This window comes from Tiliqua scincoides, chromosome 1 (genome assembly GCF_035046505.1).
Source record: "Tiliqua scincoides isolate rTilSci1 chromosome 1, rTilSci1.hap2, whole genome shotgun sequence".
NCBI lineage: Eukaryota > Metazoa > Chordata > Lepidosauria > Squamata > Scincidae > Tiliqua > Tiliqua scincoides.
The window spans coordinates 77,154,980-77,387,670 of record NC_089821.1 but is presented as its reverse complement, the minus strand read 5'-3'; the positions used below and the strand labels follow the sequence as shown (position 1 = coordinate 77,387,670).

The window sequence follows — 232,691 nt, the reverse complement described above, 5'->3', positions numbered from 1 at the left end:
AGTTCAGATACAGCAGTAACTCCTTTGTGTTTTCAGTGCATGGAAATGGTAAGATGTCCAAATATTAAAAAGTCAAAAATTAACTGACATGCTGTGCAGCATATCTATAACTGATCTTCAACAAAAATCTCCAAGCTTTAAATTACTAAAGCACATCTTTATTTTGCAATTAAACAATTAAGATCCACAAATAAACTATATATTTTTCTTCAAGTTTGTATCTAGACAACTATTTGTCAATCAAAATTAAATATATCCACAAAATATGTATAACAGTATATTTCACATAATAGAATGAAGTTGCTCTTAAGACTTAAAAACAAGATTTGTTAAATGTTAAATATTTCTTTTTTCTCTGGGGAGCTGCTGGTGTAGTATGTAGAATGTTAGTGTACCTTATTATTAATGGCAAAAACTCTCCTTTTACCCTAATACAGGCAACATACATAAGGCCCTTTTAAAGTATACAGTAGCTGCAGTGATGAATGCTGAATTCTTTTCACATTGTCCAGTGTTGATCAAGTCCAAATGCATGTCAGTTTCAACTGAGCATATTTCCTGTTTTAGTGTAGACTCTTATTAGCTGAATAAGTGTTTTAAGTAAACACACAAATTTGAAGACAAATTGCTTATATTAAACTTGTGTGGGGAACAGAAAATGCATATTTATACCGGGCTTTAGAGATGGCTTACTGAGATACTTGAAGCCCACTCACGGAGCAGTGCAACACCCAGTTGAACTGGACAAATGCAAAGACAAAGGAGACATGCAACCCATTAGCTCACTAGCAACAAGAATAAATATGGGCACCTATAGGACTGCAAATATGATCCAGAACACAAGGTTAGATTTTTCACCCCATTATATTTACACAGATACTATAGCACCTGTGAAAGAAAAAACAAAAACACAAAAATATCATTGTAGAATTTGATAGAAGACCTAGATAATTTTAGTATCCATATTAAGGTTAAATGTGATGCCCAGCCCTCATGATTTGGAAAAAAATTGCACTGGAAAGTCTGTCAATATACTGTAATAGAGAAATACAAAAAAACTTTGTGCCAACTGTTTTAATCCCTCCACTCACATTCTAACCTCTGCCTATAAGAGTTACATCTTTTTTTCTTTCTAAACTAGGTTGGGAGGCATTATACTCTATAGTTTTTACTTTAATCCCCCCCATTGCCAGATTTATAGGTAAATGTTAAAAAATACGGCTAAGTAGGAAATCTATAAGCCAGGATCCGAAGAGGTAGGTATACCCAAGAACTTCTATATGTGCACTGAAAAAATATTTCCCACTACCCTACTGTTAAATATAAGGGATTACAGTCCCTCATGCTGAATCAGATTGTCCCCCCCTTGCACAGGATCCCCTACTGGAAGCAGCCTGTAAGATGTCTCAACAAAGATGGGTCCTAAAACCTTTGGAGGGCAAGGGAATGCCCACCACCCAGCCCTTTGGATCCTAGCACAAGCAAAAATACTGATGGTCAGTTGAAACATGCTAAAAGAAATCAGTTAAGAGAAAAACTAGCTCTTCTGTGGGGACTATTTTTAGTATTATTCATGACCCATACTAAAACCTGGACTAGAAAAAATACCGAGTTTTATTAATAGTTGTGCTTATATACAGTACCACTAATCAGGATGGTACATCAGCACAACAAGGTTGATACACAGTGTTGGAAGATTTTAGAGTTACCTAAATGTGTTTCAAAACAGATGGAAACAAGTCAAAAAATGAGTACACTGGTAGTGCATTCACATCAAGGAACAATCACAATCAGTTCTGCACAGAAATCAAATTAAGCATTTCTCTTCAACCTGATAGCAAATTTATTTTTTTCCAAATATTCTGTCAGTAGTAAAGCATGAAATAAAGTGCTACTAGTTGAAATTCAAGAAATTTAAGCAAAAGTGAAATCTCTTTTACACTTGTGTTAAATATAAAGTAATTTCACCAGCAAACATTGTCAGTCAAGGTCTCTAAAAGAATCATCACCTAAACACTAACATAGTGGTCATCAAATCTCCCCGTACAATCATACCATATGCCAGGAACAACTGATTTAAGGCAATTATGGTTCAACATTTATCCACTGATAAGACACAACAGTGAATATTTCCCATAAATATCTCAAATTTTACCAACCCCAAATGCAGTTAACGCAGACAAAGCATTAAAGCCTATTTTCATGTGAAGCCTCAGATAGGCAATGGCCTGCAGAAAGATTATTTTTATTTGTTTGTTACTATACTATTCAGAAAACTGAGAAACAACCTTTTTGGCTTTGGTTTGTATTTGTAGGTTGGCCACATTAACTAAATTAAAGCAAATCAATTACTTTTCTTTTCCAACACCTACAATATTTAAATTAATGTACTTGTCTCTCCAATTTTAACAAATCAAATATGCTTATTTGTTACAAGAATGGATGTTGATCACTAATTGGCATCTGCACCCAATATACCTTTTCTTTGTGACGTGTGCTTATTTAAACAAGCTAAGTTTTGTTTTCAAAGACAGTGGACTATGAAAGTTAACACAAACACGTGAATACAAGAACTGCCAAGCAGATCTGTTGCAAATTTAGAATACAGAATTCAAATTCTATGTTAAAGATTTCCCCAAGAAGACAAACACAGGGTTGTGCTCTTACAGTAATATTCCACTTTTCCCATCTTTTCTGTTTATAGTAAAAGCTAAAGGCTGGTTGAAACGATCAATGCAATGGCAGCCATTCTTTCCCCTTTCTTGTGCCTGCTCTGTGTTTGCTCATTTTTATTGTCATGGGTCCAAGCTCCCTATATAGGTATATTGGTAGTATTATCTATGTATAAGGACTTGATAATGCTATATAATGCTGGACATAGGTAGAAGAGTTTTGCATAGTATGCAGGACATTCCTTTGTACCAGCATTTATAGATTTAAGTGATTATCAATTGTATTAACTATAGGTAAATTCAAAATAAAAAAATGAAAAACACTGCACATGGGACCAGATGCCTCCACTTCTTTCCATGAGCTAGGTTTAGGGGTGAGGAATGTCATCTGCACAATGTGTATTGTGGGTTAATAGGGCATAAAACTAGATGTCTTACAACATTTCCAGGGGGTTGGGGAAACCATCTGTTGTCTACTGCTGGCCACACACTTGTAATTCTGCACCCTACCAATGTGAACCCTTCATAAGAATCTAGTGGAGCTCTGCTCCACTAGTTGCAGAAGCTGTTGAGATTCCACACCCAACTTTTCCATTCCTTGGCCTCCCTGAATAGCTGCAGCACTCTTACTACTTTTCAACCTCTCTCAGAATACTTAAGTTCCAATCTGCACATTGCTCCTAAGGTGCTGGCCATGCTGGCTCTGTCAGAAACCTCTCCCCAGCTCTCTTCACTTGCATTTTGCCCGTTCTTCGATAAGAGGACGGCAGCATTTATAATCTGGGAGCTGTGGGATACTACTACAATGTGGGCTATGAAAAACTACATATAAGGCATTTCACATGTAGAACTTATTTGTTGAAACCTGGCGCCACCTAACTACCACTGAATGTTGCAGCATGACTTCTGTTCAAATTAATGCAGTACAATAGTTTGGGCCACAGCGTATAAGTGTAGCAGAGTTTATTACTTCGGTAAAGACATCTAGTGATTAGCTTAAGAGAACTTACAGCCCGATTCTCAGCTTTGTCATCTCAGCATGTACATTTGGGGATGGGAAATACCAATGATTACACCAAAGAGAACCCCAAATCTTGTTCTTATACAAATACTATAGAGCCATTTCTGCAGCACCAGAAGCAGATACTCACTCCATATATTTGGAGGGGCTGAGCTCAAAATGGTACAATTAGCTAACTTGCTTAAAGTCATGTTCCTCAGAGAATGACTGACACTATCTGTGGGTACTTCATATTTAACTTATCCCATATTATACCCCACCACCCCAACAGCCACATAACTAAAAAGGCAAAGAAGCAATGTTAAGTCTCAGTCCTAGATTTCCACATTAGACAAACCTTCAGGAGTACCTTAAATAAATGCAGTTTTCAACTCTGAAGATAAAAACAAAAACATACACCTGTAACATACACTGGCACAAAACTATTACCCTATTGCTCTTATTTACATGAACACAACTTGAATTAAAAACATGGAAGTGTTGACAATCCCCCCAATTTTTTAGCAAATAGTAAGAAAATAATTATCCATAAAATCCAACATCCATAACACTCACTTTATGTCATTATGCCTGAATCATACATTCATGTTTTGTACAGCATGAAACACATACAAAAAATATTTTTTCTTTTTTAAGTTTGATACAGATCTTCATAACCCAATGCAAAGTAATTAGCAGTATTAACTTTTAGGCCATATAAAAATATTAGTAAAAGGCTATTTATACCACAATAGGACAATGTATGTTGTGGAAATCTACCTTTATGGCATGATAATGCTTTGATTTGCTCATTTTTATCCCATCTTTACCATATGTGCATTTAAGGGAAACTCTCACAGCTTGTTGATTAGCTTGGTGACCCTGCCAAACTAATCTCTTTCAATATTTCTTCATTGAAGCTGACCAGTAAGCCCTAAATCAGCTTATATCAGGGGAGATGGAGACCTTAAGAAGGCTAATGTTTCTGTCTCTGTTAGATAAACATATGACGTACCAAAAATATACCCCAACAAAACTATACACTGGTATAAATTGTTCGTCATGGATTTGAATTGCTTTGGCAACCTCATTTAAGAATATCAGCATATGTAAAATACCAACAACATACTGTGTGTTGCTATAAACTCTTTAGTCCTTTCCCTCATGTAGGTTATAAAAAGGGCAATGCTATTTTTATTTATATGTTGGCAATAGTAAGACCCAAGTTCTTTCAACAGAATGGATGCAGTCCTTTAATGTCTACTGTAATATTCCAGAAGTGCTTAAATTAGTCCTGCAAGAAACCAATGCCATGGCCTCCAATAGAAACAATAACCAAAAACCAAAAGTATGAAAACAACTCATATACTAAACTGTTTTTGTGATGTATAAAGTATAAAATAGAACATGATCATGATTTATGTTTAGTATTTCTTCTTTCCTTGTTGCCAGACTGCTTAAGTGCCACTGAGGTTTTCTAAAAAGGGATTTATTGTTAGTTATGTTGACATTAATATGATTGCACAGTTAGATCCTAAGTAGTTACCATGTCATGCTTGGTCATCTGAAATTGCCTGAAGTTGATTTTTAGAAGTAGGACCATTTTTCATGCCCTGTTGAACAGTAACAGATTAGCCAAAACCAATGGTTCCTTCAATTTTTTTTAAAAGAGAAAAAAAAAACTTTGATTCCATCATCCCCTTGTTTTCCCAAATGTCCATAGAAACAGATTAAGCACTTGTTCCAGTTTGCAAAAACTACAATGTGAACCACCAATCAATTTGTGATGAGTTTTTAGAAGCTCATGATCACTAGACTCATAAATTGGGTAAAAGGAATTCCTATCCTGGCAATGGGGTAAGTCAGTTTTACATCAATCCAAAGGAGTTACCAGATTAAAAAGATAATAATGAACTGAATGTCGAATCCAGAAACATACTCCACAAGACTTACTCTGTAAATATGGGAAGGGCCCAACTAATTAAAGTTTTAAAAAGTACATTCTCTCATTTGGAATTGTTACTGAAATGCTACAGTTTTGCATCACATACCTTTAGTTCAATGGGAGTAAACTTTATATGTTCTATCTGTAGACTCCAAATATAGATAGTAGAGAATGTGATACAGTTTTTAAAAACCTCTCAGGTTAAAATAATCCAAATTCTCATTCTATATTCTGCATATAGGGCAGCTAACCAAAACACTGAAATATAGGGCACAAAATGAGGTTTTCATAAAGAAATGACTGAATCTCAACTTACTCTGCAAGAAGCTGGGCACCTTCGCTAGTCAGTCGGCTTCAATCATCCTATAAAGTGTTTTTGAAAGAGACACAACCACCAAACACAACCCCAGAATGAGTTCAGATACTGTATCAAACAACTGCCTCCAGTTGCATACATGCTCATGACTTCAAAAAGGAGGCACACAAACAATTTCATTGCACAAAAGAACATGGAGACCTTAAGAACTGATGGAAAGGTTCAATGTTTTGGGGACACGTTTACGGCACTTCTCTTTTCTTCTTTCTAAAAAGCAGTCCAGTATAAATATGAATTTAAAAACAGCAGATGTGGACTCAAGAGAAAGTAACTAGCAAGCAGGTGATGGGGAAGGCTCACCTTTGATTTGTACTTTTGAAATGGAGTTATGTGCCATTAAAAAGTTATCTCCTACTCAAGTTACAAAGCTTCTCTTAGTGTAAGGGTATAATAGAGGAACAAATTCTAAAACAACCTACTGGTTTTTTCATTTTATGCTGCTAACAACTGACCAGTTCAAAGGAATGTGTCAGATTTTCCGCTTCATTTCATATCAGTAAACAATAATTACTTCTTTAATAGGCTGGGGTGCTTCTGCTACCCATTGTAGCATGCAGGTACTTGTAAAAAGAGAAGGAATGGTTGTTCAGTGACCCCCCTACAGTACCATATTCTAAGCACCTAGGGCCATGCTTTAAAATGTGAACCCACTAAAATAAATGTCACAATGATGATACTTCCCCTTTAGGGCCATTACAAGTGCCTTTTCATTAAGACATACACTGTAAGTCTCAAGGCACTTAAGGGGTTAAGACAAAATGCATGCATTCATTCCCATTAGGTAATGTCATCATATGTTTCAGAACATACCAATGTTATGATACACCAAGCAAGTGAGCTACCAGTTCAAAAGAGATATCCCTCTTATGCCACCCTAAACAAGATGCTGGTTAAATGGGCTTTTATGCAGCTACTGGTGGGTTAGAACAGATTGCAGCTTTCCATTACTCCTCAAGTTAGATTCTAGAAGGGAATAGGGCAAAATGTGCTGCTTTAAGTAGGCAGTGTATCTAGTAGTAGTAATATTGCTAATGTTTCATCAAAATAAAAGACAAATATAGCGAGAATCTGAACACAGCAAACAATTCTAGCATTGGAAGAGATGGCTTCGTGTGTATTGTTGTTTTAAAAAGACACAGGTGTCAAACAGAGTGAAAATATTCCAAGCCTTTTTTGTAGCAGTTCAAATGAAAAGGGACTATATGGCACTACAACGAAGTCTGGAAAGTCATCCTGAATACACGTTCATTCAGTCTGTGGTTTGTTCGGAGCAAAGCATGACAAGAGGGTCTTCCAACACACAGAAATCATAGTGTTTGAGAGACTGATTTTCAGTTTCAACATAAAGTGCAACAGTGCTGAAGTTTTTCCAAGTCCTTTTCAGTTCTTCATTGTTTTCAGAAACCATTTCTTGCAAGCAACGTTTTGGCACAACAAGTGCAGACTGTGTCTTACAAAGATTCTTCCAAAACATATTTTGCTTTCTAATTATGTAGCGATGTCGTTAGAGGTCTAACAAGTCCTTCTTCATACACTTTCAAAATAGCCTCACAAACGAATCTGTATTGACTCTAGGAAAAATAATACAATAAGTTATAAGTCACAGAAACACAAAATTTTTGAAAGTGAAATATTACACTCATCATCTGAAGCTCATGAAATGGTAAAATTTCTAAAGCCTATTCTATGCAATATAATTTAAAATAATTTAAAAAATACAGTATCTACTTCAATTCCCAGTTGGTTGCCAACTTCAGAATATAAATATAAAAACTTAGTATTTTCTACTCTGACTCATTCCACTTAAACAAAGCCAATACCAATCTAGCATTATTTTCACTGCCCATTCTAAAAATTAATAAATATTAATTTATGTTTATGTATGTATAAACATGTATATGTTTATGGAATAAATATATGTTTACAAAGTTGGAATCTAGGAATTCTAGTTTCTGGATCCATAGCTATACATAAATGAACCAGCTATATATAAATGAAAATACAAAATAAGTGATGGGTTTGAAAATTTAACAAAAGTAATTTAGAGCGCAATCCTAGGTGCTTGTTTGGTCATAAATGTCATAAATTTATGACAGGAGTGTCATAAATGTGCCATAAGGCAAGTGTAAGCCTCCATGTGAGTAGGCTGGGCTGGCACAAGGATTTGCACTAGCCCACAGGGAGACCAGATTCAGCCTTTGTGCTGACACAGACAGGTAAGTTTGCTTGGTCAGCACAGGGGTTTGGGGAGGGTGGAACAGGGACATCCCAGAGCAGAGGGTAGGACCAGGATCCAGCACTGAGGCCAGATCCTAACCCCCGCCCCCGACAGGCCGCCTTACACGGGTTGCTCAAATTTGTGCCAGATTTCACTGGTGCAAATCCAAGTAGCCATATAGGGCTGGCTAGGGTGTTACTTGGAGTAAGGGGACATGTCCCCTTACTCCTAGTTGCGCCCCTGCCTGCACCTAACCTGCACCGAATACAGCACAGACCTGCTTGCCTGCCTGTTCCAGTGCAGATTAGGATAGTGCTGTTAACTGTACATGTCGCCATCATTTCCATGGTGTCTTCTAAACTGGCTGGGCAGAGAGCATCATGGGAATTCCATTCCCAAGACACTCTCTCCATGATGAGTGATAGTGCAGAGGCAGAGTGAAATGGCAACTCTTCCTAATTGCTCAAGAACGATCACACCTGTCACCCTACCTTTTCATCCTCCTTCACCTGTCCTGCAAGGACAACGAACAAGAAGAGGACGAGAGGTGGCCAAGTGGAATGTGGGCAAGTGCAGGGTGCTCCTGACCAGTTTGCCATCTCTCCCAGCACACTGCTGAAAGTGAATGATTCAGTTCATCTTATTGGTGGGCCACCCCTGCTTCTGGGAAGCCTTTGAAGACGGTTTTTTGTTCTGTTTTTATGACATGTCCTCCCTAAAGGTGCTTTTATTCTCCTGCTGTCTGATAAGAGACCCCATTTACTCGTTTATGACATTTGACTGAGCCAGCTTGAGTGTTTTTTAAGAGTACAGAAAGCAAGGAGACAAGTTACAGAAATAAATACAGAAACTGTTGCACAAACTGCAATTTACATGATTTTGTCATTTTCAATGAAGTGGAATAAACCTAGCAATCTGATTAAATATTCATGCAAATGAAAACTGGAAAATGACATCTTGTGGACAATGTATGAGTAGTAGTGTGAAAGTTTAGGAATGAAAACTGAATTGATTCATATTTCAGTATTTCTGATTACAATAGCAGTAAAATAAGGCACTTCCCTGTAAAATTCCCATGTTTCTTTTTATTCACTTTCTCATTTAGTCCATCTCAGTACATACTGACATATGGTTAGCTACTTGCACTAAATCATGCATTTCTGCCCTAACGTAGAGAAAGATATATTAAAATGGAAACAGATTTCCACCTGTAAATCTTTCCCTAAGTGCATTATGGTGAAGAAGGAACATCTGGAATGAACGGGTGAAATCTCTGTACTGTGTGTACACCAGCAAGAATCAGGAGTATCAACTGTGATCTTGTTAATAATCTGTTGGACTGAGGGAGGGGGAAACAAGCGCCAGACACCAGATACAATTGATGTATCTCCTTGCACTTGTCTAACAATTGATGGATGCAACTAAGGGTACAATCCTAACCCACTTTTCAACACAGACATAAGGGCAATGCAGCTTCCAGGTAAGGGAACAAACATTCCTTACTTTGAGGAGGTCTTCGTGAGTGCCACCTAATGGCAGGAGGCAGCACACATCCCACTGGTACAGTTATGCCAGTGCTGTAAAGTGGGTTAGGATTTGGGCCTAAGGCTGCTAATACTGATGTTTGTAAACATAATACCAGTCCTTCAGATGTACTTTTTTCTTTAAATTTAAACTGGATATTTTTCTTTAAAATTTCCGTTTAATTGTCACTGAAAAAATGACAACTTAAAATGAAATCTGAAGATATAGTTTTCCTTACAAGTCAGCCAAAATGTCTCTTTCAATCCCTCTGAAATAAAGCCTACTTTCAGTGTCAAAGAAATGAGAGAAAAATTTGACTTTGAGGTCAAGTATTAAGAACAAGTCATATATATTATTTATTGTGCAAATTATAAATATTGATAGCAGTGAAACAGTGAAGACATACAGTATACTTTCTACCCCATGGAGAAACTTTATTTTGCCAGTATAGCAATTACCACTTACTTGAAGTAATTACTTCAAAATGCAACTTCTTGGCAGTTGTTCCACAATCCAGCACTCCTAGTTTGTACTAGATTGTGGCTGTTGTCTTCAAGTAAACAACTTTCTTAATATCCTTGTGCATAAACAAAGAGCCAAACACGAATCTTTCAGTTACCCTCCTTGTTTCTAAATGGATATAATTATACCTGTAAAAGGATAGGCAAGTGGGTCTGCCTATCTACAGATTTGTGTTATGCTATTAAGTGGCACAAGCACATTATTTAGTTGTAAACCAATATATTTCAGTTGTTACAGCAACCAATCTGTATGCACTCTTGTTAAGGAATGCATAAATTACAAAATTGGAGGATTGATTTAAATTCTGGTTATAGTAATCTTAAAATGAAGCCAAACTACTGTATTGGAAACACACAAGATCCCTCAAGGAGACAGGGTGTGGTGTCAACAGTGGCCCCTTGCTCTGACTGATCTGGGAAGCATGGGGTTAATACTAGGGCCTTAGATCGTAATGGGTGTGTAGCACAGCTGCAGCCACTTAGAAGCAAAAAGACCCTCAGAGATAAAAGCAGCACTTGTAGGAGGGAGAGTTGGGTAGCAGGAGGAGGAAAGATTGGAGGAAGGAGAGAGGTCTGGCTGACAGACTAACGAATGGACTGAGGGACTAACGGACTGCCTGATAGTCTGTTGGTTAGTCAGCAGGTAGCCTGACTGAAGGATGGATGGACTACTAAGGATTACTGGAACGGGGATGGCTGGAGACTGCTGGGTGGTGGACAGCTGAGGTGGAGCTGATGTACCAGAAGAGCTGTTGCTTTGAGAACCAGGAGAAGGGAATCTGCAGCCCCACAGGCAAGCTACCTACTGGTTACTTCCCTTTAGTGCTGAGGGTCAACAGTAGTTTTGCACGCTGCTAGTGCAAGTTGGGTATGAGACAGGGAAACTAATTAGCTTAAAGTATGCATAAGTTCTCAAGATAAAGTTTGGAATGGGAATTTGGCAAAACATCTTTTCAAGAAGCATGTAAAGAACAGCCAGACTCAGAAGTCATTACCATGAACCTTCAAGCTTGCCCCTACACCAGGGATGTCAAACTCTTTTCATACAGAGGGCTGAAGTTAGCATAAATGGTACCTGCTGAGGGCTGGAAGTGACATCATTAAGCAGAAACTGATATCATTAAGCAGATGGTCAGAAATAAGCACTTTGTTCTCAAATAAAAGCTCATTAGCTGCAAATGATAGAAGAGAAAAATGTGCAAATCTTGTTCATATTTTCAAGATATATGAGAGCTCAATTATCAAGCTGAGAGAGACCAATTATAATGGGGGCCGGATACACTGCTTACCGGGGCTCATTCAGCCCACGGCATTAGGTTTGACACCTCTGCCCTACACCTTTGCTGTGAGGAAAAGAAATCTGCAGCTCCTGTTAATAGTTTAACACAAACTGGGATTCATTTGTTTTAAACTTGGAATGACAGTTGAAGATTTTCTGCCCTCAGGTGAGAACGAAAGAGGGAAATGTAGAAGTCCAGGCTTATGGTAGTACTGCTAAACTATGGTTTACCAAATCCAAACCAAGCCACTATGGAACAGGATACATATAAGAACAAACATCAAACCTGTGCCATCACACACAACAAAACTGTCCCTTTTCAGCACTCTAGGCATTTGTATTATTGACAACAGTTCATTCTACATTATATGAAAAACTTACAGGAGTTTGGATCATCATGGCCCTTTGATCTCTCATTGTTCTTACAATATCCAAAGGATAAACAGGTTGATTACACTCAATGAGACACATAGCTGTTTCCATAGTGATAAGAACTCCTGTTCTTCCAATCCCAGCACTGGAAGATAAAAAAGGATCCTGTTTATCATTTAATAACTTCAAAGCACTTAGAATGTTTACATAGGAGTCACTCTTTCAAATGGTTTTTGAGATGGCTAAAGGTTGATTTGTTTCAGAAGTGAGAACTGCAAAGACCTAACAATTTCCACACAAAAAAGGTAAATACAATTTCTAAGTAAACAGTCACACATCAAATTGTTGTCTAGCATCTGGGTACAATCCAGCTCATGAAGATTAATCAGGGTTTGCCACAGTTTTCAACAATATGGAATTTGCAATGTCCATTTCCTTGAGAATATACTGACTTTGATAATTTGCTCAAAAACTGACATTTCTCCCAGAAAGCAGTGATACCTAGCTTATTTTTAGAGACATGAAAAACGTTGGAATGTTTATATTCAAAGCCACAGTGGCATCAATTTTCCTTGCCATGACACCCATCTTTCAGAATTAGTGGGAGGTAAATGTATCTTTTTACTGGCAGATGCATGCTTCACAATGAGAGGCTTTGGACAGTTAAAGAAGAAACCACAACTCTTTTTGGACCCTGTACTGCCCCTTGTACACCTCCTTGCATAAGAACACAAGGAGTGTCTTGCTGCATCAAATAAGTCCAGCTTGCTTTCAAGAACCCAAACAGTAGGGTCTAGATAGTCTACCACTAAATAGTGGTTGACATTCTGTCCACCCCTACTTCAGAGGAGAGACTTAGTATCTGGGGACAAGAAAAACTCTTGACAAGCCTAGTATGCAGCTGTTCATCTTTTCAGCTGTTCATGCATCTTTACAAATCAGACCCAGAACTAATACACACTGACATATGACCTGTGTCACTTATGTCTGGGCTGTACCACTTTACAAGTGCAGGCTGATGTGATCAAAAATTTCCTAATGTTAAAAAAAAATCCCTTTATATTGAAATCTAGGATGTCAATGCTTTGGCTCCAACAACAGATTTGTCTGCACAAGCAGTTTGCTAACTGCCAGTCTGTATCAGTAGCAGGCCTCTCCTTCCCACCAAACTTCCAAACAGTGCAGTCTCTCCTTCCCACCAAACTCCCTAAGAAAAAGAAAGGTATTGCATTTATGTATGTGTCACTCTGTGTCACTCTGCGGTGGACTGCACCAGCAAAATCTTTGGGCAAGTAGAGGAAGGATATACCTGTTTTCTGATAATGTGTATGTTCTGACTCCTCCAACAGGGACAGCAACTAAAGCACTGGTTCCCAGCCTATGGTCTGGGGACCACAGGTGGTCCCCAAGATCCTGAAAAGTGATCCACAAGGTCTTGGGGAAAAAAAATCACATTTGATCACTTACAGAGTCTCTCTGAGTGAGCAGCCCCCAGGGACCACCAGAGAGGTCAGAGAACGTACTGCCTGAAGCTGGCAGCAAAAGCAGCAAACCACAAATCTTCTCTATAAATAATAAATCTCTAATAAGTATTTTCTAATTACAGGCAGGCCACATTATTCATGGGTTCAGTACCCGTGGATTTCTTTATCTGTGGGTCCCCGAACCCATGGTGCAGACCAACCAGGAGCTGTGCTCCTATCATCTCTGGAGGCTTTTCTGAAGCCCACAGAAGCCATGCACATCCACCCACAGCCTCTGCGGGCTTCAGAAAAGCCTCCAGACTGAATGGAGCTCAGTTCCAGTCGTGTTTGGGGGGAGATGAAAACTGCAGGTTTTGAATACCTGCGGTTTTCCTTATCTGTAGGTTTCCGGGAATGGAACCCCTGTGGATAACACTGCCTATATTACAAATTTAAATGTATTTTTTGTGTGCAAGGATGCGAGGTTGCATGTTGTCCATAACAATTCAAATTTTGGAAAATGTTCTTATAGTGGGGCCAATAGTCGGGGGGGGGCTATTTAAGTCAGGAAATTACACAGGACAAAAGTTTACATCTCTTCTTCTTGTAGCCTCAATCCAAATAGGAGCTCCTTACAGCAGTTTTTTGGGGGGAGTGGGAAGAAATCACCAAGTTCTAACCTGGAAACTTCCATGTAATGTCTAGTATGATACTCAACAGAGAAATGATGCAATTTTAGCAATAGGGTATATTTTTGACCCGAAGATGGCATTAAAGTTTGGAACTAAGTAAAGCACTAAAGCAACAAAGAGAATCACAGATCTGAAAAAGGATAAAGGCCATCCTGTTTCATCACCAGCCTTCACAAACAGATGGCAGGGAAATGCTGTGACTTCTTGTGCAGGTGAGGCACAAATGTCATGGTGCCCTGTGACCCAGAAGTGACGTCACTTCTGGGTCACCTCCAGACACAACTTTTGTGGTCGTAAAGACACTGCAGCAGTACCCCTTCTTCTGATCCTCCTTTTTGTTGCTGCATTCACATGGACCAATGCATGCACTCCACCACCACCACCTCAACTCAGCCACTGAAATCAAGTGGGCCTGGGGGCAGGGGAAGAATGGTACAGGACGTTCTTCTTACAAGCTGGCAAAACAGCCAGTGCAGACTTGAAAAGGCCCATTGCGGAGCCTGGGGCATTCCCTGGGGAAGGGGATGAAAGTTCCCTTCCCCAGAGGAGACCTCCAGCAGCCTCGGTGGTGCCTCTGGATACAGTGGTAGCCATTTTGGTGTCACTGCACCCAATTGTGGTGGGAATAGAATTGGGCTGTGAAATGGCTGGCTGGGTGGGGCTAGCAGACAGACATGGGGGGCAGCACACCCCTCATGCGTTTGTCACTACCATTCAACCTGCCACTTGAAGTAGCCACTTCAGCCATCCTCAAGGGGGACCTGAGACCAAACAATGCAGCTTCAAAAGGAATTTCCATACATCTCATTTTCCAAGTTGAATAGTTTACTTTTACTGAGGTATTTTACTTCAGACCATGAGATTAAAAATCAAACATTGAGATCAACTTTGAAGCAGGATTTAGAAACTACACTCTATGGTCTATGCCGGGGTGTCCAAACCCTGGCCCTGAGGCCACTTGTGGCCCTCGAGGACTCCCAATCCAGCCCTCTGGGAGCCCTCAGTCTCCAATAAGCCTCTGGCCCTCCGGAGACTTGCTGGAGCCTGTGCTGGCCTGATGCAACTGCTCTCAGTGTGAGGGCAACTGTTTGACCTCTTGCATGACCTGTGGGACGAGGGCTCCCTCCATTGCTTGCTGTTTCACATCTGTGATGTGGCAGCGGCAGCAAAGGAGAGGCCAGCCTTGCTTTGTGCAAGGCCTTTTATAGGCCTTGAGATTGCAAGACCTTCATTCATTCATAAAAGTTACATCTCTAATATATTCATTTATGTAAATTTATTCAAATTTGAAGAGTAAATTCTTTTTTTCCCGGCCCCCGGCACAATGCCAGAGAGTTGATGTGGCCCTCCTGCCAAAAAGTTTGGACAGCCTGGTCTATGCTTTTAAACCACAGTAGAACTTAAAAATTCATTGAAGAAGCCATTTAAGACAGAACCAATTAGCATCAGGGCAAAAACTAGGTATGCAGCAACTATATGGTGGGAAAACCACTTGAGTACTGATTTTGTGTTAAAACACAAGGCATCATTGCTATATACATTTAAGGCAAAAACTTTAAAAGGTTTTTGAGCCTCTTTGTTCATGTTTATAGTTAGTATGACTTTCAATGAGTCTGATTCCCAGTCCTGTCTCGCTAAAGGTACTGACACATACATATATACTTTTATGAATCACAGTACATGCTCTCAGACTATTAGGCAGTTATTGTCATTCAAATTACCTTAGCCTTAGAAGGTCAAAAGAAAATGGCAAGTAATTGTTAATTTAAGAACAGGAACCATCAATATTTGAAAAAGAAAAACCATTGCAAAGTGCAATAGGGCCATCAAGTTTGGGAAGGAGGCATAGTACATTTCTCTAAATACCTGCAGTGAACCACAACAGGTTCTTCTCTACCAGCTCTTTTTTTCCGGACAAGACACACAAAATCCAGGAAATCACTGGAATCATCAGGAACTCCATGATCAGGCCAAGCTGTGTACTGGATTTGAGTGAGCTGACGGTTCTCATTTTTCTACCAAGACAAAAGTTGGTCAAAACTAACTGAAAACATCTCTGTGTTTTCCTATAACAAGTTTGACTTTCAAAGGCACCAGCGTTTCAAGTTTGACACATCACAAAATAAACAAAACACATTTCAGACTGCTAATAACAGGCATCTCCTTTGGTTCCCCCCCAATGGCGGTCCTGAGCTTTTTCCCACTTGGAGCTGCCACTTTGTTTGCCACTACCCCCAGCACCTAACCCGGAAGTAAATGTGGCGATGTCATCACACCTTCGTGAAGTGATCCCCTTCATGAATTTCTGCCTTGTTGTGGCGAAGGGGCTTTAATAACTCAGTGAGGCCATGCCATGTGGGGACACCCAAGATGGGCAGGTCATGTGTAAGGAATAGGTAGGCTGCCTCTGATTACCAGATGCAGGGGAGGGCACCAGAACACAGGCTGTGTCTGTTGTCTTGTGTGCTCCCTGAAGCACTTGGTGGGCCGCTGTGAGATACAAGAAGCTGGACTAGATGGGCCTTTGGCCTGATCCAGCAGGGCTCTTCTTATGTTCTTATGACTAAACATGATCCACTGGAGAAAGAAATGGCAACCCACTCCAGTATCCTTGCCAAGAAAACCCTATGGACTTTTGTATCAAAAGGCAAAAAGGTATGACACTGGAAGATTATCCCCTCAGGTCGGAAGGTGTCCAATATGCTACTGGGGAAGAGACCAAGTTACAAGAGCCCAATTACAAGTAGCTCCAGAAAGAATGAAGGAGATGGGCTAAAACCAAAAAGGCACTCAGCTGTGGATGTGTTTGGAAGTGAAAGGAAAGTCCAATGCTGTAAAGAATAACATTGCATAGGAACCTGGAACGAGAGATCTATGAATCGAGGTAAGTTGGATGTGGTCACACATGAGATGGCAAGATTGAACATCGACATCTTGGGAATTAGTTAACTTTAAAATGGACAGAAATGGGCAAATTTACTTCAGATGAACATTATATTTACTACTGTGGACAAGAATCCCATAGAAGAAATGGAGTAGCCCTCACTATGAACAAAAGGGTGGGAAAAGCAGTACTTGGGTACAATCTCAAAAATGACAGAATATTTCAGTTCAAATTCAAGGCAAACCTTTTAACCTCACAATAATTAAAGTCTATGCTCCAACCACTGACACTGAAGAAGATGCAGTTAACCGATTTTATGAAGACTTACAACACCTTCTAGAACACCAAAAATAGATGTCCTCCTTATTATAGGGGATTGGAATGCTAAAGCAGGAAGTTAGGAGGTAACAGGAACAGGCAAGTTTGGCCTTGGAGCACAAAATGAAGCAGGGCAAAGGCTAACAGAGTTTTGTCAAGAGAACATGCTGGTCATAGCAAACAACCTTTTCCTACATCCCAAGCAGTGCCTCTACACATGGACATCACCAGAAGGTCTACACCAAAATCAGATTGATTATGCTCTCTGCAGCCAAAGATGGAGAAGCTCTATACAAGCAGTAAAACAAGACCTGGAGCTGACTGTGGATCAGATCATGAGCTTCTTATTGCAAAATTCAGGCTTAAACTGAAGAAAGTAGGGAAAAACATTAGGTATGACCTAAATCATGTTCCATACGAATGACAAATATTTGTCACCAGTGGTGGTGTCACTATTTGTCATCAGTGGAGGTGACAAATAGATGTAAAGGTTTAGATTTGGCTGACAGAGTGCCAAAGAACTATGGACGGAGGCTCGCAACAATGTTCAGGAGGTAGCAATTAGAAACAACCCTAAGGAAAAGAAATGCAAGAAAGCAAAATGGCTGTCTGAAGAAGCTTTACAAATTGCTGAGGAAAGAAGGAAAGCAAAAGGCAAGGGAGAAAAGGAAAGATATACCCAACTAAAAGCAAATTTCCAGAGAATACCAAGGAGAGACAGAAATGCCTTCTTAAATAAGCAAAGCAGAGAAACAGAGGAAAATAGAAGAGGAAAGACTAGAGCTCTCTTCAAGAAAATTGGAGATATCAAAGGAACATTCCATGCAGAGATGGGCATGATAAAGGACAAGAATGGTAGGGACCTAACTGACAAGACTAAGAAAAGGTGACAAGAATACACAAAGGAATTCTACAAGAAAGATCTTAAAGTCTCTGATAACCACGATGGTGTGATCACTGAACTTGAGCCAGACATCCTGGAGTGCTAAGTCAAGTGGGTCCTAGAAAGTATCACTAGCAACAAAGCTAGTGGAGGTGACAGTATTCCAGCTGAGCTCTTGAAAAGTTTAAAAGATGATGCTGTTAAAAAGCTGCACTCAATCTGCCAACAAATTTGGAAAATTCAACAGTGGCCTCAGGATTGGAAAATATCAGTTTATGTTCCAATCCTAAAGAAAGGCAATGTCAAAGAATGCTCAAACCACTACACAATTGCGCTTATCTCACATGCTAGCAAGGTTATGCTCAAAATCCTATAAGCTAGGCTTCAGCAGTATGTGGACCAAGAACTACCAGAAGCACAAGTTGGTTTTCAAAGAGGCAGGGGAACTAGAGATCAAATTGTCAACATTCGCTGGATTATAGAGAAACAAGGGAGTTCCAGAAAAACATCTACTTTATCGACTATGCTAAAGCCTTTGACTGTGTGGATTACAACAAATTGTGGCAAATTCTTAAAGAGATGGGAGTACCAGACCACCTCTCATCTGTCTACTGAGAAATCTGTATATGGGTCAAGAAGCAACCATTAGAACCGGATATGAAACAACTGACTGGTTTAAAATTGGGAAAGGAGTACGACAAGGCTGTATATTGTCACCCTGCTTATTTAACTTATATGCAAAGTACATCATGCGAAAGGCTGGGCTGGATGAATCACAAGCCCGAGTTAAGATTGCCAGGAGAAATATCAATAATCTCAGATATGCAGATGATACCACTCTAATGGCAGAAAATGAGGAGCATCTAAAGAACTGCTTAATGAGAGTGAAGGAGGAAAGTGCAAAATGTGGCTTGAAACTTAACATAAAAAAAACTAAGATAATGGCATCTGGTCCATCAACCCATGGCGAACAGAAGGAGAAGAAATGGAAGCCGTGACAGAGTTTATCTTCTTGGGCTCCAAGATCACTGCAGATGGCGATTGCAGCCAGGAAATTAAAAGACGCTTGCTTCTTGGGAGGAAAGCTATGGTAAGTCTAGACGACTTTATTAAAAGCTGAGACATTTATGGTTTTCCCAGTAGTAATGTATGGCTGTGAGAGTTGGACCATAAGGAGGACTGAGCGCTGAATAGATGCTTTTAAATTATGGTGTTGGAGAAGACTTTTGAGAGTCCCTAGAATGCAAGGAGATCAAATCAGTCAATCCTACAGGAAATCAACCCTGACTGTTCATTGGAAGAACAGATGCTGAAGCTGAAATACTTTGGTCATCTCATGAGAAGGGAGAAATATTTAGAAAAGACCCTGATGCTGGGAAAAACTGAAGGCAAAAGGAGAAGGGGACAGCAGAAGATGAGATGGTTAGATCATGTCACGGAGGCAATGAACATGAATTTGGACAAACTCCGGAAGTTAGTGGTAGACAGAGGGGCCTGGCGTACTGTGGTCTATGGGGTCATGAAGAGTCAGACACAAATTAACAACCTCACACCACTGCAATCACTTCCAGAATTGTGCCGGGAGTTCAAATCAATCTGGGCATGATTCTGCGCCGCTCTGAAGAATGTCTTTCATCTCCCTAGGAGAACATGAATGATGTGGGGTCCAGGCCCCAGAATCAAGCCCAAATGGCTGCCACTCTGGGCCCAGTGCTGCTCTGGACCACATCTTTTGTCTTCTCCAAGGAGTCCAGAGTGACTGCAACTTAAAAGGCATTAAAAAGTCACTCGAAGTGACATTTTCATTGTTGGGCTCAGTCTGAACCTGGCAGAGGCCAACGATGGGACGGATGTAGTACCTGTTGGGCTCACAGGACCCGTGGGAGAGTCCCTGGACCTGATAAGTAAATCCACAGATATGGTTCCCCCACATATAAGATGTGGACTTATAATAGCACAGTGATTAAAATCTAAACTCTGAAAGTTATAATCATGATTTTGTTTTAAACAAGAGATAGGAAACAGTGATGAAGTGCACCAACTTTCCAGAGTCTAAAAAAGTATTATTTTAAAATGATTTTTTTTTTTTAGTGTGAAACAGTTTTAGGGTTTAACAAAGTTAGATCAATTACACTAAATTTGACATCTCACCTCCAAGTTAGACAATGTCATATCTCTGAAAACATAGGCAGGATTTCCTTCTTCTGAATGGCAAGCAATCTGGAAATTTCCATATGAGGCGCTTCCACTTGGTTCTGGCCAGTACTGATGGCATTTTACCTGTGGTCAACAGGTTTAAAAAATATTACAGAAGTCTCATATAGTCCCCGATTTCTTCTAAACCCATTGTAGCTACTTCCGATCTTTGCATGAAACATGCATTATGGCTTACGACTAGAGACTAATATCTTGAGAATTCAATTCAGTGACCATGATTCAAACTACACATTAAATTTACCATACCTCTGATTGGGGATATAAGTGCAGTGGTAAATAGTACTGAACCCTTTATCTCTGTGTGGTTTTCCTATTGGAAATTGAACCCCTCCCCCAATGGATAATTCTTAAAGTATCATTTGATAAAATTTAAAAATGAGCATTAACACTTAGGAATGTGCCAAGATTCTGTGTTTATGGTATTTCCAAACTGTGTAGAGACACTGAAACCATATTAAACTGAAGTCAGCCTAGCTGGATCTACTATTTTAAAATAAGAATAAAAATTGCAGACCAACTTACTCTGCCTCGCTCAACTTGAGTAGTCAACATTACAACCATAGATGAGCCTTGCTCCCAAGTCATCTGCCAAAAATCAGGACAAGTGTTGGGTAAAGGACCTTGGCAAGCAATGTATTTATTTATTATACTGGAAGAAGGGATTTCCATCTAAAAACAAAATTAGAGATTGTTTTTATTAATATCGTAATTTTTTGTACTCTTTGTTGAACCACACTTAATTTCAAAAATGGGCTAGAAAATTGAATTATTAAACGATTAACTTGCAAAGACTACAGCAAAATTTGTGACAAGATGTAGTTCCTACCACAATCCTGCAAAATAATTGTTTTAGTTAAAAAATTAAGGGCACAATTCTAACCAACTTTCCAGCTCTGGCATTCCAGGTGGAAGGGGTACGGGGGGGGGGGGTTGAGGGTCCGGCAGGGAGTGGGAGGCAGGGCTACAACCTGGCTGTTTTCCCAAATTCCAACCCTGTTCTTCAAGCAGTGGTGTCACCAACCTCCAATGATGTTGCAAGTCCAAGGAGACCCATTGGGGCCATGGTGGCTTACCCGGGGGTAAGAAGAATTTCCCCTTGCCTCTGGCTGAGCCACTTCAGGCCCCTATCTTGCACTGGATACAGCACAAGCCTGGCCTACCTGTTCCAGCGCAAGACAGGATTGCGCTGAGACAGTGATTTAGGATTATGGGTTTCTACCATTTGAGGCCATAACTATTCAGCTGAGCTCTGGCAATCTTTTGAATGAAAATGTATCAAAAGGTTTTTAAACTTCAGGGAAGGAGATGCCACAATCCTTCTGCTCTAGCCAAGACATAGAGCTGCATGTGCAGGACTCTTTCCACACAGTTGTTCTCAAACGTTTAGCACTTGGACCTACTTTTTAGAATGAGAATCTGTCAGGAGCCACCGGAAGCGATATCATGACCAGAAGTGACATCATCAAGCAGGAAAATATTTAACAATCCTAGGCGGAAATTCTACCTACCCTTACCCAGGAGTAAATCCCATTGACTGTCAATGTTAAAAGTATATACCTAGTAGCCTGTTCAAAGTACAGATCTGTCACAAATGCAGTCACATCCCATGGGAGCATCAGGTCTAACAGATCAAAAATAAAATATGGAAATGAACGGAGACCATCCTGAAATTGGCTTGCAACCCACCTGGCGGGTCCCAACCCACAGTTTGAGAAATACTGCATACACCATGACTGTTTCAACTTATAGCAAAGCAAATATTGAACTTGTAAGTCAATTGACATTTTAAACCCCAAAAGCTAAAGCATCCATCCATCACCATACCAAATGAATCACCACGAAGGAAAACTATAATCTATAAACTATAATCACCAACTCACATTTATATAATTTGCATTGATGTAATCATCGTTACTCTTTAAAATGACCCGTGTAGCATCATCTGAAAAAGAGATAAAACTGTTAATTCTCTAACTGGCAACTCATGAAATATTTTAAACTTACATAGATGCAAGCACTTACAAGGCGAAATGTCTCTGTATCTATTTTTGGAAATGTTTTGAGGTAATTTGGCACAAGACATTGTCATCCCAGGCTTCTTCCTGTAAAGTTGCTAAACAGAAACAGAAACATCAGGTAGTAACAAGTAGAATGTGAGCAAATTGAGTGTGTATACAAATAAGACAATATTACACGAACACAAATGCACATTTCCACTTGCAAACACGCTACTGAACAATGAAGATACCACATGCATTTTGCCTTTGTGCGATTTGTTTCCAAGAAACTTATTTTTATCCCAAAAATTTGCATGAAAGACTGTCTGATTAGAGTACAGTAATTGCAATATGCTTGCTTCAAGGAAATAGTCATGAGAAAAAGGAAACGTGAAACTAGTTGCCTGTAATGTTTCAACATATAGATTGCAGGGTTCCTTAAACTGAATGGAGGACTTCCACAAAATGGAATACAGGAAAAGGCACCTGGTGCTTTCACCCTAAGCCCTGTTAATGCTGCTAAGGCATCAATGTTGCACAATCAGCGACAATGGAATTGGAATGGTGGTTCAACATGATAATATACCATTGTTTCCCCCATGCAAATCTGTTACATGTTGGCAACCTTCAGTCTCGAAAGACTATGGTATCGCACTCTGAAAGGTGGTTCTGGAACAGCGTCTAGTGTGGCTGAAAAGGCTGATTCGGGAATGACAATCCCTTCCACACTGGGAGCAAGTGCAGTCTGTCCTGGTCTGTCTCCCTGGCTATGGGCCTTCCTTCTTTGCCTCTTAGCCTCAGATTGTTGGCCAAGTGTCTCTTCAAACTGGGAAAGGCCATGCTGCACAGCCTGCCTCCAAGCGGGCCGCTCAGAGGCCAGGGTTTCCCACCTGTTGAGGTCCACTCCTAAGGCCTTCAGATCCCTCTTGCAGATGTCCTTGTATCGCAGCTATGGTCTACCTGTAGGGCGCTTTCCTTGCACGAGTTCTCCATAGAGGAGATCCTTTGGGATCTGGCCATCATCCATTCTCACAACATGACCGAGCCAACGCAGGTGTCTGTTTCAGCAGTGCATACATGCTAGGGATTCCAGCATGTTCCAGGACTGTGTTGTTTGGAACTTTGTCCTGCCAGGTGATGCCGAGAATGCATTGGAGGCAGCGCATGTGGAAAGCGTTCAGTTTCCTCTCCTATTGTGACCGAAGAGTCCATGATTCGCTGCAGTACAGAAGTGTACTCAGGACGCAAGCTCTGTAGACCTGGATCTTGGTATGTTCCGTCAGCTTCTTGTTGGACCAGACTCTCTTTGTGAGTCTGGAAAACGTTGCTGTTTGTTGCTGTTGCAGCTACCAGCAGCAAATCTGTAGTCCCTGTCTATACAGAAAAGTCTATGTCTGCTGCTGGGGAGGGACGGGGAGAGACCACTTACTTAGTTTTTAATTCATGTTTATAAGAACTGCAGTGATGGGTTTTTTAAAAAGTTAGCAAATCAGGTGAAGGGGAAGGGAAAATCTTCCAGGACTTGTGTCAAGTGGTGCTTCAGGAATGTACTGAAGTGAAAGGATCTCTTATTTCCCCCAACTCCTATGGGGTGGGAGAATTATTCTGTATTTTCTGCTCCCCAAGTTGTCACAGTTGGCATTGCTGCAGTAACTGCCCACATTCCTTTTTCCTCACTCCATTGTCCAAATCTCAGTATCTCTCATTTAGACTGTAATCTGTGCTAGTTACAACTATCAATCAATCAACCAATCATGTAGTTACAACTACAATCTTCCTCCTATCCCAATCTTTCCTTTAAATAGGAGGAAGATAGCATCTTCATCCTATCTAGTGCCAGGGAAGAACCTAATCCATTATAGCCAATAGCCTTACTGTTACATAAGTATTCAAAATCTGACAAAGCTGATTGTTGACTGATTATTCTAGGAACTGGATGTCACTTAAGTGGGTGTCAATGGGCAATTTTCACAATGGAGGGAGGTGAAAAGTGGTGTGCCCCAAGAATCTGTCCTGGGACCGGTGCTTTTCAACCTCTTCATAAATGACCTGGAGACAGGGGTGAGCAGTGAGGTTCAAAGTTTGCAGACACCAAACTTTTCCGAGTGGTGAAGACCAGAAGTGATTGTGAGGTGCTCCAGAAGGATCTCTCCAGACTGGCAGAATGGGCAACAAAATGGCAGATGTGCTTCAATGTCAGTAAGTGTAAGGTCATGCACATTGGGGCAAAAAATCAAAACTTTAGATATAAGCTGATGGATTCTGAGCTGTCTGTGACAGATCAGGAGAGAGATCTTGGGGTGGTGGTGGACAGGTCAATGAAAGTGTCGACCCAATGTGCGGCGGCAGTAAAGAAGGCCAATTCTATGCTTGGGATCATTAGGAAAGGTATTGAGAACAGAATGGCTAATATTATAATGCCGTTGTACAAATCTATGGTAAGGCCACACCTGGAGTATTGTGTCCAGTTCTGGTCGCCGCATCTCAAAAAAGACATAGTGGAAATGGAAAAGGTGCAAAAGAGAGCGACTAAGATGATTACGGGGCTGGGGCACCTTCCTTACGAGGAAAGGCTACGGCGTTTGGGCCTCTTCAGCCTAGAAAAGAGGCGCCTGAGGGGGGACATGATTGAGACATACAAAATTATGCAGGGGATGGACAGAGTAGATAGGGAGATGCTCTTTACACTCTCACATAGCACCAGAACCAGGGGACATCCACTCAAATTGAGTGTTGAGAGAGTTAGAACAGACAAGAGAAAATATTTCTGTACACAGCGTGTGGTTGGTCTGTGGAACTCCTCGCCACAGGAATTGGTAATGGCATCTGGCCTGGAATCTGGCCTAGACGCCTTTAAAAGGGGATTGGACAAGTTTCTGGAGGAAAAATCCATTATGGGGTACAAGCCATGATGTGTATGCGCAACCTCCTGATTTTAGAAATGGGTTATGTCAGAATGCCAGATGCAAGGGAGGGCACCAGGATGAGGTCTCTTGTTATCTGGTGTGCTCCCTGGGGCATTTGGTGGGCCGCTGTGAGATACAGGAAGCTGGACTAGATGGGCCTATGGCCTGATCCAGTGGGGCTGTTCTTATGTTCTTATTTTCAGCCTGTGTAGACACAGGCCACTTTTTCCACTTTAGGGAAATACAGGTGACTGCAGATACCGAAATCTGTGGATCTCCCCACCTGTTGTTCTCCCAACGTGACTGGAGATGTGCTGTGGTTATACTCAGAGGCCTTCTGAGGGCCATGGAGGCCATGGCAGCCTCCACAACCCTCAAGAGCCCTTCTGAGGCCTCTGAAAGGCCAAAAACCAGACCTTCCGAAGTGCTGATTTTCAGCTTTCTTGAGGCCACAAAATAAATATTTGAATTTGTGTGCTTACAAAAAATGGTTAAAATTTTTTTAAGGAAAAGAAACTCCAAAACTAGGGGAAAGAGCTATGTTGCAGGAAATGCAATTGTTTCACAATCAGGAGATGCCCGACAAGCTATGCAGAAAGGTGGTACATCTTCAACCTATTATTCCACTGCTTCTCAGACAATTCCTCCCATAATGTGCCTCAAACGTGCTCCTACTGTTCTTTTTTAATTAAAAAACTGCAAAAGTTCATTTTCTGAAGTAGAAAAGAAACTTATTCAGCAAAGGGAAAATACAAGATTACAAGAGAAATTTTGACAACACTGTGGGAATCACACCCCCTCCCATTAACAGTCAGTGAAAAGCATCGTTATTCAAGAGTAAACACCTTGTCTGGAAGCAGTCTGAGCACAATATGGCTATAAACCACTTACAGTGTAATCCTACACATGTTTACTCAGAAGTTAACTCCACTATGTTCAATGGGACTTACTCCCATGTAGGTTTGCACAGGATTGCAGCTTTAATAAATTGTACCATATAATAGTGGCCAGACTTCTCTTTCCTCATTGCAATGGAAGGCAAAGCCAGTACATTTGTGGACTTATGCAGACACGAAAAGATTTAAAATGCCCTAAAGAGCACAGAGCCTTCTCTCTTGCAAGATGCAATGCTATGCCCTCTGAAGTGCTTTATGGTAGATTCAGAGGAAGTCCTCTGGAGGCGAGAACTTGTGTTTGCTCCTTAGGTGTGGTAGAATCTTTACCACAAATGATACTATACTGTCCCCTTTACAAGGACCTCCGTTCAGCCTCTCTTGAGGCTCTCTTTGACAGGAGGGTGGTTTGGGCTGACTTTGAAAAAATGTGGTTTATCCTTTTAGGGGATAATGAAAATCTCTCTGAAAGTGGCATCTTTATTGAATTTAATTTTTAAGAGAAGGAGGAGATAGTTAAATGCAAATGTAAAGTAAGGTTAGGATTTTATATATTTTTTAATTGTTTACTGGTTTGTGGTATGTGTGTGTGTATTGTATGTCTATTATGCCAATAAAGGTATGCTGACACACAAGGAGTTCTCAAGTTGCACATCAGTGAATGTGTGTCTCACTGAATTTATAAACATTAAGGGTTTCTTGCTGCAAAAAAACCAAACGGCATGCATAATATCTTGTACATGCCTTGTGATGGCAAAGAAAGAATCTGCTACTGAGATAGTCAAATGCAGATCTTCTAAAGATAAGGAAATTATACACCAGTTTAAACTGGCACAAAGAGAAAGGCCTAAGCTGAAGAATAGTGATGCACATCAAATTGTCCCTCAGCTCAGAGTATTCCAGCGTAATAGGAAGTTGGCTGCCCCACTGAAGTATAATAGCTGGAGTTTGAGGGTTCTATACACGCATACACAGAACAACACTGTAAGGATCCTTACTGGGTCTAGGAAGACTGCCTATGTAAATCGCCTTGAGCAATATGCGAAAGAGTACTCTGCAGAGAAGGAAAGGTGGTATAAAAATATAGTAACTAACAAGAGCCCACAAATGTTTTAGAGGCAGGAAGGGGGTGCACACTGCTATTTATTACATACTCAGAGTAAAGTAATTTTTTCTAAGTCAGTCATAGGTTATTATAAGCCCTGTGTAAAGGAACTGAAGAAATCTCATGAAAAGCAAACAGTCCAAAGGAAGTAAAAAAAGCTTACATCAAATTGAGCCAGGACAGTTCCAGTGATAAGGCCCTCTGCCAGCTGAAACATTGATTCCCTCAGAGCATTGTCATCCTGGTGGATACCGTCTAGAGGAGACTTCTCAGGGATGTACTGGAAATCTGGCTCACTTTCCAGTTTCTCTTCTACCACATCATAAACAGCTGCAGAATAAATCAAAGATTTTACAATTACTAAGGAAGAAGCCAATTCTGCAAGATTTAGACAGCCTGCTGCAGAGAATTCACACACACCAGGTCCTCAGTGTGCATACTGGTCTGTTCCACTGGTTTGCCTACAAGTTGGAATGTAGGTAGGTTAAAATAGCCAGTGCTTTCCGGCTCAGTGCTACCACACCTGTGAAAAACCACCACAACAGTCCGTGTGACAGTCTGACACTGACACAGCACTCTGTGTGTGTGTGTGTGTGTGTGTGTGCGCGTGTGTGCGCGCGTGTGCGTGCGCGTGTGTGTGTGTGCGTGTGTGTGTGCGTGTGTGACAGCACTGACACGGCTATCCATAATTCAGAGTCCTAGTGTATTAGAGGGGTCAGTTCCAATATATTAAAAAGTCCCAGTCCCAGAGTCCCAGTATATTAAAAAGCAAATAATTATGTTTTCTGGGAAACATTATTTGTCAAGTTCAGACACAAAACTAGATCACCAATAAATCATGGTTTAGCATTATAATTTACTACTAAACCACTTTCTACTTTGGCATTGTTTGTGAAACAATAAAAATTACATAAAACAGTTGTGCCTCAGGCCACTGCTGGTCCCTTCAGAATATGATAGTAAGAGATACTCTTCTGCCTTTCCCTCAGGACACAGCAAACTTCACACAAACACAGCAAAGGAAGGGAAGGGGCTGCATCAATAGTTCTGTCAGAGCAGTGCTGATCTCTATGATGTTATGAGCTTCCCTTGTCTGGACTCCTCAGGCTTGAGCCTAAGACCTGCAAGCTCCTTCCTCTCCACTGAGCATGAGGACAGGAAGCTTGCTTCCTGTAAAGATTACATCAAGATAATACATATAAAGTGCTTTTCACACTCTAATTACTTTAGCATTATTATGACTACTACTACTTCTTACCATACCAATATGGGGACAAATCGTTTCTTTGAAAAAAATACATCAAAATATTACATGGAAAACTGCTTTCAATTGAGTCAGGCAACTGGTCCATCTATTCTAGCTCAATACTGTCTTCACCTACTGGGAGCAGCTCTCCAGGGTATCGGGCATGGACTTTTCCCAGTCCTGCAGGAATTCTGCATGCAAGCCTTGTGCTCTACCACTGAACTAGAGCTCCTCCCCTGTAGTGAGATACTGAGAAATGAATTTAATTCCTTTTAAATTCATGAGAATTAAAACTGAGGTTCCTTTCACATACCCCAGCATCAATGAAAGACTCATTTGAATGTGATACAATTGCACGCAGCTGAGGAATACAAGTGAAGCAAGCAAGCAAGCAAGCAGGCGAGGTCAATCCCTCCCAGGCAGGATGCTTACTAGGTAGGAAAGATTCCTGAGAATGATCCTGCCTACATGTTTGCTTTCTCCACCCATGCTCTCCAGTGGCATATTATTGTGAAGGAGTTCCCACCAAATACCATGCACAAAAGAGAGACATCACCCATAACTAGATACAATAGTCACAAAATGACTGATCAAGTTATATAAACAAATTCAATCCAATGAATTTTTATGCAATATAAATCTGTATACAAAATATACATATGTATATATATCCTTAAATCCAAACAAGTTACTGACTTTTCTTCATACAGCCATCTGGTAAACATTTGGCTTTGCATTTCACTAACAAGAGGTGAGAGAGTTAATCAAGAACAGAAAAGGCCTAATTTTTACTAGAACGCATGCTGTTATCACTTAACAATTACCCTGTATGCATTTCCTGCCTAGAAACAACATGTGTTAAACACATACGTGCCAGACAGTGTTTGCCGATTTCAAACACATTTTGTTAGTAATGCTTGGAACTAAAATGAAATTGTAGAAAAATGTGGAGGAGGAAATTATGGCTTCTGCTAAATTCTACATTTCAAGGTCTCTTATTTAAACTAATACCGCAATCATCACAGAGAGACTATTAGTTTGGCATCTTAAATCAAAACACCTATAATAATGTTTCCTGTGACTCTGATGCAGGTAGAAAGGGCACCAAAAAAGGTGTACGTAAAAGACAAATTAGCACAATTACTCAAAGCAAAAACTGCTTCCTTGCTGGTTGAGGTAGCACAGTTTCAAATGTTCTGATCAAGTTATTTTATTTCTCATTATAGTTTTCTGCTTTTTATAGTCCTTGGGCAGTGAGCCAAAATTAAATACTTCAAAACTATTTACTGACAATATGCCCAAACAACAGATATTATGTATAAGCCTGCAAGTAAATGTACTGGTGCTCTGATATATTTTTCATCATCCCCATATCCAAACAAGATGTACACGTTGCACATATAACCTGATCAGAAAATTAACAGAGACCTTACTGCCTGATCCTATGTATGTTTAAGCCCCACTGAATTAAATGATATTTATTCTGATAGTAAGCACAGAATTGCAGAACACTAGTTAATGCTCAGAGTCATGGAAGCTACAAAAGGCAACAAGGGTTACTTTAAAAAGTGGAAGTCTTATCTAAATGAGGGGCAAAAAAGCAAACAAACTCAGATAAAACAATGGCTTATCAGGAGTACATGTGGGGTGAGGGTTTCACAGGAAAAGGGACATCAGTGAAAATCACTTCTCTCTCTTTCACAAATAGGCATAGTGGATACAACCCAACATAAAGTTGAAAATAATGCAAGAATCTCTTAGTTTGTTGTTGAAGAGCCTATTGCGAAAAACAGGGAAACAAACATTTCTTTAAGTACATCAGAAGCAGGAAACCAGTAAGGGAGGGACATTACATGATGAAGTTATGGTGAATACTAAAGTAGTATAGGAAGACTGAAAAAACTAAGAGCCCAATCCTATCCAACTTTCCAGTGTCAGTGCAGCTGCAATGTAGCCCAGAGGCAAGAGAGCAAATGTTCCCTTACCTTGTGGAAGCCTCCAACCACAGGATGCAGCACACACCCCACTGGCAGGAGGGCTACACCAGGGTTGGAAAGTTGGATAGGATTTGACCCTAAATGAATTATGTGTTTTGATGTTTATTGTGAAAGATGTTAAGACGCCTATGCCCAAATAATTTTCTTTTTGCAAGGAGGGTATCAGAAGAATTGAATTCAGAAGGAAAAGAAAATTAAATTTGTCATTAAAATTGCAACCTCTCTATACAATGGGGAGCCAAGAAGTTACAGGTCTATTAGCGTCATTTCTGCCTAAAGCTGTATTGTACCATTTCTGGAAATTTTTTAGTCATTTTTTTTCCAGAAAAAAATGGAAACTTCTGGAAAAATTGAAATATATGCCTGTTTGCTTCCTAGTTTGTAATAAGAACATCTGTATCACTGTCATTACAAGAGTGAAAAGATCTTGTTATCTTGCTAGAACTTGCAAGACCTTGTTAGAATGCATCTGGTTTTCCGTTTCATTTCAGTCCATTTTGCAAAATCCTCCCAGATACTTTTTTCCATCATTGTTTAAACTTTTAAACTAGGTTTTAGCTAAACACCTAGTCTGCTGGAACCCTCATTATGTTCAGTGAATTTACATTTCTCTTGCTCTACAGCAGTGATTTTCAGCCTTTTTCAACTCAAGGCACACTGATACGGCACTAAAATGGTCAAGGCACACCACCAGGTTGTTGACAATTGACAAGGCACACCATGCTGCCAGTAGGGCTCACATCTCCCATTGGCCCTATTAAAAAATGACCTTCCCCCAAATTCCTGTGGCACACCTGTGGACCACTCGCGGCACACCAGTGTGCCATGGCACAGTGGTTGAAAATGGCTGCTCTACAGTGCTACTGTGACAGATTATGAACCCCTGGGGTTTAGAGTTCTCCTGGGAGGTGGGTTCTGCCTCGACATCCTCCCTCTGTCTGGTCTTATAGCTTGCGTCAGTGGCAGTGGATACATTCCACCAAGACTTCCCTCCACTCCGTTTTCACAATGGAAGAAAGTAAGCAGCAGAGTCCCCTCAAAGGATCTGAATTGTATTTCCTGCTAGCTTGTTCACAACTGATTTTGAATTAGGGCAACTTCCTGATTTTAGAAGCAGGCTATCTCAGAATGCCAGGTGCAAGGGAGGGCACCAGGATGCAGGTGCCGTGTGCTCCCTAAAGCATTTGGTGGGCCACTGTGAGATACAGGAAGCTGAACTAGATGGGCCTATGGCCTGATCCAGTGGAGCTGTTTTTATGTTCTTATTAACCAGTAAATGAGCTCTGGTGTAAGGGCTAAGTGAAGCACACTGGGGCGAAGGATTTCTAACTCAGACAAATACTGAAAAAGTTTTAATCTTGTGATTAAATAGCAAAGAGATAATGGGGTCATGATTGATAGCTCAATGAAAGTTTTTCAGTACTGTAGCAGTAAAATGGGTAAATTTCATTCTAGAGAAAATTAGGAAAGAGACTGAAAATAAAGCTGCAAGGACCATAATGCTGTTATAGAAATGAATGACATGGCCACATTTTTGCACTGTTCTGGTTGCCCAATTTCAAAAAGGATAAAAACATTTGAGGCTTTTTAGTTTAGATAAAAGCTGACTATGGGGAGACAAGATAGAGGTTTAGACAGTTATGAAACTTGTGGGGAAAGCAGACAGAAATGTGTATCCCTCTATTATACTACAAGAATTCAGGGTGATCAACGATATTCACTAGCAGCATATTCAGAGGAGATGAACTAACTTCTTGAACACAGCATGCAATTAAAAAAACTCAGTGCCACAAGTTGTGGGTATGATTACTAGTCTAGGCTGTTTTAAAGTGGGGATTAGATGAATTCATGGATAGATCTATCAATAGCTATCACTGATAGGATCAGCCTATCAGTCATGAGAGGTAAATGGAAACTCCATGTTCAGAGGCAGTCTGTTTCTCTATACCAGTTTACAGAATAATGGGGTAGGGCTGTTGCCTGCATGTGATTCTGCAGAAACAAAATGCTAGACAAGACAGACCCTTGGTCTGATCCAGCAGACTTCTTCATATGTTCAGTTTAAGATGCAGCTCAGCAGCATACTTTAAAAATACATCTAAACCCACACTTTATGGGGTATGGCCAAAGGTTTGCATGTGTATTTACTACCTCCTTCTTGCCAAAACACTCAGGGTTGTTTACTGTTTGAAATAGCTTGCATTCCAAATATGATAGAATACAGAAGGAAAGGGGCATCCTTGGAAACAAGCAAATCCATCCTTGCAGAGACCACTGTTTTCTTAAGGGAGGTCATTTACTTCTCACTACAGCTATGGAGAATAAGACCCTGGGCTGCATAACATACCCAAACAAATGAATTGTCAGTTTTTGTACATGTAAAATACTCACCATTGGGTCGAACAAGGAGCACAAGTTCCCCTGAGTGCCGCTCACAGCTAGCTTTAATAAACATGACAACTTGGTCATGTGTATGTTCTGAGATATCCCTGCCATTGATCAGTACAACCTGGTCTCCTTCATTCAAACGAGGGACACAAACATCAGCCTGGAACACACAAAAGATTTTGTTTTTACACCACAGGTGCTACATCTAAGACTTTGCCTTCTCTTTGATTAACCAAGTATCATTTATTAAAAATTCTGGCAGTTCCAATAACTTCTATGTACTGATTAGAGAAGGTCTACTTTTCAATTGTTTATTCTATAATCATCTCCATGCATGAAAAGGTCTCTTAACTTCTGAGTTAAGATGCCAATACACACACTTCTGAAAAGGGATAGCTTCACCCACACTAAAAAAAGCTTTTTCAAGTACCACATTAACAACCTGATCCTATCTCTGGCAACTCTGCCAGGTGCAGTAGTGCCAAAATGGCTATCGCTGCATCCAGTGGCACCACTGGAGGACTCCTGTTGGGGTACAAGCCATGATGTGTATGCGCAACCTCCTGATTTTAGAAATGGGTTATGTCAGAATGCCAGATGCAAGGGAGGGCACCAGGATGAGGTCTCTTGTTATCTGGTGTGCTCCCTGGGGCATTTGGTGGGCCGCTGTGAGATACAGGAAGCTGGACTAGATGGGCCTATGGCCTGATCCAGTGGGGCTGTCCTTATGTTCTTATGTTCCTTGGGGGAAGGGGACTTCCATCCCCTTCCCCTGGGGAAAACCCCAGGTCCCGCAATGGAGTTTTTCAAGTCTGTGCTGGCTAATTTGCTGACACAGACTAGAGAGCCTCTATGTCAGGCGTCATAGCCTGACATGGAGGATAGGATATGGCAGAGCAGAATTCCACCAGTCCCACCCCGTGTCCTAGGCTGGGTATAAGTTTTACTTTGATCTTTTTGTAATCAACATGATACAATTCAGAAAAAAGAAATGTGACAAAGAAAAATGCTGTGCTTAGAAATGGTATATAATGAGTAATAATGCCGAACGTTAGCAAAAACATTAGGAATAAAAAATAAGTTATTGAGGGCTGGATAAAATCTTGGGGAGGGGATGTAGCCCCCAGGCCATTGTTTGTAGACCCCTGAAACAGACATCTCTGCAAAGTATCTCTGATAACTTACAGGAGTTCCTGGAGCTACCCTGGACACTATGACAGGCATCTTCTGGTCATATCCGCCCTTTAAAAGAAAAGTCAATCATTAAAATTCACAAGACATTCAAGAATATTCAATGATATTAGAGAGGAGAATTTTTAAAATACCTTTACATTGAAACCAAATCTTCCATTTTCATCTGGCCTCATTCTGATCAGAACAAGATTATCATGAGGAATTCCACCATTGGGCTGAAATGACAATATAATATTTTTTTATCTGTTCTCTAATCTTGAGTTTAGACAGCTTCCCTTGAATCCCAAAGTGAAGTATACTTCTCATAATTTTTACTGAAGTACTTAATGACCCTGAATTGTTAATGCTTATACTGCTGGGAATACAGACTCAAAACTTTGTAGTAAGCTGTAGATTCTTTTTACTCCATAATTCAATTATGGCAATAAAGCTCATGAAGAGCTCTTTATTATAAAGAACTATGGGTAATTTCTGTTGAATTGTAAAAGCTGACACAAAACTGGTTTGTTAGGTACATAGAAAAACTGAGAGCAGAATGAAGAAAAAAGGTACATCTAAGTTATTAGGAAAGCCAGTGTGACATTAAAGAGATAGTAGATAACATCTAAATTTAAATATACCAATAATTTACTATGATGAATCTACTTACATAAGCCCAAACATCACTAATTCATCAAGGTGCCCGATTCTACCCCTCAAAAGGAAGCTTGATTCAAACAAAATGAAGATAGTATCTTACTGTAGATTTCTCTGGAGATGAAGAATCATCATCATCATCATCATCATATGTTTCATTTATATGGTTATCCAGTTCTTGCTGAGAAAGTGAATAATGAATTTGGTTCCAACTGTTCTTTTTCGATTGTTTGGGTGGCAGTGCAGGTGGTTGCCCATCTACAGGTGTCTCTTGAGATCTACAAACAATACAAACAGAAACAAAACAGTAATTCTGAAATTATGAGCTGTGTGCTAGTTGAAAACATCACTAAAAACTTCAGAATTAAAACGGTTGAATTTTGGTATGCGGAATAACTTTTTAGCACCTATAGTGAACAGTATACCAGCATGATGTAGTGGTTAGTGTCAAGCTAAAGAGATGTTGCCTAGCCATAGACCAGGCACCTCACTAATTTCACAGGACAAAATGTGGGCTGTGGAGGCCCACATGCGCCATCCTGAGGCCTTTGGAGAGAGGGTGGAAAAATATTTAGTTCAATATCTAACTGCCCAATCCTATCCTTCACCCCCTTGCTTCTGCAGCTAAGTCAAAAATGGAAGCACTGTATCCAGTGGAGGGAAGGGAGGAAAAGGGAAGCTTCAAGCAGGGAAAGGGGATTTAAATAGCTTTAAACCTGTGCAAGCCTCCTGCTATGCAACTGGCCTTCTTGGGCATGTGCTAGTGATTGGTTGCACAGGTCCAAGGAAAGAAAGGGGCGGGGAGGCTGCTACCAGAGGAATTTGGCACATACCACTGATGCCGGATCCACCCCTTTCCATTTAGACAGATGTCAAATTTACATTCTACCATAAATATAATTCATTTTACAGGAAGAGAAGAGATTCTCAAGCAAGAAATGGAGTGAGGCACCACACTTTTCGTATTCATAAACATTGCCATGTGCACTAGAAGCTATCGTTACCAAGTGGCTCTGGTGAAGCATATGTCTGAAAGCTGGCCTAACTGTACCCATTCAGATCCATTAGGAACTTGACTCATGTTTGCAGACTATCGAGTCCTGCAGTTCTCAAACTCATAGGGAGTTTGAGGACCATACTAAATCCTTACAGGGGCGGGGGGAAGGCAGTGGGTGCGGGGGGAAGTCAGCGACGCAATCCCCAGGATAGCGTTGCTCAGGGGGCTGCAGGGACTGTCATGTACTCACCAGTCCTTGGAGCAGCCTCCCTGGGGTATGGGGAGCCTTGCTTGTGTGGGCATCTGCAGGGCTCCCTGAAGTTTAAAAAGTGAAAGCGCAGTGATTGTACCCCACTTCCAATTTTGTGGAGGTGGGACAAAATTCCACCTTAAGGGGAAGGAGGCCAGGGCCCTCTGGCTGGGGCATCACGATGCCCCAGTTTGAAAAGCCCTGATCTAGTCTATTAAGATAGATGTCCACGAGCTTAACTGGCAGATATGAAACTCTGTGAATGACTTGCTTGTCCACAGGTGCTTATTTATCACTGCTCTGAGTATCAAAAAAGCAGCATATAAATCCATTAAGTAAAATAAATAAAATACTGTACTATAAAACTCGTAATTTCTTTGTAGATCTCAGAATGACATATTTAAATTAAAAAGTGATCATCAGCTGTCACTGAATCACTACCAAACGTTTATAATTAATAAGTTTGTAAATTGGCCTTCATTTGCGACAGTGAAGCCTACAGACATACCCAACTAATTTGACATATTATTACTGATAGACCTTCCTGCACATCCTTGCACACCATGAACTGTTCTTTCTAATCTTATCTGTGGCCTGAATGTGACCTTATCTGTGGTCAGCACACTTTGCTTTATACTAGAATGTGCATTATGCAAAACTTCAAGTTATTTCTAATTCAAAAATGGAATAAAGAAATGATAAAGTATATTGCATGTCTGTATATTTATATGGAAACAGTCTCCATTTGGAGGAGTTAAAATAACCCTAAGGTTGTGAGTGCAACATGCAGTAATGTATTACCATAAAGGATTGTGAGAACCAGGAATGAAGCCCTGGGCAAAAACTTCTCTGCTTTATATTTGTCCAGTCAGCTTTGAATTTCCTTATGAATGCTTAGACAATGGATGTGAAAGCAGACTATTTTGCAGTCAAAGCAGCTCTCTGTATTACTGCATACAGCAATTTACATAATCAAATAAAAAGGAAAAACACCCTAGTCTAAAAAACTTTGTGTTTTATATATCTGGTCTGATCTCTAATATATCAATAGTTTCTTATTTGACATTCAAAAATAATGCACATTTAACACACATGTTTACATTTGGCTGTCTTTACTTGCCATGCATGATTTTTAGTGCTTTTTTAGCTACCACAACTTACAGATGTGGTGGCATAAATACCTTCTGAGTTATAAATATTAAAGGGTAAGTGGATAGATCCCATAAGCAGGGCCATATCATGCGCACATTGATAAGCACAAGATTTTAGACTGAAAATCCTATGCACTTCTTAAGACTCTTTTCAGAGTCAACACCAGTGTTTGGAGGACCCTTGGGCTTTCAGACCCTCTCCACCATCCCACTGTCAGCTAACACTTCTCAGTAGAGAACAGCCCTCCTTTGCACTGCTGCTGTAGTGATAGAATGTGGCATTGGGGACCAGGGCATCTGAGAATTTTAGAAAGATGTTGGCCTCCGGGAGAGGATACTTTGCTCTTGATGCTTCCCACAATGCTTAGTAAGCCATAGTGATGCTTACTGGACAATGGGGGTGGGGAACAGTCACAGGAACAGACAGAAATCCTCTTCTTTTTTTAAGGCCTGGCATTATTTATAACCTCCCAGGTGCTCTGGCCCCTCATCCTTTGTTAGAGCAGGACATACAAACATTTAAAAACTGCACTGGGTCCCAGGAAAGGAACAGAATACTCTACTACTGTTGCAGTTCCCCTGTAGGCATCCCCAGCCAGGGTTCAATGAGTGAGGGGAGAAGCAGTGGCAGCAGGAGATCTGGGGATAGGTGGGATGTGACCCCATCTGTAGGCACTACCCCTAATCCTTTTGACTGGTGAGGCCAAGGATTAACACTAGGATCTTCTACCATACCAACACTGAAAAATGGCCCAAAGTACCTGTGGTGTGCAGTTACTTCTGCAAATTCCAAAATTATTGTGTACTTATTTATGTAGAGCTTTTGAACATAAGCTTTTGAGCTTATGTAAAGTACTTTACATAAATTATCTTTGAAATTTTTACAACTCTATATTACAGATACATATTGGTGTGCATGCATGCATACTCTGCATGAGAAAGGGACATGCCTAATGCCTCTTATCTGACTTCATGGTAGAGGTAATAACTGAATTGGGAACTTCACATTTCATAACACCATCTCTTAGCAGCAGTAAGTTTTATCCCAAATTTAATCACCCCTCTAGCTACAGTCCTTCTAGCTATGAAATCAGTTCCTCGATTTCAAAGGGACTTAAGCATAACTAACAAAACTTCAGAAACAACCCTACACTATTTATTTAAAGTGTTTATATATTGCTTGTCCATCCTACAATAAGAACTTTCCTTGATACAGAAGTTCTTACTGCTGGTCCTTTCAATGGCTTTCAATACCATTAACCATGGAGCTCTTTAGGAGTGGCTGGGTGGGTTGGGACTGAGATGCACTGTTTTGCAGTGGTTCCACTCCATCCTGGTTGACAGGATCCCAAAAGGTGGTCCCAGTGGATGCATGTTTAGCAATCTGGCTGCTGGCTTGCAGGGTGCCGTAGGGCTCTACCAACGTGTAATTGTTGGGAGAGGTTATTTGGGGATTTGAGTGGGACACAAACAGTAAACTGATGACACCCAGATCCACCCCTCCACCAAATACTGGCAGGGCTGTCAATTTCAGGACACTGCCAGGTGGTGGTTGGGAACTGTATGTGAGCTAGGAAGTTGATGATGCAGATGCTAGTTCAGTGATGGTGAACCTTTTGGGCTCAAGCATGTCAAAAATTCAGAAAATGCCGAACTTGCTGGCATGTGAATAAAAGAACAATTCTTTACATATTTATTTTTTATGTGTGGTGTTATGTATTATATAAAGAAATGTCACATAATGACAAAAATGAAATACAAGTAAAACAAACTCAGATGTTTGTGAACACTGGTGTCACCCAAAACGCAGTGGTGTGTCACTTATGACACGTGTCATAGGTTTGCCATCACTGTGCTAGTCCATCCGCCTGTTCTTTCAGGACTATTTTGCCTAATACCTCTGAGGAAGTTTGCAGTCTGAATAGGGCAAGGCCTTGACGTCTAGGCCTAAATGTGAGCAACATATGTATCTTTCTGTATCCTTCTATGACTCCATGTGACCAATCAAAGTGTATGAAAAATGCCGAGTCATAGTGACAGAGTACCTGTAATAAAAGTCAATGTGAAGGTACAGCTAGTGCACCGTAGAAGATGATGCAATCAGTCATGAGACTAAGAGGTAATGCTGAGGTCATCTCCACTGTGACTGGTGCACAGCACTACATAAGCAAGGCAGGTACAGGGTCGTTGTATGGAGGGTCATTGTATGGAGTCGAAGAGAGCAGGAGTCTATGTCGGAGATTGTGGCTGTGAATACTACACTGTTTTGCTGCAAAAGAATTGCTTATCTGTAAATACAGACTGGTGGTGGACATCTGCCTTGTCTGTGCTGTCTTTCTGGAACTCCTTCGCCTTTGTTGAAGCTAGCATTCTGCGGTGCTCTGCTGAGAACTGGCACTACATTAAATTCCTCAACATGTTCTGAATGGGGTAGTATTTCTTCTGAAGGAGCAGGTGCATAGCTTGGGAGTCCTCCTGGTTCTACAACTATTCCCAGACTACCAGGCAGTAGTCACGGCCAGGGAGCTGGTACACCAGTTGCAGCTATACCTGAGCTGGTTGGACCCAACTATGGAGGTTCATACTTTGGTGACATATTGTTTAGATTAGTACAACACACTCTACATAGGGTTGCCCTGGAAGGACAACCTGGAAACTGCAATTAGTGCAGAACTTAGCAGCCTGCATGATTACTGGGACTCAGCAGTTTGATTTTGCAAGACTGCTGCTCCAGTGCCTACACTGGTCCAATTCAAGGTGCTGGTTTTAATTTTTAAAACACTTTAGGGCTTAGGACCAGAGTATCGAAGGGGCCGCCTTCTTCCAAACATTATGGACTGCTCCCCGAGATTGTCAGAGAGGTCCCTTTGGTGTGCCCAAGAGAGAAGGGAGGGGGTTATTGCCACCTTTGATAGCTGTCTTATTGTTTTATCATCATTTATTGCTGTTTTTATTTTTCAGTGCTGCTACATTGTTTTTAATGCCCCTTTATTATATTTTTATGTATTGCTGATGTTTCTATGCCTTTTGGTGCTGCTGCCTCTACTTTTTTTGCTGTTTTATTGCTGCACTGTTTTTATGCTGATGGCTTTTATGTTTATGTAAGCTGCTTTGGGCGCCCACAATAGTGGGGGAAAGGCAGGTTAAAAATGTATAAAATTAAACAAAACAACTTTAAATAAGATAAGAGGTTGCATGCAAGACCTTCTCATCTTACTATTAAAAAAAACCCACTGGAAACAGCTAACTTACGGTGATGACTCCAGAATGATACTATTTGCCTGTGTTGATGAAGGAGATCGGTGATTTGCAAACACTTCACTCGGTGAAGTATGAACCACATGGTCCACTAAATGTCCAACTGAAGATGGCCGTAAACGGTTTCTCTCTTGAGTAAATGCAGCATTGCGACTAAACAGGGAAAGAGCAGTTGTTCATAGCAGGTAATATTTGCTGTTTAAACTGAATGCTTGAATTGTATAGAATGCTTTTTCAAAACATGTTTTTATTTACAAGATTTATATTGTGGCTTTTAAACTATAACCCTCACATAGCAGCTAAGAAATTGTTAATCAATATTACAGTGAACTCCACTGTTTGCAGTCCCAAATGCATTAATTCAACATTTCCATTTTATTTAGATGGAATATAATGTCATCAGTATATCGAGCACTTAAGCTTAGTAGGGAAAAAAATCTGTTGAGTTCAAACAAATTTTATTATCTCAACATTAAAAATGAAACCCTATAAAAATCTTGATAAACACCATTTGAGAAGGTAATAAAAAATCTATTGTAATCAATACTGAAACACACAATGGACTGTATCTTAAGTAGATAAATCTTTTTAGTAAGATAATTAAAAGTAGTGCTGGTGCAATAGCATGAAAATAAGGGCACTCCTGCCCACTCCTCTGTAAGGCATTTCACTGATTTCCCTCTCTGCACAGCTGAGAGCTAGGGAATCTGGAGGAATAATGTGGAACGTGGCATAGGATGCAATTCAGAGCAGGAGAATAAATTCCCAAAAAACATACAGAAACAGCTTCCAAATGTCTTTTGGGGATTGCATCTCTTGCTCTGCAACCTGCCCATGCTACATCCCACATTGTTCCCTACAATCCCTGGATCCTCAGGAACAGTTTTATTTAGTGTTCAAGGAGTTCCCCTGGGGAAGGAAGTGGGAAAGACAGCTTTCTCACATTGTGCAAGCACTACATCGGATACAACCAATATTTCTGAAATACTTCCAAGGGAAAGGAGGTAATACATATCTAAGAACAGAGACGCATTCATTTGTCATGTGCCATGAAATATCTCACAAGGACAATATTGCCTCCACATGTCAATTTTGGCATATAAATAATTGGTTAAATTGTTGTTTTTTTTAAAGTATATAATCTATTAAGTTACAAAGAGCTTCAAAATCAATATAAGACTAAGAAGCCAGACCATTGTCATAACTCTTGGCTGTGGCTACCTCTCCCCCTCAGTGTATAACATTTCCTCTGAGAGTTCCCTGCTTTATCACAAGCAGCTATTATAAGATGGGGTGAGTGGGAGGTGAGTGGGAAAAGGTAGTGCAACCACAAGAGAGATTTCATGGCACTATTCCCTTCTCTAACCACTCCCCATATTGGCCCTCAGACCATTGGGGTTCGCCATAGGTCCTTGGACAAGGTCTCATTGTGAGGCAGTGCCAATTTCAGACATCCTTCTAGGCTCTGATAATTTGCTGCTTAAGTTTCACCTCATTATAAAGCTAGCCCTGTGCATATACTGTAGAATACAGGAGGATATACATAAACACAGTGTACTTCCAAAATGAAAGTCTCTCCCCCTCTTGGCAAAGAAAAAAAAATACATAAAACTTAAAATAAACTTTAGAGGTGATTAAACTAAAAAATAGAACTAGGGGAAAAAAACCCCTATCTAGTAATGCCCTCCACCCACCCACACAATATTAAGCATTATGCATACAATATTCAAAGGTAATGTTACTTAAACTTAGCTTACCTGAGATAACTGCTTTTTTCTTTTTAAAAAAGCCCCCCCATCTTTTCTCTTTGCAAAGTAAAAACAACAACAAAAGATACAAGTCTCCCTTAAAAAAATGTTACACGCATGGCATGTGAAAATAAATGCAAGAAAAAAGCATGGGGAAAATAAATGCAAGAAAAGCCAGGTATCTGAAATGAAACAGGCTTCATCAGTAGTGACACCAACACCTGTCTCCTCTTAAAGCTTAGAATAGGTTATATCCTAAAAAATACCGTAATGAGTAAGTCCTACTGAAATTAATTAAAATGACAAGTTAGCTACAACTAAGTCATCTCATTGTTTGCAATGGGGCTTAGTCATGACTTTGGTTACAACCCACTGTATCGAATTTAAATGTAAAATTTAATCCTGATTATTATATACTGTAGACACTTTACTGTCAATTAATATTTCTTCTATCTAATCTAATGTTTTGTTCCTAAATCCAAATATGCATCTCTTCATTCTTATGATCCATAGAACTTACAAGATTCAGATACTTCATAACTTTAAAAAGGAAATCTCTTAGGAGAATTCTGAACCTTACCCACAAGCTAGTGAATCTAGTCCTTTTACTCTAGGAAGCTCACTAGTTTTTTAGTTTTGTTTTCTACGCACTGACTACACCATCCACAATTGACAGCCTCCTCAAGATAAGGGCACAATTCCCAGCCCTAAACGGCCCCTTCTTAATGGTAATATGGTAGGGATTTTACAAATGAACCTAAAATCAAGCCATCATTGGAGAAATCTTAAATGTTACTTAGCACTGAAACATGAGATATTTCACAAGCAGCAGTCTTTACAGATGCATTTAGATAATTATTTTCACTGTAAGTCACAGTACATCTATACCTTCTCAGTTCACTGCCATGAATCAAAGGAAGCAAGATATAGTCTTAGTACAATAAGTCAGCCAGCTTCAGAATAGAGAATGTTCTTTTAAAAACGTTTACTATGAAAATTCCTGATGGCTTAGCATACTCCCTCAAAGGGTTTTTTAAGCAGTTCATTTTCCTTGAAAAAATGAATAAGAGGTGAAAAACTTGTTGCAGAAGGACTATTCTACTTACTGATTAGGGGTTCCAGGTGGAGAGCGCGATGGTAAGCTCTGAGTTTCTAACCTGTCATCAGATAACGAATTCCTGCTGACCACCTCCCAGTCCATCCCACTTATCAATTTGCGAGCTAGAGGTTTACTTGGGGATCTAAAACAATAGAAACATTTTTAAAAAAAAACCATCAGTAGAATTTCTTTCAAAAGTTCTCTCAAGGAGTTAAGAAGGAATAGAAATGAAAGACAGCATTAGTCTTTCCCCATGCTATGCATGTTATTTCAATATTTATTCAAGGCAGAACTTTGTTTCTGCTCTCAAGAATACCAAGTGCAATGGCCTTATAATCACTTGAAATAACTTTTATTCATAAGACAGAAAAAAACTGAAAGCAGTTTTTATGTCTGCAAGTGCACCTTATTCATAACAAAACAAGTTATAGTCTTTGTTTTGACAAAACCACCATTATTGTCTGTATGTCCAAACCATCTGAAGTGCAACCTGATTTTGTGTGTGCGCGCGCACTTCGCAGGGATGAATCAAACTAAGGGCCCAATTCTATTCAAGTTCCCAGCACCAGTGCAGCCACAGCCCCGAAGTAAGAAAACAAATGTGCCCTTATTTTGAGGAGGCCGCGATGACTGTCTACAGGATGCAGTATACATGCTGTTGGCATGGCTGTACCCATGCTGGAAATCTGGACAGGATTGGGCTGTAAGTCTGTGTTATACCTCCTTCAATTTCATTTCGAGATTGTTATAAATTACACACTCATTTAGAGGTGACTGCACCTCATCCAGCCTTTTATGTCCACCAGCTATTTTCAAACAGTGTGCCGGGCATACTGGTATGCCACAAATGGTCTGCAGACGTGCTGCGAGACTTTAAGAGAGGGTAATTTATTAATAGAACCATTGGGAAATGTGAGCCTTTGGCCAGCAGTGCAGTGCGCCTTGTCAATTGTCAAGAAACTGATCATACGCCCTGACAATTTTAGTACCTTGTTAGTGTGCCATGAGATGAACAAAAGTTGAAAATCGCTGGTGAACACCCTTCCCTGGCCCTGCTTTTGCTTAACATAGCCTGAAGAACAACTCTGAAAAACTCTAAAGCATGCTTTGTAATGTTTCAACTGACTGCAATAAAGGTAGCACCCTACTGTGGTGCTTTGATCTTTTTTTTCCTAGTGAACCTAGTGGATTTTTGTGCATAGTCAAGAAAATAATTTATTATGTATTTTCCCTCTTCTCCCCCCCCCCCCGTGTAGCTGTTTTGTTTTTATTTACTAACAAAAAAATAGGGGGAGAAAAAATAAAATCATTTACGAATTTAATGTCTGTAACTGTATGAAGGGGCAAGATTTTTATAGCCTTATTTTTAAAAACTTCTTAAAATGCTGAATTGAATCTAAAGTATGTGATGCACAAATTCAGATACTAATACACCAACTATAATATAGTTATATAAGCATTCATCCTCAAAATTCTACAAGAGTACACACCCATGTGTTGACATCTAGAGATCTGTCCCCTTTTAAACACCCACACAATTTATCAAAACTTACTTTAAAAGCCTGAGGTGATCACGTTTATAACATAACACGAATAGTCTGAAGGAACTCATGTTCTCTTTCTAAGAATCATGCAATTCTTAGCAGGACTCACCTTAATTACTAAGCAGAGTTGAATCCAGAGTAATGCTCTCAGCAGTTGATAAAGTAGAGAAAAAGTATTTAACTGCCAAGCTACATTTTGAGAGTATGATTATTAACTGTTTTAACCTCACAGTTCCACCCACTCATGCTTGTTACCAAAACTTCCTGTTCTTTGTGGAAATTTCAAAGAAACAGTTACCACATTGCAATATATTTTCCAGTGCCACTGCACTGTAGTTTCCTCCTCTAATAGATGCCTATGTGAAAATTACTAACTGAACAATTTATTTGATTTACTTTTAGATATATGTTTCAAGACACTGCAGAGATTTAAATTTCATTCCAGATATTATGCATAATATAGTTATTTTCAAAACGCATTGGAAAAGATAAGTGTCAAAAATACTTAATGTTAGGGTTTGAAATTTCAGCAAAAAGTACCTTCAAACAAGTTATATTTTAAAGAATATATTTAGGGCAATGATGTACCATTCCTGAAGAGGTACACTGACCTAAGAGATGGCACCAAACACAAAAGGGGCAAGGTCTGAACCATAAAAAGGAGATCATCCAATCCAAACCTTGCACCTAAAGCACCATCACCCTTATACTACACAGTTTCCTTATGTGATAGCAATTGTCATTGCAGACAAGACATTTCCTTTAATTAAGCAGCAGCCAAAAAGGCAGAACTTGGCAAGCTTGGGACGCACTCCAGGAAAGGTTCCAACTCCAAAATACCTGCCCAGTAATTCAAGATCTTTCCAGTAGCAGCTAAGAAGGCTAAAGGAACCACCAACTTCACAAAGAGCCAACAGTGTGAAGTACAAGATTGATAGATGCAACATCCCAAAAGCCTGAGGTCACTTGAACCGACTTGCTCCTTCTTTCCAACTGCTGGTTACAAAAACATTCCCATCAGCACTGATGGCCGCAGGCTGTGAATGTTCTAATACAGGGCTCTCCAGACTCCAGCCCGCAGGCCAGATCTGGCACCCTCGCTAATGGAGTTTACTATTCTGCGGGGGAGGCTTCCACTGTTGCTGACAATCACCCCCCATGTTCCTTCTGCCCCAGCAGGCTCTGCTCCAGGATTTCCTGGCAGATGTGGTAGGGCAGAGCAAACATGGGGGTGATTGGCAGTGACAATGGAAGCCTTCCCAGAGGAATGGTAAGCTTCGGTCGCACCAGGGAGGCTTTTTGTGGCATGCAGCAGTCTCCAGTTTGGAGGCTGATGTTCTAATAGTTACACTAGACTATGAAGGGGGGGGAGGACCCCAATATGTGAGCCAGGGGAAGTGCACACAAGTACTCCAAATGAGAAAAAACCATACACAAAGCTCACAGCAGAGTCAGGAGTTGAAAAGAGAAGGTGTGAGTGTGTATATAGGTCTGAGCAAATAGGTATTCTGCTCAGGTGGAGAAATCAGGCAGATTAACCACTGCTGATGCTGTTAACTGAACACAGTACACTGGAAGCACATCTCAACGTGGGAAACATTACCATGAAAGCAGGCAATGGAGCATAGATCAGTGGTACTAGAGGCGACATAACCTGGGACAGGTTGGGGACAGAGGCAGCATAACCTGGGACACAACCTAACACACAGTTGCTGCCTTTGCTGTGGTGTGCAGGAAAGAGCTTCTTATCGAGCTCTTTCAAAGAGCTCCTTTGTTTGCACAGTTCCTGTACATAAAACCAGAAATCCTCATTTCTAGGTTTGTTAAAGTTGTGCAAAAGAACATGGAAAGGAATGGATATCTGCTTCTTGATTAAGAAAGCAGAACAGTGTGACTGGTGTTTGTGGCAGGCTAAACACAGGCAGCAGGTATCTCAGGGTGAAGGACAGCCTTATCTGCTGTCTCCTCACCCCCCCCCCATCTGCCACTGATGAAAGCCACATGACATTGCCTTATTTATGGTTCAGCTGGCTATGAGTACCCATCCCTATACTGTTCATTGAAAACATTCACTGGTAAAAGCACTGAAGCCAAATCTAGCCTGTGCTGTCCAAAGTATGAAGAAAACAAGTCAGCACATATCAGAGCCTAATGTTTACCTCCAGCATACATATATTTTCCTTTCCTAATATAATGGCTGTAGTTGTAGTTAGCAGACTTCTATGTGGCTCACATAAGTTATTTTATAAAACTTATATTCCATCTTTGATGAACATGGTAAAAATCACTGGTTAGGTCCCATTCCATTCTGTAGGCCAGAAGCCATTTTGAAACTAATATGGGAAAGTTGGTTTGTTATTAGCAGAAAGTTTATTTTATTCCTCCTTGCAATGGCTGAACTCAAAGGCATGATAAGGGATTGCTATGCTGGGCAACAGTCTCTCAATAATCTATCAAGATGCAGGTGTGAATCTCCAGTTGGGAGGTGGTGGTCACTGTCCAGAAGCTTTAGCTGGCCCAAGCTTCTGGCTGGCCAAAAATTATTTTCAAGGTATAAAAAAGCCTGTTGCTAGGGCAGGATAGGCTGCTCCTTGCCATTCCATCATGGACGTCTGTTCATATCACTGCTGGCATGACAGGTGGAAGAATTGCTCTTCGCCTATGCTCAGGAATTAAAATGTCCAGTTGAGAATTAGAAGTAAATCTAGGAGCTTAGCTTTATTGTTTCAGCATTGTGTGTGTATATATTTATTCTCGCAAGTAATTAAATGCCTTTTAGTAATTTTAACTATATTTCTATTCTTTATAGATCAATATATATTTACAGGATTGTATCTGTGCGAGTACAAAGGAATCGATTAATCGATTAATTTTCTATGTTCACCTGTGAGATGGGGTGAACATAGAAAAAAAAAGAGTATGCATCTCTGATTCACTGAGGGTTATTAACCCACTGAGGGGTGGGTGGGTATGAGTGGTTAGAGACCAAGACCAGGACACTATCCTGCAGCAACAAAAGTTCTCAAAGGAGCAATTACAATAAAGAAAATAATAATAAAGAAAATCAAGTCTCACTTAACAGCCTAGTATGCTGCTAGTAAAGTTTCTAAGAAAACAGCCCCATGTATAAAACACTATTGCAGCATGGTGAGGAATAATAATACTTAACATGTATGCAAGCTCTTAAAGTGCTTCACATATATTATTTTGATGCTGCCTTTACAATGACCCTGTAAGTTGAGTAAGTGTTATTTCTAAACTGTAGCCAAGGCTGTTGGGAAATAGCTTCTCTAAGGCCACCTAGCTAGTTTGTGGAAGAGACAGGATTTGAACCAGGAAAGTCCTGATTGCAGCTCTTCTCCTTTATGTCACTCCACGTCTGGAAGTTACCAGGGTGTGGGCAACTGAAGCCAGGATACCAAGTACAGGAGGGGGTCCCAGTTGGTAGACAAACCTTAGTTGATAAAGGTGATAAATATCAGAGGACACTAGAACCTCCAGAGAAAGAGCTGGATTAACGACTGCACCCAGACTGCGAGTCTAATCCTTTAGGGGGAGTGCAACTCTATATAGAAAAGATTGAATACCACCTCTCTGTTCAGATGCCTTGCCAGGATTCTACTTTCATTTTATTGATGCTCATCCAGCTCACCACTATTCCTAGACACTGGTTTAGCACTTCTACTCTCACACTTAAACTTCAGGAAACAGCAGAGTTGGTTATCATTAGTGTCTGATGCCACCTCACTCTAAATCTCTGAATGACCTCTCTCAGCAGTTTAATGTAGATGCTGGGAGACAAGATGTTACCCTAGAGTAGCGGTTTTCAACTGCTGTGCCGCGGCACACTGGTGTGCCATGAGGCTGCCTCAGGTGTGCCGCGGGGCCAAGGAGTCAGGCAGCGGCGGCAGCGTGCATGGGAGAAGCAGTTGCTTGGAGCCACGCGCGGCAGCAGGTGAAAAAGGAGCAGCCGCGCAGGGGCTTAGATGTTCCTGCTGCTGCTGGTTCCTGCCCCGTGTGCTGATTGGGCAGGCAGCCAGAAGAGCCTGGAAGAACATAGAGGGAGGGAGGGCAAGCCTGAAGGCAGGTAGGAGCCAGAAGCAGCTGAAAAGGATCCTGGAGAAACCCTTTTCCTTGCAAGCAATGCCCCAAAGTGACCCTCCCTGCTTTGCCTCCACTGGCAAGGCTTTGGCAGGAAGGGTGCTGGGTCACACTCCTAGGTAAGTGTGGCTAGGATTAAGCCCCATTGACTATAATGAGGCTTGGTTGCACTCTTTCTTGAATAAATGAGCAGGCAAGTGATGCTTTTCTCTTCTCCCCCACCCCACCTCCTCCCCTCCTGCACACACATCCCCCCATCATAACTGGAGTTAACCCCTCTGATTGCCCCTCCCCACCCCTCCCTCTTCCTCACCTTCCAAAGTTCAAAACCAGTTGCCTCCCATTCTCTTTCTCTCCCCCCCCACCCTAGTGAATCCTGCACTTGTTTCCTCCACATCTCCTCACTGCCCCTCACCCCCCCTTCCCTGTTTCTCCAGTATGCTCAGTCTCATCTCTCTTTGCCAACACCTCCTGGCATCTCAGAGCATATCAGTCAATAGCAGTTTGAACACACCTGCTTCAAAACCAGAAACCACATACACCTTCCTCTCCAGGCTTCTTGGGAATTTCTTTCATTGTCATGTAATGATCTAAAGCTGAAATCCTAACCACACTTTCCTGAGAGTAAGCCCCACTGAACAAAATAGGACTTACTTCTGAGTAGACCTGGTTAGGCTTGGGCCCTTAGTTATATTAATTAAATTAATTGTAACATAATAATGTAATTAAAAACTAGTAGTGTGGCTTGACAATTTTAGTGCCTTGTCAGTGTGTCGTGAGCTGAAAAAGGTTGAAAATGGCTGCCCTAGAGGGCCCTTGTAGCATAAATTCACAAGGTTGAACACAAGTTCTCTAGCACCACCTTCTGGAACTGTACTGAGGTAGATGCAGAAATGTAGAAACAAGTATATAAATAAGCTGCTGAGTGGTCCAGAAGAATTAACAGGCCATATTCCTCTTTCATTCTCCCGAATGTTATCAGGAAGACCAAGGCAGTTTCTATGCTAAAACTTGGTTGGAAACCAGGTTGAAACCGATGGGCTAATATGAATCTAGAGAAATCACTTTCATCTAATACATGGGTTCCCAACCCATGGTCCGCGGACTACAAGTGGTCTGGGAAGGTCTCTGGAGAAAAAACAACAGAGCCTTTGCAGACCTTTCTTGTTAGCAGCTCCTCATTCAGCTCCAGGAGAGAGGCTTTTCCTCCAAAGCAGAGGCACAGCTGGGGGATGAGCTGCTGAGGCGGAGACAAGTCTCTGCGCTTCCTTCCTTTTTTCCTACACTTGGCAATGGAGGGGTAGGTGACCAAGCTTGCTGGCAATGAGCAGCAGGGGGATAAGTGCATTCAGAAGCTGAGTGTCTCAGAACTCAGACCTGTGCGTGTCTACTCAGAAGTAAGCCCCATTATAGTCAATGAGGCTTACTCCCAGGACTGTGTGGCTAGGACTGCAGCCTTAGAGCTGTGCATGTCTACTCAGAAGTAAGCCCCATTATAGTCAATGAGGCTTACTCCCTCCCAGGACAGTGTGCATAGTACTGCAGCCTTAGAGCCCAATCCTAGGCATGTCTACTCAGAAGTAAGCACCATTATAGTCAATGGGGCTTACTCCCAGAAAAGTGTGGATAGGAGTATAACATCCCAACATCCCTCGTGGGCTCCTACTGTGGCTGCTTCCTGTTCCCAGGGTTGCCTCCTTTGTAGTCAGGGTCAGCCTAAAGGAGGACTGGTTGGCAACCTTCAGTCTTGAAAGACTATGGTATAAGCCTACAGTACCCGGTATTCCCAGGCGGTCTCCCATCCAAGTACTAACCAGGCCTGACCCTGCTTAGCTTCCAAAATCAGACGAGATCGGGCATGTGCAGGGTAGCCTGGTCTATATGTCAAAGATTAACATTCTCCTTCCCTGCATGATAGTTGCACTTCCCAGTATTGGGAAGTCAAACAATCACATTATTAATTAATCTTCTCTTGTTATTACATATTTATTTTTTGTGTGCAGGGGTGGCGTTAAGTAATTGATTGATTAGTCTTATTACAAGCTTAATTGTATTTTCGGGGTGGAGGGTTGCATGTGGTCCCCGATGATTCCAATTTTTGCTTCAGTGGTCCCTGGGCTCCTAAAGGTTGGGAACCACTGATCTAATACTATCTGGACTTTTGACAGCAACCACCTACTTAAGCAGCTTGTCAGGAATGGGCTATTTGTGAGCAGCTGATAGTTGTTACAGTTTGTAGGGACTGAGAGATTTTTTTTTTATGAGCAGCCTCACAGTTGTCTCTTTTTAAATACATACAACATAGATTATATTCCTTGATATATTAACCTCCTAACTGGTAAATCAGATAAGTGCTCACTGATAAAATGTATGGCTTCCAAATAAAACTCTTACAAAAAAGTGAAATTCAAATGCACAAATTTTCAGAAAAAACTTAGCACAAACTAGAACGTCATGTACAAAATATTTATAAACAAGCAGAATATAGAACAGAGTAGTATGTTTGGAGATTCAATTCATCAAGCCATCATTTAGTCAAAATAACTAGCTGCAATCCTAAAAGACTCTTATTAGGGGCTCAATGGTACTACTTTTTCCTTGTTATTTCAAATATCTATTTTTATAAAAATGAAAAATATGTAAGGTGGGCAGCAGTAACAGCCAGCATTCTTTAGCATTAGAAGTAGACAATTTTAAAATGGCTTACCTGGCAAATACCCTGTCTTTATTTGCCTTTTCTTTACCATACTGTACAGACTGGGCCTCTGTTCTCCCACTGAAAAAAATTGTTTAAAAAGTTCTGAGTTTGGGGGAAATATTTTCTTGATAATCATACTGAAGTCACCCAAGCTGAAGAGCAACATTAAATAAAAATAATTGTATTAGCAGAGTCATACCGCATTTTCCAAATTCCCAAATAAAGCATTCAAGTAAGCACTTTTGCTTCATTAATAAGGGAGACATGGTCCTGACAAGGAGCATTAGGAACCTTAGTTTTCTATCTTTTAGTATTGTTATACAAGTATTATCATCTAATCTAAGGATACCATGATAGCTACTGAGGACTAGAACTGTGCAGTTTAGTATTTCTTCTCATAACTTTGCAATAAATTACAGGCATACACCGCTTAACAACCATTCGCTTAACAGACTGCATATATGAAGGTGGTCAAAGCACAATACAGATGTTCTTAATGAGGCAATCGCATTTCCCATAGCCTGCAGCAGAGTGTCTTTACACAATAAAGAGGCTCTTAATGCAAAGAAGAGGCAATCTATCTCCAGTACCCTGTGCAGCCAGCTAGTGTCTGGCAAGGAATGTCTGTTTACACAACTAAGACAATAGATTGGACTGAATGTTCACTTAATGACCTAACTTAATAACAATGGCGATAGGAGAACATATCCCCGTTGTTAAGTGATGCAAACCTGTACTTAAGTCTTTAACACAATCCTATGCATGTCTACCTGGAAGTAAGTCCCACTGTTTTCAATGGAGCTTACTCCCAGGAAAGTGTGAATAGGATTGCATCCCAAGAGTATTTTGTCACTCAGTTCTTCCACTCAATTCTATACTTTACTATCCCAGATAAGAATTGTGAAAACACAGAGTACAGTCGTGCACCACTTAACGACAGGGATCAGGACCATGATCCCTGTTGTCAAGCAGTGCTTGATGCAATGCAGACCCTCCACAGCAAAGGGGATGCTCTGCTCCGCTCCCCTCCGAATGATTGTCTGAGCCTCCCAGAGGCAGCGCATGTCCACATGCTGCCTCTGCAATGCTCAGACTGAGGGAAATCACATCTCTTGTGCAACTTCCAGTTTCACGGAGGACCCTGGAAATCAAGTGAGATGCGATTTCCCTCAGTCTGAGCATTGCAGATTCAGCTCGGACAATCCTCCAGAGGCAAGGGGAGCAGAGCTCCCCTCGTATTCGGAGGGTGGGAGTGTGTGCCCCTGATGACCACGTGACTACACGTAGTCATCGGATATGTGAGCCCAGTGTTAGTCAGAACATTGCTAAGGGGCACACACCTGTATAATCATGTGTTCTCAACTGATGCATACTACTGAACAACAAACATTATAGTTTAGAAGTTGCTGTCTGCAGAAACATTTTTTCTTCATTCTCCTGTCTTCTCATTTCCTTTGCTCCATTCCAGTTCCCTCTCCCTGACCACTTCCTCCTTGATAAGAAGCGACACAACTACCAGGGACACCTTTTCCATGTATGCCTGAGCCTGAATAGCATTCTGCATTCTTACAACACACATCTCCTTCCCAAATCTCACCTTAGAAACTAGCATAATTCTATACAATTCAACTGAAGTCACAAAAGTAAAATTCTATTCAATATAATATGATCAGTGCACACTTTCTACAACATTTCACTTTCTAGAAGCATCAAATTTAGTACACGAAGAAGTCCTAAATGCAGAATCAAGTTACAATTAACAATGCTGGAAGTAAGTTGGATCCAGACTTACATTTGATCAATGATGTTGATACAAGAAACCTTCCTGCCTCCTGTCCACCACTGAAGTCCTCTTGGAAAATCACTCATAAAGGTTAAGAGGCCCTGAAGAATGGCGACATGTGACGTGGATAGATTCCAGAGGGTGATGGAATCCCCAGAAACTAGATGCAAGCGCCTTCCACAAGCAGTTGTCTTCTTGTGCTAACCTCATATCCAAGGATTTTTCAACACACTCTGCACTACCATCTCCTATGCTATTTCTTATAATCTCCCAACCTCAGAAGCAGCTTCTCAAAGGGACTTACAGTGGGAAGAAGAGGCAAGGAAGATCCCTTTTGTCTGTACCGTTACACGAGCATGCGGGAATCCAACCCCAAATCTTAAGAGAAATTCTGCATAAATAAGTATTACATGGCTCAAACTTACCAGTACCGGAACTTTGATCCCAAAGTAAAATAATGTGCAAAAAAATTCTTCTGAGGTGGCAGCGGTCGGTCTAACCGGAAGAAGGTGTGGTGTTCTACGCAAGCTTTCCACAAATTCTTACATGCTCGATAATTCACCATGTTGAATCCCAATAATGTTTCTCTAGATTCATGCTAGAAGGAAACATTTTAAATGTCATTTGAGTAATAGTTTCACATTCATGAAATGCAATTGAGGTTACTATTTTTATGAAATGCTGATTCTTTTATAAACAAGCATAAAGGATTCTTTATGAATGTCTCAAGAAATAAAAGAAGCAGGTACTTATAAAAATATGTTTTGGAAACTTACTTAAATAACAAGAGATCAGTAGAAGAAAATCCCAGTTCCCTGTTACTTCTAATTCTGAAGACTCAACACTCTTTCCATTCCCTTTTAAGCCCCTGACCAGATATACTTCTCTATCACAGCAGTTTTCAAGTTTCCAACTTCTACAAATGTTTCCTATCAATTGTGTTTACACTGTGAGCTGGAAGTACTTCCATTGCCGTGTGATCATTGCCGTATGATGACAACTTGAATGCCTCTGGTCAAACAAATTATTAGCAGAATTCACTAAAGGATTCCTTATAAACTCAGATACCTTTAACCTATTAGCACTATACACAGATTTTAAGAACACAACATACCAAAACTGAAAACATATTCAAAGATTCCTGAGAAACCGACTAATTCACAATTTCACAAGAACTACAGTGTGAACTGTAATGAAGTATGGAACATACCATATAGGCTGTAGAATTTTTTAGTAGGGGCATCACAAATTGCCTAGATGGGGGGGTAATGAACAGGGACTGTGGGGTACCCAGGGAGCAGTCCAGCAGTGTTGAGTCCCTTCTGCAGGAAGTTCAAATATACTGTCATTTGTGGCCTCCAGTCAATGCATTTGTTATCTCGGGGACAAAGTTGGCTGCAGCAGACCAGAGTGGAGAGTCCTTGCGTTTGATGTCATTCAGGGGAAAAAGTAGTGGCCTGATTGGTTACTGCTGTCATTGTGGGCATCTTTCCCAGATGATATTATCTGTTCATCACAGTCGATATCATTTGCTAAGACTATCTGTTATAGTGCAATCCTAACTCACAATAGCACCAGCACAGTAACTGCTATGCTGGCAGTAGGTATCGCAAACATACCCTAAAGCACGTTTGCAATGACTCATGAGAAACAGCGGCAGCAAGAAGGTGCTCCATCCTGCTGGTGATACATCTAGATCCCCAGCTGCCAGAGGTGACTGCAGTGCCAAGCAGTGCAGAATTGGTGGGAGAGCAGCAGAAGGGTGGGGATTTGGTATACTGGGATTAATGGAACAGGCCCAGGAGGGGACAGGCTTGATGGGGGAGGCCCCCAATGTACCTTAACCCCCTTCCTGGGCTTGGCAGCTTTGCATGGGACTTTCTGACTTATACCAGCAATATCATTGGCTAATTCTAAGAAGCCCTATTGGGCTGGCTAGGGCTTTATATGAGATAAGGGGACTAATGTCCCCTTAATCAGGCCTGGATATATCATAGGTCATACAGCCCTCCTGTGCCAGCACTGGTTAACACTGGACTGCCCATCACTGGTTGACAGAACTGGAAAGAAATTTTACCCAAGTTTTTCTCATGCAGTTGACAGATTAGATTTTGACTTTCTCACAGCAAACAATTCTGGATGGAATTTTATCATCATCACATCATACATAGCTTTGCAATGTCCCAATGACTCCAGTCCTTGGGCATCAGGCAAGAATCAAAGGAAATAAACAGTGTGGGCTTCCTGTGTGGCACCACAGAGAGACCTTAACAGATCTTAGGGTTCATGGGCTAGTTAGTGGTGGACAAGAAAGCTACCTCGGGAGCCAATGTCAGCAGACTGTCAGCAACTAAGGATAATCCCTGCTTGTGCAATGCCAAAATATCAAGAAGCTGTAAACAATACATGTTGTGATCTGTTTTAGCCCAGTCACATGGTGCTTTCAAACTTTCTCCCTGTTCAACTCCTATACTCCTTGCACAAGTAACTCCTTGTACAAGCAACAGATCTAGTCAGATCTGATTTTGTTTTATAGTTTTACAGTGCAATCTATTCAGAAGCAAGTCACACTGAGTTTAATGGACCTTACTTCTATGTACGTTTGACTAGGATTGCAGCCTCAGTCCAACACATAAGCAGAAATGACATAAAACAGGAGTTGTTTCAGTTAAAATGCAGTATCTGCTCCATAGATAATTATGGAATCAACAACCTACAGACAGGATATTTTTATCACAAGGTGCTAAAGTCTACATATCAATCTCGTTTGAGACACTTTGCAACTTCAATATAAAATATAAAGAGTTGTACTCACCAATTCTTTTCTAAGTTGAATAAAAAACTGTTTGCACTTAAAAGAAATTTTTACGATCTTCAACCTAAACAAAATAAAAATCAGAATGTTGTAACATTTCTGTAAGTGTATAATCTGACACAGGCCCAAACACATCTAAGGAGGTAATTGCATATATTTCATTTGTATTCTTTTTTTTTTTTAATTTTCACCAAAACAAAACTAGTGCTTTACCTAACTTTCCAATCTCTCAGAATAAATTCCATTATTGTGACATGGAACTGCTTTAAAATCCCTTTTGAACACTCAAGGAAGATAATCCAATGCTATGAAGTCTATCATAAGAAAGGAATCATTTCATATTACTCCAATTGATTTATCCAACATACAGACTGACACTTAGGAGAGCCACATGTGTTCTGTACTCAGAGCTTTCCCAGTCACCCTTCCCAGCTCTGCTCAGTCTTATCAAAGTTTAAAACATTAACAAATGCAAATGAGGGCAGTAGTATTTTTCCTCCTCCTCTGAGAGGGAGAGCAATCTTATGGTATTGGTATCTGCTCCACTAAAATCAGAACATGCATGCTAAAACAGATCATAAAACTGACACCTGCCTTGGTCCAGTCTCGGCCAGCCTCAGCTGATTTCAATCACACGAGTTCTCTTACAATATTATCTTATCCCCTGATACAAACCATATGGACTGCCAAATGCAGCTTATGGCTAGCAGTGTAACTGCAATGAAACGACTAAATGAATTGAACCAGTCAACAACATTGTACTACGTTGGTACTTTTATCACAGGAACCAATTACAAAGCACAAGAGCTTTAGCAGCTCAAAAATCAAGACCCATAGGGCTATACCAATCTTCTGGTTGGCACCTATGCAATCAAGTACCAAGGAAGGAAAGAAAGTATCATAGAATACAAAAGTTTAAATCTCTTTGTCTGTAGTTTCATCACTGGATCAATTCCTGCCCTCAAGAACCACAAAAAACAAGCTCTACCCTTCTGTATGACAACCTTTCAGATACTTGAAGATAGCTATAACCTCTCCTCTTCTCCAGGCTAAATAAACATACCAAGCTTTTTCAAGAGTTAAAGACTTTGTTTCCAGGTTCCTCACCATCTTAACTGCCCATCTCTGAATCTGCTTGAGCTCATCAGTGACCTTCTTACAATATGGTGCTCAAAACTGGACACAGTATTCCAAGTGACTGACTAGCCCCAATAGACTGGAGTGACTATTCCTTGTGATCTGGATTCTATGTCTATGTGCTAATGCAGCCCTGCAACACATTTGCTTTTTCTGCAGCCACATCACACTATTGGTTCATGTTCAACACATGGTCCACCCAACTTATGGACATTCAGACTTTTTTTTTAAGCCAGGTTCCCCCCATCCTGTACATGTGCCTCTGACATTTTGCTCCTACATGCAGACCTTTACATTTGTCTTTGTTGAACTTTTTCTTGTTGGTATGGGTCCACCTGTGGAGACTGTTAAGAACATTTTGAAACCTAATTCAGCTTTTCAGGATGTTAGCTATCCAGCCCCTAGCTTTGTGTCATCAGCTAGTTTGATAAGCATTCCCTCTACCCCATCTCCCAAATCAGTTATAAAACATCTTGGACAGCACAGGACACAGAAATAAGCCCTGTGGCACCCTTCTCAATATTACCTTTCAGGCTGATATAGAGCCATTTAATAGCACTCACTGGGAACAGTTATACAAACAGCTTTGAATCCACCCAAAAGTAGTACCACCAGCCCACATTTTAGCATTTCATCCACAATGATACGAGTATAATGGGAAACTGTTAAATGCTTTGCCGAAATCTAGGTAAGCTATGCTCACAGCATTCCCACAGTCTATCAGACTAGTCACTCTACTGAAGAAAGAGATTCATCTAGCATGACTTGTTCTTGATAAACCCATGCTGGTGCCCAGATATCCCTCCTTTTCTAAGTGCTCACAGACAGTCTGCTCAGTAAGCTGTTCCAAGATCTTTCTAAGAGTTGACAACAGGCTGTCAGGTCTGTAGTTTCCCAGATCTTCCTTTTTTAAAGATAGGAACAACATTTGATCAATCATCCTCAGGCATCTCACCCATTCTCCATGACATCTCACAGACTACAGACAGCAGCTCCAAGTTCATATTCATCAGCTACATCATTACCATGGGGAATAATTCACTTTGTCCTACAGACTTAAATTCAATTTACAATAACTCCGTGTTCTCATCTCTTTACTTATCCTGAGTTGCTTTGTTAGTGGAACTGTTAGGTTGGACTACCTTTTCCTTGCGAGAGAAGACAGATGCAAAATAAGAACTGAGCAGTTCTGCCTTCTCTCTGTCATCAGTTACCACTTCACTACCTTCTCAGCACAGCAGACCCACTGACTGTTTCACTGACCTTCCTCTTCTTTTGGACATAACCAAAAACACCTTTTGTTGTTTTTGGCATCCCTTTCCAGTCTTGGCTCATTCTGCGCTTTAACCTGCCTGACATGATCCCTGCAGGTATGGGCTATGCTTTTGTACTGTTCCTTAGTTAACCAACCTCTTCCTTCTACTTCTTATAAATGGTTCCTCTTGCTTCCTGGCTTTTCAGAAAGCTACTCACTACTTTCCTTACACTCTTCCCAACTTTTCTTCTAATGGAATCTGTTTGCAGTTGTGTCTTCAGTATCTTTTTCAAAAAAAGATCCCATCCGTCTTGGACTATTTACTCCTTTAACAATTCTAACCATGGAATATAACTCATTTCTTTTTTGAGCACCTTATAATCAGCATTCTTGAAATCTACAGTACATGTCCGGCTATTCATAGCTTCCTTTTCCTTAAATCAAGAATTCCGAGATAGTATGGTCACTTTTGCTCAAATTTCCATCCACACAGGGATGCAGTTTTCAAACTCTCCGGGAGTTTGAAACCTGCAGTAAGTCTTTGCGGGGGCAGGGGGAGGCAGGAGGGGTAGGGGGAAGGCAGCGACGCGATCTCCAGGATTGCGTCGCTCAGGGCGTTGCAGGGACTGGGATGCAATCACCAGTTCCTGCAGCAGCCATCCTTGTGTGCGGGGTGCCCTTCGCAAGCGCCTGCAGAGCGACCCAGGTCAGGGAAAGGGAGAGTGGAGCGATCTGCTCTGCCTCCGCAAAAGCGGAAGCGGAGCGCAATCACCCCGCTGTCCCTTTCCCTGACTTGGGGAGCCCTGCAGGTGCTCGAGAAGGGATGGCTGCTGCAGGGACTGGAGGGTGCACTTCAGTCCCTGCAGCCCCGACAGAAGGGAAAGCAGAGTGATCGTGCTCCGCTTCCGGTTTTGCAGAACAGGGTGCGATTGCTCCGCTTTCACTTTTCCTGACCCGGGGAGCTCTGCTGAAGGTTGCACAGGGCTCCCTGCACCCCTGGGAGACTGCAGGAGGCTTGGGCAAGTGCATCCAAGCCCCTACAGCCCCTCTGAGCTGCCTTCCCCCGTCCCCCTGCCTTAAGGGGGCAGAGGCCAGGACCCACAGGCTGGGGCGTTGCGACGCCCCAGTTTGAATACCACTGACATAGGGGTTAAGTTCAGGACAGCAAACTTCCTTGTTCCTTTGTTCAACTTCTGGATGATGAAGTTGACTGCAAGGCTGCTGAATAAATTGCTCTTTGCCAAGTGAGACTTCCAGTAGATGTCTGGATAGATGAAATCCCTCATTCTCACTACGACTTGCCTCCCAGAAACCTTGGTAATCTGTTTTAGGAAAGTTTCATCCATGGCCTCCGCTTGGCCCAGTGGTCTACAGACCTCCACGATAGTATAGCTCTTATTCTTCTCTCTTTTTATTCTTACCCAGACACTTTCTTTCTGGCTTCCAAGCTCAAACTGCTGAATATCTGAGCAGGTGTATACATTCTTTACACGTAATGTAACTCCCCCTCCCTCTCTCCGAACAAGTTGTACCCTTCTAGTCCTAAATTCTATCATAGGTCTCATCCTACAACATTTCTGTGATTCCTATCAAATAATATCTGCTTTCCCACATTAGGATTTCAAGTCTGTACTGTTTCCCATTGTTAGTTGGCAACCTTCAGTCTCGAAAGACTATGGTATCGCGCTCTGAAAGGTGGTTCTGGAACAGCATCTAGTGTGGCTGAAAAGGCCGATTCGGGAGTGACAATCCCTTCCACACTGGGAGCAAGTGCAGTCTGTCCCTGGCCTGTCTCCCTGGCTATGGGCCTTCCTTCTTTGCCTCTTAGCCTCAGACTGTTGGCCAAGTGTCTCTTCAAACTGGAAAAGGCCATGTTGCACAGCCTGCCTCCAAGCGGGCCGCTCAGAGGCCAGGGTTTCCCACTTGTTGAGGTCCACTCCTAAGGCCTTCAGATCCCTCTTGCAGATGTCCTTGTATCGCAGCTGTGGTCTACCTGTAGGGCACTTTCCTTGCACAAGTTCTCCATAGAGGAGATCCTTTGGGATCCGGCCATCATCCATTCTCACCACATGACCGAGCCAACGCAGGTGTCTCTGTTTCAGTAGTGCATACATGCTAGGGATTCCAGCACGTTCCAGGACTGTGTTGTTTGAAACTCTGTCCTGCCAGGTGATGCCGAGAATACGTCGGAGGCAGCGCATGTGGAAAGCATTCAGTTTCCTCTCCTGTTGTGAGTGAAGAGTCCATGACTCGCTGCAGTACAGAAGTGTACTCAGGACGCAAGCTCTGTAGACCTGGATCTTGGTATGTTCCGTCAGCTTCTTGTTGGACCAGACTCTCTTTGTGAGTCCGGAAAACGTGGTAGCTGCTTTACCGATGCGTTTGTTTAGCTCGGTATCGAGAGAAAGAGTGTCGGAGATTGTTGAGCCAAGGTACACAAAGTCATGGACAACCTCCAGTTCATGCGCAGAGATTGTAATGCAGGGAGGTAAGTCCACATCCTGAACCATGACCTGTGTTTTCTTCAGGCTGATTGTCAGTCCAAAATCTTGGCAGGCCTTGCTAAAACGATCCATGAGCTGCTGGAGATCTTTGGCAGAGTGGGTAGTGATAGCTGCATCGTCGGCAAAGAGGAAGTCACACAGACATTTCAGCTGAACTTTGGACTTTGCTCTCAGTCTGGAGAGGTTGAAGAGCTTTCCATCTGATCTGGTCCGGAGATAGATGCCTTCTGTTGTAGTTCCAAAGGCCTGCTTCAGCAGGACAGCGAAGAAGATCCCAAACAAGGTTGGTGCAAGAACACAGCCCTGCTTCACGCCACTTCGGATGTCAAAGGGGTGTGATGTGGAGCCATCAAAGACAACAGTGCCCTTCATGTCCTTGTGGAAGGATCTGATGATGCTGAGGAGCCTGGGTGGACATCCAATCTTGGGGAGAATCTTGAAGAGGCCATCCCTGCTGACCAGGTCGAAAGCCTTCGTGAGATCTATGAAGGCTATAAAGAGTGGCTGTCATTGTTCCCTGAATTTCTCCTGCAGTTGTCTAAGGGAGAATACCATATCAGTGGTGGACCTGTTGGCTCGGAATCCGCACTGTGATTCTGGATAAACGCTCTCTGCAAGTACCTGGAGCCTCTTTAGTGCAACTCGGGCAAACAACTTTCCTACAACGCTAAGGAGAGAGATGCCACGGTAGTTGTTGCAGTCACCCCTGTCGCCTTTGTTCTTGTACAGCGTGATGATGTTTGCATCCCTCATGTCTTGAGGTACTCCACCTTCTCTCCAGCAGAGACAAAGGATTTCATGCAGCTCAGTGATGATGATCTCTTTGCAGCACTTTAGGACTTCAGCAGGGATGCTGTCTTTTCCAGGTGCCTTGCCAAAGGCAAGGGAGTCCAGGGCCACGTGAAGTTCTTCTAGGGTTGGTTCACTGTCAAGCTCCTCCAGCACAGGCAGGCACTCAATGTTGTTCAGTGCTTCTTCGGTGACTACATTTTCTCTGGAATATAGCTCAGAGTAGTGCTGCACCCAGCGTTCCATCTGCTGCGCCCAATCCTGGATGACCTCGCCTGTTGCAGACTTCAGAGGGGCAATTTTCTTCTGTGTTGGACCTAGGGCCTGCATGATACCATCATACATCCCCTTGATGTTGCCCGTGTCAGCTGCTATCTGTATCTCGGAACAGAGCTGGAGCCAGTAGTCATTAGCACATCTCCTGGCAGTCTGCTGGACTTTGCTGCGAGCAGCTCGGAGGACCTGCAGGTTGCGCTCACTGGGACAGGCCTTGTATGCTGCTTGAGCTCTCCTCTTTTCCTCAATGACTGATGTCAACTCCTCAGAGTGGGCTTCAAACCAGTCTGCTGTCTTGTTGGTCTTCTTGCCAAATATGGACAAGGCGGTGTTGTAAACGGCAACGGCAAATATGTTTCCCATATTCTGGGCATTAGTACATAGTCATTGGAGACCATGGGTCTTCCTTCTTCCCTTCTTCTAAGTGCTGTTTCTTAAATAAGGAACAATGGTAAAAGCAAAAAGGAGCGCTTGCACAGAACAGTTAACTATAAATATTATGTTTTGCCTGGTATTCCACAACCATGCCTGGATTTGCAGTTTTGAGAGTCATATGGGACCCTCTATCAGGAGATAAATTTGAATCCATATCTCCCGATTCCCTTGCATTTCAGATTACTGCTCCATGGCTAGTTACAAATTTCATTCTTGTTTTTGTTAGCACCTATACAAAAAGAAAGATCTGAAGTTCGATGGCACAGCACATGCTTTGCATGAAAAAGCTCCCAGTTTCAGTCTCTGGCATTTATTTCTTACTGTATTTTTACCCTGCCTTTCTCCCTGAGGGGACACAACGTGGCTCTGGCATCTTCAGGTAAGGCTGGGAACACCATGGCCTGAGACCTGGAGACCTATAGCATGTCAGTGAGGATAGTACTGACCTGGATGGACCCATGTGCCTTATGTTTATATCTTTAGCCCCTCAAGATCTTTCTCTTGCACAAAAGATCATGTTTTTAGTTTTGTGGATGACCAAATGGTATCAGTAATTAATTGGACTAAAATTACTGATTGTGGCTAGATATTGGGGCAAACAGAGGGAAATGGCTGCATCTGCCAGAGGCAGAATTTGAGCTTGTCTTAGTTTCACATGCAGCACAAGTACACACTATTATATTATCATGGCTGGTGGAAGCACAGCAGGAAACCATGCCGTCTACTATTGTAGACACTCTCACTGACCATGACCTGGAAGAGAAGGGATGGATTAAGTCAGTTCTGCCAGCCCTGTGGGTGTGATGCTACAGAACAGCAACTGCTGTTTTCTATAAGCAACTACAAGGAGAGTTATCAGAGGACAAAATTACCAGTGATTTTTAACATGAGAGTAGATATCACTGCTGTTGTAATTCTTTTGTTATTGTATTGCTGGGTTGTGGCTAAGCAAAATACCACCAAGCTTGGCTGATAGAAGTAGTGATGTAGCTACAGTTCATGACCACCGTATCAAAGTACCCACAATTCAGGTAAATTACTCAAATGTAAAACTTGATTTTTCCAAGTTTGCTTGGAAAAATGTATATTAATGAATTTAATGTATTGCTAATGAATGAGTTTGTATTAATAAATGATAAATATATTTATCACCATACACCAAAGTATCAAATGATGATTAGCAACAACTCTTGCCTAAGACATGACTTTGTGTGTGGCCAGGAAGACAAGTGGATCAAATAGTATCACACCCATCCAAATATGGAGTCCCTCTGAGATTGTATCGCTCCCCAGGGACACCAGATTAAAAAAACAGACCAAATTCACCCTGAAGGGATTTTATAGTCTCCCAAGTAGAAATTGTGTATTACCACACTGCTGTGTTTGCAACAATTATATGAAATCAACCACCAACCATGCAACTGTGAAAATATATGACAAAAGAAATGTCAAAATTTTAAAATGAATTCAAACTACAAGAACCTTAAGGCCCTTACATATGGTTTGCCACAAGCAGTAATAAGGCATAGAATGCACTGCATATCTTTTTTCTTTGCTTCCAGGATCATGTGTACAGAGGGAACTTGTGCATGTCCATGTGAGATGTGCAAGTCAGTCAGGTATTCTCCACTGATGCTTCCAATTCACATGCAAAATGGCTCTAAACCTAAATGGGAATGTTTCCAAGATACACCATGGCAATGGCTTCCAATACGCCTATGATTGTATGTATGGGCTCTTTATTAATAAAGGTTCCATAACTGCTCATGGAAGTTTCTAACAATTGTCTGATTCAAACAGGTTTGCAAGCAAGAAAGAATCTGAAACATATAATCCCGATATTCCTACACTGATTTTTTTCTAGACATCCACTTTAATGATAGAGATCAAATACTCAGTCAATGTATTGTATTTTCCCTAAAAATACAATCACATAAAGCAGTAGTTCGCAAACCTTTTAGTCCAGGACCCACTTTAGAATGACAATCTCTCAGAATCCACCAGAAGTGATGTCATCAAGCTAGAAGTGATATCATCAAGCAAGAAAATTTTTTAACAATCCTAGGCTGCAATCCTATCTACACTTACCCAGGAGTAAACCACATTGATTATCATTGTTAAAAGCCTATACAAAGTATCCTGTTAAAAGTACAGATCACACCCAAATGCAGTCACATACCATGTTCGCATCAAGTCTAACATATTAAAAATCAAATATTGAAATGAATGGGGACCCACCTGAAACTGGCTTGCAAACCACCTAGTGGGTTCCAACCCAGAGTTTGAGAAACAGTGAAAGAGGATATCATGTGTTACTCAGTTTGTCAAAGATCATAGATACAACGATCCAGCATGATTTCCACAAGAGTGGGAGCCTAAATAACTAGTCCTGTAAATGTCGACATTCCAGCCAGATCACCAATACTATTGAATCTATGAGTTAGTTGGGTCTCACATTAATCTTCCATGTAGTTTCAGGCACAGACCAAGCTTAAAGGTGATTATTTGGGGTTCACTATGTTCACACAGAATAAAAGTAGCAAGCACTCTGATATACTTCTACAGAAAGCAATAAAAAGTCACATTGAACCCAAAGGGAAAAGGATGAAGGAATGAGGAGGAAAGCAAAATTGATGAGGCCACAGTTTGTCAAACGTTTTTCTGTAGTCAAATTGTAACATATGAGGAAGCTTAAAAATCTGGAAAAATCACTGAGTTATAATTTACAGGGACAGAAGATAGTGCTGGAATTATGCTAATCAAAGATTTCGGGCTTTTCCTAGGATCACAGTATACACATACTATTCTAATACAGTTCAGTATGGCAACTGACCAATGCACCACAAATTCTTCCCATTGCACTTGCATCCATCTTCTGCTTCCCTGTGTCAAATTCAAAATTATAACCTTCTCTGCCTTTAAAAAATTGCTTCTCTGTAAAATGCAACACAGAGATAGTGCTATATAAAACAAAATGCAGCAATTAAGTTACACCTGTGATATGCTACGCCTTTCAAATAATTACAACAGTAGCACATCTGCAGTTCCATTGTGTTTAATGAGATTTCACGCATGGGTGTAACTGGAACTTGGTATGTTAATGATTACTTAAAACTCTAGGCAAATGCTTTTCGATCTGTTAGCTCATGAGCAACACTGAGCAATCCTAACCCACTTTCCAGCACTGACATAAGGGCACTACCAATCCTTTCCCATAGAACAAAATTATAAATCTCTGATAGACATAACTGGGTACTACTGAAACACCTTCTGGCTACTGTCAAGAACTATATAAGGCAAGAAATTTCTGCCAATATATCAAGTGTAAATCATCTCTTTGCCTTATCCACAGGTCACTCAGGGGGCAGGGCTGATCAGGCACATTGAGACATCCAGGAAAAGCCCAGAAGAAAGCAAGAGGACAATGCAGAGATAGTTACAGGGCAATCAATCTCCATGGTGATGGGCTCCAGAGCAAGCTGCAGCCAAAGTTAACCTTTTCACTCCTCCTGAGAAAAAAGCCAGGGTTCAACACTTCCATTTAAAATCAAGCAAGTTCTCTTTGGAAGGATCACACCTGACCATTCTGCACCCTTCTTCCATTTTGCAAATGTTTGGCAGAGATCTGGTTTTTTAAAACACCAAGATGTAATCCTTATTTCCATCTAAAACAAAGTCCCAGGCTACAATTCATCACACCATTACTTAACAACAGCACCCATGGAAAGCAATGGGTCTACTTCTGAGTAAATTGGGTTGCAACTATGTGTAGCTGCACCTGCTCACGCTCAGTCCTTGTTGCTTGTCTCTCTGCTGTGAATTGCGCACTCCCAGTTATGTTATAAGTTGTATGCTACACGTTGAGCCTCTGGCTCAACACACCAGGCACCTTAAAGGATTTGATTAATGGTTCTACTGGTACGTTGTTCACAATGCACTTACACTGATAGTGTTTAAGGAAGGTTGTGAAGACCAGAATTGAAAAATTAATAAAAATGTATCTTAGGATCTTTTATTATATTTTTAATAGAGACTGTTCGGTTCTTGGGTAACAATTACTGGTAGGTTATTTTTCAGAATTTGGCCTTGGGTAAAATCAGACCAAATTATAGTCAGACACCACCTCAGGTTTACCCCCGACTTACTCAAGGGTCATAGAATATTCCATGATTTTTGGCTCAAAACCTGCCCTCAACTTATCTGTAAGATCAACTTATACTCTAGTGTCCACAGTACATGACATATTTAAGCCTGATACCAAATTCAGCTGCATTAAAATAGAAGAGATTGGACATTGTGTCCCTTAATGATAATTTAAAGCTTGGCAAATGCCGTGATCCTAAATTTACACGCATGGAGTGACATTAACAAGGGATGACACTGATGGAGGGATAGTGCCTATTTCCAAGTTCTGAGTCCCAATATTACTAACTCTGAAGAGACAAGTACAGGGGTGCCCTGGTATCTGCAGGGGGTTCCATCGCAGAACCGGCAGGGGATATCTGAAACTGCAGATACAGGGAAACCATTGAGGGCTTCCCTGGCACTCATAACGCCTTTTAAAGATGTTAAAAACATCACTTCTGGTTTTTCTAAAAATTGGAAGTTGCATTTTTTCATTGCAACATTCTGAAGCTTGGCAAAGCTGTGGCCTTCCCTCACCTCTGGCGAGTGCATGGGAGGGTTTCTGCCCCGCCGATACATGAAACCGCGGATACGGGGTCCCCATGTAATACATAAGATGCCACATACAGGATCAACATTTGGATCACCCTAAAATATATCCTATATTGGATATATAATAATGGATCACCCTATATCAGTTGAAGCATTTGCACGCAAAGCATTTCTGTACAACATAGGTACATTGCTGTATTTTCCCTTCTGAAATGATCTTGTGCTTCATGAACTGTAACTCCAGAGAGTCCTCTGAAGTTCAGAGTGGTAGTAAGAGCTGCCACATCAGAAGGACAAGACCGAAAATTTTCTTGTGTGCACCTAGTATACCACTCCCATCCCTTTGGATATAAGAACTCATTTGGTTGGAAAAGTACAGTAATTCAGCAGAGCAACTTATGACATTTCCACTGATTAGCTGAACTTCCTAACTGACAAAGAAATTTGCCATGGATTGGTTTTGCTTAGAAACTCCATGCTTCTTGAATTTTAAGCATTTTTATCCTGCTTTTCCTTTAAAGCAGGGGTCTCCAAACTTTTTGGCCAGAGGGCCGCATCAAATATCTGGCATGGTTTTGAGGGCCAGAAAAAAAATTTAAATATGAAATTTAAATAAATTAGAGATGGAACTTAGATGAATGATTAAATGAATGAATGGGCTCATTCATTCAAACTCTCTGGCCCTCAGAACACCCTCCAGACACAGAGCACAATTCTGGTCATGTTCAGTTGAGTGGGCCAGAGGCTTTCAGGGGACAAGAGGTTGGCCGCGGACTGGATAGAGGCTTGCCACGGGCCACATCTGGTCCCTGGGCCGGGTTTTGGAGACCCCTGCTTTAAAGCAAACAAGAACGCAAAAGCAGCTTACAATAAACACACCATAATAAAAGCCAGTATATCAAATATGCAAGAGAAATGCACTGCAGCAGTAACAAAACATCAGCTTAAAAAGTCGACAACCCCAGTCAGAAACACAACCAAGAACCCAGCAGTTCTCCCAGACCCAAAAGGTTTCCCTGCTAAGTCACATTTTGAGAAGACAGTAAACAGGACATAAAGATGGGTCAGGCAGGTTTCCTTGAGGAAGGTGTTCCATAATGTCCATATTACAAGCAAAATGGCTCTGCTCCTTACACTCACACACCAAATACAAGTCAGTAAGAGAATACAGAGTAGGAGCTCAGATATTGATCAGAGAACATAAAGATAGGGAACATCCAAGAGGAGTGGCATCACTAGGGTTCGTGTCACCCAGTGCAGGAGGCGAGCGCATCACCCCCATGCAGTGTGCAGGGCAACACTCCATGTGGTGGGTGCGGTGATCTACCATCGCCCCATCCCCACTGGTTTTTTTGCTGTACCTTTTGATAGAATAAAGATATTTCAATGCAGTTTGTTTCATTGCATTCCGTATGAAATTACACATTGATATATAACATGATGGTATTATTTTCACAAACTGTGATTTTAGTGATTTTGGTCACTAGTGGTGTCACCTCCCCCCAGGGTGTCAAACTTACTAACACCTTATTGGAGCAGTTCTCAAACTTAGCACTGGGACCCACTTTTTAGAATGACAATCTGTCCAGGACCCATCATAAAGCAAATTAAAATAAATAATCATAATCACCGCAGACACTCGCACATAAGTTGATCTCACAGATAAGTCGAGGGCAGGTTTTGAGCCCCAAATCATGGAATTTTCTATGACCCTCGGATAAGTCAGGGGTTAAACTTAGGGGGGGTCTGACTATAATTTGGTCTGATTTTACCCAAGGCCAGATCCTGAAAAATAACCTTCCAGTAATTGTTACCTAAAAACTGTACAGTTTCTAATTTATTATAAAATACAATAAAAGATCATAAGATGATCATTAACTTTTATGTTATGATCATTAACTTTTAAATAAAATATCATTTTTCTTCATTAACTTTTAAAATTCTGGTCTTCACAACATTTGTATGAACACTGTCAGAGTAAGTGCCTATAAACAACATAACAGCAGAACCATTAATCAAATCCTTCTTTAAGGTGCCTCGTGTGTGAAGCCAGGAGCTCTACATATAACATGCAACATGCAATTGGGAGTGTGCAGTTCAGTTCACAGCAGGGAGACAAGCAACAAAGACTGAGCTGCGCACAATTGAAATCCTCAGTTGAATCCTGAGTTGAAATGACTCAGAAGCAGACCCACTGCTTTCCATGGGTGTTATTCTTACCTGCTGGTGCATTGCAGCCTGGGACCTTGTTTCAGATGGAAATGAGGATCTCATCCTGGGGTCTTAAAAACCAGACCCCTAAACTTGGTGGGGCGAAATTCTTTGCAAATGACTTGCCAGGAATGTTCAGAGGCAGAAGCGAAAAAAGGAGGCATTTCCCTTCTTCTCTAAACTGGAAGGGAGACAAAGGGGCTTCAGGGAATTGTGGAGAGGCTTTGTGGGAGTATGTGCTGCATTTCATAGCAGCAGCCCATACAGACTACAGTTCCCAGAAGCGCCTTCACTTCTCTTCCTGTCTGGAGAAGAGGCTAAAACGGCTGCCTCTGAATACCATAATTACTGGTGAAAATTATCCTTTTTCTCCACCTGCTTCCTGCTTCTCAGCCCATTTCCATGCCCCCTCAAACTTCACCAGACAGCTGCTGAGCTTCCATAAGCTTCCCAGAAGCTCCCAGAGGATCCTGCCCCTCTCACTGCATTGACCTGGGTATAAGACCACCCAGGATCTCAGACTCCATTTTTAGGCATAATTTTTTGACCTATAGGGGAGTATATACAGTAAATTAAAGTAGAACAAATAATTAAATAAGGGCAAGCCAACCCTGGTCCACCAAGTGAATTTTCTCTGTAGCCTGCCTGCAATTAACACCCCCTCCCAAAAAAGAATCATTTAGATTTATAGTCAGTGGGGGTTTACTCCCAGGAAAGTGTGGATAGGATTGCAGCCTAAAACAGAAAAAAATTCACCTTACCCTGCCAAGCCTCTGTTTCATTCTTTTTAGGAGGGGGGGCTGCCTTCTGGAGCATTTATTGAGCTCCAGTTGCATCAAATCAGGACCATTCTGGTGGCCTCACATTTCGCTTTGCCTGACCTGCCCAGGAGCCAGGTCCTGGCAGTTTACTTACTTACTCACAAGTAAACACGACCATGTGGCTTAGTTTCACTTTCCATAGGGCTCAATACATTCGCCAGCTTGGGGGGAGGGACATCCTTCTCGGGTGTTTTTTGGGGGGCTACTTTCATTGGATCAGGACCATTCTGGTGTTGTTGGATTCTGCTCAGCTTGCCCTTTCTTACAGACAAAGGCAAGTTCGCCTACTCACGAGTAACCACGCGATACGGCTTGGTTTCACTTTCCATCGGGCTGCATGCATTTTTTGTTTTCTGGTTTCTTGCCAATAACTTTTGATAGAAAGGTGATATTTCACTCCCGGTTTTTGCATTGCATTCCATTGGAAATTACACATGCAATGGTATATAACATGATGGGGTTACTCCTAACCACTGTGATTTTAGCGCGTCACCCTCCCTTGAGCATCACCCTGTATGGCCCGCACCACCACACACCCCCTAGCAATGCCACTATCCAAGAGAATGCAATCCTTAACACACTCAGGTCTCAAACCTTTTAGGGCTTTAAAGATAAGAATCAGAATTTTGACTGGAACCTGGAAACAAATAGGAAGCTAAAGATGATCACACAAGATTGGAATAATATGCCCTATCAGTTAGTTCCTGACAGAGGCCTGGCGGCTTTTTTTTTTAAACCAATTGAAGCAAGGGAAAAGCAAATGGCCAAATTCATACCAGTATGGCAATTTTTTCAGTGGCTGCTTTTTGTGCAACTCTCTTAAGTGATTTTCAAAGGTAAATTGAACTATTTTATATTAGGTTTATATTTCAAATTATTCAACTATTAAACATTTAAGTGCCTGATTTAGTTCTGATATATATAAAATAGTACTTACACTTTAGCATTAAACTATTCAGTTTAAAGCAAATAATTTTCAGTATGGCATTCCTTACCATGGAAAGGTGTTAATTCGTACCCTGTTCTTATAAATTAGTATGCCTCCCGACATTACTCCAATCATAATTTCATTGTTACTTTGATCCTGCAAAAAACAGGAAGAAAAACATGAATATATATCCTATGCTCAAACATGTGAGTTAATATCTTCCAACATTCAAGTAAGCTTCAAGGTACCAGTGCCTCATTTGGCAAGGTGACCACAAGAGGTTTGTAGTGAGGAAATGTTAACTCACACATCACATTCTGTCTCCCCGCTTTGATTCCTTCGTACACCCTCATTCACCTATGGAAAACCCTAGCATTACTGACAGTTTTCAGTATAGAACAGTGGTTCACAACCTTTAGGAGCCCATGGACCACTGAGGCAAAAATTGGAATTGTCGTGGACCACGTGCAATGCCAGCTGTGGGCAGTCTGTTCTCCACCATCTCTGGTGGTTCATGGGGAAGCATCTCTTAAGAGAGTACTCCCCCATGGAGAATGGAACACCTGCAGCTGGCACTTTGGTGCTGGGTGTGGACAGTCCATTCTCTGCCTGTCTGCTGGTCCATGAAGGAATGCTTGCTTGGCAAGATGCTGTAAGTGATCAAAGAGGATTTTATTCCCAAGATATCGCAGACCACTTCTCAGGGTCTTGCAAACCACCTGTGTCCATAGACCACAGGTTGGGAACCAGTGGTATAGTGCTACTGTACCACATAACAATGTAGGGAAAGATAGGCAGATCAGCGCACCACCATGAACAGAACGGGTGCAAAAGCAACTGTTAATCAAAAAACTGTCTAACTGTGCAACACCAAGTTGTAAACCAAATCCAAGCCCAAAAACTAGTTCAAAATTCTCAGCAGGGAAAGAGTGACAGTGCACCAGTGGTGTTTTTTTTTTGGGGGGGGGGGGGGAAATCGGGCAAATGCCCTGGGCACGACACCTGAGAGGGCGGTGCCACCAGCCTTGCCCCCTGCCACCTGTTAATCAGGAGGAGAGGTATAAAGAAGGGGGGCAGCACAGAATCATGCCCAGAGGGGCTGCAAGTTGTGACAACTCCGGCCGCGATTCAGCCCTGTTTTGGGCCACCCCCTCCTCTCCTCTACAGGAGGAAAGAGGTAGCCTAGAGAGGCAATGTGTCACAACTTCCAGCATGCTGCCGCTCTAGGTCGCAACTTGCAGCCACTCTGGGCATGATTCTGGCCATGCCTTTCATCTCCTTGGAAGAGATGAAAGACGTGCCCCAGAATGGTGCAGAATTGCACAAGAAGAGGCTTGCATTCCCAGTGCGATTCCAGGTGTGATTATGGTGATGTGATAATGTCACCACAATTACTTCTGGATCAGGGGCCCAGATGAACAACAAGCAGAGTGGCAGCCCCCGGCAGCAAAAAGCCCAGGACTGCCACTGCACTGCACAAGAACATTCAACGACAGCTGAATTGGTAAACACAGATATTGGACCCAAAGTATCTCTTTTAAGGTATGAAGTACAGATGACTGATCTGCTCAGCTGGTATGAACTTTTGCTCTTCAGTATAACAAGAGACTCTTAAAGCCTGATTATCAAAGCCCAAACTACAAGCTACATTAAACACATTGTTTGGCCCTTATATGCTTGTTTTTCATTTGGTTAAGAATCAGTGGAGAGATGGACTGAATAAAGATCACTGCTGGAGCAGCAGGATGTTAACGTTTTGCTCTGCCATTGGCCTGATCTGGACTGGAAATCTGATGGATGCTTCCTCCCCCCCCTTGTCGGAAAAATGCCCCTATTGTTATGAAGGAGAGCTTCCCTCCCAGAGAAAAAAGCAGGGGAAGGGGCTCCTGATCCCAATGTGGGACTACCGCAGAGGGAACAGGTTAAAAGTCTTCAGCAATCCTTACTAGAACCCCATTCACATCAAACACCTGTAGCCGATTTTCAGTACACAACAGAATAAGGAGGCAAGATACAAACTACACATTTAACCTAATGTATAACTGGGTCCCAATACCTGCCTGCTAGAGGATACAACCTGAACAGAGACTACACATACCTCTTATAATATAAATCACAGATATACTTATTCTCAAGTACACAGATATATGAACATTAATTTTAAATATACAAGTAATATATGCAATCAAATTAAGAGTTTCGCATTGCAATCCTGTGCATGTCTACTCAGAAGTAAGCCCCCATGAATTTAGGTAAGTGTGTAATGTATTGAAGCCTTAAATTGCACAGTTTTAAAAAGTTAACACTTTAAAAATCCAGTTTGTGATCAAGTACTCAATTAACGGAATCGTTTTTCATGTGACAGTATTTATGGGATTCAAATGGAAAGGAAGTAAAGTTGAGTTTTCTAAAAACTGAGGGTAACAACCAACATATTACTTAAGCCCCAATTCTAACCCAATTTCCTGCGCTGGCACAGTTGTGCCAATGGGACACATGCTGCATTCTTCAGTTGGGTGGCAATCATGGACGCCTCCTCAAGAGAAGGGAATGTTTTTTTCCTTTACCCCAGAGCTAGAAAGTTGGTTAGGATTACACCCTAAGATTTTCTTGCACAATCAGGACTCATTCACTAAAACTTACCCTTGCATAGTGCAATTCAACTCCGTAGAGTTCTAAGGTTCGGGCTGTATTAAGATAACTAAATTCTGCCTCAGCAGGAGACAAGCCTCTAGAATGAAAAAAAAAAACAGGTAGAACATGAAACAATTCAAAATGCATGTAAGCCCTTATCACCTAAGCCCTTATCTCAAAACAGGTTTTTTGCATTAGGTCATGAAATTTCATAAAGCAAATGGAAAAACAGCATAACGAATGCTATTTCTCAGTTATCCAATTAGTGTTCGCATAAAGTTCTTCTGCAGACAGCTCTGCAAGTAGCAGGCCTGTCTCGAGAATTACATTTCAGTGTTCATCTATGTCAATAAAGGTCTTATGTATGTATATTCTTCTACACATTAGTCCAACTATATAGTACACTTTGGAATACACAGTCAGTTCTCACTATCTGTTAGGGTTAGGTTCCTGGAAAACCTGCTGGATACTGAATTAGTGGATACCAAATCATTGAGCCTATGGGAAAATGGAGTTAGGTTCCAGGGGACACTCTTCATCATACACTCTATATGAACTGAATCTTAACTTGAAGTCTATGGGCCTTGGTGAAAGTGAGAGCTCATCAACATCTCCAACATCTGATGCTTCTTCCTCCATGCTGGATATCCCTAGATGTGTTGAAGGTTGCTGGTCCAACAACCTTAGAGTTCAGCAGTGGGGAGGGAATGAATTGCTTCACCCTTCCACCTCTCTCTTGGTGCCTTCCCTGGGCTTGCCTCAGCCTCAGAGCAGCTTTCTGGTAGCCTTCCAGAGACCTCTGATCATTGCCAGGGTTGTGAAGATTGAGCTGGAGTCCAAAGATACTGGTGCAAGTCTGGAAGCGGATACGGGCCAATACCAATGTAAATAGGATGTGGCACTAGCACAGTATTCACAGATAATGAGAACAGAGTCACAGATAAAGATAGTGACAATTCTGTGGATAGCGAATTTGCATATGAAGAACTGAATGTAGATCCCACTCTTTAGATTCTGTAGATCCCAGAGCCCCAGTGAATGCTGAAGACCATAGATAATGAAATCCATGGTCTGACCTATTTTCCAAGGTACACAACCTCCCCACGCCTCAGGATACTTACTGGAGCCTTTTGGCAGGGACTAAAAGGCTCCAGCAGGCATTCTGAGTTACATCCAGGAGGTCCTCTAGCCACAAGTTCAAAACCCATGGTAGTCAAATCCATGGCTTCCAAATCAGTGGATAAAGGGGACTCTGTACATTTATCAGTTCACCACTACTTCCTGTGGCAACACCTGTAGTTCTTTTATGAGCTGTCCTTTCTCCAAAAGAGTGGAAGAAAGCACACATGCAACAATTGAGGCAGAGAGTTACTTTTGTGTAGTCAAAGCATTGCAGCACTGGATGTATGGAATTAATCCAGTTTTTGAATTGGTGACCTTATTACCCCTCCCCCCAATAACTCTTACATATGCTGCTGATGTAGTTTGGATACTTCTTTTTCAAAGTCTTGAGGCTGGCCAGGGATGAATGAATAGTCTGAGAGGTAGCCTGGGAAGTTCTCGGAAAGGCTGTAGTCTCCCAGTTCAGCTAAAAATTAAGAAAAACTATTAAGCCACCTAACTTAAACATTACAATCCATGACAAATAGCAAAACATATTACATTTTTCTATCCTATTAAATATTTCTACAAGCAAATCACTTGAACCTGAAAGCAAATAAAAGTATTTTATGCTGTTTGAAGGAACAGAGCTCTCAACCCCTAATGCAGGGATGCCCAAACCCCGGCCCTGGGGCCACTTGCGGCCCTCGAGGCCTCTCAATGAAGCCCTCAGGGAGCCCCTAGTCTCCAATGAGTCTCTGGCCCTCCAGAGATTTGTTGGAGCCCACACCAGCCCGACACAACTGCTCTCAGTGCGAGGGCAACTGCTACCTCCACAGCTTGCTGTTTCACGTGTGTGATGTAGTAGCAGCAGCAAAGGAAAGGCAAGCCTTGCTTTGTGCAAGGTCTTTTATAGGCCTTGAGCTATTGCAAGGCCGTCATTCATTCATATAAGTTCATCTTTAATATATTAATTTATGTAAATATATGTACATTTATTCAAATTTTAAATGTAAATTAATTCTTTTTTCCCCCGGCCCCCAACATAGTGTCAGAGAGCTGATGTGGCCCTCCTGCCAAAAACTTTGGACACCCCTGCCCTAATGAAAGACAAAAATTGCTTGTAGCTCAATCTCATGTTTGATGGTAGAACCAATTAATATGGGAAGCGCTGGGTTCTCTCTCACAGGAGATCCTCAAGCAGTGGCATGGCAGACAGCTTCTGGAGATGCTCTAGAGCAGGGGTGTCAAACTTGTTTCATACCGAGGGCCGAATAGCATTCATGATGCCTGCTGAGGGCTGGAAGTGACGTCATTAGGCAGGAACTGATGTCATTAAACAGGTCATAATAAAAAATATAAGCACTTTTTTCTTACTTAGGAACTCATTAGCAGCAAACAGAAGAGAAAATACACAAATCTTGATTTCAAGATAATGAGAGAGCCCAATTTTCACGTGGGCTGCCCTTTCAGCAGTAACACCACAGCACTGCTCAGCAGATGAGAGCTTGAGGGTCGAATAGAAAGCTTCTGCAGGCGGCATCCAGCCCCCGGGCCTTATGTTTGACACCCCTGCTCTAGAGAGGATTTTATTGCTTCAAGCAGAGGGTTGGACTGGATGGGCTTGAGGGTCCCGTCCAACTCAACAATTCTGTTTGGAGACTTACTGTGATGAATTTGCTAAACACTCTGCGGATATAATCCACAAGTATTCTACTTTCTTTAAAGAAAAAAAATATGCTGCTCCTCATAATCTGTTTAATACCTTTTCGAGTTAGAACATAAAAACAAATTCAAAGAGCTATGTAACTCTGTCAAATTGCCAGAATGGAAAGTAGAGCCTACTACCGACAAAATCCCATACATGTCTACTAAGTAAGCTCCATAATGCCAATGGGACTTACTCTAAGGTGTGTATAGGATTGCAGCATAAATGTGTCCATTTTAGTAGAACAGAAATAGCATTAGGAGAAGGGGTGCTAGTTTCATGGCAAAGCACACGCTTTTCATGCAGGAGGCCACAGGTTCATTCTTTGCATCTCTGGGAAACATCTTTGTTTGAAATCCTGGAGAGCCATTGCCAATCATTCTTTGCATCTCTGGGAAAGATCTTTGTTTGAAATCCTGGAGAGCCATTGCCAATCACAACTGATAATACTGAGAGATGGACTACTCTATACAACTACTCTATACAACTACTATAAAGCAGTTTCCTCCATTATATTCTACAGTAACTATAATTATTAAAATGACATAACGTAAACAGATTTAGGCAAAGCACACCAAAAAAACAGATAATGAAAAATCCAATCAGTGTTCACATTGACTGTCATATTTTGATGTGCACCATAACATTTTTGTGATAGATGCTTGACAATATATAACTAACATATATCAATGTTTAGAATGCTGTTCCATTTTAGGTTTGATGAATTCTTTCATACATTAATGCTCATTTCATAAGTAATACTAAATAGATAAGAAAGGGCTGTATCCAGATCTTGTATGAGCTCTGCTTAAAGAATATGGGTGTCTCCACAAATTTCCCCCCCCCCAAGTCTTCTCCTTTTTGGCACCCCATTCCAACTTTTTTAAAGCGTTCCCCAATCTTAAGGAACAGTGTTTTGTGAAGCATGGAGGTCTGTGGCTGGAAGAGGGGCTGGAAACTTCTCCTGCATGAGCTTTTTTCACTTGGGTGAAATCTGGACAACCTGAAGAACTGGACTAAATATTCAAATATTCTTGCTACAATTAACAAAATTAGGATTTCAATATGAACATTAACTTTAAAAGCACAAACTTTTTTAAAGTTTTAATTTACTAAATACCATACTTACACTGAACAGCATAAGAAGCCAAAAGTGCAGCAGTATTATAAGGGCAGGGCAATCTATTAAGGGAAAAACCCATCTTTAGTAATCTTTAAAACCACTTAGGTTTACCAATTTGCAATGCACAAGAATAACTGAAGCACCATTTTTATAGTATGCAAATACAATAAAATAAAATGTCATATTTACATATAACCATGTGGATACCAACAAAAGGCATGCCTGCAGAGCACTACTCATTCGACAGATATTCAACCACCTAACTACTGATGGTGGATACTGTGAACTTCAACAGAATTGTTCACCTGATTAGCACTGAATGTTCATTTTAGCACCTCATCTTCACCCCCAGCCTGACAACACCAACCATTTTACCAACACCAACATACTACCAAGATTGGCTTTCACCAACCTCCAAGATTCACACTACAACCACATAAAGTGTAGCTGAGGTGCACGTTTTCCAATTCACCAGTGATTAAAGTCAGCCTCCACACACATACTGCTGTCTCTTGATTGAGGTATTAAATTATGCTATTTATGCAATGCTCTCCACCCTGCATAGCTTAATATTCATATAATAGTCTGCAAAGATATTCAAGTCTTCATGGAAAACAAGTCTTACCTTCCAGTAAGAACGTCTTGCTTAATTTGCAAAAAATATTGGTACCTTAAAGAAAGAGTAAACACAGTACAAAAGGTTGACAAACTTATTACTGCATTTTTAATTAACAAAATTAAGATCACCTTTTGACTTGCATCTGCATTTCATCTTATACCAGTAGTTCCTAAACTTACTGCTACCATGACGCCTTGTCACTATGGCACCATCACGCAAAATCTTGCGCCATTCTTGACCTGGTAAGCCAGGAAGGCCACATAACATGCCTGTGAGAGCACCGCAAAGCCTCAGGGCATCATGTCACACAGTTTGGGAACTACTGCCTTCCACCAATATTTCACGTTAGCAAGACAATAGAAATGAAAAACGGAGATCAGAGTTACTGAATTTCTTATATATCTGCATGTTGTTACTCCACAGCATGCTGGTTTACAGTATAGTTTATGCAGACAATACAAGATATACCTGTAGTAAATTTTGCAGACTCAAACAAATAAATGCCTGTGAGGTATCCCAAGAAGCAGCTGGGGTGATGGTAGGAAATATGATAAAACTGTTTTAGAAAATTTTGTGTCTGGTCTTATCTTCTTCTCTTATCCATTATGTTACACCAGCTCTTGAAGTTACCAGGATGTGGATAACTGCTGGCACACTAGTTGATAAAAGGTGACAGATGTCATAGAGGACACTTGAACCTCAAGTGACAGAGCTTGATTAATGAGAGCAGCAATGAATTTAGTAAAGTGTGTATAGGACTGCCACTTTAAAGTGCAAGCTGTTAACTTAAAAAGTTAACAGTTATGTGATCCTGGGAAGGGGGCTAGGATATGGCAGAGGCTTTCCTCCACCCATCCTGCTCCCTCCTGAATTTGTCCTATTCCCCATTCAATCCTCCCCTTGCCCTATATCAGGAGTGTCCAAAATTTTTGGCACGAGGGCCACATCTCTCTGACACTGTGTCGGGGGCGGAGGAAAAAAAGAATTTACATTTAAAATTTGAATAAATTTACATAATGAATATATTAGAGATGGAACTTAAATTGCTGCCACCTCTGCATCATAGATGTGAAACAGCAAGCAGTGGAGGGAGCCCTCTTCCCACAGCTCAAGCGAGAGATCAAACAGTTGGCTGTCACACTGAGAGCAACTGAATCAAGCCAGCGCGGGCTCCAGCAAGTCTCCAGAGGGCCAAAGGCTAATTGGAGACTGGGGGATCCCTGAGGGCCAGATCAGGAGTCCTCGAGGGCTGCAAGTGGCCCCAGGGCCAGGGTTTGGGCACCCCTGCCCTATATTATACCCTCTCCCCATCTCTGATCTGCTCTCCCACTACCTTCGCTGGCAGCCAGGGATCTGAATACAGCAGCAGCACAACAGCACAGGCCTTCCCACTGGTGCTGCTTACATGCAAATCATTGTATATGTACTTTATGGCATGCATGCAACACTTCATGCTGGCGCTACTGTTACTTAGGTTTGTGTTAAATGGAACGGTTTTTCTGGTGACAGGAGTTAATGGGGTTCAAATGGAAAGGAAGTAAAGCTGAATTTTTTAGAAACTGATAATAATCAGGATATTACCACGAGATATTTTCTTGCACAATCAGGACTCATCTGCTGAAACCTACAAAGCACAATTCAGCTTTGTAGAGTTCTAAGGTCCAGGCTGTATCAAGATAACTAAACTCTCCTTCAGCAGGAGGCTGATGGCCCCATCTTATTGGGTATGTACAGTGGTGCAACTCTCAATTCAACTCCGTAAGTGCAACAGCAGTGTTATAAAAGACACGCAGTTGCTGTGCAGTTCAGGACCACTGCTGCAAATCAGCTATTTGGTGTGCAACTCAGATATTTGTGCAGGCCCTGCGTGCGCAGCAGTGGCTCCCAGATGTTGTACTGGACCAGGTAAGGTGGCAGTATGGGAGATTCAAGGGTGGGAGGGGGAAGAAGTGTCTTCTGGTGTCTTGAGGGTGGGCAGGGGGCTGATCCCAGCAGTGTCAGCACATGCCAGGGTGCTACTTAAGCCATTTCTGCCCAACACTGCACATATGCAACAAGGATCAAATGTGTACACCTGTGGCCTGGACAGAAATGGGTTAAGATACAACCCAATATTTCTAGAGACTTATTTCAGAGGTGTTTTAGCAAAACAGAATTGCAGTAAAGTTCTGATCTCTTGAATAAGAGTGATAAAGAAACTATGTAATAAAAATTTTAACATTAAACAGATAATATGCTTACATTCACATTTTAATTAGCAAAATATGCTGACAGAGTAGCCAAATCGGTGTTTTGGTATCTGTGTCAATTTACCATAATAATTAAGGTTTTTCTTTTTAGAGAAAACAGTCATCTCTAATACATAAAGCATCAAGATTGGGACAGATGGATAGTGAGTGACAATAAGAGAGGATTCAAAAGAAGAAGGTAAAATACCACAATTCAAAAAATTGTGCATTTTGTCAGGATACCAAATAATTTGTGACAGGTTCAAGGTCCATTGTCTAAGAAGGTCCAAATACAATTTTACACATGAACTACAAGTGGTTTATTTTGAAAAGTGCTCAATTTGTCTAACACTTTAAAATCAGAAAAGAGATTCCTCAGATTAATAATCTTCATATTTTAGGTGTGGCAATAATCAATCTTCAAGTTCATATGTAGTCAAATATACAAATTTTTATACCAACTGCACTCGTGCCTGAGTAACAAAACATTTTCACATCAAGGTCAAGAGTTAAAATAGAGATTGATACCGTGTGTATTCTTCTTGAAGCTTATTAGGATCGCTTACAAAAAATTTGACTCTGAAGTTCAAACTGTGAGGTGATCCTCCTAAAATTGACCAAAACAATTGATTAGATTTCCAATAACAGCCTTAACCAAATTATGAATTTTTTTAAAGATAAAATATATTTGCTCACTCTTTAATTGTTTCCTGATTGGCTTGTTTGGATCCAGCCACCTCTGGGAAAAAGAAATGAACAATTATTACGTCTTTTCCATGACAATAAAAAACACATTTTCCACACAAAGATGACAAAAACCATGTTAAACAACTTTTGTAGGTTTGTTTTACTGTGCTATTTTGGGGTGGTACTGAAAGCCCAACCCAGTAGCCACTGGCAGCCCTTACCTATGTGCCACCCGGGTGGCGCATCTAAAATGCCACCTCCTACCGTGAATAATTTGGAGGACATAGGCAGCACTGGGACCGCTGCAAAACTAAAATGGAGCTTTTTTGCACCGCTACCAGCAGCACTTGCCTCCTCCAATATTTTTTTAATTCCAATATCCTCCGCCAATATTATTTTAAATAACTTTTTAAAATGAGCTGCAGCACGATGAATCATGCTGAGAGGGGGGCAGGCACAGCACAAGTCAATGACTTAGGCGACAGTGGGGAGTACTGGTGATGGGTGGGGGCACAAACTGGGCTGGGGGATGTTTGGCAACCAAACTCAACATCAGGAAAGCAGTGGCTCAGCAAAAAGCCATAAGAGAAAACAAAGTGCAAAGCCCAAAGGATGAAATGGATTAGCACTGGGGGAGGTTCGATTGCTGCTCCACCCCTTCGTGAGTGCCGCTTCAGGCATTTGCAGCTCTTGCCCCTCCCCCCAATACACCAGTGCCAGTAGCTATGTACATAGTATAATCTTCTTGACTAAGCTGGCCCAAAGTTATCTCTTCTAAGACTCATGATTTTTATAGACTCCTTCATGGATGCCTGCTTCCTATCCCATGCAGCAATTGGAGCTGCAGCTCCATGAACAAATATATTCCAGACTAGCCAATGATCATGTAGCCTTTCAATCACGTAGGTTTCATCATATACAGTGGGGACTGAGAATTGCACAAATGGTATCACCTCATTGTGCAATGTGGCAGTCAGGGCATACTTGTCAAGCATAACTAGTCAGTTGTTGAAATTTGATGTTGCACAACACAATCCTCTCTGCTGAAAACTATGTTCTAGGCTGCTAATATGCGTAGAGATTGTAGTAGAAAAAATCAGCTGGGTGCAACTTTCTTAACAACGAAAAGTAGGTTCTCTGTATTTTTTTAAAGTGCAGTAATTTTTATAAGCAACTATAAGCACAGAGATACAATGGTCATACTGTGGTGCTTTATTCAGCTCAATTTCTTTTAGAGATTTTAATTGTTTCTTCCCCAATGTCAATAAGAACACACACACTTGAAAGACCACCCTACAGAAGTATCAGTCCATTTTCATCACCCTAGTTTTTAATTAGCTCAGATATTTTGTGAGGAACTTACAAAATGAATGTAAAGAACATTTAGAATGCTGCAAGTCTTTTGAGTAGGGCAACAAATAGCTATGAAGACCCTCTTCTAAATGCTACAAACAGCCACTTCAAACATCAAGCTGCAGTATGTACTATATAAAACAGATAAACTTAAACACTAGAGGGAGCATATGGAGAAGTCTACAAGATGCTGCTACAACTTAGTAAAACACCTTGAATAAAATCCAGTTTAGCTACAATCTTATTTCAGACACAGCTCAGTTTTTCCAACCCCAAAATATTACTATTTTCACTACAAATTTTAATATCGGGATAAATAAAGCTAAGCATGGTTTGTAAGTGCTTCAGTTGGAAATGCCCCTGGAAAAGTAACAGAAAAATGGAGCACAGTTTCCAGGTAATTTTAATATTCTGTGTCCAAGCACATACATATACACATGTGCAGTTTAGGAAAAGTCCATATTCATACCCAAAAATGTAGGTTTCAGAAATATGGACTCATTCCTCAGGAAAGTGAGGGCTGGAAAGTGACCCAATACAGCAATATAACTAAGTAACAAAATAATGACAATATGAGATCAACTGTGGAACTTCACCTATTAAAAGAATACAGCCTGATTAGAACAAAAGGCCATGTGCATCCTGTTTTAGATAGCTCCATTTTTTAAAGGAAACAATGCTTCTCCAATTAGGAAATTATGCTTCCCCAGGACAAAGGACAGTCAGCATGTAAAAGGATAGTCAGCATGTAAGCCAAGGGGTGCATTACTATTTACTGGCCATAAGTTGAATATTCACAGAATGCTTTCTGGGCTGCTGATTTCCAGGGTTTACGTTTTTCAGACTGAACAGAAAATGCTTCATAATTAAGAATCTCTCCTTCAACCTAGTGCATGATCAATATAATGTTGGTAACACCACTAAATAAGGATGAGCATATTTTTTAACATGTTGATAGATGGTGCAATAAGAGAGACTTGATGACGCATGAGTTATGTTCTTGTTGTCTATTCGTGAGAATTTGAAATGCATCAGATCTGTTAATACAACAAAATGGAACAAATGATATTAATACAAAGTGAGCAAAACCTATTTTAAATTTGGTGCGTTAACTTGTGGTGCCAATAAAATCCATCAATTTTACAAATGTACAAAAAGGAATTGTAAGACAGCAATAGGGGACAGAGCGACCACACTTCAGAAACCAGTTAAGAAATTATCGCACAATATATGGGACAGAGAGAAGTTATTTAGTTTAAAGATGTCTACGGGTGCAAGAACAGATGGATAATCACTGACCGAAGAATGGATATTCACTTAACGTATTTCAGATCAGCGAGAACTTTCCAACCACCAATGGTTTAAAAAAAGGACAATAGTGGGAACAAAAACATTTTAAAAGGAAACTAGACATATTTGGCCAAGATGTTTAATAAATGTTGACTCTGGCCACAGTAACAATCTTTGGAGTTTAGAAATTAACTTGTCCATTTCCTCACTACCTTAATTTTTCAGTGTTAAATTAGTCCCTCTGTGGTTATTTTTCATTTGGAAGTAAAACCATTTGTAATGTGGAAGTGAGCAGGAATTTGTGGCAAAGAAGAGGGAAAGATGTATAACAGAGCGTTCCTATTTAAAACTTTGCCTTTCCAAGGAGGATAAACTTTGATTCCTACAGAAAGCAGTGGCAGTCAGAACCGGGAACAAGAATCAGACTAAACCAGGGCTTTTCAAACTGGGGCGTTGTGACACCCCAGCATGTGGGCCCTGGCCTCTGCCCCCTTAAGGGGCAGGGGCAGTCAGGAGGCAGGGAGGAGGCAGCGGCTGGGCATCGCGCCGCTTGGGGGGCTGCAGGGGCTTGGGTGTACTTAGCAGAGCCTCCTGCAGCCTCCTGGGAGTGCAGGGAGCCCTGCATGACCATCTGCAGGGCTCCCTGACGCTTTAGAAGTGAAAGTGGAACGATCGCTCTCTACTTCCACTAAACCAGAAGTGGAGCACGATTGCTCCACCTTCACTTTTGCAGCTTTGGGGAGCCCCACAGACGGTCGCACAGGGCTCTCTGCACCCCCAGGAGGCTGCAGGAGGCTCTGGTAAGTGCACCTAAGCCCCTGCAGCCCCCCTGAATGGCGCGTTCCTGGGGATCAGGCTGCTGCCTTCCCCCCACCCCCACAAGGACTTACAGCAGTTTTCAAACTCAGAGTTTGAAAACCACTGGGCTAAACTATGAAGCAGAGCTATAGGTTTTCAGCACTAAAGGAATTCCACATTAGTCAACAAACAGAAATCCAATAAAACATTATTTTCCTAGTTCTCATAGTGGGTATAGACAAGGATGCCAAGAGTACCATCAGCAGCCATAGGTACCATCTCCTACCCATAAGGGGGAGAGGTGATGTTCTGCTGTCATAGGCTGCAATTTGCTAAATGTTAAGGCAATGTTGCACAAATTTCTTCTCAGTGCAGGATTTGTCCAGTTGTTGATAACTTTAAAAGTACATAAAAAAAGATTTTGCATACTTGCAGAATTCAACATTCATGCACATACGATGATTAGCAAACTTTCTTGGCACACCAGACTGTCCACACCACTACCAGACAACCTGCTTTGAGAACAACTGACTTTAAATTAGCTTTAATTTAAAATATTCCATCTAATGTAGTCACTCAAGCTCTCTAAAACACTTTGAGCATATACTATCTCCCATGGCATGTCATGTACTCTGTAAGTGATTAAATGCAATCAACATATTTACAATATTCTTATAGAAGCATGATGATTAATCAACAGCTGGAGTAATAAAATAGGTCATTGGAAGTCCTTATTATACGTCCTTATTACATGACCTAACAGCAATACATTAACCCTTTCTGAAAGCTGTTATGGGCTATATAAAAAAATATTATTGTGTCTACATATAACCAGTCTAGAAAGCTAGAAATGCAAACATGTAAAGAAATTACTTTAGTGCAACCTATAGAGGATAAATTAAAAACATCCCAAAGCTATTAAACTAGAACCAGTATTAAGAGCATAACGGATTAAGAAAACTGCGGGATATTTGGAAAGATACTCCTTAATGCTTTGAATGCATATGCGAAAGATACGAAAAGCAGTTTATTTCACTGATAGCCAAAAATATAGCGGTTCTGCACCTCAGGGCACATGATCAGCTATTCAAGAAAAGGGACACAAATAAGAAACTGAAGTAAATTTAATGATTGTACTGACTGGATCTTTGATCTCAAGCCCAATGTGCTCTACTGGCTATCCACTTATAGCATACAAGCATATTTGTTTGTATATACAAGCAAATAAACAGCACCACATAGATAAACAGGCAATTAGAGATAAAATATACTACGGTCACAAAATTAAGAGAAATGAGTCATCTATCTACAATGCGGCTGTCAAACATAAGGTTTAAAGATCTTATCAGGCCTCTCAGGTTTTCAATGCAGCATGCCTATACTTATTCAACACTGGTTAGTGAATTTTGGCAGATGGGATATAGAATTGTAGCACTCTGGAACTGGATATTAGGGGTATTTTTTTATGCTGATAACTGGTCCTCCTATTGACCCCCCTGAAAATTCAGTCTAAAAAGCTGTATGGCATTCTGACCTCCAATTCATTTGAGGTCAACCCCTGACCTATAGAATCTCAGAAGCAAAATGGTGTCCTCTTTAACCACTATATTTATTGAAACTATTACAGAGTTGATGGAATGCTTAAATCAGTGATTCTCAAACTTTTTAGCTCAGGAATCACTTTTTAAAATGAAAATCTGTTTGGAACCCATTAGAAATGATATCATGGCCGGAAGTGACATCAACAAAATTAAATAAGTAAAGTGGGGAAGCCAGCCCTGTTCCACCAAGTGAATTACCTCTGTAGCCTGCCTAAAATAACCTCAACCTCCCTCCAAAATCAAAAATTGGGTAGATTTTTAACCCTACCCAATACCCAGTCCAATTTAAACTCTTATATTTAAACTACTTCAGTGTTTTTTTGGGATGAATACAGTTTTAAATTTAGCATGTTTTTTGTGTGGATTAGATCGATCTTCAAAGCTTCCCTCCAAACAGCATTAAAACGCCAAAGCAATGAGGAGAGGAAATTAGACTTCACTTGGGCTGGGGGGGGGGGGGAGAGAAAAGAAGTTTGGTCTATCAGGACTAACCTAGCTTTACAAGTCTAAAAGAGAAAAAAAATTAACCTTACCAAATGAAGCCTCTGTTTTTATCCTTTTGGGTGGGGGGCTGCCTTTTAGAGCATTTACTAAGCTCCACTTTCTTCAGATTGGGACCATTCGCATGGCTGTGCATTCCCCTTTGCCTGACCTTCAATACCAGCCTAGGCATGTTTGCTTACTCATGAATAAATGCAAACATGAAGCTTAGATTCACTTTCCATAGGGCTCAATACATTTGTTAGCTTGGAGGGTGGGACTTCCTTCTCAGGTGTTTTTGGGGGCTGCGTTCGTTGGATCAGGACCATTCTGTTGGCACTGGATTCCTCTTGGCCTGTCTTTTGCAACAAACTAAGGCATGTTCACCTACTCACAAGTAAATGCACAATATGGCTCAGTTTCACTTTCCATAGGGAGCCATACATTCGCCTTCTCAGCTATCAGCTAAAGCTTCTCTACCTACAATCAGGTCATAACCCACATTTTGAGAAACCCTGATTTAATTACTACTGATACACCACTCCCAGTCCAAATGCATGCATTTTTTAAAGGTACAAACATAAAATAGCACAAGTTGCAAACAACTATACAGATAATACAGTATGATTCCAAGTACAGAATACCAATAGTTAAACAGATCTTTCCTCCACCGATACACCGTAACACAAGCCTTTAGGTCCTGTTTGACTGTACATCAAAAACAGTATAATCAGCACCAAAATATGATTTTAGCAAATGACTCCACAAATTTGGACTTGGTTTAGTGAAATCACTATAGACCCACCCCTGTCCGATTTCTCTTGTTTTCTATGCCAGGAGAGAGATCACTTATACCACACTGTTTTTGAGCAAGCAGAAGCACCAAAAGTCGCCATGCACAGTATGGTTAGCAAAGCACCCACATTTTCCAAGTTCTACTCTTTCCAATCTCTATGGGTTATGCATGACTATATTTTAATATAAATTAGTTGCAGATTGTTTTAAGGGTTGGGAGGAACAAAGTAATATGGTAACAAGCATTCTCCATAAGCAAAGTTCAGAAAACAGTTTCTCCAAAACAATTTTTCACACCTTTCATAAAATTAGGGCCCAATCCCATCCAACTTTCCTGCACTGATGCAGCTGTGCCAATGGGGCATATGCTGTATATCCTGCAGTGGTGGTGGTGGGGCAGTCACAGAGACCTTTTCAAGGTAAGGGAACATTTGTCCTTTCCTCTGCATTGCAGCTACCTCAGTAGCTGGAAAATTGGATGGGACTGGGCTCTAAATCGATAGAAAATTTGCATTATCAAAACACACACCACAGAATGCAGCAGGTAACTAAGCAGTAAAACCTAATCACCAAAAGAATAGCAAAGAGAAACATATTTGGAAAAATAGAGCTTACCGGGTTATCAGTAGAATCATCAGCCAGTTGTAAACCGAAATAGTCTCTCTCAGTCAGATCAAGATGCTTGAAAACTATATCCAGCAGAACTTGTCCCTGATCGTGTTTCTACAAGAAGAAAATATTGAATTAAATGTTTTAAAATGAAAATAAAACCTCAAGATAGCACTAAAGCAGAATGCCTTGCCTTTAACAGTTTTTTCCCCTTCTGACCTTGTGAAGTAATGAGCAAACAAGGGACAGAAACCGACCTTAAATCCACTTCCTATCTCAAATTTAACACTTTTCAACTAAGAACATTACGAACACATCTGTTCCAACTTTGACTTCTTCCTCAGTTTAATTATTACTAGTAGATTTCTTGTTTCAGAGCTCAAGTAAAACCCTTTCTAGACTATACCCCTGGTCGCTTAGAAAGCTTTAACACGTAAAGGAACACCTCCATTTGAACTTCGGAAGAACACCATTCAGGACTGGAGACGTGACTACGGAATTTTGAAGTCTGAGATTAAGGGCCAAATCAGACGTTGCCACAAATGCACAATAAAATTCTGTGTTTCTTCTACCCTCTAAATCAGGGGTTCTCAAGCTTTTTGGCACTGGGACCCACTTTTTAGAATGACAATCTGTCAGAACCCACCAGAAGTGATGCCATTAACCTGGAAGTGGTGTCATGGCTGGAAGTGACATCAATTCAGGGTTCAAACCTAAGCCATGATCAGACAAAAGTCCTATTACACAATGTGCTTGTTCTGTTATTTTGCACAGCTCCTTAGTCAAAGTAGAACACCAACTTGGATCCTTCTCCACTCAAACAGCCCTTCCCCCTTTCCAGTGTCCCATCTTCCCACCTATTCAGGGAAAAGCACAGTGCCTCTCCCCCAGCAGAAGCCTGCCCTGCCTAGCAGTTCTGTACCCTGTATTTTCAGCTCTGTATTTTCAATGGCAATTGAGCTAGATGCTAGGTGACCCACCTAAAACTGGCTTGCAACCCACCTAGTAGGTTGCAAAACAGTTTGAGAAATGCTGCTCTAAATAGCATACCAAAGGGGACTCAAAATGACAAAAACCACAATCATAGTTCCTACCTCCAATCTTGTACATTTGGAAAGTTTGGAAAGAAATTTCTGTTCAATGGTTTTCAAACACAAAAGGCAACCACATATCTGCATTAATGACTGGGTTTATCCTAGCTATACCTAGGATAACATACCTTTGATATATAATATATCCCTGGGTCCCTTTAGGGAGAAGGGCGGGGTATAAATATATTATTATTATTATATACCAAATATACCATTCATATCCTAGCTATATAACATGAATGATATAAAGTACCATAGGCATATACACTTTACACACCAGGGCAGATCCCCCCCCCCCCCAGATTCTTTGCTTTCATGTTCTGGAACAATGTAGATGTTTGTACCAGAAGCTTAAACAATCTTGCTTTTATGGATGCAAACTAACTAAGGTAAGAAGCTGAGGCCTCCAAAGAGATATAGGCAGCTCTTGATTTATGCAGGAGTTACATTCTTGGAAATTGGCACATATACTGAAAATGCCTAAATTGAAACTACAGTCGTGCGCCACTTAATGACCAGGATTGGGACCGTGATCGCCGTCAAGCAGCACTTTATGCAATGCGGACCCTCTGCAGGGAAGGAGATGCTCCACTCCACTCCCCTCCCCTCCGGTCATATGAGCCTCCCAGAGGCAGTGCATGTCCGAGCACTGCCTCTGCAAGGCTCAGACTGAGGGAAATCGCATCTCTCACGACTTCTGGTTTCACAGAGACAACCTCCCTGATTGTAAAAATCCCCTTGAGGGATTTAGAAATGCCTGCCTATGTAAACCGCCTTGAATAAAGTCAGAGGAGTAATCTGATGACCAGAAAGGCGGTATATAAATACCGAGTTATTATTATTATTATTATTATTTGCTCTAGGCTCCCTAGGTAAGGAAGCTGGATGTTTTCCAGACATGGTTTCACACTGAAAAATGTGCCAAATATCACATGTGTGTCTGCTGTGGCCAAACATGCAGAAGCTCTACTACACTATTTCAAAAATGAGCCTGAGCAAATCGGACTTCTGATAAAAATTTGCAAATCATGCCATTTTGAAAACATGCAAATATAGACAATATAAATTGAGAGCTGCTGGTACAAGGAAACCAAGGGTGACATTTTCAAAAAGACACAGGGTTGTGAAAGTAACGCTTATTATAGATCATAGAATCCGAGGAGTAATACTGTATCTGCATTCCATTTTTCATTGACCAAAATTAAAGAGGTCCACATTCAAATACAACTTCACCTTCAGACGTTCAAAATCAACACCCCCCTCCCCCAAGAAACACATGCACACACAGAAAGGGCACTTATTTGCCATTTCTGACAAACACATTCAACCATTTTAAAAAATTTATTGGACAATCTCAATTTCTGCAAGTGAAATCTGCCACATTCAGATAATTGAATGTCATAACTCTCAAATTCAAATGGCTTCTTTATGTCCATTATATTACAACATAGTCTTGTAGCCATAAAAATGCTCAGCAAGTCTATCCCTTCCCACTGGGAAAGACATCTCTCTCTTCTGCCACAAATTTGCTTAACTGCTCCTTCGTTTCCCTCCCACGCAGCAGACATTGTCTCTTTCACTTTACCTTGCCCTCTTTGGCCTTCTGACCAAGTTATGCAGAACTTTCTTTCTTTACACAGAAATGCTGAAGATCAGCTAGCTTATGAAGCATTTTATGTCAGCAAAGACTACACAATAAGTTTATTTTCCTACTCCTCACCCCAGAGGTTTGTTTTCCATAGCTTCCTGTATTAAAATAATCCCTTATTAGCCTATTGATTACAATAGTGAATCTAGTTGGAGCAATGTTTCGATAAATCTAAAATGTACATCTGTTACACTATAAAACTATAAGCAAACTAAATCAGACAAAACCTCTCCATCCTACAAATCATCAGGGTCATCTCTGCAGGTTAATGCTAGCAAAACAGACTGATGAAATTAATGTCTACTGCTGACATCCTCATAAAGTTGAAATACAATTGCAAATGCAAGCAATTCATATGAATACATATGAATCCATCTGTCAGATAATCAAGGAGTTATATCTTCTTCCCTCAACACTAGGAGGACAGGGGGATGAAGAGAGAAAAAACAAAATTGACCCTTGCCCCATGTATACAAACAAAGCCTCTTCTGCTAATGGAAGACAACTTTAGGATATAACCAAAAATAAGTTCGCTTTTAATAGTGTGTTCTTTGTAGGCTTTGTATGCAATATAGCCTTATTTTAGCTCAGGGATAAGAACATAAGAACAGCCCCATTGGATCAGGCCATAGGCCCATCTAGTCCAGTTTACTGTATCTCAAAGCGGCCCCACCAAATGCCCCAGAGAGCACACCAGATAACAAGAGACCTGCATTCTGGTGCCCTCCCTTGCATCTGGCATTCTAACATAGCCCATTTCTAAAATCAGGATGTTGCACATACACAACATGGCTTGTAACCCATAATGGATTTTTCCTCCAGAAACTTGTCCAGTCCCCTTTTAAAGGCATCCAGGCCAGATGCCATCACCACATCCTGCGGCAAGGAGTTCCACAGACCGACCACATGCTGAGTAAAGAAATATTTTCTTTTGTCTGTCCTAACTCTCCCAACACTCAATTTTAGTGGATGACCCCTGGTTCTGGTGTTATGTGAGACTGTAAAGAGCATCGCTTTATCCACTTTATCCTTCCCATGCATAATTTTGTATGTCTCAATCATGTCCCCCCAGGCGTCTCTTTCCTAGACTGAAGAGGCCCAAACGCCATAGCCTTGAAACACATCTGCCATATCGTCTGCAGACGACTCCAAACTTTTCGGAGTGGTGAAGACCAGAAGTGATTGTGAGGAGCTCCAGAAGGATCTCTCCAGACTGGCAGAATGGGCAGCAAAATGGCAGATGTGTTTCAATGTCAGTAAGTGTAAAGTCGTGCACATTGGGGCAAAAAATCAAAACTTCACATATAGGCTAATGGGTTCTGAGCTGTCTGTGACAGATCAGGAATGATCTTGGGGTGATGGTGGACAAGTCGATGAAAGTGTCGACCCAATGTGCGGCGGCAGTAAAGAAGGCCAATTCTATGCTTGGAATCATTAGAAAAGGTATTGAGAACAAAACGGCTAATATTATAATGCCATTGTACAAATCTATGGTAAGGCCACACCTGGAGTATTGTGTCCAGTTCTGGTCACCGCATCTCAAAAAAGACATAGTGGAAATGGAAAAGGTGCAAAAGAGAGCGACTAAGATGATTACGGGGCTGGGGCACCTTCCTTATGAGGAAAGGCTATGGCGTTTGGGCCTCTTCAGTCATTTGCTAAAATCATATTTTGGTTTACTTTTCCAAGTGCCTGTACCCTGGGCCCTTACTCATGAGTGGGACTCTGCTCCTGCTCAGAGTAGACCTATGTACACACTTACATATTTATTGGATCTCCAAACCCCGGACCATGGGCCACATTCAGACACCAATAACTTCATTCTATTCAGCACCTCTTGTGGCTAAATGCGGTATATACCCATGTTTTTTCAATTCTTTTTCAAAATCCATTCCCCCTCTTCCTGCGCAAGTCAATTTTGTCCTTCCCTCTATCATCAAACTTTCAGTACATTGTTTTTCCCATGCATTTATTTATTTGGTTTCCAGCCCTCAACACCATGTCAGATACACAATGCAGCCCTTCTGCCAACAAGTTTGGAGACCCCTGCTTTAGCTCAACAGACTGCCTTTATTGGGCTACAATCATATTTAATTAAGCAAGATAATTAGTTTCCAAGAGATAACATAAGAACGCTGTCAACTTCCATCCCAAAAAAGTTCCCACTGATGCTTTACTGCCAATGATATTAGGCAACTCACACTTTCACATATTCTATGAATACCTTCCAGACCAAATCAAGTCACATCTCTTCTTTGCACTTCAGTGTGTGAGAGATGTGCAAGTTTTCAATACGTCACAAGCACATCATCTATCCACAGTGCAAATATGGAAATACCCCCTACATATTATAGCAGAAGCATAATTTATTCATACTTTGTTTGGGCGTTTCCTGGTTATCATGTGATAGAGGTGTTTGAAAATGGTGTTATTTCTCTTACTCAGAAGTAAGCCCATTGTGTTCAGTAAAACTTAGGCTGCAATCCTATCTTACTCACCTGAAACAAACACCTCTATCATATAACAGTACAATCATATTGTTGTAAAATTCCTATTTCACAAATATACTAAACAAAGTGAGCTGTCATGTGCATAACCAACATTCCCCTCAATAAAACAAAAAGAAAACCCACCCTAGGCATCTTCGAACAGCAGTTACTAGAAAGGCAGGGAGAACAAAAGAAGTGAGGCCCAGTGGTTAGCCAGTGAAAGAAATGAAAGGGAGAGGGATCGAGATTGGAAATAACCAAGAACATCTTTCAGACCAGATTTGGATCAAAGGCTACCAGATGCCAAAATACTGGTTTTTGAATGCGACAACACTTGAAGTACTTACTTCAGAATAAGAGGAGCTGGCAAAGACTTACAAAAAAACACTTTCAGTCTGTTCAAAGCACTTCATATACATCACTAGAATTTACGTAGATTATAACAACAGCTCCTAACAATACTGTATGGCACTATTACCCCCTCATAAAAAGGGGGTCTGTGTGTATGAAATTGAGAAATACAGCTTGCTTGGGCCACCAAACAAGTTCAAGGACCACATTTCACACTTCAACACTAACATTCAGCCATGTTCAAACGTTAAACACAATATACTGCTCGAAACTACAGTTCCTTGAAGATAAACATTACATTTAACTTTTATTGATTCTAGCAAGTTCAGCTTTGGAAAGTTTCATCTCAACTGCCAACAGCATTTTTAGGAAACCTCAATGTGAGTGAAACAGGCGTGAGTAGAGGTTATGTTTGAAAATCAACTTTAACATTAGTTACTTGCAAATCCATCCTTTTACCAGCCTCATTGACCATGCTTATGTAAAATAAAAATTGTTGGATAAAGCATGCTCTTGATTAAGTAATTTGCAATATCTAAAGCATGCCTGGCAAAGCCTCCAATTTGACCACGAAGCAACAATATTAGATGCAATACAGCAAATTTTCTACAACATTTTACTTACGTTAACTCTGAAAGCTTGTACAGTGTTATCCAGAAGAAGAATATTGCAGACCACCACTGTATGCTGTCTGTCTCGTGCCAGCTCAGATGCTCGTACATTGTAGGTTCTGCCAGCAGGCAATCGGAAACGTGCGGTCATTACTGTCCACACAGCGTCTTAAAAGAAGATAAAAAATAAAACAAAACTAAGACTTACACTTTGACCTTATGAAGGCACAAATTAGATTTAACCAAAAAAAGCTTACCCTAATCTTCAGTACTAGATAAAAAATATACTTGATTTTTTAGGATTTATAATTCATCATCCTATACTGAGGCAAGCTTTTGACATCCTTCAAGGTAAAACTTCAGACTACATTATTTAGAAAAAGTTAATTTCTCAGACAAAATAATTATACATAATAAATAATGGAAACTATAAACAAAAAAGGCTGGAGGTATTATTGTGAGTGATTTCATAAAACAGGTGTAAACATTGAAAAAGGAAAGAAAAACAAAAACAAATACCATACATATTCAAGTATAAGTCGATCTTGCAGATCTTGAAGGCAGGTTTTGAGTCAAAAATCATAGAATTTTCTATGACCATTGGGTAACCCAGGGGAGGGGGAACTTAGGGGGTTTCTGACTATAGCTTTGTCTGATTTTACCCAAGGCCAGTTCCTGAAAAATAGCCTACCAGTAATTGTTGCCTAAGAACTGTATACAGGTGGAGCCTATTTATATGCGTTATTTCTGTTCTGTGACTGGGGGCAATTAAGAAAAACAAATTGTGCTAAATTCCATAGAGTTAAGCAAAGATGCTGCAGCCTGACACTTGGGGCTGGAAGGAAACTAAAGCAGCTGTTATCAATCCCCTCCACCCCCTTTCACAGGTGGGAAGCTGAGCTTTTAAGAGTCCAGTCCTATGCATTTCTACTCAGAAGTAAGTCCCATTCTGGTCAATGGGGCTTTGTCCCAGGAAAGTGTGGATCGGACTGTAGCCTAAATCTCATGCTTTGCTTGCTGGGAAGGCTTGCTTGCTGGGCTGTTTTGTTTCTGTAGGCTGGAGTACAGAGAGCCTGCAGCATCTCAAGGGGGGGAATTGGGAAACACTCCCTGGGTTTTTTAAAGCAATCCCCTCTGTTGCTACCACACCTGCCCCTTCGTGTGAGTGAGTGAGAGAGAGCTCCACCTTGCTGCACATGTTCTGCCTACAGAGGTTTTCCACCCCTTCCCTTTCCCTCTTTGCTGACTCAGGGGCTCCAAGAGTGTTACTGTTCCTTGACAAGGAGAACCTCTTCCATGACTCCAGGGCTATTTCCCTGTCTGGGCAAGGTGGAGCCTTTTTGCAGTGTTTTGGGTTGCCTTGAAAATGAGCAAGAAGCCAGTGCAGGGCAAAGGAGGCAGAGGTGTGTGTGACTTTCAGTTCCCCCCACTCCGGAGACAAATCTGCAGATCAAAAGTCTGTGGATAAATAGGTTGCACCTGTAGTCTCTAATTTACTAAAAATATAGTAAGATATCCTAAGATACATTTTTATTCATTAACTTTTTAAATTCTGGTCTTCACAACCTTTGTGTAAACAGAGTAAGTGCCCTGTAAACAACATACCAGTAGAGCCATTATTCAAATTCTTCTTTAATGCGCCTGGTGTGTTAAGCCAGAGGCTCTACATACAACACACCACATGTAACACATAACTGAAAGTGTGCAATTCAATCCATAGTAGAGACACAAGCAATAAGGAATGACTATGAGCAAGTGCAATTACACCTAGATTCAAACCTATTTACTGTGAAGTAGACCCATTGCTTCCCATTGGTGTTATTCTTATTTAATGGTGCACGGAATTGTAGCCTGGGACTTTGTTTCAGATGGAAAAGAGGATTACATCCTGGTGTTTAAAAAACCAGACCTCTGCCAAACATTTGCAAAATGGAATGAGGCTGCAGAAGGGACTGCTGAAGAGAACAAGTTTTGATTTCAATGGAAGCCTTCAGCTCTGGCATATGCTTTTTCTCAGGAGGCAAATAATAGGTTAACTTTGGCTGCAGTTTCTAGCCTCATTGTCTTGGAGACAAATAGTTCTCTTATTATATATTGACCTCTTGCTTCTCCTGGTGCCATGACTTGCCTGACCCCTGAGTGACCTCAAAGATAAGGTGAGGAGATGATCCAAGCTTGATTTATTGGCAGAAATTTCTTGCCTTATAGGCAAGTAGCTACAGGAAAACACAAGGCACTGGGCAACCTCTATGGCTTTAAAGTCTACTTCAAATGTTCTATGAGTGTAGCAAAAGCTACTGAAAACTTCCTCAAAGTCTGGGTTTCATGCTGCTGCTTTAAATGACCCATCAACAACCTCTTCTACTGTATGAAAAGTTACACCAGCATGTATCTCCCTTGGAACTACTGACAACGCCACAGGCATTTAATAATAGCAGAACACTGTATGTTATGGCAAGTATACCAAGTCTTGCCATATGAAGTTGATTTTGGTAGCAACTATGCCACTTTATGTACTGTATGAAGGCATCCTGAGAGATTACTAGCTTTAAGGCAGGGCTTTTCAGACTGGGGCATCACAACGCCCCAGCCTGTGGGCCCTGGCCTCTGCCCCCTCTCGTGGAGAGTTTGAGCCACTGTAAGTGCTTGCGGGGGCAGCCTGGAGGCAGGGAGGAGGCAGCAGCTATCCCCAGGATCACGCTACAGCCTTGCCCCTGCTGCCTCCCCCCACCCCCACAAGCACTTACAGTGGCTCAAACTCTCCACAAGAGTTTGAAAACCACTGACTTTAAGGTGCTGAGAGCATCTGCCTGACACTCTTCATTGAGTGTCCTCATCACTGAGGTCAAGGAAAGCAACCCAGTTTGTACCCACCTCAAATGAACTTGACAAATACTGGCTCAGATTCTCCAGTCAAATCTTTCAATACACACAAAGTCAACAGCTTCCTACTGAATTAAATCTTGGCCAGTAGTTTTCTGTACAGTACTAATGGCCTCGGGTTAAATAGCAGTACAGATTGCAAATACCATTGACCTTAATTTCAAAATACACAAAAACATCAAAATTAAGATGCAAGCGTGGAGTCTGGGTTCAAACAACAGCTGTTATGACAGCGGAACAGAATCATGAAATAAAGTTTCCTGATCTCATTTCATTCTTTTCACCTATCCTTAAGCAGCAAAGTAATTTCCAAATAAAAATTCAAGTTTCAAGAGAATCACTTGTGGGATTTTGTTCACAGAACAAAATTCAGCAATACTAATTTTATTTTACCATTAAGAAACAACTTTGAAACCTCATCAATTACTTTCTTTAAGGACAATTGTGCTTAATTACTAGAACACTCTCATAAAAAGTAAGTATGTAATTTTATAGCACCGGGCAGCCCAATCCTAACAGGCAGCCCAATCCTGAGCTGCCGGAGCGCCCCCACTCGGCACGGGAGGCAGCTCGCAAGTAGGGGACGTTCGTCCCATTCCCCTGGGTAAGGGAGGCAGCCCCACAACGGGGCTACTCTCCTTAGTGGCGCCCTTAAAGTAAAGGTGCTTGTGTAAGGCACACAGCCTCCACGAGCACCTAGGATCCTGCGGAGTGGAGCTCCGTGGATCCTCCTCCTGCCCGCCGCCAGACACATCTCTGGCACGCCCTCTCTACGCAGCACGCCGGCCTCCCCGCAATGAATGACCCCGTCCCCACTCTGTTCGCCATTCCACAGCCCGGCGGTTGCTCAGCACTGGCCAGAGCTGAGCCACCTCCTGCGGGAGCCGCCGGTAAGCCCTGCAAACGTGCCTTACAGCACGGTGCAAACCAAAGGATTGGGCCCTAATTGGTTTAGGCTGCAATACTAAATATTTACATAGGAGCAAGTCCCATTAAATTCAGTGGGGCTTACTTCAGAGTATATAAGCACAGGATCATACTATAAGAAGGGCAATTTGGGATATTAACTCACTGAATATGCTAACTTTTATGACACAATTTAAAGAGCCACCATTATGGTTTCCCTACGTGCCGATAATCTCCATAGAGCAGATTAGCCCAAACTCTGGCCTAGGGGCCATTTGCAGCTCTCAGGGACCCCCAATCCAACCCACAGGGAGCCTCCAGTCTCCAATGAACCTCTAGCCCACTGAAGACTTGCTGGAGCTCAAGCTGGCTCAACTCAACTGCTCTCTGCATAAGGGCGACTGTTCAACCTCTTGCATGAGCTGCAGGCCAAGGGATCTCTCCACTGCTTGCTGTTTCACACCTGTGATGCAGCAGCGGCAACAAAGGAAAGGCTGGCCTTGCTTTGTGCAAGGCCTTGAGTTATTGCAAGATCTTCATTCATATAAGTTCCACCTCTAATATAGTCATTTATGTAAATTTATTCAAATTTGAAATGTAAATTAATTCCTTTTTTCCCCAGCCCCTAACACACAGTGTCAGAAAGATGGTGTGGCCCTCCTGCCAAAAAGTTTGGACACCCCTACCATAGAGGAAGATTTGTGTATTATAGCATACAGTGGCACAGTGTGAAAACACATCAAACAAATTAATGTTTATAGTCAAACACATGAACCATTATGTTTTGCTAGCTTTCCTGCTTGTTGAGAAAGCCACCCCGGCTTGTTTTAAACTGTGCTTAGAACACATTTGACTTTGCTGAACGCAATCGCAAATGGGGTTTCTCCACTAGCATGACACTCTAACCCAGCTATTTTCAACCAGTATGCTGTTGCATACTAGGCGTGCTGCGAATTGTCTGCAGGTGTGCTGCAGGAATTTGGGGAGGGTCATTTATTATTAGGGCCATTGGGGGAAACGAGCCTCCCCCCAGTAGCATGGTGTGCCTTGTCAATCGTCAAAAAACTGATGGTGTGCCTTGACAATTTTAGCACCTTGTCAGTGTGCCCTGAGATGAAAAAGGTTGAAAATCACTGCTTAACCAGTGGACCATTTCCTTAAAATGTGAAGCTGTTTTCTATCAAGTCAAACCACTGGACCATCTAGCTTGATAGTATCTATTCTGACTAGACACTTTCAAGCAGACTACGGTTTCAGAGAGGTTGTCTTTCCCACCTCTACTTGTAGGTGCCAGGAATTGAAACTGTGACTTTTTTGCAAGCAAGGTATGTGCTTCACCACTGACCCATCCCTGCCCCAGTACATTCATACTGCAGAAGACAAAGTCTTTTACATGTATTAAAATGTCTTATTGTCTGTTAAAATTTGAGAGATTTACAATTTTTTTTAACATAAGATAATTAAAAATCATATTGAATACTTTTATTGTGAGAAGCAGCCATGTGTCTTATTTTCTAGATGTAAGATGTTCCTTATAAGATTTTGTAAAATTATCATATAATTATATTATAAGGTATAATATAACCTTATAATACAAGGAAAATTTAAGGAAAATCTTGAGGTGTCCTTAGAATACAATGCTTAGTTTAATGTAACCATTTATAGTTTTTGTATGCAAATGTCAAATCATGTTACTCTAAAGGGTGTCTTTTACTACAAAACAGGGTTCTTTTTATGCATTGTATCAGCTGAGGCACTGGCTAAGCCCAGAGAGATGCATACACACCAACCCAAAAAAAAAAAAAGCTTTGCCAGATCAGGCTGAAGGACCATTTATTCCAGGGGTGTCCAAAGTTTTTGGCAGGAGGGCCACATCAGCTTTATGCCACTGTGTTGGGGGCCGGGGGGGGATTAATTTACATTTATAATTTGAATAAATTTACCTAAGTTTACATAAATGAATATATTAAAGATGAACTTATATGAATGAATGAAGGTCTTGCAATAGCTCAAGGCCTATAAAAGGCCTTGCACAAAGCAAGGCTGGCCTTTCCTTTGCTGCCACTACTACGAGTACATCACAGATGTGAAACAGCAAGAAGTGGAGGGAGTCCTCATCCCACAGCTCATGTAAGAGGTCAAACAGTCGGCCTCACGATGCGAGCAGTTGCATCGGGCCAGTGCGGGCTCCAACAAATCTCTGGAGGGCCAGAGGCTCACTGGAGACTGGGGGCTTCCCAAGGGCCACACTGAGAGGCCTTGAGGGCCGCATGTGGCCCCAGGGCTGGGGTTTGGGCACCCCTGATCTAGTCCAACATCCTGCTTCCCCATTCTCATTATAAAATGGAATCAGGAAGCTTAAAATAACACAAACATAATACAAAAATACAAGGCAATAGAACAGCAATAAAAACCACTATAAGCAAAAGACTAACAAGCAGCAAAAAAAAAATTTAAATGAGTGAACGCTATACAAAACAAAAAAGTCTTAAGCACCTGCCAAAAGACCAATAGGGAAGAAGTTCCACAGTTGTGGTGCCACAATGGAAAAGGCTCTTCCTCTTGTTGCCACCAGCCAAGCCTCTGAGACTGGTGACATCCATAGAAGGGCCCCTACAAATTACCTCTGGGAGCAAACTGTTTTATATGGAAGGATGTATTGTACCTGTACTAGTGATTGTCTCTTTACACACCTTTACTATCAAATCCTAAATTCAGGGAATTTTTAGAAGAATATTTTTCCCTAAAGGCAAATATCTAAAGAGAAATGCTCAGATTTCAGATGTATCCCCCTCCCCCAGATTTTGGTCAAAGTCTTCAGAGCATCCAGCCATGTCCAAGATTTTTCTCACAAACCTACCAGGCTTAATTAAGGTAGTCAGGTCCATCAAAAACAGGGAAAGTAAAACACATACAGCCCCCCCCCCCCAAAAAAACACTATTAAATATACAAAAACAGAGATATAATGACTTCCTAGGGCAGCCATTTTCAACCACTGTGAAAATGGTGTGCCATGAATGGCCTCCAGGTGTGCCATGGGAATTTGGGAGAGGGTTATTTATAGTTGGATCATTGGGAGATGTGAGCCCCCCACCAGCAGTGTGGTGTGCCTTGTCAATTGTCAAAAATCTGATGGTGTGCCTTGACCATTTTAATGCTTTCCCAATGTGCCATGAGATGACAAAGGTTGAAAATCACTGTCCTAGGGCATGCTATAGTCCTATCTATCTTGGCACATTACCCATTAGGTAAAATATTTTTAAGGCAATGATCAGAGCAGATCACCAATCAATTAAGTGGCTGGGTTCATAGTGGCTGGGTAAACTTTTTGCTTTACAAAAAACTCACACAAGTGACAAACAACAGATGCTGGATGATAGAAGGTAGGTGTCACATTTCTACAGCGTATTATATGTAAGATGAAGCTATGAGAATGTTGATGTAAATAACATTTGGTTTTATGTATTCTAGTTATAACTTAATGCTCAGAACCTAGTTCAATATGGCCAAGTGGTCTTTGGGTTTGTGTTCCTCAAAGAATGTGCATGCACACATACCCATACTATCAAAGAATCCATTTTTGAAATATAGGAATGTTTTTGCGGCACATAGTTCCACTGTCAAAAGGGGAGGAAAAGCACACATATTGCAGAACAATTTTTTTCTAAAAATCCAGACCCAAGGCTACAGTCAACCTATATAAGTTACCTCAGCAAATAACCTAGCAGGGTTTATAAACAGAAGCTTTGGATCTCCTTGCCCTACACACCACCATCACACGACAAATGTTTCAGTAAAGGCTTCCCTACTATTATTTGGATTCCTAAGTACCAGAAACAAGGCAAATTTTGGTACACCGAAACCCAGTTTTGGCAAACATTTAAATCCATATTGATGTAACAAAACATAAGCTTCGCTATATCTATAGACGAAAATAAAATGTGTTCCATGTTTCCAACTGAGGGCTCTAATGTGCCATTGGCATATCCAAATATAAGGCCTCACATCATTTCTCTCCTTCCCCTCAAGGCCATGATGACAGAGCAGGAAACGGGAAATGCTGAAGTACTCACTGAAGAAATGGAAAAAGGTAAAACAGCATTCCTCCTAGTGGGGTGTCAACTGCAGAGACCATGCAATCAATTAATTTCACATGTACCGCTGAATTATTCTTACACATTTGCCCCATGCCCTGCATGGAATCACACCTTGTGGAAGCAGCTCTCATGCTGCTGGCTATGAAAAGAGTAATGAAATAGCAACAATGACATACCTCAACAGATTCACTTCATGCAATCATGGAAGAATTTCTTCCCAGAATGCAGTATGTGCATTAACTCATGGGCATGCACTGTTTATCATGCTTTGTAGGTAGAAAATGCTAGTACTGATGCTTGGTGACATGGAACTGAAGAGTTCAGGAAACAGCCCACTTGGAAAACAATTATTTTTCTTACAAGGACTGTTAGGGCAGTTTGAAGGCCAAAAGTAGATTTCTTTCCCCATCACTTCAGCAGTTTCAGAATCAACTGAGGGAGCGATTACTAATCTAGATCTAGAATACTTTTCAAAGCAACTTCTGCTAGCCTGGTGCTATGTAGAAGGTAGGCCCCCATATCTAAAGGGGATCTTGTCTGGGGCCCCTGTGGATACAGAAACCGTTGTTGTGGGGAACCCTGTCTCTGTTCTCATGCATCCATTAATGTAGTCTAGAACCTTACTAGGGCAAAAATTATCTCTTTGTTACACAGGTCATTATAAGCATTCAAGCTTATAGTGATGTTAAAGCAGGTTGCTGGCAGCCTGAATGCTTTAAAAAAAACTAGACTGACGCTAAGAAACCGTGCTGCCTCTCCTCTTGTGGAGTTGACTGAGATAAGCTTGCATGGCCCGATAAGGGGCATGGCTTTGAGTCAGAGTGGTAGTGCCTGGTTGGGGTCAGATTGTCTTCCAATGCCCCTTGAATTATCCAGCCTCTGAGCTACAGTTAATGCAATGAAGTAATTGCTGCAGAACTCTGCATGATTTGCTGATGGCAGGAGGTCTGGTCTAGAGGGTAGAGCCTCTGTTTGCCTGAAGATAACATCAGAAGGACACCGGTTCGAGGCCACCTGCACTGTGAACGGCGAGACCTTAAAGCAGCTGATAAGCCGAGCCGAGTTATCCCACCTGCTCTTTGGCCGCTGTCAGCCTGTGTGGGAGGAAAATGGAGGCCAGAATGTGATACCAGATCATAAAAGATCCATCTGAAATGTTGTGGTTCTTGAAAGACAGAACCTTCTTCAATTGTAAAAATCCCTATTGGGATTTAGTATTGCCTGCCTATGTAAACCGCCTTGAATTAAAGTCTGAGGATAAATCTGATGACAAAGAAAGGCGGTATATAAATACCTGTAAAAAACAAACAAAAAAACCACTCAATTTTCTCACAATTCCTTATCTGTACTTATTGGTCAATAAAGAGGCCCTTTCTCCCATTCCATGTGTTCACGGGTGTGGGGGGGAAGCAATAGCTGTTACAAGTTCTTTTCCCATATGAGCAAGTTCATATGCTCAATTATGTACTAAAAGGAAATGTTTATTCTACTCTCAGGAAGAACCAGAAAGCTGATTTCCTTCATACAAAATGGAGACATAGCACAGAAATGTGTATGGGGCAATCATGCCCATGAATCTAGATCACAGTGACTTAATGAGATGATTGCAATTCATTGCATATTGAGAACATGCCATGTCCAATGTACTTGACCTTGATTCTGGTAATATAGAGTTGTTTAGAGTATTCAGTTAAAGTTAGAGTTCTTGGGCACAGAGGTTGTAGATTACCATATACTGCAGTAAACTGCTATAACATATATTGGCAATTGTCTGAAAGTTAGAGGCTGGTGGCCGGAGTTTTTAAATTACTAGTACTGTACTGATTCTTCTCACATGCTCCAATGTATCTTAACTAAGCAAAAGCATATTAGAGTGAAATTTTGTATCAGTACTATGACATGAATCCAACTTGCATGAGCAATTTGTAGGGAGAAATGGAAATGCTACAGCCAAAGCACATGTGTCATTTTGCATACGAAGCGCTGCCTCCATTCTGAGTGCTCTGACAAAAGCACATGTTCTACAGGTAAAGTAGCTCGCTTTTATCACAGCAGGTGTTGGTAAGGGTGGCAGGCTGACATGGTCTACTCTATTACTTTTGCCAGACATGCTCAGCCTGCTATGTTCCACCTACCATAGTCAAAATTTTGATTCTTGTGAGCAATCAGGTATCACACCTTCTGCCATTTCACGAAAAAAGAAGATACTCTGCAACTTCATAGAGGTTATTCAACTTTATTGGAGGTCCATTTGATTTGGCAGTGAGTAAAAATCCTGTTTTAGAGAAATCACCTCTCTGGGTGATGAACAGAAGAAGCAGAGAGACACCAGGAAGGTTACAACTAATCAGTATGCTTTCCAGGCTTGCAGGAGAGCAGAACAATGAGAAACAGTATACTAAAGATTCATCTCTTTTGGGACTGAGCCATTGAGCATTAGGATGACTGTCTAGGAAAAAGAAGCAGGTGCCAGAAATCCAACACAGCAATGAGAATGCTGTTTGGGGGTCTTGCAGTTAATTATTACAAATTCTGAATTCACAGCTTTCAAGTCTTTAATAACTTCTGTTGTTCTGACTTTAGTTTGCACAGCATTAATGTGCTGACAAAAAAAAAGTACTCAACTTCCACAGCCGACAGTATCACATTACCTGCTGTTCTTGTATTGTTAACTTTAATTATCCTACAACTCACTATACTTTGCCAGTCTTTCAAACCCACTACTGATGCAGCAGTCACACATCTGGGGATCAGTTAAAGCCAGATCACATTATCCATGGAGGAGAAACACAGGTATACAGTGTGTCCATTGTACAGTGTCAATTTTGGGTTTTGGTAAACCACACAATAGCATACAGATCCCTTGCTACAGAGAAGGCGTATTCAGACATTTGAACTGTATGTGTGGGTAAAGGATTGTGACAGGCCTGCCCCACTTTCAATGAGATGCACAAACAGAAATCAGACTGCTTTTCATGAAGGCTACCTGTGTAAGCCTCTGTATGCTAGTTCATAATCCTTGATAGAACATTCTGTTCCATCTTTTTTTTTTTAATTAGAGAAGCTTTATGCTTCCCAGTCTTCTACACAAAGCAGATTTCTCCCTCATAACCAGATTTATCATATGCAAATAAGGTTTCACATACAAGAATGAGTAGTGAACAAAGACTAAATTAAAGCTGGAGCACACTTTGATGACCAAACATGTTATAAGCAAGGCTTTTTACCCCTGTTTGCAAGTACCATCACCTCCAAAGATGGCTGCTCTGTGAAAAACTGGCAAACCCACCATATGAACATTCTTGCAGCAAGGGAAAGACTTTTGCAGTTACAGTTGCTTCTTGGCCTTTCAACTCTGCATCTTTCTTTCCCAGCCTGCACTTGACTTGAAGGGAAAGGTTTGACTTGCTTCAGCCATCTCCACCACCAGTGGAATTGAGCCAGGCAGAGCAGAGTTAGATGGTCTCTGTAGCAGCAACAGTGCTACACAACAGGCACAACAGTGCCTGCAGAAGACCAAAGTCTGCTCCCATCAGACCATTTGCTCCAAGCAAATATGTAAAAAGGGAAATCATGACTGTATTTATGCCTTTTTCAATAAAAGATATTACACTGTGTACAATTACAACAGAAATGTGTTCTCATCTATTAAGACAAAAATCCAGAATCTAGGGCCTATGGCAGAAGCACAACAAATTAGAGAACTAATGCTGTTCATTAGCAACATGAAAGAGGATGACACCCCCAAAGCAGTATAAGTAGTTGGCACCCTGCATTGTGAGTATGAGTTGTTTGAAGAATATTACTTTCAACTGCTTGCTGGGACAGAAAAAAAGAATTTTTAGACAGGGAAAGGGTGAGACTGCAAAGAGAAGGTTGTTGGACCTGGTACATTCATCAGTGCTATTTATTCAAGGAGATTCATCTTCCCTACATATCACGCCAGGAAATCAGTAGATTTCCTGCTACTATTTGAAATGGCCAGATGCTCCAATTTTATTCTTAAAAGGAAGTATGCATCTAGCCCTCAGAGCCACAGCTAGAACCAGGGAAACTTAGGTTCAAATTCCTAGTCAACAGCAATGCTTACTGGTTGACCTTGAGCCAGTCACTATCTCTCAGTCTAAGCTGGGGGGGCCTGAGGGGAGCCTGGAGAAAGAGTGGGATAATAAACACGTCAAAATTTCAACGCTAGAAATTTAAAAAGTAAAGATGAGGAGAAATGTCGTATATGTCAAAATTCGTATGCAAACACCACATGGAAAATATCAGATAACAGAATAAGTGGATATTGCCTGAAATCTAGGAAATTCAGTTTTATAATTAGTATAAATAAAATTGAGTGCCTTTCTTTCACACAGCTGAAATCATAATGGCTACAGTGGAATTAAAGTTTATAGAAATGTTAAAAGGTGGGATCACAAGTCACAACACACTAGAAGAGGTGTGAATTACCAAATTCAGTGGTGCAACATTACATGAGATTTGGTCACTCCATTTTTGTTAACATGTTCAAAATTCACTTACATAAAAGCAAACAAAACTTTCCTGTGTTTCTATATTACATAACTTAATGCATCAGTTTTTAAAACACTAAACAAAAGCCAGATTTTATTATTATAAACATTACCACATGTTAAACACTAAAGTAAAGCAAGATAGTTTCTCTTGGGAGAAGTGAAACTCACGGCTCAAATCCTTGTGATGCTGATCTCAACAGCCATGCACGTTGCCAAGGGTCAGGCTCTATTATTAAACTACTGTACACTGTAAGCATGGTCCTATAGCTATTTATATTTGCTGTGCTTATAGTTCTGTGTGTGCTTTAGGATAACCATTTTGTCACCGGTACATCTAATCAAACAGAACACAATCAAAGTTGAGGAGAGACTCGATACCTTTTATTTATTTATTGTTTTTAAAGATCCATGAACTTATTTTTCAATTTTGTCATCTCTGCACTTTAGACTTAAAGAAATTGTGTCTAGGATTTAACTCAGTCAGAAACTGATATTTCAGTAATAAATTTTGTTTAGCAACACACTGTTCCCATCATTTCAGCTATTCCATATATAATTACCTGCTCTATTATGAAACATATATACAAATCTCAGTTCTTTCTCCTAACTTTTTAATTTCTCTTTTTGTATATTTTAGGAAACTAAAAAGTTGGCAAAGACCATCATGGGATGGAAAACATTGCATTGCATAATACATTGGCATTATGAAGGAAGTATTATGCAAAAATCAAGAAAAGAGCTTCCCAAGTAACTTCACTGAAATATGGATGCCATTAATTCTTTATTGGAATATTCAATACAAGAATAGAAAGGGATCTGTGTTTGTAAAATTACTTAAGCAATAATCAGGGGTGAATCTAAGCAAAGCACAACAGCTATATTTCTATACAGTGGATTCTCCTTATCTGCAGGTTCAACATCAGCAGATACAAACCCATGGTTGGAGGACCACAGAAGACCTCTGAACATGACTGGAAGTTACTTTCTGTAGCATACAGGAGGCCTTCTGACAAGGCCAGGAAGCTGCACGCAACCAATGGAGGGCTGGCTGCAGCAACCAGGTCAGTTATTTTGCAACATGGCACTGGGCTGATTGGTGGGAGACCGTGAATAGATAAAAGGAAATGCTTCATACAGTATATGCTAGATTTATGGATCGTGCTGGTGATAGCTACTAGTTTCAATGGCTTTAAAAGGTGATTAGACAAGTTCATAGAGGACAGGTCTATAAATAGCTACTAGTCATGACTACATGGAACCTTCATGTTCAGAGGCAATATACAAGACAACAATGCCAGGAAACAGCTGTTGCCTTTATGCCCTGCTTGGGAGCTTCCCAGAAGCATTTGGTTGGCCACTTCAGGATAAAGGATGCTGGGCCAGGTGAACCTTTGGTCTAATCAAAGCAAAGCTCTTCTTAATTTCTTATGACAGCAAGTTTCCCAGGTGGGTTTCAATTTGTATCTCAGGAATACTTCAAACATCAGTAATAACAAATTTCAAGAAATTACATAACTTAATAAACCTATTTGTAATGAAACTTTGTAATGTGTACATTCAGGCATTTGGGCTAAACGTTCATTGGGCTATTTGTAGACAATTGCAAGCAAGTTACTGTTACAATACTCTGGACTTGTCCTTTGAAAAGAATTAATGGCATTAAAAGCAAAAATGTCTAAAGCATAAGATGGTCCACTAGCTGGTTACTCAATTAAAATTCTTTTCCTCTATTTCAGAGGTTCCCAAACTAGGGCATCGAAACACCCCACCCAGGGAAGCCCTGTCTTAAGCCCTTAAGGGGCAGGTCAAAAGCAGCAGTGTGATTACCAGGATCGCATCACTGCCAGGGACAAAGGGAAGGTTGTATTTACTAGTGCTGGCCTCTGGGGGGGTGGGGCCCATGGACGCCTCTGTTGTTGTTGTCGGCAACCTTTAGTCTCAAAAGACTATGGTATCACGCTCTGAATGGTGGTTCTGGAACAGTGTCTGAAAAGGCTGAAAAGGCCGATTCAGGAGTGACAATCCCTTCCACACCGGGAGCAAGTGCAGTCTGTCCCTGGTCTGTCTCCCTGGCTATGGGCCTTCCTTCTTTGCCTCTTTGCCTCAGTCTGTTGGCCAAGTGTCTCTTCAAACTGGGAAAGGCCATGTTGCACAGCCTGCCTCCAAGCGGGCCACTCAGAGGCCAGGGTTTCCCACCTGTTGAGGTCCACTTCTGAGGCCTTCAGATCCCTCTTGCAGATGTCCTTGTATCGCAGCTGTGGTCTACCTGTAGGGCGCTTTCCTTGCACGAGTTCTCCATAGAGAAGATCCTTTGGGATCCGGCCATCATCCATTCTCACGACATGACCGAGCCAATGCAGGTGTCTGTTTCAGCAGTGCATACATGCTAGGGATTCCAGCACGTTCCAGGACTGTGTTGTTTGGAACTTTGTCCTGCCAGGTGATGCCAAGGATGCGCCTGAGACAGCGCATGTGTAAAGCATTCAGTTTCCTCTCCTGTCCTGCTGTCACTGTCCTGCTGAAGTATGCCTTTGGAACTGCAACAGAAGGCATCTATCTCCGGACCAGATCAGACAGAAAACTCTTCAACCTCTCTCCAGACGCCTCTGTAGGGCCCTGTCAAGCCTCAAATATATAAAATAGCTATCGTAATCCACTTCTGGTTTGCAAAAACAGAATCCACACTGTGAAGGCAACAACTGGTGACTGAGGGTTCTTTGAATCTTCCACATAACATATCGTAAAAAGTCCATTGAAAAATGGTGGTTTAGACTAAGCCTACCTGTGTAAACGTCTTTGAATGCTATCTAAAAAACAGAGAAAGGCAATATATAAATACTGTTATATGCATGTATATTCTGAGGTTTGAGGAGCCTTACAGAGGCATCCGCCAGCTCTCTGCATCCATAGGGAGACTAGTGCTGCCACTGGTAAGTACAAAAAACCCTTTGACCCTTGAAGCAGCACAATCTTGGCAATCGCATTGCTGCCTTCACCTCTCCCCCACCAAGGCTTATAGCAGTTCCCAAATTCTCCCAGAGAGTTCAGGAACTGCTGCTCTATTTGCATACTCAAAATACAATGCAAGCCTATGCATGTTTACTCAGAGTAAGTTCCACTATGTTCAGTGGGGCTTACTGCCAGAAAAGTGTGTTTAGGATTAGCCCTAATCAATTCAGACCAGCTGAAGAACTTTTACTACTTTACACAAATGCACAGAGAAGACCTGGCTGAAAAGAACACTCCAAGTTATCCCAGCTACCACTGATTTGGGACCCTAAAGTAACAGCTATTTGTTCCTGCATGCAACAAGTTAAAGCTGCTTCACACTTCCTTTTGCACTGTGGTACCAGTTCCCAGGCAGAAAAACAGTGAAAATGATCTATCGCGTTCTGCCTCCACAAAACCAGAAGTGGAGTGCGATTGCTCCACTTTCAGTGCTGCTGACCTGGGGAGCCCTGCAGAGGCTTGCGCAGGGCTCCCCGCACCCCCAGGAAGCTGCTGCAGGGACTGGTGAGTGCACTCCAGTCCCTGCAGCCCCATTAGAAGTGAAAGTGGAGCAATCGTGCTCTGCTTCTGGTTTAGCAGAGGCGGGGCAAGATTGCCCCACTTTCACTTTGGAAGCCTTGGAGAGTACTGCGGACAGCCGCGCAGGGCTCTCCGCACCCCTGGGAGGTCGCAGGAAGCTGTGGTATGTGCAGCCAAGCCCCTGCAGCCCCCTGACCAGCATGATCCGCTGCCTCCTCCCTGCCTCCTGGCTATCCCCGCTCTTCAAGGGCAAAGAGGCTAGGACCCACAGGCTGAGGCATCATGATGCCCCAGTCTGAAAACCTCTGAATTAACTGATCAACATTTCCTTCTCTTACTCTGCCCCCCCCCCCAATTTCGCTACACTTAAAAATACCTTCTAGGTAAAAATAGATTTTTACCAAACTGAATGTGGCCGCAAAAGGACACTATCAAAAAGGTTTCTGTACAATGGTCATGCATGCACCATAGTATAGAGGCTTACCATTTGGAAGAAGGATGCCTATTTATGACAAAGCTTGTCACAACCAGGATAGCAGCCATTTTCACCATTCTCTTTACAGCTTCCTATTCCATTTCACATGAAATCTTCATTCTAACTTCACAAGCTCTATGGAAACATCTTCTACACCCGTGGAGAGGAAACCTGTGATGGGCTCTGTGGGAATGCATGTGGTAGCCTTGTCCCCTGCCAATGATGCACTGGTCAGCCCCATTCCCTCCTTGTTTTCACTAGCTGTCTGCACAGACAAACGCAGAGTGCAGGAAGAGTTTCACCAGGGTTCTATGTTAGACATTTGCCTCTGCAGGCTGAATGTGAACAGAACAAGAGGCAGGATTACAACCCTCAGTCCCAGAAAACTTACATCCTCCAGGAGAGAAACTGCCTGAACAGGATTACAGTAATTATCTGTTATAGGTAGGTAATACTCTTCCTTTTTCCACGAAGACTCTCATTAAAAGTCCCTCACTTCTACTGACAAGAAGAGCAGAAGGGAAAGGCAGCCATCTAGACAAGCATTTCTCAACCAGTGGTACTTGTACTACTAGTGGTACTTGAGGTGGTATCCAATGGTACGCATGGGATGCCCAGATCCCAGCCACCTGGCAGCAAGACTAGCAATACAATGAGACCAGTCATGACAAGAGGCTCAACTCTGCAGGTAGAGCTCCAATGTGAGCTTTCCCAATGCTTGAAAAAACCCTTCCATCCTTCTTGAGCCTCTTACCAGGGTTGTCACATTGCACCTGGCCTCCCAATCTGGAAGAAACTGGTGATTACATCACTGCCAGTTACTTCAGGCGGTAGTTCCAATTGGTGGATGATACTAAGTGATACAGTGGAGGAGAAATGTTGAAAGATGCTGATCTAGACCAGTAGTTCTCAAACTTTTTAGAAGCCCGAGAGGCTGCTGCCTGACTTATGCCAAGGGGTGTGGTTTGCAGTGCCTGGGCAGTAGTGCTCCAATCCCCCTAGTAGTAGCTTGTCTAACCCTTGAAGCACATAGCTTAATCTGTCCTGTCAGTTTCACAAACCACCAAAAATTGGGTCAGGCCAGTGGTCCTGGACACACAGTTCAAGAATCACTAATCTGGACAATACACTTTTTACTACACACTCATAAATATAAATATGCAATTTTCAAAGAACCGGTAGTGATACATATTTATTGCAACAGCAGCTAAAGATATGCTGCTTAATACTCATATCTAGACATACGAACAATTTCTCGACTAAAAATATGTTCTTAAATTTTGTGCTACATTTAAAAGAAATGCTGTACTAAAACTATGAATAGGCTTTATATATACATATTTTAACATGGAGAGATCAATAGAGGAGGGTTAAGTTGTGTATTAGTGCCTTGCAGGTCAAAACCTCATGTTGAATACAGAAAGAATCAGAAAAGAATTTAAATAGCAGCACAAAAATTTTTTTGCTGGGCCTTTATAGAGTTAACCCAGCAAGAGCTACAACCCAGTATTCACTGTACCAGCCTGGTCTGTAGCTCCATCTACAGACTATGTAATAAAGGCATGTTATGTATGCTAGCATACCCCCCTCCCCAAATTTTCCACTATAAGCTCCACCCAACTGCTATGTGCCATGATTTAGATGGGTCTTGCCAATGCCTGCACATTTCAGTAGCATAGTATACTACAGCCCTCAGCAACACAGTACTGCTCCTGCTATAATTTTCTTCAATTCTCATACTTGCTACCAGTTCCTCCAGATAGGCAAGTCCCAAAGGGTCTTCAAGTCATGAAAAATGAAGACAATTATTTCTTTCATGTAAAGTCTCAAACTTTCTTCTATTTTCTTAAACAGAAGTTGAAGTTCTCTTGTTTCAAAAAATTGCCTTGCTAATGCACACAAAAGTTTGTCAGAGAAGCCAGACACCTGAAACACTTGACTGGTTATACATCTAGATTAAAACAGAAAAAAACTTTGACATTTAAGCAAGATTTTTAAGAATGAAAGATAGCAACTAATTTATTGTTTCTGGAATACAATGTTTCTGAAACTTGAAGAAATTTCAAAGATTTAGAAGTATTTTTAAAAAATCTTCACTGTAATGACATTCAGGGTTGTCTTAAACTTGCAGAAAAGCTTCTGCCTAAGCAGGAGGGTGTATGGAAAGTTGTTGTCCATAGAAATTAAGTTCTGTTCTACTGTAGTTCTTGCACCATCAGAAGATGTTGCACAACAGGTTGCATAACCCCTAGCACAAGGTTGCATAAGCATTCAATTCTTGTTTGGCATCACACCCTCACTTGCCTATTACAGTTTGTCTTTCTATTTGCATTATTTGTGTGGATGCAAGAAAAACAAGCAATATGTACAACAATTAACATGTACTTATCCTCTGCATCATGGTACATATGTAAGACTGCTGCTAAGTAGCCAGGCGACATTCATATATAACTTGTCTTTCGTTGCCATGCTTAGTTACATTTTCAAAACGTTGCACTTTTGCAAACTTACATTGCCATTTTTGTGAAGCTGGCAATTCTAGTTATATGTTATCTTAAACTTACTCAGCGGTGGTGAAAAAAATTCAACAGTTACACTATTCACTATAGCAACGGTGTCCAAACCCTGGCAATTGGGCCAAATCTGGCTCTTGGGAGGATTTTATCAGGTGCCCAACATTCCCCAACCTCTCAGGACTAAAAATAACTCAAAAGACCAACTTGCAGGTATATTCCTCAATCAGCCACTATAGGTGGTGTGCCCTAAAAATTTTAGCATCTTGTGAGCTAGGAGACGAAAAAGGTTGAAAAGGTTTATCATTGTAATAAACCAGCCATTTTCAACCACTGTGCCATGGCACACTGGTGTGCCGTGGGAAATTGGGAGAGGGTCATTTATCAATAGGACCATTGGGGGTGTGAGCCCCCACAGACAGCACAGTGTGCCTTGTCAATTGTCAAAAAGCTGATGGTGTGCCTTGACCATTTTAGTGCCTTGCCACTGTGCCGCGAGATGAAAAAGGTTGAAAATCACTGTGATAAACACTATGATAAACATTGTGAGTCAAATGTTTATCACATTCCTTAGTAGCTATTCTGAAGTTCTGCATATTACAGTTATATACACTTTTAAAAATAGGAACATATCAAGAACCCACAACTTCCAGCAGCTTCTCAACATCCATGAACTCTCAAGTAATACTGAGAGTATCACACAAGTTGCCTCCTCCTCTCTCATGTCCAAGCCCTCTAAAAAAAACTCATTTTGGGCTATTTACACTTGGATTTCAGCTGAGTTTCAGGAGAAGCCCTACCCCCAAGACTTGGTTGAATTTGCTCCCAGGCCACTATAGTCCCTTGGGTACTACTGTTCATAAAAGGATCCTGTTGACAACTGCTTCTAAAGGAATTTAATAAGGCCACAACCTCAGGATGATTCCAGAACAATCCACTGTGCGCCATACTAAAATATAGCATGAGAAGTAATGAGCCTCCTTGATGACAAACATTCTGAGATACAAATGGGTATTGATCAGCTCATATAGGTGCAATGGAAACAGATGGTCGTTACTCAGGCGTGCATACTGGCTGAAAGGTCATTCTCTTTGATGTTTCAGTGAGAGAGGCATTTGAACACATTTCCTATGTGGAATCTGTTAACCTATTTGTATGTTATCCTTAGAGCCAATTATGTGGAACAAATAACTACTCCCACCAGATCCTTGTTCAACACTAGAGGCATCTGGAAAACCCAGCTCTTTAAAAGCTGAACTTTGCTCCACTCTATTTCGTGAAAACATAACTGGGAAAAGTGATAAACCACCATCATGTACTGCAACTTCTACAGTTCCTTACACATGTCATTGCAGATAGCACTTATATTTTTTGATTTAGCTGGAATATTCCAAATCAGTTACAAAATAGAGAAATTGTCTCCAAGGTTCTGTCCAGGACATCAAATAAATCACCTAGTGGTAGTACTACTGCCAGAAAGCACACCAGCATTCCAGTAATGCTTTCAGCAAGAAGTGACAAACTATTGCACTGTATGGTTGACTCTGCTTACAGAACAGAGACGAATCTAATTCTCAACTGTCTTACAGCCGAATTTCACCCAATTCTCCATTCAGTGATGCAGCCATGCCAACACATTGCATCCTATGAAGGACTTTCAGGCAGTACCCTCAAGGTAAAGGAATATTTGCTTCCTTGCCACGGGGTAAGCCCTTGCTGCCCCGCTGGGTCTACTTGAACCCGAGTCAGCTATATAGGTATGGAATGTATTCTGAGATTATTCAGCTTGATTTTAATTTTAATATCATTTATAAAGCATCCAATCTACAATAGATGCAAGCTTAAACTCAAAATTAGCACAACTTCCCTCAACCAAAGAAAAATCTACCACCATTTTACAAAAAGAGAAAAATGAAAGAATTGGCATGGGTAATAAATGTAATGCATGGTGAACATATTTAAAGTACTGTTTTTACTTCAAGGTACAATGAGTTGTCCAAAAGAAGAGTTTCAGAGTTAAGGTACTGTTCTGCACATAACTACATTGACAGTTACGGATTAGTGCAACTTCAAAACATCTGTGTCTCACACTACAGTGGGCACTCCTCATCAGAAGTCTTGGCACCTGCAGATTTGAGCATCCATGGATGCTGACCCTGTGGTCTCCTGGATGCGATGAGAAGATACTTCAGTTCCCATCTGCAACTTCCAGGAGGTATTCTGAGGCCAGGAAAGGTCGGTGAAGTGGGTTGCAGGCCTTCCTCAGCCTCAGAAAGCCTTCTTGGTATGTCTAAGATGCCTTCCAAGGCCAGGAAGACCCACTCCACAGACCTTCCACAGCCTCAGAACACCTCCCAGACATGGCCAGAAGTTGCAGAAACAAACTAGAATTGGCTTTTGGTCATGTCCAAGAGGCCTTCTGAAGAGACTGGGAGGCTGGCATGACACTTGCAGCTAAAGCAACCTCTGATCCCTGTGGATTTGATTATCAGCAGATTTTGCTATCCATGGGTGGCTCATGAAGCTGATCTCCTGTGGATACTTAAGGTCCACTATACAAACACTGAACATGGATATTTTATAGTATTTATATAAGCATTATTCTTTCCAATATATCCTTGCCCTCAATGGGTCACAGGTAATGACAGGGTTCAAACCAATCAAATACTTAAATTACAGTCAGTAAACTGCCATTAGCAGCACTACTTTATCCACGCTTCACATCCTCACGCAGAATATTTTACATACTTTGCACAGTACAAAGCAGGAAAAAGACAGAAATAGGCCATCTAATCATGCCTACACAACACCCAAATGTAGTAATTTTAACAAAACACTAGTGTGTTAACACTAGTGAACTAGGAAACTAGTTAACTAGGTAACTAGTTAACTAGTTAAGTTAGTTTCCCCTGGGGGCTGGGGATAAGAATAGGCCCTCAGTTTGGTTGTACTTGTCGTAAGAGGTGACTAAACAGCCACCGGGTAGATGGGACTCATTAGCCTAGGAAGGCAGCTCATCTGAGAGAAGGAAAACTCTGATCCCAAACCTCCACTGCCTTGTGGCTACATCCAGTTATGGAAAAGGCTTCAGGAGTCAACATCGAGGCAAAATCCAGAGCCGGAGTCCCTGAGGCAGTTAAATGGCTGAACACAGTCACATTCTGGCGACGCCACTGGAACCAACCGTACTGGCTTCGGCCTTTCCATTGGACCATTTCAGCGACGTGGAGAGGGGGATTTGCTGCATGGGTAACAGTCTATTCTCCATATCTACTTTACCCAGGCTTCGCGCACTGGAGAGGACACTCTGTTCCAGAACCACCATTCAGAGCACGATACCATAGTCTTCCGAGACTGAAGGATGCCAACATGGAGTGGGTTAACACAAAGACAACTTGTATTGCTTTAGCTGGATAAGCATGGTAAGTCAAAAGAAAACATACAGCACAATCCTGTGTGTCTACTTAGAAGTAAATCCCAATAATGTTCAATGGGGCTTCCTCCCAATTAAGTGTGTACAGGATTGCAGCCTTAGAAGATGAAACAGGAGGAAGCAAAAAGTACTTCCCAAGAATTTGTGGATTGCATCAAGGACTTCCAAGACTAAAGATCAGTCGAAGAAGTGGGTAAATTCACTTCTTCTAGTTATGCAAAGAAAAAAGATGAGTAAGGCAGGAGGAGGAAAGACTTATTTCATGACACACACCCCTTAGATTGATAAAGCATCAATAAGCTTCTAATCATCATCCATACAGATTGAGACTATATAACCCACAATATCCGATTTGTGTCATTACTGCAATGCCTAATCACCCTTCAGGTTACTGGCAACCTTCAGTCTCGAAAGACTATGGTATCGCGCTCTGAAAGGTGGTTCTGGCACAGCGTCTAGTGTGGCTGAAAAGGCCAATCCGGGAGTGACAATCCCTTCCACACCGGGAGCAAGTGCAGTCTGTCCCTGGTCTGTCTCCCTGGCTATGGGCCTTCCTTCTTTGCCTCTTAGCCTCAGACTGTTGGCAAAGTGTCTCTTCAAACTGGGAAAGGCCATGCTGCACAGCCTGCCTCCAAGCGGGCCGCTCAGAGGCCAGGGTTTCCCACTTGTTGAGGTCCATCCCTAAGGCCTTCAGATCCCTCTTGCAGATGTCCTTGTATCGCAGCTGTGGTCTACCTGTAGGGCGCTTTCCTTGCACGAGTTCTCCATAGAGGAGATCCTTTGGGATCCGGCCATCATCCATTCTCACGACATGACCAAGCCAACGCAGGCGTCTCTGTTTCAGCAGTGAATACATGCTAGGGATTCCAGCACGTTCCAGGACTGTGTTGTTTGGAACTTTGTCCTGCCAGGTGATGCCGAGGATGCGTCGGAGGCAGCGCATGTGGAAAGCGCTCAGTTTCCTCTCCTGTTGTGAGCGAAGAGTCCATGACTCGCTGCAGTACAGAAGTGTACTCAGGACGCAAGCTCTGTAGACCTGGATCTTGGTATGTTCCGTCAGCTTCTTGTTGGACCAGACTCTCTTTGTGAGTCTGGAAAACGTGGTAGCTGCTTTACCGATGCGCTTGTCTAGCTCGGTATCGAGAGAATGAGTGTCGGAGATCGTTGAGCCAAGGTACACAAAGTCATGGACAACCTCCAGTTCATGCTCAGAGATTGTAATGCAGGGAGGTGAGTCCACATCCTGAACCATGACCTGTGTTTTCTTCAGGCTGATTGTCAGTCCAAAATCTTGGCAGGCCCTGCTAAAACGATCCATGAGCTGCTGGAGATCTTTGGCAGAGTGGGTAGTGACAGCTGCATCGTCGGCAAAGAGGAAGTCACGCAGACATTTCAGCTGGACTTTGGATTTTACTCTCAGTCTGGAGAGGTTGAAGAGCTTTCCGTCTGATCTGGTCCGGAGATAGATGCCTTCTGTTGCAGTTCCAAAGGCCTGCTTCAGCAGGACAGCGAAGAAAATCCCAAACAAGGTTGGTGCAAGAACACAGCCCTGCTTCACTCCACTTCGGATGTCAAAAGGGTCTGATGTGGAGCCATCGAAGACAACAGTGCCCTTCATGTCCTTGTGGAAAGATCTGATGATGCTGAGGAGCCTGGGTGGACATCCAATCTTGGGGAGAATCTTGAAGAGGCCGTCTCTGCTGACCAGGTCGAAAGCCTTTGTGAGATCTATGAAGGCTATAAAGAGTGGCTGTCGTTGTTCCCTGCATTTCTCCTGCAGTTGTCTAAGGGAGAATACCATATCAGTGGTGGACCTGTTGGCTCGGAATCCACACTGCGATTCTGGATAGACGCTCTCTGCAAGTACCTGGAGCCTCTTTAGTACAACTCGGGCAAACAGCTTTCCTACAACGCTAAGGAGAGAGATGCCGCGGTAGTTGTTGCAGTCACCCCTGTCACCTTTGTTCTTGTACAGCGTGATGATGTTTGCATCCCTCATGTCTTGAGGTACTCCACCTTCTCTCCAGCAGAGACAGAGGATTTCATGCAGCTCAGTGACGATGATCTCTTTGCAGCATTTTAGGACTTCAGCAGGGATGCTGTCTTTTCCAGGTGCCTTGCCAAAGGCAAGGGAGTCCAGGGCCACGTGAAGTTCTTCTAGGGTTGGTTCACTGTCAAGCTCTTCCAGCACAGGCAGGCACTCAATGTTGTTCAGTGCTTCTTCGGTGACTACATTTTCTCTGGAATATAGCTCAGAGTAGTGCTGCACCCAGCGTTCCATCTGCTGCGCCCGATCCTGGATGACCTCGCCTGTGGCAGACTTCAGAGGGGCAATTTTCTTCTGTGTTGGACCTAGGGCCTGCTTGATACCATCATACATCCCCTTGATGTTGCCCGTGTCAGCTGCTATCTGTATCTCGGAACAGAGCTGGAGCCAGTAGTCGTTAGCACATCTCCTGGCAGTCTGTTGGACTTTGCTGCGAGCAGTTCGGAGGACCTGCAGGTTGCGCTCACTGGGACAGGCCTTGTATGCTGCTTGAGCTCTCCTCTTTTCCTCAATGACTGACGTCAACTCCTCAGAGTGGGCTTCAAACCAGTCTGCAGCCTTGTTGGTCTTCTTGCCGAATACCGGGTAGATGGGACTCGTCAGCCTAGGAAGGCAGCTCATCTAAGAGAAGGAAACTCTGACCTCAAACCTCCACTGCCTTGTGGCTACATCCAGTTCTGGAAAAGGCTTCAGGAGTCAACCTCGAGGCAAAATCAGGAGCCGGAGTCCCTTAGGCAGTTCATGGCTGAACACAGTCACGTTCTGGCAACTCCTGCGACGCCGCTGGAACCAACCGTATTGGCTTCTGCCTTTCCATTGGACCATTTCAGCGACGTGGAGAGGGGGGATTTGCTGCATGGGTAACAGCCTAACCTCCATACCTTCTTTACCCAGGCTTCGCGCACTGGAGAGGACACTCCAACTTCGCCATACGGCGTCGGCACAACACGGGAAGCAGCAGTTTACCGGTTATAAGTCTTTGCTCGATTGGCGTAGAGCATGACGCCAGGGGCTGCTTCCGACGGTGGGAGAGATCATTGCATCTCATTGGGCAGCTACCGCCCGCCTTAAGCTGGGCAGTCCCCAGCCAGTAAGGTGTTGCCTCGCCACGGTCCGTTAACCTCATGGGGTGCGTGGGGTTTAGGGTGAAAACCGACAAGCGGATCGACAACTCTGCACCATGCAACAGAAAACAGAAAACTACTGCCCTAAAGCTGGGCACCTGGAACGTTAGGACAATGACACCTGGCTTCTCTGATGACCTGCAAGAAATAGACGACGCACGCAAAACAGCTGTCATCGACATGGAGCTGAGCAGACTGCAGATGGACATCGTCGCCCTTCAAGAGACTAGGCTGCCAGATTCCGGATCTGTCAAGGAGAGAAGTTTCTCATTTTTCTGGCAGGGAAAACCACCAAACAAAACCAGGGAACATGGCGTTGGCTTTGCAGTCAGAAATACCCTGCTGAAATCCATCATCCCACCTACTGTGGGAAGTGAAAGAATTTTGTCCCTGCAGCTCCAGTCATCAGCAGGACCTATCACTCTCATCAGTGCTCATGCACCAACTCTGTCGTCTCCAGCAGAAGCCAAAGACAAATTCTATGATGACCTGGCCACCACTGTCAAGAAAATCCCTGTAAAAGAGCCATTGTCCATCCTCGGCGATTTCAATGCTAGAGTTGGTGCTGATAACAGTTCATGGCCCACTTGCTTAGGTCAGTTTGGCACTGGGAGGATGAACGAAAATGGCCAACGCCTGCTAGAGTTTTGCTGTCATCACGGTCTCTGTGTCAGCAACACATTCTTCAACACAAAGCCCCAACATAGAGTCTCTTGGAGACATCCAAGATCAAAGCACTGGCACCAGCTCGACCTGATCCTCACCAGACGCTCCAGCCTTCCCAGCATCAAGATCACACGCAGTTATCATGGTGCTGCCTGCGACACTGACCACTCCCTGGTGTGCAGCAGAGTGAAACTGCAAACAAAGCGACTGTATCACACGAAAAAGGAAGGAAGACCTCGCATTGATACCAGCAAGACCCAGGATCAGAGAAAAGTGGAGGAATTTGCACAAGCGCTTGAGGAATCTCTTCCAGGCCCGGCCGACGCAAACGCATCCAACAGATGGGAACATTTCAAGAATACCGTTTACAACACCGCCTTGTCCATATTCGGCAAGAAGACCAACAAGGCGGCAGACTGGTTTGAAGCCCACTCTGAGGAGTTGACGTCAGTCATTGAGGAAAAGAGGAGAGCTCAAGCAGCATACAAGGCCTGTCCCAGTGAGCGCAACCTGCAGGTCCTCCGAACTGCTCGCAGCAAAGTCCAACAGACTGCCAGGAGATGTGCTAACGACTACTAGCTCCAGCTCTGTTCCGAGATACAGATAGCAGCTGACACGGGCAACATCAAGGGGATGTATGATGGTATTCACGTTAGATGGGTTACTTTTTGCACCTAATTGAGATAAGTGCATAGAGGCAACTCACAATGTATTCTGTGAAAGTACTCTTGAATTCATCTGAAGTACATCCATACACGAACAGATAGGCAAAGTGCAACACAAGAGGTATCAAGTTTCAAAAGCATGTTTAGACTGTAGAAACACTGTTCAGACATTATAATCGGTTAAGTTTCTTCTAAATGCTTTCTGTTTCAAAGGTAAAGATACAATAGCCTGTTTGACCATTGCACCTAATAAAAGGTGACATATATTTCAACCTCCCACCCATAAAAAAACCAGTAGTTAATGCTGCTATTAGGATACTAATGAGAGAATCTCACAGATTTCTTACCAATCTGAAAAAAATAAAATGTTTTCAAAAGGCCATTTCACAGATCACAGACTAGAACAGAAATAAACTCTTCTCTTAGACACAGCTATCTCTGTCCCAAGACTGAATTCAAGATAGTAGCTTCTGGTCTAGGCCAGTGGTTCCCAAAGTCGTCCTAAGGAGGAGAGAACCAGCTAAGGCAGTGTTTCTCTCATTGTGAGTTTCAGGAGGGTCTCCATTCATTTCAATATTTTATTTTTAATATGGTATGATGCTACCATAGTATGTGACTGTATTTGGGGAAGTGTGACAGATCTGTACTTTTAATATTTGATGGTGGTCAAAGGAAGTCAAGTATGTAGGTAGCAGACGACAGACAGACCATAAATAGCATATTTAACTGTATTGAAGTATTTAACTATACTAAATTGTACAATCTAATGGCAAAGGCTACAAACAAGAGCTTTACATTTCTCAGTTGTGCAGAAGCCAGAGCCAACTCACATGCAAATATATTTAATTCAGGAGAAGACACCTTCTGCCCTGCATGATACCCAGAATGACATTTTAAAACTATATTTTTATTTTTGCGACTGCTATCTGTGTTATGTATCTGCTTTTTAAAAGTTTTGCAATTCATTTGGCTATCCAAATAGAGCCGAAGACTTCCGACTGTACTTAGAAGTAAGATTCTGCTTTGCAGAGATTCTGCTGTGGATCAGTAACTGATCAGAACAGGCAAAAAAGCACTGGAGTAAATGAAGTAAAGGAAGTAAAGGAAAGCTCCTCCATAGGCAAATGGGACTTTGCCCTTCCAAGAGAAAAAAATGCATTTAAAGATTTAATTGTATAAAAATCAATCAAGTAAATATTTATATAAGCTAGGTAAAGTCACCAATTCATTCTGGTTTTCTCCTGGTTGTTGACTCTTTCATGAAAAAGTCTCTAGTTTTAAGTTGGCTTTTCATTCAGCCCTCTGAAGCTGTCAGCGCAAGGAGGTCTGTAGCCTAGGGCCTCACATGGCAGTCTCCTTTACAACATTCTTCTCAGGATGGACCCATTTAGTTGTGCCTCTTTTCAAGGAATTATTAAAACTTTCAATTGCTTCTGAGGCTGCCAGCAGCTGGGAGGCAATTTCAGCCAATCACATAAAGCCAATAAGCCTTTATTACTGATCAAGGTACTTCTTGGATACTTGTTCCTTCCAACTGGATGACCCTACATAGGGCCCAATTGCCATATTACAAAGAAAAGGCACAGATTACCCCCTACTTTTGCAACAGGCCTGGTTCCTAGCCACAAGAACACAGTTGGTGAAGAAAGGCTAGTAGATTTTTATGTTCAACTACGTCCTCAGTGCCCCATTCTTAGTGTCTTCTCCCTCCAACCAGCTTGCCCTGTCACAGCTGTGCAGCTGTAATGGAAGCCCACAGCATCTCTAAAGCATTGCTGCACACCACAAGAGGGCAGTATGGCACCAAGAGGGCAGACACAGCAACTCTATGGCTGGCAGCTGTTGGGCTTGGCTGAGCTGAATTATGTAGGAAGTGGCGGATGTTTGAAGTCTCCCACCAGTTTGTTGGTTTCTACTTGGCGATGACATCACTGTCAAATTCTTTGGATGGCTATAGCTGAGAAGCCACCATAGGGGTCCAGGCAATGAAAAGACAAACTTAGAGAGAGCATTGCCTCCCACCAAGGAATTCCCATCCCTTTCCTCCATAGAGCTTAAACTGTCAATGCTATACCCCAACCCCCTTTTAATCTCACAAAAACCCTGTGGTTAAGCTGTCAGAAGTGACTGGCCTATGCGAACTGGATACATCTGATCAGTAAGAATTCTCTCTTAATAGATAAACACACATCATGAATGTTCTCAAAATACAAAGTGATGCAGTTGTGTCCTATAGCTGCCACCCCTCCAGAATTGGCCTGAATATCTCTAGGAGATTAGTTAAAGCAATCCAGGAGATCTTAATAGTTTGGTATTGTGTAAAAAAGTGTTTGGGGAATGAGGAAGGACTTCTCCAAGGAATAACTTCAAAGTTGCTACTCTATTTTGCACTGCAGTCATGGAGGGTTTGTTCTGTATAATATTTGTATTGCTGTCTCAAACAGTCCACAAAATGTAGACTATTGTACAGTGCTCATACTGACTTTAGAGCATGAGTAAAGGCCATTGCAAATACAGGTGGTTTCTCAGTATCTGCAAGGGATCCGTTCTCAGACCCCCCCCCCCCACACATGGATACCAAAAGCCGTGGATAAACCAGGCTTGCCTGGGCCTCAGAATGCCTTAAAAGACACTAAAACATCACTTCCAGTTTCCCTCAGGGAACCGGAAATAACTTTTTTTGCCTTCTTCTAGTTATGCAAAGAAAAAAGATGAGTAGGGCAGGAGGAAAGATTTATTTCATTACGTACACCCCTTAGATAGATAAAGCATCAATAAGCTTCCAATCACCATCTGTAAAGACTGAGGATATATAACCATAATACCAGATGTATGTCATTACTGCAATGCCTAATCACCAGAAAGCCCTCAGAGGCCATGCATAGCTCTTGTTGCCTTCAGAAGGTTCAGGTTGAGCCAAGTGTGGCTCAACGTGGGTCCGAGGGACCCGTGCTGACCTAGATCCGCGGATATAAAATCTGTGGATAAACAGGCTCAATCTGTACGTGAAGCAACACAAAGACACCTCTCTCCAAGGTATTGTTTCTATAATTAGAGTAGTATCAGTTGGAAAATGTTTATGATTTATTTAGGAGAGGAGCCATGAATACTGCTCATCAACTATAGTTAAGTCAATTTTCCAGACTGATCCACCCAGAAAAGCTGCATTTCAAAACACTGGGACCTCACCAGCCTACAGATTACACAAAAATATACTGAATGCACATGGAGGTTCTCAAACACATACTCCAAAATGAACCTGCTATGTGGCTGCCGTATAAATAATGTTTTGTTTTGTTTTCCCAGACTTCTTTTCGAAAATGAAACTATTTAGACACAGGCAGGGGTGATCAACTTTGTTTCATACAGAGGGTTAAAGTTAGCATTCTAAGTGCCTGTGGAGGGTCAGAAGTGACAACATTAAGTAGATGACAGCCAGAAATAAGCACTTTGTTCTCACAGAGAAACTCTTTAGCTGCAAATGACAAGAGCAAATGTGCAAAGCTTGTTCATATTTTCAAGATATGAGGGAGCTATCACAGGGGCCAGATAAATTGCTTCCGGGGGTCACATTCGACCTGCAAGTCCTATATTTGACACCACTGATCTAGACAGGGCAACACAATTGAGGCAGTTGAACACTGAACAGTAACTGAATGATGCCTACCATACTGAAAATCAGAAGCATAACCAGGAAGCAGATAAGAACTGCCACATATTATTCCAACTAATTGATTGCATAAAATTCTGTGGCGCATTTGAACTTGCTTTAGGGGGCATAATAAAACAGATTTCCTCAAATCCAGGTATATATCATTAGTAGATTGTGCAGCTAATCTAGTTAGTGTGATGGAGACCTACATTCAAAAAGCAATTTCTTGATTGCACATTGAAAGCTGCAATAGACACCGCTATGGAGCAGATAACAGAAGCAGAATTCGTAACCATACAGCAGCCATTTTCAACATTTTCAGCTCACCGCACACTGACAAGGCACTAAAATTGTCAAGGCACACTACTAGTTTTTTACTTACATTAAATTGCTACATTACAGTTAATGTTGAATTAATAAAATACAATTAAATCATTACATGACAAAAAAATTGACAAGAAGCATGGAGAGGGAAGTATACATGGTTTCTGAAAAGGAGGAAAAATCCTATGTTCAAATTCTTATCAAAAGTGCAAGAAAGTGTTGGCAAAGACAGGGCAGGTTGATCACATAGTGCAGGGTTTTTCAAACTGGGGCATTGCAACGCCCCAGCCTGCGGGCCCTGGACTCTGCCCCCTTAAGGGGTGGGGGCAGCCAGGAGACAGGGGGAAGGCAGATCGCAGATTGTGCCGCTCAGGGGGGCTGCAGGGAGCCCGGCGCGACATGCAGCAGGGCTCCCCGTAGCAGTGAAAGTAGATGCTGAGGGATCTAGAAGTAGAAGTAGATTGTAGTAGAAGATCATTCTGCATCTACTTTCACTGCTGCGGGGAGCCCTGCTGCAGGTCACACCGAGCTCCCCGCACAGCTGGGAGGCTGCAGGGGCTGGGGTACGTGTACCCCAACCCCTGCAGCCCCCGAGTGGCGCGATCCACGATCTCTCCGTTCCCTTTTTTCTCCCCTTCCCTCTGCATGAGCTTAACATGGATGTGTTTTCTCCTCGAAATGCATTCTTCAGATCATGGATATCGATTTATTTTTTAAAAGGTACCTACACTTTTTCTTTCTGAAAGGGGGGAAGCAAGTTTAAAATCACTGGTCTGTTCATCAAAAATGCAGAACTTTGTGACCTGTAAGTTTGGCAGTGATGTAATCGCTTCTGGGTTATCAAACTCCACTTGCTGTGCCTCTCCAGCCTTGGGTCTCACTACACATCACTGCTTTCTTGTAATTCCAGTTACAGTATTCATTATAGTTCTTAATGTTGAAAATGCTTGATCATTATTTGACAATTTTTTGTTGTAACTGGTCAATACTGAACGACTGATGAAACTTTAGATAAATTTATTTATTTATCTGTTCACATTTTTATACCGCCCTTCCTCCAAAGAGCTCAGAGCGGTTTACACAGCTGCTCCTCCCCTCCTTCTTGTCCTCACAACAACCCTGTGAGGTAGGTGAGGCTGAGAGAAAGTGACTGGCCCAAGGTCACCCAGGAAGCTTTGTGGCTGAGGGGAGATTTGAACCTGGATCATCCAGGGCTAAGTCCACCTCCCAAACCACTACACCATCCTGGCTCTCAAATCAAAAGGTCAACTTTATGCCCTACTCCTTGAAAACCACTTTGAGAAGTCAGCAACGTAACTAGTTTCATACACATACAGAGGGGCAGGGCATTCATATTTACAGTTATGAGTTCCCACTAAAATAAAAGCATGTTATAAGATGCCTATGAGTTGCATGTCACATTTTATTACAGCTACTGAAAACAAATCTAAACTACAGGAAAAAGCAGCAGCTGCACTAGAACAGACTGGTGTTTTAATTTGCACTATACATTTCCATACTTTTCTCTATCCCATCCCAGTTCTACTGCAAGATGGTCTTCTCTTCAGTTTCCTTTACCCATTAGTACCACTACTACTTCTGTACAATGATTTTAAAGCAATCTGAATAAAAGCAGAGTGAAATTAACTGATGGTGTTCCATCACTTTATAGGCAGTGATAGCACCAGAATGCACGTGGTACTAGAAGAAAGAACAGTTGTTAGCATCCAAAGAAAGACCTGCTTGTTTAATGATTTTTATAGCTCTGAAGGGTGGACAGTAGGTGGTACAGAGAATCTGAAGGCTTATCATTAGTACATGTCAGGATCAGAAAACAACCAATTAGATAAGAAGTGCAGACTAAAGCAAGTCTTGATATTTAGCAACAGGGTGAAGGCTTCAATCACAAATCATGTATGCACTGTAAGTTAAAAACCTATTGGTTCAAGCAACACTCACATTAGTTGATATTCTGCATATGTAAGTCATCCTTTACCTTATCTGTATACTGCTTTGAAATACTACAAGACTATTTTCTTCTAGGCTTACTGCCTGGGTAAGCACTTTTTATCAACACCAGATGTACCAGTTGCTAGCACTAACCACATTGCTTTGCAATTCCTCCATGACAGAACAAAATACAATGGTTATTTAGACTGTATATGGAATAACATCAAGATAAGAATATCTTAAGTTTTTATAAATTTATAGATTTTGTCTTTTACTGTGTGCTTTAATCTGCTGCTATATATTTTATCTTGTTTTAATTGTTTTTAAGCGTTTTGTATTTTTAATGTTTATTTTTATCTTTGTTTGTATTTTAACTTGATTGTTAGCTGCCTTGGGTGCCCTTTGGGGGGAAAGGCGGAATACAAATCTAATAAATAAATAAAAGTAATATTCTTTACTTTATTTAAGTTACACAGCTCTCTTCAAAAGTCAGAAAGAAAGATGGATAATTTTCTACCATTGGAAAACACAGGATCTTAGTAGTTAAAACATTTTACATTCCAATACCTTGCAAAAAAAATACGAGACATACCAATAACCAGGATCATACATCAACAAAACATGATTGAGCTATAGTGTTGCAAGCTCATATAGTGTCAAATAGCGCAAGCTCAAAAGCATTAGTCACCTACATGTCACCAGAGTGGAAAAAAGTAAAGAGATACAATCTCTTATTCTGAGACCAAAAGAGCACAATTATTTTCAGCAAAATATGCTCCAAGATGAAATCTCTTCCCAAGCTTTTTTAGAAAAGCTAAGCATAATGCCCAGAGCGTATTAGCTATAGAATTGTTCTGTGTCACTGTTTATACTCTATCAGCATAATCCTTTGAAGGCTGCTGGCTCAGAATTAAACCTCCCCATGTTCAAAGGCGCTTATTTCCACAAAAGTGTGCCTATACACTTATAGCCTATGGCTTATACCAGTGGTTTTCAACCGATGTGCTGCAGTACACTGGTGTGCCATGAGGCTGCCTCAGGGGTGCCGCGGGGCCAAGGAGTCAGGCAGCAGCAGCTGCGCATGCGGGAGAAGTGGTGGCTTGGAGCCTGGCACAGCAGCAGGAGAAAAAGGGGCAGCCACGCAGGGGCTTGGTCGCTCCTGCTGTTGCTGGTGCCTGCCCTGAGCACTGATTGGGCAGCCAGCCAGAGGAGCCTGGAAGAGCTCCCAGCGGGTGGGAATGTGGAGGGAGTGAGAGCAAGCCTGAAGGTGGAAGCGGGTAGGAGCCAGAAGCAGCTGGCTGGAAAGGATCCTGGAGAGACCCTTTTCCTTGCAAGCAATGCCCCAAAGTGACCCTGCCTGCATTGTCTCCACTAGCAAGGCTTTGGCAGGAAGGGCGCTGGGCCACAATCAGATCCACACTTACCTAGGAGTAAGCCCCATTGACTATAATGGGGCTTACTTCTGAGTAGACTTACAGAGGCTTGGTCACACTCTTTCTTGAATATATGAGCAGGTAAGTGATGCTTTTCTTCCCCCCACCTCCTCCCCTCCTGCACACACATCCCCCCATCATAACTGCAGTTAACCCCTTTTTCTGCCCCTCCCCTCCCTCTTTCCCACCTTCCAAAGTTCAAAACCAGTTGCCTCCCATTCTCTTTCTCTCTCCCCCACCCCAGTGACTCCTGCACTTGTTTCAGCTACATTTCCTCACTGCCCCTCACCCCTCCCCCATTTCTCCAGTATGCTCAGTCTCATCTCTCTTTGCCAGCACCTCCAGGCATATCAGAGCATATCGACTGATAACAGTTTGAACAGACCTGCTTCAAAACATTGTTCTTCCTTTCCAGGAACCACATACACCTCCCTCTCCAAGCTTCTTGGGAATTTCTTTCATTGTCATGTAATGATCTAAGGCTGCAATCCTAACCACAGTTTCCTGAAAGTAAGCCCCATTGAACAAAATAGGACTTACTTCTGAGTAGATTGGGTTAGGCTTGTGCCCTTAGTTATATTAATTAAATTAATTGTAACATAATAAAGTAATTAAAAACTAGTAGTGTGCCTTGACAACTTTAGTGCCTTGTGAGCTGAAAAAGGTTGAAAATGGCTGGCTTATACTGTTGGATACTGTTTACAACTGTTCCAATAACCAACTCCTAGTACCTGGGACAGTTCAGCAAAGCTGTAAAATAAAAATGCATATTTATGTAAATTGCTACTTTCACATTGCACTGCAGCAATGCAATTGCAAGTGTTTAAATCTGTGGGCCGTTCCACATATTGGCTTTCTACTTAGACACAAAAGGTAGTGAGTTCTGGTTCCCCGAGAACTATATTCATATGATATACAGGTTTATTGCACTCACATTTGATACTTTTAAACAAAAAGTACATCTTGGTATGTACCAAAAAACCAAGTGAGTGAAGTGGCCCTAAGGTTTTGCAGCTCCAGATACTTGGGGGTGTGGAAGTAAAAGCATGGATGTACTGCTCCAGTTTATTTAAATTCACTCATTTTTTAAATGTCAATATTATAACAGTTATCCAACTTGGCTGTGGTCTATCGTTTAGGGCAGTGTTATTCAAACTGTGAGGCGCTGCTCTATAGGGCGGTGCCAGGAACTCAAAGGGGAGGCATGGGATGTCCTCTTGCAGTGATACAGTCACACCCCTGGGCAGAATACAAGCCCATCTGCGCTTTTTTTTTAAAGCAGAAGAAACAGGAGTTGCTCAGCTGCAAGAGTGGCTGCTGCTGCCCCGCCCTCTTCCGAGCATGCTCAGCTTACAGTCCTCAACCCTCGCTGATCCTTGTCTGGTTGGTTCCTAGTTCCCAGCCTGGGATCGATTCTCATCAAAGTGAAATCTCTCTTTTCAACCCCCTCCCTCTTCCACTCCCCCCTTTTGATCTCCAAACCTTCCCGCTTTCTTCCCCCTCCCCAAATAAAACGCTTCCTATTTTACCAATCACCAGGGGTCTTAAAGTTGTTTCCATGCAGTTTGCAAATGGGGAGGGGAGAGACAAGCACACACTTTACTTGGCCAAGAGCAGAAAAAGGGTACTGTTTTTAAAGTGATTTATTAATCTTGTTTGACTGAAGAGGAAAGGTTGTATTTTTAAAGTGATGAATCTTGCTATTTGAAGGGAATACTTAGCCATTGATGAAGTGATTGCCAGTCCAATCCTAGCCACACTTTCCTGGGAGTAAGCCCCATTGACTGTAATAGAACTTACTTCTGAGTAGACATACAGAGGCTTCAACTGTGCATCTCCTAGTACAGGAGACAAACCAGCTTCCTAACCAAACCCTTATCAGCTCTGCTATATTTTCATGGTCTATTTTTGTTTTCCCCACCAGCTGCTGGAAAAATTTAATTTCATTAAATTAATAAAGGGTTCAGTCCTATCCAAGGAGAATGGGAGAAATTACTAGTTGGATTGGGGTCCACAGGGGTGTGTGTGTGTAATGTTGGTCAGACTGGTTGTTCACAAAGTTCATTTGATAAAAATTCTATTGGCATGCTTACAAAGTTTAAAAAAATGAATCCTCCTGGACCAGACAAAATCTACCTACTCCAGCATCCTGTCTCCAACAGTGATCAGCAGCTTCCTTGTTGGCAACCTTCAGTCTCGGAAGACTATGGTATCACGCTCTGAATGGTGGTTCTGGAACAGCGTCTAGTGTGGCTGAAAAGGCTGATTCGGGAGTGACAATCCCTTCCACACTGGGAGCAAGTGTAGTGTGTCCCTGGTCTGTCTCCCTGGCTATGGGCCTTCCTTCTTTGCCTCTTTGCCTCAGCCTGTTGGCCAAGTGTCTCTTCAAACTGGGAAAGGCCATTCTGCACAGCCTGCCTCCAAGCGGGCCGCTCAGAGGCCAGGGTTTCCCACTTGTTGAGGTCCACTCCTAAGGCCTTCAGATCCCTCTTGCAGATGTCCTTGTATCGCAGCTGTGGTCTACCTGTAGGGCGCTTTCCTTGCACGAGTTCTCCATAGAGGAGATCCTTTGGGATCCGGCCATCATCCATTCTCACAACATGACCAAGCCAACGCAGGCGTCTGATCCTTTATAAAGCATGTATATTGCTGTGTATTAATATATTTTTAAGATCTGCATTTAATTAATGATATGATTAATATAATTAATATAGTTAATATATAATTAATATTATATTATATTTAATATAGTTAATATTTCTGGCCACTTCCTGTTTAATGATGTCACTTCAGCCCTCAGGAACATGGAGTCATGGCCAACAGCCACTGGGGTCAAGGGAGCCACTGGCTGGAAAAGTTTAAGTACCATTGGTTTAGGGAAATACGAAGTATGAGATAATGTCATATTATACCATCCTAGTTCCCATTATAGTACAAGCATCCCTCTATAGCCACAGGGGATAGGTTCCTACCACTACCACAGATGTCCAAAACTGCAGAGAGCAAGAAAGCCTACTCAAATTCCCCTCTCAGTCATGCTCAAGACTTGCCTCTCTTCATTTGAAAAAGGAAGCTTTTTCTTCCTTTCACTTTGGAAGAGGAAGCAGACAGCAAGAACACTAGACTCTGCTTCCTGTTAGTGTTCTATCACCTCCTCTAGCAGCTTAGGGTCTAGGTTCTTGCTGGTTGCTAAATTTACCAAAGCATTCCAAAGCATAAAGAAAAAGCCTCCTTTTGCAAAATGTTTGCAAATGAAGAGAGGTGAGTTACAATCACAACCAGGAGAGGGGGGGACTTGGAATCATTGATAAGTGAAACTATGGATATGGAACCTGTGGATATAGGGGGAGCGCCTGTAGATACACTAACGCTCAACACATTTGCGTAAGAGTCAGAGGAATTTGAGTTTATAAGGTTATATCCTGCAATACTAACCCCCCCCCAACTCTCCCCTGCCACCACTGAATGGTATAAATTAGATTTTTAATATAATTATTAAAAACTTTTATTTTGAACTGCTGCAGGAAAGCTTGCAAATGTCAGTGCAAGAGCAAAATGTCTAAAGATATTGATCCAAAAATAACTTTAAAAGAATGTTTGATGCAAGTTAAAATTCATGGCATTAAGGCTGCAGTCCTATATAGCAGGGTTTGCAACCCAGTTGTTGATGGGTCTAGAAGCTGAAACTGACAAGCAGAGGAGGAAACGCATTGAGCCCTAGGTAAAGTGAAATGGAGCCACATTGCACCTTTACTCATAAGTAGGTGAATGTACCTTGCCCACTGCAAAGGGCAGACTGAGAGGAATCCAACACTACCAAAATGGTCCCAATTCAATGAATGCAGGCCCCAAAAACAAACAAAAACCAAGTCCATACCTCCAAACTGACAAACATATTGAGCCCTATGAAAAATGGAGCTAACTTGCATGGCTGCATTTGCTTGTGAGTAAGCAAACATGCCTTGGCTCATGTTGATAGGCAAAGGGGAATGCAAAGCCACCAGAATGGTCCCAGTCTGCTGAAAGTGAAGCTCAACAAATGCTCCAGAAGGCAACACACACATATACCCCCACACTAAAAATGATTAAAAACAGAGGTTTGAGCTGGTAAGGTGATTTTTTTTCTTTTTAAACTTATAAAGCTAGGTGGGTCTTGACAGTGATATGGTTTAAATATAAGAACTTAAGTTGAACTGGATACTGGGTAGGGCTAAAAATCTTATTTTTGGGGGGTGAAGGATATTGCAGGCAAGCTACAGAGATAATTCACTTGGTGGAACAGGGCTGGCTTCCCCATCTCATCTCCCCTTATTTAATTATTTGTTTTACTTTATGTCTATTTTAATTTGCTTGATGATGTCACTTCTGGCCATGACATCACCTCTGGTGGGTCCTCAACAGATTGTCATTCTAAAAAGTGGTTTGCAGTGCTAAAAGGTTTGAGAACCACTGCTATATATAATTATCTGGGTGGGTGGATGTGGTCTTCGTTCCACATACATCTCCTTCAGAGTGTGAGGAAGATGCTTCCTCCATAAACAAGCCTCGTCTCCCTTATGCGCCACCTATCCTCCGCCACCTTCCCTAGCCTAGCAGTTCTTGCTGCTGTGCTGATCGTTGTTTGCCAAGTCTAGAGAGCCACATACAATTGGTGAACTCATTCTACTAGCTGTTAGTGAGGTTCTGAGCACTCTTCTGCATAAGTCACCAAATAATATTACTGGAACGATTTCTCTCAGGAACTATTCAGTGTGAAAATGAATGAATGAAATGGCTGAAAATGTCAGATACACTCTGCTGCATATGAAGGGCAACAGAATTTGTGACACAGCTGGATATGTTAACTTTCCCAGGCAATAAATCTTTACTTCTATTTTATGCGTGCTTTATAAGACACAAAAGTTTGGTTCAGGAGTTTTTTGCCAGGCAACTAAGAACATATACTAAAGAAGGGTCAATATTTCATGTTGTTAAGCAGTTCTTCAAAGAAAAGGAAATTCCTCAATTCCCACTTATCAACATACTTTCTTGTTTAACTAATGGAGCACTAACAATAACTGGTCGCTACCATGGGCATGCTGCTTACTTGAAAAAATGTTTTTACCATTTACTGGGTCATTCATTGCCAACATCGGGTTGCAAAAAACCTCTGTGATTGCCTGCATAAGTCATGACACACTATCATTACTGCACTGAATAAATTAAAGCCCACTCTCTTGTTGATCAATTATTCTGGAAACTCTTAAGAATGCAGTTTGTTGGCTATCAAAAGATCTCAAAGTGATCATGCACAACACTGCTTATTTATCAGAACAATCTGCAAAATTCAGTGAAATGAATTTGCATTTGCAAGGAAATTAGGCAGAATCTCTATGTTTAAAGTTAATTCTATTCAAGTCCAATATAGGTTGTCATGAGCTATACCAATTTCTGAGTCTGTCTGAACTAGAAAAGAAAGGTAAGATACGAGATGACGATCTGCAGGTTTTTTGAGACCATTTGGATATGCTGCATGAAGATATGTCTAAACAATTTCAGGATCTACTTTAAAAGGAAATTCCAGATTAGGTAATAAATCCATTTTCCGATATGAGAAAGTTGAGGTGGCGGAAGAAGAACTAACTGAGTTACAAAATTACACTGACTTGAAGAATATATTTAATTGTACCAAGAGTTTTGATTACGTAAAGAAATTTCTGAGCACTATCCTGCACTATGGACAGTGGTTAAGAAACTTCTTGTTGTATTTCATCATATTTGCACCGTCATATTTGGTGGACATGGTTTTAGAATGGTCATTCAACTTCTCTCTGAGCCAAGAAATCAGAGTATTAAACATGGCAATTTATGACTCATGAAAAGTGATTTTAAATCAGACATAGGGAACCCAGCATCATTTCCTTAAGCCCATCCATCGCATCAAGAATTTACTGAGCATTGAAGCAGTTACTAAGTGTGATATCCAAGATTCTTGCTAAATAACTATCAGACTTGGGAAAGCTAATATCAATGGACCAAGTTCAATTTTGTTGAGTAAATTAAATAAAAAACTTTTAATTGGATTTTGAATAAACGTGCATTGATTAGAACCATTTTGACTTTTATTGTTCTCTTCCTTAGTAGGTCATGCAAACTCTATACTGAATAATGCTTTTTGTAGAGCATGGTAGCGGTGCTCAAAGTGCCAACCACTGTGAACCAGAAATGCCTTTCCTAGCATGGCCAGCACTTTGAGTTCTGCAGTACTCCGTCTCTCCCTGTCCCCAGATCAGGACAATGTGACACTCTGGGCAGTCACATCTTTGTAGAAATCTGGGCACAGTGACCGCTGGGGCACTACACCATAGATGCAACTGCCCAGAGTGCCGCATCATTCCAATCTGGAGATAGAGAGAGACGTAGTATTCTGGAATGAGATGTGCTGGTCACAGGAGGGAAGCATTCAGCTGAATGCTAGACTTGGCTCCCAGACCAAGGTCTGCCCAAACCTGGGGCAGGGCGATGCAGGCGATGAGTTTATGGAACCAAAGGAGCGATGGCCTGCAAAAGTTTGGGAATATAGGCCACAGAAATTTGGTCCTTGCATTCCAAGATTGTCTAATACCTCCGCAACAAAAACCTAATTAACAATGTTGCAATTACTGTAAGCCTACATAAACAGTGTAAAGCTTATTGTAGTACTGTGATTAAAATCTAATCCTCTGGATGCCCTTTCAAAAAACATATCCAAGGTAATATACCAACTGAAGTGATTTTTTCAAGTTTAGAGCAGTGTTTCTCAAACTGCGAGCTGGGACCCACTTGGAGGGTCATGACCCAATTTCTAGTGAGTCCCATAGAGCTTCCAATGAAAACATGGGTAAAGAAAAGATCAAATAAGTGCCTCAAATCTTGAGGCTGTTCAAAAATCAGATAGCTGCTAACTGCCCTGCAAAGTGTTGAGCTCCTGCATTTTGCAAGCATGTAAATATAGGGAGATAAAAATTTGAGTGTCTAATGTATTCCCCCTCCCCAACTCTGTCAAAAACAAGCAGTGGGAGCAGGTGAAGGCAGGGTCACATAACTAAGCCCTCAAACCTCGAGTCTATTCATTAGGGCTGCCTCATTACCAGAAATGGATTGAGGTTTTTTTGCAAGTAAATAATTGAATAAACTATTAATTGTAAATAGATAAAAAATACTATTTCTTTCTAGATCACCTTTTTTAAAGTCTCCTAAAACTAGGTGGGGCCCAACAGAGTGTCATTTTAAAAGGTGGGTCCCAGTACTAAAAAGTTTGAGAATCACAATAAGGGAAACTTATTTTCCACACAAGATCACCTATATAAAAATGAACACACATCTCCAAGCCAGTTTCATTAAATGCATAGAATTGTACTAAATTCTAACTTTCAATTAGTGAAGTTTGTGAAGCAACAAGAATTGGGAACCAGAAATGGGAGCATTAGAGTAATGGCATAAAGCACAACATTTTGTACTTAAGGGGGGTCCTGCATCTGCAGATCCCGTATCCATGGTTTCAATTAGACACAGATGTGAGTGGGCCCCCCACATTTCCTCCACCCGAGAGGAGAAGGAGCCTCCCCAGTATCCATGGAATCAGCTATCCATGGGAAGGTTCCAGAATAGAACTCCCATGGATACTGGGATACATCTGTAGAAAAATAGATTTTAAATAATTTGACAAATTGAGATTCACGCAAGAGCAAAAATCTATAATAGAAGTGCAAAGAGAATGAGGCACATTCGCAAACAAAAAATTAGTTTTCTGCTTTCCAGGAAACTAAGGTTATTTCTACAACAGCTTTTAGGTACTGAATTCAACTGCAGCTAGATGATAAAATCTTCTGTATCCTCTCATTATCTGCTGGGGTTAGGTTCCTGAAAAACACAGCAGATATGGAAACAGCAGTTACTGAATCATCAATCCTATGGGATTAATGGTGTTAGGTTCCATGGACCCCTATGCTATACACCATATACAGTAGGGTATAAAAGGACTGATTACTGTCATATTCATTTTTGTCCTCCCTTTTGCTGAATGGCTCCAAGGGAGCTAACAAGAGTGTAAAAGCATAAAAACAATTTACTGTTTAAAAAAGCACACCTCTGAAGTTTCAGTAGTTCCAAAAGTTGCAGTTCAAACCAGCTATGGTGCCACAAAGCATTCAGGTGAGCTACCAGATGCTGCAAGGAATCCTAAGATACTGCCAGTCCTTGACTGGCTGCAGAAAAAGTTCAGAATGGTTGCAGAATAGGTTCAGAATGGCCACTCTGGACACAAAATGGCCACTGTGGACAGCTTGAAAAAGGCTACAAATACCTTTAGAATGGCTGCAGATGTAGCAGATAGAACAAGCAGTGAACAGTGTAACAGTAACAATTGTGTTTCCACGTGTAAGTGAATCTATGAGAATCGAGTGTGCAGTTACCGAGGACTGACTGCATGTGTTTTTGCTAACATTTAACCATAGTCTCTTCTGCTAGAAGCACTTGGCTCTAAACCACCATCAGCTAAATAACTGTAATTCTGTGCATGTCTACTAAGAAGCAAGTCTCATTGAGTTCAATGGGGCCTACTTCCAGATAATGCTGCAATCCTGAACACACTTAATGGGGAGTAAGTCTCATCAGAAACAGTAAAACTTACTTTACAATAGACATGCATAAAATTGTTCGTTGAATTCTGTGACTGTATTTGTGCTTGATGCTCTCCTTCCCCACTTCACCCCATCAAACAGATGATCAGCAGAACTGTTGCATTGAGTCCCACACCTTCCAAAAGTTGGTTTCCCAAGAGCAGCAGCAAAAGAGCATGCTGCTACACACTTGACTTGTACCAGGTTCAGAACAGACTGTGAAAGTCAGGATTATGGGACAAGACTTGTTGTCCTTCTATAGTAGCTACCTGTATATTCAGCAGCAGCAACTAGGTCCACTTGTTTGCACATACAAATCACATTACTGGATAAGAACCAGTATGTTTAGGATGAGGAATATACTACCCTAGTTCTAATTATGTTTATTGCCTTCTAAGCCTTTGTAGTGTTGCTACAATACTGGCAGTACTCAGCACTCTGTACATGTGCAGAATTCCTATCTTAAGAATTCACTGGCTCACACACAAGACTCTGAGAGGGCCATTAACGCAAATAAAGTGAACTGAACTTGAATCCACAGCCCATTTTATCCTATTTGGAACACAGTTATTTTAGCCTGTTTCTCTATGTAAGTCTTCATTTATGACATTACAAACATTTGGGTCATGATGGAACATCATAGGTGTGAGCACGGCCATGTTCATATGCAACTTTTCAAACCCTGGATTTACTAAAATGTAATATTATCAAAAACACAGTGCCCTAAAGAATTTTGAGTGCACTACTATTGATCTTTAGGCAATGCAATTAGCAAGGCTGTGTCACACAAGTATTGTTTTACTATGGTTAGCATAAGACAAACTCATATTATTGCAATACACTGGCAAGTTACTGAGTTCAGACAACATCTGGCAACATGAGAAAATATTGATTCTTGTATAACAAAGCATTTCATAAAAAATTACAAGAGTACTTCACTACTCTTGACTAGGGAAAATCATGAGATGAGAGAATATATTGAAGAATTGTTTTAAATTATGGCTTCAACAATCTCAAGATTAACCATCCTGTTGCTTCCAATTTGTGAAACCTTACTTATACTAATCTAATATAATATGAAATTCTATTGTGTTTATTTCCATGTGAACACCATTTAGCTTTGTAACATGAAAGATGACAAAAATCAAGCCAATAAGAACTCCTTTTAGAACAAGTGTTCATTCCGCTGCAAGTGACAGTGCAACATACACATGAACATTCAGCAAGTGAAGAAAAGATCCCTGTTGCTTATAATAATTTTTCAATCTAAAGGAGTTTTGCTGTATCAATTTCTAATATGGAATTAAGTTTTGCTCCAATCTAGCAATACAGTTCTAGATTGGTGTACAATCATTAATAGCTTTATCTTTATACTCCAAGCTTTTAAAGAAACTAAGTTCAGAAATTAAAAATGAATGAAATAAAAAAGAGACGAAAAAACACATGGGGACTTTAAATAGCATTCACTACTTCTGCAGAACTATTTTTTTTTTTATTTCTTAATGGTATTTTGAAACTTTGGCACTCCCCCCCCCCCCAAGAGCTAAGGAGAGAATTTTCATGAGGTAAAGCAGGAGCTGGCATTGGATGCCTTTCAAAGAACTTTTATTTTAGGGCTGACATTCTTTGTAACTATATAACTAAAAAGCAAAACTGCCATGGTTCCTCCCGACTATTTTCAAAATTACTGTCTTATATCTAATTTGTGTGTATAGTTATGGACATCCCAATCACATATTAACACATGCTCCACTAATTGTTCAATGTGGCAGCACAGGGTATATCTAGTATGTACACAAATATGTATGCCTTGAAAATATGAAGTAACACAACTCTTTATATTACCTAACACAGCACTTTACAGAAACCAGGCCTGAAAGTAGCAACTGACTAGCTTTTTCAGTTTCTTTGACATATATTTACAGTCATACATCATAATTCTGCAACATATGATGTAATGAATAATACACAATAAAGTAACATATTGATTTCAGAAGCCATTTGCAAACCTTGGTGGTCACCAGCAAGTAGCAAAGCTTTTCTTCAAATACCTTTACTTCCTAGCAATAAACTCAGCTTGGGACCCTTTTATGCCTTCAGGCAACCTAATTTTCTCGTCTCCACCCCCCCCCCAAGAATAACGTAATCCTGCTGCTTTTTTGGCTCACATAATAGGATGGAAAACACACCACAGTATACTAAGACAGCCATTCTCAATCTTGGGGTTTCAGAAACCATTTATTCGAGTGTTAACACTGCAGTTGCTGTAAACGATACTAAACAAGGGAGAAAAAGATGACCTCATATCCAACTTCAAGAGCCTTTCCAATCTTCCAGCAAACCAGTATTGTACTAAGAAACCACTTGACCTAAAATAACATTTCCATCCCTTTCTGTTAACAGAGGCACTGAAATGATAGGCACATTTTAAAAGGACATCACATTATACATTCCACCAAATCCACAATTCCAGACCCCTGCATCTCCCTCAAAAATCAATGCTCTGGATGATGATGAGCAAACCCTAACAGATGTTCACCCACCCTGGCTTAATGCTGCCACACACTCTCTCCTGCACCCCATATTGAAGCACACAGCCCCACAGCAAGCCAGGTGGTGGGGCTGGCCATTTCGGTTTTGCATTCTTACCTTGAAGTACTGCACACCCTGCAGGGCAGGGGGCACATTAGAACTATGCAACAACCTTTTCAACCCCCCCCCATGGAGGGGGGGTGGAAAGAGAGGGAGGAATGTTCCCCCTTTAACAACTTAAGACAATACATCAACCTTACCGTCATATAACAGCCACGTCCTTCCAGAGGATGAGGATAATGGATCAGTCCAAGGGGGAGTGAGAGGAGGCGAGGGGTAAGTGGTGGGGGGTCCTTCCCTCCCCTTGAAGGCTCAGTTGCAACCAGCTCAGTGCAATGCAGCTCTTGCACCCCCAAGCAGCAGCAGCAGCAGGCAGAGAGGATGGGGGGTCACCAACAGCAGTGGCAGTGAGCGACCCACTCCCAGTTCAAAGCCCCCCCACATTCCTCCTGCAGCCAGAGGCAAGGGAGGGTGGACAGGTGGGTGGGGGAGGGGGGAAGGCAAGGCAGCCTCCCCCCTCCCCATCCACTGAGCCCCCCACTCAAGGGGGAGGACTTCAGCAGGCGCCCCTCTGCCAGTGGGGGTCGCGCCCCCTCGGCCCCCCAACCAGGAGGCTGCTGTCTTCCTGAAGGCGAAGAGGGAGGGGGGCGGCAGCTCAGTAGCGGGGCTCTGCTTGTCTGGGCTGAAGGGGGGGACGCAAGGACTGGCAGCCGCCACCGCCTCCTTCGCTCTCTCCCCTCCCCAGAGCCAGCCTCCTTCCTCGCCTCCCGCCTGCCCTCAGACAGGCAGCAGCATAGCAACCAACATGGCAGCCGCGCAGTCACCCAGTCAGAAGCGGCAGGCCCAACTCTCGCGAGAACTCTACCTGCTCAGCCTCTTCCCCCCTCCCGCGATCTAAAAGCCTTCCAGAGCGTGTCGTGGCCCCGCTTTCTCGCTGCCTGGTTTCTGCCTCACCTCGCAACCCGATTGGCTGCGCCGGTGGCAAGGCCCCGCCCGCTTTCGACCTCGCACCAGGCGATTGGCTGCTTGAGGTGCCCGTTGTTGTGCCAAGGTAGCCGCAGCAGGCGTCACAGCCACAAGGCCCGCCTCCTCAGCGCTGAGGCTTCATTCAGAGCAACCAAGAGTGGTTTTTTGCAGTATTTCGTGAGGCTGTTACAAAAGGCGTGGGGAGGGAGAGGAGGAGGCGGCTGTTTGAATGGGAGCTGCAGCGACACCTGGTGGTGCATTTATTTTTGCACGCTTTTGCAAATGCACTTGGCATTTTTTTTGCACCAGTTTTGGATACAGTGGCTTCTTTTTTATTGTGCTTCTGTAGCCATTTCCATAGTTATTTTTGTTTATTGTTATTTTGTAGCTCATTTTTTGTACAGTACATAGCATTCTTGCTTGCTAAAATCTTGTACCCCTTAATGATGCATTTTAGTTTTTCTCATGTAGGGTTGCCAAAAAGCATAGGAATCCTTTATTATGCCCACACTTTTATAGGATATGTTTATGTACAACATGGTTGTTGCATCATGTGGTTAAACGCTTAGGCCGGTGCTTCCCAAACTTTGTAGCCTGCGGAACTCCTTGCCACAGGATATATTTCTTTACACCATTGCATCATGCGGTCAAGCGCTTTAGGCCAGTGCTTTCCAAATTTTGTAGCCTGCGGAACTCCTTGCCACACAATGTGGTGATGGCATCCAGCTTAGATGCCTTTAAAACAGGCATCCTCCATCACATGTTTCAAGCCATCACATGTTTCCTCCATCACATGTTACAAGCCATCACATATTACAAGCCTCCATCCTCCATCACATGTTACAAGCCGTGATGGGTATGTACAGCCTGAGATGAGCTGGTCACTTATTATGAGGGCCAGGTATAAATTTTTTTCCCTGTCATCCGCATTAGCCCTGGATAATAATAATAATAAAACTTTATTTTTATCCCGCCCTTCTCCCCAAAGGGACCCAGGGCGGCTTACAACATACTAAAAAAAAACAAAACAAAAACAGATTGAAACATAATTTAACAGATAAAAACATTAAAAACACATTAAGAGAAACCATAAAAACAGTAATCAGATAAAAGTCAGAATAAAAAGAGCATAAAACAGCAGTTCAAGGAGGAGTCACGCCTGTAAGAAACTAAAAGATGTATAAAAGATGTTTAAAAGGCCATAGAGTCAGAAGGCTTGTGTAAACAACAAGGTCTTCAGACCTCGCCGAAAGGTCTCGAGGGAGGAGCCATTCTCAAGTCAAGGGGAAGGGAGTTCCATAACGTTGGTGCCACTACTGAGAAGGCCCTATTTCTTGCCGCCGCCCCACGTACCTCTTTAGGCGGCGGCACATGCAAAAAGGCCTTCTCTGATGACCTGAGAGGATGAGCCGGATTGTACGGGAGTAGGCGATCTCTAAGATAGCCTGGCCCAGAGCAGTATAGGGCTTTAAAGGTCAAGACCAGCACCTTGAATTGGGCCCGGAAACGAATGGGCAGCCAATGTAGCCCCCAGAGAAGCGGACTGACAGAGTCAAACCACCTAGCTCCAGTGACCACACGGGCCGCCGCATTCTGCACTAACTGCAGTTTCCGAACCGACTTCAGGGGCAGCCCCACATAAAGCGTGTTACAATAATCTAACCTCGATGTCACCGTAGCATGGATCACCGTGGCCAGGTCTGCATGATCCAAGTACGGCCGCAGCTGGTGCACCAGCCAAAGCTGAGCAAAGGCCCCCCTGGCCACAGCTGCCACCTGGGAGTCCAGGAGCAGCTGCGAGTCCAGGTGGACCCCCAAGCTGCGGACCTGCTCCTTCAGAGGGAGTGCAACCCCATTCAGAGCAAGCCGATAATCCAGCACCTGCATCAAGGATTTCCGAACCAAGAGAGCCTCTGTCTTATCTGGATTTAATTTCAGCTTGTTAGCCCCCATCCAGATCCTCACTGCTTCCAGACAGCGCTCCAGGCCCTCAACCGCCACCCTGGAGTCTGGAGGAAAGGAGAGATAGAGCTGGGTGTCATCAGCATATTGATGACACCCCACTCCAAACCCCCGGATGACCTCTCCCAGTGGTTTCATGTAGATATTAAATAGCATGGGGACAGAATTGAACCCTGCGGCACCCCGCACTTCAAGGGCCAGGGTGTCGAACAGGCATCCCCCAGCACCACCATCTGGTACTGACCCTCCAAGTAGGAGCGGAACCACCGCAAAACGGTGCCTACAACTCCCAACTCGGCCAATCGGCCCAGAAGGATACCATGGTCGATGGTATCAAAAGCCGCCGAGAGGTCCAGCAGGACCAACAGGGATGCACTCCCCCTGTCCAGTCCCCGGTGTAGGTCATCCACCAAGGCGACCAAGGCAGTTTCCATCCCAAAGCCCAGCCTGAAACCAGATTGAAACGGGTCCAGATAATCCGCTTCATCCAAGGCCCTCTGGAGTTGGGCCGCCACCACCCGCTCGATTACCTTGCCCAGAAATGGGATGTTGGAGACTGGCCGGTAGTTATTCAGCACAGTAGAATCCAGGGAGGGCTTCTTCAGGAGAGGGCGAACCACCGCCTGCTTCAAAGCGAGCGGCAATGTCCCCTCCACCAAGGAAGAGTTGACCACCCTCCCCGTCCACTCAGCCAGTCCACCCCAGGCCGCTCTTATCAGCCAAGCCGGGCAAGGATCAAACAGGCAGGCAGACGGCCTCACACTCCAAAGGAGTCTGTCCACATCCTCAGGCTGCACAAGCTGAAAAGAATCCCACAACACTGGACAAGCAGTTGCCAAGGGGACATCGTCAGACATTGTCAATGTGGCATCCAAGTCGTGACGAATACGATTGATTTTATCTGCGAAATGTTGCGCAAACACGTCACAGCGGCTGCCCGTGTATTCCTCCTGATCTACTGGAGGGGCCTGATGGAGGAGGCCCTGCACCACACGGAACAGCTCTGCCAGATGGCTATCAGCAGACGCAATGGTAGCAGAGAAGAATGACCTCTTCGTTGCTACCACCGCCACGGAGTAGGCTCTGTAATGAACTCTACTCCGTGTCCGATCGGATTCATCACGAGTTTTCTGCCACCGTCGCTCTAGACGTCTGCCCTGCCGCTTCATCATGCGCAGCTCCTCAGTAAACCAAGGAGCCGCTCCGAGTCTGCAACGTGACATAGGTCGCTCCGGAGCAATCTCATCCACTGCCCTGGCCATTTCCCCGTTCCAGAGGTCAACCAGGGCCTCAGATGAGGCACCAGTCTTGGCAGTGGGAAAATCCCCCAGAGCCCTCAGGAAACCCTCAGGATCCATTAGCCTCTGGGGGCAGACCATAGAAAACGGTCCCCCGCCTCTGCGGAGGTAGGAAGTTGCAACCAGCCTAAACCTTACCAGGAAGTGATCTGTCCATGACAACGGAGTGATCTTGATCTCCTCTACATCCAGATCACCACCCCCATGCCCAGCTGTGAACACCAGGTCCAATACGTGTCCTGCAGTATGTGTCGGGGCCAAGATCTTCTGGGACAGACCCATGGTTGTCATGGCGGCCATGAAATCCTGAGCTGCACCTGCTGCAGGGGCCTCGGCATGAACATTGAAGTCCCCCAGCATTAACAGGCGGGGGGCCTTCAATGCCACCCCCGAGATCACCCCAGTCAGCTCAGGCAGGGAGACTGTTGGGCAGCAGGGCGGGCGGTACACCAACAGAATCCCAATCCTGTCCGGCCCTCTCAACACAACATGCAGGCACTCGAACCCAGGAGACTGCTGGACAGGGCACCTCGTAAGGGAGATGGACTCACGATAGACCATTGCAACTCCCCCTCCCCGTCCCTGCAATCTTGGCTGCTGCAATACCTGGAAGCCTGGTGGACAAAGTTCAGAGAGACTAACACCTCCCTCCACGTCCAGCCAGGTCTCCGTAATGCATGCCAGGTCGGCTTTCTCATCCAGGATCAAATCCCGGATGATACAGGTCTTATTATTCACCGACCTGGCATTCAAAAGCAGCAGCTTCAGATCCAGGGACTCACCGCCAAGACCACCAGGCTTCTGAGAACTGGGGGAGGGACCAGAAGGGGAGATGATCTGCCTACGATAAACTCTCCTTCTCCTGTAACGGCCTGTCCGACCTCCACCGCCATATCTCCCCTGGCCCGTCACTCTCTTGATAGTGGCACCCTTCCCTTCCCCTGAGCTCCCTCCCAAGAAAACAGACATGTGGCGAGGCCCACCTTCTGAGACTGGCCTGCAGGTGGATCCTCTGCTGTAAGACATGGTTGCTCCTCTCTCCCCTGTCTCAACAGAAGGGGAGGATATCTGACTGCTGTTGATTGGTCCACTGTTCACGAGGGCACCAGATCTTCCGGGCGCAAGCCACGGGCCAAGAGCCCTTTGGCTCTTGCCCTTCGGCTCGCGCCTCTGGCAAGCCCAGCAAGATGTAAAATACCTAGGGAGAGAGGAGAGCAATTAGGCAGGCAGGCAGGCTTGCAGACTCCACCCCTCAGCTGGTCAGTCTCCCCAGCTGGGCTCTTCCAGAGTAATTGCCTCTAGAGAAGCAGATGGCAGGTTTTGGCAGGTTTTTTGCCTACCCCAGACTGGCAAAGGAGGGAAGGTATATTCAGTAGGTTTCATGCATTAAAATGTGGTCACTGTGGGCACAATTCTAACCCCTTATGTCAGTGCTTTCCAGCACTGGCATAGTGGTGCCAATGGGACGTATGCTGCATCCTGCAGTTGGGTATCACTCACAGAGGCCTCCTCAAAGTAAGGGAATGTTTGTTCCCTTACCTCAGAGCTGCATTGCCCTTATGTCAGTGCTGGAAAGCACTGACATAAGGGGTTAGGATTGGGCCCTGTGTAAAGTAGCACAAGTTAAACCCAATTGCAATCTGGTGTCTGCATGGGTTAAATAGAGTGTAAATAGAATGCTAGATGCAGGGAGGTGGCAGCAAGATGCAAGTATCTTGTGGTCTTGTGTGTGCTCCCTGAGGCATCTGGTGGGCTGCTGTGAGATACAGGAAGCTGGACTAGATGAGCCCTGGGCCTGATCCAGCAGGGCTCTACTTGTGGTTTTATGACCAACTACTGCAATGATTTTCAACCTTTTTCATCTCAGGACACACTGGCAAGGTACTAAAATGATCAAGGCACACCATCTTTTTTTGACAATTGACAAGGCACACTGTGTTTCCAGTGGGGGGGGGGCTCACATCCCCCAAAGTCCCTACTAAGTGATGACCCTCTCCCAGATTAATGCAGCACACCTGGGACATTTGCAGAACACCACTGTGCCGTGGCACAGTGGCTGAAAATGGCTGCAGCAGGAGTAGGTTATCAGTAGGAGCATTCAGGTGTTGTCTTTGAGACTCTTTTCCCCCCCAAAGGACTTCAACTGAGAAGAAGCAGCAGGCTCAGCAGGTGACAAACTGAGAAATTTTCCTAGGGGCCTCTGTTAATTTCTAGGCCTCTATCTTTTTCAAAGGCTGGCTGATAGTATGTAGCTCATTTTACATTAAGGCTAGAATCCTATTCAAATCTAACTGAGAATAAGTCCTCCTGAACACAGTGGGACTTACTTCCATGTAAGCCTATACATAGGCTAGCATTGATATACATTTCAGATTTATATCTTTTTTTTAACCAAAAAAACAAACAAAAAAACTAATTTTAAACTAACACAATCTACTCCAAAGGTTTGGAATGCAATGAACAAGGAATACATATGAGAAGACCATTCTCTAAAATTGATGTTTTCTTATATAGCCTTATTGGGGATAGCTAAGGGAAGCATTAGGATGAGCTCCTGTGCTTTAACATTTAGCATTTCAACCACTGCCCTTCACCCCATACTCAGCACTGTATCCAGCACAGGTTACGTGCAGGCTGGAGGTCACCTTGGGGTAGGGGATATTTTCCCCTTACCCCGTGTTGAGCTCTTGCCACCCCATGGGACTACTCAGATTTGTGCTGGCACAAATATAAGCAGCCCATATAGGGCTGCCCAGCTCAGGAGTTAGGGTTAGAATTAGGTGCATGCTGCCATAGCCATTCCCACCTCCATCCCCCTCCTGGGCCAGATCCTCGCCCCTTCTGCCATCTCCCACTGAAAAACACCTCCTTCCCGCCTCCATTCCACCCTCCTGCCACTCTCTCCTACCCTCTGCGCTGACCTGCCCTGGCTGAATCAAACTTACCCTGTCTGGGCAGTGCAGGGGCTGGATCCAGCCTTTGTGATCTGGCACAGAAGTAACAAGTGAATGCAAGTGAATTCGCTCCAAATTGTTTTAAGGATTGCTTGCCACTTGCATTTTTATTTTTTTAAACAACCTTTTACCTGCAAGATGGGGTGGAATGGGTTTCACATTTGTCCATTTTTGACTTTCATCCATACTCTGGTCCTTAACCAGACGAAAGTCCAAGGAAGTTGCTCTCCCAATAAGTTTGGCAGTTCTCTCTCTGTTGTGGTGTAAGGGAATGTATTACAGTGAACCCTCAATAGATGAGGGGGGGAAATGGTTGCCATGAATGCCATGGCATTGAATGCCATGAATGCCAAAAGTCAATTATACCCAAATGCATTGAAAGTGTGGATGAACATATACCAAATTGTATGCCTAGCTTTTAGTGAAACAGAAAGCATCCATTGCTTCTGACTGTTAAATTGAGGTCCATTACATTGAGAGTTCACTGCTTTTCTTTTTGCTATCTTTGGTTTTTTTTTTTTAAATGTGTTTGGTTATAAATTATTTTTTCAGCTGTTTTCAGTCATCCTTGAAGGGTGGGGTATAAACTTTAAAGATAAATTAATATATGGAGATACCAGTGCCTAAGTGCCAGTGCATTTACGGCCAGCAAGCTATGGAAGATGTGTTACACCGTGCATTCAGTTATTCACTCTGTACAATCCCAAGGAGACAAAGTACAGCCGAAAATTTGGAGGGGGTTACAGCCAGAATCAGTTTTAACAAAATCTGTTTGTCAATCCAGAATAAATATGTCACACTTTAAGTGATATGAGTGATGCAAAGTGCTTTTCCCCAGCTTAGGCTGGTGTGACAAATGCTTCCCCTTCTGGACAGAGGTAGCCTGACTACAGTTATCCCTGACCCAGTAATAACCAGGCTTTACTATTGCAGTGAGTTATGCATGAGGCTGCCCTTGAAGACTTTCCAGAAATTTCAGACAGTTCAAGATGCAGCAGGCAGGCTTCTGACTGGCACTGGTTGTGGGAATCTATTCCACCAGTTTTAAAATGGCTTTGCTCGCTTTTTGTGCTTTTCAGAATGCAGTCAAGGTGCTGTTATTCACCATCAAAACCTTTAAAATGGCTTGGACCATGGCATCACTTATTCCTGTAGGAACCTGCCTGCTGCTCTTTGAGATCTGCTGGTGAGCTTTCAGATTTTCCTAACTGCGGGAGTCGTGAATGGGCCTTTATGTGTTGACTCTCCGCTTATGAAATCCCCTCCCTGTTTCAGTACCGCCGGTGTCTACACTCTTTAATCTGACTGAACCTTACTGTTGGTGGTCTTGAGGTCTGTTTTAAGCTGTAATGTTAGTTTTTAATTAAAATTATTTTTATCGTTAAAAATAATTAAAATTATTTAAAATTAATAATTAATTAGAGTTTTTTTAAAATTAATCTAGATAATTTAGATTTCTTTTTTATCTCCTGCTATAATGCTTTTAGTTAATTTGTTGGTTGCTTTTTAAATTTGATTGCTATCACTGTTTTGTTCTTATAAGCCCAGAGATTCCCTATGCCAGGGGTGCCCAAACCCCGGCCCGGGGGCCACCTGCGGCCCTCAGGGGCTCCCAATCAGGCCCTTAGGGAGCCCCCAATCTCCAATGGGCCTCTGGCCCTCCAGAGACTTGCTGGAGCCCATGCTGGCCCAATGCAACTGCTCTCAGCATGAGGACAACTGTTCAACCTCTCATCTGAGCTGTGGGACGTGGGCTCCCTCCATTACTTGCTGTTTCACATCTGTGATGCAGCAGTGGCAGAAAAGGAAAGGCTGGCCTTGCCTTATGCAAGGCCTTTTATAGGCCTTGAGCTACTGCAACACCTTCATTCATTCATATAAGTTCCATCTCTAATAAATTCATTTATGTAAATTTATTCAAATTTAAATGTAAATTAATTCTCCCCCCCCCCGGCCCCCCGACACAGTGTCAGAGAGATGATGTGGCCCTCCTGCCAAAATGTTTGGACACCCCTGCCCTATGCAAAAGCGAGGAAAAAAGTAACATAGTTTAACTTTTGCTTGAGCTGAGCTGTTTTGATTTGTAATTTGTTTGGGGGAAGCCTTGCCAGTTTGCCATTACTGGAAACAGTTTTGACAAAAAAAAAAAGAACAGAGAAAGAGATATAACCTCCTCCAAATGTTCATTTCAGTTCATATTGAGGACCATATTCTCTCAGGGATGCTCCTTGGGGCTGGTTCATCTAGAACAGTGGTTCTCACACATTAAGCTCCAAGACCCACTTTTTAAAATGAAAATCTGTCAGGACCCACTGGAAGTGATGTCATGACCGGAAGTGACATCATCAAGCAGGAAAATTTTTACATTCCTAGGCTGCAATCCTGTCTACACTTATCCACACTTACCCAGGAGTAAGTCCCATTTACTATCATTGTTAAAAGAATATACATAGTAGCTTGTTAAAAGGACAGATCTGTAACAATTCTCCAAATACAGTCACATACCAAGTCTAATATATTCAAAATAAAATATTGAAATGATTGGGGACCCACTGAAATTGGTTCATGACCCACCCAGTAGGTCCTGACCCACAGTTTGAGAAACATGGATCTAGAAGAACACCAATCTTTTATCTCTTCCCCCATTAGTGTTAAGACATTGTGTAAAAATCCACCAGACATTCTTATGCATCCAGCCTGTTGGTAGCTTTGGTGGATATAGATGCAGCACTGGTTCTGTGCCAGATGCAACCAAAGCCAAATCCCGTGATCTGTCTTTCCTTGTATTTCTCACGCAGGGCTCACTGAGGCATCACTGACATCAATAGGAAATGGCAGAGAGCGTGAAAGAAAATGTGTTCTTTTGGATGTTAGTTGTTCTGCTACTGGAGTTTAGTTAGAAATTGGGGGAAGCTGGTTGCAGGCCAACATGGCAACACTTGTTCAAAGCTACAGGAGAGGAAGGCAAATAGGGAGAAAGTCTTCAAAAGGGACTTTACCTCCAAAGATGGACGTATGTCAAATATAAACCTGAACTGAGTTTCAGCTAGATTTATCATTCAGTTCTCCCACATTTACAGACCTCCTCACCTGGGAGTGACCTTCAGGTTTTGGGAGTGGTGGAAACTGTTCGGAATGTGAGCCTTCAGCTTAAAATAGCATTTCACAACCTTACTGTTGTGTTTGAACACACGTGAGGATGCTATTTGCTTTTCTATTCCATCTCTGTGATTTACACAGTCTCCACTAGATGCTGTGCTTAGACCATCACACGTTAGCAAGCATCATAAGATGTATCTATGAAATGGAAACAGAATACAGCATTTTAGGGCGCAATCCTAACTATTTTCCAGCGCTGAGGTAAGGGCAATGCAACTCCTAGGTAAGGGAACAAACATTGCCTTAACGTGAGGATGCCTCCGTGACTGTCCCCCAATTGCAAGATGCAGCACATGCCCCACTGGCACAGCTATGCCAGCACTGAAATTTGGTTAGGATTGTGCCCTTAGGCTGCAATCCTAACCACACTTTCCTGAGAGTAAGCCCCATTGAACAAAATAGGACTTACTTCTGAGTAGACCTGGTTAGGATTGTGCCCTCAGTCATTTAATAGCAGGTCCAAATGTTTCTAAGAACTTTACTTCCAAAAACACATGCTTAGGATTGTGTTAAAGAGGAGAAGGTGAGTTTAAAACAGCGAATTATTCTGATGCTAGTAAAATATGTTATTTTAAACACATGGTGCTATTTGTACATTGACAGCGCAATCCTATCAAGGGGCTTGCACTATATCCAGTGCAAGACAGGGCGCCAAAGTGGCTCAGCCAGATCTAAGGGGAAACTCTTCCCCTTACCCCTGGGTAAGCCACTGCAGCCCCTATGGGTATCCTCAGACTTGGCCACCTCAGGAGGTGGCACAAGTCCGAGTTGAGCAGAGCGGCTTGTTGCCACTCTGCACTGCTTGGGAATGGGGGTTGGGATTCGGCATAACAGCCGGATCCCAGCCCTGCCTCCTGCTCTCTGCCCACCCCTGGGACCTCCCTCCACCTGCCTTTCCCCTGCCCTGGAATGCTTCCCTCCCACCTCCTCCCCGCCCACCCAAAAGCCTTGCATCAGCTGAGCTCAGCTGACGCATGGCTCACTCTGCAAGCTGCCTCGGAGACTTGCACTTCTGTGCACTGGTGTGGCTTGCTCCCGATGAGGTGCAAACATGCTTTATGGCACGTTTGTGACCCTCCTAGGCTGCTGCAAGGGACTTGCCGCACCAAGGTACTGATACAGTGTGGAAGAACAGTGAGTTCAGGAGAACATAAGAACAGCCCCACTGGATCAGGCCACGGGCCCATCTAGTCCAGCTTCCTGTATCTCACAGTGGCCCACCAAATGCCCCAGGGAGCACACCAGATAACAAGAGACCTGCATCCTGGTGCCCAACCTTGCATTGGCATTCTGACATAGCCCATTTCTAAAATCAGGCGGTTGCACAGACACATCATGGCTTGTAACCCATAATTGATTTTTCCTCCAGAAACTTGTCAAATCCCCTTTTAAAGGTATTTAGGCCAGATGCCGTCACCACATCCTGCGGCAAGGAGTTCCACAGACCGACCACACGCTGAGTAAATAAATATTTTCTTTTGTCTGTCCTAACCCTTCCAACAGTCAATTTTAGTGGCTGTCCCCTGGTTCTGGTGTTATGTGAGAGTGTAAGGGCCCAAGAATAATGGCATCAAATCAAGGAGGTCCTAAACAAGCATGTTGGGAAAGCTAGAGTTCTAGATCTGGACCACACTGAAAATATGATGCAGTCTATATACAGTTGGCAACCTTCAGTCTCGAAAGACTATGGTATCGCGCTCTGAAAGGTGGTTCTGGAACAGCGTCTAGTGTGGCTGAAAAGGCCGATTCGGGAGTGACAATCCCTTCCACACTGGGAGCAAGTGCAGTCTGTCCCTGGCCTGTCTCCCTGGCTATGGGCCTTCCTTCTTTGCCTCTTAGCCTCAGACTGTTGGCCAAGTGTCTCTTCAAACTGGGAAAGGCCATGTTGCACAGCCTGCCTCCAAGCGGGCCACTCAGAGGCCAGGGTTTCCCACTTGTTGAGGTCCACTCCTAAGGCCTTCAGATCCCTCTTGCAGATGTCCTTGTATCGCAGCTGTGGTCTACCTGTAGGGCGCTTTCCTTGCACGAGTTCTCCATAGAGGAGATCCTTTGGGATCCGGCCATCATCCATTCTCACGACATGACCGAGCCAACGCAGTCTATGTACAAATACACTCAAATGCCAGAGTCTACTGAGCATCATTCAGGGCACCTGCATTCTTTCATGGGTAAAGGCAATGAGCATGGAATTATGGGTGTGCACTCTTGAGTATGGTTCTTGCCAGAAAATTATAGTTGCTATTAATTCCTTGGTGTCCTAGAAACCTAAGAGGTCTTTCATGCTCCAACAGATCTGGTCCATGGTTAACTATTTGTCAAACAATACTTACTACATTAATGTCCCTCATTCAATCTTCCTCTCCTGGTAATGTGCAAAACTAGAGGTTCTTATTACAACTTTATGGTGGCTCAGCTGAAGGACAAAATGTATTCTTTGAAGTGTGTGCATGAATGAGGGGTTACCAGGTTCAGTCCCTGACGTCTTCAGTGACTAGAACTTGATTAGTAAATATGGGAAATACTTCTTGACAAACCACTTACAGGAGACAGAAGGACCATAATGATGTGACTTAATATAAGGCAGTTTTTTTTAATGCTTTGTAAGCCCATAGCCAAATCCTTTGAGCAAACTGACATTCCAAGAAGTGCTCAGATAGAAGCTTACGGTGTGTCTTCAGACATGGAATAATAATTCATCAAGACAATTTTCTCCATATCTATAACTAACATGGAATGTAACATTCCTCATTTCAAAGGGGTACTCATTCAGCTACTCCTCCGAAACTTCTCATATCAGTCAGCAAGTCCCGTATGACTAGTTGGCAGACTAGTAAATTCATTGAAATCCCCTATGCATTAAACTAGTACCATCAAGAAAAATTACACTCCAATATTGCATAAACTTGCATGTGTCATTCAGGAAAATGTTTCAGGGTGTGGCCCTGCCAAAGTTTCTTATTGTTGGAAAGGAGGATTTTAATTAGCAGAGTAATCAGCAGAAGAACCCTTTGCCTGTAGTAAATGCTGCCACCCAGCTAGTTTGCTACTATTGATAAATATATCTGCCAGACATCTGCAGGTGGTGTTGTACCTATATTCCAGCATTTTCATGTTAAATGTTTTGTGCTTTGGGAAAGCCAATTAGGACTCCATTGTTCTTGAGCAGAGAGTTTCTTCATGTGAAGCAAATTTTATTTAATAAATTGGACCTTGAAGTTCCTTATATAGGTAAAGTCTTACTTGCAATAGGTATGCTTCACTGTTGAACAGCCCACTCATAACCCGTGCGAGCAGAGCAGGGCTGAGCAACTCATGCTATATCTTGTGCTAGTTAAGAGTAGGCTGAAGGTCTATTCAGGGTAAAGACCATTTGTCCCCTTACCTTGTATAAAGCCCCAGCCTGCCCTGTGGGGCTTCTAAGATCTGCACCAACTAAATAGTTGACACAAGTCTCTGGGAGAGGGGGGAAGGCTCGGGAAAGGAGCATAGGATATAGTGTAAGTCTGCTTTGCTGATCTTGCCCCCCTGCTGGGCCTGATCTGCCCCCTTTTCCACCCTCCCCACCTCTGTTCTGTCTTCCCCCCACCTCTGCACCAAACAGGTTAGGCCTTCCTGCCAGCACAGTTTACTCCGAGTCATTGCAAACATGCTTTACAGTACGTTTGCTACACTAGGCCACAGCAGCTCCTGCACCAGTGGAGCACTAAGTAAAGATTGCCCAATAAGAAAGTTATTGTGTTGGAAAGCTGCAGTGTTTTAAGAAGAATCACCACAATTCTGTGATTGTAAGGACTTTTTATAACTACCCAATCATTTAATATTTCTAAAACCACTAAGGCCCAAATCCTAGCCAACTTTCCTGCACTGATACAGTTGTGCCAATGGGGCATGTGCTGCATCCTGCAGTTGGTGGCAGTCATGGAGGCCTCCTCAAGGTAAGGGAGTATTTGTTCCCTTACCTCAGAGCTGCATTGCCCTTACCTCGGAGCTGGAAAGTTGGTTAGAATTGCGCCCTAAAATGTACAATGCAATGCAAAGTTGACAAGGACTCTACTTTCAAGCCTACAGTCTAACAAGCGTATTTTCTCCCAAAGCATTGTTTGGAACTGCCCCTTCTATTCACCATTATTGCTAGTCTTATTTCTTTGCCCTAGATTATGCATCTCTCTTTAAAACATAATTTTAGAAGTCCAGGTGTTAAGTTGTTAATCCTACAGAATTGTTATTTTTTAATACGTATAAATTGCTGTTCTTTACAGTGAAATTCTATCTTGCGCTGGAACGAGCAGACCAGGAGGCTTGCGCTGTATCCAGTGCGAGATAGGGTGCCAAAGTGGCTCAGCAGGAGGCAATGAAAAACTCTTCCCCTTACCCCCAGGTGTGCCACTGTAGTCCCTATGGGTCTCCTTGGCATTGCGCCACCTCCTGAGGTGGCACAAGTCCGAGGAGAGTGGAGCGACTTGAAGCCACTCTGCACTGCTTGGGAACGGGGGTTGGGATCTGGCACAAGAGCCGGGTCCCAGCCCCACCTCCTGATCCCTGCCCACCTGCCCGCCCTGGGACCACCCTCCTACATTTCCTACATTAAAAGCATTTTGCAATTCTTTACATCTGATGTGTAGCAAGGCCAGAAGCAAAGAATCCATGTGCAACAGCACTATCATTGAAATTAATGTGCTAGAAAAGGTTAAATACAAATGCATGAACAATACATGGTCTTCAGCCAATGATCTTCTGTCTAACAAAAACAGGTCCATTTTAATGACCCCCATCCCAAACATTCTTGTTTTGTTGCATTTTTTAAAATGTGCCCTTGTGGCCAAAATTCAGGACCAAGAAGTGAAGCTGAAAGCACTGTTTTATTAACTGGAACAGAGCAGAGACAAAGTACTCTTTATAGGCGAAGGGGCAGATGCTGGCTTGGCAGATCTGCATATTTAGTGATACTGGCTCAGGGTACTGTCAGATGTCTCCTTTTGAAACTACTTCCAGCCAAGCTTTACCTGCACACAATCATGCAGGGAGAGCCAAAGAAAATATTCTTTGAGTAATACTGTACCTGCTGGGCAGTGATGTTGCTTTGCAATTCCCTACAGTTGATTTTACATATGTGAAAATATTTTCTTCATTGCTGTCTCAGAATATATGATTTTGGGTATAATGGCCTGGCCTCTGTGGGACGTAGATGGTACCCTATGTACTAACCACTATTTTCTAATAGTTGCATAGTGGGTATGTTTGGAAGGGGCATGTGTGTATGTACACTGGAGCTATTTTTTCCCTGCATTCTGGGTTATTAAGGGCAGGGCTCTTCTTCTGCTCTTCCAGTGTCCTGAAGTCTTTGAACTCCAGGATGGTGCGATTGTCAGGTTTCAATACAGAACTGGTCTTTTCCTTTATTAACTAATAGAACGGAGACACCACTTCTCCATTTGGACTGCTATAGCATTAGAAGAAACTGCCTCCAGCAATGTGGCCTTTTCTGTGCCACTGTGTTCAGAAACCCTGTATTAAATTCAGTCTAATAGGAAGGCAGGAAGATTTGAGTGCCTCACCTTTTCTAGCCACAAAGTTCTGGTGCATCCTTTCACAACGTAACACCCTAATTACACATCATTTGGTTTCAGGAGGTCATGACTCAGAAAGGGGGCAGTTTGCTTCATTCCAATGGCTAGAAAGCAGTGACTTAATCTGTGCTGTGTAAAGGAGATAGGAGTGCTTCAGGGGAATCGAAAAAGAATACAGACTTCCCTTCTCTAAACTGGTAGTTGCCAGGGAACTGACACTAGACCAACACGCTCATCTTCTGTTAGGTGGATTGATGTCCTGTCATGAAAACAAAGCATTCTTCACTATGCATCACTGTTTGTTTAAATATTTTTATCTCCCTTCTTCATCAAGCAGTCCCAAAGCTGCTAACTGCATTGTACAACATAAGCCTGTTAAAAACTGCAGACACTAAATTACTAAAAGAGACTCAGCAGTCAATGGTAAAACAATGAAATCAGATAATGTAAGAGCTGCAGAAATGTAACATCTTTGCCTGTCACCTAAACTCAGCAAGAGGGGGGAAGCCTAATTAATTGCCTGGGGTAGGGAGTTCTGATGGCAAAGTGCCCCAACTAAAAAGACTCTGCATCACCATCTGCTGCACCTATTAGTTGACAGTTTAAACATCATAAGTTGTTGTCTGCGGTAGACATATATGAAATAAGCAGAAAAAAATCTGCATTTTAAGAAATTGAAAACAAAAGACTATACAGTCTATACAACCAGTAAATCAACATTTCCTTATGTTTCTTTTCTATAGGAAAATCTTTTTTCCCCAACTGACAAAAACGGTTCTGAAAAAAAATTAACTTTTTGGTACAAAATCCAAGAGAAAGATCTCTTGTAAAGCTCTGGATTTTTTCCTGGAAAACGGTGCTTATGAAACCACTACCGCAGGTTATTTCAACACTGTTATAACATAGATGTGTTCACAGAACTGTGTACTCACTAGTGCAATCATGTGCAGGGACCCTGTGTGGTGGCTAATGTCACAGTTTATAATTTGGTAGAGAAAAGAAGGTGGAGGCAAAGGTGAAAGTTGCAAAAAGGATTTATTTTAGTGTCGTTGCCCCCCCCCCCCCCCAAAAAGATAATTCAAACTGGGGCCTAGCTGAACTAAATCATGCATACTTTCGACAGGGGAACTATAAAGCGAATATTTGTGCACTATAGAGCCCTGAGAAAGTGGTTAGAAGCAGCTTTACCTATAGTATGCGTGACTGTGCAGCTGTAATCCAATTCCCATGTAGGTTCTCTCTTGGTGCTTGGGAGTTTGGTGATGATCTATATTCCTTTTAAGAGGTCTGTGCTATTGTGCTTTCTTTGCCTGCTCAGCATCATCTCCAGATGCTTGGCGATAATGTCATGCATCATCGCTGAACTTCAGGGTTGCCAAGCTCTATGCTGCACTCAGTTTAAGGGGAACACTAGCAATGCTTATGATGATGTCATTGCCAAGGGCTCTGGGTGGTGACAGTCATCACAGAGCTCCATGCATTTTAGGAAAAATTAGAGGGAACCTTGGTTAGAAGGAGGAGAAATAAGGAGAGAGGAACTTCTGAGAGGAGGAGCCAGGCAGGTAAAGTGAAGAGGGGGAAAATGTGGGGGGAAGAAGGTACATAGGGAATGCTTTCTCGCAGAGGCACTGAGCTCTGTTGGGTTTCCCAGAGACTTGGGAAAAGGAAGTGGTGGTTATGGGGTTCAGGAAAGGAGTGAGAAAGGCAGAAAAATGGGAGATTAGTTGGAAAGTAGAGAGGAGGGATCTGAGGATTTAGGCCAAAATGAAAGCCTGTGGTTGGGAAATGGTTCTCTATAATTGAGCTGGAGCTACAGTCAAGAGGTGAACCTACAGGCAGGACATAAAGCAACTTCACCCACTGGCAGTGGGGGAACTGGTCCCTCCCACCGAACAATACGGCCAGCATTCAAAGGAACTTGTATGACTTTCCAACTGAAAGAGTTTTTGGTGGATCAGACAAGGTGGATCAGATTTTGGTGGATCAGATTTTAGGGAGTTTTTGGTGGATCAGACAAGGGAGTTTTTTGGGGAAGGAGACCCAATGTGAATCCTCCCATAAAAAAAGCATGAAAGCAGAGAATGGCTTCAAATGCACACTGCCCCTTAGCAGTCATGGGGAGAGAAAAAAGCAACAACACTAACAGCCCAATCCTGTCTACCCCACCATTTGTCAATACAGGTGTGCCTAAATGGCACCTGTGTATCCTATGGTGGGGTGCACAGTCCAGGAGGTCTCCTTACCTGGAGGTAAGCCTCTGTGGTGTGGGTGGTCATCTTGGACCTACAACAGAAAAACAGGATCCCAATGCTGCAGGATCAAACCTGGGGTTAGGCTATCAACAGCGCCATCACCACTAATTCCACCTCCTCCCAGGAGCTGTCACCTACTCCCTGCATTTCCCCTGCCCCATTTTGCCACATCTCCACCTCCATTCCACCCTCCCACCACCCTCTCCTGTCTCTCTCTTCATTGTATCTGCTTGGTAAGCAGAAAATCCTTCAATGGCAGGGACAGGAAGATGCAGGCCTTCCTGCTGGTGCTCTTGGCAGCATGTTAACTTGCACACTGTTGTGCTGACTGCTTTATGGCAGAGCTGTTGCAAAAAGCTTACTACCATCAGGTGGTGAGGGAAGTCCTAAGAGTGCCATCAACTTGTCACAGAGACAGTTAGAGACAAGGAAAAATAATGGGGGCTTGGTGGCTGCACCACAGTCTAAAGTTACCATTCCTTATTCTGTGAGGCTTGAGAGTTTGTGTTGCAGAGATCACAGCAGCAAAAGAGTCAGCCCTGTGAACCTTCCTGATGCAAAGAGGGGTCTCACAAACACAAAGCAGGCTATGAAGCAAGCCCAGGCATGCAATGAGGCAGCAGCTCTGACTGGGCAAGGGAGCAAAGTTGCCCTTATCGAAGGAAGAGGTGCTTAGAGAGAAATGCTCACAGATTTAGCTAACCAGCTTGCACTGGCTCAGCAATTTCAGTTAAGCCTAGGGAGATGGAGGTAGAGGAGGCTAGAAAGGAAAGGGGATTGAGGGGTATTATCAATCCTAGGCAACAGGTGGCACAGTGGTTCAATGGGGGTGGTTTAACGTAGCACCAGTAGTTAATGCTCCTCAACAGCCAGGCAGGTAATGAATGGTGGAGTGATGAATGGAACAAAGAACATGAGGTTCTAAACCAGTAGGGTTGTTTTTAGATTTTCATCCTATAGAATTGCTATCCCAAAGGGCCTGACAGTATAAAGAGAAACAAAAAGGACATGCCTGCAAAACAGCCACTGGAAAGAAGACAAATGCAGAGACAAATAGGAACAGTTGCTCTCCCTTCCAGTAAACCCCCTCCACCACTTAAAGGGTTCCTCTTTGCCCAGTTAGTAAGGATAGTAGACAGCAGGAGTTTTCTGTGACTAGCAGGTGGATTAACCTCATCCAGTTGTTTCCCATGGCCTGCTAACCAAATTCCATCTGCCTCATACACTTTTTTTTGAAGTGTGAATTCTTTATTCCTTATTCCTAAAAAAAGATAATACACAAAATTACAATTGGGGAGGAGGGCGGCCTGCAAGTCATGTGGATTAAATATTGCAGAGTTCTGGATTTTGATTGAAGAATTTCTGACTCGCTGGGCAGAATTTCTCAAGCATATAGCATGAAAAACAAGTAATTTCCTATCTTTGATTTTACTCTTAATGGCATGAAGCATGTTAAGAATTGCTGACCAGACTAACAACTTCATGGGTGCTGATATGCTGATCTTTGCTTTAAATGTCCTTTTCCTTCCATGAACACACACTCCTGCCTTTTAGGCATATGCACGAGGACACTTTTTGTGTCTTCTCATTTCATTTGTTTAGATTCATTTTTTTACTGTTTCTTTCATTTATGTTATACATTGATTTGAGTGGAGACCCACTCCATTTATTAATGCCTATAGCTTTGACATTTGACATCCAAACTGCATGATTTGTTCCAGCAGGGTTGTATCACTCTTTTAGGGCATTGATTGTGCAAACGTTCAGAGAGATTGGACAAAGGAAATCAATTTTTAAAGAAATTTTAAAGACACAGCCATTTTTAATTTAAGTTCTACTTTACAATAAGTTCAAAGGAGACTGACGCTGTCTTTTGATGCTTATAACTTTGGTATTTTCTGCCCAAATCGCATGTAATATTTAAGGGTTGTACTAGTTCCATAAGGTATTTACCAGCAAAATTTCATAGGAATTGGCTAGAAGCAATCAGTGTTATAAGCAATTAAAAATTGTACACAGTGAAAGACTTGCATTGAGTGCATCTCTGCTGTTTTATCTATTCAATTGGTATGAAACTTTCAGCTATTTTACTGTTCCTTTAAGGCATCCATCAATGTTCTGTGTAAAACAAAAATGAATGAAAGGAGAATGCATTTTTAAATTGCTTATAAATTGAGTTCCTTTTGTCCGACCTCTCTAAAGATTTACAGCAATGATACCCTAGGGGAGCAGTACAAATCCTGAAAATGGCTTGGAAATTTGGTTGGAAAATGACAAAGTTATAAGCATCAGTATATGGGGTGCATCTCCATTGAAATCAATCTGAAATGAATGAATTCCCATTAGTTTTCATCTGCTGTCAATTTTTTTCATTGAAGCAAAACAAATGGGGCACTTTTTCATTCCCATTCATTCTGAAAACAAATGAATGTGCCTACTGTCTTTTCTTATTTTTCATGCTCCGAAAAACTTACCAGGAGTAATTTGTTGCAATGTCACTTTGACGCACTGATTTTACTGCCATCAGAGAAATGCATTCTCAGATGGAAAGAGACACTGCCTGAAGTTCCGCATGTTTCATTTAAGAGCTTAGCCTAAGAAGGAATTGTTTTCTTCTCTTGGGCATGCACATACATGTTCTTTGCTGATTGGTAAGTCTAACTAAATTAACTGCATTGACTTGTGATTTCCTCTAAAAGATGGGCAGATTCAAAGCCCAGTCCTATGCATGTCTACTCAGAAGCAAGCCCCACTGGAGTCAATGGGGTTTACTCCCTGGTAAGTGTGGATAGGATAGCAACTGAGCAGCCCAATCCTGAACTGTCGGAGTGCAGGGCTGCCACAGTGTGAAAAACAGTTGCCACAGTATCTTGCATGTCCTGGGCAGCCGCTGCCACCTCCTTGGGAGAAGGGGCCTTTTGTACCCTTCCTTGAATAAAGGAAGTAACCCTGCAATAGTGGCTCTTGAGCTGGCACAGAATTGAAGAGCTGCATATCAGACCATGCAGCCCTACATGGGGCTCAGGATCTGGTGGAGCTGAGCACTGCCAGTCCCGCCCCCTTCCCACCCCACTCCCTCCCCCGTCACGCCTCCTCCCCACACTCCTACTGCACTCCCCCACCACTATTGGTATGTAGACTGCTATTCAAGAAAGAAATATTTCTGCAATGGAAATATATATGGTTTTGGAATTCCTATTGGGTGAGCAGGGCTGGCCTGAGGTCTTTTGGCACCTGATGTCACCTCACCTTACCTGATGTGCTAATCTCTGCTCCTCACACTCCTTGGATTGGAAAAGGAAGAGAGGGACAGGGCAAAAGAGGAAGTGGGGAGGGGAAAAGATGAGAGTGGTGGGCTAAAGCATCCTCCTCCACATGGCCTCTTCTGTTTCATCCCCCTCTCCTTCTTACAGTTCAAGGGTAAATGAGGGGGAGCAGTGGAGGTGAGTGGGTGAATGGAAGTGAGGACTCCCTGTCAGCTTCTGCCTGAGGCAACCACTTCAGTGGGCTTCATGGGCCAGCCCCTGAAGGGGGGTAGCACTGGGTCAGCAAAGAGTTAAGTAATTTCTTCTTGCCTGATTTCTAGGAGAATCAAGCAAGAAGAAATTACTTAACTCTTTGCTGTCCCAGTGCTTCCCCCCTTCAGGGGCTGGCCTATTCTCCTAGAAATATGGCCCATCTGGCTTGGCTGTGCAAAGGAGAAGCAGCAGCTGGGCTTTGTAGTCCCATTCTAATGGGTCACAGTTTGTGGTTGCAGGCACAGTTCCTGATAAGCTGCGTGAGCAGCTTGGAGCTCGACAACTCAGAAGTTTGGCAATGACAGGTGATGTCATGGCCGAATGTCCAGAGACAGTGCAGTAGCAGAAGAGGGTCTGAATCTTGGTGCAGACCCCTTACAGAGAACACTGGGTTCAGGTGTGTTGAGCCTTGTTTAATAACACAGTGATTAGCTTGTGATTACTTGGACTAGCGGAAGCAGAAGCAGGTTCAAGATGTCTAGATCCTCTCCCCAAAGTAAAGGGCTTTTGATTCCTGGCATGTTATAACAATTGTATTAGACGTGACACTGCCATTCAGTGAAAAGCCTTGGCTATTTCAATATGATGCTCCAGTCCTAAATTCTACTACAGGCGTCCGCCACTTAACAACAGTTCGCTTAATGATGGACCATATATTTGAGGGTGGTCAAAGCACAATAAAGATGCTCTTAATGAGGCAATTGCATCTCCCATAGCCTGCAGCAGAGTGTCTGCTGACACTCTAGAGAGGCTCTTAATGCAAAGAAGAGGCAATCTAACCTGTGCAGCCAGCTAGTGTCTGGCAGGGAGTGTCTGTTTACACAACAAAGACAATAGATTGGACTGAATGTTCACTTAATGACCTAACTGGATAACAGGGATTGAAGAACGTATCCCCATCATTAAGTGGCACGCACCTGTACTTGGAAGTATTTTGTTGATTTTAATGGAATTAAATTTTAAAGTGCTGCTTAAAGCTGTACCTTGAATATTGTTCCACCATAAAGAATGTCAGTGCTTGTTTATTTGTTTACTGTACAGTGTACATTTATACCATATAAACTTTTGAACTCATTGTGGGAGTTCAAAAGGGATGGAGGAAAACTGTCTCCTCTGATATCGTGTCAGGCCATGACAGGGTCTCTCGTGCTCAGAAAGTAGTGGATAGTACAGCAGCCCAACCAAACTGTGGCTGATGTTGATTTTGCTGCAGCTGTTGTCTTTTGTCTGCTTTCTTCTATCATGTCATCACTGAGGGTGCCAACTGGCAGCAGTACCCTGGGAAAGTACACCAGCGTCTATGAAAACATAATGGCTTGGTCGTCCAGAATCTGCAGTTATGCCAACAGGAATTTACCTCTCTGCAACAACAGAGACCAGAACGAAATGTACAGCCTGGAATACATGGACCAGATGAACCAGCAGTGTCCTGGAATTCTGTACAAGGAGAGTGACACACAGGTGGATAGCGACAACCGTATTACTCTGACCCAGGAGCTTGTCAGCTACCTGTAGGTGGAGCTTTCATGCTTTCTGCAGCGAGTAATTCTGAGCCTTCTCTTGTTTCTGTTTGTTCTGCAACTTGGCCAACTATGCTCAGCAATCTTTACATGAAAACAGAAACTGAAGAATTGCAAGCATTTTAGAAACTAATTTGCAGATTCAAGTTATTCTTGTTATATTGGGACATGATGTTGCCAATGATGAAAAGAATTTTCAACATACTAAAAATCTTCATTTGTAACAATACAGGTGGAGCCTCAGTCTCCATGGAGAATCTGTTATTGCCCCCCCCCTGCAGCTGCCAAATTTTTCAGATAATTAAATCTGTGATCAGCCCTATTTGAGCCCTTCAGAGGCAACCAGAGTTGTGTTCAGATCACTTCCAGAGGGCTTTCTGAAACCTGCAGAGGCAGCGTGCATCCTCCTGCTGCCTCTGTGGGCTTCAGAATGGCTTTTTCGAGCAAAACCAGAAGAGGCATTTTTATGCCATATAAGGCATTCTGAGGCCAGGAAAGCCCTCCAGAGGGCTCAGGTGGGGCCAAGTCTGGCTCCACGCAGTTGGAGGTACCTGCATTGAACCAGATCTGTGCATAAATAATCTGTGGATATGGAGGCCCCGCCTGTATTGTCCTAAGATATCACAGTTTTAAAAGTAGTTCTTTCTCTTCTGTCCCCATCATCTTGTGTCGTATTATACTAGGCCAGCCATTTTCAACCACTGTGCCGTGGTACACTGGTGTGCCATGGATGGTTTGCAGGTGTGCCACAGGAATTTGGGGGAGGATCATTAGTTGTTAATTTGTTAGATAATTTGTTATTAGGGCCACTGGGGTATGAGTGCCCCTGCTGTCAGTGTGGTGTGCCTTGTCAGTTGTCAAAAAAGTGATGGTGTGCCTTGACAATTTTAACATCTTGTCAGTGTGCCATGAGCTGAAAAGGGTTGAAAAATCACTGTACTAGACTGTAGACTGTACTAGACTTTGGCAGGAAATGTTTGTTATATATGGATATAATAATAAAGTGTAACACAGACTCTATTCCGTTGCAGTCTATTGGCATTTCGTTGCACTTAAGATCCAGGGAGGAACAGTATGACTGAAGTTCCTTTGACTTGGACTGTGTCATAGTAGAATATTTTGATACACTTTTGACTGCTGGTCAACCCAATCCTAACAAACATCCAGTGTGGGAATTGCAGCTGCTGGAGGTCTCTTCAGAGTAACGGGACATGTGCAGTGAATAGGATAAGGTGGTAGCTGCGGCCTCTGTTCCTACCCTCCTGGGCCTGATTCACCCCGCCCCACCCTTCCTAGCCAGCCAGCGCAGCACCTACTGTTCCAGTGGACACAGCCCTCCAACTGGTGGTGGCAGGCTGGTGCTAACCTTATCGCCAGTGATGATCCTTCACACTGCCACAACGGGCCTTATGGTGACAGTGTGTATGCCCATTTTCCCAGCAGTAGCCGGCTTAGGATTGGTCTGCTAGACAAGTGTAAATAAACTAAAGAGAATTCAATGGAGAACAATAGAGAAGGTAGAAGGTTTTGCAAGTACATTGTATGAACAATTATCAGAACTATCTGATAGTTTGAAAAAAAATTCAAGGAATGACTTGTTGGATATTAAAATGTCACCCACAAACTGGAGATATTTATCCACATGCTACTAGAGATAATAGCCACTGAAGCAGAACTTCATATTTAGAAGAGTAGGAAATAATGTAATTGAGAGAGTAATTGGTCAATGAAACAAATTGCCTGTGAGTGTAGCTGAAAAGTGTTTTCGTGTGAAGGCTTTTCAAGTTGAAGTCAGATGGCTCCTTAGGCAATGTAGGTTTGCTACAGAGAATCCTGCTTTGGCATGTGGGTGGAGAGCTCAACATAGCCGTCTCCCTGCTACCTTCCAAATATGACCAAGGAGAAACCTGATTCTGTTGCAAAAATGTCACAGAAACAAAGTAGTACTGCCTCCTCCCAGGATACATGTTCTCAACAACACAGAGAAATCTAAAAATAAGCACCATAGATTGCCAGATACATACTGTGCACAGCCTTTAATTATTCACCCGCTTGGTGCCATGGCCACATAGAAGGAATCAAGCATGAGAAAATGTCCATTCACCCAGAATACTAATTGCATGTATTCCTTTACCCATATCCATATCCCCACACACTTTCTATGCATTTCCAACATGTCATTGTTATGTTTTTTGAAGGAGCAACAGAATCTTCAAATGGTGCCATAAGATTATTGTTTCTACCCCCACACAGAAATAAAGAGCTCCACCGTCACTTTCCTTTCACCAGGAAGATGTTTAGTCACATGATTAGTGAGCAGGAATCTTATTTTCTTTGAACTAATGAAGTAAAGCCACTGGGTGAGATTTGGCACATCAATTTATGCAGATGGTCTGACTGTTGGATTTTAGCATGATCTATCTTTCCTCTAAAACCAATTCATTTACCAGCTCTAGAAGAAGGAAAGCTCCTGCCATCTGTGGCAAAGCCAGCATAATATTGCACAGATAGAAGCTCTGAGAATTTGATCTGTTAAAGCAGAGATTTTCAACCCTTTTCATCTCATGGCATTAATATTATCAAGGCGCACCATCAGGTTTTTGACAATTGACAGGGCACATCATACTGTCAGTGGGGTGCTCATATCCCCCATTGGCCCTACTAATAAATGACCTTCCCCCAAATTCCTGTGGCGCTGCTGTGGACCATTCACAGCATACCAATGTGCCATGGCACAGTGGTTGAAAATGGCTGTTAGAGAGTGGTGCACCATTTCAAGATGACCTCTAGGAGGCAATGGCATCCAGAGCAATCTTTCTGAAATGATTTTGTTCATATCAGTGCAGGATTAGACCTTTCTCCAGGCTTGGCAGTGCAGGATTAGACCTTTCTCCAGGCCTGTCTCTTTTATAATATCACAGTTCTCAGCTTCCAATTAAAAAGATTTTGGAGACTGTGATAAGATTTTCTGTAATGGAGAAAATAGCAGCATGAGAAGGGCAAGGGCAGTATAGATCAGGAAAGCTGTATGGGGGAAGGGGGCTAATCCTGACTCCAGCATCACTGTCAATCCCCCCATGTGTATCTTTTGGAAAGATATTAAAAAGATAAGAGGTCCAATCATAGCTTTCCAAAGAGCCCTAAGAAGAAAGGTGCCAGTGCTGCAGCCTAACTAAAAAAGGAACCCCCTGTCATAGAATCCCTTTCCCCACCCAAGAGGAGAGTAGGATGCCTTTTTATGATTCCAGGAGGGTACTGGCAAGCAGCATGTATTGCACCAACTCTACACTCCTGGGTCAAATAGTTAATAAAGCTCCAAGCTGCTGCAGGGGTGGAGAGGATGTTCCACTCCAACAGATGACTGGCACTGTAGTAACAGATTAGGCAAATCAACAGTTTGCTGGACATACCACACGGGCAGCCCGATCCTGAGCTGCCCCGGGGCACCCAGCCTCGGCGGTACTGAAAACGGCTTCAGCTGGATCATGTATGCCCCGGGCTACCGCAGGTGGCACCTCAGGAGAAGGGGACTTTCGTCCCCTTCTCCCAGGTAAGGTGAGCAGCCCCGCAATGGGGCTACTCACTTTACCACTGACCAAAAGGTCCGCGGTAAAGTAAAGGAGCTTGTGTAGACAGTACGTGGCGGCACGAAGCTGTGGCACTGAGCCCAGGATTGGGCTCTACATTAGCCATAAAACAGGTTGGTTGAAAATTGAGCATAACTCTCACTTTTTCAAAGTGAGATAGTATATTTCAAATTTTTAATTTTTTTAAAATTAAATATTGTATATTTCTCTTTTTTAAAAGTTTGCTTAAAATGGAATGTGCAAAAAGCATGTTAAACCCATCCTGACCACTTCTTGAAATTGAATCAACTGCTATCAATCATGCTGAGTTAACTATTCCTTTTTTATGTAAATGAAGCCATGCGAACAATATCTTTTTCAGGTTCTGCATTAAAAATATAGACCAATATGTCATGTACTGTATGGTTGTTATAGGTTTGATACTGGGGGCAGGGACTGGCAATCCAGGCATTGAAATCCAACCTCTGACTCTAGAAAATGCCACCCTACATATCAGGAGTAAGACTATCCACTGTGTACACCTGGTGATCTTGTAAAATCCTATTTTCATGTTCTGCATGAGTCATGCAGTTTTCAGAGTTTTCAGAATATAAACACTTATTCTCAATAAATAAGCAATAACAACAACAACAACAACAACAACAACAACATGACATGATAATTAAAATAAAATAATTTCCAAAAACCCTTGTGTTATCTGTAAAACAGACAAATAACACAAGGGTTTTTTGGTAATTATTTTATTACCATATGTAATAAACCCATGTGTAGTAATGACCTATGTGTAGCAATTAGCAAACATTTTTAATTAGCTACCTTTGCTAATTTATTTTTAAAAGGTTACAGGCAACTTAGGAAACTCAGCTATTAAACTTTATGCAACATTTAAGGCTATTTAATAACATTTAATAGGTGTTCTTTCGTACATGTGATTTTCTTCTAGAAATTATTCCTAGTGCACTGTGGCTGGTAAGAAATAAAGCCAATTGTCCATTAAACAATATACCATGTAACATTTTCTATAATTAGTAAAATTATAAAGTTATATAAAGTATAGCTCCTCAGTTTTGGAAATTTTGAAAGCATAAATGGGAAATTTGATTTAAGACAATCATTTAAAGTTGCCTTTTTTCCTCTTGTAAAGGCTGCAACCCCAAATGTGCAGCACAATCCTAATTAACTTCCTACCTAGCGATGCATCAGTGCCAATGCAGCCTTTGCTGTATCCCATGGGAGAGTTCCAGCCTCTGGAGGCTTCCTCAGGGTAAAGGAATATTTATTTCCTTTCCCTGGGATCCATGGCCCCAGTAGCTGCCATAAGTCAACTCAATATTGCTGGCACAAAATCTGTGTTGACCTGGGAAGGTGGATCAGGCCTGAGAAGGGGGTTAGGATTCAGTGGATGCCACTGCTGCTGAACATGTGCCCCTTCCCAGGCCTGATTCACCCTTCTCCCCATTCTCCACACCTCTGCCCCGTTCCACCCCCTACCCACCAACCCCTGTATGGGCTTACCTGATCCAGTAGCCACCATCATGCAGTCCTAGTTGCTTGCTGCTGCAACCAGGCCACCAGGCTGGTGCTGTCCTATTTGCAACAGTCCTAACAGTACACTGCTGGAACGCTCATTCTGGTGGCATGAAGGCCCCTTGGAATTGGGCCAACACTTACAAAGGAATAAGCCCCATTAAACATGGTGAGACTTACTTCTGAGTAAACATGAATAGGATTGCTTTGATCTTCAGTCAATCCACTCTCCTTCAGACCTACACAACTGTGGCAGTAAGGACCATGATTTCGGACTATCATGAGTACTTAGGGTAGGGGAATTAGCCAGTTGTTCATTTCTGTGTTCAGCTTGCCTTTTAACCTCTGTTCCAGTCTGTGCTTCCAATGTAACCATCAAAACCTTTCTTTGCCTTTTCCAAAATACCTTATTTTTGCCTGCTTACTTTATCCTTTTTGTTCTGGTGTTTTTATTCTTTTTATAAAATTCCTTCATTGTTACTATTTTAACCTGCCAGGACTCAAATCACTAGAGAGGGAATTAGCTCATCTTCCCAGACCTCTAGGATTCACCACTGACTGGCTTTTAAGGGGAGCCCCAGGGATTTTGGCACTCTCCATTCTTCTGGGAGGAGGTTCCCACAAGGCAGGCTTCTTCTCCCCTTTCTTCACATGGTGCCACCAAGCTACCATCCCAGGTAAACTCCATTTCAGAACTCAACAAGCTGGAAGGGGCTGCCAATTTCTAGATGCTTTATCTTGCACCCACCCTTCCTACATGATGGCTTAATGGCATGCTGGGAACGGTGGAATCTGGAGCCCCAGCAACAGCTCTGAACTGAACTACAGCAGGTTCACAATCTTCAGGAGAAGTTGCACATAAGTGCTCTGCGGTACTCAAGAAGTACTCCCATACTGAGAACCAGCATTTTTAGCAGGAGGATTTTTCTTGTTCTTACTATTAAAGGAAACTTCTAGTGTTAAGCCTGTCTGTTAATTAGAGGTGTAACATATCTTGTACTTGTAATTTGGTTGTTGGAAATTATATCTGAACTTTTGCTTACTTTGTATATGCCACAGTACACAGACCCTGTGAGGGGCCAAGGAACATGGGGGCAACCCTATAATTAAGTTTCAACTACTGCTTCATGGTAGTTGGAAGCTATCAGGAGATTCCCTTGGAATGGCTGATCATCCACTAGCTAGGCCAGTTAAAGTGCAAAAGTGCCCACTGTACTCTTCGCACAGAATGCAGACTTTCAGGTTGCTCTTTTGAACTGAAGCCATAGGTGAATATTTGCATTTAAGGAAGCTTCATAGGTAAAATTGAATGTGCTGACGGAAAGCTATAATTACTCAGCAAACACAATTCTTCCACATGTTTTATGATTCCTAGATTTTATAGGGCAGTGGGCACACCCCAGAGCACCAGGAACTACTTTAGATTATATCCCCTACTGCTGGGGCTGCCCATCTACAAGCTGTTCCTACGTGATCAGGCCTCTGATATCACTTTGTACAAACATCCAGAATTATTCATTTGCTTGGCCCGCCCATCCCAGTATATAATCATAACATATAAGCAAAATAAATTCCATTTGCTTTTTCCGGAGGAGAATTCTTCAGGCCATGTAACACTATCTCCAAGATCCAGTAATAAACAAGGTAAGTTCTAACCTACATTTTCCTTTTACAGATGTGCTTCTTTAATTTTTTTTTTAACATACAAACTTGAGAGCATACTATAACACTATGAGGCAGCTTACGTCCCCCCACCCCCAAAAAACCCCAACCTTTGTTCCTAAAGAACAGAATAGCTATATTTAATATCTGCTTTGGTAAAGAGACTACTTCAGAAAGTCATCATTCACAGCCATGTCCTCATGAAGATAGCAATGTTGTTCCCATCTGCTCATTCTCAGATCTTTTCTCCCCACCAGGTTCTAAAAATGCTTCTCTACTCAGTTCTTTGTTTGGGCTTTCTCGTCACCAACTATGGAGACGCTTTCCCATCATCAACAAAGGATGAGCTCTACCAAAAACTTGGCAACAAACACATGCTAGCAGACAAGGATACCACTACCCTGATCAATGGCCAAAAGCCTGTGCTTTATGAAGGTAATGGAAAAAAAGAAAAGAAAACACAACGCAAAAGCAATGTGAAAATAAAATCAAAGGGCTTAATGTGATGGAATTGCTTTGCTCCATCATGGCATAGCAGTGAGAAGGAGGACAATTATTAAAATGGGTAAAGGAAGAAAACATTTTAGGCTATTGCTTACTAGATCCAAACGCAAGCCCCAGTGGTGCTATGTAAAATGATCATATAAAGCAAATGGGATATTAAACACTTACCATAGGTGACTATAGGAAATGTGTGCTTGATTATATTTTGGATTGCAGGCATGGCTTTTAGACTGCTGACTGATTAATGAGTCAACAGGACAGAGCAGGATAAAAATCTAATAAATAAAATAAGTTAATAAATAATAGACACATTTCTAGGCTGCACTTCAGCGTGTCGTCTCCAGCCACATGTCAGTTTCTTAATCCAGAGCTGGGAATCTGGGAATCAGCAATTCACCTGGAAGAACAGTTTAAAAATGCTCTGTTCTTATCTGCTCCCCTGTTCATGTCAGATTCATGCTCTTCTTGTCTCTCCGGTTGGCTTTTTCTCCCAGTTAGTGTATGGCAAGAAGAGGTTTGCTCCAAACAACCTAGAAATTCCCATTTCCTGCTGATCAGATTATTATTTATGGCAATATATTACCCAATAAGTCAAATGTAGCCTGCAAGCCATGTGTTGCAGCCCACATGTATTTCTTGACAATCCTCCTATTTAATGTCCCAGGCAAGCAACAAAATATGGGAATTTGACTGGGACCTTTTTGGGTTTGCTACACATGGCTGGCGGACTTCATTCAACTTGATGGGTCATGAATTGTGTGTGCTTGATTTATAGTACTGTGATTAGCAGTACAGGCTCCTAATTTTTTTTAAGGGAATAAATATATCCATCTCTTTTGCCAAGTAATGAATACAACCTTAATGCTGTAATCCTATGCAGTCTTACCTGGGAGTAAGTCTCACTGTACATAGGAAGACTTACTTCCAAGTAAGAATATATAGGATTGGAACACAGGTAACGTGATGTTATAGCATTCTACCATAATTATTGTTATTATGCTGGAAAACAAATATTTCCTCAATTTCAGCATGCATTTGGAGGACCTGTAAGGCTGCTCTGGCACTTGGTCTTGAGAACGATAACCAAGCTAAATGTAGCTTTGTCTGCCAGCACTCTATGGCTGTTTGTTAGGGGCTTGAATTCACCTTGATTTTACTGCTTGCCTGGGAATGTTAATGCAGGCCACATTCAACTTGCTGTAGGCCACAAGTTATGCAGACCTACTATAGATGCTTCTAAAAGCAGAATGATTTGAATGCCCGTGGTATTGAGATGATGGGACAAATGTGCTGCATATCAAATCGGCTGGCTTTCTGGGATTAGGGAAGCAGGTCTTTTGGTCTTCTTCAAAGGAGAACAAAGGATGGTGTGGTACATTCTAGTTATGTTGTTCTAGTACGACATAGTTGTTCTAGTTGTTATGTTATCGTAGCATTCCGGGTGTCCTCTGCTCCTACTCTGTCTCAAGCCAGTGTGTGCATACAGAAATGTGCTACTGAGTCTTACTGAGCCTCTTTACATGCCAACTTTTCTGTAAAAAGGAGTCAACACATGCTGTTCATATATTAGCCCCAATTTTCCCTTTAAAATCATTATTTTATATCTCAGTCTCCAAAGGCATCATAATAGCAGAGCATCTAAACATTGTTGTGCCTTTGTCCTTTGCTCAAAAAGAAAGAAAGAAAGAAAGAAAGAAAGAAAGAAAGAAAGAAAGAAAGAAAGAAAGAAATGTTTGCTAGGCAATATAGAATAGTGTGAACAGTTATTTAAAAAATTGGAATTGAAAATATGGGAAGAAATTATAAAATGGAAAGCAATGATGTGGACATGCCCAAAATCCTAGTAAAATTGCCTGTGAGTCTGGTTGTCATGTGAACGCATGCACGATACTATATGAATCTTGTTTCTCTATTTCAGAATATCTGGCAAGAGACTGCAGGGCTGCTTACATCCGTGGCAGGAAGCGAAGTGGGCTGTACATTATCCGTCCCAAATTCTCTCCATTACTGCTAGTCTACTGCGACATGGAGTATGATGGAGGTGGCTGGACGGTCCTACACAGAAATGATCCCAAACAAAAGACAATTTGGTCACGTAATTGGAATGAGTACAGGAGAGGCTTTGGGAACCTGCTGACAACCCACTGGCTTGGCAATGAAAACATACATCTTTTAACCAGGCAAAATGCCTTTTCTGTGCGGTTTGTCCTAACAGACAGTAGTGGGAACAGCAAGCATGTTGAATACCATAGTTTTCAGGTAGATGATGAAAGTACTGGCTATGCTTTGAGGTTAGGGAATTATACAGGGGATGCCCCAGATGCACTGACCACTATGGGTGAATCAGGAATCCATGACAACATGAGGTTTTCTACACAAGATAATGATAATGACCGGAGGGCTGACACAAACTGTGCATTAGATCATGCTGGTGGCTGGTGGTACGATAACTGTTACTCAGCCCTCCTAACCAGTGACAGTAACATTTACTGGAAAGGATTGTGCACAGAGGTTAACCCCTGTAAATTAGCATCCATCATGATTAGACCAAGTAAACAAAATTGCAACATATCTTCAAGATATTAATGAATTGATTCTTAGCATGTTAGAGGCTTCTACTCACTTTAGGTCAGCTCTGAAAACCAGTCACCAGTATATTGTTTGTGGCGCTCAAGGGCAAAATTCCCCAGGAATTTCTCTCGCAGAAAACCCATTGAAAGGGATAGGAGCAGGCTTTACAAGAACATATTACCTGTGCTCTTAGGCAGTTCCCATTCATTTCAATGGGGCTTACTCAGGAGAACTTCCCAGTTCTTATTTTCCCACCTGATTCAGAATAACTGTGAAGTAGTTTGGCCTTGGTCCATAACTGGAATATACCAAGTACATTTTCAGATAAACAAGACAGAGTACACCTTACTGAGTGTGGAAAAAGTGACTTATTTAAAACAGAAGAGAGAAATATAGGGCTGAAATGTCTTCATCTCTGTGCTTTTAATGAAAAAATACAAACTGTGATTTTACAGGCACCTGCAATAAAGAAATAGAAATGGCTATTGTTTCATTGTCAAATATATTCTGCAGAAGTATAAATGGGAAATGGATTTAATAATGATGTCATCCCTCAAACACAAAGTTAAATCAGCAAAAGTGGAGATCTAAACACTGTAAGTTCCTTGGGCCATGGGCAGTGACTTATCACATTTTAAATTGGAAAATTCTTGAAAATTCACCCATTCACCACACCAGTAAGGCAAATTAGGACATCAGGGGCCTTAACAGGGGCACCCTTTTCTTTTCCTTTAGCAGATGAAATACAAAGTGATTCCTGACAAAAACAAATTGACCTGTATTGATAGAAGACATATTGGCATATTAGTTCAGTCAGAAGTGGTGAATCTACTGCATATGATCCATTGGCCTTCCCTCGTTCATGAGCAGATGTTGTCAATAATACATTTTTTACTCAGTATGGCCAAAATCCTGAAATAATGCATGATCCCTGAACATTATGAATAGCAAATTCCTTTACTTGGCTTCTCTGACACCACTTTTTCTTTCCTTTCTTCTCATATTCATCTGAAAGGTTACCATTATGATGGTTGCAAATGTTTCTCACTGAATGCAAAAAGCAGCCTTCCTAGAAGTATACACAGATGATAACCAGGCACACATGATGGATATTTAGTTTCCTGATTATGAAGAACATTTCCCTACAAGCTTAAAGAGTTACTAAACATGTTTGTACTACATTAATACAAAAGGCCCTGGTGGTGATATTTTTTGCAGCCTTGGTTTGATAGGAGAGGCTATGAAAGCCTGAAGTGGGTCCTGGGGAATTATGATGACTTATACAATTTGCAATTGGGAATGTTTTCTGGTGTAAATTGCTAGATCAGGCCACTCACAAGTTGGGACCATGGCAGGGGAATGGTTAAAGCCTGGAAAGATGCTGAAAGAGAGCCGGACTGGGAAGTACAATGCATGGTGAACATCTGCAGGTATTTCCTAGCTGCACACATTACACAGGCCTACAAAATTGAGGGTCAGAAACATTTTTCCCCAAACTTTATTGTGGTTTGATATGCAGTTGGGGTGCCGATTCCAAAAATGGCATCCATTTTGCCCTATCACGTCCAGTTTTGGAGATATAGTACAGCCTCATTAGTGAATGGTTCAAGCAGCTTCCTCATGAGGAAACCATGGTGTAGGCTTCCTCATGAGGAAGCTGCTTGAACCATTCACTAATGAGGCTCTACTATATCTCCAAAACTAGACATGATAGTGCAAAACAGATGCCATTTTTGGAATCAGCACCCCAAATATACCCAGGAATTGGTGTAACGTTTATGGAAGCAAAATGTGTGTTGGCCTGTGTTATCGGAACCTGAGAACAGTGACTTTTTTAGCATACATTTCAAGAAGTGACTTGTGTTGAATTTTGATCCACTTTTGTGTAAAAATGTTGAAACAGATTGTAGGAAGCAGTCAGTGTTGGAAGTAGTCATATCAGATCCCATCACAAATTAATATACTTAGCACTCATAAAAGCAGGAGTGGCAACCTCTGCGCTTGAATGAAATCCAAATCCAGTTTTTGTAATCTAGACTCACAAGAAAGAAAGAACGTTGGACTGGTCAGTTTTTTAAATGTGTTGTCTGTATCTTTAAGTATTAAATCTGATGAGATGATTACTCAGCCTGATATTTAAATATTCAGATAAATTAAAAAGTCATAAACAATATGTTCATGCCATGAAGAATATGCAGACTAAATATTCCTCCGACTCCACCTCCAAGCTCAGGTAGTGAGAAGTCCAATTAGCTTCAGCTCCAGGTTGACATCAGGGGTTAGCCACGTCAGGCACTAGCTGAAGAGTCACACCTCTCACATCCACCTGGCTGGGCTGGTGGCCCTTGAACGTTCAGCATCAGTGGCAGAGGAAACATCCAATGCACTATATAATGGTTGATGAGTAGTGCCAAGGGTGGCCTAGCACAGAATTTTGCCCCAACCCCTCAAGTCTGCTGCAACCTGGTACTGGCACTACTTCCACTGGAATTATTTATATGTAGACAATGAACTGGACAAGTGTGCTAGAATTCTAAAATAAAATGGATGCCATCCTTACTTTGGCACTTGGCTTGAATGAGTGATTTATTTTTTATCAGCTTGTGTATCTCAAGTGTGTGGGGGAGGGCACAGGAGATATCCCTGTCCGTAACTGTCTCTCATTCGACATCAAAGTAAGGAACAAAGTCAAAACCGAGTTCAAAATATATACAAAGTAAGCAGCCAAGAAGCCACTGTCATTTATTTCTTAATAACCATTTTCATCTGGTTGGTCCTCTTATGCTTTACTCTTACTGGAAGATGTTTCCCAACCTCCTATGTACACATACCAGTCTTGTTCCTAAATTCCGTGAACACTATGGTTTTATTCCTTGTGACTTCACTTTTTCAGAAAATTTTCAAAGGTGTACTCAGAGCAGAAGTACACAGCTTACTTGCTGACGTGATGTTGGATACTTAACAAAGTACTACTGGATATCCAAATTCCTCAAAGCAGTTAGCAAAACCAAACCAAAATGGCTGAGTAGTTGTGTTGTATTAAAATGGTGGAGGGGATATGGTGTGGCCATTTCTATTACAGAGGAGCTGTCAATTTCCTTATTTCTTGAGTTAACAGTCTTCATTTACAGTGTTTGCTATCATCAGTCATCCTATCAAATAGACTATCGAACTGTATGGGTGTGCTAAATTTCTGGAACTCAAGGCATGTTGTAAAGATAATGGCTTCAGAACAAACAGATGACGCACACGCACAGGCTGTGTGGTGCCTTGTATTGCTTTGCTCCTTAAATATATAGCACAAAGGTCCCAAGAGCTACTGGAAATTTCTTATCCATTCATAAATAAAGCAAAACCTTGTTCTTCTGGTGAACAAATGAACATGAAAATGAAGAATTTGTGAAAAATACAAGCATGGGGTCCAGTATCCATGAACATTATGAACATCAATAATCCAGAAGAACTGTGATTTGATATTAAAGGCCTGATTCTTGGATTTAAACGGGATAATTTCTATCAAAGTCATGGGGAATAAACTAGCTTAAATCCAAATGCTTTGTGGTTTAAGTGTTTAAGGGCCCAATCCTGAGGCGCCCTTGCACCGGCCCAGGAGGGTCGCAAACGTAAGGCACGTTTGCGCCCCCTTGTGAGTTGCTTAGGCCGGCGTGTAGAATTCAGCCTCTGTCCCGACGGAGGGACTGAGCCCACTGGACTGAGCAAGACTCTAGGGTGGGTGGGGAGGAGGTGGGAGGGAGGTGTTCTGGGGTGGGGAGTGACCCCGGGGGTGGTTGGGTAGAGAGCAGGAGGCAGGGCTGGGATCCGGCAGTTATGCTGGATTCCAACCACATTCCCCAAACAGCACAGAGCGACTTCAAGCCACTCTGCTCTCCTTGGACTTGTGCCATCTCAGGAGGTGGTGCAAATTGGAGGAGACCCATAGGGGCTGCAGTGGTTTACCCGGGGGTAAGGGGAAGAGTGTCCTCTTACCTTAGGCTGATCCACTGTGGTGCCCTATCTCACGCTGGATACAGCGCAAGCCTCCTGGCTTGCCTATTCCAGAGCAAGATAGGATTGTGCTCTGAATCAATATGTTTCTGATAACTCCTTGTGATATAATGGTCTTGTATAGGAGTGGAACTTCACAAGCGACGGGATTGCCTGGTTTGGTTCTTCTTTAATTGCAGATAGGGGATTGCATTTTGCATGCTCTCCAATATCATATATTCCTGATTATGGAATGCTAGCCTGTCAGAAGTATTCTAGTCTATCTTTCTCCATGTCTTAGGGTCCAATCCTATCCAACCTTCCAGCACTAGTGCAGCCACAATGCAGCCCCAAGGTAAGGGAACAAATGTTCCCATACCTTGAGGAGGCCTCTGTGACTGCCTCCCCACCACAGGATGCCGCGCACATGCCATTGGCATGGCTGCACCAGCATTGGAAAATTGGATAGGATTTGGCTCTTAGTTTTCTACACCCTCATTTTTATGGGGTTGGATTCAAAGAGCTGATTTCTGAAGTAGTACCATCAAGAATTGCATCACATGGTAATGTAATTTTCCTGATCATGTTGCTTAGCAATTAATCTATTGAACCATCTTTCTACAGATAAGTCAGCTTGCTGTGGTACCCAGTGGCAGCTGGAAAGAAATGTGAATAGTTGAGTTATTTGTTCTCAGTGGATTTATGATGGGAGTGCCAGTTAAAGATAAACACAGCCAATTAATCATGACTGTACATGTTGATTTTACAAGGAATTGCATTTTAATAGTGGGAATTTTAACTATTGTAACAGCCTGTTTTGTTTATTTAGACTTCTAACCCGGAATCAGATTGATGTAGTACATTTGCAGAGCTAACAAATGAGATATTTTCACAGGCACTAACCCACCCCACCCCCCCAAAAACACTATGCAATACTTGTAGTCATTTTAACAATTACTGCAGTGGTTTCCAAATTTTTTTGACTGGCAGCTCCCTTGACCTACTGGGCCATTGGCCATGGTTCCCCATGAGGTCTACAATCCAACTTATTGTATAGAGCGGCGTTTTTTCACAAGGATTCCATGGCTCCCTGGCTGGTTTCCATGGCTACCCAGGGAGCCAGGTTCACAGTTTAGGAACCACTGAATTACTGTATAGTCTGTGGACATTTAAAATGTGTTTTGTTAATCATAATAAAAATGAATACATTATTAATCAGAACGAGAATGAAGGCATTACATCTCAAGAAGCATGATGTCAATAACAAAAGCAGATATTAAAATTATGATTAATTAAAACAATACATTGAACAGTATTGTATGTATGTATGTATGTATGTATGTATGTATGTATGTATGTATGTTGTTGTTGGCAACCTTCAGTCTCGAAAGACTATGGTATCGTGCTCTGAAAGGTGGTTCTGGAACAGTGTTGAGTGTGGCTGAAAAGGCCGATTCGGGAGTGACAGTCCCTTCCACACTGGGAGCAAGTGCAGTCTGTCCCTGGTCTGTCTCCCTGGCTATGGGCCTTCCTTCTTTGCCTCTTTGCCTCAGTCTGTTGGCCAAGTGTCTCTTCAAACTGGGAAAGGCCATGCTGCACAGCCTGCCTCCAAGCGGACCGCTCAGAGGCCAGGGTTTCCCACCTGTTGAGGTCTGCTCCTAAGGCCTTCAGATCCCTCTTGCAGATGTCCTTGTATCGCAGCTGTGGTCTACCTGTAGGGCGCTTTCCTTGCACGAGTTCTCCATAATGGAGATCCTTTGGGATCCGGCCATCATCCATTCTCACAACATGACCGAGCCAACGCAGGCATCTCTGTTTCAGCAGTGCATACATGCTAGGGATTCCAGCACGTATGTATGTATGCATGTATGTAATTGAAACAGAATCTATTATGGGCAAACTCACTTTACCAGGATAATCATGTGCTAAATGTAGCTATCATGACATGTCGAGATGAGCATCTTCCTCATTCTGGCCAGAGCTCCCTGAGAAACACTGTTCTATGAAACTCCTCCATTTAAGCTTTGTTTCCGTTTGGAGAGAGAAGATCAAACATTTTGTATTGAAGATATGGGCTACATGGGCTTCTTTGGTGGAACATGATGCTTGGCTTTTCATATCACTTCTCAGAATGTCTTCTCTCCTCCACGGTTATGGACATATTTCATCGTTGAAGGCAGGAGAGGCATTCATAATAATAAGAATATTATTATCTGCAGACAAGTGTTTCTCTTGGCTGCATGTTAAACTCATGTTGTATATTTGACTCATTGGGGCCACCAGTACCAGTTTGTTTGTAATCCTCTCAGGTCTGTGTTGCAGAAGTGGGTCTAAAACTTCCTTGGTTACATATTTCAAAATAAGTGTTTTCATCAGCACTCCCAATCTTTGGAATTCTGACAGTTTCTTATTTTCACCTTTTTTATGAAGCTGCTGCATTTACAATGTGGTTAGGACAATCCCCGCTGGGTACATTGGATGCCCTAAAAATGTTACTTCTTTTTTAATTCAAAGTTCACATTCTTGAAAATACTAATTTTTCTTTTTACCGTGTGGTAGTTTCAATGATTTTACAGTGGATAAAGCCATACTCTCTCTGTCTCTCTCTCTCTCTCTCTCTCTCTCCCCAGCAATCAAAAATTTTATACCCTGTACATTTTCTGAGACAAGACATTTTTCTACTCATGTGATATATAAAGACACCCTAACAGTGGTCCACATCAAGTGTTCAGAACATTTGCCATTTGTACTTGGTGCTTCTTGACTCACATTTAAAAAAGTGTCCACAAAGCTGAAGACAATCTATAGAGAGCTTTGAAGCATGAACCACGCAGCTAAAATTGTGCACCCAAGAGGGCTCTTGGACTCCTGTTTTTCAGACTCAGGTAATATGGCAAGGCAGGTCTTCTGTTTAAAGAAAAAAGACAGTCAGATCTCACTGAGCATTTGTGAAAGTTACATGCCTAAATAGTTCTTAACTCTCACTACCAATACCAGTACATGTCTCATTTGCATTGCATGGCTAAATGCAGGTTTCGTGGGGATTTATTTTAAGGAAATGGCATAGGGTTAAACACCTCCTCCCACTGGGATGCCATTATGATCCCTCCAGGATGCTGTTAAAAGTATTTTTATAAAATAAATCTGAAGACCAATCATTAATCTCCCATATCACATCTTTTTTCACATTCCAAAAAAGTATATGGGCAAGCTAACACTCTAGCCTTATTTAGGCATTCATTCTGGGTAAAATGAGGCTGCTCTTCTACTTAGTCAGACCGCTGGTCAATTTAGCTCCGTGTCTACAGTGACTGCCAGCAGCCCCCATGGTTTTAAACACTTGTCATTCCTAGTTCTACCTGGAGATAGAATGTGGTACCTTGTGCATGCAAAGTAAGTGCTCTGCCAGTGAACTACACCCCTCCACAAATATACTGATGGATGGATGGATGGATGGATGGATGAAACAGTGCATGCCTACTAGCCCCATTGTGATCTCCCTGCATCCAATGGAACTTGTGCCTATAGTCCATATGCACACACCAAAACATGCATGGGATCCTGTATGCAGTCTGTACCCTTGAAAAATTGAGAATGCGAATCAGATGTGCAAGAGCTGATGCAAGTTCAGGTACATGCATATAGCCTTTCTATACAAGTTTTAATGAACACGTGGAGTTCAGGGGCTGTGCTGGTTGGTGCCTCCTAGTTTCCCCTCCTTCAGGAGTTCATTTCTCCCTAGAATTAATGCCAGAACTGGCATAGTCTCAGTCCCTTTCAGCAATGCGGGGATGATAACATGGGGATGATATGTTGCAGAATCATTGGAAGAGTTACTGAGATAATGTAGGTTCTTTGACTGCTCTAAGGTTTCCTTGCTTGCTTGCTTGCTTGCTTGCTTGCTTGCTTGCTTGCTTGCTTGCTTGATCGATCGATCGATCGATCGATCTATCTATCTATCTATCTATCTATCTATCTATCTATCTATCTATCTATCTATCTATCTATCTATCTATCTATCTATCTATCTATCTATCCAGCTGCCACAACTCAGATGACTCAGACTCGAGTTGCAAAAACATGCGTTTTGGGTAACTTATACAGGATTGGGTCACACGTGTCAAAAACTTGGGCACTGATCTGGGACTTAGGGACTGATCTGGGGTTTTACCTTAAAAATGAAAAGACAACTAGACCCAAGTTGAGACTAGCTTTTGTGAGTGCTTGCAACTTTGTTTTATGTGTGTGTGAAGTTGCTTGCTTTTTTTGTGGCTTCCGCAGCTTGACTCGCTTTTTGAAAAGATTTGGACTTGAGTCAAACTGACACTAAAAATGCCTCTGGATGAGTCACAGTGGCCCCAGTTATGACTTATTTTGACTTGAATCCAGGGGTGGGGACTTGGGACTCGACTCCAGACTTGAGGAAGTGGCTCTGGTATAGCCCTGCTATCTATCCTAAGTATTATTAGAATTGTCTCCAGCATGTTGTCTGACTAGTGCAAACCCTCAAGAAGCTTTCACATATCTTTAGACTTCCTCTTATCAGCAAGGAATGGAAATATTCTCTCTGCCAAGATTGAAACAGGAAGACTAAGGAACTTCCCAGTTGCATAAGATGTTCTTCTTATGGCAGGGTGTTGAACTAGCGAATCAACTGAGTCTTGGTTCCAACAATATTTTCATAGGGAGCTTAGCACAATAGATGGCAACATTCCCCTAACACCTCAGCCTATGACTCTGGTTGTAGCGTGATTGTGGAGGGCACTCACCCTGTTACTGAAGGTATAGTGGTGAACGTGCTGGTTGACAACTAAACAGTTCTTTGAATGATTTTCTCTTATCAGCAAGGATCTTGCTATCTTGATATCAGCAAGGATCTTGTTTCTATCTTCCTCAACTTGCCACTATTGTAAAGACCAAATATGTTCAGTGTAATTCTCGTTAAATGCTTGCTCTTCTAGATGCTGCTGCAGGGAGTTGTTTTTGGTTTTTTTAATCTCATCTATATATTGACTTTACAAAGGACAACCAAATAGCTGGAAAATTATATATAGCAGGAAAGTAAACCACACAGATGAGTTTAGCAGCTGTTATGGTTATTATTTTCAGCACTGGCAAATATTGCATACGAAAGTTAACCAGTAACAAGCTTAGTCATCCAGGATCTTAACTTGGTCGTATAAAACATAAACCAGGAATCTGCCATACCACTTTCTCCATTTGAATTTGGGTCCTAAAAGGACTGTAAGTTTATTAAATAGCCAGTTCTACCTGAGGTGCAAGAAGTGTTTATAGATACTAACAGATATATGTGTGTGTGGCCTTTTTCAGACCTCATCCTGTGCAATGTATCTCCCCCACATCATGCTTCCTTTGGTGGCTCTCCTTTTTTTGATCCATGAAACGAATTCAGCAGAACACAAAGATGAGTTGTGGAGGATGCAACTCAGTGACATTGTCAACCTGGACATGGTCAATGACACCAGTAATATTCTGAACCTGAGAATGGCTGTACAAAGATATGGTAAGGATGGTCTTTTTCTTCTTGTTGTATTTGAGATGTTTTAAAGCTTGGCTATCAATTCTTCTCTAGGAGTAGCTCTACTGAAGGCATGTCTTCCTCCTTTCTAAAATGGTAAATTTCAGGAACCGATGACAGAATGAGTGGGGGGTGATTTTGAACTTCTGCTCTCGATTCCACTGGATTACATTATGAAAGGTATCGTCCACAATCCTGTCTAAAACAGGGTCATTTCCAGTGACCATGTTCAAAAACTGTGAACTCATGTTTCCTAAGCAGAAAAGCAAAACCTTGCTAACAGGGCTGCTGAGAGTTGGCACTGGAGGACAAGATGCCTGATTCCCCCCCCCCTTCCTGTAGTATTCTGGACAGGGCACTAAATGTAATAGGGGGGTAATAGAAGTGCATTGAAAGTAAATTAAAATTTTAGTGGAATGCAGCCCTGGATGGGCTGAGATTGAGGTATACAAATTTATTTTGTAATAAATTCATTTGTACTGTATAGTTTGTTTTGTCATGGCTCAGGCCCCCTGGAAGCCCAACCCCAGGGTTTGGGCCCCCTTCCCCCCTTTCCATAAGACCTGCTTGCTAGACAGATTAATCTTTGTAGAAACAGAAAATTTTATATTTGGATCATTGGTCTTGATATTCTGATAGCAACTTTCAGACATTGGCAGGTATATATAATGAATGCCTAAATATTAAGAATTTATGGTAATGCCTTGCATGGGTATGATTCTTGACAGTTATTAATGAGAACTTATAAAACGCACTTCAAGTACTATGTGCTCAAGTTTCACCAGCCTCACCAGATAAAACATTCCTATAACTCTTGTCTGTTAATGTCTGTGGAGAATTACATAACCCCCTTTTATAACATGGTCACAGAGGAGTTCATTTCACTAAAAATGAGGAATTATGAACAAAAAGACTTTCTAAAGAAGAATTCTTCCCCTGCTCTGGTTTTTAAAATATGTATATGTGTTTCTAATTTAGCGCTGGGGAAAAATGTGTTTTCAAGGCATTATTAAAACAAGTCACCATCTTCCAGCCCCTTGTGCTTGTTTTTGCCAAAAGAGAAGAGGAAAAAGGCAAGGGAGAGCTGGTGGGGTTTGGCCACAGTGATGGATGTATTCTCTTAGAAAAACCTCTGGCCTTGGCTTCTGCTTCTAAGTAGCCATTGCTGTATCCAGTTCTCCAATACAGTGTGAAAATTTTCCACATTTGCATGATTTATGTATATTGAGTTTCATGATTGTAGGATTTGGAGTTTATCAAACACAGAATTCTAAACCTGTTGATCTACAGATTAGCAATGCTTATGTCCCTAAATGGAAAGTGGGGAAATTTACTAGCTTTCATTCTGATCATACGTTAGAGGGCAAACAGGTTTTCTTTAGTTTTACTACTTTTTTTTTTTTTTTTTTGCAAATAAAGTACAAAAGGACATGGCTTAATGAGTACAGGTAGACACTCATGGGTTAGACAGGGTCAAATCTTCCTGTTTCCTTGACATGGAGTTCTTGGTAAAAACAGGAATGCCATTTAAATGTCTGTCTCACCCTGCCAAAGTGTGAACATGTTACACTGCTGTATTACTTCAAGGGTATGTCTTTCAAAAGACAGAAGGGCTTAGCTGCAGAAGGGAAATTAAGAGCACCATTGTAGCATCCTACAATAGCTTAACTGAATAAGGGAATTTACAGTACAGCAAAGACAAAAGCAGAGGAGTCAGAACAGCATCAACATTCCCACTGAAGAGCCACATGGTGATGAAATGAGCTGGCAGGAGCCAGCAGGGCTGTGTGTCGGAACTTTCCTTGGAAATGCTGCTCTAGGTCTCATTAATTGCTTTGATACACATTACAATGATGGCAGCTTTCGGAACAGAATGCTTACCCCACCTGTATTTGTCTTTTCAAATGTTTTGGTTCTGCTTCCATAGTGGGTAATGGGCAAATATAATTTGACTATAACTGCATAAACTGAATATACAAATGAATAATGTGGGAAGGGGAGGCTGCTGGAAATTATGGCAACCCAGTTCCATTATAGCTGAATTCTCTTTTCAGCTAATTTCTAATCCTCAAAGTCCTTCTGTTGCTACCAAACCAATTTCCTCTAATCCTCAATTCTTTTCCCAGGAAATCCCAAGACTCCCACATTCTCTAATTTCTTCCAGTTTTTCATCACACTCCCCTCCCCACTGAGCCATGTACTCTATTTCAGCTCTTCTTCCTCCCTTCACACTGTATTTTTAAAATTTAGTTCAACGACTGTTACCCAAACTGCAACCTAAGGATACTTCAAATAATTTTAATTTACTTTTGCATATTTTCACTCCAACCCAATTTACTAATACAACAAATTCTGTATTTTTTTCTGCATTTTTCTGCTGCCACGAGGGGAAAAAATAAATTCATCTTTTCTTATTTAACATTCTTCTGCTCTGCTTATTAACCTGTTTCTATCTTCTAGCTGTTAACACAGCTAGAACTGGAAGACTTTATTTGCAATTCTTTTATATTTTATAGAGGGGGGAAAGCAAATTTCTTCCTTGTAGTGCCTTGTTACGAGCTTCACTGCTGTGAGAGAAAACAATATCTAAGACATCTTTCGGGAGTGTTATAAAACCCTGGCCAACATTTCTCCCGGCTTTTGAAAGCCATAACTAATGAGTAAGGCTTAAGTATGACCAGAGGTCATCTGTTAAAACTGATTGACTGGAGATTTAGACAAAAGGAGGTACTTCTTCACACATAATTAGTCTGAGAAATTTATTGCCACAAGATGTAGTGATTGCCACTAGCTTGTATGGCTTTAATAGGGGCTGGGATGGATTCACTGAGGTCAGGTCTATCAGTAGCTGCTAGCTATGATGTCTACATGCTACCCCCAGGTACAGTACTGTTATATATGTACTACATATGTCTTTGAATACCACTTGCAGAGGAGCAATGGAGGGAGAGAAGTATGCTTTCCTCTTCTGCTTGTGAGCTTCTGTGACGATTGCTGCCCTGCTGGTGGCCTGGACACAGGGGGAGGTGCCAAGGTGGCCCACTCTCATGTGACTGGTGGCACAGTGCTTGCAACACCACCTGGCACCGGTGTGTGGGTGGACACCAGCTGCCACACAGCTGACAGCAATCAGGTGCAAGGGATAGACACACAGGCAGGAGGGTTCAAAATGGGAAGGAGCAAGAGCCAGGGTGGAAAAGAAGGAGATTTGAGAGCACAGCAGAGAGAGTAAAGAGAGCCTGTGGGAAGAAGAGGTTGCAAGAAGAATGGGACGTTGGGACAAGTTGAGTGGAGTGACGGGCACAGAGCAGCAGTGGAGGAAGGAGTAGAAGGAGTTGAGAGTGGGATGAGAGAATAGATGGGAGAGAAGACAGCACGGACAGTGTGGGCAAGGGATGAGGGCTGGAGACAGGGCCAAGATAACAGGAGAAGTGAGGGGAAGGGGTCAGAAAGGAGCTGGAGGTGTGAAGCAGAGGGAAAGTGGAAGCAAAGTGGGGAAGCAGGGGTCAAAAACAGGCTGGCCATAGAAAATTGCTGAGGTGGGGGTCCAAGGATGACGATGATCAATTTTAGAGACAGGGACACACCAAGGACTCAAGTGGCAGAGATATATAGCCAACAAGGCAAAAAAAAAAAAAAAAAAAGAGACAACAGCATAGCGGTGGTCATGTTTCATGTTTGTATATACCTACAAACTTACCAGGTACTAAATGTTGCACTCCAACCCTTATGACACTGACTTACCCTTGTGGGATGAGGCCCTGTAGGCAGAACCATGGAAAAATTTTATGAGGGGGTACAGACTTTTTCTGGGGGGGGCCCTTCACTTCTCCCTTCAATTTGGCTCCCAGGTCCTCTGGCTCCTGGGCCCAGGTCTGATGTAACCTCCGTACCCCCCACTCAAAAGCCTGTATACATACACTCTGCCTGTATGTTGGAAGAAAGACAGCTCCCAAGAGGAATCTTGATTTTACTTTCATTTTTTGCTTCTAAGTTGCTACCCATTGTGAGTCCCTGGGAAGTGCTGGGAAAATATTAGCAGGACCTAGCCAAGTTCATGGATCAGAAACTCACAAACAGGCAAGAAAAATTAGGAAAAGGAAATAGGAGTAGACCACAGATTACCAGGATGAGGGGTAAGTGGGGTGCAGTGACACCCCCCCCCCACTTTTCCAAAAAGAGTAATGACATGGTGCTCATTCATGCCTGTCATGCCATCCCTTGCCTTGGCCATCTTTCTCTTCAGCTGACAGCCATCCAGGAGTGGCTTGTGTCTGCATGTCAACCTCTAAGTGGTTGGGCTCCAGGCTTGCAAGAAGCTGTATAGATAAAGGAAGAATTTTGATTTCCTTACCTGTCATACATCTTGATAAATCACACTAGCAGACCTACTATATATGTATGCAAAAAATTGAAGGTTATTAAGCACAACAAATCATGAATAATGATATTAAAGTTGGAGCAAAAAACTCCAAAACCATCATCCCCAGTCATGCATGCTCATTAATTTTCTTACAGATTTTTAAGTGGCTTTTTTTTTTTGGAGATTATTTTAGTTAAGACAAATAGATGAAATGGATACAATACTATTGAAATGCAGAAGGATACTGTGGTTATGATTTAAAAAGTAAATGTGGGTAATTTTGAGAAACACTTTATTCATTTGACTGGTCCAATGCAATAAGAGACATGTGCGCTCATGGAGTGCACATGGTCCTTGCCCCTTTCCTTACATCAATGGGAATTTGGGGGCATTTCCTTTAACTGTGCAGGTAGGGTGAGTATTTGTCTAAACCTCCCCTCTACATACACCTGTTGGCAACCTTCAGTCTCGAAAGACTGTGGTATCGCGCTCTGAATGGTGGTTCTGGAACAGCGTCTAGTGTGGCTGAAAAGGCCAATTCGGGAGTGACTCTACATACAAAGACCTAGTTTAAAAGTATAATGTAAAACTACTTACCTCTCACAATTGAAGCAAATGCTCTGAATTCCCCTGGGTGCAAGAGGAGGAGCCAGGACATGTGGTCTCTGAATGGAGTTCCCATGTCTCTTTGTTGCATGGGGCCGGTTGGACAGGTCTAGTATCATGCAAACTGGCCCCAAAGAGAATGAATTAAAAGGTGGACGCTACTGTTGCCCAAAGACACAATCAGTTGCACTTTATTTTTAAAACATTCTATTCCTGTATATATGGGATGAAATATGTTCCTTTAATTGCATGGGACTTGTGGTGATTCAGGGTTAAATTACACATTGCATTCCAGTCGTGTGTAGCATTAACTGAAAGGCCACTTCAGTGCTCCAAATTATTCTCAGAAGGAGACAATTTGCAGTGAATTGACAGAGGAAGAATAAGGTACCTGTGACCCTCCATGTCTCCACTGCAACTTGCAGAAATACAGCCATTGTGAGTGGAAAAATAGCCAGAGGACTGACTGGTGGCTAGAGTAAATATGCCACTTGGTCCTCAGAGGCAATTGTATTAGGATGAAATCCTAGTCAGACTTACCTGGGAATTAGTCTCTTTTAACACAGTGGGGCTTACTCCTGAGTAGATAAGCACAGAATAACACTATTAGACCAGTTTGGAGAACCTGAGCTTAAATTCCACTCCAGTAATGCACATATTTGGGGCAACTCACTCGGTTTCTCAAGGTTTATAAAACAGAAATCATGGTGATTTATCTTTAAGGGTTATTGTGAGGACAAGAAAGTTCAAGGGTTGTATTTTTTGCAGAACAGAAGTTCTATTTACTAATATTAAAAATGTTTTATAATCCTCTTCTGTATAATAAATTAACAGTTATTACACTGAACATTTCAAAGTTTTTATGCATTGACATCAGATTTGATGTGGCCACTTAAGTGGGCATGCTGGATTTTAACGGATAAGATTTCATTGTCAGAACCTTTATTGGCATAGATTTAGATAAGATTTATATACAGCTAGAAAAATACCTTTCCAGGCAAGCACAGATTTATTGATTTACATAGCACCATTAATCTGCATAGTCTTTTTCAATCAGTCCCTACTTTGAAAGGCTCAAAGGAAAAATAGACCCAAGAGAAATAGTGGGGAAGGAAAGTGTTGGCAGGATAAATGGAAAAGGCTATATATTTATCTCATGTATGTGTATTTAGGCTTAGTTGCAGTAATATAGCAAGATTAGGGATTACTGCCAAAGGGGAGGGTTTTTGAGGAGAGATTTGAAGGAAGCAAGAGAGGAGGTGTCCCACAAGTGATTGAGGGTGGGAGCAATCTAATGTTGTGCTGCAATCACTTATGGTAAACTTTTGTTCTGTTCCCTAGCCATCCCTTACATGCGAGACTGCAATGAAATGTTTCATGCAGGCCACACAGAGAGTGGCCTTTACATATTACGTCCTGAGAAGACCCGCAAGCTTGTAGCCCAATGCTACATGGATGGATGCGATGGATGGACAGTGATCCAGCACAACACCCATGACACTGAAATCACGTGGTCAGAGTCCTGGTCAACCTATCAATATGGGCTTGGAAACTTGGAGGCAGACCACTGGCTGGGTAATGAGTATATCAGTTTCATTACCCAACAGAAATGGTACAAAGTCCGAATAGTCTTAATTGATGCTGATGGCCACCATAGATATGCAGAATATGATAGCTTTGTCCTGAGAAATGAGACTGATGGTTTTAGGGTGGTGTTAGGGAAGTACGAGGGTAATGCAGGGGACCCTCTCACTTCCTCCAGGACAAAAAACATGCATGATAACATGAGGTTCTCTACTAAAGATAAAGATAATGATAGATCAACCAAAGAAAACTGTGCTGATGTCCATGGAGGGGGTTGGTGGTATGACTCTTGCTACAATGCCCAGTTAAACCACAAAGGGGGCCTTTACTGGAGACCCCTATGTGATGGGAACTGTAGGAAGTCAGTTATAATGGTGAAGCCTGTCCACATGCATTGCCACAGGGTTTAGAATGTGCTCAGACTATAATGTTAAAAATGGTGTGTGATGTACTGAAACTCAGCGGTAGAACTGCAAGACACCTTAAAAAAAATTAATAGTTTCTTTGCCACTTGTTTGGGACAAGGGAATGCATTTCTGATGGAACCAAAAATATACACATATCTATTCCTGCATAACATTTTCTCTGATCACAATATGAAGTCTTCCAGTTCGTCATTAAAATAATGCTTTAGCCAGCACAGACCATTTGTCATTTTTCTTTTTAAGTGGCATTCAAACCTTGTTATAGTACATGCAGAGAATCATGGGAAGGACTGTGAGCCATTCCCTATACTAGTGACCATTGAAGAGAATACACATGAAGCTTTCTCCCCTTCTGAGGATTGTGAACATACTACAACGCAAAAAGAGCAACAGTGCACTGAGTGCTAGTGCTGAAAAGGGCAGGCCATTGAATACCTGCTTTGTGAGGCATAGGTGTTACCAGGATTGCTGGAAAGGGTAATTGCTAATTTATACATCTCTCTCTTTCAGGCATGGAGGAGGCAAGCCCTTTAGAGAGAAAGGGAGATAATACAACCGGTGTAGTGCCCCCCTCCCGTGTGGTCCCAGGTACCCCTCGGTTGCTGAGCTCTAAGGGATTCATGAGGGATCCATGTGGAGCTCCACTGAGTTTGGCCTTTGCCAGGCAGACCCAGCCCAAAAGCCTCAGTCAGGTTACGAGGGAAGGGGGTTGCGCCACCCTGCTCCTTCTCCCTAGTTGTGGCTCATTCTCTTGGCTCCCAAGCTCACTGGCTTCCTCACCAGCCAGCAGCCTCACCACTACTGACCCTCATCACTGGTCAGGCTGGTTTTCATGCCTGAGAAGCCAGTGTCCTAGCCCTGGTTCTTCCCCTCCCGAGTGTCATAAGGCTCAGTGTAATGCAGAGAAGTCCCTTTCCCTCAAAAAAGAGTCTGAGGGAAAAAAACTGCCAATAAAAGATTATAGCATTATCAAGAAAGAACAAACAAAGAAATATTGCAGACAAAGAAAGAATATATACAGGTGGGCCTGCATTATCCATGGGAGTTCTGTTCTATAAAAACATTAAGTCTCGGGGGCCCTCAAAACCTCTGGAGGCAACAGGAGCTGCTTTATGGAGACCTTAGAAGGTCACTTCCATTTTTTGGAAAAGCTGGAAATGACATTTAAAGGCCTTGAAAGGTCTTCGGAGGGCCGGGGATTTAAACAACTAGAGATCTTATGGTAAGAATTAGGGTGGCAAATGTCATGAAGGAAGTGCAATGGAAAGAGAAAGGAGCATTGAGACTCACTACAGTAAGGTAAGTGTGATGGGAGAGGGAGACATATTGTGAAGACCACAAATCAACACAAGCCCTCCTGAAAGCTCTGCTTAGTTTTGGAATCAGTAATAGATCAAGCCAACACTTGTTCAAGCTTTTCTCTATATTGAATGGGGGTTACAAAATGTTTCCCCCCCCCCATATTATATATACTGATATCGCTTCTGCACCTTCCTAATAGAATACACACAGCCCTACAGACCATCCTCTCTTTATAAGGTCATGACATTCTGTGAGCTGCTTTGAGCTTTTTTCATTCTTTCAAAATAATATGCAAAACACAGAGAATGCCAGCTCTTCCAGCTGTGTGCTTGGCAAGTGACACTCTCTCTGAGTTTTAAGATGGATTTTAGAGGTATGTAGGACCCAGAATCTTTCAAGCAAGGCTTTAATTTTTTAAGACACAGGCACCCAGTGGCGATGGAACTTAAAAAAAAAAATCTCTTTCTTCCCCAAAACAGAAACACACTAATGAAATGTACAAAAAGGGAAAACAGGCTGTAGCATTCCAAAGAGAATACATAATTTACAAGTTTAAAATTCAATCCTGCCCTCTCTATGCCTGGGGCACCTTTGAAATATTGATAATCAAGTCCCTTCTGGAAGTATATGGCGCATGTTTTAATCTGAACCAGTATCTGGGAAAAAGATTACCACTTGGTGCGTATATCTTCTCCCCTCGTTTACCCATGAGCATACGGAGAATCTTGTTCTGGAACAAGATTTTATTATAGAACTCCACCCCACCTCTGGCAAAGTCAGCAGAAATGGTAGCTGCATTTCTGTCTGCCTTGTAATCTATTGCCTGACTCACTGTGTCGTAGGACAGACAATAGCCCACAAATCCAACTGCCATCACAACTATGTTGTAAATGCCTCGTAATACCACTGGGCCAGAGTACAACCCCAGGAGCTGCTTTATAGCTACCCCAGAAATGTAAGTTCCAGCTAGACAAATAGGGGCAACTGCTGCACGTCCTAACGGGCTATTGTTTTGTAAGTACATGACTTCTCGTGCAATAGCAAATTTCTGAGCCTTTGGAGAAAGGGTCAAAGCTTCCTTCAAGGCCAGGCCTTCTGTGCTTTCCCAGTCTACTTCTTTGCCTTCAATCATAACAACGTGGTTGACAATCCCATACTTGTCTTCACTTGCACCACTGAAACTGACAGGGATACCCACAACACAGCCTGCAGGCAACCATGGAAGGCCAGCACTCACTGGATGGAAGCTGAAGGTCAGAAAAGCTTGGTAACAACTTGCTGACTTTGCTCCAACTTCACTGAGGATATCATGGAAGAGGTTCTGTAATCTCTCTGATAGCTCCATTGGTTGCCCTTTAGTCCAGGCCTGATACAATGGTCTGAATGTCTCTTGAGGTAAGATGTGAAAAGCAAGGTTAGCGCCAAAGAGTCCAGTACAGGAAATGGTCAGAAAACCTGTCCTGTGCCTCTCCACCATGGCCACTGCCTTCCATATAAGCCGAATCGCCATAGTCACATCCAGCCTGTTGGCAACAGAAAAAGAAGGAATTAAAATATCTGAACACAAGAATCAATTTCCTTTTTGAATTTTCTTCCGATCATTATGTTAAATAAGTAGAGGAGAAGCACACTGACTCCACAGCAGTGATTTTCAACCTTTTTTGTCTCATGGCACACTGAAAAGATTCTAAAATTGTATTTACAATTTTAAATTGTAAATACAATTTTAGAATTGTAAATACAATTTTAAATTGATATTTTTTGACAATTGACAAGGCACACCATGCTGTTGCTGGGGGGCTCATAACCCCCAATGACCTACTAATAAATGACCCTCAACCAGACTCCTGCGGCACACCTGCAGACCATTCACAGCACACCAGTATGCCACGGCACAGTGGTTGAAAATGCCTGCTCCATAGTCTTAGGTGACTATAGCAAAGGATGGTAAAAGATTATAATGAAGACTTCAGTCATCTAAACATTATTGGGCATTACAAAGCAGATTGATAGGCAGTCTCCAAATGAGTCAACCATTGCCATAATCTTGAAAGATAATTCCATTTAACTCCATGGAACTTGCTTCTCAGTAAACATGCATAGGATAGGACTCTTAGGCTTGCAATCCTATGCACACATACTTGTAACTGAACTGCTCTGAACTCAGATTTGCTTCTGAGTAAACATATACAGCATTCTGCTACAAATCAGTCTTGCATTCTGGCTTCTCTCCAAACACTGATATTTGTTTCTCCAAACAGCCAGATTCTCCAAGTCACACTCTCTTTAAACTATTCCCAGTTGACTCTCCCCCCCCTCCTAATATCACAGTGGTTCTTTATTCTTAGGAGTCTTATTCCTTCTTCAGCTTAGCAAAATACAAACTGTATAAGAGCAATTGATATATTTTCAAAAACCAATCTTCACACTAGAGAGCCACTATCTCAGAACTTTAATAAAGCAGGATGCTAACTCCATCTTTCAAGAGGCATTCTCTTCTTTGGACATCCCGGCTCCCATCTCAGACAGGACATGAGAGAGCTGGAAGTGGATCAAAGACATCCCAGAAAGCCAGGAATGTTTTTCTGATCCTAAATTATGTATTCTAGACACCAAAATACATAGCCACAATTGAATTTCAGGATTAGGCAAACTGCCACTATCTACCACAACCACCTCCTGACCAGGGGTTGAATCAGACAATAATTTCCCTGACTGACAGGCCACATGCAATTAATGCCCACCTGTCCTGGTCCCTCCATTTGCTTCCCTTAATCATGTTGGGGTGCAGGTCATCCTAGCTGGCCCATTATATGCACTGGTTTAGAAGTGTATGTAGAGGGTCAATTCAGATGAACCACTCCCTCTCATGTGATTAAAGAAACTTCCTGGAAACGAAGGGGAGAGCCATGATAAGAACATGTTGGGAACAATACTATCTTGTGGGTCTGGTCAGAGAGGTTGTCTGATACAGCCCTAACCAGACTACAGCCCCATGCAGATGTGCACAAACATGTGCAGACAGAAACCTGGTTGGAGGGAGCACGTGTGCTAGCACTGCATCAACATGCAGTTGATCCCACACATGACATGCTATTTCTCCCACACTCTTAAACACTTCTGTGCATCTTTGATAATATTTATCTTTGGGAACTTGGGAGCACTGCATCAACATGCTCTGAAGTCTTGTTCCCACATTTACATCTGCAGCAACAAATGCTATACATAGAAAGAAACCCTCTCTGTGATCTGGAACACCAGGTGCTATGCGGTGGGCATAGAGAACAGGGCTTTGTAGCATGATGGGGCTTGCTGGTGCATTTCTGCTGTCCCCCTGAGCACATATTTATGCACACATTTTGCAGCACTGGCATACAGTTTATGCTATCTTGCAATGGCCTGGCCCCCTCTAAATCCATCATAATCCATCACAATCTGATATCATGGGATAATTTATAAATAACAAGATAAGCAGCAAAACATTTTTTGGCTTCATAAACCAATGAGGTGAAATCCTATGCACTCTTACTAGGGAGTAGGGAACAGTTTAATGTTACATTAAGCACATAGTTTGGCCTTTGCATCCTTTTTTTCTGTATTCGTAAAAGTCACCCATACAGGGGTAAACCACACAGAGAAGAAAGTCATAGTGAAAGGAAACTTTAACTCTTTCTCTTCATTGATCTGGATTGGGGCTCCTGGGGCTGTTATTTCCCCTGGCTGGAAAACTCTCATTGGTGCCAACAGAGGCTTCTGTACTGAGGGAAATGGCATCTGTGGGGGCCCTGATACAGATCAGGCCTGTGATCATGCAATGTTTCACCCAAAATCAAGAATGATATTTATTGTCACTTAAGTGTTTTTTTTTAATATCTGTTTTCCTTGCTTAAAATCAGATGTAGCTGCAATTGGCAATCCATCTTTATAGAGAAGGGTATGAAAGAGATAATATTTCTATACTTCCATGCCTGCAAAACAAATGAAAAAGCAGGCTGCAAATTGAAGTTAGCCATGCAGGGTCAAAGGATGGCATTTCTCTCCACTGCTCAAGCCCCACAGCCTCCATACACCATTACTATCCCTCTGTTCCTTCCCCCTATTACAGGGGTGAGCTGACTTTCAACTTTAGGGATCTTGGATCTTTAACAATTGTATAGAAGAGGGAGTTTCAGTCTCACAGATGACAAGCTGCACCTGCTTAAATTCTCTCTCCTACACAGTTGTTAAAAGTTCAGGATCCCTAAAATTGAAAGTTTACCCACCCCTGCTCTATTACAATATTTAGCGTATTGTTAAATTACGCTATTACAATACAGTGTTAACAAAATATTGTTAAATTACAATATTTAACATAACACCGATATTCTAAATATTTTCTATTACATCTCCACAAGCCTGGTGTTATGCTCCTACAATATCAGTACTGGGATTTTACTCCCAGCACCAGGATGCCTGTCCTGTTTTGAAATACAGGAAGTATACAGACTGACAAGTCAAGCAGCTGGGCAACAAGTAAATGTATACAATTGCAGATCACAGAATTTGTGTAGAAAGCTAGAGCCCCCCAACTGTGAAGAAGCTAGAGCCCCCCAACTGAATTACCGTGTATCTATTTGTATCAGAATTTACCCTTGCCTCTTCCCTCCCCCACTTTACTTGCTCTACAAACTTTTCCAACAATATTTACATTTCTGACAGTGCAAGCCCATGCAATGCCTACTCAGAAGCACATCCCATTGTTTTCAGTGGATTTTACTCCCAGGAAAATTCCCACAGGATTGCTGCCTCACAGCCCAATCCTATCCACACTTTCCTGGGAGTAAGTCCCATTGGGACTTACTTCTGAGTAGACACGCACAGGATGGGGCTGTCATGGAGCAAAGCACAGCTCCAAACTCGAATCTTGACAGACAAAGAGCCCAATCCTGAGCATGCCTACTCAGAAGTAAGTCCCACTATAGCCAATGGGGCTTACTCCCAGGTAAGTGTGGAGAGCGTGGCAGCCAGAGAGCTCAAAGCAAGCAGCTCCAGCCTTCACCCCTTTTTTTTGCACTGGGGACACACAAAGACACAGATCTCCTGCACTACAAAAAGAGCCACGCTTCCTTCAACAACTCATCGTACCTACCCAGCCAGACTCCACCTTGCTGCAGCAGCTCCAGCTATTATCCCAGCAGAGAGAAGCGCACGTGGGTGCCGTAAAGCAGGCTGTGAAAGCCTCGCGCCAGGAGAGAAAGTGACAAGCAGGCAGGCAGGCAGGCGGGGAGAGGAGGAGGGCGCACGGGCTGCAGGCGTTGCCTTGGCGACGAAGAGTCCTTCTGCTCCAAAAGAGCTGGGCGCCCTCAGGCTTGCTGGGACCTTTTCAGTGTCTTTTTGCTTCTGCTCTCTTCATGCTCTTTTGCTGGCCCCTGGCCGGACCCCTCTGGAAGATGGAGGAGGAGGAGAGAAAGAGAGTGCATCTGGCAAAAGACCAGGAGACATCATGTTGCAAAACTCTAAATAAAATAAAGGTCATCCTTTGGCCCTACTGTGGTTTTTCTTGCCCTTTTCGGCTGCAATTCTATGCACACTTTCCTGGGAGTAAGCCCCACTGAAGGCAGTGGGACTCAATTCTTGCAGAGAATTGTGCTGCAAGACTGCAACACGGCTACCTAACATCAGCCTAACATCCATACCTGGTAAGATGGTGGAATGCCTCATCAAAGATAGAATCTCAAAACACATAGACGAACAGGCCTTGCTGAGGGAGAATCAGCATGGCATCTGTAAGGGTAAGTCTTGCCTCATGAACCTTATAGAATTCTTTGAAAAGGTCAACAGGCATGTGGATGTGGGAGAACCCGTGGATATATATATCTGGACTTTCAGAAGGCGTTTGACACGGTCCCTCACCAAAGGCTACTGAAAAAACTCCACAGTCAGGGAATTAGAGGACAGGTCCTCTCATGGATTGAGAACTGGTTGGAGGCCAGGAAGCAGAGAGTGGGTGTCAATGGGCAATTTTCACAATGGAGAGAGGTGAAAAGCGGTGTGCCCCAAGGATCTGTCCTGGGACCGGTGCTTTTCAACCTCTTCATAAATGACCTGGAGACAGGGTTGAGCAGTGAGGTTGCAAAGTTTCCGGACGACACCAAACTTTTCCGAGTGGTGAAGACCAGAAGTGATTGTGAGGAGCTCCAGAAGGATCTCTCCAGACTTGCAGAATGGGCAGCAAAGTGGCAGATGCGCTTCAATGTCAGTAAGTGTAAAGTCATGCACATTGGGGCAAAAAATCAAAACTTTAGATATAGGCTGATGGGTTCTGAGCTGTCTGTGACAGATCAGGAGAGAGATCTTGGGGTGGTAGTGGACAGGTCGATGAAAGTGTCGACCCAATGTGCGGCAGCAGTGAAGAAGGCCAATTCTATGCTTGGGATCATTAGGAAGGGTATTGAGAACAAAGCAGCTAATATTATAATGCCATTGTACAAATCTATGGTAAGGCCACACCTGGAGTATTGTGTCCAGTTCTGGTCGCCGCATCTCAAAAAAGACATAGTGGAACTGGAGAAGGTGCAAAAGAGAGTGACTAAGATGATTACGGGGCTGGGGCACCTTCCTTATGAGGAAAGGCTACGGCGTTTGGGCCTCTTCAGCCTAGAAAAGAGACGCCTGAGGGGGGACATGATTGAGACATACAAAATTATGCAGGGGATGGACAGGATGGATAGGGAGATGCTCTTTACACTCTCACATAGCACCAGAACCAGGGGACATCCACTCAAATTGAGTGTTGGGAGAGTTAGAAAAGACAAAAGAAAATATTTCTTTACTCAGCGTGTGGTTGGTCTGTGGAACTCCTTGCCACAGGATGTGGTGATGGCGTCTAGCCTGGATGCCTTTAAAAGGGGATTGGACAAGTTTCTGGAGGAAAAATCCATTATGGGGTACAAGCCATGATGTGTATGCGCAACCTCCTGATTTTAGAAATGGGTTATGTCAGAATGCCAGATGCAAGGGAGGGCACCAGGATGAGGTCTCTTGTTATCTGGTGTGCTCCCTGGGGCATTTGGTGGGCCGCTGTGAGATACAGGAAGCTGGACTAGATGGGCCTATGGCCTGATCCAGTGGGGCTGTTCTTATGTTCTTACCTGGGAGTCCCACGGAACTCAGTGCAACTTACATCTGAGTAGACATGCCTAGGATGGCACTGTTGGTCTCTTTATGTCTCCTACACCCTGAGCTCTTGGAAAAGTGGGGTATAGATTCAGGGTGACCAGATCCAGTGGAGGACAGAGAGCCTCTACCTATAGGAATATTGGCAGGTGTGGTTCAGCTTGGAAGGGTTTTAAAGCTGCACCTGCCAACATTCCCTCTGCTATACAGTGGTTAAAGGTCTAGGCCAGGGATGTCAAACATAAGGCCTGGGGACCTGATGCAGCCCCTGGAAGCTATTCATCCGGCCCTCAGGCTCTCAGCTGCTGAGCAGCGCTGCGGTATTACTGCTGAAAGTGCAGTCCATGTGAAAATTGGGCTCTCCCATATCTTGAAATTTCATCAAGATTTGCGTATTTTGTCTTCTGTCATTTGCAGCTAATCAGTTCCTAAGTGAGAAAAAGTGCTTATTTTTGGTTATGACCTGTTTAATGACATCACTTTCTTCCTAATGGCATCAATTCCAGCCCTCAGCGGGCATCATGAATGCTGCTCGGCCCTTGGCGTGAAATGAGTTTGACACCCCTGGTATAGGAATTCTGTCCTCCATTGTATCTGGTCACCCTGCTAGGTATGAATGTTTCATTATTTATTTTATTATTTATTTAAGAGATTTATATCCCACCTTTCTATCCCATGAGGACACTCAAGGCAGCTCACAATTAAAAACATTAAAAACACAATATACATATAAAAACATTAAAAACAATAAAAAACAAAAATAAAAATTGTTTTAAACACACATGCCATTTGATCTCTTCATGATCCATAGAAAGGTTTCCCCAATCCCATACCTCAGTGTTTCTGTCAAGCCGCTGCAGACATATGTAGTGTTTGATTTAACTGCGCCTTTGGGCTAAGAAAATGAAAGCCAGAGGCAGCTGCTGAGTTGGCCGGAGATGCTGGCTGGAAAAATCTGCCTGTGCCAGCCTACCATGGGCAGCTGTGCAAACCACAAGGCATCTTGGAGGGATAGAACATCCATTTATCATGGCAACTCTGGGAGAATCTCCCAGGCATTGTGTGAGAGTCTCCCTGTGCAGCCCTTCTCAAGCCCTTCTGCTTTGTTATGGTATGCATAATAAAGAAACATGGTATGGTTGTGGTATTCATGGTTCAGGTATTCATAACAAAGAAGAAGGGGCAAAAGCTTCTAGCCTCACAACAGAATCAAAAGGCTGTTTCTTTCATCTGAGTCAGGAAAATATTTTTTTTCTTTTTTGCCTGTTAAATGTGCATTTGTCACTCTGCACAGTCTGTGTGTCTTCCCTTGAAGTTGCGCTTCTGTTGTCCTTTGGTGTGTGGTGGCTCATCTGAAAGTCACAGGCAGCTATAATCTGTGATGCCATCAGTGAGAGATGCTGCAACTTCCCTCCCTGTGCCCTGTACTATTTTGAGAATATCTGTGTCATATTATTTGCCCATTCAAACCAAACTCTGCAAACGTATGCTCAAACTGTGCAACACCAACAGTTGAGTGCTCATCCAACGCTTGGAAAGTATAGCAAGACTACTCATGCTATTTCTCCCACACTCTTAAACACTTCTGTGCATCTTTGATAATATTTATCTTTGGGAACTTGTATGTTCTCTCTCTTTCTGCTAGTCTAAAGTACGCAGCTATCCATGTGCATATACCTGTATTTTATAATATGAGCAGGAGTAAATTTTTCTTTTTGGTCACTTCTAGAAATGGAAGGCTTAGAAGGCAAGAAATGCTATAGGGGACCAAGCAGGGAATGAGAGGGGGACACTGCTGAGATGCTGGGAGACCCCAATTATCATGTGCGCTACCCTTCCTGCAGCACCACATTTGCTGAGGCGCACTTCACAGAGCACCTCTCAACTGTTGAGCCACAGAGTGATGCAGAAATGATGCTGCTGAAAGGGAAGCACCTGCAATAATCAGGCTCTCCCAGCATGGTAATTTGGCTGTCCCAGATCTTGAAAATATGAAAAGTGGCATAGCTAATGATCGTGTAACCAGTGCAGAACTCAAAATGATGCCCCGGAAGTGATGTCACAACTGGAAGTGATGTCACGTCCGGGCTTTAAAAAAAAGTGAATATCAGGGGAGACCCACCTCCTCCCCCCAGCAGCACACTACTCACTTGCTCTGCCACCTCCCCTAGCCAGTGGCATAGCTAAGGCATCTAGCTTCTACCTAGAGCCAAAGAAGATTTTGTAGCCCCCTCCCATGACAAAATCAAATTTAATTAAGTAAATAAATAAAAGGTGTGCCCCTTGTTGTTTAGAGACACTGTTCTGGGGTGAAGAGGGACAGTTATTCTCCCCCTGCTAAATATAAGAGGAGCACCACTTGAAAAAGTGCCTCTTTACCCAGTTAGCAAGGGTAACTGTATCATGATACATGGAAATGAGAGCTGACTCATATTAACACCGTATCGGTTCCATGCTGTATCATAATAACATCTCATTGGCTCTTAGAACAATCAGTCTGTTTTGAGTTAAAGAAGACCACTTTTTGTTCCATAAGGCAGTTGTGTTATTTTCTGGTTAATAACTTTTGATGGAATTGTATTCCAGTGAGGTTTGTTTCATTCTGCTTTAAATTACCTCTCCAATCATACATGATGGTATTATTCGTACACACCAAGATTTTCACAATTTTGACCACTAGTGTCAAGCTCAGTTTGTTGCCCTCCGAAAGCTTGTTGCCTGGCGCAACTGCTACCCCCTGCACCTTGTTAGTGACTCCACTGAACATGAACAAGATTTGCACATTTTCTTTTCTGTCACTTGCAGCTTCAAGGGACAAATCTGTGGCTCCCCTGGCTGCATTTAGTAGCTCCCTGGGGGAGCCGTGGCTCACAGTTTGGGAACCACGCAATAGAGAATTCATGGCAGAGGTGAAACTATTTCACAGCTCAGAGTCTTAGCCACTATGCCAGTTCCCAAATCAGGGGTGGCCCACAGATGATGCAACCTGATCCCTTGTATCAAGTTCAATGGAAAGCCAAAATGAGGAGAAAATAGTGGACCCACACCCCACGTCTTCCTGCTATCTTGTCCATCATACCATAGATAGAGGTGCTCCATTCCATGCCCTGATCCCCTTCCAATCCATTCAAAGCAAGCAGGAGGAGGATCTGGGCTACAGTTACATCTCCATCTCCCTGATCTCTGGCTGCCTAAGAAAGCAGTCAAGTGGGCCAGAGATAGAGGCAGACCCTCCCACCCCTTTCTTTTGCCTTCAGCTTCAGCTGCCCTGGACACAGCCTTCTCACTCTGACTGGGTCCTGCTAAAAATGATAGAGAAGACCAGACCTAGCATACTTTGCTCTTCCAGGTCATTTTAAACAACCCGCGAAGAGCAAGGAGCCTGTGTACAGGGCAGCTGGAGATAAGAGAAAGGGGCGAACGGTTGCTCAGCTCCGTGGGCCCCACATTATTTATTTAAGTACAATTTATACCCTGCTTTATCTCTCTAACAGAGCAATCCCAGCTCGATCTCATGACTTCCAAGTGTCATGAATGTAAAGCAAGTTTGCGGCTATTTGGGAGTAGGCCAAGCCAGTGCAAGGTTGTGCACTGGCCTAGCAGTGCCAGACTTGCACCCAGATAATGTACGTTTGTGCCAATCCGGGCAGGCTAGCACAGGGGGCTGGATAGGGTGGCTGGAGGGTGGAATAGAGGGAGGGAGGAGGTGTTTTTGGGCGGGGCAGAGGGTGGCCATGAGGAGGATAGGGCTGTGAATGGGGGTGGGACCAGCTGCGGCAGCACAGGCCAGAACCTAACCCCTGTCCTGACCAGTGTTACACGGGCTGCTTGTATTTGCACCTACAAAATACGAGTAGCCCCATTGGGCGGGCTGGCAGGTGATATGGGGTAAGTGGAATAAAATCCCGTTAGTCTGAGTTGTGCCCCAGCCTTCACCTACTTTGCAGGCAGTCAACCTGCCTGTTCCTGCCTGTTCTAGCACAAGTGAGGATTGCGTCCTAATGGGCATTCAAAGCTGTTTACAAAAATCATAAAAATATAAATATTAAGATCTTCTAAAACCAGTAAACAACCTAAAAATCTCATTAGAAGACAAGAGCAAGGAAAAGCAGAAAACCAACAGCAAACAATAAAAAATGCAGGGCTATAACAGTAATCAGCATAAAAATCCTAAATATCCATATTAAACCCTTGCTTCCTCCCGACGCCCAGGGATGGGCAGGCTGATGTGTGCACAATTAAAACAAAATTTTTTTGGAAGAAAGGTGGTGACCAGGGATTCAGCCTTCTGTGTGGCCAGCTCAGCCAGGCTTGTCTTGAATAATACGGTCTGCTGAATGATGGCACTAGTAATTGAATGTTTCTGTGACAAACAAATGGTAACGTATAATGGGAACTGGCAGACACAGGATTGGTTGAGATATTACTCAGTCTGCTGCTTCGCTCACAGATTTGTGGATTGGGGCCAGAAACATCAGCGCAAACTGGACTATTGAATTTGGGACTGACCCCAATTCATCACGGGCAATTGGAACATCTGCTGTAAGAATGTCTGTTTTTCTGCTTTTTTCCTGCAACTTACAAACAACATGCCTGCCATTCCAGAATCAGGTGTTTTCAACTTTTGCATACATTTTATGCAGAAGAAAATCAGAGCCTTGACAAGAAACTGCATTGCTGTTCCTATATCAATTACAGTATCTATCTATCTATCTATCTATCTATCTATCTATCTATCTATCTATCTATCTATCTATCTATCTATCTATCTATCTATCTATCTATCTATCTATCTATCCCAATCAAATACTCATTTCAAAATCAAGCTAGCTTCCAATATTAGAATAATGTAAACATGATTCATTCTGTCTGTTAAATTAGACGAAAGCAAAATCTAGTCACATCTGACTTTTTCGATTAGCCTGCTAGGTGGTGCTACAGGACATGCTCTAAGATATTAATTTAGTGAAAAGTTTCTTTTTGATACGTTAGCAAAAACAAAGCAGGCTTCTGCCTAATCTTCTATAGTGCCTTCAATTCACACCTTTCTGCACACATCTTTGTTGACTGCTGCCATACTAATTACAGTGGTTGCTCTGATAAATGATGAAATGGAAAAACACTGCCTTTTGTGACTATCTTTTCGAAAACTGAGCGTCACTGTATGGTTGGCATAATTTTTCATTCTGGGTCGGTCAACTCAATACTGGACTAATGAACTCAGCTTTGGCTGCATACACACATAATTTCAATGGTAAGCCTGTTGTGGAAGCACACCTGCTGTAATTATGACACACAGCCTTCCTGATTGGGATCAGGGGGAATGGTGGGATTTTTTTTGTCCCTTGTTTGAAAAAGAAACTGGACTTACATGGCATTGGTTGATCAGTCCATATATCAGGCATGATGTTTCCCCCGCCCAGCCAGTTGCTGGAAATCCAGATAAGGTCACTTCAGCTAGGAGCTAGCAATGCATTGCAACTTATTGTTGTGTGTCTTCACTTGTATATAGAGGTGCTGATTTGGTGTAATTTCACCCATGCACCTTTTTATAAATCTGATACAGAATCACAACTGAAAAAAAGAAGGGAGGACCTTCAGATTGGCTTATGAAGTAAATAAAGGATAAAGTTTGCTGGCTTTCTCATTTTATGTGAAATAATTCTAGGCCACCTTTCAGTCCCATTGATGGGGAACATGAAGTTGACTTGGCAATTAAATAAAATAAGCTTGGGTTCTGCCAAAAGCAATTGGTTGTCAAATTAATAAGCCATCTAGATGCAGAAGTGATATTCAACACAAGTGCTGCTTTAAACAAAGTCTCATGGTTGCTTGCTTTAGATGATGTCAGGGGCAGCCCATGCCCACCACTTAAATTCCCCCAATTTCCCCACCCCAGAGCATGCATGTGTGTATGCCCACCTACTGGTGGTGAAAACAAGGGGGCAGGCAAGTGATTGAGTGAGTGTGCATACTCCTTGTTGATAAGGAAAGGGAAGGGGTGCCCCCTCCCATTCATTTACCTAGCTATTGACATGCATCCATTTTGGATGGACAGGAGTGGAACATACTGGGTTCCCAGCATACTCTACTCCTGTTCATTTGAGGCAGCAGTAGCACAGAGGATGAAGAAGGGTGCATGAAGACCTCAAATAAGTGAAGAGAGGGGTGGGGTCCATATCACCTGTTCCTCCCTGTGTGCAATAGGGTGGTGGGGAGAGGCAACCTGAAGCTATGACGGCTTTTTATTTTCTTCCCCTTTCTTCCTTCAGCAGCCCTGGAGGGAGGAAGAGCCTCCCGCTCCCAAAATCTTCTTCCAATTTGCTCTCAGTGAACTGGAAAAAGATTAGAGTGCGGCCTGGAGCACAAGGCTGGAGAGGGCAGCAGACACACAGGCTGGAATTTCCTCAATTTACTACCCCTCCAACAGTGCCGCTATATGTGCTAATTTCACATTGTTTCATGATAGGCTGGCCTTAGATGGTGCTTTAGCACCCAGACTGGGCCTAAATGTGCAGGCACTGTGAGCATTCCACTCCATCCCTTACCCTGGGTGCTGCAACCTAGTTGCATAGTAAATCGCATTGAAACCAGCCCTCTGATTATGAAGTGGGGACAAGAAAAAGGTGAAGAAGAATCATGGTGCAAGTCTTCTGCTCAGACCAACAATGCAAATGCAGCTATCTTTTCAACAAGGTACAACCTTTTGCTCAGTGCTCTGTCCCCCATCACCGACCTCAATACTAAGCTCCAGCACCAAACTGCCTTTCATACAAAGAAATCAGGAAGGCAGGTATGGACTGTATTGAATCCTCAGACTGTTTTTGGTGACAGGCTATAAGAAAATGGGCTGAACTGTAGCTGAAGATAACACAGGCAGTGACTCTTCATTTTTCTTCCTGCCTTGCTTCTACTGAAGGCATACAGTCAACCTCCAAATGTGGCAACTGCCTGATCATGCAAGTGCTGTATGCATAGGCTACTTGATCCATTTACTCACACAGTGTAAAAAAGATTTGTGCTGCACTTCACACGCTATGGTAAACACCTATGTTCATGCCTGGTGGTTCTCTGTGTAGGAGGGTTGTGACCTGTGAAGCAACCTGTGAAAATATTATAATAATAATAATAACTAGGTATTTATATACCGCCTTTCTGGTCATTGGATTACTCCTCTGACTTTATTCAAGGGGGTTTACATAGGCAGGAGTTTCTAAATCCCTCAAGGGTATTTTTACAATCATGGAAGTTCTCTCTTTCAAGAACCACACAACATTTCAGATGGATCTTCCTGGTCTGGTCTCACTTCTGGCCTCCTGTTGCCAGGAGGGAGAAATAATATTTTGCTCTGGAATTGGTGCATAGTCTTGTTATTTCAGATGGCAAATTGCACACATCTACTTGCCACAAAGCTCAGGAGACAACGGTCCTTGATATGTCTGTCCACACACTGCAAAAAAACACTGCACGATAGTTAGTACCTCTTTAGTGAGGATATGGAGGGCCCATTCCTATCCAACTTTCCAGGTCTGGTGTAGCCACAATGCAGTCCCGTGATAAGGGGACACTTGTTCCCATACCTTGAGAAGGCCCCAGTGACAGCCCCTCCACTACCTGATGCAGGTAACACTCCACTGGCACAACTGCACCAGCACTGGAAAATTGGATAGGATTGAGCCCGGAGTTCCTTGGGATAAGACCCAGAAGTGGAGACATCAAGGACAACAAGCAGATGAGGTGCAGAACTGCACAAACTGTTTCTGAATTATCTTGGGATGTATCATGGGGATAACAGCACACTAGAGGGCAGTGTGTAGTGCTCAGCAGATTTTCTGAGTGTTCACCTGCCTGGAAGCATTCAGTGTGACATCACACTAAAAGGCAGAGAATTGGCAGGAATGCCTGTGTGAACAAGTGAACACTTCTCTGTGTCACCACATTTTAGTGTACTTAAGCCAAGAACCTGCTGTGTTGGTCCTGCTTGACAAATATGGTCATTGTCATTCAAACACTTGCATGCTGTTCTGCTAACACAGGGGTGTCCAAACATTTTGGCAGGAGGGCCACATCATCTCTCTGACACTGTGCTGGGGGCCAAGAAAAAAAGAATTTACATTTCAAATTTGAATAAATTTACATAAATGAATTTATTAGAGATGGAACTTATATGAACGAATGAAGGTTTTGCAGTAGCTCAGGCCTATAAAAGGTCTTGCACAAAGCAAGGCTGACCTTTCCTTCGCTGCCACTGCTGCATCACAGATATGAAACAGCAAGCAGTGGAGGGAACCCTAGTCCCACAGCTCAAACAAGCAATCAAACAGTCACCTTCACACTGAGAGCAGCTGTGTCAGGCCAGCATGGGCTCCAGCAAGTCTCTGGAGGGCCAGAGGCTCATTGGAGACTGGGGGCTCCCTGTAGGCCGGATTGGAAGCCCCTGAGGGCTGCAAGTGGCCCAGGGCCGGGGTTTGGGCACCCCTGTGCTAACAGAAGTTGGCATTTGTGCAGAATGATCCCAAGTGTGCTTGCACAGAAGTATGTTCCACAGTTAAGGGGGACATAATTCCTAGTAACTATTGCACTGCAGAAATTATTAAGTGTACCCAATCTAGGGAAAATGAAGCATGCTTAAATTTCACCAAAACCTTCTTGTGACTTATGTACCTATAGCTTTATCTAGGTGGTGCCTGTTACTTATAGTACTTTGGAGCTTTCAGGGTGCAAACCTAACCAACTTTCCAGCACTGACCTAGCTGCAATGCAGCCCCAAGGTAAGATAACAAACAAGCCCTTACCTTGAGGAGGCCTCCTTGACTGCCTTCTCACTGCAGGATGCAGTGCCAAGGATGCTACCTTGGCACAGCTATGTCAGTGCTGGAAAGTTGAATTGTGTCCTCATTCAGTTGATTTGGCAGGGCTATTTTGGTGGAGGATTTGGACATTTATTTCCAAATGCTCCTTTTACAAACATCAGATCTTCCAGATTAGAGGGCTGGCCAAAACAATTTCACACCTTTTAAATAAGGAATAAACTGAAATAATAGTGACAGTATACACTGTCACCAATTCAAGCAACATGTAAATACTGATGAAGTCATTGCAGGAGCAGTGATGCTAGTCTGCTTTACCCAACCCTGCAATTTAATAATAATACATTATATAGCGCTTTCTGCATGTACAAAGCGATTCAGGGTGCAAACCATGAGTAAAGCACATTTGTGCCTCCTTGGGAGCAAGCCGTGCCAGTGCATGGAGGTGTGCTGGCACATGGAGGCTGCATCAAGTGTCCATGGCGGCTTGCAGAAGAAGCCTTGTGTTGGCTGAGCTCTGGGGTGGGTGAGGAGGAGGTGGGAGGGAGGCATTCTGGGGCAGGGGGAGGACAGGCGGAGGGCGGTCCCGGGGGTGGGCAGGTGGGGAGCAGGAGGCAGGGCCGGAATCTGGCAGTTATGCCGGATCCCAACCCGTTCCCAAGCAGTACAGAGTGGCTTCAAGCCACTCCTGAGGTGGCACAAGTCCAAGGAGACCCATAGGGGCTGCAGTGGCTTACCTAGGGTAAGGGGAAGAGTTGCTGGATATAACACAAACCTCCTGGCGTACCTGTTCCAGCGCAAGATAGGATTGTGCTGTCACATGTATTATCTTGTGTCTCACAATGGCCTTGTAAGGTGACCAAATACTATCATCTCTATAATACTATAATACTGTTTGTCCTTTTGCAGCTGCGGGAGCTAAGAGGTTTCCCTAAGACTACCTAGTGAGTTCAGAGCAGAGGCGAGATTCAGAGTGTGGAAGGCCTGGTTTGTAGCTCAGTCTCTTAGGGTACAATCCTAACCCACTTTCCAGAACCAATATAAGGGCAATGCAGCTGCAAGGTAGGGGAACAAACATTCCCTTACTTTGAGGAGGCCTCAGTGAGTGCCACCCAACTGCAGGATGCAGCACATGCCCCTTTGGCACTGCTATACCAGCACTGGAAAGTTGGTTAGGATTTGGTCCTGTGTCACTCCATGATACCAGCTCTCATTTAGTTTAGTGGAACATCAGTGTTCAGGCAACGCACAATGGGCCTTCAGCATATGTCTTGCACAATTGATTGGACATCCACAAGCATTTAGTGCAAAACTAGCTTACAGATTTCTGCCTGGGCAGCCAACCTCAGCTGCCTTTTCCTATTTCTTCTGAGTTGGCATACTTTTCCTCTAGTTTCTATTTTATTCAGCTCAGTAGGCCTTCCTGAAATGAAACCTATATAATAAAACTGTTGTTCTGTATATTATGCACAAGTGCTGGAAGAAAAATAGCTCTGGGCCTAAATTAGAAAGCTCTTTATTCCTGTTTCTCATTCCAGCAAGTTTTCAGAGAATGAATTAATGCCCATAAAATCAGAAATAAAGCGACTTTGGTGCAAATAAATACTTTGAATTTGTAGGAGTTAAATTTGCCACTACATGAGCCCATCTAGCAGAATGGTTGTAATAAAAGCCAGTAATGAAGTCAAAGAAAAGACATTTTCATTTCTCACCCTTGGAATAATATATGTGTGGGTCTGTATATATACATATATCTACACATAGAGGGAGGGAAAGCAAGAGGGCTTGGCTCTTTCTCCCTCCCTCCCTCCCTCTACCCCTTGGCCACACACAGAAGCCTTCAGAAAGAAGCTGCTGTTGGAAGGAACTTCGGAAGGGGGGAACATCAACATCAGGAAGCCACCATGAGAAGTCTGCTGTATGGATTGAACAATGGTTGGCAACCTTCAGTCTCGAAAGACTATGGTATAAGCCTACAGCACCCAGTATTCCCAGGCGGTCTCCCATCCAAGTACTAACCAGGCCTGACCCTGCTTAGCTTCCAAGATCAGACAAGATTGAACAGCCTATTCTGGTTCTCATCAATTGTGCAGATCAGGTGGTAGTGGCAGAAGGGGCCATTTCATGCAGAAACAACTTTAATCTCAGGCAGCACTTCAAAACTGGAGTAATCTGGGTGTGCCCTCAGTTAAACCCCCAGTGGTCTTTCAAAAAAATATACTCTGAATTCGTACAACTGCTTGCATGGTTCTACGCTGCCTTGCTGGAAATAGAACCACACTCCTTCCCATACTCTGCATCTGTTTAAGGATTATTGGTTTGCTTTTTGAGTTACTGTTAATAAGACGTGGTGGATTATAAATTTTTAAAATAATGTGACAGCTTGTGTGCCTTGAACCTGGTTGTGACACACAATTCACTTCTTGCTCCACTTCGGATTAAGCTGCCCATAGGACTGATCTGCTCATTTAACACTACTTCACCTAAGTACATCTTTCTTATTGGAGAGTCAATCTGAATGAAATGACTCATATAGTATGGGCACTAACAACAACAACAACAACAGTATTTATATACAGCTTTTCAACAAAAAGTTCACAAAGCGGTTTACAGAGAAAATCAAATATCTAATGGCTCCCTGTCCCAAAAGGGTTCACAATCTAAAAAGATGCAACACCAGCAGACAGCCACTAGAAAAGACACTAAACTATGAACTACCACAAACAACTCTTTAACCGTAGCAAATGAGAAAGCTTCTGGTATCTTCCTAGAACCTACAGAGAGGATATCTCCTTCTCCAAATAATTTTAAATTTTAATTTTTAAAAATCCTTTGGTTTCTGATCAATAAATATTAAGATGCTTCCAATTTCCCTTGTTCACCACAAATCATGGGAAACTATACTGTATAAACATGTAAGGGCCCAATCCTATTCAATTTTCCAGTACTGGTGCAGCTGCAATGCAGCCCCAAGGTGAGGGGACAAGTGTTCCCTTACCTTGAGGAGGCCTCTGTGACTGCCTCCCCACCACAGGATGCAGCACACACCCCTTTGGCACAGCTACACCAGCACTGGAAAATTGGATAGGATTGGGCCCTAAGACTCCTCCTTCTGTTTCCTAAGTGCTCCATACCCCCATATTTTGCATTCATCTTATAATTTCACAAGGAGCTGCGAAGTGATGCAGCCAGGCAGAAATTCAACAGGTGAAGCTTCTCCAGGCAATTGCTAATGATACATCTGATGAATATCTGTCTGATGCATCTCTACAAAGCACTATGCTTTCTCCAAATGCCACCTACTACTATAAAGTCCAAATAGAAATTCTACAGGCGCATCATACACAATCAAGTAAAAAAATGGACTGCTAAGGGAAAATGCCATCATACATTGTTTGTGCATTCAGGCAGGATTCAGCTGTGGTCTTCAGATAACCTGAACTTGATTCTAGAGCTGCTTTTCGCCCAGGAAAGGTGTCCAAGGTTGACACCTATTGCTTGCACCTGAGCCAAAAGTGATATCAGCAGTTGAAGGGATTACAGAGAGCTATTTTTTGATTTCTCCAAATCATTTAAGAGAAACATCTTTTGATCCTGAAAAATCCTATATGGTATGTCTGCAAATGGAAGAGATTCCATATGATCTGTACTCATTGACTGTGCAACCTATGTCAGTTACACTGAATCTTAGATATTACTTCATATCCACTTTTTAAATCTATCTTTCTGTCTGTGTGCCACTTTCAGGGACCAATTTCCAAGAGTACATTACCATTTTATGTGTTTCCTGACATCTATGTCCTCATTCTCTCATATATCAGTCTCTCTGTCATCTGCTGGTCACCCTTTCTATCATTTCAGATGCAAAATGGTCTTAGCACCTCAGTTACTCCCAAGCCTTCCATTTTAATTTCCAAAAAACACAACAAATGAGTTATCTTTAAGCTTTAGAAAAGAATCAATCAAGACCTTTGCCTGAAGTACCTTGGGAAAGACAAATCTCTCCCTTTGGCATTGGGTTCAGCCTATAGTCATTGTCACTTACCTCTAAAAGCCTGGTGTCAAAAATTCTGCCTTCCATTAGGTGGACATAAATTCAGAATAAATCAATTGAGGGAAACCTGGGGAAGGGCACTTCTGGGAGAGCTGCTTGGTCCTCTCCCAGTCCCATTACAGCAGGAAGTAACAGTCTGGAGAGGTTGAAGAGCTTTCCATCTGATCTGGTCTGGAGATAGATGCCTTCTGTTGCAGTTCCAAAGGCATGCTTCAGCAGGACAGCGAAGAAAATCCCAAACAAGGTTGGCGCAAGAACACAGCCCTGCTTCACGCCGCTGCGGATGTCAAAGGGGTCTGATGTGGAGCCATCGAAGACAACAGTGCCCTTCATGTCCTTGTGGAAGAATCTGCTGAGGAGCCTGGGTGGACATCCAATCTTGGGGAGAATCTTGGAGGCCATCCCTGCTGAAGTCCTAAAGTGCTGCAAAGAGATCATCATCACTGAGTTGCATGAAATCCTCTGTCTCTGCTGGAGAGAAGGTGGAGTACCTCAAGACATGAGGGATGCAAACATCATCACGCTGTACAAGAACAAAGGTGACAGGGGTGACTGCAACAACTACCGTGGCATCTCTCTCCTTAGCGTTGTAGGAAAGTTGTTTGCCCGCGTTGCACTAAAGAGGCTCCAGGTACTTGCAGAGAGCGTTTATCCAGAATCACAGTGCGGATTCTGAGCCAACAGGTCCACCACTGATATGGTATTCTCCCTTAGACAACTGCAGGAGAAATGCAGGGAACAACGACAGCCACTCTTTACAGCAGGAAGTGACAATATTACAACATAACAATAATACAGTACATGAAAAAGTGGGCATCTGAGTAGAACTTGATACTCATAAGCTTAAATTCACCAGAATGATGCTGAAAGGATTTGGCACTGATAAAATCCTGGCTTGTATTGGGAGAAATAATGAAAATCTTTCTTAGTCCATAATAATTTTTGGTGCACAAAATCCCTGTTTATGAAACTGAGATCCCTCCTCCAGTAAAAAGAAAAAAAAAATCTTAGGGAAGCTACTCTTTGAAAATGCCTCAGATGCCTTCTAGGATGTCAACACAGCACAGCTTTGCTAGAAATCTAGAGAAATTGAGAGAACAGAAGTGTTATGTCTGCGCCAGCTTGCCAATGAGAGGCCTACACCTGCTGGAGCAGGTAGGCTCTCTGATGGGTGGCAGGGGTGGGTGGAACAGAGACAGGGAGGTGTTATGGGATGCGGGAAGGCAGGGTGGTGGCTCTTCAGGCTCCAGAGGGGGTGGGAATGGTGGCCACAGCTACTGCCGCATCCTACCCCCCCTTCCCAGGCACAAAAGCCCAACATGGGGCAGCCCAGATTTGTGCCAGCAATAGCACTGGCAAGATCCTAGTAGCCCCATAGAGGCTGCAAGGGCTTTACTTGGGGTAAGGGGATTGGGTTTACCCAGGGTGAGGGGACATGCAGAGGCTGTACTGGCCCCGCGGCATCGCAGTGTAGGACTAATGTTAGGATTGGGCTGTTGTGGATCAGGACTTCCTGGTGTAATATGTAGAACAAGTTAGAGTTGCATTCTGTCAGTCTACCACACTGCTCAGAGGAAATAACAGCAAGCAGAACAGACATTATTGGTGCAAAGACAAGATGGGGTAGACCTGCTTGGAATGACTAGAAATAAAGTACCAGGTTTGAATGGCACCTCTGCCATGAACTCACTAGATGGCCTTGGGCAAGTCACTCCCTCTCAGCCTCAACATTCCCATCTGCAATATGGGGATAATAACAACCTTGTAAGGACAACATCAAGATAATATGCTTGAAGTACTTTGCACATTCAAAAACACTTTATACATGCTATGTATTATTAACCATTTCAAGTCTGCAGGTACCTCCATAGAGTAATCTGTGGCCTAATGTTCTGGTGTAAAGTAGCATAAAGAAGATACATATGGCAGAAATGGTAACCGAAGGTGAATTGCTGCTTGTGCAATGCTTTTGATAAAGAGGTATATGTTGGTTTTTTTAATTCATTCATTGGCCCATATGTATGGCACATATGTGCATGATTTCATAACTGGCACCACAGTACAGGGAAAATGTCAGAGAAGGATTCACTTTCAAGTAGCACAATAAGAGACAGATGTGAGTAGCAAAGAGAAAAGTGGAACCAAAGTGATTACGCCTTTTTATTGTAATCGTGCCGGAGAAACAGAACCAGCAAATGATATTGGAGAGTTACAAGCCTGAGTGTCTCCGCATCTCTTTGCCACGATGCAAGTGCCAGAGCCACACATGTTTCTGACTAGAGGGATGCCATCTGCAGCTTAATTTGAGCCAGGGCCCAGTGCTGGCACTTATTTTGAATTCCAATCTTAGGTCTGGAATTATAACAATAACATCAAATAGAATGCTTCTTGTTAATTGACCTAAACTATACATTATGACCTAACATTTCCTTATGCATGAAATGTCATGCTGAAAAAAGATAGGAATGCATGTACTTGAATCCTTTAGGTCAACTCAGGTGCAGAACTAAAAAACTTCTGATTTAGGTCAGACTGAAGGTCACAGGGCTCAAATATCAAGACAACAAAGGACAAGGGGATAGAAATCTAGGTCCACACCCCTACAAATCACTTTATTATCCCCAAAAGAAAAGTCTGAGACAGTGGTGAACTTACCCCTCCCTGCTCCCAGGGCAAAGATCTTCGATGCCGCCCCCCATGAGATGTCCCCTGCATGCAAAGCCACTTCCCCACCTTTTAAGCATGATGGAGCCCCGTGCAGCCTCTAGACCAACTGGGGAAGTGTTCTGAAGCTTCCCTGCGGTCTTAAACTGCCCTTCTGGAAAACCAGAAGGGCAGTTTCTGACTATGTTGGGAGCCTCAGTAGGGCTTCCCAAGTGGTCCTACCATCACACGGACTCAGTGCCCAGGGCATTTGCCCCATTTGCCCAACGCTAGGTCCACTGCTGGTCTGGGATCTGGTGTCCATACATACCAAATAGAACATGCCTCTTCTTCAACACTGTAGGCTACCCCCAGCCCTGATTCCCTTGTTTGTTGGCCAGATGTACTTACTAGCAATTTCAATAATGATGGGCAACCCAATCCTGAGCTGCCAGGCACATGGGGCTACAGTGGCACCAAAAATGGCTGCCACTGCATCCAGTGTGTCCCAGGTAGCCACTGCCACCTCCTTGGGAGAAGGAGACTTTTGTCTCTTCCCCTGGGTAAAGCAAATAGCCCTGCAAGGGGGCTACTCAATTTATGACGACCCAAGGGTCAGCATAGAATTCAGAGCCTCCGTGTTGGGTGGACAAAGCTCCACCGGTCCCACCTTCTTCCCCCCTCCACCCCCAATACCTCCTCCCTGCCTCCCCTGCTCCACCTACCTCTCCACTGCCTGTCGGTCCACACAACTTCCAAGTGGCTGAGCTCTGGTGCTCCACTGGGTTAGCACTAGCTCTAGCATGTGTCTTACAGCATGTTTTTGACAGTGTGCTGAGTAGGATTGGGCCCTAAGTTATTAGACTTGCACTTTCTCCTATGCTTCAAGCAAGTTGTTCAGCTTATGTATTTTTAAAGTGCTATAGGTGCACATCACAGAATCATTTTTTAAAATGTTGAAAAACTACTTCAGAGGTTTCTTTTAAAATGGGTTGATGACATCACTGATATTAGCCAGTCAGTGCTGTACACACCTGGCCTTTCCCTAAATGTAAAGAACCAGTTTTTCCTCGACCTAGATTCTTAAGAGAAAACAGTTCATTTGAACAGAATACTGTAAGTACAATTCCACAGAGGTCCTACTGCTCAATAATGTAGATTACATTGTATAATCTTGGCTTTAATTTGGCTCTTTTCCTTTATCTTTTGAACAAGAAAATAGGGAGGTGAAACTCCCAAAAATTGCAAGTAATCTTTTGCAAGGGAGACAAGTAGTTGCCTGCCTTTCCCCCCTGTTTTTGTTTTGGGTGCCACCTTATTTTCCTTGCTATGTTTTAAACCAAATCTCCATGGTGTTTTAACAGTAACTACATCATTGGTTTTCATCCATAATTGACTATTATGGGGCTTACTTCTGAGCAGACACGCCTAGGATTGGGTATCAAATCCCTTGTCTGCCCTGCTTGCTGATTGGGCAACCAGAAAAGCCTGGAGGAGGTCTAGGCGGAGTAAGAACAAGGGAGCCAGGGGCAGATAAGCAGGTAGAAAGCTAACCAGTCTGCTGAGGCCACCACCCTAAGAATGGGCTCGGTTCAGGGTCCACAAAACTCCCTTTTCCTTGCCATAGTTGCCTGCAGCTCCCCAAAGTGACCCTCCCTGCCTTGCCTTTTGCTTTTCAGAGGAGGGGTGTTGGGCCACAATCCTATCCACACTTTCCTGGGAGTAAGCCCCATTTACTATAATGGGACTTACTTCTGAGTAGACATGCCTGAGTTGGGCTGGGCTGGGCTGGGCTCAGGTTCCTCTCCACTTTCCTGGGAGTAAGCTCCATTGACTATAATAGGACTTACTTCTGAGTAGACATGCCTAGGATTGGGCTTTTGGGCACACTTTTTCCTGAAATGCAGGAGCAGGCAATGGGGGAGGGGAATGTGAGGCAAGCGATTCTGGACCTTTGGACAGTGTGGACCAGTGAGGGGAGGGACAGTAGGAGAAGTGTATTTGAGAAAAAAGAGTGCGACCAAAAGCCCAATCCTAGGCATGTCTACTCAGAAGTAAGCTCCACAGGTACATCCCCCCATGTCCCCCCCCCCAGTCTTTGGCTGCAATCCTAACCACACTTTCCTGAGAGTAAGCCCCATTGAACAAACTAGGACTTACTTCTGAGTAGACCTGGTTAGGATTGTGCCCTTTGTCATGTAATGATTTAATTGTATTAATTATATTAATTAAAAATTAATTGTAATATAGTAATTTAATGTAAGTAAAAAACTGGGAGTATGCCTTGACAATTTTAGTGCCTTGACAGTGTGTCGTGAGCTGGAAAAGTTTGAAAATGGCTGGACTGCATGGACCACACTTTTGGGTTCAGCAAATGCAGTCATAGGGTGGGGGGTTCCCCATGTCTTTTCTCCAGTTTCTTTTGTTGTATACTTGCATTTCTAAGATTTTTTTTAAAGGGATGGAATTTCATCTGCCAGTTCTCACTAGAGATGATAAGCAGATATAGATTCCCTGTATCTATGCACAGTGTTGTTACTGCAAATGTGGGCCTGGAAGGCAGCTTGTGAAATGAAGGGAAAGATAAGTGAAAGGAGGAAAAAAACTCGAAAGCTGTTGAGTGAAGCAGCGCCTCCTCCTCACAGAGACCTGGGGCAGAGTGACAGCTGGTGCAAACACTCTTGCAAAGCAAAATATCACCGGAGGCAAATCAAGTGTGCTAGATTTACCCAGCTTGTTGAAACTAATATTAATAACGTTTGAGATATGGTTGTTCTGAAAAGCATGCACATGTCCATGTCACTTGAGGGTCTCTTGACTTTTGATTGGTTTTGATACTTTAAGTAGGTTTATCAGGGAGTAGAGAGATGGTTTAGATACAGTATGTCTCCCCCCCTCCCTCCATGATTGCAGGCTGACAGCCCAATCCTATCCACACTTTCCTGAGAGTTAGCCCCATTGACTCTAATGGGACTTACTTTTGAGTAGACATGCATAGGATTGGACTCTAAGCCCTCAATACTCTTGGACAGGAGGGATGGGGCAGGGCGGGGAACAATTGCTCTCCATGAATAATAAACGTCATTTGATGCCCCAGCCTTTGGGCCCTGGCCTTTGCCCCCTTAAGGGGTGGGGGCAGCCAGGAGGCAGGGAGGATCCCAGAGATCCCGCCACTTAGGGGGCTGCACTTAGGAGGCACTTACCAGAGCCTCCTGCAGCCTCCTGGGGGTGGGGGAAGCCCTGCACGAGTGTTTGCAGGGCTCCCTGATGCTTTAGAAGTGAAAGTGGAGCAATTGTGTTCCACTTCTGTTAAACCGGAAGTGGAGCTGGAGCGTGATTGCTCCACTTTCACTTTTGCAGCTGGGGGGGCTCCCCGCACCATCAGGAGGCTCTGGTAAGTGCACCCACGTCCCTGCAGCTTCCAGTGGCACCATCCTGGGGGTTGCACCGCTGCTTCCCCCCCACCCCTGCTGCCCCCCCAAGAACTTACAGCTGTTTTCAAACTCCCTGAGAATTTGAAAACAGCTGCAATAAAGTACTGTTTGAACTGGCCCAGGATTTTCATCAATTCTTACTGTATCCATCCACACAGGTATTTCTGACATCCATGTGCAACCTATTTATCCATGGATTTTTTAATCTTCAGATTTGTCTCAAGGAGAATCAGGTGGGGGGAACTGAAAGTCGCACACATCTTTTCCCTGAGCTGGCATCTCCCTTTCCAGGCAGCCCAAAACACTGCAAAAAGGCTCTGCACAGGCAGGGAAATAGCCCTGGAGCCATGGAAGAGGATACCCTTGCAAAGGAACAGTAAGACTCCTGGTGCCTCTGAGCCAGCTGAGGCTGAAGAGGGGAAGGGGTGTGTGTGGAAAACCTCTGTAGCCAGAACACATGCAGCAAGGTGGAGCTGGCTGGCTGGCTGGCTCTCTCTCACTCACACTCACAGAGGGGCAGGTGCCATAGCAGCAGAGGGGATTGCTTTAAAAAACCCAGGGAGTGTTTGCCCAATCCCCTCCCTTCAGATTGAGATGGTGCAGGCTTTCCGTGCTCCAGTCTACACCAACAAAACAGCCCAGCAAGCAAGTCTTCCCAGCAAGCAAAGCATGAGATTTAGGTTACAATCTGATTCACACTTTCCTGGGAGTAAGCCCCATTGACTAGAATGGGACTTGCTTCTGAGTAGGCAGGTATAGGACTGGGCTCTTAGGCTACAATCCAGTTCACACTTTCCTGGGAGTAAACCCCATTGACTTAGTCAATGGACAATAGTCAATGGGGCTTACTTCTGAGTAGAAATGCATAGGACTGGACTCTTAAAAGCTCAGCATCCCACCTGTGAAAGAAGGGGGGACAGCTGGCAACGGGGAGGGCGGAGTACAGAGCAGAGGAGAAGTCAGTACAGAGGGAGGGCGGAGTACAGAGTGGATTGAGAACCAATGCCTTAGTTTCCTTCTAGTCCCAAGTGTCAGGCTGCAGCGTATTTGCTTAACTCTATGGAATTTAGCACAACGTGTTTTTTCTTAATTGCATAAATAGGCTCCACCTGTATAATGCAAAATTTCCCTCAATTTTTTTTGAACTTCTGAGCTGATCAGACCTCATTATTATGTATTTGTATGTGTGGTGGTAGATGTGTGTGAGCATGTTGGTATGTAAGAGAGCAGTGTTGGCAATGCTTTATCATGGTATTCACAGTGAGGCTTTCTAGCTTGGATCTGTACATAGAAAAATTGTGGTTAATTTATAGCACCTCAGAGAATTAATCTGTAGTGAGCCCAAGAAAGAGACTGAAGTTTTTAACTTACTTTTGATTTAGTCTAATATGCTTAATAGATTCCTTATCTTCATTTCTGAAAATGACCTGAGATTGAGAGTACTGTTAACAATAGCATTTATGCATTTCCTTCAGACGAGAAAGTGGACCGAGAATTGTTCTTGGTGACTGCACCATAGTTATGAAATTACCTCTCTTTAGATGTCTGATAAAGTCCAAACCTTGCATATTTTTCTGAAGCATGTTTAATGCATGTCCATTGACTAAATTAACATATGGGTCAGCTGCTGTATATCCAATCAGCTCATTGGTCTGTCTAACTCAGCATTCTCAATGCTGATTGACAGCAGTTCATCAGACTGGGGCTTTTTCCAACCCTGCTTGGAGGTACCAGGAATGCACGCCAAGCAGGAGCTGTACCACTAAACTATGGACCCTGCCCATCTTCATGTACTGGACTGTTAATAGAACACGTTGGGTGTTGGGTAGCACTCACATGGGCTCCAAATAATTTCCTTTGGGAACTTATGCTTGGGCTACTAACCAGGCTTCCCATTATGGTGTGCAGCTGCAAGGCTACACAACTTGAAGGCCAATGAAGCCAAGCCCCATGCACCTCGGAGCTCATTGTTCCCAGAAATCTGGTGATGGTGTTTGATGTCATTGCTGTGCATTGGGAAACACTGATGAGCTACCTTGCTGCACAGTGGTGCAGATCCCTGACCTGGAATATAGCTACTAACATCTCTTTATGTGGTTGTACAACTGATTGCAAAGATTGCATTGAGAAAATAAGTTTGCATGAACTGACCTCAAGTTTGATGATTCCTGAGTCACTATCTGTCCTTCCAGGGGTGGGAAGCTCCTAAAGCCTTCAGCCTAAGAAGGCACTGCTCTCATTTAGATATACTGTTATAAGGGTGGAGCTGGAATAGCAAGAGAAGTCTTTCGATGCATCAGGAGATGTGTTGGCTGCTGAGGTCAGCCTTCCTACTTCAGAATGTGGGAGCTGTAGGATGTTTGTGTTTTTAAAAATATGTCCATTTTTTTTTAAAGCATTGCTTTCTGGGTGAACTACAAGTGGCATGCTTTCACTCTGAATCTTTCTCAATCATCTGTGTAAGGCACCGGTAAATGCCCTAACTAATGTATCTATAGATATATAGAAGCACTGTAATACACCCACAAATGAATTGTTGTAAACTGGATAATGTATTCCTAAAAGGAAAGAAACAATAGAAGAAGTAGGCAGGGAAGAGTGGGTGGTTCTTTCTTTCTTGCAGATTGACACTTCGGCAGATTCAGAATGAGAAAAGGTCTTTGTTCAATTTCATATATGACACCATACAGGCAGCTGTCATGTCATTTTCATTCTCCACACCCACAACGCAGATAACAATGCACCATAATTACTGTGTCCAATTCAGCAAGATAATTTAGAGCATAAGCTTATTAGAAAAGCTGTGTCCTTGATTTGATATAACCAAGTAATCTGTTGTAAACTTGTGAAACCAGCCAACATTCATGAAAGGCTAGAGCAACTTCTCTAAGGATCCCATGAAGACACATTTCTAGTTTTAGACTCACTGTGAGAACAGCAGACTCGGGGCACAATCCAAAGCTGAAGATCTGCCAGTACAGCTGTCTCTGCGCTATTGGAGGGTGTCACAAATGTGCTGTAAGTCATGTTTGCACACCCAGACATTAAGCAGCACTGACGGGGAGGCCTGCGCCACCCCGCCAACTCTGCATTCAGGCCTTCTACCTGTGAATGCAAGTAAGATCACCTCAGGCAGTGTAGGTGTCATGGGAAGGTGGATCAGCGGTGGGTAGGAGGCGCTATAGGGCTGTGGAGGGTGAAGGGGGGGTGGATCAGGCTCAGGAGTGGGCCAGATAGGCAGAGAGGCCTCCTTCATATCCTAACCCCCTTCTTGGGCCTGCTGGTGTTTCACTGGGTTGCTCTCTCTTGTGCCTGCTGTTTAGCAGTTATCAGGGTAAGGGGAAAAATACCCTTTACCCTGAGGTGACCTCCAACCTGTTCCTAAGCTGTGTTGGATACAGTGGAGGGCATGCAGTCCCACTACACCAGTACAATTTAGGATTGGGCTGCCCTCTATATAACTGTGCCAGTAGCAGTCCAATCCTAACTAAGCCCACCTTCCCTCCCGCTGATGCAGCCTACCCCACCAACACATTGTTTACTGTATCATGTGGGGGCCATTCTGGAGATCTTGTCAAACTGAGCCTCTGCTTCTCCAATTGGTCCCCTTGGGTCTGCACCAGCCATTTTGCTGGCGCTGAACCAAGGAAAGTATGTGAGAAGGGAGAGGAATGGGGGTAGGATAATGACGCACACTGGTGCCATTGGGATCTACCCTTCCCCCCTTTCTGCCTCCTGCTCAGCCAGACATTCCCCTGTCCCTGTTCCACCCCATTCATCCCACTATCTCCGCCCTGGCTTACCTGCATTCCTACATGTATCCAGCAGAGGCGGGACTCTGACATCTCTGATATATAATTGCTCCACTTTCACTTTTGAAGCATTGGGGAGCCCTGCGGACAGCCACACAGGGCTCCCCACACCCCAGGGAGGCTGCAGGAGGCTCTGGTAAGTGCAGCCAAGCCCCTGCAGCCCCCTGAGTGATGCGATCCTGGGGATCACACTGCTGCCTTCCCCAAACCTGGCCCACGCAAGAACTTACTTCGACTTTCAAACTCCCTGGGAGTTTGAAAACCACAGCATTAAGGCATCAGAAATCCCCCCAAATGGATCTTTGCACGGCATTAATTTCTTAATTATATCATTATTATTAATAATAATGGAATGGATGATGAATTGAGAATGATGGCCGGATCCCAAAGGATCTCCTCTATGGAGAACTCGTGCAAGGAAAGCGCCCTACAGGTAGACCACAGCTGCGATACAAGGACATCTGCAAGAGGGATCTGAAGGCCTTAGGAATGGACCTCAACAAGTGGGAAACCCTGGCCTCTGAGCGGCCCGCTTGGAGGCAGGCTGTGCAGCATGGCCTTTCCCAGTTTGAAGAGACACTTTGCCAACAGTCTGAGGCTAAGAGGCAAAGAAGGAAGGCCCATAGCCAGGGAGACAGACCAGGGACAGACTGCACTTGCTCCCGGTGTGGAAGGGATTGTCACTCCCGGATTGGCCTTTTCAGCCACACTAGACGCTGTGCCAGAACCACCTTTCAGAGCGCGATACCATAGTCTTTCGAGACTGAAGGTTGCCAATATATTAATAATAATAACAATATTCATGCACTGCTTTTCAATAGCAGTAGTTCACAAAGCAGTTTACATAGTAAATGAAATCAGTAAATCATTCCCTGTCCCCAAAGGGACAATCTAAAAAAAAAAATCTAAAAAAAAAACAAGAAACAGAAGAGACACCATCAACAACCACTGGAAAGAGTACCATGCTGGGTTGAAGATGGGCAGTTGCTCTCCTCCAGCTAAATGTAAGAGGAACAGCAGTTGAAAAGGTGCCTCTTTGCCTGCTTAGCAATGCTTATCTGTCTCTTGGCTGCTATGGAAGACCAAGTTGCTGACAGCCTGTAGATTGTCCAGCTTGCAGTGCTGTGCTTAATTTAAGGATGCTTCATTCTCTTCTTCTTGTCTCCATAAGGCACCATGAAATTCTGGAGATGTGTTTTTAGTCTACAGCTCATCACTCATAACTGCTGTAAATATACATCGTTTCCACAGACCTCATTTATAAAAGGGAATTTATGGCTCCACTCCTAAAATCTGCACATCAGGCTTATCTTGCGTAATACTTTAGTTGCTGGGGAACATCCATAAGAATTACCTGCTGCTATCAAGGGACCCACTCTTCCTTGGCCTTTATCTTTCCCTGGAAATCAGGGGACCACTTAATCACGATGAGATATATTCCACCTGTAATGGCCTCTTTGATTTACACCTCAGTCCTGGTACTTTATTTTGAACTCTTTTGCCTTATTAGCTTGGAGCAGCAGGAACAGGCTTCTGAGAGGGAGACTTTGTGCTGCATTAGCTCTATGGATATGTGAATTATTAATGCCCCTTGACTAGCTCTGTAGGGACAGGACTGGTGAACCCTGGAGCAACTGGCAGTGATTGATCAGAAGATCAATGGCAGCAATTAATTGGTCAGTGATTTTCCAAACGTAGGTCATGGAGTCTTATGGCTAAATGGCCCAAATACCAGGAGTCAGTCCTGACGGCCACGTAGGTCAAGAAGCTGGTGGCTGGGTGACTTTTGGGTAAAAAGCATGAACTGATAAGAGGGCACTGAGTAATGACAAGGGTCTAGTGATGGAATGATTTAAGAAACTCATTGGAAACAACTGGCAGTTGCAGCCACTGTGACTAAGGAAAGTCTGCTTCTGATGTGCCAGGGACAAGCAAAAGATGTCATCTTCACTTGACTCCCTTTCCCTCCCCTGCCTGCTGTGCTTAATGGAGCCTTGGACAAGGCCAGACTGTGTTTTTGCTTCCTGTGACTTTTGGAAGCAGAGTGCTAGAAAAGCTCTTTTGCCCAGATAGTGCTTTACTTGCCTCTAAACTCTGAAATTGCATATATCATCATTCATGGCAATGAAGTGGTGGCAGAAATTTAAGTCACAGCTGTTGGGCAAAGTACACTCTTCCTGCAAATGATTATACAGTGCACCCTTGCTTTACAATGGGAATCTGTTCCAGAGACACAATTGTATTGTGACCCCAATAAGACATTGGTTTTTAGTACCTAGTTCTAAGAGTTTGGAAGCTGAAGTTTCTGCCACCGAACTGCCACATACTTCCCTTTCTGAAAAGTGCCTATTGTGGTCTTTAGGGGCCATGGTTATCACTTTGCATGATCTTGGAATTATAAACACAAACTACAAGGCTATATCCTTCACTCAATACTAAAAGCCACAATGCTAAAAACGTTGTTATAGGCTGAGATACTACCCAGAAGGCATGCATTTGCATCAACAATTGCATTGGCTAGATCCTTCCCTCTATACATATGGCCATGGTGTTAAAAAACAGCGATTGGCTGAGATGCTACCAAACACTGCATCACTGATTGGCTTATCTGATTGGCATTTACATCACTGATTGGCTTATTTCTCACCCACAAGGTCCTGTCACACGATCATGAGTCCAAAGTGAATAACTTGTTGTATATAAGTGAACCTTGTTTTGCTATGGGGAGGCCATTGCAAAATGATCTGGTTGTAAAGTGAACCCATTGTAAAGTGAGAGTTCACTCTATTGAAACCTTAACAGTTAAAAAAAATGAAAAGTAGCTGTACATGCCTATAGCATCTCTGCCCTGCTAACTTCATGCTTGTGGTATGACTTCACATTTAAAAATAGTTCTCTCATTGAAATGCTTCTGCTTAAGAGAACTTCTCCTTCACTTACGTAATATACTTTTGGCTCTTTCCTCTCTGACAAAAAGTAATAGTTCATTGCTGACCATGTACTTCATGCTCAAGGACCCTGTTTCAACCTTTTGGCATTGCTAATTGAAGAATGTTAGTTTAGGAAAGATCTCTGCCTCAGACCTAGGAGACACTTGATGTGTGTTGCTTAGAAGCAACCCATCTATTTATTCAGGTTGTGCTTGCCAGGACTAGACTGGGGCCGAGGATAGACATACTTGAATGGAAGGTGTGTTTCCCAGCTCAGGGACCTGGAGGCCAATAAACATCCACTGCAGAGAATATATCTCTATTTAGAACAGGGGACTTTTGATATAACTTCTGTCTAGGTTTTTTCCCCCTGTTCCACAGTTGTTCTGTGGAGAAAGTTTCATAGTTCCTTTTGTGTAACCAAGGGCGCAGTCCTACCCTGTGCTGAAACAGGCAAGCTAAGAGGCTTGCGCTGCATCCAGAGCTGCATCCAGAGCAGGCCAGAATTAGCTCAGCCAGAGATAAGGGGAAACTTTTCCCCTTACCCCTGGTTAAGGCACCCTGGCCCTAAAGGGTCTCCTTGGACCTGCGCCACCTGTTGAGGTGGCACAAGTCTGAGGAGAGCGGAGCGGTTTCAAGCCTCTCCGACCTCCCTGGGAATGGGGGTTGGGATCTGGCATAAATGCCAGATCCCAGCCCTGCCTCCCGCTCCCTGCCCACCTGTGGGGCTGCCCACTGCCCGCCTGGGAATGCCTCCCGCCTCCTTCCTGCCTCCTCTCCCACACCAGAGCCTTGCGTTGGCCCAGGTGGGCCGACGCAAGGCTCACTGCCTCCGTTAGCATGAAGGCTGAAGTCAGCCTCCGCAAGCTGGTGTGCAGAGGCGCGCTGGCCTTGTCGACTCCCAAGGAGGAGCAAACATGCTTTATGGCATGTTTGTGACCCTCCTGAGCTGGCGCAATAGACCTCTAATCAGGGAATTAGAGGACAGGTCCTCTCGTGGATTGAGAACTGGTTGGAGGCCAGGAAGCAGAGAGTGGGTGTCAATGGGCAATTTTCACAATGGAGAGAGGTGAAAAGCGGTGTGCCCCAAGGATCTGTCCTGGGACCGGTGCTTTTCAACCTCTTCATAAATGACCTGGAGACAGGGTTGAGCAGTGAAGTGGCTAAGTTTGCAGACGACACCAAACTTTTCCGAGTGGTAAAGACCAGAAGTGATTGTGAGGAGCTCCAGAAGGATCTCTCCAGACTGGCAGAATGGGCAGCAAAATGGCAGATGCGCTTCAATGTCAGTAAGTGTAAAGTCATGCACATTGGGGCAAAAAATCAAAACTTTAGATATAGGCTGATGGGTTCTGAGCTGTCTGTGACAGATCAGGAGAAAGATCTTGGGGTGGTGGTGGACAGGTCGATGAAAGTGTCGACCCAATGTGCGGCGGCAGTGAAGAAGGCCAATTCTATGCTTGGGATCATTAGGAAGGGTATTGAGAACAAAACGGCTAGTATTATAATGCCGTTGTACAAATCTATGGTAAGGCCACACCTGGAGTATTGTGTCCAATTCTGGTCACCGCATCTCAAAAAAGACATAGTGGAACTGGAGAAGGTGCAAAAGAGAGCGACTAAGATGATTACGGGGCTGGGGCACCTTCCTTACGAGGAAAGGCTACGGCGTTTGGGCCTCTTCAGCCTAGAAAAGAGACTTCTGAGGGGGGACATGATTGAGACATACAAAATTATGCAGGGAATGGACAGAGTGGATAGGGAGATGCTCTTTACACTCTCACATAATACCAGAACCAGGGGACATCCACTAAAATTGAGTGTTGGGCGGGTTAGGACAGACAAAAGAAAATATTTCTTTACTCAGCGTGTGGTCGGTCTGTGGAACTCCTTGCCACAGGATGTGGTGCTGGCGTCTAGCCTAGACGCCTTTAAAAGGGGATTGGACGAGTTTCTGGAGGAAAAATCCATTATGGGGTACAAGCCATGATGTGTATGCGCAACCTCCTGATTTTAGAAATGGCCAACCAAATAAGCACTTTCCTCTGTCTCAAACCACATCCCTGTGCCACCAGTCATCTTGGCCTAATTGTGCCTAGTCCCATTTCCATGTAGGGAAAAATCACAAGCATTACTGTACTGGTTCTCAAACTCCCTGGGAGTTCAAGAACCAGGGTAAGTATTTGCAGGAGCAGGGTGGAAAGCAGCAATGTGATCCACAGAATCATGCTGCTGTGGGGGAAGGGGGCTGCTTTTAACTAAATTTACCAGGGAGCTCCACGGAGCCCTTTGTGGGGCTCCCTGTGGCTTGTAGAATGTTAAAGAAAGATCGTGACCCACTTCCGGGTTGCAATCGTGAAACCAGAAGTGGGTCATGATAGTTTTGGGTTTTTTTTACATTCTACAAGCCATGGGAAGCCCTGCAGAGGGCTCTGTGGGGCTTCCCGCAACCCCCCCTGCAACACCTGCATTCCCTGCAGGGATCCTTGCAGCAAGTAAGTTTAGTTAAAAAAAAGCTCCCCTTCCCACACAGCGGCGCAATCCTGGGGATTGCATCGCTGCTTTCTCCCCTGCCCCCACCCCTTAAAGGTGGGTTGTGACCCACCAGTTTGAGAACCACTGCATTACCTCACGTAATCCACATGACACATGAATATCTCAACACAACCAGTTGAATAAGGCCTGTATACTAGTATTTAAACATGAATGGCAGCTATGTGGGAACCTGAACTAAACTGGAACATAAGAACATAAGAACAGCCCCACTGGATCAGGCCATAGGCCCATCTAGTCCAGCTTCCTGTATCTCATAGCAGCCCACCAAATGCTCCAGGGAGCACACCAGATAACAAGAGACCTCTAGGGCAAAAAGGAGACCTCAATCCTTTGACCCCACTGCAGTGCCAATTCAGATCAAGCTCTTTGTAGCTGGTGCTTGCCCTGGGAGGAAAATTCCCATAATTACTACTTTCTGCCAAGGCAAATAGGAGTGAAGGATTTCCCTAGCAGTAGTGGGAGGACTTAGGGCTAAACTACATGTAATCATGTAATTGTATTGTTAATTTAGAGCAGGGGTGTCAGACATATGGTCTGGGGCAGATGTGGCCTAGGGAAGCTTTTTATCTGGCCCTCAGGCTCTCAGCTGCTGAGCAGTGCTGAGGTGTTGCTGCTACGAGGGTCGCCCAGAAAGTAATGCACCACATTTTTTTTCTTCAACAATTATTTATTGAACACAGTGAAACTTACACACAAGAAAGAATGATGTTTCTTCTATACTCCCTATTTTCCACGTAATCTCCGTCCAGTTCTATGGCCTTCCTCCAGCGAGACACAAGGGCATGTATGCCCTGTCGGTACCATTCCTTGTTCTGGTCACGAAGCCATTTCTGCACTGTGCGAATCACCTCTTCGTCATCCTCAAAATGTCTTCCGCGAATGGCATCCTTTAATGGCCCAAACAAGTGGAAGTCTGAGGGAGCTAGGTCAGGACTGTAGGGTGGATGGGATAACACAGTCCAACCCTGTTTAGTGATGTGTTCCGAAGTCCTCAAACTTGTGTGAGGCCGAGCGTTATCATGTTGAATCAAACATTCACCTGGGTTGTTATGGCACCGAAGTCGCTGGAAGCGCTTCTTGAGTTTGGTTAATGTCTTCACATAAGCTTCAGAATTAATGGTGCTGCCTCTTGGCATCACATCAATGAGTATGACGCCCTCACAGTCCCAAAACACAGTGATCATGACCTTACCGGCGGAAGGAGTTGCTTTGAATTTTTTCTTCTATGGAGATTGAGGATGATGCCATTCCATCGACTTTCGTTTTGTTTCGGGCTCAAAATGGTGAACCCAGGTTTCATCACCTGTCACAATCCTGGACAAGAATGCTTCCCCCTCATCTTCAAAACATTTCAGCAACTCAGAAGAAATGTTTTTTCTGAGAGATTTGTGGTCCACCGTAAGACAGCGCGGAACCCATCGTGCACACACTTTTGAGTAATCAAGAGCACGGATGATTGCATCCACACTTCCTTTGCTGATTGTCAGCTTCAGCGCCAACTGCCTAGTCGTTATGCGTCGGTCCTCACGAATGAGCACATCAGCAAGCTGCGTCTTGTCAGGTGTGACAGCCATGGATGGCCACCCCGAATGCTGCAAATCCTGGAGCTCTGCCAAACCGCCTTCTAATGGCCTCACCCTCTGTGCCCAGTGACTAACCGTACTTCTGTCGACTGCAGATTATCCATAAACTGTACACAAACGTTTGTGAATGTTCCCAACAGTTTCTTTCTCTGCAGTGAGAAATTCAATGACGACACGCTGCTTGTAACGTACATCACTTACAGACGCCATTTCGAAACACTGCTGCAGCTGCGCTATCTGTCTGAAGAAACCAAAAATTTGTGTGCGCACTCCTGAAAATTCAAGTAATGTATATCTAAAGTTTTGCATTTGTACCATTACTGTAGGCTGAGAAAAAAAATGTGGTGCATTACTTTCTGGGTGACAAGGACAGCCCACGTGAAAATTCAGCTCTCCCATATCTTGAAATATGATCCAGATTTGTGTATTTTCTCTTCTGTCATTTGCAGCTAATAAGTTCTTAAGTGAGAAAAAGTGCTTTTATTTTTGGTTATGTCATTTCCTGCCTAATGACATCACTTCTGGCCCTCAGCAGGCACCATGAATGCTGTTCAGCCCTTGGTTTGAAATGAGTTTGACACCCCTGATTTAGAGGTTTACTTTTGCTGGCACATAGCAATCACGTGGGGCTGTGGTTCAGATTAGGACTCTGGTGCAGAGAAAGGGGGCATTTAACCCTTCCCCTTTGCACCATTTATCAGCCAGAAATCAGAATCCCTGAAATGGGTCTTTAACCCCCCAAATGCCATTTGCTACAATTGCATTTTCAAGGTTAAATAGCCACTTCATGGACATGATTTTCACAGATTACATAGACATGTCAAAATCTCCCATTTCCACCTCCCCATGGTCCTCAGCCACACACAGCTGCTACATGCAGGTTAAAATAAGCTTCTGACTACACTAACATGTTTAACAGAAAGTGTAGTTTGGCCTTGGGCAGTGTGGTACCTCAGAAAACTCTGTCCTGTCTCTGATGAGGCACATGCACATGCCAGGCAAACCTTGGAATGGGATGGAATCTCATTGAAACAGGACATCTCTCCTCCTTTGGGTTCATGTGCTGTCACCATCAGAACTCTTCATGCAAAATTCTCTCCCTCTTCCTAACAATTAAAATTAAAACAATTTGTTTTGTTTTGATGAGTCAGCTCTGTCTTAAAAAGAGGAGTCAGGCAGACATTGAAAGCTCCATGCAGAAGTACTGTACTTATCTACTGCACTGCAAACACTTGAATCGGCCACCTGAAACCTGCTGAGTGTGTATGGCAGCAGGAAGGACAACGTGCTCTTGCACGGGGAGTGGCTTCTTTCAGTGGAATTGTGACATTCGACATTATTAGTTCAATGAATTATCTCTCATCTGAAGTGAACCCATTTATCCTCTACAACATTTCAGGAATTAAGGTAGATCGTAGTCAACCACTATCTTGCTCTATTCACAGACTCACTATAATGCCACACAAGTTTTTGCTTAAGCAATGCTGTGCACCTGCATACCTCTTTTGCCTTCTCCTCAGCATCATCACAGGTCAGGCCAGGGTCTATAGGTGACTGCGCATATTCCATTTTGTTCTATGAGGCTTACTTCCAGGAAAGTGTTCATAAGATTGCAGCCCTATTGTTCACAAACCAAAAAGGGAGTTCAAACTAGGTCTAACTGAAATTACTCGAGACAAGGGCATTTTATGGCCAACATTCACACACAATGGAGCCTCCTCAGTTAGAAGAAGGAGAGGAAAAGAGAGAATTACTTCTTAGAATGAGTATCAAATCCATTTCATACAGAGGGCCAAAGTGCCTGCGGAGGCCAAAAGCGATGTCATTAAGCTGAAAGTGACATCATTAAAGTGATTGGGTTTTATTATCTATTTATTACATCTCTGAGTGAAATAGGAGTATTATTTTATTTTTATTTTGAGATATTTATATAAATAGATGTATATGTAGCATTAAATGTGGGATGGATTTAAATGTGTTGTATGATTGTTGTGTAAGTGTTTTATGTCTGTGTCTTGGAGTGTATTGAAATTTTGTTGTACTTTGTACAATGACAATAAACTATCTTATTTTAACTTATCTTATTAAGCAGATGATGGCCAGAAATAAAGCACTTTGTTCTCACATAGAAACTCATTAGCTGCAAATGACAGAAGAGAAAATGTGCAAATCTTGTTTTTATTTTCAAGGTATGAGTGAGCCCAATTATCATACTGGGAGAGTCCAGTTAGAGCCTGGATAAATTTCTTCTGGGGGCCTCATTTGGCCCTGAGGTCTTATGTTTGATACCCTTGTCTTAGAAGGAGAAGGGGTAGAGTGTTGAGGGGGAGAAGGGATGTAAGGCTATTAGCTGGGCTTCCCATAGGAACCCAGGGACAATTATGGTTGAAATGTGTGACCTTCCTGGTCTGTGGATCTATGGCCTTTTGCCAACAATTATGGTTGAAAAGTGTGACCTTCCTGGTCTGTGGAGCTATGGCCTTTTGCCATCAGTTTAGCAAATAGCTGCTTTACTGGCTTGGCCCTTCGCTCTCCAGGCAGGTGCTCACTTCCGAGTACACATCTATAAATGTGCACCTCCTGCACACTTTGAATTTAACAGAAGTAAAATATTGACTATGTGCCGAGTCCAAAGTCAATGTGAGAGGGAAAAATGCATCTCATTCTCTGCATCCTGTTAACAAAATAAATCCTTTAAAAGGAGCTGTGACTGCTGCATTCAGAATATACATGCAAAGCTGCCTTGAGTTTCCTTGTCATGCCAACTCTGGAGCAGGCACCACACCTTCTGTGTTTGGGAAGTGATGTTGTGGTTTGTAGAATCAAAGTTTAATGAAGAAAAGGGGAATGAACACAGAATGCCCCAAGGAATATTTCAGCAGAAGGAAACAGCATATGGATTTTTCCCCTTCAGAGTCTTAATGGCACACAGCTATGCCGTTTGCCCTTTTTAGGGCCACGTCAGCCATTGTTTCCAGGGCAAAGAGACAATTATGCCATCACAGGCTGTCATGAGAGCTTCACAGGGGCGGTACATTATGTGTTTCAGGTTGCACTTAACCCTGGTGCCCTCTTAAGTATGAAACATCACTCTGAAGCATATGCTAATGGAGAGGCCCTTGGAGCACAGCACAGCATGAGTTCCTGATCATGAGTTCACAAACCCTCCCTGAAATATTAATTCGTAAATCTTTCCTTGCTAATTTGCTGCTAAAGTCAGACTGACGCATGCCTAACGCTTCAGATATCTGGTATGCATGACAGGTTATTTATTTAATGCTACCACTAATCCTCTTAAGCACAAATGAATGCACATGTAACTGCATATGAAAGATATCCATGTGGACAGAGTGGTGGTGTTCATATGGTATGAGGTCAAACCAACTGACAATTGCCTGGCTGCTTTGCTTTTGGCATGAGAGCGGGGCTGAATATTCTTGTGTCCTAGGAGCTCACTCAGGGATTGGGATCTTCCTTGGAACCTTAAAAGCCAACCCTCAGGGACTTTTGCGCATGTCTTTCTAGTGTCCAGGACTTGGATGAAAAATAAATGACATGTTGAGAAGGCAGGTGAAAGGAGACCAAAACGTTGAGGTGGTTTTTAAAGCAAGAAAAGGCAGAACAAAACTCAAAAGATAGATTTGGCTCGGCTCTTAGAATCTCAGAGTGTTAATTTGACCTTCCTAAACTTTTAACTGTGAATATCTTTCCTGGTGCAACTCCAGCTTGTGGATGAAATAGTTGCTTTCCCCTCACCAATGCATTAGGCAGCCTGCAATGCACACCACACATTGGAAGTGCAAAGAAAACTGGGGATCCTACCTCTCACTGCCTGGTTTTGATGTTTGGAATTGCAATGATTATGGTCCTGTCACAGTTGGGTTGATGAAGAGCTGATGGAAAGAGAGAAGGGCAAACTTCAGTGGAGAGAGAAAGACAGCAGAGAGCAGAAAAGGGCTAAGTAGGTCATTGATGTATTCATAATTTTCGTGTAGGAGGAATTCCTTACCGCTTCATGCTTTAATGCATGCCCTGCCCACTTGCAGTAATATTTTAGCAGGGCTTTTGGAGAAAAGCACATCAGCAAACACTTTCATCTTAAAAATTAAGGAACAGAAATTTTTAATTATCTGATTGGAAATTTTAGTGTGTTCTCAATTCTTCCTCAGTCAGTGTCATATTCAGTGATGGGACATGTGATACAAAAACACCCAATCTTATTCCTTGCCTTCTTCTGCCATGCAGCCACACTGAGCGAGCATGCACTGCCTGCAATGGTGGCAGAGTAACCAGATGGCCTAGGAGAGGTCAGTACCCCTCTGTGGGCTGCCTGGGTGTCAGTGGGTTTCCTTGGATCCATGCCAGTTATTTTGCTTCCATAAGTCCAAGGGCAGGCAGGGGGTGTTGGGTGGGAAAACTGGAATAGCATCCTGGTGTGTGCCACAGACACCAAGATCTCACCTCCTGTCCTCAAAATGCCCCCTGCCCACCCTGCTCCATTCCCAGATCTTTCTTCTCCTCCCTCTTTCTTTCAACCACCCCTCTAACAACTTACCTTCTTCAGAATGGCGTCCAGCAGCTGCTGCCATGCACGCAAGGCCTCCAGCCATTTGTGCCGGTGGCCCTGAAGTACATAGCAGCAGTGTGCCTTTTATACTGCTGCCACAACACTTAGGGCCCAATCCTATCCAGTTTTCCAGTGCTGGTGCAGCTGTGCCAATGGGGCATGCACTGCATCTTGTGGTGGGGCAGCAGTCACAGAGGCTTCTTAAGGTATGGAAATATTTGTTCCCTTATCATGGGGCTGCATTGTGACAGCACTCGGACTGGAAAATTGGATAGGATTGGGCCCTTATAGTGGTAAACTGGGAGTTCTGCTACCATGAGTTCCCAATAGGGCTGGATAGTTAATTTATCTTGCTTGAAATGACTTTGACCCAGGCATGCAGTCACTGAGACACACTCAGTGTCTCTCTCACGCTTCTCCCCCTCACCCA

General features: G+C 42.7%; 4 protein-coding genes and 1 pseudogene across 4 annotated transcripts; 2 read left to right on the top strand and 3 right to left on the bottom strand.

Moving 5' to 3' along the window:
• Window positions 1-212: 212 nt before the first annotated feature.
• On the bottom strand, window positions 213-140,627 carry PTPN4 (protein tyrosine phosphatase non-receptor type 4). Its single transcript, XM_066611713.1, has 27 exons — window positions 140,068-140,627; window positions 94,433-94,587; window positions 88,236-88,343; window positions 81,313-81,355; window positions 81,145-81,223; window positions 78,395-78,439; window positions 77,776-77,828; window positions 75,305-75,425; window positions 73,847-73,934; window positions 71,271-71,359; window positions 56,171-56,234; window positions 53,781-53,953; window positions 51,582-51,650; window positions 43,237-43,371; window positions 40,377-40,535; window positions 34,830-35,004; window positions 34,222-34,305; window positions 34,082-34,138; window positions 32,900-33,056; window positions 27,429-27,595; window positions 22,387-22,477; window positions 22,245-22,306; window positions 20,887-21,033; window positions 20,299-20,427; window positions 15,929-16,077; window positions 11,917-12,052; window positions 213-7,564 (listed from the first exon to the last, which is right to left on the bottom strand). The coding sequence occupies exons 2-27, from the start codon at window positions 94,568-94,570 to the stop codon at window positions 7,478-7,480; spliced, it is 2,805 nt and encodes a 934-aa protein (XP_066467810.1). The 5' UTR covers window positions 94,571-94,587; window positions 140,068-140,627; the 3' UTR covers window positions 213-7,477.
• On the bottom strand, window positions 50,640-50,759 carry LOC136638182 (5S ribosomal RNA; annotated as a pseudogene).
• Window positions 140,628-162,929: 22,302 nt separating the features above from the next.
• Window positions 162,930-172,929, top strand: LOC136645108 (fibrinogen-like protein 1-like protein). Its single transcript, XM_066621357.1, has 3 exons — window positions 162,930-163,043; window positions 170,097-170,274; window positions 172,262-172,929. Exons 1-3 carry the CDS (start codon window positions 162,930-162,932, stop codon window positions 172,927-172,929), a joined length of 960 nt encoding a protein of 319 aa, XP_066477454.1.
• Window positions 172,930-179,719: 6,790 nt separating this feature from the next.
• LOC136645099 (fibrinogen-like protein 1-like protein) lies at window positions 179,720-189,400 on the top strand. The gene is made up of 3 exons (XM_066621352.1): window positions 179,720-179,783; window positions 182,204-182,422; window positions 188,748-189,400. Exons 1-3 carry the CDS (start codon window positions 179,720-179,722, stop codon window positions 189,398-189,400), a joined length of 936 nt encoding a protein of 311 aa, XP_066477449.1.
• A 1,747-nt stretch (window positions 189,401-191,147) lies between these two features.
• TMEM177 (transmembrane protein 177) lies at window positions 191,148-195,896 on the bottom strand. Its single transcript, XM_066634725.1, has 2 exons — window positions 195,846-195,896; window positions 191,148-192,240 (listed from the first exon to the last, which is right to left on the bottom strand). The coding sequence occupies exon 2, from the start codon at window positions 192,225-192,227 to the stop codon at window positions 191,292-191,294; it is 936 nt and encodes a 311-aa protein (XP_066490822.1). The 5' UTR covers window positions 192,228-192,240; window positions 195,846-195,896; the 3' UTR covers window positions 191,148-191,291.
• Window positions 195,897-232,691: the final 36,795 nt, after the last annotated feature.

What these genes read in the sequence shown, in the direction of transcription:
- TMEM177 (XM_066634725.1), bottom strand. Translation starts at nt 192,227, where the DNA reads ATGGCGATTCGGCTTATATGGAAGGCAGTGGCCATGGTGGAGAGGCAC.
- PTPN4 (XM_066611713.1), bottom strand. Translation starts at nt 94,570, where the DNA reads ATGACCGCACGTTTCCGATTGCCTGCTGGCAGAACCTACAATGTACGA. An exon ending in ATGATTCTACTGATAACCCG is followed by an intron (nt 81,356 to 88,235) that starts GTAAGCTCTATT and finishes TCTTTTTCCCAG; the next exon opens with AGGTGGCTGGATCCAAACAA. An exon ending in TCAATGCAAATTATATAAAT is followed by an intron (nt 21,034 to 22,244) that starts GTGAGTTGGTGA and finishes TTTTGTTTTTAG; the next exon opens with ATGGAAATCCCTTCTTCCAG.
- LOC136645108 (XM_066621357.1), top strand. Translation starts at nt 162,930, where the DNA reads ATGTACAGCCTGGAATACATGGACCAGATGAACCAGCAGTGTCCTGGA. An exon ending in TTACTCTGACCCAGGAGCTT is followed by an intron (nt 163,044 to 170,096) that starts GTCAGCTACCTG and finishes TCTCCCCACCAG; the next exon opens with GTTCTAAAAATGCTTCTCTA. An exon ending in AAAGCCTGTGCTTTATGAAG is followed by an intron (nt 170,275 to 172,261) that starts GTAATGGAAAAA and finishes TCTCTATTTCAG; the next exon opens with AATATCTGGCAAGAGACTGC.
- LOC136645099 (XM_066621352.1), top strand. Translation starts at nt 179,720, where the DNA reads ATGAACCACGCAGCTAAAATTGTGCACCCAAGAGGGCTCTTGGACTCC. An exon ending in CTCCTGTTTTTCAGACTCAG is followed by an intron (nt 179,784 to 182,203) that starts GTAATATGGCAA and finishes AGATACTAACAG; the next exon opens with ATATATGTGTGTGTGGCCTT. An exon ending in AATGGCTGTACAAAGATATG is followed by an intron (nt 182,423 to 188,747) that starts GTAAGGATGGTC and finishes TCTGTTCCCTAG; the next exon opens with CCATCCCTTACATGCGAGAC.